The sequence below is a fragment of the Corapipo altera genome, unplaced genomic scaffold (assembly GCF_003945725.1).
Source record: "Corapipo altera isolate COAL_440 unplaced genomic scaffold, ASM394572v1 239, whole genome shotgun sequence".
In the NCBI taxonomy this organism is placed as follows: Eukaryota; Metazoa; Chordata; class Aves; order Passeriformes; family Pipridae; genus Corapipo; species Corapipo altera.
Genome location: NW_020884938.1, coordinates 2280616 through 2550337, shown reverse-complemented (window position 1 = coordinate 2550337; position 269722 = coordinate 2280616). Strand labels below are relative to the sequence as shown.

The 269722-nt window shown below is 42.2% G+C and overlaps 8 protein-coding genes and 3 long non-coding RNA genes across 43 annotated transcripts; 5 read left to right on the top strand and 6 right to left on the bottom strand.

The window, feature by feature from the left end:
- Positions 1–38306: 38306 nt before the first annotated feature.
- LOC113955378 lies at positions 38307–47828 on the top strand. The gene is made up of 3 exons (XR_003530515.1): positions 38307–41087; positions 46270–46506; positions 47717–47828. It is a non-coding gene; the product is annotated as an uncharacterized LOC113955378 (long non-coding RNA).
- KCNJ8 (potassium voltage-gated channel subfamily J member 8) lies at positions 47686–55818 on the bottom strand. 5 transcript variants are annotated; one of them, XM_027660785.1, is made up of 4 exons: positions 55755–55818; positions 54906–55039; positions 54210–54658; positions 49608–50538 (listed from the first exon to the last, which is right to left on the bottom strand). In XM_027660785.1, the coding sequence occupies exons 3-4, from the start codon at positions 54572–54574 to the stop codon at positions 49638–49640; spliced, it is 1266 nt and encodes a 421-aa protein (XP_027516586.1). In that variant the 5' UTR covers positions 54575–54658; positions 54906–55039; positions 55755–55818; the 3' UTR covers positions 49608–49637. The 5 variants fall into 5 exon arrangements, with proteins under 5 accessions (XP_027516587.1, XP_027516586.1, XP_027516585.1 ...); XM_027660784.1 differs by lacking the exon at positions 55755–55818 and adding an exon at positions 55299–55331; XM_027660786.1 differs by lacking the exon at positions 55755–55818 and having other exon boundaries at positions 47686–50538; positions 54906–55374.
- Positions 55819–64967: 9149 nt separating this feature from the next.
- ABCC9 (ATP binding cassette subfamily C member 9) lies at positions 64968–133913 on the bottom strand. 11 transcript variants are annotated; one of them, XM_027660705.1, is made up of 42 exons: positions 133748–133913; positions 127177–127271; positions 125565–125730; positions 123559–123700; positions 123074–123195; positions 121992–122158; positions 120967–121209; positions 116610–116804; positions 113725–113889; positions 111968–112123; positions 109863–109997; positions 108460–108622; positions 107831–107871; positions 106897–107039; positions 104090–104198; positions 102584–102694; positions 101383–101455; positions 99882–99987; positions 98609–98647; positions 95220–95258; positions 93248–93349; positions 91806–91890; positions 91234–91314; positions 90550–90687; positions 89924–90049; positions 89284–89380; positions 88135–88370; positions 87079–87227; positions 86316–86385; positions 85341–85498; positions 82689–82781; positions 79480–79582; positions 77058–77159; positions 74305–74425; positions 72639–72769; positions 71973–72051; positions 69368–69476; positions 69047–69150; positions 68147–68280; positions 67728–67790; positions 66065–66244; positions 65156–65267 (listed from the first exon to the last, which is right to left on the bottom strand). In XM_027660705.1, the coding sequence occupies exons 3-41, from the start codon at positions 125707–125709 to the stop codon at positions 66107–66109; spliced, it is 4713 nt and encodes a 1570-aa protein (XP_027516506.1). In that variant the 5' UTR covers positions 125710–125730; positions 127177–127271; positions 133748–133913; the 3' UTR covers positions 65156–65267; positions 66065–66106. The 11 variants fall into 11 exon arrangements, with proteins under 11 accessions (XP_027516508.1, XP_027516512.1, XP_027516506.1 ...); XM_027660708.1 differs by having other exon boundaries at positions 93248–93346; XM_027660707.1 differs by lacking the exon at positions 66065–66244 and having other exon boundaries at positions 64968–65267.
- Positions 78186–78980, top strand: LOC113955355. The gene is made up of 2 exons (XR_003530513.1): positions 78186–78656; positions 78810–78980. It is a non-coding gene; the product is annotated as an uncharacterized LOC113955355 (long non-coding RNA).
- Positions 133914–142483: 8570 nt separating the features above from the next.
- TMEM52B (transmembrane protein 52B) lies at positions 142484–146989 on the top strand. The gene is made up of 5 exons (XM_027660716.1): positions 142484–143194; positions 143624–143667; positions 144366–144404; positions 145376–145542; positions 145981–146989. The coding sequence occupies exons 1-5, from the start codon at positions 143147–143149 to the stop codon at positions 146229–146231; spliced, it is 549 nt and encodes a 182-aa protein (XP_027516517.1). The 5' UTR covers positions 142484–143146; the 3' UTR covers positions 146232–146989.
- A 340-nt stretch (positions 146990–147329) lies between these two features.
- Positions 147330–150786, bottom strand: LOC113955354. 4 transcript variants are annotated; one of them, XR_003530510.1, is made up of 5 exons: positions 150517–150786; positions 150268–150370; positions 148655–150175; positions 147982–148078; positions 147330–147439 (listed from the first exon to the last, which is right to left on the bottom strand). It is a non-coding gene; the product is annotated as an uncharacterized LOC113955354 (long non-coding RNA). The 4 variants fall into 4 exon arrangements; XR_003530511.1 differs by having other exon boundaries at positions 148655–148779; positions 150223–150786; XR_003530509.1 differs by having other exon boundaries at positions 150268–150786.
- Positions 150787–151436: 650 nt separating this feature from the next.
- Positions 151437–160102, top strand: GABARAPL1 (GABA type A receptor associated protein like 1). Its single transcript, XM_027660730.1, has 4 exons — positions 151437–151605; positions 154909–154987; positions 156033–156151; positions 157389–160102. The coding sequence occupies exons 1-4, from the start codon at positions 151516–151518 to the stop codon at positions 157452–157454; spliced, it is 354 nt and encodes a 117-aa protein (XP_027516531.1). The 5' UTR covers positions 151437–151515; the 3' UTR covers positions 157455–160102.
- A 13387-nt stretch (positions 160103–173489) lies between these two features.
- On the bottom strand, positions 173490–190731 carry STYK1 (serine/threonine/tyrosine kinase 1). 4 transcript variants are annotated; one of them, XM_027660739.1, is made up of 12 exons: positions 190618–190731; positions 185165–185483; positions 182949–183073; positions 180178–180282; positions 179173–179319; positions 178127–178375; positions 177651–177832; positions 176352–176435; positions 175880–176088; positions 175706–175746; positions 174703–174799; positions 173490–173889 (listed from the first exon to the last, which is right to left on the bottom strand). In XM_027660739.1, exons 4-12 carry the CDS (start codon positions 180242–180244, stop codon positions 173685–173687), a joined length of 1281 nt encoding a protein of 426 aa, XP_027516540.1. In that variant the 5' UTR covers positions 180245–180282; positions 182949–183073; positions 185165–185483; positions 190618–190731; the 3' UTR covers positions 173490–173684. The 4 variants fall into 4 exon arrangements, with proteins under 4 accessions (XP_027516540.1, XP_027516539.1, XP_027516542.1 ...); XM_027660738.1 differs by lacking the exon at positions 182949–183073; XM_027660741.1 differs by lacking the exon at positions 182949–183073 and having other exon boundaries at positions 185165–185430; positions 190618–190706.
- On the top strand, positions 190664–193801 carry SYCE3 (synaptonemal complex central element protein 3). 7 transcript variants are annotated; one of them, XM_027660747.1, is made up of 3 exons: positions 190664–190737; positions 191802–191910; positions 193013–193801. In XM_027660747.1, the coding sequence occupies exons 2-3, from the start codon at positions 191802–191804 to the stop codon at positions 193171–193173; spliced, it is 270 nt and encodes an 89-aa protein (XP_027516548.1). In that variant the 5' UTR covers positions 190664–190737; the 3' UTR covers positions 193174–193801. The 7 variants fall into 7 exon arrangements, with proteins under 7 accessions (XP_027516548.1, XP_027516549.1, XP_027516545.1 ...); XM_027660748.1 differs by lacking the exon at positions 190664–190737 and adding an exon at positions 190745–190849; XM_027660744.1 differs by lacking the exon at positions 190664–190737 and adding an exon at positions 190757–190855.
- A 3389-nt stretch (positions 193802–197190) lies between these two features.
- YBX3 (Y-box binding protein 3) lies at positions 197191–215356 on the bottom strand. 2 transcript variants are annotated; one of them, XM_027660742.1, is made up of 9 exons: positions 215107–215356; positions 211414–211477; positions 209758–209791; positions 205507–205596; positions 204741–204863; positions 201118–201215; positions 199324–199495; positions 198199–198299; positions 197191–197749 (listed from the first exon to the last, which is right to left on the bottom strand). In XM_027660742.1, the coding sequence occupies exons 1-8, from the start codon at positions 215339–215341 to the stop codon at positions 198234–198236; spliced, it is 882 nt and encodes a 293-aa protein (XP_027516543.1). In that variant the 5' UTR covers positions 215342–215356; the 3' UTR covers positions 197191–197749; positions 198199–198233. The 2 variants fall into 2 exon arrangements, with proteins under 2 accessions (XP_027516543.1, XP_027516544.1); XM_027660743.1 differs by having other exon boundaries at positions 201118–201212.
- A 12771-nt stretch (positions 215357–228127) lies between these two features.
- PACSIN2 (protein kinase C and casein kinase substrate in neurons 2) lies at positions 228128–269598 on the bottom strand. Of its 6 annotated transcripts, none has more exons than XM_027660733.1 (12): positions 269445–269598; positions 249027–249137; positions 240849–241005; positions 239907–240142; positions 239105–239260; positions 237933–238108; positions 237379–237499; positions 236459–236464; positions 235445–235569; positions 234663–234776; positions 233474–233670; positions 228128–229973 (listed from the first exon to the last, which is right to left on the bottom strand). In XM_027660733.1, the coding sequence occupies exons 2-12, from the start codon at positions 249084–249086 to the stop codon at positions 229861–229863; spliced, it is 1461 nt and encodes a 486-aa protein (XP_027516534.1). In that variant the 5' UTR covers positions 249087–249137; positions 269445–269598; the 3' UTR covers positions 228128–229860. The 6 variants fall into 6 exon arrangements, with proteins under 6 accessions (XP_027516534.1, XP_027516532.1, XP_027516533.1 ...); XM_027660731.1 differs by having other exon boundaries at positions 234663–234779; positions 269445–269597; XM_027660732.1 differs by lacking the exon at positions 269445–269598 and adding an exon at positions 263397–263420 and having other exon boundaries at positions 234663–234779.
- Positions 269599–269722: the final 124 nt, after the last annotated feature.

The following is a 269722-nucleotide window of genomic DNA, read 5'->3' as shown; positions in this document are numbered from 1 at the left end:
GTCCATCAGCCAACCAGCTGGGTTCAGTGAAGTGCCCAGCAAATACCAGAGGCAGCTCAGGAAGCAGCATGAGCAGGCACAAGGACACTGTGTTGTGGCTGGGGAACACTAAATTAGCTGTCTGGCTCTCCTGTAACTCGAGCCTAAATTCAGCTTGTACTCTGAGCTGCCTTCTAGAGAAGCTTACATTTCCAGACTACAGAAGGAGCTGGGAACGAGGATCAGCTAAATTTAGTCTCTGTGAATACCTCTTTCTGTGCCCAGTGTTGTAATTCCAACTCTTCTTACTAATAGTAGCTCGTGCCCATACACTGTTGTAAATTGTCTTGAATCAGCCCCAGCAGTGGTATCAGCTAACACTGCCTAGATAAGCACCACAATTTTTTACCTCATGCCAGAGATGTACTGTGTGTATTTAGCTTGTGTTCCTGAAATCTCCATGTCATTGTAAACTTGCCAGCTAATGCTGAGACATATGAGAGGCTCTTTGCAAGTCTGTTGATTTGCTTTTTAACACCTTAAGAAAAGCAGGTAGAAATTTACCCTGCCTGGATTTCAGTTTTATTGATCAGCACTCGGAATAGTGATTAAAACTAATAAATTTAAAAGGGTGCATGTTAGAGAGCAGGGGCTTATTGGCTTACAAAAGTGCAATGAGAAGTGGTTCGTTTTGAAAGTTTAAAAAATATGGAAGCTATCCTCAAAGCACCTAAAAACTGTATTTTGTGTGATGATGGATTGTCTTGTCCTTTTATAACTTCACTTTTATAACTATGACTGCTCTGGCTGGTTGAGATGGTTCTATGCCTGAAAGATGGAGGCCCTTATCCGAGCTGTTTTGAAAAGTTTGTAGAACTGAAGACAAAAATTAATGAACATTATGTGATAGGTATCAACCCCCCCATTTTTTTCCAGATCGTCCCTGTAGTTACAAACTGGTGCTCTACTCATTGCTGTCTCTAGTGACTCCCATATCCATTTATTTCTACATCTGTGAGTAAATTAAAAGCCCTTTAAGGTGATGTGATGTCCTAAACTTATTGTTTACTTTTCCTCAATACAGCTGATGCACCTCCCAGTCACTCACTTCTGCAAACCTATTCCTGATTGAAATTACTGGCTGTGTGATGCTGCTTAATGTATTTCCAATTGCGTTGTGCCTGCATGTTTTATTTCACAAATGATGTTCAATATCACTGCAGCTGTTGTGTCTACTTGGGGGTGAGGTGCTTACGTTTCAGATCAAATAAATACACAAAAGTGATTACATTGCACTTTCTCCTGTTTCACCATTGTACAAAACACAATTAAATTGCCTTGCCCTGTGATAGGAAGCACACTAAGATGACGTTTGCAGCCCCTCGTCCTTTTTTTGTTGCTTCGTGTAATGAAGGAGCTTGACATCTGTCCATGTTTGTACAAGGTAATTGCTGTCCTGAGTTCTAAATAGCAGCTGAAGGACCTGCATGAGCACGGATTATTATCTTCCTCAAGTGCTTATTGCTGTTACTCTTTGCACCTTTGATATCTAGTGTGTGTGTGTTTGGTATGTGTAGTTAGAGAACAGTTCTACTATAGCATAATTATGTTATTCCAATAGTAAGTTCTACTGGTACAGTGCAGTACTTTGACAAACTTCAATTTGATTTTAGCTGTAGCAGCAGCACTTCTAAAAATCACAGAATATTCTGATTTGGAAGGGACCCACAAGGGTTTTCAAGTCCAACTCTTAAGTGAATGGCCCATACAGAGGTTGAACCCACAGCCTTGGCTTTATTAGCACCAGGCTCCAACCAACTGGGCTGATCTCAGGATCAAATTGACCAGGGCTCTGCTTTATTTTTGGTGTAGTAAATGACAAAAAAATACAGTTGTGACTTCTGTGCAACTTCTCAGTTGCCTTTTAACGTACCCTTTGTGAACTGTAATATTACATAAATATCATTTTAAAGGTGTTAGCTATTAAAGTAATGCAGAAAAAAAAAATCAAAACCAAAGATCCCAGACCTCTTCTACTTATTTTTGCCATGAAAAATGCCAGTGAGCCCTGGGATTGGGCAACCTTTGCTCCTGTGGATGGTTCATGGGCAAAGGAAAGCATCTCCTTGAAAGACCTGTTGGGCATGAGGCTGACACCATGATTTTGAAACCTGATGTGACAGAGGCCATCCTGGGCTTGCTCAGTAGTGAACCGTTGATCTGTGGAATGGAGAAAATACAGAAACTTACAGACATTAATGGCAAAATATCAGCACCTGATATGTGATGTGATTCCTGAGGACAATTTGGGTAATCCTAAAATACAGGACGAAAGGATGAAGTGCCTGTAGGGGTGGGATTTTAAAGGGTTCTGGTCAGCTGGCTTAGAAAACCTCTTGGTGGAGAAATACAGGAGAGGTGGATACACACTTTGATGATGGGGTTTTCCTCATCTACAAAGCATAGGTTTATGGTTGTCTAGTCACGTTACAGTAAAAGGAAAAAGTGAAGTTATTTTGATTCATCTGTTCTAATCCAGACATGTGCCATGAAGAAAAATATATTGAATCCTAAAAGTGCATGTTCCTTCCCTTCACTCTGAAAGTGGTCTGAGTTTTTGGAGGGGGGAAAAAAGACAAACAGTTGATTTTCAATCTGCTCAGTAACACAAGAAAAGTGAGTAGGGACTGGTAGCAGGGGAAAAAGAGGAGGTGGGGGTCACTGTTTTGGTACTAGCCCTTCTTAGCTCAGCCTAAGGCAGCCACAAGGCTGCACCTTCAGGGCCAGGTGAAGGTCACTCATTCCAGCAGAGCTCTGGGCTGCAGGGACAGCAGGACACGTGTTCCTGTTGAGCCCCTGGCAGCTTCAAAGGAGAATTATTTTACCAAAGCAACTGCCAAGGTCAAGTGACTGCCTGTGTATTTATAGCAGCAGGGCAGTGCCATTAAACAGCAGCAAGTGCCCAGACTAACAAAGGGAAATGAGCAGGTCTAGGAACGCCACCTCCAGCTCAGGTTCCCTCTGATGCTCGTATGCTGGAAGCCTGGCTTGCAGCTATGATGAATCCTGTCATGGTCTCGTTAGCAGACATAAAAAAATGAAATTAGATTGAGTTACCATAGGAGTAAGACTCACTGGACCCCCTGTAAAGAGTGCTGTGTAAACCCAGGGCTGGCCAGTCCTTAGACAACCAAAGGTAATTCAGAATGAAAAATGGCTCTAGTTCTATCATAGAAATAGAAAAAGAGAAAATCCAAGTGCTCCTGGCTGTAAAGGGCCTCAGAGGTACTGCTTCTGAGAATTTTATGCTATTTAGACCAGTGTGCTTCTTCCCTGGTAAAATGTCTTGTAAGGTAGGATTTGGTGCTGCAAAAGGTTGTTGATGTTTCTATCTCAAGCAGAAAGGTAGCAACATCTCTTTACAAAGCAGTTGTGAAGTACATGTGTCAGGAGCCACTGAGACTGTTTAATTATTGTTATTGTTTAACTTATTATGTCTGTATCTCTGACACTGGCATTGTGCTGCCCTCACTGGCCCTAGTACAGCCCTTGCCTATTCCTGGTATCTGGGTCAGGAAATAAAGGGTGCTTTCCTACTGAGTTTCATATAAGCCCTGTATTGCTGCCACTCCCACTCAGAGCATGCAGAGCCTCCTGATCATTCTTACCCCTTTCCCAACTGGTTTGAAGATTGAAAACCACAGTGGAGATGGCCCAGCTTGTTCTTATCTATTGTTTCCTTTAGGTGGAAGATGAAGATCAGAGCCATACAGCTGGATGGTTTCTTGGAATCTGTCTTCGATGAGAACTTTCTGTTTTATGTTCTGGAGGGATAAATATGTTATCTAGCCAGGCACAAGCAGTATTACATCATGGTGTCTCACAATGTGTTGCACCTCCCTCCACCCTGCCTATCTTGGCTGCCCCATTTGCTTAGGAAACCTCACCTAAGCACTGACTGCTCTTTCATTTTCCTCGTGGCTCCAAGTATTTTTCATATCACATACAGGTCCTGGCTGAAAATGTGGGGGGTCTGTCTTTAATTGTGTCTGTCCACTAGGTGCAGAAGAACATAAACCCAGGAAAAAAAGGTATTTTGTAAACTCTGTGGTCCAAAAGCACAAACTTAAGAGTTGGAACTTGAGATCTCTTATGGAAGGAAGAGAGCTTTTTACAGCAAACACATAAACCAACAGCAAATAAATGGCTCCAGCTACAGTTAGCCATCTGTGAGACAGCAGGACCAAGCAGCAACATAAAAGGGGCTGTAAAGGTTGTGCCAAGGCCCAGGAGTTTATAATTTATGTGTGATTGGATTTGCTGCCAAAAGAAAGCAAGATTGCTATCATGAAGCAAAACCTCAGGGCCTCTGAAGTGTTTAATGCATGATTAGCATTGTGAGTGACAGCCTCTGTCATTATTTATTTCCACTGTGTTTCATGGTATAGCAAAGCAGACAAATAAAAGGGAAGGGAAGGGAACTGCTCACTAACACAAACAAGCAGTGCCTGCATAACCTAACCCCTCTGGGAAGGTAAATCCATCTTCCTTGGCTCACAAGGGCAAAGGTCCCATTTTTGAAACCTTGTTGTCTCAGGGGCTTGTAAAGTTCTTCACCTTGAATAGCATCTTATCCTTATTTGGTTCCGTTTACCTCAGTGGGATGGCTTGCAAAGTAATCAGAGCTGATAAGGGCTACACAAGCTGGCCAAAACAAGAGTCTTTTGAAACTTTTCCCTGTGGAGAGGAAGTGTTGATACTGGCAAGGCTTATTATGGCTTTTCCTTAAAATGAATACAAAGGCATTTATTTAACAAATAAAAAATATTACAACATGGTGCTAATAACACCAAGGTTGTGGGTTCAATCCCTGTCTGGGCCATTCACTTAAGAGTTGGACTCGATGATCCTTGTGTGTCCCTTCCAACTCAGAATATTCTGTGATTCTGATTTCAAATCTAGTCACTCTTATATTTACTTCTTTAAAGCAGTTACAGTATTGTTTAGACAGGTATTTGCTTGCTATCACAGTTAAAATAACTTGTCCCCTAATATGTCAGATATTTGCATTTTGCTGGGGGCCATTCATTTAGATATTCTGCCAACCAGGCACAAGTGTGCTCTGAGAAATTTAAACAAGGAAATTCAAGAGAAAAAAATTAACTGCAAAAAGCAGTGTTTTTCCTTTCCAGAGCCTGGATTCAGTGAATCCAGTGAAAGGATTTCAAAAAGGAATAGAAATTATCAAGTGTTTAAAAGACAGCACTGTCTATTCATGTAGTGTGTTCTTAAAATAGAGTATCTAAAAGTATTAGTAACCCAGAAATATGTAGCCTCAATTATGAATTTCTTACAACTGACATTTCTTTTTGAGGGGTTGTTCCAGGTACATGGACACACAGAAACCATATGCAGACTCAGGCTTTGCATCTTTTTCAGGGCAGAATGAGAGCATAAAATATACATGAAAGACAGCAGCAGTGAAAAGAAAAGATAGAGAATGGAATGTCATCATATTTTAATTTCTCCAATCAAGGCATCTTACATAAGTTAGACCTGCTGCAGTTGGATTGATTTCTTCCCCTGTAGAAAGTGAAAGTTGGGTAAAAAAAAAAAAGCATATAAAATTTACTTCTTGAATTTTTTTTCACATAGATGCTTATATGTTTTTGTATGGAAGCAAACAGCTGAAGAAAGATTAGGTTAAAATTTTACCAGGAGCCTTATCTCAGCACACAAAATCGGAGGTGCATTTGTGTTTTCCCAAAGTCCGTAGGGAGTTTGCTTAGCTATTCATCTCTGCTTTGTGAACAAGGGCTACCCAGAAACATCAGCGCTCTTTATACTGGAGATAACCTTTATCTCCAGCACTTTATAGGATAGCTGTAATTGCTATGCTTTTTGGAGTCAACAGAAAACCAGGGCTGAAGCTGTTTGGCCAAATACCTCTCTCCTCAAACAGAGCAGGGTACCAACCTCCTCCCATTAGCCCTCTGGATTGAAGTTGGGAAGACAAAAAGCTTTCATCCTCCTCTCCAAGGATGCTTGGTTTATTTTCCACCCTGTCTCCTAAAAGGTAGCACAGCTCCCAATCTGACCTTTTTTACAGGCTCTGCCTGTGTGTGACTGTGGCTCTGTTATCTCTTGAGAACTACTGAGTAACTCTCAGGCAGTTTCAGAAGCACGTGAGAGAGGAGTTGGGTTCTCATGGCCACTGACTTTCTGCACAGTCAGTGAATAAGCACCAGAAGAGAAGATAATTTTTCATGCTTCCTTCTTACATGGAAAATTGATGAGCTTGCTTTCTTCATAGCTATTAAAGAATCCATACAATAGAGACATTTTGGAAAACAGACTTCAATCCTTCTGCAGCCTGTAGCTATTGCTTAGTATGCATGGTCACCAGAACAAGCTGGAATGAAGGAATGGGCAGACTTTGTCCCTCCTGTCACCACAGGACAGCAATGGTGCCACTACAGGAATGGGACAGAGAAGGTCTGGGCTGGCACAAACACACACAGAGACAGAAGCATGTGGTGGAAACAGAAACTGAGTGACTGGGAAGAACAAAGGAGACCGTGGAAAAAAATTTTACTAGTTTGTTAATTAGTAAAAAAACCCATTGCCCACACAGCTTGTGCCTTTGTTCCTTAGCTGAGGCAGGCTGAATCAGGACAGGCGATTGTGCCATGTCAGTGCTGCACAGGAGGGTGGTCGGGGCAGGGTAAAACAAACCCTTGGGGATGAGAACCAGGAGGAAAGGCTCATTTGTTAGGCCCTGTTGCCAATTAGTTCTCCAGTGGCAGTGGCTGGAGGCCAAGTGAGTCTGAAAGAGAAACACAAGCGCTCGGTGAGAAATAACCCCGAAAGAGCCGGCAACAGGAGTTGTGCCTCCATTGCTGGCACACGTGCCAGTGCAGACCATTGGTTCCTGCTGAATTCAGAGCCTCTCCAAGGCACATTCCTCTGAGCTGCTCCCCCTGCCAGCAAACACTCTCTGCTGGTTGAACCAGCATCTCTCCTTTTCAGACTAAGCCAAATCTTTTGTTTCTGCCTGTCAAACCCATTCCAACTTTTTTCTCATCCTAACCGTAACCCAATACAGCTGGATATGATGAATCCACTCGAGCACAGCCTGACAAAGCTAAAAAAGCTTCCAAGAAAGGCAAGAGGGTTGTCTATGAAGCACCTACCCATGTGCTCTGCAGCTGGGGCCTCTGCATTTGTCGGTTTTGTATGCAAGAGGTTCAGCCACCAAGAAGCGGCACAGCACAGGCAACTGAAGAGATGAATGACTCCAGCCAACGGGTGGTTACTCCATGTGCTTGGGACACGCTGGTATCAGTCTGGATGGATTCCTGTTTGCATCATTTCTGCTCTCACTGATAGACTTTTTCTCCTCCCTTGTATTCAAAACCAGCAGTGACGACAAAAGCAGAAAGTGCTGCGCAGTGGAAAACACGGGGGATGATTTAACTCACGCGGTTTCTCAGGACTAAGTTAGTATTGGTTTTGCTACCGGCTCCTCTCCTGCTACCTTAACAAAATTATCGCCCCGAGGGGGGTTTTTGCTCTTCCTGGGAAAGAAAATTTCCTCTTTTGCATTTCAATGAAAGGCATTCACTCTCCTTTCCCCACCCCCAGACTGTTTCCTGTGCAAACCCTCTGAGTTTCATTTTCTTTTTGAACCAGCTACATTTGCATTTCACTGAGCCCTCTGAAGCATCTTTGTCAGCACGTGAGGGCTGTGCTGGACCTGCGGAGGTGACAATCCTGGAGTTGTCTAAGGGAGCCAGGACCAAGTTCTTTGCAGCACAACCCCAGTGCCAGCAGCAATGGCAGTTTTCTCCCAGCCAGTGGCTCCCTGTGGAAGAACAGCTGCTATTTTCCATGCAGGCTGTGTATGTGTACATATGGATGGAGACAGGTGATCACATAGTGGTATCTGGGCTGTGGCACTGGCCTGTGAGGGTTATGGAGAACAAGTGCTCCCTGTGCTCTGTGGTTTCCTCCATGGATGAGACAGCCCTTGGAGCTTTCTAACATTTAAACCCCCCAAACCCATTTAGGAGGTGAGGATGCCAGAACACCTGGACTGCCTGATGGACCTGAGCCTGAATGTGATGGCCTCCAGCATGAACACCCATTTTGGCAAGGTGAATTCTGACCAACATCCTTGACTCAAGGTTTCACACTGATGTACCCTGTCTGCCCGAAGTGGATGAGCAGATTTACTGTCCCTCATTCAGCTCTAAGGTGGATTGGCTTCCAGAAGTCAATTAGAAAAATACAGCCTTTGTCCTTGGGCATGGTGAGGTTTAGTGAGGTGAAATCAGCTCCAGGATTGCCTGTGGCTGAGATAAACACCTAAGTGGCACAGGGGAGGAAGAAGCAGAAGCAACTTGGGCTTTTGATTTAATATGTCTGGTTGGCATATGTTGGCATTGCAAAAAGCTTATTGGTACTTCTTTATTCCTTTTGATTTTGATGCTGCTGTGCCAATTCCAGGTAGGTGGCTAAACCTGCCAAGTGTACGAAAATAATTGGGAGGATCAGTGCTGTGGCAACCCCGTTTGCATCACAGCAGCAAGAGAGGATTCCTTTTGAGTGACCCATTTAACCCCATTAGGAATAGTCCTTCCACTATGGGAGAGGATTTTACACACACTACCAGTGCCCGTGGCAGGAGGAATAAGTGAGAACCTGTTTCAGAGGCAGATGTGGACTAAGGTGAATGTCAAAGGCTGTGCACCTGACAGGGCGTGGGGCTAATGAGGATGAACTCAGCAAAGCCCCTGCAACCACTTGGCTCTGCAAACCTTCCCATAAATTACTAAGCCTGCCCCGGGGGACAGCCTACACCTCTGATCTGACCCACATGCAGAACAGCTCGTGAGTCAGGGCCAGAAAACCTCCCAGTATGAACCATCCTACCATCACCCATGTGACACCCACCTTCAATACAGGAGTATGGGGTTGGGAACCAGATTTTGTCCAAAAAAGGGGACTGTGAACAAGATGATACAACACAAGCCCCAGAGATGCAATTATATGTGGTGATGAATGAAAAGTCCTGTAATCAGGAGGTGATTACTGGTGACCTGTTGATGTGGTTTGAGCTGCCTGTGTGTTATCTGTCAGGGCTGTCCCTCTCCACAGCCTCTCTGTTTCCCTGTGGGCTTTCACATGCTTATGCAAAAGTGCAGGAATCCTTCTCCTCTGAGACTGCAGAAGGATATGATCCTCTAAATCATGTTATTCTAGTCAGGCTGTTGTTCAGCATTCAGTAGTAGAAAATGTAAAAAAAAACCAAAACACAAAAGAAACCACTTAATATCTAATATTATTGAGGGCAGACATTCTGGAAAGGAATATTTTTTGTTAGTTCCTGCCAGGCAGTGGGTTGGTACTCAGCCTGCAGTCACAGCTGGGCTGGGGACAGCTGGGATTTGAATGCCAGATGGAGTAATGCTGGATGTATTGCCCAGACCTTGTTTGCATTTGGCCACTAAGCCTGACTTAGCTCTTTTCAAAACATTTGTTATGCACTCTGCAAGTAATGTGGTTTGATTTTATGGCAGGCACGAAATATTTCATATTCTAGCCTTTCTGATTTGCTTTTCACTAAAAATGTATTTTAGGACAATTTTTGTTAGATTTAATACAGGAGGGGGGGGGGGCACGAAGAGAAGTATTTTCTGTGCACACAGATGAAGTAATCTTTGCTCACTTTAACTCAATCAAACTTAATTTAAGGACTCCAGCTTCTCCAGCATTACCAGAGGACCTCACAGGTGAGGAGCTGGCCGGGCTGAGCAGTGTGAAACACAGGATGCAAGGCTCCTTATCCTTGGAGAGGCGGGTGCTCTCTCTGGCTACACTGCTTGAATATTGCAGATGCTAATAGCAGCTTCTCCTCTTACAGAGGTCTTCTCCCTGGAGGCATTTAGGGTTTCCATAGCCTGCAAAACAAAGCCAAACTGCTTAATAGTCTCATTGTCCTCCTCAGCCAAAGGGCAACTGCGGCCAAGCAGAGCTGGGAAAGAAATCCCGCAGGAAAGATTAACCTTTGGCAGCTCCCACTTCAGCTTTGTCGCTGCGTGAGTCGCGCCTATTTCAAATTACAGACCTAGCTCTGGGCTGAACCTTGGGAAGCGAACCTCACCTTTTAATTCTGCTTTGTGGTGCTGTGCAGTGGCAGGGCAGGAGCTGAAGCGACAGCTCCACACGTCGTACTTCTGGCTTTTAAAGAAAGATTTCGCCCCAAGCGCTGGAGCAGCCGTGGTTGCTTGTGCTACTGCGTGGTTTTGTGCTCTCGTGCTGTGCAGAATCCAAGTACATCAGAATCTTTGGTAGGATGTCCGAGCATTTCCTTTCTCACCAGCTGGTATCAAGTATCTGAGCTAAAAAAGAGCGGTACTATTATTTGGGAACAAAACCGGCAAAACTGGAGCTTGTGTTTTGCAAACTTCCTCAAGAAATATAACATTTCCATACTAAGACACACACACTAGGTGTGTAAACTAGATAAAAACTCCAGTTTTTATAATGGAAGTGTATCATCTTCACAACCTGTTTAGAAATCTGTGACCTTCTTAGGGAGAAGGTTGGAAAAGCACCTATTTGAGTTTACTGTGAAATTATTATACGCTCTTTCCTGTCAATAACCTGACTTGTCATTGCACACGCAATTAACAGAGCAAAAGTCCTATTTTGCAGATAATAGGGATGTAAATGTTAACTAGGAAAAGAGCCTTGTTTAGGCTAACATGCTTCTTTTTTTCCCTGGGGAGAATTAGTTTAGCACTTCAATCTCCTACTCATGCATTATAAAGGATGGAAGGAACCACAGGTGTACAAAAAGGAATTCTAGGAGATCATGAATGGTTCTTACTCTTGATTGAAAACACTCAATTTACTTTGCTATTTCAGGAAAAAAAATGCATGTTAGACCATGATGTAAAGTGCTAGGGGTTTCTTCCATGTTTTTTTTTTAAGCTTTTTGGAGTCTTTTTTAACTTTCAGGTTCCAAAAGCAAAGATCCTATTTTGTCTCATCTGTTTTTTTTTTCTTTAGCCTTAATGAAGTCTTGCATTTCTATAGCCTTCATTTAAAATTTAACTCTGTGTCTTTAACACATCTTAGAAAATCCCCCTGAATATTTTCCTTGTCATGATAATTATTGGACAGAGGATGAAGTTCTTTTTGGCTATAGACTACACTGAACATTTGCTCTAATGCAGACAATGAAATATAGACTAAGCTATTGCCTTGGTGGTTTTAGTGCTTGATATTTGTTGGGTGGAACTAAAAGAAACTCTGAATTGGGAGAAAATCCATGGGACATCCTGATACTCCATATATGAACTGGCTTCTATAAAGAATTACGTCACTTTAAGCAGTTTATATGTTATTAGAGAGCAATAAACACATCCTCACGTTTAACTGACTGTTCCTGGAAGCCTTTGGAAGTTGCAAGACATCCTGTTACAGGGAATTTTTGTTCCTTAGTTAAGACATAGTGTGTTTAGGTGCTGGCTTCCATGTCCAAAGACAAGAAAACTGGAGAAAGGAAATTTCCATTTACGGATATGGTAAAAAAGAAAAAAAATTAGACTCTGGAGTGGGAAAGAAAGCTCATGAAACCACAAAACATGAAAATCTTGACTTATTTTGGAAGCATAAGAAGCAATAAGAAAGGAGATCAATAAGAACTGTATGGATAAAGAACCCCAGGAGTCATTTACTTGCTGGGACAATGTTTTATGGTTTTTTTTCTCGTTTAGGAAGGGGTTTGTTTGTTAATTATAAACTGGAATTTAGATCATATTTTAGGTGTATGTGAAACTATGTGGATTTTAAAGAGAACGGAGCTCTATCTCATATAAGCTGTCTGATGCCACACAAACAAAGCGGTTCAACAGTTGGTCACTAACACCTGTTAACCCCAGCTCTTTTGTAAAACACTGGTGGTGAAGTTCCCTTTTCCACCTTTCGAAGTGAAAAGTGAATTAGCAAAGCAATATAGAGCACATCAGCCAGTGAAACATTTACAAAACCAGAGTGTGTTCTATCAATGCACCAAATAGAATCCCAGCATCCTTCTGCCTGTTCTCCTTCGAGGGTTGGAAGAAAGGGCAATGGACTATTTGTCAGAACCTCTCCTGTGGTAGATTGCTCTGTCCTTCAGAAACAGATATTTAAAGCATCGCCAACCTGGGGGCTGTTTAGTACCTTTAACCACCCAAGAGGTGGGTGCAGGAGGCATTTTATTAAGCAAGATACACAAATGCATCCTTATCACAATCCAAAAATGGCTTTGCAGGTAAGAGAGGCCTTGGAAAGGGAGACACTTGCTAATGATTCCCTCATCAAATAAAAACATCAAATAAAAATCCCTACCAGGCACACGGCCTTGTTTATTCACTGGCTGGATATTAACCAAACTACAGATAAGAAAGGGTGACTGTCTAAACCAGCAATCCTAGATCCAAACTCTTAAGCACTACCCTTCCTCTTCCCTTACTCCCAGTTTCTTAACAGAGAAGACAGTAATCAGTCAATTCAGCTGTAAATATGTGGAGGAGGGATAAAAGGGGAGGACTGAACACTCCAGATCACAGAGGAGATTTTCCCCCTTACTACTTATTTGTTGGCAATTATTAATCCTTTACACTTAAGGGCTTTCCAGTCATGTGGATGCTTTGCATTCATTATAATTCATTTTCTCCTGCCATTAACTTTTTCATTCTCTATGAGTGGCTGTCTTTCTGCTACTTCCTGCACTCATATGAACAGCATTTGAAACATCCTGAATAACCTAAAAAAAAAAAAAAGCCCCAAAAGCCTCTGAAAAGTCCTTTTTGGTTTTCTTATGTCTCTTTATTCTCACTTAAATTGAGGGCTGAGTTAGAAATAAAGGAGTCATGGAGGCTCACTAACAACACCTAGCTGTTCCTCATAACTTCAAAGTGAATTGCACCAGCCTTTGACCTCCTCCTGAGGTCAGGGGAGGAAAAGGTGCCCCTTTCCATGTCTCTTGGCTCTGCTTCTTTTATTTACTGCAGATTTACTGCCCGTGGTTGGCTGATTTCAGCTGTGCATTCGTGGCCGCGCTTAATGATCACTCTTGACTTTCACTTCACAGTACTCAAACAGACACCAGAGGTTATTCAGAGGGTTTTTGGGCTCTGTTGTGGATGGGGAAAGCAAGAAATCCTTCATTCAGAAACCCCCAAGCTCTCCAGAGGCCTGGGCTCTCCTGCTGAGCTGTAGCCATGCCATGAAAAATGACAGGTTCTCAGTGCAACCTGTCATTCCCCCTGCCTGAAATGAGCACCACACGAGTCATCCATCTAAAATTTCCTTTCTTGCAGATTTTTCTTTCATACTGATGCTGGTCTCAGAGGTGTGATCAGTTCCTGGTCAGGCTCCTCTTTCACCCACGGTTAAACCTGTCATTTATTTGTAACTTTCTGAAAACTTTGTTCTGTATCTTCTCTTTATATTCCAGTAGTTTTTTTCTTTCAACTGTCATAATTTTTTTTCCCCAACAGAGTCCTAATGACACTCATAAAATAAAGTTATTCGGAATAACTATGGTGTTGGGATAAGTGTTGTTCCCATTTCTGCCTTTGCTACTGGTAAGTAGGGTGACCTTGTCCTTGGAAACTTGTCTGTGCATTTCCTCCACTGTGACGTGTTGGTGTTGATGGTATAAATCCCAAGGAAGTAATTCCAGTGGACTGGAGAAGCCAGCCCAGCCTGGGCTTTCTGCCAGGGCACTGTGTGTTTCCTTATGTCATGGTTTTAACCCCAGCCAGCAACTCAGTAGCACACAGATGCTCATTCACTCCTCCCTGCCAGTGGGATGGGGAGGAGAATTCGGGAAAAAAAGAGGTAAAACCCGCATGTTGAGACAAGAGCAGTTTAATAATCAGAATAAAGTGAAATATAATCCCAATATTAATAGCAATAACAGCAATAACAGTAATGGAAAGGGAGGTAGGAAAAAGAGAGAGAGAAATAAAGCCCAAGGAAAACAAGTGATGGATGCTCTGCACAGTCACTCACCACCCACTGAGCGATGCCCAGCCTGTCCCAGGCAGCAATCAGCAGCTCCCAGCCAGCTCCCCCCCAGTTTATACACTGAGCATGATGTTCTGTGGTGTGAAATATCGTTTTGGCCAGCTCGGGGTAGCTGTTCTGGCTATGCTCCCTCCCAGCTTTTTGTCCACCTGACTTCTGGCAGAGCATGAGAAGCTGAAAAATCCTTGATTTAGTGCTTGGCAACAACTAGAACATTGGTGTGTTGGCAACACTATTCTCATCCTAAATCCGAAACACGGCACTGTACCAGCTACTAGGAGGAAAACTCACTCTATCCCAGCCAAAAATGACTGCTTATTGGTGCTTTGGAAGTGGATTCAGGAGATGTATCAGCTGTGGGCTGCTGCTGGCTCCTGTAAGGATGCCTTCCTCTCCTCCTGGGAGCGTTGGAGCAGGGCAGGTGCAAGCCTGGCCTTTCTGGCTCAATGAGATTTTGGATGTGACCATCCTCAGGTCTACAGGAGTTTTAACAGTGCTTAGCAAGGCATCCTTCCCTCCATAAACTGCTTTAACTCTAGCCATGGGCTGGAAATTCTGAAATCAGCTCCAGAAGAGATTTGCACCGGGAATCATTGTCAAACTATCAGCTCAGGTTTACCCACGCCAGTAAAAGCAGAATGGAGCAAGTGGTAAGAATTATAAGGATTGAAAAGAGGAACACTTATTTTAACCAGTCAGTTTATGTTGATTTTTGTCTTCTTATATCACCATCTAATACATCATACATTGCTCTGGAATGATTTCCTTATAGAGACACATGATTCCATTGGTGCTTCTCAAAATGGAGAGCAGATGTTGCTCATCAGCTGAATTTGGAAGATGCACAGAGAGTTTAAACCTCTCACATAACAACTTTTTGATTCTCCTAAGGGACCAGTAGCCAATTCTAGCTCTTAATCAAGTTCTTCTCTGGATATCTCTCTCTCATAGTCTTTTCTCTTTACTGTTTTGTGACTCATGTGGGGCTATTGCTATTTAGTTTGTTATCAAAGGCTCTGTTCTGATGCTCCCAATGGCATTTGTGATGGAAAATGCATGCTTAGTCTTCCTGTTATGTTGCTATCCCAAGGATGATGAGGTCTGACAGCTGGTGTCCAGATATAACCAGAGCAGAGGTCTCCAATCTTTCCCAGTATTTTCCCCATGGCACAGACTGCGTTTAAGCTTTTGATTAAATGATTGAAAGAACCAAGATCTCATTTGTGAGCAGACTCAGCTTCCTTCAGTGAAAAAAAAGGACATGGTGAATTCTATGGAGCTGTGTTTATTCAATTCTGTGATCAACAAAGGAGGAGTTGTGTTTGGAGCAAAATCCAAGTTGAGGTCCTAAAGCTTTGTCCTCACATGAAAGAGTCCAGGTATTCTGAGGGCCAGTGATGCCAACACAAGTTTCAGAATATAAATAGAAATTTTTATATATATATATATATAATTTTTCTTAAAGTCCATGGGATCTGAGATTGTGTGACTATATGGGAAAATAACCTAACTTAAAATTTAGGGAAAACAAAGGATCCCACTGTCCTCTAAAGAAGCCAAGCTGGAAGGCAAATAGTGGCTTAACGTTTAAAACTAAGAGACAGATACTGACAGATACTGACTTTTTTTTCTCATCAGAGTGAGAGTGGAGAAACCCACCCAGACTTTCACCCTGGGTCACAGTGGTGGAAATAGCTGCTATTACTGTAAGAGAGTGATTGATTTTTCTGTTGCTGTTTGCTATTGCCCCAGGTACCTCCAGGCTGGCAGAGACACCTGGCACCTTGCAGTGGTTCTTCCCCACTTGTCAAGCTGACACTTCCATCTTCCTCATGTGAAGACAGGATTTAAGACAAAAGAAATGCTTTGGAAGTTTATTCTGGGTCCTGAAGGAGCTCAGATGTGCATAGGAGAGGATTTTCAGCGATGCCTCCAGGAAATTTGAGTATCATCAGTTTGTGGAGTGAATTGAGCTCTGCCTGCCTGGATTTGTGGATAAGGTGGGAATTGAGGTGCAGGTGATCATTGAATCATTAAACATTCAGGTTGGAAAAGACCTCCAAGATCATCAAGTCCAATCTTTGAACAAATACCACCCAGCCCACTAAGCTGTATTGTGAAGTGCCACATTTTTTGAACCCTTCCAGCGATGGTGACTCCACCGCTTCCATGGAGAGCCTGTTCCAAAATGCAGGAGCAAAGAGGGAAGCTGCAGGGGCAGGGTGATAAGCCAAAGACAGGCAAAGAGATCAGCCTGTGGGTGAAGACAAGCAGGTGACATTTTCAGAAGCGTGTCATCTGACCACTGGCAGGCTCAGTGTGACAGGGCCTGTGGATTTTGGACGTGATGTTTAAGCTTGGCTCTGGGACTGCCTGAAAGACTTGCAGGAAGAGGTAAGTGTATCCTTGAGAGGCAGCAATCAGGATGGGAAGTAAATGGGAGTAACTCTGGGATGTGCCAAGTCTCTCTGCCCCTTGGGGCTGTTCCTACTTGCCCAGGGGACACTGTGCTTTCACCCAGGGCTCTAGGCCTCAGTGCAGATTTTGGTCTTTGTGCAAGAGTTCAAATTCCTGAGTAAACTGTGGAATGTGAAGATGCCAAACAATTTTTGCTGAACTTACAAAATACTAGGATGTGTTTCGGAGCAGGCTCTCTAATCTTGCTTTCTCATTCCTATATCCAGCAAGTGTCCTTATCAGCAGTCCTGGGGACTGACCTTTTTCCCCTCTCTCCTCTCTTCCTCTAAAATACTGGAGACACAGCATGACTCAAATTACATTCAAACTCTCAGAACACAACACATGTGCTCACTACATTAAATATTTTGGTAAATATGTAGCTGGCATTTGCCCCAAACTCATAGCAGAGCTGCAGTTAATATAGACATATTCCTGCCTGGGGCATGGGAGGCTTCAATTCTAATGGGAACATTGCTTTCCTTACATAGTGTCTGTGGCAGAACAGTTCAGACTTTCCAAGTCGCAAAGTTTTTGTAGTAATGAGTCAATTTATGAGGCAGAATTATGTTTCTTTGTCTCTTTAATTGGCATGTTCTAACCCACTACAAACTGGTGTGTTACGAAACCAACCTACTAAACATTGAATGGCTTTGCTTAATTACCCAAAAACACAATTTTGTGAAATGTTAAGAGTTTATTTTCCCATCCACCCACATATATATGTGTGTGTATGTAAAGTATTAAGTGTTTACACACATACAACAGATTAAAGAGCACAGAAAACTGTGTATGCACAGAAATGTGGCACATTGCCTCATAGATGTGGTGTTTTAGTCCAATGGACTAAATGGATGGACTAAATGTCCAACTTACATGAAGTTCTGTCCTCTAAAATAAATGACAAGGGTTTCATAAAAGAGAACTCCCACAACTTCACAAAAAAAATATTGTAATCCCCTTATAATAAAACTCTGCTATAGTGATTCTGCCATACTAGAAAATTGAGGTTCAGGGGCTTTTTTAATATTTGAAAAGAAAAGCCAAATGGCATAAGATATATGAAAAGAGCTCTTATTTTATTTTCCTTTAATTGTAGTAATTTTTTTGTCTAATTTTTAATGCGGATACTCTTGGGAAATACTGAAATTAAACATTAGAATAAGTGAATTCTATTTTCTTAAACCGTGATACTGATCTTAGCTTTCAAGAGTTGGAATTTCCCAAAGCACTTTAATTTTCTTCCAGAGTCCTGACTTGAAGAAATGCAGAAACTCATTTCAGTCCTACTGAGCTTTATCATAATTTTCTCATACAAAGAAAGACTAATTCTAATTTTCTCTATGCCAGCTACTTACAATAAAGACATGCTAAATTGCACTCACAGAAAGGCCAGGGCAGTGAGTTTGCTTTCTTGAAAGAGTCTTAATGTGACTTTGGGTGGGCTTTGTGCCCACTTGGAGATATCCTTTGTGGAGGAGAAAAATACAGAAGGAGGAAGCACTGAGTGCTGGGATAAACTGAAGAGCTCTTTCTGATGAGTATTTCTGGTGCAATCTGTGGTGCTTTTAAAAAGGTGCTGCTGTTCTGAAGGGACTTGAGAACAGGACACAAAGACATGTTTTCGCTCAAAATTTAGACAAATTTTTGCATCTGCTTCCAAAAATGCCTGAGCTCAGACAAAGAGAAATCAGAAAAGTTGTTTATGGGCTTTTTTCCCTTTTCTTTCTTTTCTTTTTCTTTCTTTTTTTTTTTTTTTTTTTGAAGAGAGAGCTGCCCTGATATGTAATAAGTGACTATTGGCATGTCATTATACAGAAATTCCTGCTTCCAGAGCCAGGCTGCTGTGCACATCCCAGCTCTGGTAGTCAAGGGTGATGGTTCCTGCCCCTCAAGTGCCTTGGAGTGCTTTACAAACAGACATTGCTTGTGCCTCACAGCACCTCCTGAGCCATTTCGTGTTACTGTTACCAGACAAGCAATGACACAAATAGGAAGAAAAAAAACTAGCTGGTGCTGTTTGCTCCCCTACCTGGAGTAGGAAAAGCCTGGTTTTCACTGCTGTGCTGGATTTGGGCTGGGGCTTCGCACCACATCTGTGGTGTCCCAAAACAGAGGTACCACAAATGATCTGCTGTTTCTGTAAGATCTGGGGTTTCATGAAGTAACCTTATTTTGCCTGTTTTACCCTTGCTCAGCTCTCAGCCTCCACCCGGCCTCTGGACTGTGCCTGGATGGGATGTTCTCACAGCTCCATGTGGGTGCTGAGACATCTGGTACCATTTATTTTTGTGGCAACAAAGCCAGGGAAATTTCCAGCAAACAGGAGAAAGGAAAAAAAACCACCTCTTTTAAGCTTTTAGGATGACTGTCAAAAGACAATAAGATTCATATAACTTACATTCTTTTACAGGAATTTTTTTGTTAAGATTTCAGGTGACAACAATAGATAAGGAAGGGAAACTCAGATGAGAAAGGTAATGGTGGTAGTTTTGGAAGATGGCATAAGGCTTTGCAAGACAATATTTAGGTGAGAATTCAGCAAAGGATCGTTCTTCTCCCTTTCACAACCTATCCATCTCCCAGATGGCAAGATAAACCTACTAAAGAAAGAGATAAGCTGCAGATTATTTTTTTTCCTCTCAAAGCCCATTCTGCTTTTTTTTTTTTTTTTTGGTGGGGAAAAAAAATAAACAAACAAAACAAACAAACAAAAAAACCCACAAACAAAAAGAAAACCAAATACCAAAAACCAAAACCATACCACGGAAGCACAGAAGATAACATAATATTTCTAAACTGCTTCTGAAATATATACACTATTGGTATGGTAGTATATCAGCATAGAAAATGCTTACAACCTTAGTTAGCTTATACAGTTAATGACAAAAGCTTTGAATAAACTGCTCTGTAATTAGCTGAATAAGGCAAATTAATCATAAAGGTAAAACACTGCAGGAATCAAACAGGTTTTAGGGGGGAAAAAACCTGTGTCTTTCAATTTGATGGGTCAGTTTTACTTAACAGCAATGATCCTGCTCCTTTATGCATCTTCTGTTTAGCAGTATGCAATTGAAATGAAATATCTGCAAAAAATAGTCAAGAGAGACAGAAAATAAACAGTAGTAGAATAAGGAGTTTCTAAAAAAGGATTTCTGGTTCTTTTTTTTTTTTCTTTCCTGTTTTGTTCTCTTTTCTTCACCCTGAGTTATGTAAGTAACACAGGAACAACAAAACACTCTCCAAACACTTCAAGTGATCATGATCCCTCTGCAGCAAAACTGACAAATGCCCAGATAAATCTTATCAAGAGTCAAACTAAGAAAGAAAACTGAAAAGAATCTTAATAAAATTGCGCTATTTCTAGAACTAAGGGCTGCTTAACGACTTCAAACACCAGAAGCTGATCATGCTGCTGAGAATATTGAAAATATAAAGTCCTGCTTGGTTGTTATAGCCTGACTTACAGCACCTTCACTGCTCAGATACCGGTTGTTCCATAACCCTACTGAAAACACTCTGTATCCCTATTTTCTTTAAAAAAACCCCTTCTTTTTATACCAAACCTGTGCAGCCTCCAGGATGACTCAGCTGCCTGCAGTTCTGCAAGGCTGCTGCTTAAGTATGGGTGCCACGATAAAAAATCCTCTTAAAAAGGAAAAATTCCCGTAAAACTATTGCTTAGAGAAAAAGACAAGGGTATAAAATTTTGACTCATTAGTGCTCCACCTTTTTGGTCTGTGCTACAGTTAAAAAGGAGGTTTTAGGGAGGGCAGTTACTAAAAATAGGCAGGAGAGTAGGCTTGAACACTGACAGCAGAGCTCTGCAGAGAGCTTGCAGCATGAGTGTTGCAAGTGCACTTCCATCACCCTTATTCCCCATCCCTGCATATTCCTTTCACAGCTTAGCAGTTTTGTTTTCTCTCTTCTAAAAAAAGCCTTTCCAAGGCCTTTCCAAATCAGGTGTACAAATGGAGAAGCAGACAAATGAAAATTCACAGCAAGGACTAGTGTTGGGTTTGTGCACAGTCAGCCTGGGGGGTGCTGCGTTTTGACACTGCAATGTTTAAATGAGGTCAGGATGCAGGAGGAGGTTGAAAAAGATTTTGTATACTTGGCTGATATCTACATTTACTATAACAGAGGGATATGAGAAATATATGTTCATATTCGTAAGAATGAGTCATTTTCTAACTGCATCAGATTAGTAAGAAGCTTCCTCAATTGACATGTGTCATCAAAGTCACCTCTTTATACCTCTGAAATGTTTGGCAATGGTTGCCTTCAGAGAAAGCCATCAGGAAAACCTGTTTTCAAAGTGGGATCTGTGGCTCTACATGTGGATGAGCACATGGGTATGTGGGTGTATCACCAACTAAGCAAAGCAAGCCCAGGAAGGCTGTTGTGTTGGCTAATTCACAGAAAAGGGTCAATACTTTCACTGACTCTTTATACTGGTTTGCATATTGAAAAAGGTTCAAAGTTGCAAGAGCTCTGATCCAATCTGAGCTTCCTTTAGTGTTCCCAGGTGGGCCATGGTTTTAGAAAAAATAATTGGAAAGACCATTCATTTGCAGAATGGTCCCCTAGGAATAAAGCCAGGGCAGGAAGAGCTAATGGAGATGTACCCTGCCAGTGTAGTGGCTTCACGTTCTGCCTGTTAGATTTCCAGTGCTGAGCTCCAGGGTTTTAAGGTACCTTTTGTTCCCAGCCAGGCATCTGAGGTCTGTATTGTGCCAATTCATAATCATGTTTTTCCTCTGATGCCAGTTTGTTCCATGGTGCCAATCCATGAGCACACATGCTTCCTCAGGCTGTTGAGGAACTCTGAGAAGAGAGTGAGTGATGTGTGAAAGACAAAGATGAAACAAAAATCGAGTATTGCATTTACAGAGCAGGTTTGCTTCAACTTTTTCCTTTCATTAGTGTGTTGAGAGCTTGGAAGTATTCAACACAAGTTGTGCAAAGGAATCAATGTGATCCCCTGCACATCATCGAAAGCCTCGTGTATATTTTAATGCTGACAGCAGAACTACTCTGTATAACAATGTCATAGAATCACAGACCAGTTTGGGTTGGAAGGGACTTTAAAGATCATCCAGTTCCAACTCCCCTGCCATGGACAGGAACATCTTCCACTGTCCCAGGTTGCTCAAAGCCCCATCCAACCTGACCTTGAACATTTCCAGGGATGGAGCATCCACAGCTTCTCTGGCCAACCTGTGCCGGGGCCTCACCACCCTCACAGGGAAGAATTTCTTCCTAATATCCAATCTAAACCTCCTCTGTGTCAGTTCAAAGCCATTTCCTCTTGTCCTGTCCCTGCAGGCCCTTGTGAATAACCCCTCTGCATCTTTCTTTTGGGCTCCCTTTAGGTGCTGGAAAGCCACAATTAGATCACCCAAAAGTCTTCACATTTCTGTGTTGCAGGCTAGACTTGCAGAGAGTGCTACTCTCTTTTATTAAATTACTTGGGGGAAAAAAGGAAAGTTTTCAGACACCAGGGCTTCAACAACATTTGCTGGATTAAACACGTTAAGAACTCTCTTCGTGGGGTTTGTGTGCTTTAAATAATTAACTGACCTGAAACACAGGCAGACAAGTAGTCATATTGCAGAGACGTGAAACAATTCCTAAAAGTTAGGAATACCAAGTTTCCCTGTTTTATTCAGCTATAGCCATGTGTGATTACATTCCCCAAATGTTAGTGAAAGGAGTGCAAACCTGGCCACAGGTCTGGATCATTCAGAGCAGGTGTATGAAGCTTTGCAGCCAAGAGAGTATTAACCTTCCTGCAAATGTTTCAAGTGCCCTCATTTGAGGTGTTACAGGTGCTGTACTCAGCTAGCTGCTCAGACAGCCCTGCTAAACCTCTGTGGTCACACCAGGGCATTCACAGGAGCTAAACTGGTATTAATCTGTGCTGCAGCTATGAATATTGCATGAGCAAATTGTGGTTAGAGGTGTAGCATTCATGTACCCAACTAAACTTGGAGTGGGACTTACGATTGAGTTTTAGGTTTAAATAGTTTAAATAGTGATTAGCTCACAAACTTCCTTTGCACTGGCCACACTAGAAAATGTACAGTGCTGCAAAATAAACCATGGTATTAGTAAACTGTACTATAAAGTGGGCTGAAATGCAATGAATCAGTCCTTAATTAGTTTACAGTAAAGGAAGACCTAGGATTAGCCTATCAATTTAAACACCATATACTTTTTAACGGTCTAGCGGTGGAGGGGGCACTGGTCTGAAAAGGGAAGGTGAGAATGCATGTTTTCACAAAGAATGAATGAAAGCTTTCCAGAATTCAAACTGAAACTGCGTATGTCAGCCCTGACTCTGTCATTACCCAGTTTTGCTGTTTCATCATAGGTAGGACATGGGAGTTTTGAATGTTTCTCAGGAACGTTTTTCCTCTGAAACGCATTCACTTCTCCACTTTTCCACCCGCTGCATCTTGACAGCAGGGAGAAAAGAGGAGTGCTGTCGTTTTTTCTTGAAGCTTCTGGTTTCCGAATTTGCCCGTGTGTGTTTTTGCGTGTGTGTCACTGACACCTGCTGACCGAGCTGGAAACCACAGCCTTAGCAGGTGGGAACTGCTTCAGCTCTGTAATTATTTTAATGCTAAGAGCAAAATTTGGAGCTTCCTCTTGTTCACTGACCCTGAATCCAAACCTGTTCTGAAGCACAAATGTGTAAGATTTCTCTTTTAAAGCCTCTCTGGAAGTTGTGAAAGTTCCTACAGGTGTCTAATAGCAGGACACTGGGACCTGAGTTTTCTGAATTAAGGCAGACGTTCTCCACATGATATCACAGAAACTCTGTGCCTGTAAAGCTATTTTGACGTGAACAAATTCATGACAAAGAATATTTCCTGCTACACTATCAGACTGACTTTTTCCTCTCCCTTTTCCTGCCCTTTTTCACCTCACCTTTCCTTCCTTTTTCCCCTCCCCTTTCCTGCCTTTTTCTCTACCTTTACTGACCATTTTCACTTCATATTTCCTGCTTTTTTCCTCTCACTTTTCCCACCCTTCCCACCCTCTCTTTTCCTACCCTTTTCCCCCTTCCTTTTCCCACACTTTTCCCATCACATTTCCCACTCTTTCCCCTCTCTTTTCTTGCCTTTCCCCCCTTCTTTCCCTGCCCTTTTGCCCTCACGTTTCCTGCCCTTTCCCCCTCACATTTCCCACTCTTTCTCCCCTCACCTTTCCCACACTTTTTTCTCTCCCTTTTCTCACCCTTTTCCCCCTCACATTTTCTGCCATTTCCCCCTCAATTTAAACGCTTCAAGTGATGGGAAAATGGTGATTCCTCCTCAATTTAAACCTTAAGGTGGTGAAAATGTGGGTTTGCCCTCAATTCAAACCCATAAAATGGCATCATAAAAGTTTCCCCCTTCCATTTAAAATGGAAAGTAACAATTCCCTGTTAACTGATGCCCCTAAAATCATGGAAAAGGCAGGTTTTCCTTCAACTGATACCCTTAAAATTGCAGGTGAAGAAGGATCCCCCTCTCCTCCACTGCCCCTTGGCACAGGGCTCATCCCTTGGCACCTTCCTTGGGCAATGCTCCATCTCCAGATGCATCCAGGTTTTTCCCTTGCCCCTGCAAGGTGCTCTGAGAATTTCTCTGAAGAAAGATGTGCCTATAAAAAGTAAAACGATTCTTAGAAATACCCAAGTTTCCTTTCTTTCAAGGCTGAGAACTTTCAGACCTTGAAAACCTCTTTCTGTGACTGATTCTGCCAGACTTTTGTCTCAAAAAAGCAAGACAATATCTCTCCTCTACTGCACAATAAATTCCCAATTAATTTATGCAAGAATGCCCAATTACTTCACACATAAGCACTCAAATAAATTATGCTATTTCTTACAGTCTTGTGTGCAATTTTACTTTAAGTATGTCAAATGAATCCATTTGTCATCACATATTCTCTGTTAAATCAGAAGCCAAGCAAACCTAAACACTAATTCTTAATTTCTATACACACACACACATACATACATACATATATATATATATATATATAAAATATTTACTGATGCAGAAATTTCACTTAATCACACAGCTTTGTTTAGAAGGGAAGATATTTCTTCCGAGTCTCACCCAGTGAGTTGAGTAAACCTTGCTGCTTTTCATATTAAATATGAAGCTGCCTTTACCATTGGTTCTTCCAGATTTTCACATGGGAAACCTGGACCATGGGGAAAATTCAAATAGATAGTGATTATAGTGGTGACTATTATAATGTTTGAACAGAGCCTACAATTGGTCTGGACTGGATCTGGCCGGAATCAGGAACGGGGGAAAAGCCAGACTGGATCAGGTCTGGGATCTGGAATGGGGAAAACTGGGACTGGATCAGGTCTTCAAGTTTTGCATGGAGGAATAGTGGATATTCAGAATGCCATTCCCTTGAAAAATCTATCCAAATATTTGCTTTGATTTTCATTTCATTTTGCAAACATGAGAGGAAATTTTCCCTTAACTCACCTGATCTTACTAATGCCAGCAGAAAGAATTTCATTTCCATGAAGGCAGACTCTCAATTTTCATCGATAACATCATCTCACACCCAGAAAAGTCTTTCATTTACTGCTCAGAGACCAAAGCCACAGGTATTTCTTACTGAAGCCAATGGGAAAACTTCTCCCTTTTTTTCAATGTCCTGATAGTTGCAGAAGGTGCAATGCCCAGTAGTTTAGGGAGAACCTCGAGATCAACAATGCTTTTAATGAAAGCTGATGCAATCCACCCACCCTTCACATTGCCCTCTGCCTCTCTTCTGCACAGAGCCTTGACTTCAAGTGAAAGTTTCTTGGAAGAGGATTTTTACGAATTATATATATATAATGCATTATAATCCATGCTATGCCATATTTTCTTCCAAAGGCCCAGAACACACCTGGAACGTGTTTCCAGGCATGTTCAAAGACACCTAGAACACACCTAGAAAAAAACTGGAACAGATCTCAAAGGTATTTTCAGAACACCTGCAACACACCTGAAACACACCTAGAACATACCTAGAACACATTTGGAAAGCACCTGGAACATTTGGACAGCATAGCTGGAACAAACCTAGAACCTAACTCTTTTTCTGGAATCCCACTATATCCCATCATGGTGGGCAGGCTGTGCTGTGCTTGCTCTCCTAGAAGTTACTGGGAGTGCTGGCAGGATGCTGATAACAAGTGAGACCAGGACAGTTTCTAGGAATAATGGACTGTGGCCGGCTGTGTCCATATGGAGAAAGTGGTTTCTGTTTGCTGGGGTTTACAAAATGAGCTGGCTCTCAGGGACTTGATCCATTTTCGTCCAGGTTGTATGGAAAAGCCACCATGAAGGCACAGGCATTAAAGGATGTGGCAATGACAGTGGCAGTTCGTGCACTGTCAGTCGACTTCTTAACAGCTTCAGCTTGAAATTGTTCAAAAGATGCCTTTAAGTGATTTATTGAGAACTTGTCAGCATCCTGAATCGTCAAGAACAAGTTCAAAGCAGCACAAGAGGAAAAATGAGTGAGCTTTTTGTACCTACACCAAAGAGCTGTGAATCTAAAGAGAGGTCATGGTAAATCACGTGCACAAAGCCTGTTTCTGAAGTTGTTTTTATGTAGTAAAAGTGCTCACTGAAAGCTTACCAAGGCCACCAGTAGATGGTGGTAATAACACGATTTCTTAGTTGGTCGGGTTTTTTCTTTTTTTATTTTTTGTTTGCTTGAGGAAAGGATTGACAATTTTATGTGCTCGTGACCTCACGTGAGCAGTTTGTTAGATGACAATGAGCCATCTGTGAGGCTTCAGATGTGAAAGGGAAACCACAGTTTCGAAGCCCAGCAGTGGGAAATTTCATGTCTCCCCCAGAAACAACCACAAAAGACTCAGTTACAGAACCTGGAGATACAGTGCTAATTTCAGAGCAGCTGAATGCAAAGAGAAGGGGTTATTTTCCTTGCTCACTACAAATTTGCTTTTTAAACATCTTCTGTATTTAAAGGCTGGAAGATTAAGATTCATGGTTCAATTCCCACTTTTGCACTAGCACCCACTTTTGCATCAGCACCCAGGTGTTGCAAGATTCATCCTGCAGCAGCTTTGGTCAGTATAACATTTAAAAATTAATAATTAAATGGTGAAACATTTAAAAATTAAGCCCAACCAAAATCCTTATTTTCTTTTTAAAATGAAATTAAATAAAAAAATAATATAGAGGATAAGGTAAGGATCTTTCTTACTGTTGCTTGAGTATTTCTTCATCTACAGCTTTGGGCCATAAGGCTGCTGGTTCAGTTCTAGTAGATCAAAATTTAAGCTAATGAATGTTCAAAAGTGTCTTGACTAATCCCCCATTCTTGCATTCTCTAATAGTTATGCTTTTGCATACAGAAAACTCACAAAATCACAAAAATTAATCTGTGTTTATTAGACCAATGTCCAAACATGTTCTGCTCGAGTGTTTTCTTCACCTTTGCAGCCACATCCTTGCACAGGCAGCACAGGAGCAACCAAGGTTTACACACACAAAAAATCATACTGGAACATAAAATCTGAACTCCCTCTGTGTCTAAATTAGAAAATATACCTGCTGGCTTAAACGCTTCAGCTGGTGTAGCTACTCACATGTTCATTCCACTTAACAGTGAATTTGATGTTGTAGCTAAAAGTATGTGCACTTTTATAAAGGGAGTGACACTGATATGTCATTAGTTGTAATCTGAAATGAAGATTTACTTGATTATTGCACTCACCCTAATTAAAGAACCACTTCCATATTCTGCAATCTTTACTACTCCAGTTCATAAATCTATGAGGGCTTCTGAGGCTCGCTTGGGAAAGTAAGTGCATTTCTCCCACAACATAAAAACTATTTTATATAAAATATAAAATTCTATTTTATGGTATCAGACAAAATATCCAGCAAAGAAAAAAGCTTATATAGCAAATACAGTTTTGAAACGTAGGAGGCTTTTTTTCATGGTTTGAGGCAAATTGTTCCACGCACTTCATATTTTTGGAGTCGCAGGATGTGTTACATTAGCATTCAATTGCTTTATTGTCATGAATCTCACACTGTTGTGTGTGCAATCATTTCTCAATATTGTGATTTATTGGACCCAGGGCAGCCACCACAGCTGATCATCACCTAGACAAAAGTTATGCCCTAAGAAAACAGTTGCCTTCTCAGGTGTTCCCTTCCCCTTTTTTTCTCCAGCCTGATTCCAGTGAAACCAAGCTCCTAAAAAATGAGCATAAATCAATGAGAAACCCAAATCTTCTGAGCTATTGGACAGAAACTGAGTTGAAGCAGCAATGAGTCAGACAATGAAGCCCAAGCAGCCATGTTCTTTAGAGACAGGACTGAGAACAGCTGCGCAAATTGGTCACTGCGCTGCTCTGAGGCTCCAGGATATTCCCTTTAATCCTTCCCATTAGCAAAAAAATCCAGCCAGAAGAGGTCAAGAAGCTGTAAAAGACGCAAAGCCTCCCGTCTCTGATGCATTCCTTGTGGTCTATTTTTACAGAAACCTCTCTTGGTTCAAACTGTCCCGAGATTAATGGTTCAGGGAGGGTTAGTCAGCCTTCCCGGCCATGGAAAAGTAATCACGGCACTCAGTCAGCACAACAAATTGATAAGGAGCTATGGAAAGGGCTCTTTCGTAGTCTGGCAGCCTGGGCCCCCAGCCTGTGTCAGATGTGCTCGGAGGATGCCACAGCAATTCGTGTGAGTGTAAATATCTGCCACAAAAGGCCTCCCAATAACGTCAAAGCAAACTTACTCAAGGGAAACGAGCCCTTCCTGTAAATAGCACTGAGAGAGGCATTTTGTCAGCTGATGGGGCTATTAAACATTGTTCTCCCAGAACATTTACACCACGGCTAATAACAAACAAGCCAGAGTACACTGAAGCTTTATCATTTGTCATTGCATTTGGCAGGTAAATTTGCTCAACAACAGCAGCTCCACGAACTGAGTTTGCAGGTTCAACAGCCACGGAGAGCCATCCCCATGCTGCGAGTCCATGGGAGATAAGAGGCTGTGGGGGCACAACACCTGGGTGTGGGTGGGCAGTGTGGGACCCCTTAGCAGCATCCATGCACTCCTCTGGGGGTGAAGGCAGGTGGCACAGCCAGGCTGGTGCCCATCCTGCTCTGTTGTGCCCATCCTGGAGCTTCTTAGGCTGATAAACTGGGCAGAAATCCCTCTCTCTCCTGCTCTTATAAAGCCACTTTTAGCTCACCACACTGTAAGGAGGGTCTGATGCAGAAAGCAATTTATTCAGCTCAAACCACCATGTGACTCTTTGCCCTGACTCCAACTCTAAGATGGAAAGTGGAAATCATGAGTTTAATTACCTCGTCTCCTTAGATTTTATTCAAAACCATCAGATCCAGGCTCTAACACTTTGAGCATCTAATGATGTTACTAGGCAAGTAGTGAGGGTTTGAAAACCCCTAAGTCTGTCTCAGTGCTTTACAAGGGAACCTAAACCTGAACTCAGGTTTCCAAAGGTAAAAGAGAGAGAGTTTGAATTTCCTGTTAATCTGTTCACACAGATGCCACTCAAACTGTGGATGGAAAAGGGTAGTAAGTTATTGCTTGCAAAATGCTCTCCCCTTGTTTCTTGCATTTTAGGAACACAAATTGCAGCATCCTTTCTGGAGCCCTCTGCTTCAAATGCTCCCTGGCACGTGACGCTGGGAATCATTAAGAAAGGGAAACTAAAGGAAATAGAGCGTTATGATGTCCCTGTGAGAGTCCGTAATGTACCTTGAACACTGGGTCCTGGCTCTCTCAGTTCAGAAAAGACATGGTAGAACTGAAAGGACCAGAAACAAAACAAAGATTGCCACTAAAGTGGAAGGATTAAATGAGGTTGGAAGCCTGAGCCTGGGAAAGTGGTGCACAAAGGAGCAGATGACAGATGCTTAGAAGACAGGGAAGTGGTCCCAACCCAAGCCTGCCAGAGTTCAAGTGTTTGGACAACACTCTGAGGCACGTGGTGGGATTGTTGGGGTGTCCTGTGCAGGGCCAGGAGTTGGACTTTGATGATCCTTGTGAGTCCCTTCCAACTCAACAGATTCTATGGTTCTGTGATTCTGTGACGTGTGTTGTCTGGGTAAAAAAACCACTTCTTATTGTTTCTTTAATGCAAACTAATGAGTGTCACCTCAGACTGTCAGAGGAGGTTCAGAACAAACAAACAGATGTGAGAAAGGCTGAGAGACCTGATACCTTTCATCCAAGAGAAGAGAGGCTGTGGGGGTGGAAACTTATCTAGATATATAAATACTGTAAATAAATATAAATGTTTACTCGTGCAAAGAGGACTGAGCCAGGCTCTTTTTGGTGGTGCCGATGACAGGACATGTGGCAATGGGCCTAAACTGAACCAGAGAAGTTCCATCTGAACATTGGGAAACACTCCCTCAGGTGGAGGAGAGGGCACCACCTGCATCTTCAGCCTTACTGTGGTCTGACATATCCCCCTTCTTCTGTTACTTGTAACTCATGTTTTTGCCTGTATTATCTTAGTCCAAGATATCTGGATCTTCACAAAGATGAAGCTGATAATTTCTTCTCACTTTCCACCCCAGATGAAACAAACAAAAAAAAAACCAACCCAGCATGCAAATCATATAGTTTTCCATGCCCTGAAACTGTGTTACAGAGTTTTTGCAGGTGAAAACAAGGTGAATACAACCACCATGATGATGCCTGCACATCTGCACACCTCCTTCTTCTTTCTCTCTCTGTGGTAGTCTTGGAATCCTTGAATACTATCAACTACGAAGAGTAGAGGGTTTGAGGGTGTTTAAGGGACTACAGGTTTTGTGAAAACAAGTATCCAAGAAGAAGAGAGAGAATTTATTAGTGTTTCTACTGAGGAAAGTATTGCAGTGTGAACCTACATCTTTCCAGTCAGTACAGAACCTGCACAAGAGGCTGCCTTTATAAATAAATGCCCAATTATACCGAATATCACCTGGATATTTTACATGCTTGGACCCTAAAGTCAAGTAACTAAAACCATAAAATCCCTGTGAAAGGATGTGCCGTTGCTTTGACTGCTCAGGCAACTGCTTTTTTCTCTTTGAAAACCTGTCTCTCAAAAAAGGCAATAGCCTGGACTATTATTGTCATCTCTGATCGTGTCAAGAAGTCTTTTTCTACTAATTCATTCATATTTGTTGCATATATAAAAATAGCTCTTCATACTTTATTCTAAACTCCCTGCATTAAGCAGATTTGTTGACTAGAACTTCTGCAATATTTTCTGCTTCTCAGCCAGAAGAACAGGCTTTCTAGTCCCCTTTGTTTGTGGCAAAGGACTCAAGTAATGCAAAAGTGTCCTAAAACCCCTAGAACACTTGATGTTATTTGGTGGAGGAGACAAGGGGAGCAGACTCTTACCATCATGTGTGGTTTGCCAGTTGAAGCAGGAGAAGGTCAGCCACCAAGCCCATGCATAGTTTAGACCAAACTGAGGGTCTCTTTTTTAATAAGGGAAATCTACCCTTACAAGATCAAAGAACTGGACAAAGCTGTGCAGTTTTAACCCTTTTAAGTTTATTGGGTCAGTTGAAATATACCACAAAAATTCTCTCTATCAGGTTAAATGATAATTTTTTTAATTAGTCTCTCTCCTTCCCTGGGGTGTTCTGCTGTAAACTGCTCACCAGCTTCTGTTCAGGAAGTGTCACTCATTTTGATCTAGTGTTTTACTCCCTCCAATCTCTGTTTCCCTGGGGTTAGGGGACATGCAAGAACTGGTCCCTCAGGACTGGCCATGACAGTTCCTGAGAGACCCCTCCCTCAGCCCTATCCATCATGTTTCCCATTTACATAGTGAGTCCTCTGGCATGGTACATCCTGGAAGAAATTATTTGTGTGTGCATTATGGATTAGTTACAGTTGGTTCATTAATTGTTTTTGGAATACTAGCTGATGATTATCTTTGCTTTTAAAATTTTAATCCTTCCCACCTTCGTTCCTTGATAAGTTTAACAGCCAAGTCACCTCTGAATCTACACTTGGCAACAGTATCTCTTGTTTTTTGGAAATAACTGTGCCTCCATCCTGAATACATGTAAAGCCAAGATTTCTTTTATGTTTTTCCTGTCTCCACTGCTCTCTAAACAAACTGTGGCCAAATGATTGTGCTAGTGCAGTGTTTGATAACAAAGTAGAGCCTTTCTTTCCTTGTCAAGCATTGGAAGGGGCTGCCCAGGGAGGTGGTGGAGTCATCATTCCCTGGAGGGAATGTTCAAGAAACAACTGGACGTGGCACTCAGTGCTCTGGGCTGGATGACAAGGTCACAGGGTTGAACTTGGTGACCTTGGAGGTCTTTTCCAACCTAAGTGATTCTGTGATTCTTCCACATGCTGTTGGCTACTTCTAGAACAACTCACGTGAAAAATCCTTTCATTTCTGTTGGAATCAGATTGAGCCTCTGTTACCATCTGACTTAATACCTCCAGCACCAGGGATATGAGTAGCCCTAGAAAATAACACAGATTTGGGTTGATCAATCTTAGGGCAGGTATTAGGAAGGTGCTTAATTCTCAGCCAGATTCTTCCCTTTAAAACACGTTTTTTTAAAGACTCACTGTTTTCCATCTGAGACAAATGACCAGCTGACCTGGTGTAGAAAGACAAGTCATCCAAACAACAGACTAGAGATGTGCTGAATTTAACCTGCTCCTGTAAGGTAAAGTTCTGCATTATTTCAATAAAGAACGTAAAAAGAATGAGAATGTTTATTTCATTGATGTTTCGATGACACATTGAACAAAGGCAAATTTTTGGCTTGTTCACTTCAGCCAGTGGCTTTGGAGTGCAAACAATCGTTTTTGTTCAGAGATGTTGTACACAGCAAAACCCATCAAAAACTTGAAGCTTTAGTGGTGCAACAGAAAGGGAGATGTGGCAAGAATCTGAGGTTATAGAGTTCAAGTCTAAATACCCCTTAATACAGGGAGGCTCTGTTGCTGTGGTATTTCTGTACCTTGATTTAAAAGCCTCAGTCTGACCATGAGCTACCACGAATATGAACTCTGGGACTCAGATCCAACCTTATAACTGGCTTGTTTATGGTCAGCGGCTCCAGCTTTAATTTGCTGAAATAAGGGCTATTGCCTGGGGCCTTTATCTCTTTTGCCTTGCCTTTCCTCTCCCCTTTCTCCTTCTGCTTCCCCTCGTATTTCCCTTTCCTTTTTCCTTTTCCTTCTCCTTCTTTTCTAGTTCCTTTTTCTTCTGTCTCCTTTGCTTTCTCCTTTTACTTTTTCTTTTAGATGTAACATTTTTATTTTTTTTTAACCAGATCAGCACTTCATAGAATCATAGAATCTCAGGCTGGTTTGGGTTGGAAGGGACGTTAAAGCTCATCCCGTTCCAACCCCCTACCACGGGCAGGGACACCTTCCACTAGTCCAGATTGCTCAGAGCCCCATCCAACCTGGCCTTGGACACTTCCAGGGATGGGACAGCCACAACTTCTCTGGGCAGACACACACTGTGTTGTCATTGTGGGCTTTGTGAAATCTTTGCACACCCATTTATCTCACCAACCTACGAGAAAAACAAGATTCAGCAGCCGCCAGGTTAGGATTTTTCTTTCTCCCAACCCTATTTTCTTGTTAATGGGTTAGCCTGCTCCTAGATAAGTTTTAAAACTCTCAGGGATCCAGCTGTTGAAACGCATGTTAGCTTAATCAAAAAACAAATAAACAGCAAAGATGTGTGGGAAAGGAACCAACCGTACTCACTGTGAACACAGCAGTGTGCAGGATGGACTTCTTTTTCCTCTAGTGCCTCTTGTGATTCAAAGTTGGTTTTTGTTTGGTTTTTTTTTTTTACCCATGAACCAGAGAGTAACATTTGATCTCAGTTTGACTGCTGAAATAGGTCACTGTCTGGTTGGGGAGCAGAGATACGCAGAGATGATGCTTGGAGATCAGTTGCTTGTGGCTGAGGGAGAGCAGATAGGAAAGCATAAATCAAAATAAATATCCTTGTCCCTACTGTGGTTGAAACAGGCTCCTGTGGTATCCAGGGACAGCAGAGGGTTTGGAAAGAAAGGTTGCATTGTGATAGTATTTTTCCCTTTGTGGGTTACCCAGAATCTCACATGGGAAGATGAGGAACAGCTCTGAGCACAGACTGATTGGGATGAATCAGTGTTTCTAATTCCACATAGGACAGTCTCTGTGAGAACCAGAGGGGTTTGCATCAAAACACGAGTGCTGGTTTGGAAATACTGGTGGTTGTTTCAAGGGGAACAAGAGTAAATAACACACGCGAACAGATCAACTCTGGACTCTCATTGCAAAGAACAACATTAAAATTGCTTAATGTTCTGTTCTTTCTGTTTTATAAACTAGAATACCTCGAGGGATGAAGCAGAGAGTGAAGATTGCAGTGTGGAAGAAGTCCTTAACTTCTGATTCTGTAAAAGGCACGATGTATGGATATAAAAATGTGCAGACTGTGAGATGACAAGTTCAGCACCACTATTTGTAGAAGATAAATGAGTCAAAAAATTATTAAAACAAATAAGTAAATATAAAAACAAACAAAGAAACAAATTGGACACACACAAGTCCATAGATCCTGATGAGTTGCTCCCACAAGAGCTGGCCAACGTCATTGTGAGGCCACTCTGAATTATTTTTGAAAAGCTGTGGTAATGACTGGAGGTTCCTGAGGACTGGAAGAAGCAAATGTCCCCTCTATTTTCAGGAAGGGCAAGAAGGACCTTCTGAGGAACTACAGGCCAACCAGCCTTACCTTAATCCCTGAGAAGATGAGGGAGCAACTAATCCTGAAAATTATTTCCAGACACATAAAGGAAAAGAAGGTGATTCGGAACAGTCAGGCACAGATTTACAAAGGGGAAACCTCATGTGTTGAGATGACCAGTTTGGTAGACATGGGAAAATCAGTGTCTACTCTTTTGCTTTACTTCAAGAAAGAATTTGACAGTGTCCCTCACAACATCCTGGGGCCCAGACTCCAGTGGTGAGCCCTTGGAATTGCTGTCGGGGTCAATAGTTTGGCTTCTTTCTTATATTTTTATTGGTAATAATAAATTATCATGGATCCTGTTCTACTTTCAACTGCAAAAGTCCCCATGAAGGTTCAGTGGATCAAAGACTGAATGAATATACCATATCCAACAAAATCCATATTGCAGGGATTATTACACTCCAGATGAAAATTTTCTCCTCAGCATTGAAAAGTAGAGGTATTTTTTTTTTAATTTTCATAGGCCAGAGAGAGTTCTATGTACTTCAACTCTTTTGTTCCTTCTTAACTGTTCTAAAAAGGAAATCCTAGCAAAGTTGAAACAAAACAAATGTAAAGAAAATGACTCTGTAAAGCAATACTGTGGGATTTTTTTCTGTCAGTGTAAACTCACAGGAGAAGAAAACAATTCTTCAGTAATTGCCCTTGCAATAAACCCAGCCTGAGCTGCAGTAATCAGACTGATATTTTATATCTATCCTACCATGGGAAACAATACTAAAAAATGTTGAATTGCAGTGTGGTTTGCTTGATTTTTTAGCAGTAATTTCAGTTCTTTTGTAGGTGCTCCAGTTTTGGGGGGTTCGTAGTCCAGGTGCTTAGGGAAAAATAGGAAGTGAGGCAAACAGAGAGTAGAGGTGAACCCACAGTTTTGTGCTTCTGGGAGTGTCTGCCTGGCCTTCTGAAGCCAGGGACAGCTGGAAACCTCCTGCAGCACCACCAGGGTTTAGAAGAACTCAGGCTTCAGTCAGTCACTCACTCACATATCTGTGCTGCTCTGACAGCTGTAGCATTTTCACTGCAAAACTGTGAAGGGGAAATGCTTCATTACCCTGAGTGTTCTGTGGTTTCACTCCTGTGCCTGAGGGTTAAGGAGGCTTCTCTCATTCCAAGCTAGAGAAAACAGGGATTTTTTTTCTCTAGTTCCTGCTGCATCAGTGAGTGTCCTGTTACACCTAAACATGACAGAGCCATTTCAATGGTTGGAAAAAACAGTAATCCTAGCTGGGTGTCTCTCAGAAGGCTCTGGGGGCAGGTAACTAGCCAAAAAAAACCCCAAAACAATTAGGCAGAAAAGGATCCCTTGTCATGCAGATAGGTGAAGAGGTGCTGGTCTGACTGCTCTGTGTCTGCTGGAGGAAGAAGCAGCTGAGATGCAGAAGGTGGCTGAGAGCTGGACCAGATGCACAGTGAACCCACAGCTGTGCAAACAACACCTACCTGTGTCCTCTGCCTTTCACAAGCACAGCCTGCACAGATACACAAACCCTTTGACTCACAGCTCCAGGCCAGCCAGGACATGGTACTGTTTGCATTTGGTGTCAATAGAGGATCCATGGGCTTAGACCCACCTGAGGGTCTGAAAGACTAGGCCCTCATAAATAAAAACTAAATCTGCTCTTAGGATGGCTTTGTGTAGCTTTTCCTCTCTTTCCATCTTGAAACAGGCTATAAATTCTGTGTTAAAAAGCTCCATGATGTAGGTTATGCAGCTGAAGCCTCTGTCTGACAGGGACAGGGATTTTTCCATACCTGCATCAGAAAGTGGCACGAACTTCAGAAGTGGAGTCCTTGCCTGACCCTTTCCTGGCACCACTTGTGTGAATCCCACTGCCAAGGGATTGTCTGCCTGCGTGACAGAGCAGCCATCTGCCCAGCCCTGGGCTGGTGAAAATCCAGAATAATTCTGGTGACTTCAGCAGAGTCGCTCAGGGGAGACACACGGAGTTGAGGTCAGGATCTGTTCTGCTTAATTAAATAAATAAAGGTTAAGTATCCTGCAAGATCCATTTTCCAGTGTCCTTAACCTTGTCTTTGCTGGCGACCTCCTTATTTATTTATTTACTTATTTTCCAACTGAGCTTTTCATGGCCATTGACATAAATTTTCCAGCTTATTAATACAGAACATCTGTGGTCCCTATGCAGTGTCCTCTATAGGTCATGGGAAAGCTTTATCTTACTAATGAGCTCCATTCCTCTATATATTCAAGCCCAATTGATGGGGCCAAGTGTGTTTATAAATAAATATTGTCTTGTAATGACCATTTCCATATGTCCCAGAGGAATAGAGATTTCGTCCTTTGGAGCTGGCCAGCTGCCTCCTTTGTAACAGTGAGAACAGTTTTCCCCTGTGTGGGTAACGTTTGATTTATGTGGAAATGAACTCCCCAAGGTGACAGGCCAGTGATGCTCAAGAATGCACTGCTCCCAACCACCCTTAAAAGTCAGGGAAGTTTCTTCACCCACCCATCCATCATTTTTCTCTTCATCAAACAAAATGATTGTTGTGTTTATTGAATATGTCTATTTGTCCCCAGCCAGCTCTGTCTGTCCTCTGACAGGGACAAAAGCGTGAGGAAGGCAAGTGAGTTTCATTGGGGTGCTATCTCATATCTTCCACTGATGTAGGACAGGGCTAAGTTATGGAACAATACGTTTGCTGGGAAATTCAGAGCATGGATTGCAAAAATATCTGGTGAAGGATTGACTCTTTTTACTGATGAGTGCAACAAGAAATATGCTGCAATATGCCTTCCCTTCTGCAGGAGGCATGATCCAATAGTTCCTTATCTCTGAAGGATGACATACTGTCCCAGTGGCTTATTTCTTAATACTCTTATACCAGAGAGAATATGTAGCATTTCTCCCACGCGTCTTCATCTGCTCTACATCCTCTTCCATCCAGGCAGTAGTGCAGAGGAGGTCAGAATCCAATTTTGAAAGGCTTTCAGAAGAAATCCATTGCAGTTTTTAGAAGATCAACATACAGGACTAATGTAGCATTTCTGTTAATCTTCACTGCTTAAATTGTTCCTTGAGATACAAACACACGTGTGTTTATGTAGATAGATACACACAGAGTAAAGAACATTTATTCTAATTTTCCACTCTCCCAAAGCTTTGTACTGTGTGGAAAGGAGTGAATGTCTGTAGATTCTTATGCTTTGGAGGTTTCTTGTAAAGCCAGTCTGACAAACAGCCTCCAGGTTTGCCCAACAACGAGAATTGATACCTATGGCTGTATTTTCATCCTATAGTCTGTCAGAAATAGTTTGGCTGTTTCATTTGCTGTGATAAACGTATTTCCAGCAAGATTTGGCATGAATCCAAGGCAAGATGACATTAAGAGAAAGACTAATGTAAAATATCTCTGTCTCAACTCCTGTGATTCCATGATTTCAGAGAGAAAGAAAAGTATGAAAAGTTTCCCAGTAGTGTCTTGCCATGACATTAAAATCTGGGTTAAGTCTTTGGATTAAAAAAAAAAAAGCCTACCATCTTCAGTCATATTTCAGGCCACAAATATTTAAGAATGCAGGAGCTCCAGGCTGACACTGAGTTGCCCACATAAGGACAAGGAATGGAGATGATGGTCAAAAGAAAAGAAGGGGTGTGCATGTGTATGTAGGGGTAACCAAAACTTAGGACTAAACTGAGGAAAGAAAATTAATTTTTCAGGACTTCACTCTATTATACAGAAAAAAAAAAGTCAAAGAATTATCCTTCTCCTCAGCATGTTGGGTTTTAGCTCTCAGTAAAGAAAGGTTATACCAAAATAAGACATCAGTTTTGGGTGTCTAGGTGCTTCTCCGTTTTGGTGCCAAATCCAGTTCCAGCTGACGCACGAAGGGCCAGACAGAGCCTCCCTTTCCTGTACTCTGGGACATGTTCCATGGGAGAATTCAGTAGTAAACCAATTCCTGTTAATTATTACAGCCTTATCATGTTTTCCAAGTTCTTGCATATAGTATAGCAACGTATGTTAGAAGGGGATGTGTGCACTGTGGTCTGGTTTTGCTACCCATGAGACTTGGCATTGCAATCCCAGCTCTTCTGCTTAAAATGGCACAGACAAATCCATACCACCAGGAAAATAACACAAAATACTGCTTGTGGGTATTTAATTTCAGGATTATGAACTAGAAAAAAAAAAAAACCAAACAAAACAACGGCACACCAAAGCAGCTGAATTGATCTATCACAACTGGGATCTGTTCGTTTTTTGTTTGTCATGTAAACTGCGTGACGGCCTCGCTTCCTGACGGTGGGAAAAATCTCCTGAGAAGAAACGTGTCTTTCGCTTCCTCTGGGAATGCTCAGTACCCTGGGGATTCTTCTTGCTTGACATTTTGTTTCTCAAGTGACTACTGGACCTTTGCTCGGAGGAGATAAGTAATTTTTCTTTCCCTGACTACAAGTAGTACATGTAATTATGTAATTGTAAGGCTTTTATGCTTAAGGCTAAATTGGTTTATGAGAGGGGATATACAGGGGTTTGTCCTCTCAAGGCTTTTCTGAGCAAAACTGATCTGGACTGGCTATATTTTGGTGGCAGGTAGCATGGCAAGCTCAGGAAACCCCAGCTCATTACTGGGCCACTGTCCATCCCTGCTCTCATACCTCGTCCCACAGGGAATTTGGGGGCCAGAGCCGACAGACTGTGCAAAACAGAGCATAAGGTGCCAGTGGTGATTTGTGCCTGCTGTAATTATGATGCATTTAATATGTCATTAAACCAGCAACAAACTCTGCTCTGTTTATAAAATGAAAGAAGATATTTGTTCTATCTTCTGGAAATGCAGCATAGTTAGTGTGAAGAATGGTTGTGAAATATGTTGGGGTTGCATCTGGAAAACCTGAAGTCCTCCACAGAACCCCAGGTTCAGATTATGTCAGAACAAACAGCAAAGTTTAACTAAACTGAACCTCTTTTTTCTACTTGATGGTGTTTTCAGATATGAGCTGCTTGCATTCACCACATTTGGAAGGTTCATAGGAAAGACAGGCCTAATAGTTGATCAAAACCGCCTATCTAAATTTATTTTTATCGTACAGCTTTCACATCTGGAGTTTCAAACAGCACCAGTCTACTCTGCAGTGTCTGGAGTTCTGTCTCTACACAGAAGAAGACAATTATTTCAAAACTATGAGGTATAAAATAGGGAAACCCAAATCCTGCTCTCTTACTAGATTACTGATGTATCTTTTTTTCATTATTCATTGAGATCCTGTTGCTACATAACCTTTCTTTTTCTTTTTATCAGAAACCTGTGAAACAGAAGTACCTTCCTGCCATATGGAAAGAAAGGGCAGCTAGAACCTTCCTGCCATTTCTTTTGCATTGAAATGTCTAAACAGAGATGCTGCTGGTTGTAAGTTCAGGGTTAAGAAGATCCCTGGGATTGGAAGGCACACAGCCATGCTGCTTGGGAAGGGTTGCTTCAGGATCAGGAAAACTCCCCTGCTAGACAGATTTGTGCTACTTTTCCTTTGGAGTGCTCCTTCCTGGACCCTTAAGCATATATTTAACTGCAGAGACTTCCTTGAGAATCCTCCTAATTTAGAGGAGGCTGAACACAAGTGTACAGGGTTTGCTGAACTGTTTAGGATTCCAGAGGTGCCTAAGATGTTTCATGGAATTCACAGACTGGTTTGGGTTAGAAGGGACCTTAAAGACCATCCAGTTCCAACCCCCTGCCATGGACAGGGACACCTTTCATTTGACCAGGTTGCTCAGATTCCCATACAACCTGCCTATATGTGTGGATAACAGCATTCCCAGTGTTTTAATTATGTTATATTTATTCATAGCAGACAGTATTCTAGAATTCACACTGTATTAAGTACCTATGTCTTAGCAGGTCATTCCAAGCACAATAACTGGAATCCAGCACTTGCAGATCCCCCTTTCAGAAGATTTTGATCTGAAATAAACCACGAAGACAGTTTATTTATTCTACCAAAAAGAATAGTTTACCTAGTAAGAAATGTTTTTAAAACTGAACAGCTGACATTCACTTCTGCTTTCCTTAAAAGCCAGGTGTCCCTTGCCTTCTTCAGTGCATTCCCAGGTAGTCTAGTTCCATGGAGGAGCTGCCTTCTCCTCCCTTGGATGATGTGTTCCTACAAGCCTCCTGTCTCCAGTATCCCTGGTCTCCTCCTTGCCCTGTCATTGTCTCATTACAATACTCCCTGTGTGCTGAAGGTGGCTTGTCCTACCATTTTTCTCTTTTTTTGCCCAGCAGCCCTTTGTTGAGCTGATTCACTGTAATGGCCCAGCCAACACTGTGGGAACTGTTCCAGCATTCACTACCCAGAGAGAATCCAGGTTGTCCACGCTCAGTCAGAGGATACAAGGGACCTGTTCCTGCTCAGAGCGTGTGCAACTGTTCCTGACGTGCAACAATCAATCCTTTAGCAAGAGGAAAAGCAAAAGCCATGGAAGGGAAGACGGAATCTGCTTCGCCTTTGACAGTCCTTTGAACTGTGCTCTGGCAGCTCTGAGCAAGCCTTCCCCAGGGGGAAATCAGGCACATGTGCTTCTGAGAGCAAGATCCAGGGCTGATCCTTGCTGCTGCTGTGAAGTTCACATGGCCATGGCATTCGACCCAGCTGGAAGAGAGCCCCTGCCTGATGTGAGAGGGTAGCACGTAGCTGTGTGGTCGCTGCTGAATTCGTGACTTAAATGCATGTCCCTCATGGTGTCTGCCTTTAAAAACCCAGATCTCTGAATGAAACCGTTTGGTGAGCCTGCTGTGTCTTTCCTAATGAGCATTTCACCCCTTGGAAGGTACGTTTTTTCCGCCTTCTCTGTGTGTGCCATGGCTGATGCTGTTGGGCAGATGGCTATGTATGTATGGCAATTTTACTGAGCTGAAATGCCACAATCTCTTGGTGATTTCATGTCCCAGCTTATTATGGGCAAGCTTTTCAAAGAATCTGTTTCTACTAAGAAAATCATTCCCTTTCCCCCCACAAAAAAAGGTTCAGGAACAGAACATCAATAATTTTTCCATGTGTGTATTTGCACATGCACACTTGTACATGCCCACATTTTTCCACTGCAGTTTATTTCCCTTGTGTCATGCTCCAAATGACATCCCTGAAGTACCATGTAAAATGCCTGGAAATCCTAATGGGGGAAGAAAGAGAAGTTTCACTTTGTAACTATCCTGACCCATTTTCTGCCCAGATGGCACAGTGGCATGTGCCAGCCTTTCTCCACCCCTACACACATACATGTAATTCAAGTTGAAAACTTCAAAACTGGAAAATGATTATGTGAAACTCCCTGAGACATTTCACAGAAATCTAAACCAACGCATTGCAAAGAGTTCCAAACAAAAATCGGTCTCCAAACCAGTGCTTCTCCTGTGACATCATGTCACATTAATAACTGCTAGGTTGACCTAATAAGGATGAAAATTCCCACTTCACAGCCTGTTCTCCCAGATTAAACAAAGTATCTTCTGCTGTGTTGGACCTTTCTTAATGTCTGCCACAACAGATGGGGCTGGTAGCTGGTTAGTTGAGGCCCTGGGGGGGAGAGAAGTCTATCACAGTGATGATCTTTTGCTCTTTAAAGTGCGTGATGGGGTCTCTGAGACATAAGGATTCATTATATATATAGAATTTATGTGTGTATGTGTGTGTGTGGCCAAAGCCTAAGTGGAATTTTTTAGCTGGAAACTCAAAGTAAAAATAACCTGGAGAATCCCTACTGTTGAATCTGGCAGTGCAAACACTTGACTCTTCATATAGATTTGTGTGTGTGTTTATATTCATATTTGTGTAAATACCAAGTTAAACAAAATTTTCTCCTTTGATTACATAATGTACCCAAGAAGAATTTAAATTTAAGGGGTTTACTAATGAATTAATGCTCCTGTGCTTGAAGTGGAATAGGAAAGAATGTATTCATATACACAGATGTATGGTGTTGGAAAGCCATAAAGAGTTATCACGAGTTGCTTGCTGAGTGATAACTCAGCAAACCCTGTGGAAGGGGTGGCTACCTGCTTAAAATTATATTTCTGTTTTGTGGACACCAATAGCAGCCTCTCAGAGAGTGAGTGTTCAGATATTGACATCTGAAATGAGAAAGATAATGGTTGACTAAGTTTAAATGTTTCCATGTTGAATTATTGTGCTTGTACATGTCTGTGTATGATTTCACTCCAAACACATCCATCAGTAAAGTTTCTGGCACCTCTGCTTTGAAGACTGTTCAACCTACCATTCAGTACATGGTTAAGAAAGCTTTATTTTAACCATCTGAACTTCTAGTTCCTCTGGGTTTGTGCCTCTTCTCTACTAATTGATATGACTGAAGTGCATTAGCCCTGGACATTCTGCAGCTCCCTCTGAAAGCAATGGACAGCATTGCCCTTCGCATTTTAAATGCAGGATTTTCCATTACTTATAAACAGAAGAGGTTTTAAACTATCGTGAGGAAATATTTCAGGGGCTTGTGTATGATCTGGGTTGCACTGTTTCCAAGTTTAACTAAACAGGGGTGAAACATTTATTAGGACTGAAGCAAGGGAAAAAACTCAAAACACAGAAGATGGCCCATTTTGTCTGGAACTTCCATTGACAGAAGGGGCACCAGTGGCTCCACTGGATTTTTTTTTTTAAAACCCTGAAAAAGGACACACAGGAAAACTTGGCCTCAGTCACACAGTCTATTACAAAGCTTCACAGAAACATGATGGAATATCACAAGCAATTTTGTTGTAGTTGATCAAACTACAGACTTACTCTCTGCTCACTGACTGTTGCTTTTCATCTTTAACCAGAATATCTGAATTGATATTTGAACAGATTACTGTCCCTTAAGGAAAACACCCATGACTGATAACATGACATACTTAATACCAATATAAACTCATGTTAAAGACACTCATGCCTTTAAAATTAGGTTAAATTTAATATTTCAAGAAGAACATTCAGACTTGTGTTCCATTTTACTTTTTGTGTGAATGCATAGACAGTACAAAGGAGAGCTTCAGTTCAGAAATTTTATTACTCTCTTAATTTAATACAAAATTTAAAGAATGCAGTGGGATTTTGTATATGGAAAAAATAGCTACATCACAAACAATTTAATCTGATCAGCCAGGAATAGTATCTGTTTATAATGTGATTTAAAACACTAGCTAAGGCTGAGCAGGCAACATTTATTAGCATTTGATGTGCTTTTGAAAAGCTTTGAGATGAAAAGCTGACCACCCAAGGGGCTCACAATTGTCACTTGCCCTCACTCAAACTCAGCAGAGTTTCTTTCACTGAGTGTTGCAACCTTTCAGTTTTTCTCCATGTCCTGACCTTGACTGAATCCAAAAACCATGACAGTCAGCAGGATCAGCCCCTTTTGGACAGACCGACCCAGATCACCCACAATCAAAGACCTAACATCAAAAAATATACCCTGAAGGATAACGAGGCTGGGCCATGGAAGGATGCAATTAATTTTCATGGCTATTGTGGTTACAAAAAAAAAAGGCACTTGAGGAAAGCAGTGATGTTCCCTGGATGAGGAAGACACTGAACCCCAAACCACAACAGCCCTTTGCAGTCACTCCAGTGCCAACCCAACTTTAATGGTCTCTGCAGCAGACCTCAGACCATAAAACCAAGGAATATAATTTCCCTTTGGCTCACACAGAAGCTGGCTTTCTCATCCTTGCTACAAAGCCAACGTTTAACAACAGTAGAAAGCCAAGTAAACTCCTGTAATGATAAGACACCCTAATTTTAATGAATTATCCCCAGGGACGTTCGTCAATTCTGTTTGAAGAAGCCACAGTTAGCATTGAAATGCATTTGTCAAAATAAATCAATAATTTGGGGATGCCTAACTGCTGGTTTGGGTTTTTTTCCCCCTGTTTCTTTGTTTCGTCAGTGGGAGAATAATTTAAGACTCAGAGGAAGGCTTTCTCTTGACCAAAACTCATCAACTCTCCCTATCCATAAATTTGGAGGGCAGTAGGGACCATTAGATCATCCCATAACATCCTGCACAGCTATTCCTGCCTTGGACCCAGAAAAGTGTGTTGGGATTAACACATATCCTCCAGAAAATTCCAGCACGTTTGTGTGTAGGAGTAATGTCTCCAGATGGATCAACTCTCCTTTAGAGTAGAAAAAAAAAGGTGTTAAACCTTTATTAAATGTGAAGAGAGTATCCGTCATTCTTTTGTTTACCCCTTTGAATTTTATTGTCTACATGTTTTTTGTCTTTCTTACATTGTACTGTGTCCTGATGATCCCAGAATATTCCCTTCACTGTTGGCCAATAACTTAGCAGTGTTCTGAGAGTCCTCAGCCAGAAACCCACCGAATACTTAGTATTTTAAAATATTTCTTTTAATCCAAACCCCTTGATGATGTGTCCTGACTGTGAGTGCCTCAATCTCTGTGGCTGTTTCTGTTGGACAGCACAGATCTTGACTCTACTGGCTGAATCTCTCTTCATTGTCCAATAAGGGAATGTGGGAGCATATTTTATCTTTACTGTCCAGTTATCACATGAGAAATCTTTTTTTAAGTTCAAAGAACCCTTAAGGGAAAAGTAGGAAATATAATTCAGGGAGATAGGGCTGAGAAGCATTATTAATATGCTAGGAGTATTAAAAACTCATGTCTATCAGCTTAGATTAGTCTGGATGTGATGTAAACAGAAATACAGGGGGAAAAATATCTTAATGTAAGCATCTGACTACACAATCGACCCAAACCAGGAAATTTGGGCTAGAGAGATGGGAATTTGCAGCCTCATTTTGGGTTCAAGAGTTCAGTATGGCACAATTTATTGCTTGGTGATGCCTTCCAAACCACCACCAGTATTGTGAAAATACCAGGCTCCACAGAGAATATATTTTGTCAAAATAATGAAAGCTTTGTTCCTTTCATCACACAATATCTAATGTATTTTTTTCTCCAGCTGAAGTTCCTTTCTGGTCTTGGACTAACTACTTTTGCAGCTTGCAGCAACAAGCATTTGCTAGTGACAATCACTGGAGCGCTTGGAAACCGGCTTCACGAAACGTCCTCAATCTCCAGTTTGTGAAGGAGAAAAAGACATGGAGAATTAGCCATGGGGGGCTTTTTCAGTCAGAAAGAATGGTTTGTCCATGCTGCTTTCCAGGTGGAAAAGCACGATTCCTGGCCTGAACTTTATGCAGATAAGGCATGTGCTGGGTGAAATACCTTCAGGATGGCTGCGAGGCAAGTCTGGGCCCCTGAAATGACCCCATGACCTAAAGTAACACTGGCTTTAGGGCAAATGCCTATTGCATACAGGAGGTTTTAACTAGATCTGAATGTACTTCTGGCTCTCTTGCTGCCTTGAGTATCCCAAAAAGCTTGGGTTGACCCTTCTGTGGATGGGGCCAAGCAGTTGAATTGGAGAGGGCGAACCGCTGTGGTGCAACATGTGCCCATGAAGCAACAGTTCAGGGAGGGAATTGTTTGACAAGGCCCCAGTGATGCCAGGGGTAATGCAGAGGTTTTTACTGGTTTAGTGGCTTTAGGGGTTGATATGCAGAGCGGGATGCACTGGAGGGTGCCCAAGAGAGGTGCTTTGAGCAGACAGGAGCGCCACAGTATCATAGGATAGTTGTGGTTGGAAGGGACCTTTAAAGGTCATCTAGTCCAAACCCCCTGCAGTGAGCAGGGATGTCTTCAGTGAGATCAGGTTGCTCAGAGCCTCATCCAGCCTGACCTCGAATGTTTCCAGGGATGGGTCATCCACCACCTCTGGGCAGCCTGTGCTAACAGGACACCAGTGGCTGTCTGAGGAGCTGTTGGGACCAGACAGGGTGTCCAAGGGCTCCCAAAACACATTCAGTTATTGCTCATTGGCTCATGATGCCACTGACATTAACTTTTAATGGTTAGCTGCCTATCCTGCTTGTATCTTCAGCAGCCCTTGGGCTTGAAGAGCAACTTGCTGCAGAGACCTGATGTTCCCACCCTCCTCAGGGTGCACCCTGTCGAGGCCCTGCTTCCGTCCCTGGCTCGCACGAAATGTTTCCAAAGAGAGCACAAGAAATCCTGAAGGTGACAGCCACGGAATGACCTGCCAACAGGGAAAGTTTCCTCCAAAGCCTATTACTCAGATGTTGGCTGCAACCCTGGAGCATTAATCTTGATATCCCCTGTAAGCACTGTCTGTGTTTGTTTGCTCTCTGCATCTCCAACACGTTAACTCTGAATCTTCTGGGTGTCCAAAAAGAGGACAAAGGGTCTCACTGCCATTTTTTCTGTCTGAAACAGAGAAGTTCTTTAAGTGAAAGCTAGAAAGAAAAAATAAAGTGCAATCCCAGACATTACACCTGTCCTGGAAGGACTTTGCAATTACTTTTCTATGCTTAGAAAATAGTTTTACTCTTCAGTGACATCTCCCTGGTAGCTTGTTCAAAGAGCCAAAGCATATTAAATACACAGAATAAGCAATGTCAAGTAATGCAGTTCCAGTTACACCACGTTGCAGGGGGATGGGAACAGTAGGGACACAAATAAGTGTGAAGGGATCATGCTTATATTATATGTTATTGCTTCTACTTTCCTAAATTATTATCAGTGAGAGAGACAGAAGGTTAAATGTCAGTATGAACTGTGAGTAGTATTTGTTTGAAATCTAAACTGTCATTCTTAACTTGGCAGTTTATATTAAACACAGAAAACTTCAAATTTAAAATAAAGCCCCTTTCTGATAAAGTTGCCAGGGAGAATAAATAATTAAACATACTGAGCTGAGGTACTGCCAGCTCATCCCCTCTCAGCAGGCACAATATTGCAAAGCTGTGTCTGAAACGTGTCCTTTCAGTGAGGAATGCAGCTCTCAGGCCCGAAACCTCTTCCCTACTCCACAGCTGGCTGCTTCTACCACTGACCTCTTCCAGGTCTGCAAAACTTGCTCAAGAAAGGGGCTTTGCAATAAAGGATTTTCTGCACAGAGCAGGAGCACAGCACATGTGAACATGACACTCATGACAGAAGGGTCTGCCTTGTGTATCTGTTCAACATCCTGGCACTGGACTGGGGTGTCTTAGTGTTGGCTCAAAACACCAATATCCCTATAGCAGTCTGACAAGAAACAGAGCACGTTGGGTGAAAATGAAATAAAGAATGTACTTAGGGGCAAAATGAGAAAATGGTTGTGGGTAAAAAAAAACTCATCTGAAATACCGACAGAGTATTGAGATACTATAAAAATATTACTCAGAAGGACAGTGGAAAAGGCTGGGATATAAGGACTAAGAGTAGAGGAGAATGAATGGAGAATACAAAGGAAAAGAGGAAAGACATAGGGAAAAATCAGAGACGGAAGAAATCATAATTGTCACTTTTTTATTATTATTTTGTAGAAAATCTGCTTTTGTACAGCATCTGACTTAACCATGTATCAAACAGACAACCTCAAAGAAATTCACAGCCCTGGAGACGGAGGCCAGAGACAAATTGTATATGCTTTGCTCTGACTCTTCTTGGAAGCTGCAGATGTTCATTGTTTGGACACAAAACAGACAGATTAATATCTCCAGATGTTCACCATCCATTCTTCCAGGACATTAGCGGGCAGGCTGGGGAATGGATGCTTTTAGCAGAAACTTCAGTTTCCGCTACTGCTTCAGACAGAAGTAATTTGTCAGAGTTGATGTTCTGGAGAGCACCTGCTCCAAAAGCAGGGAGTCTACACTACAGAGCAATGCCCCTCCTTGCCTCCACCCAACGCTATATGAAGCCTAAAAACCATCCATGCAACTGCTGATGAAACGACTTCCAAAGAGAATGAGAATCCAGCATTGCTTCTGACTATTTTACCCAACAGGAATAAGCAAATATTTAAAATTGCAGAAGTATTCAAATAGTTGAGTGGCTCAGAGAGTCAATACAAGGACAGAACTTCTCTTGAGCCACAGACATAACACTATTTTTTAAAGAAATTTGAATGTGAATTTGTCCATAATTACGCTTCTTATTCACAAAGAAAAAAAAGAAGGTATCGATTTAGCATTACCAAATATGATACAATTAATTGTCATACATTTATGTATTCTTGTAGAAAAATGTGTGATGACACTTTTGGGGTGGCTCTAGGTAACAAATGTCCATTTTAATTTGAAGAGAAAAGCTGTTTACCACCAATTCTCAATGCCAGGTTATATAAAAACACAAGTGAGATGCTGTTGAAAAAAAAAAAAAGTAATTCAGCAGCAGCAGCACCCAAGTCCCCCTGAAAATTATTTGGATAGTTTTGCAAATACTTTCTCTAATATTATTGGCATGGTTCCCTCACATTCCCATTCATGAATTCCCACTGGCAAAGTGCAACCTTCTGCTGGAGCAAACAGACTTGATCCTATGAAAAATACTGTAAGTGAAGGATGTACATGTGTTGTCTTCCATGTATGAATCTATAAGAGAAAACAAAACAGGATTTGGTCTTCCACCGACACGAAGAGGATATTAGAGAGGCATTTGATTTTTCCATCTTGAATCATTTCAGTGAAACAGATACTCAGGTAGCAGCCAGGAGGACGGCAGTTTCTCAGCTTGGGCTACAGCTACACTAAGATGTGTGTTGTCCTGCAGCCGATATCTCTTTGCTGTTCCACTGGTTTTCCTGCCACTGCTGCCCGGAGTGGCACCAGTTTTCCTGTGGGATGAACAGGTCACTTCACCTGACCTGAATGGGATCTCAAAATGCCCTTGCCACAAACCAAGGAAAAGAAAAAGCCTGGAAAATGAAGGTAAAACAGTGGCTCTCCTCCAGTGAAATCATTGAGGGATTTAGCTACTTCTTTTAAGGAATTCACACGAAAAAGATGGACATCCAAATATCTTGCACAAAATCCGTGGGAGCTGTTGTATGCAGAAGTTTGGTAAAAGAACTCACTTCTGCCTGCAGGTGGGTAACCCACTTACACAGGAAAACCCCACACCTTGTGACACCCAGTAGAAGAAAAGAAAGAGACCCCCGTTAGGAAAAATACGATTAAAACAATTAGCGTGCCATTAAAACAAGTATAAATACACATTATATTACATGGGTGAACTGTGCTTTCTTTAGTGTACGTGCCATTTTTTTATTAATTCATACACTAAGTGCTAAAGTGTTTTCTTATGCCATTAGGTGGTGCTTTCAGTAAGCAATGGAATAAATAGTTCTTGCACGGTTCTCTTCTGCATCATGTTCTCGTTTTCTGAAGTAAAAGGAAATTTAAGCGAAACCACCACAGGTGTCTCCTCCTTCCAAAGCCCAGCGGCCTCACACAAAGCTGTGCCTCACGTTTCCGAGGCGCTCTGGCTCCCCTCGGGCGTGATGAACTGCACTTTGGGCACGAGGAGGGAGGAGTTGGTTCTCCGCATGGAGTTGCTCCTCCGAATGGAGTTGTTCCTCCTCATGGAGTTGCGCTTCCGCAGGGAGTTTTGGTGGGACAGCTCGCTCTTCTGCAGGGTCTGGATGAGAATGGAGGGCTTCTCGTCGAGCTCCCGAGCGCTGCAACGCGGCGCAGCCACCTTGACGGTGTTGCCAAACTTGGAGTAGTCAACTGCGTACACACCTTCCTCCTCGGTGACGATGGGCACGAAGCGGTGGCCCCACAGGATCTCCTCAGCCACGTAGGAGGTTCTGGCCTGCGTCGTGATGCCCGTTGTTTCCACGACTCCTTCAAGTATCACAATGAGCTCCAGGTCCTGGAGCGCCAGGTCGGCGGCAGAGATGTCGTAGAGAGGGCTCCGCTTGTCTATGACGTGACAAATGATCAGCGGCGCCACGAGGAAAATGTTGTTGCTTTCGATGGGGTTGTCCACGGGGATGTCTACCTGGTGAATGGGTATGACTTCTCCTTCGGGGGTCGTGGTCTTCCTCACGACCTGGATTCTCACTGAGGCGCTGATGATCATGCTCTTCCTGAGGTCTCCCACTCGGAACATGAAGCAGAGTTTGCCGTTGCGAACCGCGATGACGGCCTGCCGGCTGAAAATCAAGGTCTCGGCCCGCCTGTGGGCTTGCGCTGTTTTCATGAATATGCAGCCCAGCATGACGGCATTGATGATCAGACCCACAATGTTCTGCAGGATCAGCACCGTGATGGCCAAGGGACATTCCTCTGTCATCATCCTGCCCCCAAAACCAATGGTCACCTGGACTTCAATGGAGAAGAGGAAAGCGGAGGTGAAAGACCTGTAGGGGAAGATTGCAGCAAGTTAACTCCCAGGACACGGGAACACAAACTGGGAAACTGTTCACATGTACTTTGTAGAAACAAATTTAAGGACCTATTCGTACAGTTCTGGCATACTTAAGCCTTCTGTTAACACCACCACTGTGCGCTTGCTGACTCTGTTTTTGTGTGGTGGGTGTAGTATCTGATGGTGGCAAGGAAACCTCAGAGCCTGAGCCCCTAAAAAACTGTCTGTAACACGAGATGACCCTGAGCAGCTCATGGGAGTCTCTGCTCAGGAGCACATCCTGCCCACTGTGTCAGTCAACAGCTCTGTAACACCTGGGCTTTCCACCTCCTCCATCCCATGAAGCTCTTGGTGGAGAGAGGTGGTTTTGGCAACAGTGAGCAATCAGCTGGCACACTGAGACCCTTCCACCAGCCTGTCCAGGGAAAGGAAATGGGGAAAATTGCGGCCTTTCATTCATGCTACCTGAATGAATCATGAGCCAGAATTTCCTGGAGGGAAAGGGGACACTCCCAGATTCGTGACACTTCCCAAAACCCTGCTTGCCTTGTGACTGAACCTGCAGGATCAGGCTGCAGAGAGAGGCCAGTGGCCTCCATGGTGCCCCCTGCTCATCCTGTGACCCAGGGCTTGGGTTTAGCTCACTGCCATGGCAAGACCAGACAGAAAATTTCAGCACACAGAAGTGGGTTATAGAAGTGTGGGTTAAGTTAAATTCCCTAATATTCTATGGTGCTGGACATCAGAAAAACCTGCCCACAAACTTCCCAAAATACATTATTTATAGTAGCCCACAATGTCATATCCCCTGTATATATTAGGGTCTTTAATTTCCTTTTACAGCCAAAGACATCCTTCAGTAAAGTCTCATGTGTCTAAAATCAGTACCTTGGGGTTTTTCTGGTAAACTCGCAGCACGCTGGGTCTCATATGAACTAACATCATAGTCACCTTTTTAACACAGTACTATCCACCAAATTTGGAGCATCATCATGCTCAACAGGGCTTCACCCATGGAAAATATGTCCTGCCCATGAAGATGGGTCTAAGTAATTCATTGGGTTTGGTTTACTTTTCAATGAATCTGATTTTAAATAGTTTGTTTCTTTTTTTTTTCCTAATTGTATTTTCACTGGGGTCATGAGGAGACATTAAAATAGCATGGGCCATATCAGGGATAATTTTCTTTAGAATGAGAAAGTCCATCTTTCAGAAAACCAGCCAGTCTCTGCAGAGATATCTTTGAAAGAACTCTTTACCTATTCTATTTTTTTAATTTTTAGCCAATTACTTTGTATTGAGTGGGTTTATTTTTGCAATCCACTCATAACAAATTGGGTATGAAGGAGTTAATTAATATAAATCCATGGACTGATTACTTATGCTCATGAATATTTATTTATATGCAGAATGAAGCTTCTGGATTAAACTTAATTCAGTTTAATTCAATTTAAAGCTCTGCAGAGTAAATACCCTGATTTTCCTTAACAATACCCTTGTTTTAAAAAGAAAAACAAAGTAATGGAAATCCACTTTTAACAGTGGGAGTAACTAAAACAGCAAGTTTGTAAAGCATTTTGACCATGTGAAAAGGGAGCCAGAAACTCCAAACCACACTGTTCCCAGGTCCTTTCCCTTAGAGCTGTGTAGCAGTTTTCCTTTTTGGATAATGTTCACTTCCTGTGGCAGAGCTGCGAGACTTAGAAACTTCTGCAGTACTTTGAAAAATTAAAGTGCTGGGCAAGTTCTGGGCAATGGTTAAAATTTCAAAAGCCAGATTTCCCATAAATCTGTAATGGCACCGACCCAAGAAAGCCCTCCTGAAATATCTGTGGGCCTAAACCTCAGGGAAGTAGGTTAAAAATTGTTTGCCATTATTTTGGCATATAATATTAAATGCAATATTAAAGATATTTTGCACCCAACAACTCCCCATCCTTAAAAATGGCAGCAATCACAACGTTACTACCTGGCTTTGACCAAAGTGGTAGCCAGATTTAACAAGGGCAAGTATTTCACTACGAAGGGAGAAGATTTTCCATGGCTTGCACATGGATACTCCAGCAACTGCTGGCTGAGCCACCCCAGGTACTGGCACGAGGGACGGATGTGTGTTCTTTGGCACGGGCTAAACCAGAAAGTTACACCGATTCATTCGCTCTGCTTTTCCACACCCCTCCTGGCTGTCCTGGCAGGACACATCCTGGAAAAGCTGCCAAGGTGGGGCTGCAGCACTTGGGGCTACAGGGAGGGGATGAGGGGCAGAGTCCTGGCTGTGGAGGGGCCCGGACCCAGCGGCACGAAGCCCTTGGCATCCAGCTCAGGCTCTGCAGGGTGACCCAGTAGCCACCCCATGGGGTGGGCCAAGCTGAGGGGGCTGCCAACCACACAGAGGGATGTTCCCTCATCTGACCCTGAAGAGCGGGAGGGTTGAAGCTGCTCATTAATTCTGGCTGGACCAATCCCACAAATCCCAGAAATGCCGGGGGTAACACTCCTGCTGGCGCAAGCTAGGTCATGACATCTCATTTCAGAGGAGGCTGCTTGTGGACACACATTGGAAAAGAAACAAGGCAGCAACCCCTGCTCCAATCCCCCCAAACCTATTGAAGGTTAGCTAAGAAAAATTCCCATTTCCTTTAGTTTAGAAAATCCTCATGTAGCAAAAAATTGTCAGAACAAAGGGGAATTAAATCTCTGCTCCCTCATGAGCCAGATACAATGTCCCTTCAAACTTGGTGAGGTGTCTCAAAACTATGGAGGAGAAAGAAGAAAAGGGAAGTGGATTCTCTGATGTCTCAGAGGACCCTGCAGCTCTCCAGACCCTCATAGCACCACAATGTGTAAGGGCAGCTGAGCTGGGGCAGTCTGGTGGTACCAAACCAGGATTTTTCTCCCTAAAAAAAGAGATTTAACAGATGCAGAAGCGATCTTATTGCTTACTCCACCTCCAATTAACAGTCTTCTCTTCTGTGTATGAATGTGCCAGTTTATCAGTGCCTTGACAACTGTCATGGGTTTGGGGGTGGAAGGAAAAATACCCTAGCAGGTGACATTTAATCTAGTCATCCCTTAAGCTTTCACTGTCTGACACATCATGTTCACTGTGGAAACAGCTCCTCTGTCAAACCTGCGGCTTCACCAAGGTATTTTGAAGCACCCCATATTTAACTGTCCTGTGAGAGTCATCTTGAAAGACATCCAGTTTTGTCCTAAGTGACACTCTTCCTGCTAGCCCTGCCTGGCACCCACAGTTGGTGTCCTGCCTCTTGGGCACCACTCCGGAGTGACCACCAGGCTGGAGATGCTCCCGCTGCCGTAGACAACGTTACAATACATATAACACATACCCACTCTTGCAGCAGGCTCTTATCTCGACAGGCAAGGTATGTTACCCACAGAGTGTGGAGACACATGAAAAGCAGCAGGTCTCCCTCTCTCTCAGATCCTGTAAGGAATCAAAGAAATCTACAGTACAGTATTTTCCAAGCCTGGCAGGCTTGCTGAATATACGCAATCTAGAGGAAAACACTGCACTTTTCAACTGTCTCAACCAAACACAACGTTTTGTTCGTGTAAACCAAAAGCTGCATTTTAGGCAACTCCAGGACAGCAGGCAGCTCTGCTCCCCACCCTTCCTTCACCCCACCGACCGCACTTTACCTGACACACGTCACGCACGGCGTCCACTTGGTGCTGTTGGCGGCGTTTTCTGTGCTCGGGTCCATGTCGCCGTGGGCGAAAGCCACCAGCCACCACATCATGGCAAAGAGCAGCCAGCTGCACAGGAAGGACATGGTGAAGATGACCAGCGTGTGACGCCACTTCAGGTCCACCAAGGTGGTGAAAATGTCCTGCAGGAATCGCCCCTGCTCGCGGATGTTCTTGTGCGCCAGGTTGCAGGCGCCGTTCTTGGCGATGAAGCGGGCTTTGCGCGGCCGGTCCCGGATGCGCGGCTTGCGCAGGTTCTCGGCAGCGATCCGTGCCAGCACATACTCTTCGGGGATGATACTCTTCCGAGCCAACATCTTCCTGCCACCATAGTCCACTCACAGCGAGATGAGAAGTGGGGGGTGGTCCCTCTAGAGCGTCTCCGCGGGGCTCGCTCTACCCTGCAAAGAGAGAGAACCTGGTCAAATTTGCCACTACAAGCAAGAAGCCCCGGCTGGGTGACCCCTACCAAAACCCATTACATTAAATGCTAATTCTACAGCGCCCTCCCTCTTTCAGACCATCATTTTTATAGGAGCAGTTGGTATCAGCTCATAAGAGAAAGGAAAGATGCCATTTGGACGCTCCTTGCAGGAAGGGAGGCTGCACAACAGCCTCACAAACGCGGTGTAAAGTACCGTGACGTACAACAGGTCGGTTCCTCGGGCTGTATCTCCAGGAGGCAGCAGTGCCCAGCTGGGTACCAGAACACGAATCACTAAGTTACTCGCATCCTTGAGAACCTGAAGAATCGGACGTCTCCTGTTTGAGCGGGGGTTAGTCTGTGGAGAGAGCGTGGAGACTCATTCCTTACGGCTACAGCCCCGCAGCGCGCCCAGCACCCCGCCGAGAGCCCCTGCCCCGTCCCCCGCGAGCATCACAAGAAGGAGCCGAGCCGGAGGTGCGGGAAGCAGGGAACGGCCCTCCACGGAGCAGGCGGTCGCGCTTGCCCTTCTCAGCTCTCCTTCCCTTCCGGGATTAGGCGGGGAAGCCCTCCCTTTATTCCCAAACTTTGTCCCCAGACGGGGTGACAGCACAAACCCACGGAAAAGCCCGGCTCCCCGGCGGGCTGGCCCGTCCCCCCGGGGGAGGGCAGGGGCTGCCTGACCCCGCACCGCCCCGCAGGGCCCCGCAGCCCCGCCGCTCTCCCCGCCGCGGGCGGGACGCGGGCGGGGCGGGGCGGGGAGCGCTCCCTGCGCTGCGCGGTGCCCGCGGGGGATGCGGCGCTCGGCGAGCTTCAGGTTGGGACCAGCCCCCTGAGCAGAGAACCGAGGTGCTCACGCGGTTCGTGGGTGTAAAAAAAAAAAAAAAAAGCCAGCGAAGCCAACCCCGGCTGCACTCCTGGTTGCTTCCCCTGGCAAACCGAGAGTTGTGCCGTCCTAACTCCATCTCCCCTCGAATCTGGCTGGGGCGGCTTGTAAGCAGAAAGCGAAGCTGTGCTCGGGAGACCAAAGCCAGAATCTCGTGACCTTCGCCGCCTTTGACAAACTTAATTACCTGTCTCTGCAAGAAAAGGAAAAAAGACGTCCCTTTTCATGGGTCACAGCTATGGCTGGGCAGAGTCAGGCTCCTTATACTGTTCAGCTGGACAGCCAGCACTGGTTTTTGTGTTTGGGATGGGTATAGGAGAAATTATGCACACAAAAAAAAAAATTAAAAAAAAAATAAAAAAACCAAACCAGTGAAATCAGTGAAGTTTTTTTCTTTCCCATCGGTTGAGCTTTACAGCTTTGGCTCTCATGTTTAATGGAAACTTGCATTCTTGGAAGTGGCAGGGGTTTATGGCTTTTTTCCCCCCTGAAGTCGTAGAGTTTGTAATAGGAAGAATAAACAGTACGTCAATTTTATGAAAAGATCTAAATTTAGATTTTAATAAAGCAAAGTGCAGAGATTTCATCCTGTCATATTGACTCCCCCATGTCCATGGAATTTGTGTGTGCCTGCAAACAGTAGGGAAGCTTCCAAACTTTTCTGTGTATCACTCAAGCAAATTACCTGTACGGTATAAAATTTATACAGAACAAAACACTTCTCTCTTTAAACTAGAGAAGAAAAGGTTTGACAGGCCTGCTGCCATCAGGAAGGTTTTAAGTGTATTCAGGCTTGGAAAAACTGAGAAGGCACATTTGACAGGCAGTGTAATCCTCAGCTTGAAGATATCCACCCTGCTGCTGAACACGTGCACGTGCTCAGCTTTAAATAGATCAGTGGTTCCTGGAAACTTCTCTAGCACTGTCCTTTGCCAGTACCACATACCCAGCACCCAGAAGAGACACACACACACAAAGCCCCAGTCATATTAGGCAATTAGCTAAATATTGGTGTGTGAAATGAACTTTAGGCAAATGAGAAGCTGCAATCTGAAAACTCAGGATCTAAACCAAATACCTTTAGATTCTAATCAGACACCAGAGTGCAAATACATAAAGTCACTCAGGTGGGTATCTGCAGGATCAGCCTTTTGGTGCCAGCTCTGAAACTTCCTGTGCTGGGCTTGGGGAACTCAGAGCATCACCCTGCTACAAATGGGGTGGCAGGGACAGCTCTAGGGGGGCTGACTTATTTTTTTGATGCAACCTCCAAAAGTGCATCTCACTTGGGTGTAACTATTGGAAATAACAGATTTAATACACATTAAAAAACAAATCTGTTCCCTTTTCCCGTTTTCCTCATACTTTTCCTCTTTTCCTTATTCTTCTCCTCTGCCTTTCTCTCTTTTAGCTCCTATGAAATGTTTGTTCCACACTAAGGCTAGAAACAAGATTGATATTCCCCAGGATGGCTGCTTGCTGCAATTAAAAAAATAAAGAACTCCCTGGGAACTGCAGAGAACACCTCCCACCCCCCACTTTTCATAAGGTCCTTGAATTGTATTACTTTGCTTCCGACACAAATTGGCTCATGTGACATGTCCAATTGCACAGTTTCCTCTGACGTTCTTGGAAGCCACAGCTTTATAAACAGGGACACAGAAACACCAAGAAATGTGATTTTATTTACTTGGCACCTTGGAGCGTTACACACCTGTGTGGCTGTTTTCAGCCTCAGCTCCTTCTCTCTCAGCCAAGGCTCCTCAGCTGCTGCTTATCACACCATCTCTTCTGGCAGTGACTGCGGCTGTGTGGCATAAAATCAGCGTGTGGATCAGCAGCTAGCTTGGAAAAAGTGGATCCAAACCATCTCTGAGGGCATGTGGGAGCAAGGAGCAACCTTCCTCAAGCTGGTCAGGTGGAACAGAAACCGCTGCCAGCGTTGATACTGTCAGACTCCCCTGCAAGCTCTCAGCCCCATGTGTTCCCTGCTAACCTACCTTTCTCTACTGAAAGAGCTTCCTTCTCACAGGAGGAGGTGCCTTCCTCCCTGCTTACACTGCAGATGAGCTTTGAGGAAGCCTGCTGGGCCATGACCACAGGGGTTTGATGATCAGGGGCACTACACATGATTTTGAGCAGAGCATCCACTGCTCCAAGTTGCAGCACGTGAATATGCTCTGGAGAGTGACAGCTACTAAAAACATTCCCCTTTGACCTTTAAAATACTTGCTTGGTTGCCACATGCACATTTAAGTCTGAGATTTAAGTAATAGCTGGGAAAATATCCTAAAATGTCTCCTAACCCGTTTGGTAGGGAACACAGTGTCTGAGTGCTGTGAGCACAGCCTTTTCAGGAAAAAAACATGATCAGAATTGATGGCAAGTTTGGGTCCAGTTTTGTTATGGCCCTTCATGAATCTCCTCCTTGCTGTTTCATTCCCCTCCACCCACAAGGGTTACTGATAATACGGTAAATATCACTTTACAATTATGTCTATCTAAAAAAAGGATTAAATAACGTGCTTAGACATGAATCTGAAATTTCCACATTATAGCTGTGTGCAGCCCTTTCAGAAAATCCTGCTTCGTAATAAGTTTTGTTTGAAATTCTAATCTTAGCTTAGAGATAGGATGACTTTGCAGGCTTCCAGAGATGTCATGCACTTAGAAAGAGGCTTCCACAGACACACAAAGCCGATAAGCCATACTCAGATAGCGTGGATGAACTCTTCCCCAGATGAGCTGGCAGGACATCCATCAAACATGAAAGAGCAGAAACTGCAAACTAAGGGCATCTGTTACCCTGAACGAGCTCCTTTTTTTTCTTTTTTTTTCTCCCTGTTTCATGCAGGAGCAGCAGGACAAAAATAGTCTTTATCATCAAAATACATGTAACTAGTGCCCCTCATCCAATATAAGTTGCATAGTGAAGTTTGTTTATTACATGCCCTTTCCTGGGACAGGAGTTTATTCTGAGGCTCTGGGAAGAGGAGCCCCACTTTGGGATTATTTGCCTCCCCATGCCATAAACTAAGGAAAGACTGCAAGTTGGTTTCCAGGTAGGTTGGACATGGTTACAATAAGTTATATTGCCAATTCACTGGGGTGTTCTGTCCCCTGGGTTCTTCCCCTCTCTGACTCACTGGCTGTTTCTCTGATGATATTTTTTCTGTGGAAGAGCTGGCTGCTGATCCATCTCTTAATGATGATTCTCATTTCTGAGTTTACAGGCCAGAGCAGTTCCTGAATAGGCTGAGTAAACATGTGAATTCTTTGCCTCCTCTGGGTGGTGGAGATGTGGATGCTTCTCTTCCCACCCTTTGCCAAAGATGGAGGCATCAAATGGTGTCTTCCTCTTGCATTCCTCCATTTTTCCCTCATAGGGCTACCTCAAAAACTACACTCAAAAAACAAACTATACTCAAAACAGCAAGAGTTCTCTGAATGTCTGAGCTGTTCCCAAGCTCAAGAGAGTCTCAGAGTGAGATCTGCTAATCTGCTCCTCAGTGACCAGGCACAGCTCTGTACGTTCCTTGGTGTCATTGCCCTCTTCCTTCTGCTCAGTCTCTTCTCAAGTTTCCAAATGACATTTGGATTTTAACTCCTGTGGACCAGGGATTTCCTCACTAAATGATATCTCAAAATGTCTAATACCCAATTTTTTTAAAAACATCTTCCACTGCAAAGTCGTTTGTCCAAGTCTTTCAGGAAGAATTTCCTCCCTGAAAGGGTGGTCAAGCGTTGGTATGGGCTGCTCAGGGAGGTGGTGGAGTCTCTACCCCTAGAAGTGTTCAAGAAATGACTAGATGTGGCACTCAGCTGATGAGGTGGTGTTCGCTAAAAAGTTGGACTTGATGATTTTGGAGATGTTTTCCAACCTAAATCATTCTGTGATTCTTTGGGATAGCTGTGAGTTTAGATACAGGGATGCTCCCACAGATGGGCAGTTTCATTTTTCCCATTTTATTTGGCTGTGTAGGTAGAGCCTAAAGGTTGGATCAAGGAACAGGTAAAGCTGCTCCCCACAGCAAAAAACCAGAAACTAAGAGAGGGATAACTCCTACTGCTGGGATAAATTAGAGCTACCATTTCTCCTTTTCTTCTGGTGGTATCTGGAGGAACAAAGCCAGGTGTTGAGGGCAGGGCTTTTCATTCCATCTCCTTGTCCAAACTGTGCTTATTCCTCTTGTGCAACAGCAACCATAAAGCTTGTGACTGGCTTCAGCTTAAGATGAGAATAATGGAATTTTTTCTCCTCTTTTGGGAAACCCAGAACTGGCTCAGTGGGCCATACTACCACCTGAAAGAGATTTTTATTTTTCTTCTGGTTTGTGAAATGGAATTTTTTTGCCTTTCCCTCTTTGTGTTTCCAGGACCCCTTTCCCATAAGTGATTATCTCTTGCTGGTTGCAGGGTGAGGGTTAAACCAACATTATGCCATTGATGGAAGAGACATGCCATGTCTTATTTTAAGATCGTGTCACAGAATAACTGGCAACTCCAAGCCCTCAGATCTCAGGTGCTGTGGTGAGACCTGGAGAAGTGGAAGGCCCCAAACCCAAACGATTCAGCCATGAAAATCTGCAGTACTCAGAGCCTCTAAAACCTCAGGTTCCTGCCTCTGATGGAGAAATCTAATGGTCACACTGCTGAAGGAGTAAGGGCCTAATCTGGCCAGTAGAATAAAAACACATGTAACCATTAAATATGAAAGAATATGCTGCTTTGGGGCATCTGTAACTGTGATCCTGAAGGGTGGTGGTTCTGGACCATGTCATTTACACTGAGCTGCATTAGTTTCTTAGTTACATGGTTAAATATTTTACTGGACGTTTTAGTGATATTTATGGATGTAGCCAGAAACCCCTGAAGTAAATTAAAGGGAGAGTTAAGAAATGTCAGGGGAATAGCTACGAGGAACTCTTATGGGCAGTCCTAGCTGACACCGTTCATTATTTACTTATACCTTTAATCCAAAAGTTGTATAACCATGTAATGTATTTGTATATAAACCAGACTAATATACATACATGGGAATGAATGCACTGGGCAGTGAAATGTGCAACGTGTGAGCTGAATGCTGCATTATTATATAGTACTTCATAGGATGAAAATCTCCATGTTCCATGAAAATAAAAGAAGGCATCTTGCATGTGATGAATGACAATTACACCAAAGAGAAACTTATTTAAAAAGAATAAAATATTCAAATGACTTCTTGTTTATAATCTCTTAAGAATGTGTCTTATTATATTAGAGAAATAAACAGCCCCTACCAGGAAGGTCTGTTAAGTTTGCATGGGGAGTGTGTAACAGCAGACAAATGCTGCTAATAGTGAATAATTAATAGCAACTGTAGTAAGTAGATTTTCTAAAAATCTCTTTTCTCTTGAAGGATTACATTTGGAAGCTTCTCTGAACTCCATGGCTTCACACAAGCCAATACACTCAGCTGTCCTGCCAAAGCAACATCAACAAGTTGCTAATTTGTTAGAGAGAACTTCTTCCTTCCAACAATTATTTGATAATTTGAAAACCTGTTAATCTTTCCCCACAGTTCGGCTCACAGGTCAATTCTAGTGGAGAGAAAACAAGGCAGTAAAAAACCAGTGTGGAAATTATTGGGATGTTTGCGTGGCAATGAATAATTTGATTTACAGTTTTGTTTTCAGACTTTTCTCAGTGCTCTCTTAGTTTTGCCTCTGAAAGGATTTATTTCCAAAGAAACTAAAGAGCTCTTCACATGCCATCCTGGAATTTATATCAGAGAATTTACATAACGTATTTTGATTTTAAATAAAGCTTTCAAAAATACTACTTGAGGATACAAGTATGCTGAGTTAATTTTTGCTTTTAAACACATTTAATGGAGAATCATTGCTCCAAAGAGATTTTTACAAGTAACGCTGTGGTTTCACTAGATGTTTTCAAACACATTTCGATTGGCAGTATCACACTGGGTTATAGTGCTTCCAAGGGAAACATGCTCCAACTTTTTCCACCAGATAATGGAAACACGATAATGGAGAGATGGCCCCTGTCCACAGCTTTTTTTACAAAGGTGTCTGTTTGCCTCAAGTGCATTATATCTCCATTTGTGATAAAATATCTAAAAAAGCTTGTATAAAATGTATGTGTTAGGTGTCCTTCAGCTTCTCATGACACATTAGCAAAGTGGTCTGTGAAGGTATCGGCATCTTTTCACAACAAAGCATGACAGCCATTGCTTTAGGAAGCAAAAAGGACACAATTAATTAAATAAAACAATTTATTGTTTAAGAAGTTGGAACTTGACCACATTCAAAATTGTATTTGAATTTTAAGAAAACATAATTCTACGTGATCACTTTTTTCATAGGCTTTACACATAATGGGATGCCAAATTCTTTGGGCCACATTTTTCGCTGTGAGGGTGGTGAGGCCCTGGCACAGGTTCCCCAGAGAAGCTGTGGCTGCCCCATCCCTGGAAGTGTTCAAGGTTTGATGGAGCTTGGAGCAACCTGGGACAGTGAAAGGTGTCCCTGCCCATGGCAGGGGGTGTAATGAGATGAGATTTAAAGTCCCTCCCAGCCCAAACCATTCAGTGATTCTATGATTCAGTGATCCTTCTACTTTGCTGCTTCTGTCACAGAAACAGTTAACAGAATAAGAAATGGAGATGAGAAACATAATTAAGGCTCTCTCACAGAGATGATTTTCCTCTGCCCATAGTTAAAGAAATGTGCACCCAGTCAGTGTTTGCATTCAAAGCTCCTTCGCAAGAGGAGGAAGTTCATAGTTCTTAGTGCATAATATCTGGGTAATGAAAGCTGGCTTAGTTTAATGCTTAGAGGAACAAACCAACCTCAAAACATGGCACTTGAGTGTTCCCCTGAAGGGGAGGGGTGTTATGGCAGAAAGACAGGGGGAAAGGAGAGGGAGTGCAGTGCTGTGTGAGTGGAGGAATGGGGCAGAGGGTGGGAGGCTAACTCAGGAAGGAGTGGGAGGGCACAGGCAGAATGAGGAGCATTCAAGGATACAAGCAGGAGCCTCGAAGTGGGTGTGATATAGGGAGATGGTGAAGAAAAAGGTGAGGATGCTGTGGAAGAGAATAAGGCTGATGTTTCCTTTACCTTGTACATGCCACAGCCCAAGGAAACTGCTCCCAAACGGGACCCACTTCAGACTTTTACATTAAATCAAAAGAAATTTGTTTCCAATTTCACTTCTACACCCTTCTTAGTAACAAAACAACTGTGATACAGTTGGCAACACCCTCCTCTTTTAGAGAAAAACACATTAAAAAGTTCACCCTAGCCCTTGGTGAGTTTATACCATCACGTGCACAGCAGCTATAACAGGGGGAGATCTCATATGTCTACAGCAGATGGATTATTTTTGTTAACTCTGTTTGGATTTGTCTATTTTGAATAGGATTAATTGCTTTAGAAATCATATTGTGCTTTCTAAACCTGCTTACCAAACACTTTGACCATGGTTAACCTAACAGTAAGGCCAACATTCCTGCTCTCCTCCCTCAAAATGAAGGAATCGGGCTGGTAGGTTTTTCTCATCCCATAGTATGTTTTCTTTTCTATGTGTTTAAATGGCAGCATCAACTTCTATAGCTCCGGATGAGCAAGAAAGGTGCTTCTTACACCTGTAATGGCTCTGGGACAAATGTAAGAGAAAAGAGGTGCTAATTATTGGCCTCTCTTAAATATACCTCATACAACCCTAGGCAACTATTTAATGTAGTGGGAACTGGGATCTCACTGAACTAGTTGGCATTACTTCAAATAAATGCTTAAAATAAATCAGGATTGCATCATCATCAAAGATACGCAGATAAACAAAGTTTTTTGTACTTCATACTGGCTGAGTCTGAGAGCAATGAATCCAGTTAGCTTTTCACTGAAGACAGTGAAATTATATCAAGAACTGCTTTAGTCTTCTGGCTGTGAAATTTGGGCAACAATATGTGCTTCCGCTGCAAACATCTGCTTGTTTTTTTAGTTTATTTTATTTGTATGACAAAGGTCAACGCAGAGAAGAAAAACTTTTCACAGCAGTAGACAGGGAAATCACAGATGTACTTCCCCTCATAAATTGTTCAAGACCGAGCTTCTTTGTTTAGTTGTGTCACACAGCTTTTATTTACAATAGTTCAGAGGGAAAAAAAAAAAACCTCCAAAAATCAATAAAAGAAATAATCCACTGTATAATTATTAGGCTACCAGACTAAATGTAATCCCAATTTTAAGTCCTACAACTTTTCCAAAATTCATTGCATTTTTTTGGGGCCAAATACTGTGTCTTATGTTATTTTAATTGCACTAAAAATAGGCTTAAGTGCATCTCATGGTCTTCCTAAATCTTGTAGCAATTGGTGAATAAGAATCACATTGAATACTGTTACAGAAGCTGATGTCTCATCTGTGCCTTTGAAAATATGTGTGTGAAACTCCTTCTGGAGATTTACATGGAGTTGACATGGATCAGGATTTAACCATGTGTATTAGTCAAGTGCAAGCAACCTTTCCAAACCTGCATGAGCTAAATATCTATCTAACTTCACCTAATTTTTCAAGATACAGTAATAATTTGAAAATCATACCTCCCTGTACTAGATCTGATGCAGAGATGTGCCAGAAATGGGTAAAGGAAAAGGTTATCCCAGGATAAAAAAAATAACATGAAGGATTAAAGACATACAAAACAATTAGTGGTTGGCTAATTAAGTAGAATATTATAGTGGGCATGATTAAAAGATTGGCTAATACCAAGTTTATAAATTCAGATGAATTTTAATACAAAAGCTTGAGATACTGTACAAAATTCCTCTGTAAGCCTATCAAAGCATGCATATTTATAAGATGATTTGAATCTCTGTTGATGAAAGCTGGCAGAATTAATATGGATTTAGGAAGAACTGACTGTAGGAATAAGCCATCATTGCACTGAAAATAGCACTGTCGCAACTAAAGCGTGCTGACTGGAGTGAAGGACAGGAAGGATTTCCTTGTTTCTGATGAAATTCCTTTCCCTCATTCACTGCTCCTACCCTACAACTTGGAGAGCAAAGTTTATGCCTTTGGAATGCAGCATACTGCCCCAGGCCTTAAGGGGTTGGATTTTTTTTCCCAGTTTTTCCCCTCTGGGGACAGAATGCTTCTGGGGAACCTCTCGTTTCCTTGACAAAGTGCACGATTCAGTTGCCAGTTCCAGCCTAACATATGTACTTTATAAGATCAGTGCATTCTTTTGCTCTCTATAAAAGACAATAAAGTCAATAAAAAGTCTAAGGAAAATGCCAGATTCCCAGGAAGCAAAAACTCCTCCCTCCGTGCGTGCATGTGTGTGTGCGTGTGAATTTTAATAGCTTTGAATAAAGTGACATTTTTATTGCTTCAAGGCATACATGTATTGCAATAGGTTTTATTATTTTGGAAGATGGAAGTGTGAAGAAAGAAGCTCTAAAAAAAGGACAAAAAAAGTAAAAGTGATGTTACATTGAATAGAAAATATTCGCGTTTCATTTGTTAAAAAATAAGCTATTAAATTGCATCATGTGCTTTCTTCACATGTCAGCCCGGACAAAGGAAGCAAAGATGCCATCTTCCTGGGAAAGTAGGTTCTCAGGTGTGTCATATTCCAAGATGTTCCCTCTCTTCATGACGATGACCAGGTCTGCAGTGAGGATGGTGTGAACCCGATGCTGCCCGAAAGGAAGGCAAACACAAGTTTTCATTTTGATAATTCCCACTGCAGGTCATTAACGGGCCTAATACCAGGCACAGCAAGCTGGGGAAAGGCTATCCTTGTTTATCCTTTGTATTTGGAATAGGTCCTTGCACTTTATCTTTAATCTGATGTCCAGATTACAGCCAGATTACTTTACAGCCTGGGCCACCAAACCTAAAAATACTAAGTATGCACTTTACCTTTGAATGCTAATTGCCATTATAGACAGTACAGCTGTTGGAATAAATCCTATGGTATCCTTGAAATACATCTTCCCCTAAGGAAATATGGATGAGAAACATCCTGGATACGCCTGCACTGCCAGGTGGCTGAGCATCCTGCTCTGTTCCTTGGTCTCTGTACCCCACCAGCCTACTCTCCCTCTGGGCTATCCCCTTCTATAAATGAATTATCTGAGATATAATTTGAGTGTGCTCCAGGCAATAGTTTAACCCCATGGGCAACAGGAATGAAACCAATTTGAGTTTAATTTTGTGTGAATGCACCCACTCAGGTATAGATGGGATGAATTCTTAAAAGTGGGATGTTTCTCTTTACAGGCTGAAAGTCAGGGATCACTTTATGGGTTGGGCTCCTTTGATGTGACAGTTTCAATGTCTAAGCTTTGTTACCCATGTTTAGCATAAATAGTCATGGAATTAAACAAACCCAGGAACCATACAATGAACACCTTCTTGCACTGTCGTCTCAGGGGCTGTGCAGCAGAAAGGCAGCAGAGTGAAAGGAAACTAAAGAGGTAAAAATAACTACCAAAGAGCCAGAAGTCTCGTGGACAGTGTGGACTGAGAGAGTCTACTTGTGAGTCTTCACCAAAGTGGTGAACAGGCCGTCCTCTTTGAGGAGTAAGTTTGAGGCAGTGTCACATTCAACTAGAAAGCCCTCAGAAAGGACTAGGACAAGATTGGCATCCAAGATGTGAGATACACGATGCTGGAAAAAAGAACAGAAAAACAGGTGGGTGAAGGAAGGATCAGCTGTGAGCGAAGAGAGGAAGGAAATGAAGCCAGTTCTGTCAGGAAAGCTAAATATTAGTGTGTGCTGTTTTGCTTGAGACACCAAATTTGGAAAGGCAAAGCAAAAGGGAAGTGAGAGCACCTGAAGGGAGACAGATCAAGAGAGACTATTTACAAGGGCATGGAGTGACAGGACAAGGGGGAATGGCTTCAAACTGAAACAGAGGAGGTTTAGGTTGGATATTAGGAGGAAATTCTTCCCTGTGAAGGTGATGAGGGACTGGACTGTTCTAGTCCAGGTTGCCCAGAGAAGCTGTGGCTGCCCCTGGATCTCTGGAAGTGTCCAAGGCCAGGTTGGATGGGGCTCTGAGCAACCTGATCTCGTGGAAGGTGTCCCTGCTCAGGGCAGGGGGTTGGAACAAGATGATCTTTAGGGTTCCTTCCAACCCAGGCCATTCTATTATTCTATAATCCCAGTCAGAAGGACAGTACTGAAAATTGGAATGGCGTGTGAATGTAACACCCACATCACCGGCATCTTGAGCACTTACACATCCGAGAACCTCACAGCACATTGTAAATGAGCTGGGTTAAGTGGTTTGCCCGACACAAACTAGTCACTGACAAACCTGAAACCAGAGTCCAGGAGGCCTGACTCTAATCTCTGACCACAGGACTGGATTCCAGACAAAGCAAATGAAACAGCTGTTGAAACATGCACTTATCCCGTGGAGAAAACATCTGTTTGTTGACTAAGCCTGCTGTCACAAGGTGGAAATATTCCTGATGGTATCCACCATGTGTGTGCATGTATATGTCTGCACGTTCATGTGCATACCTGCACAGATTTATGGAATTTTTGGGCAAGTGAAAAGGCAGGAAAACAGGAAAAAATACTATAAACCCTGAGTTGAAGAGATCTTAAAGCTTGGGCAATTCCCATTGATCGGGTTTTTTTAAACCCTTAACATAAACACAGCTTTTTATCCTGAAAGAGAGAAAAGATAACCCAACTTGAGAAACAACACCAAAGAGATTTTGAAATCTCCTGCTCATAAATTTGAGTCATGATTGTAGGCACTAAGCATACGTAGACTTCAAAGGCAAAATTCAAACCTAGATTTTGGCACAACTTTCAATAACAGTTTAACCCATGCATCTGGTTTCAATTTTTTAGTGAGATTGACTTCACATTTTTTGGAGACACTGAAGATGGTGAAGTTCTCTGTAAAGTGTTTCTTGAGATCTAAGTGTTTTAGTTTGATAGCAAGACAGTATTTACTGAAAGATTTCATGTTGATCCAGTCTTGACTTGTTCTGGTATCTGGGAATACCCTGATCTTGTGGTTTCCTTCTATGTTGTGATGTGTTTAGTTTTATACAGTGATGTTTAATGGGTGGAAGGAAAGATGAACTGCCTGAGGAGTGAGGAAAGAGCGTTTTCTGGCACCAGTACTCACTGCTATCGTTACAACAGTGCGATCTGCGAACGCAGTCATCACAACCTTCTGCAAGATGTTCTCCTGTCAAAGGAAAAGCTCATTTCAGTTACTTCATCCTTTTTCATTTTAATTCATGTGTCTTCAAGCACCTAAGAGAGACCATCATATTCCATATCATTTCTGATCTGCTCACCAGACCAGAGGTAGTAATGAAAGGTAATGAAACGTGAAATCAGGGATTTTCTGAAACATTTCATTTTATCATTTTCCCCCCCTCACCACGGGCATTAATCCCCAAGCCACATCAACAGCAATGGCTGAAACCAAGCACAAGAGAGAAGCAAAACCAGTCAGCTTTTTATGCTGATGAGATCTCACGGCTGACACTTGGGTGCCTCTTCTCCAAGCAGATCCATGGTGCTAATTGCTTTACTCACTGTGGCCATGTCAATGGATGCTGTGGCTTCATCCATGATCAGAATGCTGCTCTTGCGGACAAAGGCTCGGGCCAGACAGAAGAGCTGCCTTTGCCCCACACTGAAGTTCTCTCCTCCTTCTGTGACCATGGCATCTGGAATAAAACCAGTTACTTTGAATGTCACAACCACTGAAATGCTGTCTGTGAAACCTCTGCTTGTGCACTATTTCCAGGGCCAAAATATAAAACCTAATAATCATAATCTTGACTGAACAGTGGAATGGAGTGATACCAAGAAAAGCGAGCACAGCTTCTTGGGAAAGGAGCAATATATCATTAAATGAACAGTTGGCTCAAATAGTTGGCCCAAATTTGTTAGGAAATTTGGTAGGCTGCAGGGTAATATCTTAGTACTATGAAATATGCTTAATATGGAAATAAATATGTGAGTTTCCTTCATTAATTGGATCTGAAATGGTAAGAAAAATACTCTGTCAGTGTTCCAGACAAGAGCTGCAGCTCTGCTGGCAGAGCCAGATTCTGCTAAAGGAGCGGAGGTAAAACTGCTCATTTTAGCCCTTACTGACTAATTATCCCACTATGATCATACAATTATAGAATCATAGAATTTTCTGAGTTGGAGAAGGCCCACAAGGATCATCAAAGTCCAGCTCCTGGCCCTACACAGGCCAGCTCCATCATACTGAGGTGCTGCAGGATTTTTCCACAGTGCATGGAAACACAGATTCCTCTTCAGCTTTTTAGTAAGAATATTCTCTCTAGCATGGAGAGAGAATCTTCATTATGTGCCTGTCAGCTCCTACATGATGGTTCAGAGTGTCAGATCACATGTATTTGTTTATATGTGCATGTACGATTTTATTATTGTCCTGTGTTCCCAGAGACTTTTCAGACATACCAAGGCCTCCTGGCAATGACTTGACCATGTTCTTCAGCTGAGCAATCTCCAATGCTTCCCAGAGTCTGTCATCAGTGCACTTGCATTCTGGATCCAAGTTAAAGCTGCAAAGAAAACCGTAACAGGAGTCTCGTTACTGCAATTACACTCAACTCCTCTGCAAATTAACACCTTGGCATGGTATGTGCCAGTTGACTTCCCCTGGGCAAACTGTGTGGATATGGTTGGGCTGAACTAGGCAGGTTACTTCTCTATTCCATATCTTCCTGTTCCAAACAGGCCATGCAAGGCTGCCTGTCCCCCCCGATGACATACACCTACCGGATGGAGCCACTGAACAGGATTGGATCCTGGAGAATGATGGAGAGTCGGGAGCGGAGAGTGTGAAGAGGTAATTTGCTGATGTCTATTCCATCAATCATTATCCTCCCTGTTTGAAACAACATGCAGAAGACATGAGAGAAAACATCTCCTTTGGGCTGGGCTCTGCTTCTGTGACCTCTCAGCACTGTCATCCACCTGGGAAATGTGGATGTACATAACAACACAAGCCAGAGGTATCCCAGCTTATTAGTGACACTATCACCTTGCTCTCTGCCTTTTTTTTTTTTGTCCCCCACCCTCCTTAAAGGAAAGACATGGCTTTCCTGCTTTATGATTAATGATAGCACCAGAAAGATGATTTATCATGGGGCAACCTGAGCTTTACAGCCAAACAGAGCAAGAGCAAGAGCAACTTCTGTAGTCAACCACATCCTGGCCTTTCTTGGTTCCCCTGGAATTCAGCAGTTGCAGTAAATATTTACTTTGAGGTTGTACACAATTGCTTGTGCACAATATATGTTTTTATCTGCAATCCACACATCAGGAGATAAAGCTGTCCTTCAAACTTTAGAAGGAAGGGGGTGGTATCAACCTTTTATCAAGAGGCAGATCAGAAAAACAAAAAGGATCTCCTGCTCCACTCATGCTCATTCCTACAGCTCAATTCCATTTGAGTATTTGATGCAAATTAGCCACATACTGCTCTGCTGCCATAAGATTACTGGAAGCAGTCACATTAATCACTCCTTCTCCCAGTAGTTCATTCCCCAACAAGAAGTTGCGGGAACAGCTGGGATAATTGGTAAAGAAAGAGGATTTTTTCCTTTTCTAGTCACTACTTCAGGTCAATGAACACATGGATCTCATCTGAAAACCTGATTTATGATGTTCTGGGTGAGGCAATGGGTGATATTCAGGCGAGGGAGATGGGAAAAATGTACGAGAGAAACAGGTTGGCTGTTCTGTGAATGGATGATGGTGAGAAGGGCAGAAGGAATCTCTCTCTTCCCTTGAATCCTCAAAAAAAATCTAGGAATGACTGACCCCACTGACTTCCCCTGGACATGGAAACTTCCTCTAGGTTATGGGGATGGGATGGGCCAGGTAAAACTGCATGCGGACATGGTAAGGGGTATTTTCATCAGGCACTTCCGCAGTTTCCATGTGGAAAACCTGGCAGATACATGGATATTCAGAGCTGTGCCCGTGTGTCTCTTCTGTCGTTCCCAATTGTCATGATACTGCATTTTGTAGGTTGATCTGTGTACCCCTGTTCTAAGGAAATGCATATTTGGTAGAAGCCAAGGTGCTCAAGGAAAAGAAAAGAGGAGATGAGAAGGGAAAAAGTAAATTTGAGAGGAGTTGGGAAACTGGGAAAGTAATGATCTGTCAAGCAAGACAGTAGAGAAACGAGAAGTAGTTGGAACAGAGGGCAAGAGAAGGGAAACACTAAAGCACAAAGAAAGAAGCAAGAGTAGTGAAATAAAATGGAGCACATACAGATTTGAAGAGATAACAAAGACCTAAGGAACAACATGAATGAAATCTTGGCTCTAGCAAAGTTACTCGAAATCTTGTTATGTAACTTTATTATTAGAGTCAGGAACCCCACCCAGAAGTGGAGCAGCACAGAGGCCAAATATTGGTCTAGCTGAGAGAGGGATGTGCACAAAGAATAAACAGAGCTTGATTAGAAAAGACTTAGACATTCCCATTGGGAAAAATCAGGGATGCAGAAGAAGCAGACAAATAAAATATACAGCAAGGAGATCTGAGTAGAAGGAAACTTCACGTTGGCCATAAACATAGCTATTATTTGTCTGCAATGCTTGTATAACCAGGAACCCTGGCCATGAATCAGAAGCCTATTACCACAGATACATATAGGCAGAGAACCACAACAAAAGCAAGTATTATCTGCATCAGATTCACTTATTGCCCCACATCCTACTGGGGTTTCCTAGAAAACATTCCATGCACAATGGCTCAATTAGAAAGAAGAAAATCTTTGAAACAAAAGGATGACTTTCCAGTGGGTTTCTATAATCCTGCAACAGCACACATGTATCTATATTATTAGTGCCAGAGTGGGTATTGCTGCATACCAGTTCATGCCAATTAGCTGAGAGAGTGAAAACAGCCAAATATTTCCAAACTTTTAGTCAGTTTGTGCTGCAGTTGTGGCAAACCACAATAAAATAAAAAATAAATATTTAGAGAATGACTTGTTGAGTTCTAGTTTCTACTCCGCTAATATTTTGACAGCTATAATAAGTTAATGAAGCTTTTCCTTAGGGAGAAATTTAAACACTCCAGAGAGTTACATATTTTTTCATCATGTCTCAAAAATGGCATATTGTTTTGTCAGAGCATCCACAGATAAGTTTTTAAAAACTTAGAAGTATGGTCTGTGTGCAACATTTGCTGCAAGAACCCAGCGTTGCTCACAGTAGGACACTTTGTATTTCGAAGGATCAGGCATAACAAACCCCATTCTAATCAAGTATCCAAGAGCCAGGATGGCAACTATCAAAGAGTCTTCTTGCTCAGAAATAAGGGGGGAGCAGGTTAGGAGTGACAACATCCCCCAGTGAAAACTAACCATCAAATATGTCCACCATCCTGAAGAATGCCAGAGACAGGGAGGACTTGCCACTGCCAGTCCGACCGCAGATCCCAACCTGCAAAAGACAGCAAGATGTCACTTCCTTACAGAGGGAAGCTGTAAATCAGACCTGCAGTTATTTTGGGAAAGCTGGACTGGGTTGTGCTGCTGGTGACTAGAAAGGTCCTTCCCAACGGGCAGAGGCAGACACCAGGGGAAAAACAAAACAGCATGGCAAGACACACTTCCTTTTTCTGCCTCTCTACATCATAAGGACTTGTCCCAGGAACATTTATGAAACTTCTGCATTTTGACCTAGACTCCAATGACACTTTGCTGAAATATGAGATATTCTTGCATTTTCACTCAGTTCCAGTCTCGTGCTCCAGGTCTAATCTCATCTGCCACCTAGGCTCCCTCTATGAGAGGGAGATGGACTCGGAAAGAAATGGGACGCTGACAAGGAAAGCTGATCCCAACCAAGAACCAGCTCTTATCAGTGTAAGTTTTTGTCCCATGCCCAGGGACCTTGGAGAGGATTGTCAATGTATATATCTGCCACTGCAAGCTGTTGTTATTCTTGCTCTTCTGCCACCTTAGAAAAGCAAACACAGTAAGGAGGGATCTGCTCCAGGATGAGGAAGATGGGCAGTTGCTTGATACCTTTTGTCCTGGTTTGATATACGCCTTAACATGCTTGAGAACAGGCTTCAGGTTGTTTTCATACCGAACACACAAATTTTCAATCTTGATTTCTCCCTCCTGGGGCCAGTCTTTGGGGACTTGAGAGGGATCTGAAATAGTTACAGAAAAACAAACTGAAATGAGTGCTGTCAGGGGTCACCCTTTAGGACAGTCCCCTTTCCCCCTCTCTCCTGCCAGGGCACCTCCAGAAATGGATCCCCAGTTCCCTGCCAAGGGGGGAGCTGGGCTGGGAACTGCCAGGCAGGCACATTAGCACTTGGCTTCCAGCTCTCAACACATAAGGAGAGAGGGCAGATGCTGAAGTGTCTCTTGGCAGTGAAACAAGGAGAAGGCAAAGGAGCAGAGAACACCAAGTCCAGCGCAGGGTGAGCACGTTCCGCGGTCAGTAACCGGCACAGGAAGGGCAGCGTGAGGGGGGATGTTGTCACTGCTGTACAACACGAGCTGTTGACATTATCATAGCTTGTATTTCATCCTGAGTTGCAAATAGGCAGCAGGTTTTGTCTCCACATTGAGGAGCTTGGCTTTTCAGGGAAGCTTGTCAGCCTGCCAGCCTTCTCGGTCTCACCCTTCAACCACTTCTAAAATACCCCTCAGAGGCAATTTGAAGTGTGTGCAGCACAAACTCTGAGGTGCAGCTCAGGCCTCAGCTGACAAAGCCTGGCAGTGTGACCCTGTCCTGTAGTCCCCATTTGCTGCAAAGGTCAGAGATTTTGAAGCGTGTGACTGATGGTGCATTATCCCTGTGTTTGTTTCTTAAATAGCTACCTGGATGTTTATTCACCCCATATGAAAAAAATGAAGATACTATATGAAATACCATTTTCCCATATGAAAATACCTGTAACTGGTATTTTCTGATTGTACCACAGGGCCATTCTCTGTCTCCCTGGCATTAGACAGGGATTTCTTTTCACGTTGACTGGCATGGGCAACATATCTCATAGCTGGTTTTGGCTCTCCTTGTCACTCACATCAGTGGCAGTTCCTCCACATTAATGAGAATAGATTTTGGCCAAAGTGGTGTGTACATTTTGCATGATCAAGTCTACCATTTGTGGCAGTAAATCTGCAGTATATGAGAAAACTGTGGTTTAAACATGTTTCAAAATGGCTTTTTGTAGTCTCTTTGCTAACTCATGCTTTCTTCTTCCCAAGACCCCCCACAACAAGTGTTATCCCATGCAGGAATGTCCTGGGAAGATGTCCTAATGTGTTCTCATTGGACCTTGTTAACCCCTTCCTGTGATTGGGTGTTCCTGTAAGCCCCTTGAGACTTCTAATTGGTTACTCTGTGAGTCCTTCTAACCCTATAAATGTAACCCCCCCAACAATAAACTCCCTCTTGCCTCCTCTCCACGCTGGTGTGCTGTCTCTGTGCCTGCCATGGGGCCACGTGGGTGGAGAGAGGGGAGAGCACCTCTCCCCTCCAGGCTCAGGACCTGAAAAAACCCCTGGCGGGGGTGTCCCCCCCCCCCCCCCCATCCACATTAAACCATTGGAAATGGTTCCTCAGATGGCAATGGAACTAGAACTGGGTCGCCCCACACCATGGGGGGAAAGAGATCCAGAACCATTCTTTCCCATTACCACACAAAAACCCCAAAAGGTTAGAGTGCAATACCCAAGCAGCCTTCATAGTTCTCCGACTCCATGTTCAGGAAGCTGTGTACTTTCTTTACTGCACCCATCTGCACCTCCAGATCAGCCAGATTCCTCACTACCCAGTTCAGGTAGTTGGTTATCTGCATCACAAAATGAAAACAAGGTCAGGGTTCAGCCTTCTGTCTGTTCATCTACCTATTTGCAAATGAAGGTTGGATACATCTGGGAAAGCCCTTGGCCTCACTCGGGGACATTCCACCACTTTAAAACCCAGTTCAGCAGCATCAGGTCCATAATAAGGCAGTCATACCCCATCACAAACAGCCCTGACATAGTAGCTTAATGTTTGGTACTTCCATCCTTGTTTGTTGAAGGAGAAATACAGAAAAGAATCAAAATTGGAACCTCTGTTAGGAAATACCACGTTTTCTAATCTTTCAAAGACTGCAACTAAGGATAAAGGAAGTTTGTCATTTGCAAATGTATTGAAAAGATTTGATGATAATTTCATTTCTGTTTCTGCCTGCATATGTTTAGATAATCCATTTCTCTCAGGGAAAAATACAAGAAATTTTTAGCACAGAAATATATGAGGAAAAAATGTATTATCAGTTCAGCAGTAGTTGCTTCCTGTGTTTTATTCTCATTTGTAATGAAAAGGATTTGATCAATAGTAAAGGTATTACTTCCAGTAGATAATAGTTGACAATTAGTTGTCTAACAATACCCAGTAGATTAAACAAACTGATTTCTAGTCAGGACTGACTATTTAAGGCTGAAAATTGTAAAGCTATTTCCTAAACATTCCTAAGTCTGTATTTAGGCGCATATATAAGAAAGAAAAATTGATCTTATTAGTAACAGTTGATCACCAAGAACCTTTAAAAATTGAGTTATTTTATAGACCTGCTAAAGGTTTAAAAACTTAACGCAGTGAAAACATCCTATGCACAAACATAATTCAAAGAAAGGCTTTGTAATTTTTTTTTTGTGGAAGATCCTTGAATTTGGCAAATAAGGATTTTATTATGAATAAATCCCCCAGCCCCACTTCTTTCCCACTAACCTAATACTGATGCAATAGGCAAACAGAAAATAACTTTTACTGAGATTCAGCAAAACCTGTTGTTAATTTAGAGGACTTAGTAAGTAAGTAAGACTTAGTGATCATTAAGATAGAGTTCTGGAGAGGGTATTCTTTGTTGTTCAGAAACTCCTCATTTGGTGCCCAGCTGTTGAGCCAGGCAGTTATAGAAATGGTTAAGTTTTCAGATAAGCAAAACACTCTGCAGAACTGACAGACCTGATAACAGAGCCTGGCATCCAGAAAGCTCTACCCACCACTTCAACCACCACCTCACAGTTGTACAGGGGGGTTGGCAGTGTTTACAGAAGAGGAAGGAACAAGCCATGGATGTCTGTTGTAAACACAGCCTTGGTACAGTTTGCTCTCATCCAGGTCCAAACATCGGTCCTCTCTTACTTCCAAAGAGAAATAATACAAAACTCTGTGCCAGGGGACATGGGTAATGATCAAACTGCCTTCAAAATGTCACCAGTGTTCTTGTGGGGAAGCAGAGGGACAGGTGGACACTTGGTGACTGCAGCACTCCTTCCTCTGCTACGCCAGACTTCAGCACATGCCTGTTTCACACCAATGATCTGTTTGCAAACACAGGCTAAAAACAAGGAAGCCAAGGATGATGCAGACATCCTGGCACTCCCAGATCTCTGCTAATGAAGCAGGATTACCAGGCATGTTTTCTGAGTGAAGTCCTGGGACTGATTCTCAGTTGCTGGCAGGTCCTTACACTGCTGCAATGACAGCATGAAGGGCCTCTAAGGCCACCCCAAGGCAGCTGCTGAGAACTCCGTTGTAACCACGGGGACAGCATTTAGGTGCAAAGCCAGATCTCTGTGTTAGACCCATATCCCTCCCTCATATCAGTGTTTTAAAGCAGCCAGATTTTTGCCATGGTTTCAAAAGCTGTTCCTGCCACTGTCATCATCCTGCTTTTGCCCCCACTCTTGTGGTTAATTCAGTAATATTTCTACTCTCTATGGTGACTGTAATCCACTCTGTGCTCATGGTGCTCTCTCAGCCCCTCTTGTAGCCAGGGACACTAAAACACTGCTCCCTCTCCTCAGCTAAAATAGCTCACTGCTCATGATAGTGGCAAAATGAGTCAGCTATTGGACCACCAAAATCTCATCATTCCCAACTCCATCTCCTCTGCTTTCCTACTGCTGCCTGGCATGATGAACCATGCCTACAAAGGTCCCAGTCCCCAAATCCATTCAGAATTGCATGGACAACATCAGGCATCTGAGTAGTTTCCCTCCAAAGGCAAAACTGGTGTTTCTGTTTCTTCAGCAATTATTTGATTTGGTCTCTGGTTAAAGATTACTTGGATTATGACAATCTGTGGAATAGTATTTCCCGGCAGGTTTTTGCCATGTAGAGGCAGAACCAACACTGTGTTATACAAACCAGAGTGCACGGCAGGTCCTCTTACGCATTTTTAATTTTCCTGCTCTGCCTGGGAGCACGCAGGGCCTGGGAATGGCTGTGTTTTTTTAATTGGCTCATAAAGCCTGAAGCAAGTCCAAGTTGCCCTGAACTCTCTCGACTTTGGCTCGAATCCATTATTTGCAGGATTGGGGTTTTTTTCAAGATTAAGAAAGTTGGAAGATAACCATGTATATATAAAAATATTATAAAATTAATACTTGGTTGGTCTGAAAGTTCTTAAGCTTTGCCTTGGTACGTACTGTCAGAGCGTACAGGAGACCCAGCCCCACAAATCCCGAGTTGGGCCCTTCAGTGATGGAGGTGACAGCTGCAGTCAGGACAATACAGGCACCAAGGTAATCCTGGAATGAGAGAGACAGGGAGAGAAAGATTCTAGACAACATTAAAAGGCAGCAACAAGAACACTTCTTTAGTTGAGGGGCAGTTTACCTTTACTGAGAATTATTTATATAATGACACCTACTACTTAATTATTGGTTTGTTCTTCCTGGAGAAGGTCACAGGTTGTGGGGCTCAACCTGAAACACTCTAAATCAACTTGCTGAACACAAGTGAAACAGGCCAGTAATTTCAGCAAATCCATTTGATATCTCACTGTGGGAGCCCCAGATAGAGCAGGTATCAAAAAAATCAAATAAGCACATAAAAAATCCTAAGAATGATATAACAAGGACACCCCTAATTCCTACCATGAAAACAAATCAATTCCACTTTCTCCACTCTCTTTCGGGTCTTCTTAAAACATGAGTTTGCCTCCTCAGAAAAGAGAAGTATCAGTGACTTCACAAAGTCCAGGAAGGCTTTTGATAGAATTTATACAGGTCATGCATATGTTTTATTGGCAGAAGCTTTGCAGGAGCTGGAACCTATTTTCTTGATGTGCACCTCAGTTTTGAAGTGAATGCCACATGTGATCTTATGGAATCAAGGTGCCTGATTAATGAGACCCTTGGTATTCTCTCTCTCCCACTGCTGCCTGCACTATATTTAGTTTGGATTACATTTTCCACCCATTTTTATCCTCCTGTCTGATAATGCCTGTAATCTTTCCTTCTGAGATTGCAAATGAGGGTTGCCTGGTTCTTCTGTCTGTAAATTGTGTTGAAGAGCAGGTGACAGACTCAAACTTAAGTGGCGGACAGATTTAAACTGAAAGAGAGGAGGTTTAGATTGGATATTGGGAAGAAATCCTTCCCTGTGAGGGTGGGAAGGCCCTGGCACAGGTTGCCCAGAGAAGCTGTGGTTGCCCCTGGATCCCTAGAAGTGTCCAAGGCCAGGTTGGATGGGGCTTGGAGCAACCTGGGCTAGTGGAAGATGACCCTGCCCATGGCAGGGGGGTTGGAAGTAGATGATTTTTAAGGTCCTCTTCAACCCAAACCATGTGATTCTGGGATTTTATGATTGACATATGCAGGGAATTGGAACCACAGTGGTCTTGAGACTCCATCAGCAGCTGGGATAGGACTTGACAGCTGCTATAAAATCCTACGAGCTTTTGGGTGATCTTAGTACCACTGTGCTATTAAGGAGAGCTAAATGAACTATTCCCTGGCAAGGCCACATTATTCCTAATGCTATGATGAAGCGAGGCATATTTTTGGATCAGGTTCATTCCACATGTAAGCAAGTCTAAAACTGTGAGACATTAACAGGCATCGCCACAGCTCATTCCAGGATTGGCTATTGCTCTGTTATTTATCTGCCTTAGATTTGGAAGCAGGTTCAGCTTGGTCTTGTATGCTCTAAGAAGCTGAGAGCTTCATGCACAAGGGAAAACTTTGCCATCATAGGAAATGGAGAATAACTTTGTTGCTCTGACAGCATACCAGGAAAATAAGGTGAGTATCCAGCCTTTGATGTGGAGATTAATAATGCCTGTTGCTATTTGTGTCTAGCAGAACCAGGTCACTGCTATGTTTATTCACTGCTCTTTGGGTTTGAGATGAATAAGGAAATCACAGTTGCTTTGCTGGCCTCTTCTTGCCTTGCAGATCAGGAAAGTCCCTCACGTGCTGTCCCTGGAGAGCCCCCACAAAAACCAGGAGCCTGTTTCATTGTCAGTGGCTGCTCTGTGCCCTACTGTCATTTTTTTTTCCAGTTGGAGTCTGGTTCTGCCATCTTTCATGATATCAAACAGTAAAACCACAAAGAGTATGGCCTGACAGCTGCAGTAAGGGCACTGCAAGGAGGGGTTTAACTTACAGCTGTGGGGTCAAACCTGCTGCTGGAGAGATACTTCAGGACCTAAAAGGTGAGTGGCGCCTAAAACAGCCCTGGCAGAATGATGGCACAGTTCACAAAACTACCAAAAACCCATGTCCTTCTTTGAAAGTAGTTCCTGCTGGAGCAGGTCTGCAGATGCTGCACAGTAGCACAGAAAGCCTTGTTTCAAGTTATGTAAATGTTTGTCCTTGCATTCTCTTCAGACACTACACAGCACAGCGGCAAGAGATGAGGGAGAACTTGCATTTTCCTACTCCTGGCCAAGAAAGCTGAAAAAACCCTCTGGGTTTAACATAACAATGCTGATCTATTTTAAGGAACTGGGTGTGTGTAACCTCATCGCGAGATTAATTCCCGTTATTATCTTCTCCGCGTCAGGCGAAGCCTCTGTTTGCTTCCAAGGTTTCAAAACCACGGCTGGGACGAAACTGAACGTACCGTCCTGACCTCCAGCCATCTGTTGGCAGCCGACAGAAATAAGTAGGCAATGTTGTTGGTGTCTGTCAGTTCCAGCATGCGCTGTTTGAACCTGGCTTCGTGCCTGCCGAGAGCAAAGTTGGTACATTTACAACACGTCACACGCTCACACACACAAGGGTGAAGCATTAACTCTCCTCTGACTTCCCTCCCTGCCTCCCTCTCCCCCCCCGTCAAAACTTTTTGCCCTTCTGATTTTGGGTTAAAAACTCTTTCCTGCTGCCACAACTCTCCATAACCAGAGCTACACGTGTAATGGGGAGGGTTTGTTTTGGAGTAGATTTTGGATCAGAGCCTGTCCCCTGAAAGAGACTCCAGTGCTGGGGTGCTGGGCTTTTGCTTCTAAAAGTTGATCCATTTTTTATAGCTGTGGCCACCCTTCAGTCCTCTAACAAGCGAGTGCTGCTGTGGCCCCTTGCTTCTTCCTCACAAGCCACCACCAAGACCTGTCATCTGAAAAGTGCATTTCAGACGTCTCTGTAGAAATTTTACTGCATAGCAGATAAGAACAGACATTTCGTGTATTGCACATATTCTTTTCAGTATTTCTATAGTATAGAAAGACACTGGCATGGGAATATCATGTTCCTCTCTTGCCACAGGAGCCTTTGAATCATTTCCCAGTCACCTCTTCCATCTACTTTTGGTCACAGATGAGCTTCTCTTTGGCCCCCAGTGATAATGAATTTATCATGTCCCTCCTGGGTAAACACCTGCTATTTATGCTAGCCAGATCCTAATTACCTGTTATTCTCACACATTCTCATTTCTTAATATAATGACTTTAAATTCATTATATTAATCACAGTTGATTTTAAATTTTGGAGCATGTTATTGGTGACTCTTAGGTCAGGCATAAAACAAAGTTTGTGTGTCTGCTACTTTATTGCAACTGTATCAGCTGGTCTGACAAAAAAAAGGTGTCTGAAAAGGTGCCTGGCCAGCTGCAGGGCTCTTCAACAGGAGTGACACCTCTAAGTAACAAGAGTGACACCCCTCAGGTTTCAGCTAATGTAGATCGATCCACAGATCAATACCTTTCAGCCACACAGCTCAGCTGTTTTCTCAGCCAGTCACAGGTTGCCTAAACAACTGGGAAATTACAGTGAGGGAGAGCCAGAGATCATCTCTGAATTACAAAAATGAGGGGTGTTACCTCCACTGTCAGCTGTTTCCCTCTCCCACTTGTAATGCCCATCACATTTAAAACCAAGGATGCCAGAGACCCCAAGAGCTGAGGTACATTTTGGGAGGGGAGAGGGAAATCTCTGTTGGTGTAAGTGTATTAAATTCATGGTGCCTTGCACAGTCAGATGGAAACCATCTTGTTGTTTCGTATTCTGCTGTCTGCTCCTTACCCTTACTTGAATAAACCAGCTGAACTTTAGTCAGCAGCTCATTGTTTTATCTTCCATTTTAAAGTCTCAAGACCCTGCTGTGAAGCACCTGTTCTACCAGAAATTTCCTTCTTTTTTCCTCTGCTGTTTCCCACTGATGTTTTATTTCCCTCTACACAGCTTGCAAACATGGCAAGCAACCTCCCCAAAACAACCGATAACAGGAATGACATGGGGAGGAGCAAAGATGCACTGACAATCCTGCTCATCTGCCTTCCTGGCAGCAAAACTCCTGTTTTCCTAATGGAAAATCTGACGTGCTCAATCCGTATGCTTTCGTCCACGTTCAGCTCATCTTCTGGGCCGCTTTAGACTTTTATCCTGTCAGATGACAAACAGCAAAGGTCACTGAGATTGCTCTCTGATCCAACTGTACTGCTTTGTGGTAAGTTATGTGAGGAGCTGCTCTATTTTACCCTGGAACATACTGAACTCAAACTGCAGAGAATGACTAACAGTAAATACGAGCTTGCTGACAAAAAGTGCTGGAGACTTCAAGTTTGGTTGACAGTGGAGCACAGACAGGGAGATGAAACGGCTTTGATTAGCACCAGAGTTCCTGGAGAACTCCAGTGATGGTTGTGATGCCCAGTCCTTCCCTCAGGTTGCCTTTTACTCTCTGCCATCCAAGCCCACAGTGTCTGTTTTGTAAGGTAGAGTTCAACTCCCAAGAGGTGCTAAGCTCCTTCATCCTTCTCAGGAGATAACATGGTAAAAGGTCACTCTGAACCTCTCAAGAAGCACTCAGCTACATCATCATCAGGCCTTAATGATGATTTACTCTTTCAGTACGTCATTCTGGTTGATCAAGCTTGTTAAGACATTTCCTGTTGACCACTGGCTCACGTCTCTTCAACACAGCAATACTTCTACTTGTCCTTCTACATTCCTTACTGCAACAGTCTGTACTAACAGCCCAGGTCCTAAAGCTTAGCTTGAAGTGATGAAACAGTCTTAAGCTGATCAGAGAGGTGTGTAAATGGCATTGCAGTGAGATCTGCTCTGGTTTGGGGTTCTACATAGCACAGGATGAGTGCAAGCTGTGCTTACTGGGGAGCAACATCAAGCTAGGACTTGGTCAGTCATGCCAAATATAACATAGTGAATACACAAGGAGGATTTGGCCTGTATTTCATGTAGGAAGTAGAGAAAAAATACATGCATTGGAAGCTGAAAAAATTACCTGAATCTTCTGGAATTTATTTTTCAATTTTGATTGGCAAGGGTAGGTTTTACAATATTAAGATCAAGCTCTGTTCTGCTGTAGTTTCCTTGGAAAGTCTCCCAAGTTGCACACTTTCAGTTGGAGAGTGCTATAAAGATGTTTCCCTGCCCAGGGAGTGCATTAAATACAGCACTGATTCAGGGACACAGGTTGTAGGATGTAGCAGGGGAGTCTGAAGGAGCAATGCCTGTGTCTGCTTGGCAAAAGAGAGCTCCCTGCTGCCCAGGCAAGGCGTGGTTAAAATAGACTCCTTAAAAGTCTAAATATCATATCCGAAATACGTAATCATTTTTAATTTAGTGGAAAACCAATACAGAAATAATTAGTGTGTTACTGAAAATATGCAAAAGGTTTTAAAGGCATGGAAAAGCTATAGGAAGACAAAATTTCTTCATTTGGTTGGCTTTTTTGTTTGGTTTTTTTTTTTTTTTTTGAGATAGTTTAAGAAAGCTCCTCAAATCCAAGAACTTGCCCTCAGACATGCTCCAAGGAGGCTGCACAGGCCAGACCAAAAGCCAAGCCTCCCTGTAAAAATTTGTTTTACTGACCCAAAGGCTCTGATGGTGGTAAGGCCTTCAGCTGTCTCCGAGAAGTGACACAGTAAAGGGAGCTGGGTGCTGTCATCCAGTTCCTGGAGGTCCCTGGGAGCACAAAACACAACAGACACCCATTACAATGTAAACATCTCTGTCTGTAGAAATTTCACTGCATAGCAGGCAAGGATGGACCTTTCATGTATTGCACATATTCTTTTCAGGAACACACAAAATTGTCTTTCTGTAGTATAGAAAGACACTGGCATGGGAATATCATGTTCCTCTCTTGCCACAGGAACCTTTGAACCGTTTCCCAGTCACCTCTTCCATCTACTTTTGGTCACAGATGAGCTTCTCTTTGGCCCCCAGTGATAATGAATTTATCATGTAATTCCCGGGTAAACACCTGCTATTCATGCTAGTCAGATCCTAATTACCTGTTATTCTCACACATTCTAATTTATTAATATAATGAATTTAAATTCAGAACGGCTGGTTTTAAATTTTGGAGCATGTTATTGGTGACTCTTAGGTCAGGTATAAAACAGGGTTTGTATGTCTGTAAGTTTATTTATTTTATTGCAACTGTACCAGCCCGTCTAACAAAAAGAAAAGGTGCCTTTCCATATAAATCTGGCTTCATTTTCCATATCTGTAAGTACCACAACATGCTGAATGTAAAATATAACAGATGATAATAGCAGACCTTCTATTTGCAGTTTTAAATTACCACACTGGTTGAAACAGAGACAGCACTGACAGAGAAATAATATGAATGATGAATTTCCTCAATTACTCAGCAATGGTACTTCCAAGACCATTGCTTGCAGCAATGATATTTAAGTCCAAAGAGTTCCAGTCTCCTGAAACAGGAATGTTTTCCAAACCACGGAGAAAAATCCATCTTTCTGTAACACTCTGCCATTGGCACAGCAGCCAGTTGTATAAACAGAAGAGAGGCCAGATCATTAGAGATTTAAAGTCTTTATCAAAATCCTGCTATGTTTGCACACTGCATTAGATAGGCCAGGAGAAATAAGTGCTCCATGATGCTGAATGTTGCAGTACACAGAGCTGATTTCACTGCTTATGTTTTGATGATAAATATCTTTCAAATTTATGATGGAAAATACACAGAAGTTTTTGAAAGATGTAATGGAAAATACAACAAAGTGCTGCAAGAAATACTGTAAATATTTGCATTTCTAAAAATTAGTGAAGCTTATATTCCTGCAAAGTACTGTGTGCAAGTAAGTTATAAATACTGGCTGAAGCTGTTCCTTCCTCCTAAATTTCCCAAGACTGATTTTTATAGAAATAAATTGGATTTTTTTGGTTTCTGTTTTGCATTGAAAGAACACAAGCCAACCCCAAATGCCTCACAAGTGATTTAAAAGAGTTTAATTTAAACAGATTAATTAAAAAAAACCCCAACACTCCTCATACAGATTTTCCCAGAAAAGTAAGGGAATAAAATGGCTGAGGTAGTTATGGTCTTGCAGAGCCCATGGGTGCTTGTGTAGGTGTGTGCTGACTTAGAGGGGTGATCAACCTCTCTCTAGCTTGCATGGTTATTGCTGCATCAGGTTTGGTGGGATAAGAGCAAGGTTTCTGGAAAAACCTCAGAGAAATTACGCAGATTCTTTCAGATTTAAACATTTTCCTGGTTTATGAATTCCGATTATGTCATTTTCTTAAGAATAAATCTTGAAAATTCTGAGGAAAGACAATGAAAAGTAGGGTAAAGTGAAGCAAAATTATTAATATGTTGCTCTATGCCCACCCTGCTCCATGGATTTAAGGAGAATAACTGACACAACTCTTTCTGGATAAGAAACTACTAGTTTATCTATTTCTTATTTGCTACAAAACAGCAGCTAATGCTGTAGCATGTGCCTACTGCAAAGATAAGGCCAGATAATAATAACCTGCTAATAATGACAGATTCTTTTGGCCTCCCTGCAAGTCAGCAGGTGCCTTGGTGAGTAATTTTAAGTATCAGAGAGTAGTGTAAATCCAAAAAAAAAAAAAAAAAGGGGAAGAAGAATGGATCCAATTTAAGAAAAAACCTTCAAAAGGCTTGCTTAAGATGTTTTACAGAATGAATTTAGTGCGAGTCTAAGAAATCAAGATGCTCTTTTTGCTGAAAAGTTGCACTTTTTATACCCAGGCAAACTGTCAAAATGGTTTGAATATGGATATGAAATGCTGTAGAGTGGAAATGACTTTCTGTAGAGGATTTTTCCTCCAATATGAAGAAAAAGCAGCGACTGATGTTAATCCAGGGAGTTGTTTTCCATTCTCTACTAACCCTCAGAAGGTCAAAGAGGAGCTTTGACCAGAGGCAAGCTGGCTCAGTTGATTAGCAGACTTCATGCTCATCTGACTCAGTGTACACAACAGTGTACAAAAGTGATGTAACCGGTGTTACTTCCCTAAATATCCCATCTGTAGTCAGGTCACCTGGAAGAATCCTCCTGTGTATGTCCCAAACTCAAGCCTCGGGATCAGAAGCAGGATGCCATGGCCATTTTCCCCTTATTCCTGTAGCCTCACATTCCATCGCAATTCTTAGCACATTTTTTTTTTTTTTTAGGAGAAATTTTCAGGACAGGTTTTGTTGTTTGACTTTTGGCTTTCTTTTTGTTTTTTTTTAATACGTACTTGGAAGCAACTCTGAAGTATTTCTGGATGAAATAAAATGCTATCCCGAGAGGCACGAGGGCAACAAGGAACCATGGGGTGGCATAGGAGATCATCCCAATGGCTGACAGGCAGAGCAAGGTGGACCTGGTAAGGGACTCCAGCGTAGGAGGGATGTGCTACAGTGAAATAAAAGACTTACATAAGGCAAAAATCACTATAATAGCCTTTTTCCCATAGAAGACCACCGGGAAAGTGGAATGATACCACTGTGCGGTCATCAATATTCTCTTTACGTCAAGAGCCTTTATGTTTCTGTGAGTCTAATAGCCAAATGTCAAAAATAAATGAGCCAGTGGGTTTGGGTTTTTTTTCTAAAAGTCAGACCTTCAAATCTCCTGGGGAACCAGGAGCCATTTCCACCTTGTTTAGGTAGCAGGTAAAGAAGAAAAAATTGTTCTTCATATCCTAAGTATTTAGAAAAACACAATGAACTTTTTTAGAACCTCCTAATTTTTCTTCCACGTACCCATCACTCTCACTTTGAGGTTCACTGCTCATCCAAAAATTTTAATGCACAGCCATAGTGAAAACATCCTTTCCTTCCCCTGAATGCTCTAAATCCATATGTGCCAGGGTGGAACATTTATTTGTCATATCTACTCCTATACAGTTAAAGTTACTATATTCTATCCTCTTTCCTGTTTTGAGCTCAAAATATGATGTTTTGCTAATCCAGATTTTCCAGCAGAAGCAACTAATCTGCATATGAAGAAATGGAGAGTCTCCATCTCTCACTACATTTAATTTTATAGTTACCTGCCCATATTACTTTCTATTTTTATCACTCCCAGTGCCTATTTTGCCATGCTTTTCTCTACTGACCATTTTAATACATTTAATAATACATACCTTTAATAGATGCCCTTATTCAGTATCTAAGTGAAAATTTGCAAAGCCAAGGTGTAACAAAACAGAATATATCGATGCATCTACCTGGTCAATGATATTTGTGTCAGCAGAGAAACGATTTAGAATCAGCCCCAATGGAGTCATATCAAAGAACCTGTTGAACAAATTAAAACCAAAATGTTACCTGTAAAGTAATTCCATTCTTGGGTAAAAAGTCCAGTCAGACAAAACACAGAAAGCTATCTCCAGCCTTTCTCTAAAACCAAGCAGTAAATACAAGTAACACAACAGATATAAAATCTGCATCCTGACTGTCCAAATACTTCTTTTGGCATTTCCCTCACAGAAAAAAGCTTTATCTCCTCTTGATCTCAGCCTGTCCCTGGCTCCTGATAAAGGTCACCAATCCCAGAAGTTTCATGGAAGCACTGGGATAACTTGATTTGTTATTCATGCATCCTTTTGGCCATCCTGCTGCCTCTGTTGTCATCCACAAAACCTGTCCTAGGCCATCAGAAGAAGCCTTGGTGTCATTTGTCACCATGTCACTGCTCAGAGCTGGAGTTTGGGTGTCCTGAAGCTTGAAACTGCCCCTTGACACTCCAGCCTTGAAGGGCTGCCAGTTATCCAACAGATTTCAGCCAGATAAAGAAGGGGGAAGAATTTAACATGTTCTGCTATGGAATTTCCCCCCCCCCTTAATTCACTCACTAGTTATTTTCACTTTTTGAGGCCTTGGAGGAAACAGGGCAGCCACAAGAGCTGTTCAGAGGAGTGCCCTCCCAGGTACAAAGAGGGCAGGTTTTGGTCATGGAGCTTTTCAGGGGGGATATAATTTCTGCTGTACCTGATGGGTCCAAGGATGATCTTGTTGAGGAGGTTGTGGTGTAGGTTCTTGGCTGCTGTGAGGCCCATCCACTCCACAGTCAGTGATGTGATGAGGCAAAGGACAATCCCAGCTCCGGAGAGGATGCTGAAGACAGCTACATGATAAGTCTGATAAAATGACAAACACATCAATCCTAGAAATAAACATCCATTTCTGCTTTCTGCTAGGAGGTTCCCAAGGTACCAATCAGCTACTATATCACATCACTTATATTACATAGTTGTAATTATTATCCTATATAATATCTGGGAAATAAAAAACTACGACTGAACTGCAATATAGTAAGTTCACATAAGCAGAAGTTTTGGTAGTTCCAAGAGCCCTCACCCTACTGATGAACACCCTTCAAGGCCATGAAATGATAGTTCTTAGAACTGTGAAGGTGAACTAAATGGATAAATAGAAAGGATCACACATTTTTGGCCAAGAAATTCAGTCAACCAACGTAGAACCACTCAAGAATTAAGGCATTTGAGAGAGATTGGAAAGTTTCACTTTATTAAGTTCAAGTATCATAAAATTCCCAAAGCAAATCCTAGACTCATCTGACAGGGTTATAACACGTTCAAGCCTTCTGAAAGTTAACTCAGTGGATTCCACTGCAATATTGTATATTAGTCAAATTTACAGCTATAAGCAGACTGTACTTAAGTAGCACAATTGAAGATTTTTTTAAAATTTTTTTTCTGGCAGGACATTACTCGACAGCCAGTACTTAGGAAAATGGGGTCATTGACTTAGGAGTTAAAAAATTCAGAAGGAAAAGTTTAGTATGAGGTCCCTTGCTTTGAAAGGTCAGTTATTTTTCTACCCTCAAACATGTTTCAGTTTTGCATGTTCGAAAAGATGGATAAAATTTGAATGGCCTTGTTTTAACATGAAGGATTTGTCCACCCTATATAATAACCAAGCTTACTCCATCTATTATCTTTCCAACCTAACTAGATGAACAGCAAATAATTACTTTAGAATATTTTTTCTTTCTTTCTTTTTATCCTCCAAAATATGGCTCACCTTATCATCAGCAGCATTCCTGGCTTCATTTGTGTTGTCCATGGATGTCCATGTAGCAAGCCAGTAATCTATGGCCACTATAACTGAGTGTTTCAACAGCTTGGAGAAAATCATCAGAAAGAGCAAGAAAAATCCTCCAGAGGTGAGATATCTCCAACAGGTTTTCCACGGCATCTTTGTCCTCAGCCTCATGACAGTTGACATATTATCGTCTTCATCCTCTTCCTCTTCTTCCTCTGTGACTCAGACATTAAATCAAGTTTAGCTGGGACTCAGTACTAGGAATTTTAGCTTGTTTTACTAGATTTGGGTGACTTTTTTCTTGTCTCAAATTTTAATTTTAAAGAAAACATTCAGTTTGTCATTTAAAAACAGCAGACACTTCAGACATATCCTCATAAGACTTTCCCAAGTGCTCTTTAAGCAATTCTATAGTTCGTCAGTCTTTGACTTGTTGCAGCTTTGTTAATTTTAGTTAAACTGACTATTTATAGCAGAGACCAGGCCTTTCCCAACCTGTTCAGCTGCTTTTATTTTAAAGTCAGTAGAGCAATTTGGGTCGCATGGAAGGTTCTAGAAAGCCCTCCAATCCTTTCCATCCAGAGGCTCCAACATCTGTTGCACAAAAAAGTTCAATTTTCCCTTCAATCAAGAGTACTAAAGCTTTGTCTGTGATAATCTAATAGTTGATCATGTTACACTGAAACACAATTAGTGAGAGATACATATTTCATAGGTGTATAAACAAGACATTTAATTTTTTTCTGCAGATAATAAGAATATACATCTCACAGCCTTGCAGGCTGCACTTGAGGAAGGGAAATGTTGCCCTGCTCTTGACAACTACCCCAATTTCTTCTCTTTACAATTATTTCTGTTGTTTTACTTCTCTCTCATCCCTCAATAACTCCAGGCAGTGTGAGTTAGCAAAGAAATTAGCTTGTGCTGTGACACCCCTATCCCTACACAAATACATGGAGAATTCCTTAAATAAATCATATCATAAACAGCTCAAAGTATTGGACTTCCCAGTTATTACCAAGTGTCACCGTCATCTTCATATTTCATAGCTAAGAATTGTCAGCTATTGAAGTGGAAAGGCAATGAAACATAGGAACAGGTTAAATAAAGTGAAATGATAAGACATACCCTCATCTTCATCTTCCAGCTGGGATTTGGATTCTCTGGGGTACATGGCCCTTCTGAGGGTTTTCCTTTCAAGAGTAGTTTGGTCAGCTTCCATATCCTGAAATAAGGAAATGTATTTATTCATTTAGAGCTTACCTGTTCTGCCACTGTGGCAGCACCAACAGTAACCTCAAAGAGAACTTTATTGGGGTCACTTCACTCACAGAACCGAAAAGCGCAGTGTTTTAGGATTTAACTTCCAGAAAATCCTGTTTTGTCCATCTACTCCCCTCTCTCTTTCTTCCAGTCTTTCATTCTCTCTCTTCTGGACTGATAAAACTTCAGAAAGAGCCTTTAGAGAATCCTAAATGTTCATGGCAATAACAGAATAAGAGATACCATGGCCCACCAAAGGATGAGCTGTGCACCACATTCCAAAAGGTGGTTTGGGGAATGTGTCCTTACAAACCACCCATGATGGATGTACCACACACTTTCTGGAAAACCTACTCCAGTCCTTAAAACTCCTTACAGGTCATGCAGTTCTGCCCTAATGCCTAGTTGAAAACTTCTTCTGACATAGTTTGGGGTGGGTTCTTTCTAATTTAAATGGAGAATATTTCTTTTCAGAAAAGCCATCCCTGTCTAAATGTCTATTTACCTTTTCCAATTCTTGATCCTGGCGATTCATCAGAGTTTTCCAGTGTTCGTAGAGCTCAATATCCTTGTTCTGGATATCCTTTAGTGTCCCTTCTCTAAGCACCATTCCATCCTTCATTGCTATGATCTAGGGGAGAAAGCACCTGATAGATTCACTCAGCAACATAAATACCATAATCACTGACCTGGATCCTACAAGACATGTCTCAGTATTGGTGGCATTGCCATTATGCAAATTTCTGTGCCCACTTTATTGAACATTTTATGAATAACTTCTTAATTTTGTTGGCACAGCCCATAAACTGAAACACTGAAACATCTTTAAGCCAAGTTTAGCTGCACCTGTAAAAAGCACGGACAAGACATAATAAATAATAGTCATATTTGCAATCAAAATCAAAATTAACTTTGATTCAATTTCAATTACAAAAGCTACATAAACAATGTGAAAATAAAATAGTTCTTCCACTACAAAATCTGTATTTGTTAAAGTGGCAGGTGGCCCCATGGCATGTGGAATTAAGGAGGGAATCTATTACAGAGAGAAGTAGTAATTCCATCAAGTGTTATGGTGTTAACTTCAAGTGTATGTTCATCAGATTTGCACCCTGGTACTGCTTCTCTTACCCAGTCAGCATGTGGCAGATATTGTAATTTATGTGTCACCAGGACAAGAGTCCTCTTGTCTTCCTGTAGAAACTTCAAAATCCCTTCCTGCATTAAATGATCACTTAAGTGAATGTCCAGTGCAGAGAACGGGTCATCCTGCAATCAAATCAAATTAGAAAATATTACAACAGGGTACAAAAGTTAGGCTTATTTCTAAAATATTATTTTAAAATCAGAAAGTGTCTAGGATTGCTAATGTTTCATCTCTCTCTAATGACTAAGACCCAGCCAGAGGCCTGCACTACAAAACAGGGAACTGGAATCCATTGATCTTCAGTTCATAACAATAAACTCAGTTAATTTTTAATTAATTTAATTAATAACTTTGATGGGAAACTGGCACAGGAAAGTTAAAACAGAATTAGCAACTCTTCTAATTTCCTCTAAACCAAACTGATCTTCACTTGGAGTTAGAGAATCTATTCTACTCTTCCAGTGTTAATCTGAGTAGGAAATTCCACCTCCATCAGTCTCCCAGTATGTTTTGATGCTGCCTCTGGTGGCTGCTTATTTCCTACCTGCACAATTTGTATTTGGAGTTGAACACAAGTCCCTGTAGCTCTCCTAAATCTAACATAAATATATGGAATGACAATTTTGTTACTAACTTTCCCTGCTCCACGTGGAAAAGAAGAATCTTACCAAGAAGACAATGTTGGTGTTCTGATAGAGTGCTCGAGCAACACAGATTCTCTGTCGTTGGCCTCCACTTAAATTAATCCCCTAATGAGTATAATGGATGAAAAATAGGATCTTTGAATAAATATTATGACAGGCCTCCGGAAATGTGACTTCTTACAATTATACATAGCTCCAGTAAATATCAAAAACTTAATTAAAATGCTAATTCTGTTGATAAACAAGCATAATCTTCATGTAACATCAGAAGATAAATTATTATTCAGCAACTACTCACAGGTAAGTGTAAATTAGGAAGAGCTGCTCTGAGCACAGTAGGCTTTTTAGATTGAAAAATGTAACAAATACAAGCATCAAATTCTGCATGCAAAATACAGGGACTTTGCTCCAAAAATACCATTTGAGAAACAGCTGAAGGAAATAAAGTTTTCAACTCTTTTTGCAGTGAGCCTTGGTAAATTACAATTTTTTACCAGTCTGGCAGCCCAACAGAGATCAGATTTGTCTGAGTGACACCCGAGAGTGTCTTCTTAATACAAAGGCCAAGCAGAGATTAAAGCATTTGTGTTATTTACCCTTTCTCCAATTTCTGTCTGATCACCAAATGGTAGTAAGTCGATGTCAGGCTGCAGAGAACACGCATCTGTAACAGCCTTGTACCTGTAAAAACAACACAGACATTGCAATTATTTAACCAGCCACTTACTCTGCTAAAAAAAAAGAATTCATTGCTAAGTTATTAAGGCTCTGTGATGGATGGATAATTGCAGAAATCAGAAGGGCAAAATGATTACTCAGCAGCTAATCCCGGAGCATTGTAAACTAAGCATTGTAAAACATGTCATGTTTATTAGAGATCTTTATTGACAACACTGCTTTTTAAAGATTTAATTACATAAAATATTGAGTATGTTTCTCCCTATCATGGAGCTGTTTTGTTGTACTCTGGAGGATTTAAAGCCATTTTCCACTGAGTTTTTATTCTCCCCCCTTTAGGCGCCTCTTCATTTTCTTCACAGTCATATTCCAGGACAAAGGATCCTTGCAGTGATTCTGATCTCGCCAGAAACAGGAAACCACTTGCAAAGCCTTGAAATTTGCTGTGAGATTTCTAGGTCTGTGGGGTATCACAGGTGACCTGCTAATCAGCAGCTGGGGTCAGGCTATTTGAGGGGTATAATTCAGCCTTGCCTCTTTGAATCAAGTGAATTTAGGCTGATGGATGCGGTAGCCAAAGAAGCCGGTCCCTGAAATTTTAGGTGCCTCTCTGGATTTTGAGGCATTTGGTTGTGGTCAAGTTTTATTGAGTCAGGATGGACTCATCCATCTTAACAAAGCACAGGCTGAGAGGAACGGGATGTATTTTTAATAACTTAAAACAGAGAGGATGTTGCCTTTGAAAACATCAGCAATTTGTTTTCCTTTAAGTCCAGTCACTTTTTCCACGTTTCTTAACTGACCTTTTAGAAGGATACAAGCAGCTGGATAGACACAATAGAAGCTGTGCACCTCAGCTGTCACACCCCCTTCTCCTGTGTTTCTAAAGGAAGAATTAAGGTTATTTCCTTGCAGGAGCCCATCTTCATATGTGCACTGTTTTTGTAAAAAAGTGCTCCAGCAACTGGATCACAGCAGGATAAGCACATAAACTCAGTGGAAACGTGCCTAGAATCCCCATTTCCAGAGTCCTCTGGCAACCTCAGGCTCCATTAAACAAAAAAGACTCCAAAGATGGGATTCATCTCACCTTGGAAATCAGAGGTGTGGCTTCCTCTGTATCCCATGGAGAGCCTGTGTGATTTCTCACATACATCTTCTTGAAAGGCTCACTTAAACCAGAAACCTTCCTCTGAGATGGATAAAACCAGGTTTACTAAGCCCACGCCAGGGTTAATGGGCATTGATAGATATTTCTCCAAATCCACAAACTTACTCCAGAGTACACCAAAAAAACCCCCAAAACAAACCCTCTCTAAAAGGAGCTGCCAGGTGTTTTTGCAAGAAGGTTGATATTTACCTCTGTTTGTTAAAAGGGCTCCCAAAGATGATGTTTTCCTCCACGGTTGCATTCAGCAGCCACGGCTTCTGAGCTGCATAAGCCACGGAGTATCTGTTTCTACTGTAGGCAGACACAGAGCATTAGCAAAAAGGAAAGCAGCCACACTATGCAATGCTTGAGAATCCGGGGTTTTAACATTAATTTTATGAATGTGCATTCAGAGAAATACAGGGGAACACATAAGCAAAGCAACTGTTACAAAAATGAAGGGAAAAATTTTAAATTAGATACTTTCGTTAGAACAGCACCCACTCTCTCCCCTGATGGCAAAGTCTACACTCTAGGTTGTATTCTATTCTCCTATAAATGGCTGGTACCTACCTCAATCTAATAACTGCAATTTCAATCCAAAGGCAAATTAATAAATAATAAAAATTATTATATTCTCATAAGAATAGTTATTTGGTATTTTTTTTTCTAACGTCAGAACAAATATGTGACAAGACACTGTTCAAATGGCATCAGTACACTTGACTTGCTGCTTTCTGAAGTTTTAGATTATTTTAGGTGACCACACACATAAAATAGTTTTCTCTCAGTGAATGATTTTTTACTTTCAGTCTATTAGATCCTCAGTGGACTGGCACGATACTGGAAAAGAGAACAGTTTAATACAGATTGGGAAGGAATCACTGCACTCTCCCAAGTATTTTTAAGACATCCTTTCAATGTGTCTAAATACCTAATGGCATGTCCTTTTCTTCTGGTTGTTTTGCCAATGTACAGCAGCAAAAGAGGTCGTGTAATGTCAGATATTTTTCTGAGGTGCCCAAGGTGTGTGAGGCAGGAGTGGTGAACTGGTTCACCCCTCATGGATCTGAACGCTTATCACAGAAACATGGAATCACAGAGTGGCCCAGGTTGGAAGGGACCTTAAAGATCATCTCATTCCAACCCCCTGCCATGGGCAGGGACACCTTCCACTAGCCTAGGTTGCTCTAAGCCTCATCCAACCTGACCTTGGACACTTCCAGGGATGGGGCAGCCACAGCTTCTCTGGGCAACCTGTGCCAGGGCCTCCCCACCCTCACAGGGAAGGATTTCTTCCCAATATCCAATCTGAACCTCCTCTCTGTCAGTTTGAAGCCATTCCCCCTTGTCCTGTCACTCCAGGCCCTTGGATATAGTCTCTCTCCATCTTTCCTGTAGGCTCCCTTTATGTTCTGGAAGGCCACAATTGGGTTCCTTCTCAGTCTCTTTGCTGCTATTGCTTCTAACAAAGCACTTGGTTAACTTTGTGTGTAAACATCTAGGATTTGCTGTCAACAGAGAGGGTGCAGGGGCATGAGAAATAGCTGGTTAGAAGTCATCAGTAGTATCCCAAAACTCTGAGGCGTCTAAGCAGTTCAGGATGCACTAGTACAAAATGTGTCCTCAGGATTATCAGGCAGCAAATCCTGGTGTGTCTCCCAACCACAGCTCCATGTGCCACTACTTCTCTGTCAGTTATGACATGTTTTCAGTTTGGCTTGTCCTTCTTTTAAACCTGCAGGCCCCTTCCCTGGAGCCAGGGGTGGAGGCACTGCTTGACTTCAGCTCCCTCTGTGACCTGCTCTATGACACAGCCTGGGTTAGGTACAGCACAAACCCCAGAACACACAAAACACACAGTAGGATCCACATGATGATGTCTCAAATCCATCTAGAGGCCCTGTCTTGCACAATATGGAGCACAATAAACTCCCAGGGCTGTCAAATGGGACCTGGAATCACCGAACATCTTTCAGACAAGACTGAGGTAGTGGTGCAATAACTGGAGAAGATTGAGATCCACTGGATTTAACACAGTCTGTCAGTTAATCCCACAGTAAACAATCATCAACATGGTAAGAAAACAGAGATGGCTGAAGAGTACAAAGATGAAGGTTTGGGGAAATTCTGAAGGAATTAATGCGTGTATTAAGATACACTAAAAAAAAAGAAATAATACCTTCTGGATGCTTCAAAAGAAGGTTCAGTTTCATTTACACTGTAAGTTATGGTAAATGACATTTAGTAAGCAGGAAATATAAAGAATAACAATTTGTGCTAGTTTTACACACAGGAAAACTGGAGTTAAGTACATATTTTAAGAAATCAACATAAGTTGAGGTTTGTTTGTTCTTGAAGGGAAAACAAACAAGGTCTTAGTAAAAACATAAAACTTTTCTAATTACAACAGTTTCATATCTATAACACACAGTGGCTAAACAGGCATATCAGGTAGTTAGAAAATCTGTTAAAAATTAAAAGTGTATTGTAAAACCTATTAAAAATTAAAATATTTGATATTGCCTGGGCATGTAAAAGGTTGACAAGCAATAACTTCTCCACACAGTTCTGTCAATGACCTGCAAGAGCTGGTAACTAATGTCAGACTTCCCCTGGAGCAAAGATAAGCTTTGCAGACACACCTTTGAATCAGAAGAGATCTTGAACCCGTTTATAGCACTAAGGCTGCGTAAAGCACGGCACTACAAGGCTTTTCTTGGCAACCTCCATTTCTTAAGGATCATATCCTTAAGAAACTCATTCTGAAGAGCATTCAGTGGCAGTAATGACATGAATGATTTTGCAGCTCCCTCTGTTTGTTAATTGAGTCAAAAACTGTGTTAAGGGACTGGAATGGCAGCAAAAGCAGTTCTGGACCAGTGCTGATGCTCGTGTCCAGGTATGGTGATGTATCAGTGCAAAGTGCAAAACCCAGAAGAGTAAGTTTATGCCAGGTAAATAGAAACAGGCATTGGAAGGGACTAGAAAACTGATGCTAATGTGTTATTTTCCTGACTTAAAAAAAAACAAAACAAAAACAAAACCATAAACAAAATTATCCTCCACTCTCAGGCCTGTGAATCCTCCAGATAAAATATTTCAATGCTGAGGCAGAAATGTCTGCTTGACTGCTGGGATACCAGTAAACACAACTGCACTCATAAGGAGAATATCCAAGTCTAGAAAATTCTAATAGCAGAGTCCTTGTAATGCCAGACTCATGTATTAACATCTTCCCAAAACTCCAGACCTGAGACACAGCAGAACATCAGCTCTCTGAGGACTTTGACAATTCAGGCCTTGCAAAGGCACAATCTGTGTTTCCTTTGGGCATCAATTGTCAGAGGAGATACTTCATTAAAGGTAAGTCCTGCTGATTTATCTCAGAAGTGTCAAGAAGACATAAATTGAGGCTCAAAAGAGACATCACTTCACTAGAACTGGTCTCTTACTCAGCAGAAGCTTCTAGTCTTCTCTACAATGGAATAAAGTTACAAGAAAGCAAAAGATGGAGTCTAAGGAGAGATTGAAAAAGGGATTGGAAATTAGGTCAAGCCAAACAAAAAAGAAAAAAAGAACAAACTAAATTTGCTCTATTCAAAACCCTCAAACTTTTATCGGCAGGGCATAGCAGTGGTAGAGAAAGAGATAATGTTTTCCTATACACGTTTGGGAGTGCCCTCTGAACTATAGCTTAACAAAAACTGGGCACAGGTCTTGCAGGACCCCTTGCAATTCCATACCAGATTTAATATGCTTGCCATTGGAATCAAATAGATTGTCTGAATGAGCAAGGACTACTTTTCAGATCTTAGTTGCTTAAACAGTTCTTTGGTTAGAAACGTCATTCCATGCTTAGCTTGACAAATACACTTTAATTCTTGCAAATTTTGAGTGAGATTTCTATGAGAACCCACGTTCACCAATAATCCCTTGAATAAACACATAGAAGACCTTTACTGAGCTGGGGCCTTCACAAAAAAGGGGATTAAGTATTTGGTTTTATACTTTTTTACCCGGCTGAAGCTGAGTGATGGGATTGCAGGGCATGGGAGTGCACTGGAATTGAAGCTCCTGAGGTTTCTAAAAAGAGTATTTTATTTGCCTGAGAGGATCAGCAATTTTTGCTCTAGTTTCTTTATTGAAATATGGCTGTTTATGCTGATTTTTCAGCTGTATTATAAAATATACATATTGGCCAAAATGGGCCATGGGAAGTTCAAGTCTGAAATGGTAGGAAAGACCAGACTGATTGGTCATTCTGTAAGATTTTGAACACATAAGATGAAATAAAATAGAAATTAATTTAAATCTAAGTTTTAAGGAAAAGTAAAAAGGACACCTTGCTGAAGTTGGGATACTTTTACACTAACTTTGAATGATTTAAAATAGACTGATGCCTCTCTAACCAGGCTGTGATCCCCTCAGCCTACAAAGTAAAAAGGGAGGAGAATAAAGAGATACAAAATCTCTGGGATACCACTGTAACAACAGAATGAACTGTTTCCTCTGCTAATAAAAGCAAGAAGTTTGAGGCAAGATGAGGACTGAGCATCTACACGAATTTTACTCAGGAGTTTAGAGGAATTTAGTCCTGTCCCTGCTACCAGCCACAGCAGCACTAGGTTTTTATGCTGATTTTGGCCAAATGTTCATTTATCTGGTCATTTATCCCTCCAGAACCCATAATGTGGTTTCTGTGAGCTGCTGTTACTGTGGTTGCAAACTGAAGGGAGTATTTCCTTTTCCTAACTTTTCTTGTATCCTTAATACTTGAGGATAGAACAGGCCATTTGTGAGGATCTCTTTAATAGCTCTTGTGTTTCCTGAGCTTTTCACTTAATACACAACAACCTGTTTGCACAGAAACCAGTCCAATGTCCATAAAATGTACAGTAAGTGAAGGATTTCCACTTAGCCACTCTTTGCTTGGCAGCCTAACAATATGATTCTGGCTGTTTGGCTCAGTGTGGATGAGGGGAATACATGTCTCTGCATAATCCCCACAACTGTCCTCATATAGACTTAATAATTAACAATTCAGATCTGAAACGAGCTTGGCTCAGTCGCTGCATCCAGACAGCCTCAGATATGTTACAAACCTCGGACAAGGGGCTGGTTTTTTGTGTGTCTAAGGTTTGTAATGTATCTGAGATATGTCTTATGTAAGCAGGAAGAACTGAGATCTGGCCCATAAGACTTGCCCTGGCCAAGATCTTTTACAGAAAGATGCACTAACGTGCTTTATTTCCCTGAGATGCCAAACCAGTGACAACCCTGGCAGCAGGACATACAGCTCTTACTGCAGTCAACATCCACAGCAACAGGGTATTCAAATCCCAGTGATGCATTGCAGGATTGCCCCAATACAACTGGGGCTGAGATCTTATCCATTATTGTTATTACTGTGTTGTTGTGCCTGAATTTGTGGGGGAATTCACTGCATTTCACCTCTGGATCAGTAGCTGCGTTAGTCATGCACGTAGAATCACATGGAAAGGGATTTAAGAGAGCAAATAGGACCTTTAGTATGGTTTTGCAAAATAGGGGATCCACTTGGTTAAATACCTGAAGTATCCTTCTGTATTCGTCTGTCTGCCAGGCAGTCTGAAATTACCAGCAAAACATAACCATGTTTGCATCAGCTACATCATGGTACCAGTCAGAGTGTGCAATGAAAAAAAAAAAAGCCTGAGATGCTTCCTAAAACCTGAGTTGTTCGGTGATGTACAGACAATCGACTGACAGCATGATCCGACCCCTTGAACAACATGAAATTTTCATTTTTGTTGTTTTTCATCATTCATGATTATGAAACATTTCACAAACTGTCTCTAGTGTGTTTCTAGGATTTCTCACTTCTCTAATCTCCCTTAGATTTCATATCTTTTTGTAGGAAAAACCTGACTCTTTCTCAACTATATCTTTGAAAACAACTGTGAGAATCATTTCAAGGTACACTCTACTTACCCCTGGTATTTTTTTCAAACTACTCAGAAAAACAATGTCTGGTTGGGGTGTAAAAACCTTTATTACGTGTCTCAAAGAAATTAACTGTGGTAAGTCACATATTCTTCTTCCTTCAAAGCTTAAACTCAAAGTTAGTCTTGCCTTGGCTCCAACTGTACCTGCTACTCCAGTGAGATCATATGTTTAGAATAGCACAAAGTGAAATATAGCTGGAGAGCAAAAAATGCCATGGATACTAGCACAGAAAAAGCAAAAAACATCCAGCTTGCAACATTGCTGTAAGAAAAATATGACAAGGGAGGTTACTAGTCAAAGGATGGGGCAACAAAATATTGGCCTCTGTGATGAAATTCCCTCTTCCTCAGCAAAAAGCTAATTGAGAGGAGTTTGGCTTGGTAGTTTTAAGGAAACAGAGCTGATCTTTAAAATCAAAGAACAAGTTTTGGGGCTACTGTAAAGAGTAACAGTGACTTCCACAGGTGAGGCTTGATCATGTACCGGGGAAGGAGAAGAGCAGTAACACGTGTTATTGTATCACCTTTTTTTTCTGCCAGCACCAGCATCTCTGAGTAAGAAATACATGCCTATTTGATAATCTGAATTTCTAGTCAGGTCATTTGATAGGCTAATACATTAGATATTAATTGCCAGACTAGCCTTTTTCCCTTCCTAAGGCTGCTCTGCCTGCTCTGAACTGTGATAAAAAAGCAGTGAAAACCCTTCATAAGTTTGCAGGTGATGCATTCCAGAGAGGATCTGGGTGATGAGAATCACTCAACATGCAGTTCTGAGGCACGAAGTTTACATTTCTCACAGCAAACCTCAACCTCCTCCTGCTTAAATACAGCAATTAAAAGCTATATAAACATACTTGCTCCAGTGAACTTTTCCCTCCAGCGTCTGCATCTCTCCCAGTATAGCAAGGAGAAGGGAGGACTTGCCACAGCCAACTTGACCCACAATCATTGTCATCTGACCTGTGATAATAGTAAAAACACCAAAAAACACATCTTGAAAAGAGGAAAAAAATATATCCAGTCAACAAGGTGCAACCAGATCCAGGTCTAGAGAATGTTTGAACTAGTTGGTTAAATATGTTAGCACTTCCAGGGATCCAGGGGCAGCCACAGCTTCTCTGGGCAACCTCTGCCAGGGCCTCACCACCCTCACAGGGAGGAATTTTTTCTTCAAATCCAATCTAAACCTGCACTCTGTCAGTTTGAAGCCATTCCCTGTTGTCCTGTCACTCCAAGCCCTTATAAATAGCCTTCCTCCACCTTTCTTGTAGGTTCCCTTCAGGTACTGGAAATTTTCCATGTCTCTCTTCAGCAGAGAATTTAAGGGTCTTATTCCTTCCAAAGGAGATAAACTCTGGCTCACTCAGCTTGTGAACCCCTGGCCTTAGACTTTAAATTCCTTGTAGCAAAGGCATTCTAGTGGTGTTGGATGTGGCACTGGGCCAGCACAAAGGAGTGTTCATCCACGTGTAGGGCACTTAATGCTATATGGAAACAAACAATACAGACTTTGGGATTACTTAACAACCATGTGACATCAACCTAAAGCAGCAGTCTATTTCAGAACTAAGCACTTGATAGGAGGTAAAAATAAAATATAAGGCTACTTAATAACATCACGTACCAACAGTGTTAGGTATTTCACACCATTAACAACAAAAACAATAAAAAAGTATTATTACTATTATTATCATTAATAATAATAATAGAAAATAATAGTTGTTACTTTTCACACTTGCTATGTAAGTTTTCCAAGACAAACCAGTATTTTGTAAACCTGTGGAACCCCTAGCCAATGCAAGGAATTACAGGAATTCAGCTTGACAAGGAGAAGTTCATTGAAAGAGGAAATAATTGAGGTTTTCTTGACAGAAAAACTGCATTTTCTGAGATGAAAATAGTTGTGAACTGGGAGACTGTTATGTTAATGAATGGCAGGAAAAGTGCAAGACACAAGTGCTGTGTCCCTGGGCACCAACTGGTGGAAATAAGATACTGAATTAGATTCACCCTGGGTTTGAACAAGTCTGGAGTTCTCCCTCTTTCTTTTTTTTTAATTTCTCTATTAGAAATAATAATGAATTATTTAAAACCATCATTTTCATATTTATTCTTACTCTTGACTTTGTGCTTTTATTGAAACTATCTAAAGGTATGCAAAACCCACATAATTTATCTAATGATATTGCTATATGACAAAAAGAGGTCATGGATTTTTATACATTTTTAACTTTCGTTTTTTTCTTATAAAAATCTAAAGGTGTACTTCTATGGTTTTCACAACATCAAGAAATGGAATTAGTAATAACAATTTGACATTACATGTTTCATGTTTAAGTTGTGCTTTTATCCTACCTGTTGGGATTCTGATGTTAATGTTGGACAATGTAGCTAAGCCACTTCCCCATGAAAAGTATCCATTGGTCACCTACAAAACAATTACCACATGTCACTTATATATAAACACATGAGGGGAAAAAATAGAATGGCTAGTTTGGATTTAAAGTATGTCACTTAAATAAGTTGTACACACACCAAAAAAAAAAAAAAGGTTTTGAAGATTGCCAAACCCAGAAAAGCTTCTGAATAAGAAAAGATATATACACAAATACATATACTGTATGCAATGTAATAAAAGGATAATCTTGAGTTGAACTCTACCAAACACTTTCACTCTGTCAAATATAAGACTAAAGAAACATTCTTTGTACAGAGCACACTGAGGGAGGACACATGGCAAACATAACTTAAAATAATGTCATAATAAATGACAGGTTATAACATAGATCAAATAATCATAGAATGACTTGGGTTGGAACAGAGAGTAAAGACCATCTTGTTCCAACACCCCTGCCATGGGCAGGGGCACCTCCCACTAGACCAGGTTGCTCAGAGCCCCATCCAACCTGGCCTTGGACACTTTCAGGGATCCAGGGGCAGCCACAGCTTCTCTGGGCAACCTGTGCCAGGGCCTCCCCACCCTCAGAGGGAACAGTTTCTCCCTAATATCCAATCTAAACCTACTCTCTGTCAGTTTGAAACCATTCCCCCTCGTCCTGTCACTCCAGGCCCTTGGAAACAGTCTCTCTCCATCTTCCTTGTGGGCTCCCTTCAGGTCCTGGAAGGCCACAATTAGGTCACCCCGGAGCCTTCTCTTCTCCAGGCTGAACAATCCCAACTCTCTCAGCCTTTCCTCATATTTCCATCCCTTTAATCACTTTGGTAGCCTCCAACAGTTTGATGTCAACTCAGAAGTTTTGGTCTTTATTCTAAGATTGAATGAGAACTGCCTGAAAGGACAGGTTAATCAACCTGTATTAATTCCTGCCCATCAGATATTCTAAGTTCTTTTCCTTTATATTCGTGATGGGAATCACTATAAAGACCTGGTCTGAAGCTAACTCTTCTCCCTGCACTTTTGGCTAAAGTGCTGACTCATCTAAGGGCTTGCTCTTACAGTGGAAAATTTGGAATAGTAGCAGCAATTGGGCACTATCAGGTGCTGTTTCAGGAGGAGCTGCTCCTGGTAAAGAACAAGAGGATGTTTTCAAACCACCTTGATCGCGACGTCGTCGATCTCCACGGGCCGTGTCTGCTTCCTTGCTGGCTGCTCATAGCCTTCCAGCTGGTACCTCAGGGGCTGCCTCCTGTTGATGGCCTTGGTGTGCTGCACAGGGAAATGAACACACAGGAGAAAAATTGGAATCCTCAGGAGAACACAGTATTTGGTTCCCTATAGATCCATTCTCTTTCTTACCACTGTACCAGCTCAAAACACGACACCAACATGTGGTAATAAAGACATGCTGCTGTCATGCACACAGTGTAATGCTTTAAACACTTATAACTGAAGCACAGAAAATACCTGATTTTTTGTGTTTCCCACGCAAAACCATCCCAAATTTCACCTGTCACCCTCCTCTGCCCTACCTGAGGCAGCTCCAAGCAAAGCTGTGTCACTAACAGTGTAATGATGTGCTGAGTTACCAGTCAGTCCTTGGAAGCAGAATAGCTGCAGGAGTGGGAAGCATGTCAGTTTAGCTTGTGCAGAGCACCTTCCTGAGGGATAATACTGATTTTGGAGCCAGCTCATTCAGAGCTCCCTGTGGTTATTTGTAAGCACCTCTGTATCAAGCTGAATCGATATAATCTTATTGATTCCTTACAGCTGGACTATATTTGGTTATTGATCAACTTTTACAGACACTGTCTTTGTTTTTCCCTTTCCCCATCATCTATATAGACTTTGTCTCTTTAAGGCTAGACAAAAGGTGGACAGAAGAAATAAAACAAATACTGAAACAATTTTGTATTTGTTTCATTTATTATAATTGTTAACCTAGAAAAACAAGAAATGTTGTTCAAGTTGGCAAAATAATTTAATTCAGCTCAAAATCAAACTTATTTTGTGCTAATCCTTTCTTTCTGTTGCTGTCTTCAAGATTCAGTCACATTTCAATTTGTATAATCAGTTTGAAAGAGCTGAAATATCTGACTTTTTAAAAAATGTCAAAATGAAAAAAAACCAAACCCCCAACCTTTTCCCAAATCATCTCCATCGGGGTTTTTTCTGTCCTCAAATTTTACTCAAATTCACTGTATGTTTAGCACTCCAGAAACAGCATTTTGGAATTAATTCCTCTTTCACAAAGTTTGGTGCAGTTTTTCCCACCTCCAACTCTGAATTTCCCAGAGCAGGGGTTGTTCCTACCTAAGGATGCCCAAGATACAATGGGATGTACTGAGAATATACAGCACAAAACCTATAACCACAGGGAATCCACCTGGGGCTTTTATAAAAACCGAGGAGGATTAATTTGAACCATGTGCAAATGCCTTGGTGTGTTGTGGGGTTTTTATTACTACTGGCATTTCAGCAAGGCTTAAATGTGTTTGTGGGCCCTTTATGTCATAGAAACACAGAGATTAAGACGTAAAAGACGCAAAATTGGTCAATATTTGTCAGGCTAGAAGCCAAAACTCCCGAGGTCTGTCAGCTCGGCCACTGGTCTTGCATGGGGCTATAGGGCTTTGAAATTCAGTGTCATAAACCAGAACTTACAAGTCCTGTGTGCTTCTTACAGGATTCATAGGGTACAGAGCTGTCCCCCCCTCTCCAGCTGTCATCTCCAATCTCATCACTCAGGAGAAACTCATTCAGCTTCTGGACACTTGAAAGAAAACAGGACAGTGAGTTGCACAAACCCAAGTTTCCATTAGTGTATTCCCATTTTCGTGCAGCAGCATTTATCAGAAATGTTCAAAAAGAAGTTCATGGGATACTTTCAGTTTCCTCTCGGTCTATCTGCCACCCTGATGGTAAATGAAAATTTATGTGTGTGGAAGAAGGACAGATGAAAATAATCAAACATTGTACTGGTGGCTGGGAACGAAGAGCAGGGCTGGTCATGTGGGTGCCAAGGGAGCTCTGTGGGAATGGTTTCCATCTCTTCTGGGCCTTTCTCATGCCTACACACAGTCAGGGTGCATAAATGAGTCATCCACCCACCTACACCCCCTGGAAATGCCAGTGCAGCAGGTGCATCCTGACACAGCTTCTGCAGGGATGAACAAAGTCACTCACTGATCACGGTGAAGCTCTGTGACTTTGCAAAAACTAAAATCAAGTTGTGTTGGGTCAGAGACCAAGAAAGAAGGAGGACATATGCCTTCAGATCAGTGATTTGAACATTCATCTGAAAATGAGAAAGCAGTCCTGTCTCAAGGCCCACCTGCACATTTCGTGTTAAATTTTTGATACGTGTTCAAGCCACAGAGATGCTGGTTAGCGAGAAAGCACTGCTTTTGTGACTATTTCCTCCTGACAGTATTCCTGTTTCTACCTCCTCTTTTGAAAGGAAGATTCATGTGTCTAACCCCCGTGTCAGAATTCCAGTCTTACATAAGGGCACCAAGCAAGAATTTATTTTCTTGTGGAAGATAAGAGACCTTGCTCTGATCGTGCACCCAAGAAAACATCAACCCTTACTTCAAATTTGAATGAAGTACCCTCAAAAGTTTTCAACGCACTAGAACTACTCTTGAACATGAAATACTGACCAAAGTATAAGCACTTAATCATAAAACAAATGAGCACATACTCCTCTGATTGGGGATAGTGCCATGGAGTGGCCAAGCACACATTTTTCATTCTTCGCTTGGAGGACATGATGTTCATGGGAGAAAGATGTTAGGAAACGAGTTTGCCAAAGGATACAGTTTGTTTTGGCAAATATGGTCTCTAAACAGTGTCCTGAGGAGTGGCCAGCAGTGTTAAGGAAAATGTACACACCATTTTGATATTAGGGCTCTGCTAAACATAGTGCAGAGATGTGGAGGCTTGGATGATTTATAGAGGAGCCTTGAGATTTTCCACTACTCAGAAATCCTTTTCAACCTAGGGAAAATGTCTCATGTGGCCCTGCTGCTGCTTTGATAAAAATAAACTAATTATTTTTGTTTTTTGAAGTCAGTGTGGTGCTGGCAAAGGACAGCTGTGGAGCCTGAAGTCCCTTTGACTGCTATTTGTCATTATTGCTGCCCACCAAAAAGAGTCAGTGACAGCAGCAATGCAACACCTTGCCAGCGTGCCTCAGCCTTGGCACGAGGGAACCATGTTTCTGGGTGGGAAGGTTAGTTCTGTCCTCACATCCTGCTAGTGCTTGGCATCTGACACATTGCTGCCAGTCAGGTGTCAGCTTGTGCCCCCTGGGACATCTTGGCAGTGTGTAGGTCTGCATAACTGCCCTGTGACCATGACTCTGTCCATACAGGCCACTGGCACAGCAGCCAAAACCCTGAAATTTGACTTCCTACCAACCAGCTCCCTCGAGATTAAGTGCTTTATAGCCCAGCATGAAGGAAGCTGTTCTGTTGGGATATTTTACAGAAATAAATGTCTGGAACATGTCAGGCAGGATGTTGCCAAATTCTCACTGAAAGCCCAGTGCACACTTTGTGGAGGTAGAGTCGCTCTTTCTTGCCCCAGCAGGGCCAGTCTTGCTAGAGAGCTTCACACCAGTCTCTCTCATCTCCCTCTGTACAGACAAGAGCCCAGAAGGTACTAGATGAGAGTGATGGTGAGTGAGCACACCGCGAGCAGAGGAGCATTTCCCAAGGAAGAACAGCGCAGCTCTGAAGCTGAACTGCCAAAGGTAGTGAAATCATAAAAAGAACGGATCATTCATAATCATAGAATCATAGAATGGCCTGGTTTAGAAGGGATCTTAAAGATCATCCAGTTCCAACACCCCTGCCATGGGCAGGGACACCTCCCACTAGACCAGGTTGCTCAGAGCCCCATCCAACCTGGCCTTGGACACTTCCAGGGATCCAGGGGCAGTCACAGCTTCTCTGGGTAACCTGTGCCAGGGCCTCACCATTCTCAGAGGGAACAGTTTCTCCCTAATATCCAATCTAAACCTACTGTCTGTCAGTTTGAAACCATTCCCCCTTGTCCTGTCACTCCAGGCCCTTGGAAACAGCCTCTCTCTATTTTCCTTTTGGGCTCCCTTCAGGTCTTGGAAGGCCACAATTAGGTCACCCCAAAGCCTTCTCTTCCCCAGGCTGAACAATCCCAACTCTCTCAGCCTTTCCCCATATCAGAAGTGCCCCATCCCTCTGATCACCTTGGTAGTCTCCTCTGGACTTGCTCCAACAGCTCAATGCCTTTCCTTTGCTGTTTCTTCACATCATCCAGTAAAATGAACTGTTTACTCTGATTTCTCTCACAACTTTGAACACCTGAGTCCTGCATCTTAACCGTCTTCCAACGCGAGCAGGTAGAGACAACCCTTTCCTCCAGCACCTTCCCTGATGTATTACCCAACTAGGTGTTCATGAGTTGGTGAGAACAAAAGGACCACTTACCTTACAATAGCTTTGACTGCAAAACGAACCACGGTGGAGAGCAGGAACAGGGGTGTGACCAGGATGTGGAACAGAGACAGGGATGCGAAGGCCTGGGCGGGCTGCAGGGGCTTGTCATTGGTGTAGGCATAGGTCACAAAGGTCTGTCACACCAGGGAAAGAGCAGGTCAGGACAAGGGCTCTCCAAAAAGAGGGGCAAGGACAGCAAGCAAAATATTTTTCTCAATTAAGGCTAATAACTATATACCTCAGTCTACTGGGGATCACAGTAAACTGAAGAGAAAGGTGTCCATCTAGCTTTGTAAGTGACTTCAGGCTTCAGAGGAAACACATAACTCGGAAAAATCAGTAAGAATCCAACAAATCTTATGGGTCCAGAACTCTGGATATGTTTCCATCAATTCTGGTACCCACTCTCACTGTACTCTCGGTAATGCCCTCGAAATGTGGTCTGTGAAAAACCCACACTTACTGGCATGTCACAGTTCCTCTAGTGCTTGAGGCTGAGATTTAAACCTGGCCAGAGCACAAGCAAAACTTATTTGTCCATAAACTACTGAGTACTCTTTCCTGAAAACTAAAACGGTAGCTTATAATGCACTTAATGCTCAAGAGACAAGCAAAGCCACTCAAAATCCCTTCAGAAAAAGAGCTTTTCAAAATGAGTCACCCTTCAAGTTGCAGTGATTTTTTTTCTCTCTTTCTGATGGTAAAAAATTATATTTCTTTTTGGTGTTACCAATCCACACTCTGGGAATGGACACTTCCAGTGTCATGCTCTCCTACAGTTAGCAGGGGCACATTAACTCACCTGCTGGTTTTATGAGGAATAGGTGCTACAATAACAATGGTGTCCATTCTTTTTTTCCACCCCCCTCTCCTTTTCTCCACCTTTTATAAGGAAAAGTTAAAAAAAACCAAAAACATATCTTACTGCAAGAACAGCTGCTATTGGTATGGCTGCATTCATAAAAACTGGGAAGGAAAAACAAAATAGGCATCAGATTATATGAAATAAGAAAAAAACAATTTTAGAGTAAGGGTATGACACCAGAAGAATGCAGTTTCTTGGATTTCCAATTCAAGTAATTAAAACTCCCAAAGGAAAATTACTCTGCAGGAAGAAACTCCCTTGCATGGTAGTCAGAGATCTTAAACATACCAACAAATAGGCCAGGGAGTTCTCTCATCTGTATTTTCCAGTAAACTTGGAGAAAAATTATTGTGTGCACAAATGTTATACAACACAACTAAAACATTACCCTCTCAACTCTTCTCCATTACACAAAACACAATTTCTTGCAGACACTAATCTGTCTTTGCTGCAATCAGAGCTGCTAATATATAATGTCATAATATATAATGTCAAAAATAAATCAACAAGACATACTCCACCTTTTCAAGCTTCTGTCTTATATATATATCATGCCTTTTTATTTTAATCACATCACACACAAAAACGTGTCACAGACACAGCTGGGTTTTGCTTTAGGTGAATGTTGACATCCTGAAGATCCTGAAGAACAGGATCCATTTCCAAGCACCAAACATAAAGTTACTTACTAGAAAGAGACGTATGAAGTGCAAAGGTTTTGAGACTGGTGAGTTCCTTCATCCTCGTTTCTTCCACGCTCGTACAGAATATGTGCTCCCAGGCATACAGCTTTAATAACTTAATGCCTTTTAGTATCTCATTGGTTTTCTTTAATCTCTCAGTAGAATAGTCCTTCATTTCAAAAGAAAACCAGGATAAGAAATAGATAACAGGTCTGTAGTCTTGATGAGAATGCTCTTTCCCCTTCATTTCTCTTGGAAAATTCATCAAAAATGCTTAATTTTGTTTGTTCATGATTTGTACAGGTGCCATACTGAGAAAAACAATACAAAATTCCATGTTCTTTGGAGATATTAAAATGGTTACAGCCATGAGGGGAAATTAAGTGAGCCTGTTCTGAAAAGAAAAATAACCCAAAGCATCCCAACCCTTCAAACAGTGGGTGAGACTCAGGGAGGGGGATTACTGTGCCAACAGTGTCCATAACAATAGATAGAAGACTGTATGTGTGTATTTGCTACACAAGATTCATTCTGGGATCCAAACAGACCAGTCATGAAAACAGGTGAATTATTTATTGATATATTTAGCTAATCGTCCCTCACCAGAAAGCAGTAATCATAAGGTTGGTAAAATCATAAATTTTGGTAAAATCATAATCCAAAAGCTGTTACGAATCAGAGGAAATTGGAAAAGAGTAATAAGAAAGATTCAGACTATTCCTGAAATTATGCAAAGGTAAATCCTCTGTACAATTTGTACAGGTTGTACAAACTGGCACAACTTAACAGGGTTAAAGTCTGCTGGAGATCAGATCCATGTATGCATAATTTGCTCATTAAGATATTAAGATAAAAAGGATCTCTAAATATTTGGCAACTTAAACATCAAAGGTTCTACTTAAAAAGTTCAAGGATCGCGACTATAAAGTTAAAAATTAGACAAAGTACCAGAAAACATTTTCAACTGGTGAATTAAATCAGACAGCAAAACAAACTTGCGACACCAAAGAATGCAAAATAGATATTAATGCAGCAGTGCCAGCTAATTTGTAGAGAATACCAAAGCTTGGGGTGAGAGCAAAAAGTCTGTTGTACACATTCTTTAATATTTCCTGCTATAATTTGTACTCTTTGCTAGCATCCCATGAAATACAATGTCTGAATGTGGGAATAACACCCTTCTGTGGAGTTGAATTCAGACAAAATTGTGCTAGTTGTATTAAAAATATTCTTTGTAGGGAAGGCAGGTCAAGGCCCACACACTTTATTTGAGAGTCTCTTCTGACAAATGTGAGGAAGGAAGAGACACTGAGCCACGGAGAAACAGAGGAACCATGGGACTAAGGGATGTTCACTAACTACAGGTTCTCATTCCTGGACCACAAATTTCACTGAAATAATTTACTTACAAGGGTGCTCTTCTGAGCCTCAGCTAACTTTGTAGCTATGAAATACTGTATTGGAGCTAAGAGCACGATGACTGCAGCACCGACCAAGGCACTCACTCCCAGCAAGTTGTAGAGTAGGATCACACCCATTATTATCTGTCAAGAAAAAAAAACAACATAGGAGGGAAAAAAGTAGATTTCAATATGCCAGAACAGTACCAAGAAGACAAATATTTGTTCTTCTAATAAACATTTAAATGGTTCGTAGGAATGGACTGAGCACACCCTTCAGAAGGTCACGTTTGGAAAGTGTGGGAAATAAACCCAGAAGCCTTTATTTTTGACATTAACTAAATAGTTTGTGTTACTGCCTGGTAGTTCTAATCCAGGCTGGGTTTCCACAGAGCTGAAGGAGCACTAAAATGATGGTGCTTGCCCCGAGGCATTTCAGAGAGTTACTGGCCTCGAGTCTTATTTACAGTAGAGCTCCTTGCATCACTCTGGGAGCACTCAAAGATCTTAGGACTGCCTTGGATCACAGTTGCATTCTGTCACAGTGGTCCTCCACCTAAGACAGGCACTGAAGCATGAAGCAGATGTGCTGGAAGTGACACAACCTGAGCTTGTGCATCATTACCATCTGTAGGAAAACACCAACACGCTGCCTTAGTCCTGCAAAGAGTGTGGGAACACTTCCCAAAAAGGCTTACCTGGGAATGGCTGTGATGCAACTACTGGGATTCTGGCTCCTGAGTTAATACAAGCTCTACTACTTAAGTATTTTTACTAAAAGCTCCACTTTGTGGTACAGAGATATCCTCAGTGACAAGAGGGTATACAGAACTAGTTGCCTATCTCATATTTTTATCTCTTAAACGAGTCCATTCTGTCTTTCAATCTCCCTTCTTGTTACACAATCAGAAATAAGAATCAGTACAGTTTAATATTTTCAAAGCAATATTCAGCTTTTCAGGCTTCTGTACAGCAAAATATCATACCCAGATGCCATTTTCTTAGGGAATAATAAAAGGTTGCAGGTAGTAATTTGCATTTGGTGTAAACTGAAGCCCTTACTTGCGCCCTGATCCTGCAATGAATGTTTGCCTGGGGGTATTAGGCCATAATTGGTGGATGAACAATATATTTTCTAGAATTCACCCTGATCTTCATCAGGGTATGGCTAAATCTGGTCACACTAGATGGATATAAGTTCACTATTTGCTACAAGCAGGACAGTCCTATCACCTTTTCCAGAGTGGAAAAGTGCTCATAGTTAACACAGGTTAGTTTCTTCCAACTCTTTTTTTTTCTAAAAAATAGTCAATTGAGATACTAAAAGATTATAAAATACTTATAATAACAGTTGATTCTATCCCTTTTTAAAATTTTTTAATGTCAGTGGGATCACCAACAGGTAAGGAGCATGCCAAACCCACCCCAAGTTAAAATTATGAAATGCTACAGGAGTCCAAGCTTCATGGAAAACCAACATGTCTTAGTTTATGAAGGCATTTGGCACTTCTGAAGATTTCTTTCAGGCTAACAATTTTAACCTTTCCTTCCCACAGATCTGCCTGTAGTTCTTTCCAAGCCTTGCTGAGGACCAGATGTGTACAGTAACTAAGCTTGTTTAGAGGGGAGCTCCTCTGAGCACTGTCAGTGCTGCTGTCAGTCACAGAGCAGGATTCAATTACTTTTTGCTCCTGCCACAAAACCCAGTTAAAACTGGACTCTGCAAAGAGAAATAATCAGCCCTGTCAGATGCCTGTGCTGCTGCCATGTGGCAGAAGTAAAAGCAATGGCTTGTGTCAGCAGTGGAAGAAACATAAGCAGGGAAGGGATTGCAGGTCAATCTTTTTAAAGTCACAGATAACATCCATGACACTGAAATCCTGCTCAAAAAAAAAAACCTCCCTCTCTCAAAAAACCCCTCTCTCTTCACTGGCCCTTGGAGAGACACCCTCCCAGCACTTGGAGCAGATGATAGGCCACATTCCTGCTTGTTAGTCCTCCTGGGAAATGAGCATGAAGACTAGGTTCCCCTCTGGATTTTGTAGTAGTCTCACAGACTCTTCCCAACCAGGTTGCAGGACCCCTGAAATCAGGCCCTTTCTTTGATGCTCTACCTGAACAGGCATTGCCCACAGATTGGGGCACAGGAACAAGAACCACATCAGTTGGTTTGTTTCTATGGCAACCAAGTTGTTGATTTGTCCCAGTGTCATCTCTCCCATGGACAAGTTGGATGTAGAAAGCCTCAGGATCTTATTATATATCATTGCCTGTAGGAAAGGAATAAAATGGAAGACATGAAAACGGTGTAATTATAAAACAACAGTGGCAGCAGGATGTTTCAAACTGCAGCATCAGCCTTTGCCTAAGGCAGCCCTTCTCCCAGTCTCTCACCTGGGACAGAGAGAGAGGGAGACAGAGGGGGAGAAAGCACGAGAGAGAGAACTGACTTTAAAAAGCTCCAATTCCTCTCAAAAGGTTTGTTGCTTAATGCAGACCTAAAACAGAACAAAATGACAACAAAACATTCAAAATTTAGGGGACAGCCAAAGATATTTTTTTAATAAACATTTGGTGAGCCTGCTTTTCTGTGACACTGTCTCTCAAAGAGATACTTGTTTCTGGTAAGATAGTTAAACTGTGAAGTTTTGATTAGGGTGGGTATGGATTCCCTTGGCTTTCTCCCCTTTACCTGGTCACCTCTTTCCATAAAACTTGTAGGAGCTTAACAGGGCTTATATCTACAAGACTTTTAAAGTCAAATGTTTTAGCCCCATTCACCGTTATGACCAAATATCAAACAACGCAGCTCCAAGGAAGTTTTCTTTAAAATTTTGTCCTCTTTGACCTGTTTTGTCCTTGACCAATGTCGATCCTGTAAAAATAATCAGAAATGTCTACAGGCCACGGTGAATTACATCAGCTGCATATCACAGAATATTCTGAGTTAGAACAGACCCATGAGGATCATGAAGTCCAACTCTAAAGTGAATGACCTGTACAGGACAGATCCCACAACCTTGGTGTTATGTGCACCAGCTGAGCTAATATCTCCTAAAAGTCCCCATTTTGGCAAGTGGGAGTCACAAAAACACAAGAAAATAACCAGGTACTCTTTCTTCTCCAATTCTGTACCACCTTATCCTGGGAGAAGGCAGAAAACATTTGAAACAGCTCCATCGGTCCCAGTGGGCACAAAAGAAGCAGCTTCCACACCGAGTTGATATTCTCATGGATAGTTACATCTGGCAAAACATCAGTTCCTGCTACTGCTGCCTGTGGAGTCTGGTCTGGGAGAGCCCTGCTACAACCCACCCACGTGCTGAGCCGGAGCTGCTGGCTCCAGTCCATAAACAAAACTGTCACAGGGGGTTAATGGATGCTGGGTTTACAGACACAGCTCTGCAGATGAATCACTCCCACCCCATCCCACAGGGCTCTGTGCAAAAGGGCATAAATATCCAGCCTCACCACTCAGGGCACATGGACAAGGTTCCCATAAAATGAAGATGCTTTGCAGATGACTCTGTTCACGGCCAGCAGAGGCTAACTCGTAAGGGAATGAGCAAAGCAGCCACAGGGCCAAAATGACACTGTTTACATCTTTCCTCATCTGCAAAGATGTGTTCTTACACACACACAGTGAGTGTTGAACTTCTACACGTTAGTTTTTCAGCAGAAGGAATTGCTGCCAACAGTTTGGCTGCGTCGGTGATGCTGCTTTGTCCAGTTTTCTGCATAAAAACACAGCCTGTATCATCTCCCAGACCATCAGTAACCCAGCCTTCAGATAAAGAATGAGACAAATGAAATGGAAGCACAGAGCTGGAGCTGTTGTTAGGGAATTTTTTGGCAGAACATCTTTGCTCACCAGCAAGGCACCTCGCAGGTTGATGCCAGTTTCTGTGGTCACATAGTAGGATGCCTGCAGGAATGTCCTCTGCAAGATAAGGGCCAGGAAGAGAAGGACTGCCAAAACATAGACATTCCTGAGGAACTCTTCCGAGGAGAGATAGGAGTTGGATGGATCCTTCACCTGAAAGAAAGGAAAAAATTATTCAAGTGCCCTAGGAGGGCATTGTGCTTTCTTGAGAAACTGGGAACGAGGAAATTCAGTCAGTGCACTAAAATAAAAAATATTGATGGTATTATGGGAAAGTTATAGAAATCAGATTTCTCACTGTCCTAGATATCAAAATTAAATACTCCTCTCATGTTCCAAAGACTTAGGATCTCAACTTTTAGCAGTTCTAAAATGATCTGGTTTTAGCAGGAAAGTGTCAGTAAGTTCACCATGTCTGCCTTGTCTTTAGTTTCTCCATCAAATTCTGGTGATTTGGAGCATAGAAATGCTACTCAGTACAAAATAAAGATCATTCCACTTGTGCCACAAAGGAAATATTTTTTATTATATGGGATTAGTTATCTTGCATATTATAGAAACAATTCCTTCCAGAATTAAAGTCTAGGATACCTGTGAATTCTGAATAAAACAATGCCAGTAATCCCCACAAAATAAGGTTCAGATGCCTCAAGAGGAGTGAGAGAAAATGTTGTTTAAATCACTTTATTTGTTTTCATTTTCTAATTTTTGTGTTCACTGTTTTACTCTGTTTAAGGCAGAAAAGGAAACAAATGTACCAAAATACTGCAAGAGGGACTGTCCCTTTGGTATTTCCGATCCAGCTGGAAGCAGGATGTACTGGAATTCTTAGGGAGATTTAAAAAAAAAAAAAAAAGAAGAAGAAGAAGGGGGAAAAAACCTGTTTTACTGAAATACCCAGCCTGATTTTGAGATGAAAATTGTGGGCAATATAGGAAAGCAAACCACCTGCCCAAGACTCCTTGAGACAAGGGTTGTTTAAGTGCCTGATTGGTCAGATAAATATGTTTGAAAACTCTTCACATTCTGCTGCATCAAACCCCCCCATGTTTTCATAGTGGAGTTATCAATAATAAAATAGCATTTGTAAATATCTTTTTTTTTCAATGTATGTAGAGTTCTCAGGAACTAAAGCAGAATAAGCATAAAACTAAACTTGTTCACATTAATTCAAACTAGAGAGAAATTAAAGCAGAAATGGGTAATAGGAAAAAAGACCACGAGAAAGTTTATCAAAATCCATAAATTAAAGGCAAATGTATTCTGAAATGTAGCCAAGAGAAATAGTGACTGTCACCAAGCCAGACCCTTGGAGTGATTTCAAGATTTCCAATGATTCCAATCTTCCCTTGAGCCAACGCTGATTAAAACTTTAAGAAACCCACAACTGAAACCACTGCACTGAAGAGTAGAAAAGATAAATGAAGCAGACAAGATATAGATTCCTAACTCTGAGATCCAGAAGTTATTTTCAAGCTTAAATACCTTGTTTGTTCAACACACACAAAAAAAAAACATTTTTGAAGGCAAAACATGCACTTTGCCTTCTGACTTTGTGGTTCAAGTCCAGCCTGTGCAGGTTCAAGGATGATAAAGAGCTTTATTTGATAAGCTGTACAATTAAACTCTCTTTCAGAGCAATGAAAGTCTAAAGCCAGACTGAGCCCATCAGTCAAGAAAATTAATGTTAGGAGGGAGCAGCCAAGAAAAAGATATTTGGATAGTGATGATGGTCAAATACTTTATCTGGAGGGGAAAATGTTGTTTCATTACATACCTATCTGCTCATTCAGATACAAATTACTGGCTTCATAAAGTGTATGGAGAAATTTCTGTTATCAGGAGACACATGTAGGAAAATTTCTTCCTCGTGTCTTCTCTGCTGTCAGTCAGTAAAATAACTTTACCTGTATTTTTCTCTAATTAAATAAATTCTTTTTCTTATGATAGAAAATATTCTGAATCAGAGGCTTGTTCAGTGCTTAGAAGTGATCTCTGAAAGTTCAGTCTCAGTGAAACTTGAAATGAGCTGTATTCCAGTGTCTTTAGTGAATTTTTACTGTCAAGAAAGTCACTGAATAAAGTGAATGCTTTTCAATTTCTCAAATGTGCCAACCCATTTCATCACTGCAACCAGTGGCATTATCAGTCACAAACAGGGACTGACTCCTCTCAGCTTCTCAGTGAAAAACAGATTTCAGAGAGCTCAAACCTGTCAGTGAACTACAAACTGAGAAATGGAGAGAAATTAAGGAAAATTCTCAGCTTGATCCTTACTGGATGGATCACTGAGGCACCATCAGTGGCTGTCCTGCCTGGAACAAAGAGGGACAGTTGAAGAGGAGCAGAAAAATTGTTCCTTACCCCCAGAACTGCTGGGATGACTCTATTAAGAGGCAGACAGCTGGGAAACCTGAGGGAATGGCCTGAACTTGTGTTAGGGAGGCTTAGGTTGGATATTAGAAAAAGGTTCTTCCCCCAGAGGCTGGTTGGGCACTGACCAGGCTCCCCAGGGCAGTGGGTACAGCACCAGAGATCCAGGAGGGTTTGGATGATTCTCTGGGGCACAGGGTATGACTCTGGGGATGGTCCTGTGCAGGGCTGAGGGTTGGACTCAATGATCCTTGTGGGTCCCATCCCACTCAGCATATTCTGTGATTCTGTGAAACTGGGGAAAGCCTCCACTACCTGTGTTCCATTCCACTACTCTGGTTTGGAACTTGACTGTCTCTCACAAAAAAAAAGAAAAAAACACCTCAATTTGCTCAGAAAAAAACATGAAATAACACAGTGCCGATCATAAAAGCCGGGTGCATCAAACACCCAACATGAACTAAACTACCCAAGCCTTTCAATCCCTGTTGTCTGGTTACCTTTTCTGTTGTGTTTGTGTTGTTGGTTGTATTTTGGAAGCCCTGGACAATGCCAGAAATGCACAATGGCCCAGCAAAGCCCAGCAAATCTGCCAAGTAGCGGAAGGTGCTGCTGAGCAGGATTGGTCGTCCAAAAGCACTGTACATGGCCAGCCATATGGAGGGGCTCCTGTTGGGCTGCTCTTCCACTTTTTTCTGGAAAACAGAAAAATAGGTATCAACACATTAAGAAGAAGCCTCCCTGGCTTTATATGGCAACATCCTGGATGCCCAAATGATTCCTGAAAGGTGAGGTAGCAAACGTTGGAGATACCAACGGATTTCAGACATTCTTCACAGCAAATTCAAGCTCTACCTCCCCTTTGTGGCTGTGGTTTCTCACCTCTACATCCTACCCCTTTTCTGAACCTGTGGGCATGGGAATGCAAGCATAGATTAATAGTCCTGGCAGGCAGCCACTGCTCCTTGTCTCATGTGCACTCAGGGAAAAGTCTGACCTTCCAGCCCCTTGCCCATGCGGGTAATCCTCATTTCACAGTGGCTGTGGAACCACCTGGTCCAGTAAAGGCTTCTGGTGTGACAAAGGGATTGAAGGAAAAATACATGGACAGACACCTGCAAGAATATAGTTTAATTAAATTTATCTGGACTTTTTTTCTCATCCCTTGGATGCCCTCCAGGAAGACACACTTCAGCTGATCACTCATTACCATGCTCGAAAAGATGAGAGTAACAGACCCAGGTTGGGAGGTAAGATTGAATCAACTAAATGTCTTTTCCAGCCTTCAGTTCTGCGAATTTACACAGTATCCCAACTCTTACCCTAAAACACCAGCCAGCAGATCTCTCTTTGCCTACTCAGAGGAGTTCTGATGCTCCTTTCAATCTAACGAAGAAAGAATTCTACTGAACAGACCTGTGGTCTGCCGAGTGCTTTCCTTTCAGTTCAGCAGCTTTTGACACTCTAAAAAGGCATCTGTCATTTTTCAAGTAGCACAGATGCCTGCAAGCTGTAAGCCAAGCCAAGCCCTTCTGAGCATTCACAGAGACATTTTAAGCACAGCCCAGTAACAAGCACCCCCCAGCCTGGCAAAGTCACCCGAGTAAAGCAAGTGTGCCTGGAACTGCCTGGATGATTCCTGGTTTTTCTCCTCTTTTCTTGGTTTTTCCATCACTGCCACTTCAACAATGCCATGGAATATGTGTGTGGTGCCAAAAATGTCCAGGTGGACCAGACAGTTGCTAGGGATTGGGCCAAAAAGCTTAGTAAGGAGAAACAAGCAGCATGGGGACAAACCAGGGCCAACATTTCAGAAAGGGGTCAGAATGAAACAGCTTTTTCTGAGGAGGGAAGGAGCACAAAGGCCTCGTGCCCTTTGCCCAGACAAAAGGCTCTGGATTTTCTGCCTAGTGGGGTTTGACCTTGAGTGCACTAAAGGGGCTGCTGTCACCCTCCTCAGAGAAACGATTGTCACTTCAGCAGCTTGATAGGAGCTCAGATAAATTATTGGGAAAACACAGTTCCCATCCTTTGGGGAAAAAAAATTGTCATGCTATCCTGATCATTCAGTTAATGGCAAATTTGGTAAATGGCAATGGTAATCCTTATTTCTGTAACAATTTAATAGCCATTTTCACTACTACTACTACTCACACATTTGTCATCACCACATGAAATCTAGTTACTTTTCATTGGAAAAAATACTAATTCAATCAAGTTATCTAATAATCTCTGCTGCTAAACACTGTTGTCTCTTCCTATTTTAATCAGGACATCATATTAGCTGAAGTATCTAATGGGGTGAGGGGACAAAAAGTGAATTTTTCTTCTGATCATAAGCTCTTTTCCAGAATAGTTCTTGAGAGTTATGGGCTTGCAGTACAGGCTGTGTGTTGTATGTGCCAGCCCGACCCTTTATTTAGTTGCTGAAGGATGATCTGTCAATCACCACTCATTATAGATCAACTGTGCATCTGTTTGTTTAAATTTGCAGGGATTATTTTTGTTAGAGTAGTCAGTAGCATTTGTTATTGTGTTAATTACCCGGGATGGGTTGCTGTTCTCAGCTGTGGGACTTGATCAGATTTTCCTTGCCTTTGTCACCTTCCTTTCAAATCCCTGTGATGTTCTCTACCTTGGGTGCTCAGCAGTCAAAATAGGGACAGTAAGACGGAGCCTGCTGGCAAATCAAGTCACCTGCAAGGTGTGCCTCAGTAAACATGGATATTTGACTGTTCCCACAGTTCTGGAGCTGACAGAGTAATCCTGTGCTGTAGGGCAATGCTCTGCCCCTGTGATTTCTAGTTGACACACGTTTTCATTCCTTTTTTTTCCTTAACAGGCAACATCCATCACGGCACATGAATAGCAGGCATAGGGAACTAATGGTCCTTGACTTTGCTTTTGCTGTTACACTCCCAAAAGAAAAACTTTCTATTGACCATCAGGACAAATTACACAGAAACCAAATGTAATATCAATGTGCTAAATCTATTTTCATATGTGTGATGTATGGTGCATTAGTATATGGTTTGAAAGATCTACACTGCTTGGATAGGAACTGAAACAGAAGCCAAGCAGCAACAGACACAGGGTCACTTTTTTTTTTTTTGGGGGGGGGGTAATTATGTGAGAATTTATTAAATTATTTTTATTTTCATAGCATCCAGAACAGATAGCAAGACAATGTCATGTGAGCTATCTCAAAGGCATTTTGCAATGTAGAATACTTGAGGTCATGTTCACTGTCTTTCATCGAGGTGTGATAAGAAGGGTTTGGGGAGGAACAGAAGCTTTCCTTCTGCAGGGCTGTGGAGCACAGCTGAGATCAGCTGCCTCCAGGCACAGGCAGGGATAACCCCACTTAATCCAGAGGATGGTGGGGGGCTGCCATCCCTTCCAGTAGAAGATTAGTGTAAGATACACACTGGCAGCAGAGACAGTGACAGATCATCTCTTCTAGACTGCAGACCACGCTCTAACCTGAAGAATTTTCCTAATGATGTGGCTGTTTCTGGCCCATCCATGCACGAGCCAGCACATATCCACACAGGGATAAACTGCAGTGAGTTCCACTGCCTGGATCCTTGGATTTGCTTCAGCCACATGGTTTACTTTAACTTTATCTGCAAAGAACCAGTTTACTTTAGGGTTACAGCCTGTTTTCCAATATTAGCACAAGTGTGATAGCTGTGGTAATCTCAATATTTTGGACAACTCTAGAACCCAAAATATCTAATGTAAGGCAACATTAGAAACATAGGTGAGTGTAACTGCATGGGGCACATCTATTAAAGTCTTTCTGCATGCATGGCACACACCAAGGGAAGATAGAGACCAAAAATTTATGCTCTTGCACACAAGCAATAGCACATTTAACTTGAATTTTGCCCTCTGAACTGCATATTTGTGCAGGTACAGACAGTATCTGCAGATGTAAATGAGCCACAGGAATTGTCCTCATGCCTGTCATTAAGAATGGCCCAGAGACTCAGATCCTCAGGGCGTGGAGGTGCCTAAGACTCTTTGGCCTCTTTAAGTAGGATTTAGGCACCTTAGGGAGCTGGCCTAAGGAATGCACTTCTCCCTTGCTGAGAAAAGCTCAGTTCCAATGGCTCAGTAGCTTTCTGCTCAAAGCAGAAGGATCTTGACTTCTAGTCTCTACTCTCTGTAATGACTGTCTGCAAAAGGGAAGAGAAGCAACTTATATTCTTTAAAATATAAACAATTGTACTGATTATGAGGGCACAGAAAGGAGCCTGCGGCTCCCTGCTGGGAGAAGAGAGCTGCCTAAATACATCCAGAAGTTTCTCTGGGAAGTCCTTCTCTCCCCATTGAGTTTTCCCAATCATGCTTTCTCTACTGGTCTGGCTGGGATGGAGTTAATTTTCTTCATGCAGTGCTCTGCTTGACATTGGTGACTAAAGCACTGTTAAGACACCAGTGTTTTGGCTATTCTTGATGTGTGGTTTTGGCTATTTCTCTTTCTGGAGGAAAAAAAGTGAAGATGAGTGTTTCCAGCTGATACTATGGACAGAATGTCTTCCAATTTAAGATGCTCTTTGGAGTAGCTCAGATTTAAACAAAGCTTTCACTTTTAAAATCCAGCAAGCAATCATTCTGTTGTGGTTTTCGTTTCCAGTTGCACTCAATCTGGCAACTCCTTCCTGCTATAAATTCGCTTAAAACCAAACAGCAACTGTTGGATTGGAACTTCCCATGACAAGTTTCACCTTGGAACAAACAGTCCTGAGTTAAAAATTCCTGAAACTAGGATTTCATAAAAGCTGAAAAAAAAATCCAGAATGACACTTCACGTTTCCAAGGCCAAACAGTGACATGAACATCTGTGGTTACCTTTTGTTCCTCATATGCTTCTTTGAGACAGACGTAATTTGTCAGTGCTCTCATTGCAATTGGGAGCTTTCCAATGGCCTTCAGGTCCACAGGTTTCTTGTGAGCAGATATAATGAGAGTATTCATCCACCAGTAAGTGGCCTTTGAGAGCAAATTGACAAAAGGCTGCAGAAACCTGACCCCCAGATCCTGCAGATCCTCTGGGGGCTTCACTTTCTGGGGGTTCATGAAAAACACGTACCTCTGGAGAGAAGAAAATAGACAACACCTGCTCAGAAATTATCCTATTAACAGTGATATTTAGCAAAAATTCTGTACAGTACAACTACAATGTCAAAATTGCATTTAAGGGTACATTTACATTGAACTTAAATATGAATTTTCTTATAAATAGGACCATTTCCATTTTGGCAAAACACTGAGCAACATGGGATGCGGACACAGCTCTGCAGCCTACCAGTATCACCTATCACCAGCTGAGCAACCACAAAAAAATACTCTTGGGATATAATTACTTTAAATTATTGAGGGTAAGAATGTGTGCTGACTTATACATTCACTACCTGAATAGTTGATCAGCATTAATGTAGCACGTGCTTTATACACACACACACACACCCTCCTTACATCCACAAACATGCATCTATCTATATAAATATATTCACCTTGTCTGTAGATATATAGAGATATATAGAGATAGGCAGATAGGTAGATGGATAGATAGACAGACGGGTAGATAGAAAGATGGATAGATAGATAGATAGATAGATAGATAGATAGATAGATAGATAGATAGAAGGATAGCTGAACACAGTCACCCATACATACCAAGCCCAGGGGACACACCAAGGACATACATTTTAAAGACATGCCCACTGATTTCTATAGAATTAACAAAATATTTATGGCCTAGCTAAACTTGGGCCCAGACCTGACACAAACCAGAGTTACTGGGACTAAAGACCCACCTTCATCCCCATGATACTGCTGATATTTTTGCAGACCCTGCTAAAGAAGCCACATACCCTGACTCGGATGACATTGATCTCCACAGCCATGAGCAGCCCATAGAGGATCACCATGATTCCAGTGATGCAGAAACGCAGCTGAGAAAAAGGAACACCATCCTGGCAGTACCTGACAAGCTTGATGGTTTTGGTGACAAAGGCCATTATCCAGTAAAGGAAGAGAGCTGTAAAACAGGTGCACACTCATAGTAAAAAAAAAATATAAATATATATGTGAGAATTTAACCACACCAGTGCCTCAGAAGCCTCAGCTTCCAAGCCCCATCCCTGGAAGTGTTCAAGGACAGGTTGCATGGGGTTCTAAGCAACCTGGTCTAGTGGAAGTTATCCCTTCCCATGGCAGAGGTGTTGGAACAAGAAGCAGAAGTCTCATAATTTAACAAACATCACATTGCCTCTTTGAAAAAGAAGGGTGCATCCCAAGTGAGAATATGGAAATGTGCCCATTTTAAAAAATACTTCATGGAGTTTAATGGTATCCTGAATCCTGGCTTGTGCCTGTCAACAGCTTGTTCAGGTTGCTGAGTTATAGGTAATTTGGACAGTATGAATCTCTATGAAACATTATCCTGCAATGTCTAGTCTGACCATCTCCTGACTGAGACAGCAGGCTGGATAATCTTGAAATCAACTGCAAAGGATATTGAGAAACAACAGCATCTGCACAGGACAGTTCGTGGTCAGATTAGTGTTAAAAGTGGCCTTTTGAAATAGTCCTTTTGAGTGAAGACAAGTTCCTCCTCAAAATAATGAACAGTGTTAAGAAATACCTAAAAGCTCATGATAGAAATACAACAGTCATACAAATCTTTCTCTTTTGTGATAATTTTAAAAATAGTTCTCAGTATGTACTTCATAAAAGGTGCAGTAACTTCTATGATACTACTAGGTGGAAGAGCAGATATATTAATATTAATATTCTCATATGTTTCACCCTCCTCTTCAATCTACACAAGCTGACTTTGGCTAAACTATTGGGTCTTGTAAGAGTACATAAATATTAGACTTGAGTACATAAATATATAACATTTATACATTTTATATATATAAAAAAATATTAGACTTAGACTTAGACTTACCCAGCAGTAACTTTGGAAAGTTAGATGTCTCAATATTATGGTAATAGACTATGGATACAGTGGCAGCCACAAATCCCATTATAGCTGGTAGAAAGAGATGCAGGTGGCGAGATTTCATTTGTCTGAAAATAAATCAGGCAGAAATCAGTGAATTTGATGCCTTTTTTCACCATTGTGTGAAACCATAGGTGTTCTGCTTATCTATTCAAGAGGAAAAACATGACTTTCCTAGAGACAAAAAGGATTTTTTCCACGTGAATGCTTTAACTTTTGTCAGTATTTACTTGCCACTATAACATGAGAGGAGAATAAGTGCTAAGAACAATCATCTTCATCCCATCAAAATCTGGACAGTGCATGAAATGATTCTGTGGTTTTTTTGGGGGGAAAACCTCCTTATGCTTTACTATCCATCTGTTCACACGTTAAGACAATATATTAATGAATGCAATTAGCTTGATTGGCCATCAAACCCTGCCACTTACGTGTCAGAAACTATTCCCTCTGCTATTTCACACACATGCACGAACAGGAGGGTGAATGTCAGGATCCACCTCAGGTTGTGTCCAGGGAAGTGCAGCCAGGTATTGTGGTGGATCTGGACTTTGGAGCTTTGGCTTCCCCAGCCTGGGAAATGATGGTAGTGAAAGAGAAAGGTTATCACAGTGATAATCAGTGACTTTTCTATTCTAATCTATAGGTCACGCTTAATATATATGTAACAATCAATAAAAACACCCTGCAAGGCTATAGGGGTTGTTGTGACTGAAAAGATGAGGCAGGAGTGTCTCAGTGGCCATGCAACTTCAATCTAACCCTGAAGACAATGGGACAACAGTCTTCCCGCAGTTGCAATTAAAGAGAAGAAGTCCCTGGTCAAGAAAAATGATGAGAAAATAAAACAAACAAACAAAAAAACCATCTTAAGTGTCACCCTCAGACCAACAGATCTGAAGTGATGGCACAACATCACGTCTTTCCCAGTCACAGACAAGAGTGGGTAAAATTTTCCACTGATATAAAATTTGCCTCCTCAAATGAAGTCTCAAAGAGATACATTTACTTCAAACAAACAACATACAATTTAAGCTATTATGGGTTTTTTTCCCATAACATTGTCAGAAAATAGAGGGGATTTTCAGTGGCTGCAATGCTATTTCTTAATTAATGGGCTGATACCTGTAAAAAAACTAAAGCAGCCACTCAATGCATAATCTAGGGTGTTGTAAAAGTTTCTCTCTGCCCTCAGACCTTGCATTGAGCTTCCATCAAACACTTCTGCAGAAAAACCCATCATTCAAGGGTGACTTGCTCTGATTTCAAAGAAAGAGCCAGCATTGACATAAAAATCCAGCACTGTTGGAAAGAGTTCTCCATAACCCTTTTTTGGGTTTTTTTCCCCCAGTCTTTAGTTATTATTTTTTTAAAACTTTTTTTCTTATTGCTTTGCCTTATTATTTTATTAGTTTTCAGTCACTAGGTTATATTAGGTTATAATATATTGCCTGCTATCAAGTGTTTTAGCTCACAGGTTCCTGTAGCCTATTATTCAGTCAATTTAGAGTCTTTTTGCATAAGAAAAACCCTTGAATCCCCAATTCAAGTATAGTCCCAAATTCAAATCTTCCTTATGCAAGAAATGTATTCCTATGTACATATATGACACCAGGAAAGTGGCGTGGAAGAACTGATGTGCCATTTCTCATGCAGTTGTCAGGAGAGTATTTATTTTCATTAATACTTAGTGCCTTTTGATGGTTATTCAAGTCTCTATGTCTCCTATGATCAGTTTGACAGCTCTGAAAACGTATTATATTGTATTTACTTCATGCCTGCAAATTAACTGGGATAAAGAGATAACTAGAGAAAAAAAAGTGTCATTAGAGTACTAGTTTAGATAGGGTTTTTATACAGGAAAGCATGAGTTAGAGCTGTTCCACTGTCCTAAATTCCTCAAGGGGGATTTATAACTTCTTCTTTTCATTCCTGTGGGGGGAAAAAAAAAATTATCTCTCTAGTTCTACTTTTGTTTACAAATGTTGGTAAAAAGAAGCAATTATTCTGTTCTAAAAATTTCCTACACTTGTCCTATCCTTAGTTCCAAGTTGCACATTTTAGATATTCTCTGAAATTCACATAACTTGAAGGGAATTCAGACCCACTGCCCTGGGTCTTCTAATGTCTAATAATAGCAAAGGTTGCAAGTTGGCAATTTCAGTTCTGAGGAAAACTTCTCCAGAGAGAAGTTTGGCTCTGATGCCTCTGGTTCTCATCCATCTCTTCACGCTGATTAGTTCATATTCATATCCAAAATGCCTGCATTTGAAGCTAGTTGGCATCACATCATCTGGGAGAAGCCATTCTGCCTCTTGGTTGTTTTTTTTTTAAATCAATAAATATAAAACATCCAACGGTTTCACCACAGGACGAATAAAACCAGACTGAACATAAACCCGTGCTCAAGTGTTTGCAGGATCTTTGATTAACTCACCTATGAACAGGATTGGGAAGGTGATAAACAGCAGGAAGACATGTGGAACCAGGTTGAGGGCATCCACAAAGCAGACGTTCCTCAGGACACCAGCGCTGATGTTGTAGGCCGAGGCGTTGTCGTTCCCACAGAACGCGAGTCTCATCGCTCCCAGAGGGTCTGGCTACTACAAAAAAAGAGAGATTTTTTGACTACCAAGAGTGCTAGCATTCCCTTTACCTAAAGACCAAACAAACAGAATAAAGAGACACTGAACAACCCACGCAGTTGCATTTTGAAAGTTATTTTGGGCTACGCCGAGTATAGGCACGTTAGAATGAAGGCTGTGCTCATGAGACATTTGTATTTTATTGATGTTGTTTATATTTATTTGTATCTACTATTTATAATAAGTGCTATTTTTAAATGAATTATGCCTTTTAGTGTTCATTATGTGCACAGATCTTCTCCCTGTGAGAATAAGGAAGTTTTGAATAAGAAGTACTTCCATTTCTCATAAGAAAACCCAGACGGACATAGGCTGACTCCTGCATGTAAGTGCTTCTCTGGTGAGCCAACATCGCCTGTGCAACATCTCTAACCATTTGTTGCACCACATTCTTCTCTGGACCTTTGATATTTGTGATTTGACAGCTTTGGATTCAGTGATAATTTGTATTTCTTTGTTGTTGCACAGAGCAACAGTCACATACACGAGTCATTGGAGATGACTGACAAACTCTTACCCAAAGTAGGTAGCATTGAAGGTTGCACAGGCAGTAAATCAGCATTTGTGCTTGATCCTGCAAATCCTTATGCACGTGCTTAGACTCATCTAAGCAGTCCCTGACTACCATGATTTCTTAGAGATTATCTTTGTACACCAAGATAAGCTCATGTGTTCATGCTTGCAGACCACAGTGTGACCAGTTTCTGGCTTTCATCAACCTGCGCATCTTTTATTTTTTCATTCTTCTCTATCAGAAGATGAAACAAGATTGCGACCAAAAATGTGTCCTTGCTCATTTCTTTGCCTGAGACTTATAAGGAGCAACACAGTGGTTAGGATTGGATTATATAAACTCATTTACTCACATCATTCTCTTTTCTCAAATTTTGTACACTAGAATAGAAAGGATATATTTAATTCAGCAAAGCATACTTCTCCAACAACATTGGCGTTAATGACAAACGAGTTTTGCTGAATCAGAACCAAATAGAGAAGCAAAAAAGGAATGAATGCAGTTTAAAAAAAAAAAAAAGTTAGTTAATGGGGAGAAAAAGTTTTCCTTCTTTCCTCAAATAGTTTAGATTAATTCTGTGAGCCTAGTTGTTTAAACAAGGTAAGCATAAACTACTCAAGTAGTCCCTTAGAGGGAGCATAAACATGCAGATCTTCAAAAGATACAGAATTCAAAGGTGCATTTTGAACCTCTGCTAAACCCCCTTTTCACTTTTAACTAACTTCTTACTGGTTCTGAAAAGCATAATCCACATTGAAACACATCAGTGACACTTGTAAAGGAGTTTCTTTGAAAAGAATGTGAGAAATGCTGTTCCTTTCCCAAATATATCAGCAATTTATGGCTGAGATTTGCCAGAAGTAAAATATAACTTGCACGCATGTACTTACTGTGATGCAAAAGCTGATGAACAACCCACTCAATCTTCAGTAAAAACCATCTGTTAATAGTCCAGAACAATTTGATGCAGAGTTTGGCCCATTCTCTATAATGAATAGAGTGATATGACCACTATCATTCTATCATTTTATTTTTATATAAAAAGACATTAATCAATAAATGAGACTAGCAACACAAAAGAAATATTATGTTAATATGAATTCTGTCTCAATTGGGGACTTATTAGCAAAAAAAAATGGAACTTTTCAAAAAGCTGCACAGAGATTGTGTGGGTTTTAACTTGTAAAACTTGACATGTCTCCTTTAAGAGAAACCTAATGGTAATGATAATCTCTTGAAAATCAGAAGCACTGTTTCCTCATTTTTATCGAAGGTCAGAAGTCCAAGGGAGTTCTGCTGGGAATTTTCCTCCCTTTCCCACAAAGAGGACTCTTTTCTGAGACAGAGTAAGATGCTGTTGTGGTCTGGTGGTTGGAGTGGTACCGAAAGGCAGGAGAATCCTGGGTTCAAATGAGCACTGAATCATTGACTTCCAGTGTAGCTTTTGGCTTCTGGTCAAAAATAAATCTGGGAGAAAGGATTAAAATCATGTCCCAGGGAAGCTAAGGGAACTGTTGGGGTTTTTTTCACATTTTTCTGGAAGGGAAATGGAATATAGGCAGTAGGTGTTCCTGTGGAAGAAAGGACTTAATTTCATGGAGAGTGTTATCTCCTAGCTAACAGCTTGTAGAGGTTCCCCATTACACCAACAACACACTCTTAAAACCAGTTGTCCTTTGCTGAGAAAAGAATCTGGTCCTATTAGTTAATACTGATGTGTAGAGACAGTGCCCATCATACTGGTGATAATTTTCCAGAGTAGGTATAAGCACTTTATTCACATTACTTTTGCTACATCTTCACTTCAAAATTGTCTTCTGTTAAAATGAGACAGAAAATCAAGCCTAGGTTGGTTAGTTTATAAAAAAAAAAACAAAACAAAACAAAAAAAACAAAAACCAGAAAACAAAAAATATTGCTTTGCCAATGAAATGATAGAGGGTAATTGGCAATAAATTCCCAAGATTTTAAAACAGTTTTCTGTTTCATCGTTAATCACCATGTCCAGTGACCATATTCATTGAACCTCCACAGGCTTAAAATTTGTCTAAATATTTTGGTCAGTGTTGTGATGCTGTGCTGACCCAATGCCTCATAAAATGCCAAATCATAAAGTGCACAACTTCCCTTTTTAGCAGCACCCACCTCAGGACACACATCTACTACAGCATGGCATTGATAGGGAATAGAGGAGATAAGAACTCTGGAAGCATTAACAGTCCAGTGATCCTTCCTTCCTCCCTGCCTTCCATCCTTTTGTGCATTCCCACTGTGCTGGCAATGAGCTGTGACTGGAAGTGGAGGACTCATCTGTTGGTGTACCCTAGCTTCCATAACACCTTCTGGTGTCTGCACAGACAGGGTGCTGGCAGCTCCCTGTATCTTCAGGAGTGGTGTATGGAAACACAATGCAGTACAGCAGAGCTCCAAGAGATCCATCATTCCCTTCCCACCCATTTCTGGTACAGAAGGCAGATCTGTTAAACCCTCCACAGTTTTGTGACTCAAACCACTGGACCTTGCTCTGTGTTTTTGGAAAACTTACAAACACAGGAGGCTCTGGAGGTGCAGAGCTGCACAGACACATCACCCCAGGAATAAAGCATGTTGTGCAGTTTCTACTTCCTGGGTCAAGCTGCACAAATAGGCGAAATATATTGGATGAAATTTTACTGACATCTAAGGGATGAGGGAGAGTCCCATTTGGTTCAAAGCTGAAATTAGCCATTATTTTCTGCTGCATCAGGACATGCTTCCAGAAGCTCATTTTCATCACCCTCAAGGTTTAACAAGCTGTGTTCATCTCCAAAGAAGGACAGAAAGAAAAACCCCTAAGGCAGAAGAACAAATCCTTGATTTCTCTAGACAGTGCAGGGCATTTTGCAACAACGCTTTTGCAGCTCCACTAAAAAAAACAGGGGCTGGACCTTGACAAGTTTTCAGATGCCATCACTCATCCAAGAGTGATAGTTCAGAACTATCAACTATCTGCAGCAGGGGCTGCAGCCTTCAGTCTTCTTCAAAGAAAAATTTGATAACATAATGGTAAAATTTCTCGTGCCCTCACTCAGATCCCATGCTTGGAAAGTTTAGTGTGACTACACAAGAACACATTCTCAGGGCCGTGAACAGTGCAAGTAGCACATTCAAAAGACTGAAAAGACTAATTTGAGAGTCTAAGTTGCACTTCCAAACAATATTTCAGTATTGGGTGTTCTTTAAAGAAAGAGATCTTTAATAATTCTAAGAATTATAAAGATTTTTATAAGGCCTCAGCTATACTGGCTTTTAATGAGGTTTTGAAATCTTCACTCAAAAAACTGAGCCTGGAAATTAAGACAGTTTGAAAGACCATGATTGCAGATACCAAATGAAAGGTGGAGCAAAAAGGCACTATTCCTTCCTCTTCTGTAAACCAGTAAGATTTCATCTCATGAAATGAAATGAAAATGTGAAAAGGAAGAACAACAAATTCAGAAAGCCTATGAAGAATTGCAGTCATGCTTACTGTTGTAACTCATCAAAAACTGCAGCTGGAAAGGAAGATGGAACACTTTCATGATTAAGCACTGGCCAAATTTGGCTCTCTTAATAAAAATTAAACTATTCTTCCATCTCTTTAACTCTTTTAGTGAGCCAGTGTTGGGCTTCAGTCAGAACTGGGTCTGTAAAGAGGTGAACTAGACCTTTAGAGAGGTGAATCTTGCCCATGTGCCGTTTGTTTCTCTCAATGCTGAGCACTGTGCAAGTACATAACTAAATACATGGAAGACTTCTTATGTTTTTCCCAAGCACCAGTTGTTGATCACTGCCAAAGACAGAATGCTGACCACATGGAGCAGCAAAATCTGTAAAGAACAGCCATGCTGGAGGTCTTTGAATTAGCCCTCAGCAGGTCAGAACACAGAGCTGACTCAAGGTTTCCCACCGCGCAGCCAAAGGTGATTTTCTCCTCACCAGTGATGAGGAGACAGGTGTTTTAGGCCACAGTAAGAATGTAGGGAAATATCAGAGGAAAAACAGGGCTGCAGAGGAGAAATTTGAAGAGACTTCTGTTGTCAAGGGGTGGAAGAGAAAAAAGCAGTTACTGCTGCAACTCAGAGAGGAGATCACACCCCGTGGCAGCCCCTGCTCTCCCACACCTGCCAAGACCCTTTCTTTGGGAACACCAGAAGCAGCACAAAACCAGCCCTCCTGGAACTGTGCTCAGGTGAATTAAGCAGCAAAGCCAGGTGGTTTTATCACCCTCAGCAGCCTGCTCCACTGCAGGCTCACAGTCCAGCAGAGAGCCACGCAAATATTAGTTCAGCCTCAGAATTAACAGTCTTTATCCCCCTGGTGCAATTCCCAAAATAAGAAGCCCTGCTCACAGCAAGATTAACACCAGTGCTGAGCTGTTGCAGTTGCCATACTTCAATTCCAAAGTTGGCTCATGCAGGACTGTCCCAAGGACCACAGGAACAAGGCATAACAGTGGAGAAACGTCCACTAGTTTCCTAGCAAACCTTTATCTGTGGGTCCCAAAGGAAGGGAGAGTCACTGGAAAGCAAAGGCCTCTTCTTCTCATATGGATTTACAAAGATCTTTTCTCTAAGCTCATGCTCAGGTGGGAATCTTTGGAGCTGAAGATTTCTCTACAAGCTTTGACTGGCAAACAGCAGGGGCTGCAAAAAATGGGAGCAGTCCAACTGCCACATTAAAGCAATGAAATGTATAACCCAAACATGAACATTAGGGAGAGAAAAGATGAAAGGGTAACAAGTTATTCTGTTGGTCATCTGCAGTTATGATCACCAGTATTTGTCAGGTAGTAACAGCCTTTCAGAATAGCTGTTGAGTTCCTCATATATTCATTTAATAAGACAACATTATTCATAGTTGTTACAAAAAAATGGCCTTCCCAGAGACAAATTCCCTTTCTGTAGAATACAGTAGGCCAACAAGTTATGTGGGGTGATTACACTGAAGTGGGTACATCACAATATATTTGCTTCACTGCTACTTACAGCAGGAATGTAAAAATTTGCTGTACTTTATAATAATGTTGACAAGTATACCAGGTTTAATCTGTCATTTCGGTCAGGGAAAATGCAGTAATGTGATAAAGATCATCTGATAACAAGTATGTGCTACCTGAGGGTACCAGCTACATTCCTCACTTGGGGTGCCAAGTACCAGGTAAGGTTTTGTTTTAACACTTGTAGGCTGGCAGGCCTTTGCCCTTTACAGTTATTGACAAATTACTCACTTTAACTCCTGTCTTTATGAACTCTACCACTCATCAGAAATTCTCAGAGATGGTTTTTCTTCCTCCCTTTGAAAATGGCCTTTGCTGAACAGCCACATATGAGCTAAAGCTACCAGCAAAACTTCACAGAGGGGGGGGAATGGAAAGAACAATCAGAAGAATGGGCCCATGTGGGTGCCAGTGGAAGGCAATTCTCAGCCCTCCTTTACATCATTTGGGACTCTGATTCCCTCTTGGTTTACTTTAATGAGGATGTGAACTATCTGAACAGCAGTTCACCCTGCAACGAAATGGCTAAAAAACCTTGTGTCCTTTAAGCATTTAAGTTTTTATGCTAAAATCCCCATCACTGGCAAGTTGAGACTTCCTGGTTTTGGGTGAAGGTGTACAGACATAAGATAACAAACAGAAAACAGTAAAAAAAGTGATTCACTGTGAAGAAGACAGAGGTTTTGCGAAGAAAAAAAAATAGGTCAAAGTAGTAAACATGAAAATGACACAACACTGAACCTAAACACTCACAAATATCATATTAACAAGCACAAATGGGGATTCTCAGGGCACTAAGCCAGTCCATGAGATATATTTTCCACAAGCAACTGTGAGGAAGACAGTGGAAAAACGGTAGATAATCTGAATTTCCGTAAAAGTTACGACAACATCCTCACATCCTCACCAAGTACAAAACTATAAGAATTCTAGTGAAATACATTTTAACTACCTTAAGGGTCTTTTAAAGTGGACTTAAAAATCTTCAGATTCAAGAGTTTCATCTTACCTGGATTATACCTCTGTTCGTCATGCTCTGCAAGATACTTATGACTATAGAGAAAAGAGTATAAGTACACTCCTCAGGTGGAGCTTCCTTGGGGGAATAAAAATATTTTGAAAAACATTTATTGCAGTAGTTCTGTTGCCCATATTTAAAAAAAATATATGGATTGATAGCTGCACTTGCTAATTAAAAGAGATCAGTTTACAGAGCATACTTGTGTCTCAGTTCAGATTGAATTTCATTTTGGTCTTACATCTGATATGCATTATATGTCTGTATATGCACATATATAAATGTCTATATAGAGAGACAGACATATGTATGCATATAGGTGCAGGATTGAGAAAATACTCCCAGTTACACAAAAATTCTTGTCTTCTGAATAAATCAGTCATTACAAAAGCAAGAATTTTTCTTTCCTTCTTGAATTTCACGGAGTGAATTTCAACTAAGGATGAATTATGAATTTGTAAGTTTGAATAGACACAACGGAAGGCCTAACTCTGAGGCTTGCCACAGATTTTAGGTGAGTGCTCTGAATCTTTTTTCCTTCTGGGTTGAAACCTTCTAGTTTGTCCTTCTTACCCTCCTAAAAGTACTGGACCTAGCCCAGCCTATGTGATCTACAGTCCATGCATCCTTTACAAAGAGTTCTGCCGAGGCAGCGGCAAAAAGCGCCGCCCCTTTAAAACCTGTTTAATAAAAAATGATCCTATACAAAATCCCATTTCCTTTTTATTCCTATTTAAGCTGTGACCACCCATTCTAGACAGACCCCACTTCCTCACTGAGCACTGTCCCAGTTACCCTGGGCCCTACAGTGATGAATTACCTCTGGTGCCTGTCAGCGTTCGCATCGCTCGCTGCCGTAACCAGCAGCCTGATCCAAACGTTGCTGAAGTCAATGCAAAGAATCTCATTGACTTCGGGAGGATTTTTGGATCAGGCTCCAAACACAGAGAAAATCACAGCAGCAGCGGTGCTAAACAGGCTGTTGGCACTGCAAAGCCTCTCACACAAACATCTGCAGTGGTCTCACAGGTCTAACACATAGCTTTTTTTTCTCTTTTTTGGTAAGTTTCTCCACACAATGCCATTCCCAATACCAGCGTGCTACTCTGCCCCGCTGCTCTAAAACCTTCCACTTCACATGCCAAGACAGGACAGTTTAAAAAAAAAAAACAAACATAACCCTGTGAACAGCAGCAAAAAAAAAAAAAACATCAGCAGGAGGAGACAGTAAAGACTGAGAACGCCTGCGAATGAAAAAGGAAAAGGAAAAAGAGATTGGAGTTGTAATCCCAGGAAAGAACGAGGAGCAGCCCTGTCCCAGAGATATAAAGGGAAGGAGGAGGAGGTGGTTAGTGGGAGATAATGGGGGAGGGTCATCGCATGCCCCGGTTGGTTGCTGAATGTTAGAACAAACTCTGCAGCTTACCTTTGGCAACACAAACCCCAAATCCCAACCCAAACTGTCACTCGGCTGTGCTATGTGATCAATATCATCCCGATGGCAGGATTTTCCTCCACTTAGTGAAGCCGCTCCAAACCCTGGAGCGGATTATTTTTAGGCTGGTGATGGGAAGATCAGCTGCTGCCTCCTATCGAGTTTCCAAAGTGCACAAACTCTTCTTGTCTTTCTCAGACGCTGAAGGGGGCAGGAAACTGGGAAGAGACAGGCAAGCAAAAAGCACCGATTTTTCGCCTCCTGAAGCTGCAGTCCCCCGGGATTTCTTCTGCTTGCTTTTATTTTCATTTTTGCCCTCTCTGGAGCAGTAAGATTCCAAGAGGCTGCGTTGCAGCACGCGGACTATTAGCAGATGGCTACTCTGAAGTAACTGATTTAGACAAGGTAGTCTAACTTCTGGCAGGCTTGCAGAGACTCAGCTTTGGATTTCTTTTGAATTAAGCTTGGATAATTGGAATTTGACAACGTAATTTTGCATGTCTTCCACCATATTGAGCAAAAAAGCCTACTCAGATATTTTACTTACTTTTTTTACATACCTAAATCCCTCCAGCTGTTCTGCTTAAAAGACAGACCAAATCTCACTTTTTGATCACACAGACCTGTATCTTCTGAAACAGCTTTTTTAAAACTTGAAATGAAATTCCAAACTAATTTGATTGCTCATACCAAGAATACAGTTTTCAATACAATAGCCCTTTTTTACATGGAATATTTTTTAGCTGAAAAACACATGGTGTATGTTCATTTAGTGAGAAAGAAGTCTTGAGAGGGTCTACAGGCAGCCAGTTGGTTTGTTTGCTCATTTTTATTTCAGTGCCATCAAAGGTGAACCAAGATTCATATTTTTCCATCATGGCTTGAGCCCTAAAACTCAAGGGCACAAATTGCAAAGGTCTGGGGCTTGTGGTGCCTCACAGGACACATGGCAGCTCTTGGAATAATGGAACATCCTGAGTTGGAAGGGATCACAAGGATCATCAAGTCCAATTCCTTGGACTTGTCATTAGGTACTGGAGCTGGAGGCCCTTGGGACAGAATTTGCTTAAACCTTGTGAGATCCAGGGGTTGCATCCGGATCACTAAAGAGCAAATGATTTGCAATGGATTGAGGGGAAAGACATTTCCATGCCAAGAGAGGGGTTACAGTGAGCTCTGGGCTGAGGATGGGGTTGGATGGCTGAGGCCAAACACTGCAGTACATCAGAATTTTGGTAAATCCAGATTGCTTCCTTTTCTCTGATGTTTCTTACCCGACTGTTGTAGGGATGAGAAATCAGAAACCTCAGAACTAGAGGAAATGAGCATCTTTTGTTATCTCCCTTTTATTTGAAGCATCAACACAGCATTACACTGAGACAGTCCTCAACAGTTCACCACAGGGCTTGAAATCTTTATTGCATTTATTCCCCCCCCCCCCCCCCCGGTCTTTTATTTCTTTCCTTTTTCATGTACTAAAGTTCAGTGCTTCAGAAAAAAAAATTGTTGACTGAAAGCTTCCAAGTTCTTCTCTATATCTATGTCTTGTTACACAAGATTTAATAAAAAAAAAATCTTTAACCCACCTAATCATCATCTGAAATGGCATTGTCATGTGATATTTTTGAAAATACATATAATGAGTAATATTTATGGTCATGATTTTCTTTACCAAAACACGAAAATTTAGTTAATTTCTGTCTATTAAACTTCATAATTTAATTCAGTTCTGCCATTTCCACAAAATTGTCTAAACAGGAAGAAAAAAAAAAAGAAGGCAACGTGAATGTGGAATGTTTCATTTTGCTGTTTCTAAGTGAAGCACTTTCATTCCTCTACGTGACAAGCTAAAATGTTTTGAAATGCTTTTTTTAAAAGGATTAAGAAAAATGAAAAGCTCTTGAATGTCAGAACACTCTCAGATCTGATCTGAAAGAGTATTTTGCATCAGGGCTTTTCGATTTGCGAGGGATAGGGGGAGGGAAGCCGGGGGGGAAGGAGGCTGAGGGGGAAAAAAAAGGTAATTACGGGAATTCGAAATGTTGTAGGGTATGTTTGGACCTTTAAGCGAGCGGAAACAACCACAGGCCGATCCTCAGGTACAACACGTCGCCAGCTTTCCCACGTCAGACTCCAGCAGACGAAAATTCTGGTACCGACCGACATCTCCCCGAGCAGGAGAGGGAAGGGACGCGGGGAGGGATGTGCGGAAGGATGCGCCAAGGGATCAGGGGAGGGATGCGAGGAGGATGCGGGAGGGATGTGGGGAGGAATGGCGGGTGGGATGCAGGGAAGGATGAGGGGAAGGATGCGGGGAAGGATGTGGGGAAGGATGCGGGGAAGGATGCGGGGAAGGATGAGGGGAAGGATGCGGGGAAGGATGAGGGGAAGGATACGGGGAAGGATGTGGGGAAGGATACGGGGAAGGATGTGGGGAAGGATGCGGGGAAGGATGCTCCACCCCTCCGCCGCCCCTGCCCGTCCCCGCGGGGCACTCACCGGCGGCCGGGGGGGTCCCTCCGTGGGCTGGTGACCCCGGAGAAAGGGGAATATGTGACCATGGCTAACGGGCAGCTTAAAGACAGAAGCTGCTTCACCTGACGGCCTCGTGGAGGGAGGGGTGATGCAAAGAATTCTAAACAGATCTCAATGAAAATGCCGAATTTTGGCTCCACGAAATCCACACAGATTTCCACGCTGTGGGGGGCTTCCATCAGCCTGGCAAGCCAATCCCAGAGGAATCAAAACGGTGAAGGAATAGTGTCAGTGGGAAAAGCTTTTCATAAATTAGGGTTTTCACAAATTCCTTACCAATGCAAGGAAAATGACCCAAGAGCTGCTGCAGTCTGGATTAATCTGCCACAGGTCCTGGCTGAGCACTCTCCACCTGGATTGCCCTGGTTTATTTAACCCACTAACCAGGAGGGGAAAGGTGGCTGCACTCTGGGCAGTGTTCTCTCGACAGGCTGCTCTGGTTCCAGCTGACAACAGCTTGCTCTGCCATTTTCCACACTGTGGACCAATCCAAAGGTCTCCCTCTATGTGTTCTTTATGGCTCTCCAAGAGGAGCAATGAAGGCACTGGATCATAAGGAGCTCCCACTTACTATCCAAACTCAGGTAGCTGCTTACAGGTTCCCAGTCTTTCCCATTTCTTAGGGGAAGAGCTGAAATCACCATCATTTCATAGGTGATTTTGTTTGAACTGTGGATACTAAAGCAGCTGTTTCGGAGAAAACATGGATATTGTGCTGAGAAAGTGGGGACAAATTCCTTGACTAATATAGTTATACCAGAGCTTTATGCTAATATAGCAATATAAAGAAATATTCAGAGTAAATTATGTAAATTATGGACTGTCAAGTCTTTATTTTGCTTCTAAATTTGTCACTGTGACAGAATCCCCACAGAGCTGTGTCAGTTCTCGTGCCATCATATAAAAAGATCAGACTGACACAGCTTCAAGATTATTTTACTTACACTTACAACCCTACATATAAAAGGAAGGTTTGCTATATTTTTTAATTACACATTGTTTGTTGTATCTAAAAAAATAATAATGGATCTGCCAAGAAAATTATAATAAAGTAGCAAAGACTTAATTTTCTATTTTCAATTTTTTAATGTAATGGAAAATGCAGCCAGGTCTTTGAATAACTTCTCTGTCCCTTTTAAATATTTATTGTGATTAAGCATAGAGGGGGGAAGCAATAGAATCTCAGTATTATTTGAAATATTTTCCACAGCTTCTTTAAAAGTTATTACTCCTGGTTTCTATGGGGAAAAGTGTTGTGGAAAATATATACAGCAAAATTTCAACAGAGCAACCTGAGCAGCTCTAAGGACTCTATATGGAGAACGACAAGAAAATCCCAGACCCCAGATTCATCACTATAAAAGGTGAACAAAGCCACAGGACTTGAGCAGGGATTTACAAACCTTCTGATCTTTGAGGGACAACTGCACACCAGAGGCACCACAGTTTGCCTTGGTAGCTCCTAATCTTGGCCAAACCTACGTGCAAAGTTAGATCCTGCACAAAATAGAACTTTTCAGCCCTCCATTTTTATTTGTTCTGTTTGATAAAGGTTGTTTTATTGAAAAAAAATAAATAAATCAGCCCCATTGGCAACCAAATTCATATAGTTTGGATTGCATTCCTTTTTTTGCTTCAAAAACCCTACAAAACCTGAGAGCTGTTCTTTTAATATTGGAGGGCTTTTCAAGGCTGTCAAGAATAATGCAAGATCTCCACATCCTCTAAGTGCAGAGGAGTTGGATCCTAAAAATCATCATGTAAACTTTTTGTATTATAATTTAAATTCTACCAAACCCACAAATCCAGTCGTATTATAGATTACAATGATATTGTGGATTTTGTGTGTATGTGTGTGTCTGTGTGTGAGAAACTGGGAAAAAAGGTTGTCTTTTTGTTGTGCTATATTGAATTTTTGTCCTCTAGGCTGTCACTGGACAATTCAGACTATTATTGTGTGTTGCCCAGAAAATCACCATTATTTCTAAGCCAGCAAACCCACCAGTTAGATTTTAATCCTCTGCAAACAAGGCAGAACTAAAGTAGGATTAGGTTAATTTTCTCCCATTCAACTCAACCAGGTATCTATATTTCTTAGTCCCAATTGTGAATTTTGGCTTTTAGATACATAGTAGACACAAATAAAAAGTTTAGGTGTCTAATGTCAGTGTGAATGCCTGGAAGGGGAGTTAGATACTAAACAGAGAACTCGCCTCACCCAGGATTAAATAGCAGATATTTGATTTCTGATGTCTCTGCTGGTTGGGCAGACTCCCTATATGGCCTTTGGAGAGAAAAATACATTTTCAGAGGATTATTCTTTTCATCCTAAACTGGATATATAAGATAGTGGGAACTAATTCCCCTCTGGGTATGACCCTATCACCCTATGGAGAATGAGACTGTCTACATAGTTGTTATAGTCTTAAGTAATTCACATATGTAGAATTATGGAAGTGAACTCCTGCTGCTCCACATGCCATGTTTGGAAATGAACCTAAATCACTGGAGCACTTCTGAAAATTTTAAGTGTATCTTTTTATTTTCTTTGAGGTATGAAAATAAATTTTCAGCCTGATATATTCTTGCTTGTACCTATGTTATTGTGTACAGCAAGAGAATATACTAAAAGGACAATAATCATGATAAGTACCTTGTGGAAATCATCCCCACCATTTTTACTAGGCCTGGTAGAACCCACACAGTCCTTCTCCCACATCCCTTGCCATCTCTGGTTGTAATTCCAGAGGTTGTTATGCTTGAGCCCTGCTGCATTCCATGCTGGGGAAAATGTACAGCATAAGGGAAAACAAATCATCGAAACTATAAGAAATCTCTTTTATATCAGACTATTAAATTAATTTACCTATAGTAACCCTGAAATCTGACATCTGTTGTATACAAAGACAGCCTGTTAGTTTGTTTGTTTTTATTGTCCTAGTTATAGGGGAAGCTCAGAACTATGGGGGTGTGACCAAACTGTGTATTCTACACCCTCCATGTCATGTTTTGGTGGACTGTACTGGCAGCTGAGTGAGCTTGACTGGGAAAAAATGGCAAAAACATCCCATTGTGACTGGCCCAGTGTATCCTTGGCAAGGATTACCTCAGGAGCAGGAATTTCAAAGACCCAGAAGGGAATTTTGGGAGAGCTGCTGTGGAAACAGGGGAGATTAGAGAGCTGAATACCTTCCCTGGTCTCTCAGAGGACCCTTCTGCTGTGGGGCTGCTGAGGGTTGAAGAACCCTTGGGAAGGAAATCACCCTGTCCCAGTGTTGGGGTTACAGATGGTAGGGTGCACAGGGGAGGTAATGGCCAGCAGTAGCTTTCTCTCTTGGCTCCTTTTCTTCAGGATAAATGGACATATTCAACTTGGAGACTGCATACAAATTGTGGAGCTGGGCTCCTGTAAATTATGGCAGTCCATTGATTTTGGCAAGGCAATAGCCTGTCCCACCTCCATCCCAGCCCAGCTCTGAAGCAGTGCTGGCTGTGCAGATGATGGTCTGCTGCTGGGAGGGAAAAGACAGCTAAAGTTTCCTATCCCATGTGGGATCCCTTGTGTGGGAGCAGTCAATTTTGCAGGCTGCGTCCAAACTTTGGAAGGAAAGCACCCAGAGCCGGTATTGGTGGTGCGGACGAAAAAATACCGGGGGAAGGTAAAGGCTGCAGGGGCTGTGATGCAATTCAAGGAGTGTGAGTTCAGCGTGGAGCTTTCTCGGCTGGCACTGAGGTTTTTGCTGGATATTTTTAGTTTAGCTACAGGATCTCTGTGAGCGTGAAAGAATGGGCTGGTACACACATAGTTGGAAAGGAAAGCTCTGAGTGCATAATATAGCCGATATCCTTGGCTGTGAGCGTGAAACCCACCGAGTGTTTTCTCTCCCGTCACGTTTTGCGCCAGGACGAAAAGCTTTCGTCGCCTTTTACCTTCCACTGCCGCATTTCAGCAGCTCCACCAGATGGCGTGGTGTACTTCCAAAAAAGAAATTAAATGTACCTACAAAACTTGACCACCGCCTCCAAAATTAAAGACTCCCAGGGATTTCTCCCACACCTCTCCTTTACCTCCACGGGACACCACCGGCACTAGGGATGGGTTCTTTACTTCCACAGGAAAGGTACTGTTATCCTCTTGCTGGAGCCAACATCCAAGGTTGGAAAAGCACCTCCAAAATTGAATATGTCTGGGGATTGCTCCCTCGTAAGAGGTGCTGGGACACAACGCTGTTGCTGGCCTTTGATGACGCTGGCTTTGAAGGAAAGGGAAAAGCTTCGTGTCACAGTAAGCAAGTTGTGCTCATTACCTCTTCTCCACAACAATTACAGAGCTGCACTTCCCACTTTCAGGAAAAAAAGCACAGCCTGGAAACCCATTTAAGAAACAGATACTCAATGGACATATATGTTAAAAAATTACTTTCTAGGTGGTCACATCTGTGAAGGCACAGACTCACCTGAGGAGACAGACCCGGGTAGAAACAGAGGACACATCTCATTTCCTTCTCTGCCATGTTGAAAGATATACTCTCATCAGAATTTGTTGATTTACCATTATTTCTATGGACTTCTTTCCCCCTTCCAAGCACAGCTGATTTCCTAATTTCTTGTAGCATATTTGAGAAATTTACGTGCAACTCGTTCTTCATCACATTGAGGTCTCTTAAATTGCATCCTGTTGTCCTTTGTGTAGAAAGAAAAAGAAGGAAAGGCTGTAGGGAAGAGGAAATTACACCAATTTTGGATTAAGTCTAAACAATTCCTTGAAGTTTTTCAGCAACATGGGGCTGTGTTCCCTGGCTCTGTTAAACGGTGATTAATATTCAGTAAATTCAGCCAGAAGTGCTCCTCGATGTCTCAAGGGGCATGGGAGGATTGAAGGTAAAATGAAGTGAGAAACACACTGATCCCAGGCACAGTCACATGTGATAATCACTGCCTTTTAGCAAGAACAGGAAGCACAGTATTAACAGCAATGCCACAGAAATTGAAAAGGAGTAATCAATGTTTCAGTAAGAGTGAATTACGATATGCTTTTGGAGGGGTCACTGTTTCATGTCACACTGCTGCTTTTTCTTTAGAAATTTTTTTTATCACTTTATCTGGTGTTTCTCCTGTTGGATCCTGCTAGACTTTGAAATTATCAGTTAAAATTAAGTTATAATCTACTGAATTATCACACTGATAATAAAAAGCCCCAGAAAAAAAATGGTAAATTGCACTTCATTTCTACATTGAACCCCCCCAGTTTCAAAAACCATACATACAGGAAAGGCTATTTTACTGCTGGTTCTTTTCTTCTAAGACTTCTACAACACACAAAAGAGTTTAGGGGAAAGAGACAAAAAGAATATTGGCCAAATCCCACAGAAATACAAAGCCAATAGGTCATGTTTCTTTCTTTCTTACTTCTCCATCGGTACCCAGAAACCTTCTTCCAGTAGACTGGGAGGGATGGAGGGATGGATAGATAGATAAACTAATGCTAAGGCATGTTTATGCTGCATCACTGACTTTTATAATTGAATGGTAAATAGTTTTTAGCCTGCCTTGGGAGAATTCATTACATTCATGAATCCATTGGTTCTGCTCTGCAACTCTAAAATCATCAACTCTAAAATGCAGGCTAATGATTCACCAGTTTAATGTGAATGGACTGTGGTTCCAACATGGGGCGACAAGTTTCCATAGTTGCTCTCCTGCCTTTAACCAACATTTATGCACCAGTCCCAGGTGGTTTCCAAGAAGAAATAGTAACACATTACTGCAGAGCATTTTTTTTTTCTGTCTCAGCCATTCAAAAGAGAAAGATTAGGTGAACACAATTATGTGCATGTAATAATAACCCTCTGAATGGCCATGAGCACTAACAGAAATTTTAAGCAGCTCTACAAGACAGAGAAAATTAATGGGTCATTGAATGGAACCTGCTGACATAATCAGCTGCAGGACAAACAGTATCCAGGATAGGAGGATCAACATGTATTCCCTGTGATGGAAGATGTTTAGGGGGGCTTGGATGGCCATGCAGGAATTTTGGGAGAGGGACCTGGGAGTGAAAACTCTCAGCTGCAGGACTGACATAGCAGGAGGCTACCAGGTAAGAGGGATGGTGGCAGAGCCTTAAAATGGGAGGTAGAAGAGGTGCTGAATATTTATATATATATATATATGTATATACATACATACATAGATCTACACATATACCTGTAACTACATATATATAAAATGCTATATATATTTATTATATTGCAAATTCTTTCACTTCAAAGTCAGTAGATTGGATCCACACAGGTAGGACAATGTGAGTGCCAGGACGGAAAAGGTACTGGAGGAGGGAGAGGAATCTGAACTCCAATTAAAAAGGTCAACAACACGACCTTCAACCCACTCCCCTGAGGGTAGGGGCGGGGAGAGAAATAATTGGGAATGAACAAACTCAGAGACCCTTTCTGCTCCTAGAAGGGAAGGAAGGTCTGCAGAGATCTCACGATGCCCTTCACTGAACTAGTTCAACATCTAAAGTCAGAACCTGTAGCTACTGCTCTTCTCCTGATCTGACTGGAGGGCTTTAGAAATCCCTTCAAAACAGGGAGAGGAACAGGCCAACAAAAAGATACAGGCAGAAACGATCAGGAATTGCCAGTGACAAAGAGGGAAAGAGAAAAAGCAAAAACCTGAAGGGCAGAGGGCAGAAAAGGGTAGAGTAGGAAGAAGAGACTGGATTCAACACACAACACGGAACCTGCTCCTTCTCCTGGTCGCTGGGCTGGTGAGGATGAACTGAAACTGGGAAGGACAAGAAGACTTTGAGCAGCCTGAGACACCAAGAGGCCACAGAATCACCTCACGGGAATGCACAGCTCAGACATGATCTGCTTTGTTTTGGGATGTTCTTTATGGGTAAGTCACAGCTCACATTCCTCTTTGTGGGGTCTGGAGTTACCTTGGAAAGATGGAGGGCCATTAGCACAAAAAATTTCCCTGATGTTTGAAAGGACTGGATATATAAAAGGCATGGAAGACAATATTTGCTGCTATTCCGGGGAAAGTTGTGGTGAGGATGAAGGCAAGAGAGGGTTTGTGGTGGGAACAGTACTAAACAGGATTTTACTGACTACAGGAAGTTCAGGTATGAAACAATGCAGTTGGTATCACAGTAACTTCAGATCTGCAGCAGAATACAGGATGGAAACAATGCAAGAGGCATAACAAGAAGTCCTTCCCATAGGAGATTCAGACTGGTAATGGTCCAGATAACAGAGATAAAAATTGCAAAGACCAAAGATTTAATTCCCTTAGCTGTGTCTTTTTTTGTTTTATCCTTTGTAGTTCCTCCAAGTAAGAGGTGAGGAAGGCTGCCTCAATACTGAATTGTAAGTATTTGTCAGAATTGCTGGTTTTTTTGAGAAAACAGTGAAGGACAAAGGCAGTAGTGGACATGAATGTTATGACTTGATGGTTGACATTTTCCAGAAAAAGTTATTTAATTGTGAGTATTAAATACTCATGTAAAATTATCATTGCTTTGAATGTGGTGTATTAATCACTACTTCTATTGATCAACATACTGATCGTATGGTAACATTCCTGCTGCCTATTTGCACAACTGCAATAGTTAAGAGCTTTCTGATGTAATTTCAATTGACCGAGATTATGAATTTGGAACTGAACTTTGCTTGAAAAAAAAATGCTTTGAAGTATACTGCTTTGGTGAATATCACTGCCAGTGATGCCCTTTGTAAGAATGACAAAATAATTATATACTGTCAAAAAAAGACAAAACAAATGTGAATGCAGGTCTCTAATTTGCAAATGGAATTGGGCAGGCATAAATATCAGGAGAGCAATAAAGAGACAAAGCCAAACAGAAGGGAAACCCACCTACAGGGAGATTGATGAGGTTGGACAAGTGTATCCTCCCCAAAGGACAATGAGTTTCTCATCACTGTGCCACCTGGGAGCTGGACAATAAGGGAGGAGCAGGAGGGGAGATGGAAGAAGGTGCCACAGGGATCTTCCCATTTGTCTGGCATTCCGTGGATAACTATTTTTTGTACCTTCTTCTCTTCAGCTGTGCAGGCACAGAGTGGGACCGTTTGTGGTATATCTGGTAAGATAACATACTTTTACTCTAAATATCTGCATCTCTAGACAGTTCCAGTAGCAAAGAGTGGGATTAAATATGACCTGCTCAAGTGTGGTGCCACTCCCCACTTCCCCTTCGGATGCTCTAATGCTCTATAGTAGCCAGGCAGCCCCTTAGCTACCCCATCATCTTTAACAAATGTTGACTTACCAGCCTCCTTTTTTATTCCACATATTAATTTAAGTGTATGAACAACAGTAATAAAGCATTCATGGCACAATATGCCTTTTAAAAGACCCATTATTTAAATCATTTCAGTCTAATTCCTTAGTAATTCTCACTGGGATGAGATTAAAAAGGACAGTAGTTGTTGAACATCTAGAAGGCTGCATTAATATATATATAATATGTAATTATAATTAATAATAATTAACAATCTATTATTTTATGTATATATATAATATTTTTTTAAAGAGAGAGAGAGCATAGCCAGAAGATTGTGAGATCCAATTTTTCCTTCCTGCTTTTCACTCATGACCAGTCCAGTTTTGGTCCCCCAGTAAAAAAGAGATGCTGACAAACTGAAAAAAGTCCGCTGGAGAGCCAGTAATAAGGACGAGGTTTCTTCAGCCTGGAGGAGGCCAAAAGTGCAGCTTAATTTTAGTTTTCCACTACCTAAGGGGGATCTTGAGACAAGACATAGAGACTTCTCAGAGGTGCTCACCAGAAGCACCTGAGGTGGCTGGCCAAGCTGCAGACAGGAAAATTCTGGTTAGACAGAAGGAAAAATGCTTCCCCTGAGGTTGGTGCAGCACTTGAACAGGTGCCTGGAGGGAATGAGGGATCTGCATCCCTGGGGAATGTCAAACTCTGCTGGAAAAGGCTGCAGATGTTTAGCTTTGAGGTCCAGCCACGCTTTTAGCAGTGAGAGACGTTAGGACGTGTCCTCCAAACAAAACCTTTCTGTCCTAATTCTGTGTCCCCTCCCTTTCCAGGGTGGTGGTGGTGATTGGTGGGCTCCTGCTCCTGTGTGGTGTGGTGTCTGTCTGCGTGAGGTGCTGTTTTCAGTGCCATCAGGCAGGGGACGAGTCGGGGCCGCAGCCCTACGAGGTCACCGTCATCGCTTTCGACCACGACAGCACCCTCCAGAGCACCATCACCTGTGAGTTGGCTTTGAGGGGTGCTGGGGACTTCAACACACCACCAAGGGAGGGGCTGCACTCTGAAAAGCCCAGGTTGTGACACCCCAAGGCTGACAGAGGGAAGTTCATAGCAGGATGGAGGGAAAGCAGCACCTGTACATCCTACAAATTGAGGTGCTCACTCCTTGTAGCAAATGCAGCCAGATGGAGAATCAGCCCTGTGACACGTTTGAGTGGAATTAGGGCAGCTACAGGTCTCAGTGGCATTTCAGGAGAGAGTAATTGTGGGATGTTATTGATGGGGTTTCACACACACTCCTTTTAGGGAAGGCTGAAGGGGCAGGAAAAGGAAAACACTCAGGCTATAAGGGGAGAAAAGCCTGTGCACTGCAGATGCGCTCCCTGATCACATGATGCTTTCAGGATGAGGCAAACAGCTTTTGTCTCCTCCCTTCCAGCTCTCCACTCCGTGTTTGGGCCTGCTGCCAGGAGGATATTAGCAGTGGCACATTCCCACAGTGCTGCCCAGGGAACACCACCCCTCTCCGGGTCGGACACTCCCCCGGTGTATGAAGAAGCCCTGCACATGAGCAGATTCACGGTGGCCAAGGTGGGCCAGAAAGTGCCAGACCTGGATCCCGTGCCGGAGGAAAAGCTGCAGGCACCTGCTGAGGGCAAAGATGCCCGGCCAGCCCTCCCAGGACATTAGTGTCTGGTTTTAACTCATGGCAAATAATATGGAACAGTTACATGCAGAGACTAATTCATCTGGCAGGGTTAGGAATCTCAGATTAACTTCCTTAGTCTAACAAGAAAGGATTGGGGGGGGGAACTAACTAAAATTCAAAATATTTTCAGAGCTGTCGTAGTTTGACGCCTCTTTCTGACACCTCCTTGACATGGTTGGCCATTGGCATTCCCCAAGTCCACTTAGCACACAACACCAGCAGCAGAGTTGGCACAAATAAGCAGGCAGCAGAATCAAGGTGCTGAGCCATTTTGCAGGCCAGTGACCTGCAGGGTGGTGGCAGAGGCATCTCATTCCTCCTGCCTCCAGCCTGAGTTTCCTCGGGATGGTAGAGAGGATTTCAAAACACAAAACTGAAACCTAACCAAACCAAACAAACAAAAATCGCACCAAAGCAAAAAAAGACATGTGAGAAGGTCTATTAAGACCCAAAAATAACACCAAACTTCTGGAAAGTGCCAAACATTTATAGTCATTTTTAAAACAATCTGCATGTAAACAAAAGACAGCATATATACAGACACTCTGTGCAGTATGTGCCCCAAATGTCCTCCAGGATACAGAGAATGAAGACAGTCTGGTTCTGGATAGGATATATAGCAATTCTGAAATAGTAGCCTGTTATATTTGAATTAAAAAATATTATATAGGTGCCAACAGATCAAAGAAGGGGAGGAGCAGGGACACTGCCCCTGAAATAAAGTTCAATCATCTTTTAATTGCATTCATATTGTATCATTTATTAATTCCCACTGTTGCTGTCAAAACCAGACCAATTTAAGTAAGACCATTTGAAGCATTTAAGCCATTTCCCAGATAGAATAATTTGCGAGTCTCTCCTGATCGATACAAATATGCTGAACCATCCAGAAATGTTGATCAAACTGGATGAACATGGGTATGGACCATCTGTAAAATGTTTTCTTGGGTTAGGCAGTCGGGAGAAGGTGAGTATTGAAATACATCAGTGTTGTCTCTACCCCAGGTTCAGCACTTGAAAACAGGGACATCAAATATCAAATGATAAGCAGCCATGAATTTATTGATGTACATGTTAATGTTGATATGAATGCCCAGGACACAGATATCACATCTTTCTGAAACACCTGCATGGCCCTTCTTACTGAAGCACCCAAATTCTCACTGTCCCTAATATGCTGGTCTCTTTCCTGTGAAATACAGAAAATATGGGACAATGTTGGACAAGGTCCAACAAGGACAGGGTCCCACATGTTTTTAGGGACCTAACTGCTGTTGAGATCAACCATAGAAAATTTTAGAGAAGGTTGCTAAGATCTCTTCAGGGATAGAATAAAGCTGAACTGAACAACCCAAACATCTTTGATGATGTCCCAGACCTTGCCCAGTCACAGGAATTTTGTGTCTAAGGGTCTTGATCTCTGAGGTTATAAACTTCTTCCTGAATTGTCTGGTCATTGTCCAGCTGTGTCATTAGTGAGTGATAAAGTGAAATGGAAAAAATAAAGAAGTGACATATAAGTTTATGTCCCTTCTGCTGTACAGCATGCTTGAATCACAGAATCATAGAATGGTTTAGGTTAGAGGGGACCTTAAATATTGAGTTCTGACCCCCTGCCATGGGCAGGGACACCTTCCACTACCCCAGGTTGCTCAGAGCCCCGTCCAACCTGGCCTTGAAATAATAATAATAATAGCAACTGTTTGTGGAACATCTCGTCGAGTGGCCCACTTTATCAGCTGCTCTCTGAAGTCCTGTTCACCCATGACGTGTCCCCCAAGCTGCAGAACATTTCCTGGAAGGCTCTTGTTTACTCCCCGGGGAAATCCTGAAGCAAGCAGAGACATTTGAGTCTGCTGAACGTGCGTCAAGTGCTACCAAGCCCAGAAGACTTCCTGGAAGTTTTCACAGTCGTTTCCAGAGGGAACAGACTGTTCCTACTCCACCTCCAGCCTGCGAAGCCCGAGCTGTGCAGGCATTTAACACACGATGGCAGCCCCGCTCCACAGGGCAGCAATCCTGCCTGGCAACGCAGAAATGCTCCATTTTCAACAGTTTACCATAATAATTACACCGCAATGTTTTCTCTAATACGTGCAATGATAAGGGACCTTTTTAAATTATTAGTTTTCCTCTACTCTACTGTCTTAAATATTTTAACTTCTATGAGATTTTTTTCTTCTATGAATTTTTCTAATTGTCTTTAAATCACAGAATATTCTGAGTTGGAAGGGACCCGCATGGATCATTGAGTCCAGCTCTTAAGTGAATGGTCCATGTGGGGATCAAACGTGATTTTGGTGTTTTTAGCATGGTGTTCTAACAAACTGAGCTCCCTCCTTCTTCAGTTTCGGGGGAAAAGTTACAGGGCAGTTGTACCCAGACCTGATTTCAGCTGTTTTACCTGCTGATTTCCATGTCTAACTCTCCAGTCCCTTCCCATCTGCTCACATCCTTCTTTGCTTGTCTCACTCCTAGTTTTCAGGTGCTATGCTGGTACCTTGAAGGGGTTTTTTACAGGCAAGACATCTGAAGTATTTGAAGTGACAATAATGATAGATATAACTTCACTTGCTCAGGGATTGTTTCCTACTAAACTGACTTCAGGTGAGCCAATAAAACACCAGATTACAACAAACAAACAAAAAGCAGAAGCAGACTACTCTATTTAAACATAGAAGGTTGTGTAAGAAAGCAAAGACCAGGCACAGGTAACTGGAGACAGTTCGCTCTTGCTGGCAGATCTGCTACAATTCAAAGTTCTCTCCTCTGAAGTAATCCAAAAACGAGGACAGAGTCGAAAAAGATCACGTGTTTTGTGAAAAGGCAGGATAAGCCTTTTGCTGTCATTTGCTGCTTTTCATTATGCCACAAGGTATGTTCCTTAATCTCCTCGTGACACCATTTGTAGGAGTTTAAGCCGCTTCAGCTGAGGCTGGGCTATACAATAAGTTTGGGAGGAACGCGTGGCTTTTTTTGTGAAAAATAAGAAACTGCAGAAAAATAGAGCAGTGAGGCAGCACAGACAACACAGAGTCTTTTTCTGGAGGAAAGGAAAACATACACACAATTAGACATTGTTTGGTGGCAGTGACTAATCCTGTGCCCTCATCCAAGACCAATGTGTCCAGACTGGCTCTGAAGTCACCAGACCAGTCTTGAGGGATACGGGAGAGACGCCAGGCAGGGATGGACATCAGGCAGAACAGATTCACAAGTGCTTCCAGGTACACCATGTGTAGTTTAATCCCCATTCAGAGTACAAAGTAGAAGTGTCCTGACAAAGACAGGCTTTGATATGCTGAATCCACAACAAAGGCTTAAAAACAGATAAAGCCAGCCTGTGGAGGCACAAACGGAGTAAAGGTATCCCACGGGAGGTACTAATGAAAGAAATATCCAGGGGAGTCCAGACCTACAATTAGCTGAACAGTATTGTTGGGCAGGAGCGCTGTGTGGTACAGCACAGACTGCAAACCCTGCCCCCAGGTTCTGTGCAAATATTTTTATCTCCTGCTTCTATGGCTACGGCACTGGCAGCGCTTGGGAAATCCCTGTCAGAATGTCCCTCTGTGTGAGCTGCAGGCACAGCAGTACAGTACGTGTTCAGAGCTGGTCTGACACTCTGGGTTAAGAAAAACTACATTGTTTTGATAGCCTGTGGGTTGTGCCAACCCCATTTCCAGTTCCTCCCTCTAGCACACGGATCCATAACATGGGGTTTGTCACATGCCCAGGGGATGACACTCTAATAACTCCAAGTCAGATGTTTAGCTGTTTGTCACGGCTCCTGCGTGTCATCTTCCTGCCTGCTGTTTTTCCAGTGATGTTGTTGTTATTATTGAAGCTGGAGGAGAGCTGGGAACTCGGTGCCTGATGAAGTGGGGAAGCAGGAGGGGCGAGTCCGGTGGCTGCACATCCAGAGCTGCATCATCAGGGCAGGAAGACAACAGCAAGATTTGTGAATCTCACCTCACGTGGGATTTGTTGGGACAAGTCACTTAGCAAACCACTCACAGGCCATGTCTTTCCATCAGGACAGGGAAGAACCCTAAAGCTTCTCCCTGGTTTGTCATCAGCAGTTCAAACCGAACAAGGCTCAGCTGCCTTGTGTGCAGTCCTGGGGATGGAAACAACCATGTACGGGACAAAGGGAGTTCGAGGTCAGTCTGTTAAAATTGCCAGGACATGTTGGTGGCCTGGGTGAAACAGGCTAGGAAAGTTCCTCTCTTTTGCCCTTGAGGACAAACCTACATCACCACAGACCTCGAATACACTTTGCTGTGCTGCCAGCAGTTAGGAAGCAAGGAGGCCAAACACAGGAATCATGGAAAGGTGCAATGCCACAAAACCAGAATTCCTTCCATCTTAGGCTATTCCCTGTTGGACTGCACAAAAACAGCCCCTTCTGATGGATTCTCGGACACCACCTGGCAACTGTAGGGAAATGTCCACATGTCCTGGGACAGACAGACATGGGCAGTGGGGACACCTCACTGTGATGTCACAGTGGCAAAGGGGGGCCTCCCCGTGATGTCACAGTGGCAAAGGGGGGCCTCCCCATGATGTCACAAAGGCAGTGGGGCACCTCCCTATGACGTCACAGCAATCCATGGCACAATGGGGGCACCTCACTGTGATGTCACAGCAGCAAAGGGCGAACCCCTATGATATCACAGAGGCAAAAGGGGACCTCCCTGTGATGTCACAGATACAGTGGGGCACTCCCCATGACGTCACAGTGGCAAAGGGGACCTCCTTGTGACATCACAGACACAAAAGGGGCACCATCCCTGTGACATCAGAGTGGGGCACCTCCTTGTGACGTCACACTGGCAGAGGGGGACCTCCGTGTGATGTCACAGCGGCAAAGGGGAACCTCCCTGCAGGCCACCTCCCCATGACGTCACAGAGGCAAAGGGGGACCTCCTTGTGACATCACATCGGCAGAGAGACATCTACCCGTGACGTCACAGCGACAAAGGGGGACTTCTCTGTGACGTCACAGCAGAAGAGGGGCATCTCCCCATGACGTCAGAGCAGCAAAGGGGGACTTCCCGCCTCAGAGCTCTGTGGGGCACCTCCCCCGTGACGTCACAGCTCTCAGCGGCACAGCCCGGCCGCAGCGGGGGCTCCTCCCCCGTGACGTCACGGGGAGGGGCGTTGCCGCCGTGACGTCATCGCGGGGGCGGGGCAGGCGGGGCCGCGGGGCAGGGACGGAGCGGGCGCAGCGCTCGGAGCGGAGGCAGAGCCCAGCCCGGCACCATGAAGTTCCAGTACAAGGAGGATCACCCGTTCGAGTACCGGAAAAAGGAGGGCGAGAAGATCCGCAAGAAGTACCCGGACAGAGTGCCCGTGAGTGCGCGGGGGCTCCCGCGGGCAGCGCCGGCCCCGCCTTTGTTCTCCCTGCCGGCGCCTCCCGGGATTGTTCTTTAATGCGGCGAGAGGCGCTCGGTGCTGCCGATGGCCTGACCCGCATCCCCGGCTTTCCCCTCCCTGCGGGGTGGCCACCTCCGCGCTGGGGGGGTGTAGGGTGCAATGCACCTTTTTTGGGGGGGGTCCGCAATAATTCGACGGGGAAGACGCTGCCCGTCTTTTTCTGCGTGGTGGTGATGAGCGGGGAAGGAGCTTATCCTGGTCTGTGAAAATGGAGGAGAACAATGAGTGGGTTAATCCATCATAGGAAACATCATCTGTGTCCGTGTCATCTCGTATTTCCCTGTATTTTTATTTTACTGCTTCCTGGCTTGTCTTTTCAATATATTCTTGCTTTGTTCTTTTCCTTTGCATTGAGCAAAAAAATTATACTTCTCAATCTTTTTGCGCCCCAGTGGACAAAATGTCCCTCAGAATGCAAGGTCATCCAGCTAAACTTTGCTTCCTCATTCCCCATTGCCGTGCCTGTGGAAAACTTCTGCCTTTATAATTATTAACAATAATTGGGGGGGGGGGGGGGGGAAGAAATGACAAATCTAATTAATCGTGTTTGGGTTGGTTCTTTTTTTTTTTCCTTTTTAATAAACCTATTGCAAATGTCTTTTCTTTTCCATCCCCACTGGAGAAGTCTGCCCTAGATTTACTGCATGCCAAAAATACTTAGACACTCCTGTAAAGCTAAGGACAAGGGGGACCAGCTACTAAACCCCATGTTTTCCCTACAGGCTAACAGAATATTTTTTATCTTGGAAGTGACCCTCAACTGGACTTGAAACAAGTTTTTGGAAGTCAGTATTTGGGTGCATTTGGTTATGGGATGCCTGCCATGGCATAGCAGATTGAGTAAATCAATAATGAAGTGTGTGTGGTTTGGTGTCTCATGGTGAGGACCTGCGAGGTCTGAAGTGAGACAGGCTGTAAATTGAGGATTAACATGGCAGGTTGTGCAGCAGGCCATGATAAACGTGTCTGAAAGAGCTCTGGAAGAGCCGAGGACCAGGCCTGGTCTGGCAAGAGGTAAAGGAGGTCAAGACAGGGGGGCATCATCAGACCTTTATTAAGAAAACCAGGACCAAAATAACAAGGCGTGCTGTAGTTAAGGTTAAATGGAAATGCTGCATGGCAAGGCCCAGGGGGGAATTATTAAGGGTAGCCTGTAGTCAGAGCTGCATAGGAAGCAAATGGATGCAGCAGCCTGTTCTGCCCTTCCTGACAGCAGGATCCTTGTGGATGTCACTCGTTTGGCTGCCCACACTGCAGTGCCCTGATACATCTCAGCACTGTGCTGAGATTTTACTGTTGGCACGGCCCTGCATTACCACAGCCACCAGCAGGAGTGGCACAGATAATCTATATCTGCCCTCTGGATTATCTTTGTAGGGGGTTTTGTGTGTGTGTGTGGAGGGTTTAGTGCTTCAGAAGAGATAAACCTGCGTTGTCAGGCACGCTGACTACAGTTGCCAGTCAGATTAGCAGGGCACCTCCACTCCTTCCCTGCCTCTGCAGGAGGGAGATCTCTCTTAAACTCGGTGGTGATCTGAGTTAAATCTTCCCTAAATCTTCCACAGGGGCTTAGAAACCCCAGCAACACTCTCACCTCTTCCTCATAGGCATGACTTGTTCTCCTTTATCATCTGGTGACAAAGCCACCCTGAGTCAGGGCAATCACAACCAGCAGTTCTGCTTGCCAGTCGTTTTTTTAACTGGGGGCAAGTGCTAAAAGTTTCTCTCCACTGCAGTTTATTGTGTTAGATACTGCCTGGTTGGATGTGCTGGTAAAAAAAAAATGTGCAAAGTCTTCCTGTTGAGTGAGATTGTGGAACTGTCATTCCTTCGAGGCATTTACCAACTGCATCTTGCACAGAAATGCACGTCCTGTAGCACAAACTGCCTGAAAGAGCTTGAATACCTTGTTCTAATTTAGGTACTTGAAATCCTTGAAGTAGCAGAGACAACTGTGTTTCTATTTTAAAATCAAACTTGGAAATTTCAGGGGGTTTGGCTGTGTTGGCCACACTCAAATGGAGCACAGGCAAGAGATGTGGGAACACAGAACCCTTAGGAATTAGTCCCACGGTGTCTCAGTTGGAGTATTTACAATTACAGGGTCTAACAGAATTAAAAAGTTGAAGAAGTTCGTAAAATCCACCTTTAAGATTTAGTTTGCATGGTCAAAATGGCCCCTGCAGAACAGCAAGCCACACAGGTGGAATCATGAACTCTGACCAGTTTAAAAATACATATCACAACAAAAAAAAAAAATGAAGCCTGCAATTTTTTTCTGCCCAAGCCCAGTAGTTCCAGTGGAAGGAGGTCAGATCACTTTGGAATACTTCTTGCTTCTGAGGTAAATATTTGCCTAGCTCTGCTAACAAAACTTAACTTGTAGCAGAAGGTCTCTTGGTCTGTTTGACCTTAAGGCTGTTGGGCTTCATATTTTCCTATATTATAATGACATTAGAGTATAATGAAGATTAGTGTTTTGTGTCAAAGGTCTCTATGGGTCCAGTTGCCCAGATGGTAGGCTGGGTTTAATTATTAGATATTTATATAAATAAGGAAATGTCCATAGCTGTATGAGGTGTGGATAATATCCATATTATTATCCACTATAATATCCATTTGCAGGATATGAATATCAGAGCAGAAGATACCTAATGAGGAACTGGAGATTTTTAAAATAAATTCCCCGATGAGCTGTAGTTTGTCTTTAGTTCTTCATTCTAGAGCCCTTGGTATTGGTGAAAGTAGAAATTAGGATGTGGGACTACTGGGAGTAGGGCTGATTTTGTGCAAGGCAGTTTGGAACTGTAACCTGGAAAGTTTAACTTACTTGTGATACTTCTTGTGTTCATGTATTGGCCTCCTGACAGCTGCTTCATACAAAATTAACCTGAATTGGGAACATCAAGGTGTCCTGATTTTTTTTTCCTCAGCCATTATGGTTTATTTTTATGTCTGTGCTGGACTCCTTTTTTCACTCACTGTGCTTACTGCTGCAGTCCTGGGCTCCCAGGACAGCTAGTGTTAGTGATTTTAAGTCATCTTCTCACCTATCTGTTCTTTAATGCTGTGTATTTGTTATGGATTAAATAAATAGCTAAAGGCCTGGTAGCACCATCAAAGGATAATATTCACTGATGCTTTTTGGACCATTTTGTTTTATGAAATTCATGTTTGTTTTCTTGCTTTCTCTCACTCTCTCTCTCTCTCTTCCTCCAGGTAATTGTGGAAAAAGCACCAAAAGCCAGAGTACCTGACTTAGACAAAAGGAAGTATCTCGTGCCTTCTGACCTCACAGGTAACAATGTTCACCTCTTTTCTTCCTGATTTTCAGTGAGAAGGCCTCAGAAGTGCTTTTTACTCTATGATCAGCACAAAGAAAACATCCAGACAGGCTCAGCATCTTATCACTACCCCATTTCACCTGCTGTCCTTGTTGGATTTATGTACCTTCCAGCTGGATTGCAAGATGGAGAATTCCCTGAGGTGTCCCACTGCCTTGGCTGCCATGGCCGTGTCACAGCTGAGTTCTGCCCATGACTGAATTGTGTATCATGGGCAGCAGCATAATCATCAGCCAGTGATGACCAGAGTTGCCAGAGGCTGTATTCTTGTTGCAGGAAGAGACAAGTTCTTGAAATAGTCCCATCCTTTTCCACCCCTGTGGTTAGAGTCATAGCTGCAAAGTTCCTGTTCTGAATGGTCACGGTGATTTTGTGTGTGTGTGATTACACTTGTTTTCATTGAAGAACCTGAATGAGTTAAAAGAACAGCATTTCTCCTTTTTGCAGTATGGAATGGACTGTGAAATACTTTCTTGTGCAACACAGTTCAAGCAAATAGCAAGGATAGTTTTTTTTTCAGGAGTAGTATGACCGTTTGCACCAAGGCTAAATTCCCTAAGGTGTCTTTGATCTGTGGGATTTAAAGGTTAAGCTAGTTAAGGGTCTTCCCACCAATCCCCTCAGTAGAGCATTTCATACCATAGTATGGAGTGTGGATTTGCAGGGTACGTGGCATGAGGTGTGTACCTGAGAACCTGCCAGCTCCCAGGGGATTGGCTGCTGATGTGATGAAGTAACTGCTTGCTTTTACTGCTTTTTTGTGCCCTGCAAAGTTCATTTTCCCCTGCTTTTTATGTACAGCATGTGCCTTCCACCACCAAAAGAAAACAACCAGGGTTAGGGTTAAAAAACAAAAAAGAAACAGCAACAACAAAACAAAAAAAAACCCAAACCAAAACAAAAACCCCAGCAACCAAGCAAACAAAAACCCCACAAAAATAAACAAAAAACCCAACCAACATTGTTTCTGCATCTAAGGCCTTCTCTGTTCCTCTTCAGTTGGTCAATTCTACTTCTTAATCCGAAAGCGGATCCACCTGAGGCCAGAAGATGCCCTGTTCTTCTTTGTCAATAATACCATCCCTCCCACCAGTGCTACCATGGGCCAGCTCTACGAGGTAAGTCTGGCCCCTTCCTCTCACCTTTTGTTGGTGAGAAGAATGCACTGCTCAGCTGGCAGTGGGTTCAGCTTGGTCACAGGTGCTTGAACATGGACCCTCTTGCCCTGAGCTGTATCCCATCATCTGTCCAGGGAAGTTCCATCCCACAGTTAGGAACCTGGGGAGCCTTAGCAATTCAACTGATTGTTTGCTGTTTGAAAGGGTTGTGGGGAGTTGTTGCCCCAGCAACATGTTGGTCCTGCTGTTTTGACAAAGTATGGAAATAAACCAATTTATGTTTCACAGGAAGGATTGTGTCTGGGGCAGGGAGGGGGCAGAACATAGGCCCTGGCTTTTCTGTTTATACAAAGGAGATTTCCTTTCAGCCAGAAAAAGGACACAATATCACTGGGCAACCAACTGTCTATAAATAGGTTCTTAAGGAACACTTATTCTTTGCTTAGAATTAGTTTTTCATTGCTTATGCTGTATAAGTAAGGACTGTGTGGGATGCTGTATACGTTGCTGCCCACTGTTTCTGCTGAGCACTGTTATTTGATCGACCTTAAAGGCATATTTAGTGCCCATCAGAGGAATATCCCTTAGTTATACAGCCACTGTGTCATGGGTGATTTGCAGCCTGCATTGATTTCTCCTTGATTTCTCCTTCTGCTGTGTTAGTGTGTTTTAATAAGAGAGCTGCAGCGTGGTGCTGTGAGCCTTGTCTGACCTGTCACCCTTTGACAATCACTGGACTATTCCTCAGTGTGTGGAGTGATGAAGATAATAAAAGATAAGGCAGGGAGTTTTCCAAGTCTGAACATGTCAGAGGAAGCTGTCTGACTGTCCAGAACTGAGACTGACAGACTTTTTGTGTCAGTGAATCACTAAACATCTCAGCTCTACTGCCCGCCTGTAAAACAGGGCCTAGAAATGCAGCCACGTGTCAAAGCGTTCTGAAAAATTAAAAATACCATCTAGATTTTTTGACTTGTTTAAAGCCTACCATGTCTCTCCTCTCCATGTGGCCCTTCAAGTAAATTCACTGTGCCCAGATATGTGTCGTACCTGCACTTGGAAGCAGAGCTGTGGCCAGAGAGAGGGAGTTGGGAAGCGAAGCCTTCAATGTGAACAGGGAGAAACAGTGAAAGACAGGTTATGCCCTTTAGTTACAGTGACCTCTGGGTTGGGCTTTTTCACATGTGGTGAGTTCCAGGGCTCTGGTTTGTTACTTTGTCCCTTTGCCCCCTTGCAGGATAACCACGAGGAGGACTATTTTCTGTACGTGGCCTACAGCGACGAGAGCGTCTATGGCAAGTGAGCAGCAGCCCCCCAGGCCTGCAGGGTGGATGGACTGATGGAGTGGATTGGCAGGGGAGGGGGTTGTTGGAGAGGCAGGAGGAGGATGCATGAGAAGAGGGAAAGAGAACTGGAAGTGAACCACCGTGCACACTGTCATCAACTTCCACACATTAATTATAACCATTGTTTTTTAAATCGAGGGGAGGGAGGGGAGGGGGACAGGGTGGACTGGAAGACTAACAAGGGGTTCCACGCTGAGGGACGGGGAGACTCCACTGTTCACAGTTCTTCTCTTGCCACAGCTGGAATTAGTTAGCTAGTGCTGGAGGCTGCTGGACAAGGCAGTGTGGGGAAGCTCCAGGAGAGTGACTGGGCAGGATGGCCATTCCCACGTAACCCGTTCACTGGATGAAGAAGGCATGCCATGTATTGTACACTGACCCTATCATGTCTTGCCCATGGCATGAGCCACACTGCTGTGAGCATTCAGTGAGCTGTGAAATACTTCACTCTGCTCTCACAAGGCTGTCCTGTGCTGACAGTCCTCACTCCAGCTGCTGCATGTGAATTGTTCCAAGGGTATTGTGTTTCCCATCACTTCCATCAGTATTAGAAGGGCTGACTGTCCACCAGTATTAGAAGGGCTAACTCTGAGGGCTGGGAACTCCTCAGCTGTGAGACGTGAAGGTTGGGGAAAAGAAGGAAGGATTTTTTTAAGGGGTTTTTTTCCCTTTGTTGCTTTAATTGCAACTGCTGGACAGAAAAATCAGAGATGGCCGTTTTGTTCTTTTCAGTGAAGTCAGCTGATAAACTCATAAGCACAGGGTTAGGAAGGACCTCAAGAGAAGGACTAGCCCCCACCAGCTCTGAGACAGGACTGAGTACACCAAACTTGTCCACCATGGCTGCTCATCACACTTGTTCTTACTGAACTTCCCTGAGGAAGACCCTGGAGGCTGCTGAGATTGACTGTTCAGTTCCTAGCTAGCCTACAAGTGAGATTGCTTTTCCTGGTATCCTAACTTTAGTCTCCCCTTGCTGTGCATTAAGACAACTAACTATTAGTGGTCTTGTTATTGGTGAACACAGAAAATTATCTCTCAGTGTTGTCCTTGTAGCAGTCTTCTGCAGATCTGAGGATGGCAGAAGTCCTGTGGGTTTAGCCTTCCCTTCCACGTCTCATCCCTGTACAGCCCTTGTACCACATGCACAAGTGGAAGAAATCAGTCACTGCCACGTGTGTTTTGCTGGCTTTTTGTGATTGGATAATGGTGCCACTCTTTGCCACAAGAGAGGTTCTTTTAGACTTGAAGGGGAATAGATTGTCTGTAGATTTTTTTTTTTTAATTATTTTATTTTAAACCAGTGTTGTTCTTAGAAAGGTGCCAGATGGGTGATGTCCTGTGCAAGCCTTATGCTGTCATGCCAAAGCAGTTTTCTTCCCAGTGGCACAAACAGCAGATTTTCCCATAACTGCCATAACTGTGATGAAGGAATGGGTTTTGGAGAGTGAGCTGACTTTCAGGAAAATTCTGGGGTCTTACCTAAAAATCAGAGAACTAGACCTGAATTACTGTAAACATTCCTACATTTAAGAGAGGGACCAAGAGGAAGGAAAAGGCAAGAAGGATGAAGAACACAGGCAGACTCCACAATAAGTTGAAGGTGTTTGCTCTATTGTTTATAAAGTTAGATCCCAGTTCCCTGTGTTCCTCATGAATGAGAAATCAAGATGAGTGCTCCTCTGATTGTGGGAAACAGGAAATCAGGTTCAGCCTTCTCTGAGTGTTGTTATGCAGAGGTGCATGAGGCAGAAGAGCTCAAGGGAGTGTCAGAGGGGAGTCACTGGCAGAACTGTGGGAAGGTCAGGGAAGGCAGTGCAGAGGGGCAGGAGGGTTGATCCTGGTGGGGAATGGAAAGTAGCAGAAGAGTGGGAGAGAAGAGAGGAACCACAAAGGATGTAGACAGACTGGTCATAACGGGCAGACAGAAAATGAGGGAGCAGAAGATGAAATGGGGGATGTCATATCCCCAGTGTTACAACCCTGAACTTCAGGTTTGCTGTTCCATCCATCTGGAATAAATGTGTTTGGATGAGTTGTACCTACTGCCAACTTGGGTAACTTCAGTTTTCTGCTTGCACTGCTCAGTCCTCTCTTTTAGACCCACTCTCCTTCAGCTACCAGGCTCTCTTCACATCCTTTGGGTGCAAATCCGTATCATGTTTTAGGAAGCTCTGAAAGTTCTGAAGCAGAGAACAGACCCAAGGTGCTTTCTAGGGTAAAAGACAGGAGACAGGCAGCTGGTGTGCATCTCTCTGCTGCTGTCCCACTTGTCCATGTGTGGACTGCCAAGCACACTCAGGGGAGAAGGAGTTGGCATCTGGGATGCTTGGTTTTGTGTTCAGACCTCCCCTCCCGCTGCTGGGTTTATAAATGACATGTGGGACTAATCACAGCTGTTTGTTACATGTAGAGTTTACAGTTTAGTTCTTTTAACAGTTCTTTTAACTGGATTGTGGCATTTACTTCTGGTTTTGTGCTAGTCCGGTATTGTACGAGGTAATGATGGTAATTTTTTTGTGTTGGTTAGCTGCAGGTTCTTGTAAAATAAAGTTCAGACTAGAGCTTAATCAACCTATCAATAAAGATGCATTTGAAAATCACAGATTGGTCCAAATGGGTGAGTGATACTTCTTTCTGACATGGGCTTATAAATAAAGGGACAACTTTGCCAGAACTTTGCTACTACTTTTTTTTTGCTACTTTTGCTACTACTTTTTCCCACCACCCCAGATTTACTCAGTCCTGTCTACCAGGACAAGTCACTCATCTCCTTTTTTTGGTGATACTATCATGTACACACCTAGCTCTGTCTTGCCATGCCACCAGTAGGAACTTTAATTAGACCTGGATGATGTGAGAAGGTTTTAAGGTGCGTAATGGAGGCACTGAGGCTTTTTCTGACATTTTAAGGCCCTGAACAGTCCTTGCCAGCTGATGGGGCCTCAAGAGCATCACCAACCCTGACTGTACATGCCAGGCCCCCAGAGGGGGGTCACCATGCCCCAGGACTGTGAGCATCTGTCCTGGCATTGTCCATTTCAGCCCCCTCAGGACCAATTTTGGCCCCTGTCCTGGTGATGCTGCAGCAGGGCTGGTCTCCAGCTCCCCACAGCCCTGCCCAGCCAAGAGCCCCACTAAACCAGGCCTACAGGGCCAAGCCTCAGCCCATCCCCATGCCCACAGCCCTGCCATCGCTGGGCCTGAGCCTGAGCCTGGCCTGCCTCATCACCACGATGAGCCTTGTGGATGGGGCTTGTGCCTGGGCCTGGCCACCCTCCCTGGCCATGTTGGGTGCAGTGGAGCGGGTCCCACAGTGCCCTGTCACACATCCCTGTGGAGACGCTGGCCCTCGCTGTCCCATCCCCACTCGGGCTCAGGTGGGACTCCCAGTGAGTGTGGGAGAGGCCCCAGGGCCCTCTAAAGATAGGAAAAGCAGAGCTGGGGAAATCTGGAACTCCTCAGAAAGGCAGCCTGCAGTGGTGATAAATCAGACTACTCTTCCTGGCAGATATTGGTGTGCAGAGAGGGAAGGAGTCCTGCCGGGAGCTGCCGTTTGCTTAGTGCCAGAACTCGAGTCGGGAGCTGGCAGTGCACGGGAGGAAAGGGATGTGTGCTGTCACCTGGGGAGGCAGTGACAGACGTGCCACCTCTCCCGGTCCCTGTGGCCTGTGGGGGTGCTGGCAGCAGGAGCATCAGAGGTGGGCCCTGAGGAGGAGTGACCGCCGGATCCAACCCTGCCGTGCTCTGAGCAGGAGAATTCCTTGGAGTGCTGAGCTCAGGAATTACAACACCGAAACTCACAGGAACAAAACCTGCTATGCTTAATAGGATCTTCTTCTCCCTGCTGCATACAGAGTGGAACCACTCTGTGAGCTTCTGTTGCGAGTGCCAAGGGCGAGGCAGGAATCCATCCTGCACTGAAGCCTGCCCATAGCAGCAATTCCTGTGCTCGTACCCACCACTGTGACTAAAACAAGCTCCCCCCACATGGCAGGAGGGTGCTGTGACTCCAGTCAGATGGGCGTAGATCAGCTAAAAGCTTACACTATTAGCTGAAATAATTTGAATTTCAGATTCAAATACAGCGCAGGTTTTTCTGTGTAACTTGTGGCATTGTCTGCTGGTTCGAGTAGGAAACCATATGAAGTATGTCTAAGTAGCCCTCTCCCACTCCCCTGTTTCCTAGGAACGTGGTGCCACGGTGATGTTTGTACCTGCCATGCTGTGTCTGTGTCGGTGCCATCACTGAGAGGCACAAACACAAAATGTGCAGGCAAACATTTACCCATTTACTGCATGTGATTTGCCTGGTCCAAAGGTGAAACATTATCCTGTGCTCAAAGGCTGTTTCATTTATATCTGTAGCCTTTGCTCTGTGGGTTATAGAAATGGTATTGAAGCGAGGCCTGGGGGAAATGATGGGCTCAGCTCGTTTAGGAAGGCCGAGTAATTAATACTCTGCCTTGGTCACTGTCACTGCACATGGGATCCCTTCTCCAGTCATCCTGACGCTTGCTTTGGAAGGAAACATTCTCCTGGAGCAGAGACTACCTAAGGAAAGAGATGACCTGAGGCATTAGGGCCCAACAGCATCACTATGAAGGACATATATGGGTAACATAAAAGATCCCAAATTATGCTAAACACGGGTGTTTTCACTCCCATAAAACAGTCATGTCCAAGGTGAAAGAAATGCTGATTAAAACAGAAATAAGGCCATCAGAGGGACAAAGTACAGCTCATTGTTGTCACTCAATCTCAGATAAATGCTCCCCCAGGATGAGCCATAGAAAGGGCCTAGGGCTGACCCAAGCAGAGCACACTGACCACGAACAGCAGCTGCCCCAGCTTGTGCTGCCAGTGTTGCAAGTCCCAAGGATTTGTGTTCCTGGAACCTTGCAGGCATCCCAAAGCACAGCTCAGGCCTGTATATACAGGTGTTACAGGAAATAGTTAATATTCTCCTGAAAAAGCTGGATGTTGCAGCCCCTTTCTGTAAAGCAAGAGTCTGATTCTCCCTGATTTTACTCCCTGGCCAATGTCATCTGCATGTTGTATTGTTCTTTGGGAACGAAAGGATTGCTAATCGATGCTATAAATAGAAGAATAAATGCTATATGTGGAAGCAGGAGGAGAAGGTAGAGATCCTGATTTTCAAGTGATGACATTGGGGGAACTGCATTAAGGTTGAAGGGACTGGATTATGAGCTGAAGGAAAAATGGATCCAGTTCATCTCCAGTCTTTATTCCTCCCACAGCTTAGAGGAGTATCCCAGGATTTCCATACCCACTGATGTCCAGCTACCTTCTCTCTCAGAGATGACAGAAGGCTGAAATCTGTTCTCATGCAGAAGCATCTCCAATCTCCATTACCTGGGATATTCCTCTAAGCTATGGAGGGAAATAAAGACTGGACAGGAGATGAACTGGATCAGTTTTTCCTTCAGCTCATAATCCAGTCCCTTCAACCTTAATGCAGTTCCAGCAATGTCATCACTCGAAAATCAGAATCTCTACGGTCTCCTCCTGCTTCCACGTAGAGCATTTATTCTTCTATTTATAGCATTGATTAGCAATCCTTTCATTCCCAAAGATACTTGGCAGCCAAACACTGAGCAGGGCTGAAAAATGCCTCACATCACATGTCATTCCCACGACAAATACACACTTCTTAAACCCACCACCTGGACAAGTACAGCGTGTACAGGCAATCAGAAAAGCAAAACAGCAAGATGTGCACCCAGCCTTTAGGATGATGGACAAACATGCATTATGCATTAACAGAGCAGCTGGAGCCAAAAGCCATGTGCCAAAAATAGCCACTGGAGAGTGGCAATCAATAGGGAAACACAGGATTAGGAAAAACACACAGGGTAATATGGAGTCTTGGGCTTCAGATGATTACAGAAAAGCTTGCAAGTGTAAACTCTGCAGATATGAAGGGCAATAGAATAAAGTTTTAGGAGAGAAAAACTAGGAGACAATGTGCAAAAGGACAAAACAAACCTTTTAGAATGGGAGCCAAAAAAGGCAGTAGTCAAGCTGCAATGCACTGTGTAAGAATGTACATAAAAATGATTGAGGAGATGGTAATACAGGTTAGAATCTGAAATAAGTATTGTTCCATTTTCCAGTGGTTATTCAGAGGTAACGTTGGAATATTTCAGCTCTCACTCACAGTTCATTTGTTCCTGGGGGCATATAACAGAAAATGAGCAGTGACAGGTCTGATCACAGTCTGCATTTTATTACTTCACACTTACATAATAAGTTCTATATGCCAGTCTCTGTTCTTTCAAAAATACTGATCTATTCAGACTCCCAGTGGCCCAGTGGGGTAGTTCTTGTTTTCTCCAGTCTGCTGCTGGGGAAATGGAGGTGCAGAGATGTGGACTGACTTGCCCCAAGGCCATACAATGAAACAGAGTCAGGACAAAAAAAAAAGCCTTGTCCTTCTGATCCCCAGCACTCCTAATAACAAGTGTATACTCTTTACAAAGTAAAATTTGAGTTGTGGATCCTGTATATTCATATTATCTTTAATTAATGAAAGAACCCCCTGATCATCTCTGGGAAGAGACTGTTGTAACATTTTGATATTCTGCCATTTGTAGCCTGGAAAAGCTCTGATTTCTTTGCCAAAACCAGCAACAATAAGGTGGTCCCTGCTCCTGACATACTGCCAAGAAAACACTGCTGAATTGTCTTGGAGCAGCAGCTCCCTCCAAAGCTCATTGTTTCATTTATCAGTGCCTTCTTTCTCTGGAACAAAAAAAAAAAATCACGGTGCAAGCCTGGAAAAAGTGATTTTTCTTCTTGTCGTTTCCCTTTTTTTGGATTTTCTGGCAACTTAAAAGTATTTAGCATCTGCTCTCCTGTTTTATTATGAACAGGTTTCATAAAATTTGCAAACTTTTGGCTGTTCCAGAAGGCAGAATCAAGTGGATGTTTGGACTGATTTCTGAGCTCCTGAAAAAATCACAGAGCTGCTAAGGCAGGTTCCTATTTTAACATATTCTTTTATTGTAATATTCTCATACTTTCCCAGAAAGCAGAAAACACACACAAGCATGGTTTCCCATGTGGAATAAACTGCAATTTGATGGAGTGCCCTGACACTTCTCTTTGACTCAGGGGTTGCAGGTCTGTTGTTCCCACAGCTTGGACGTTTTCCGTGCTTCCTGCGGCTGCTTTTGGGGTTGTCCAGACTACAAAGCTACAAAAATCTCCTCTCTAGCAGCATATTCCTCAACAAAATAATGAAGAAACGATTATAAAAGGAAAGTAAGCTGTTGCTCCAACCGATTTAAGAAAGAGCCCCACCCACAAAAGGGAAGAAGTCATTGCTGGGGACATCCACTGAACCTGAGCTGGGGGAAGAGGAAAAAACCTGTTTACCTCAATATTTGTTAAATTGTTTTGGGTTTTATTCCCTCAGTGTCCAAGTCATTAACCAAAGGTTTGCACTACTTGGCAATAAATTAAATAAAACTCCCCAAGTCAAGACTGCTTTGGCCATGACAAGGCCCTTAATCCACCTCGGAAAGGTGTCCAAGGCCTGTCTGGTGGCACAGCTGGTTCATGCAGCAGTTCCAGCTCAACGTCAGCCTTCTGTGTGGTGGGGTCCCTTCCCTCAGGAAGGGATAATAAAACCCTGTCTGAGATGGCCAGGAAGTCACAAATTACTTCATTTTCAGGTCAGCCAAGGCTGCTTTAAATTTAGATTTAGATTTAATATGTTAATTAATGGTCTCTTCTGGCTACAGTTTGGGGATAGTGTGTTTTCTGTGGAGTTTTGTACTGCCTCTTAAAAAGTACAGAAAAAGAGATGGGGTGAATTAGGGTGAGACAGGAACCCCCCAGTTATTCTGGTTTTCCACTTTTAGATAATTTTATTATAAGCATTTTCTATTAAAAACTCATGTTTCAGTCAAAGAACTCAAATAGCCACTGCTAATGTAACATATTTATTTGTCTGCTTGATGTGGGGTGTAGGAGTTGTGAATCTCAATAATAATAATATTATTTATTATTAACAAGTTACTATGTCTTAATAAATTGTTGTTTATTAATAAATTATCATTTGTTAATACATTAATGTTTATTGATAAATTATTATATAGATTTATTATTATTAGTCTGTATAAAGATGACTCTTCCACACTTTGGAGATTCACAACTCCTACACACCATAAATATATCCATATATAATCATAATTATTATATTAAATTGTTAGGTATTAGTATTTTATATATTAACATATAATATATATTATTATCATTATTGTTATTATATATTATTGTATTTTGTTATTTGTATATTTGTTATATTGTATTACTGTTAAATTTATTTATTACTAATATATTTTAACTATAAATAATAATAATAGTAATAGCAAAATAATTATAAAGGACCCAAGACATTAAGTAGGACCCTACATTAAGTGGGATTCACTGCTATGAAGTTTAGAGTCTGTAATCCTCAAAATACTTGGGAATCTCTTCTGCCAAGCTTGTGCTTTATTAGTAAATATTATTCAATTTAACTTTTTGTACAAAAAGATATTAATAGATTTCATAATTATCTCATTTCATTGTAATTTGAAAAGAAAAACAGAACAACAGAATTAATTAGCAGGTCTGAGTCATTTATGTGCTTTATTTGATGACAACTGACAAGATTCTAATAAAGAAATAATGAAAAAAACCTAAAAGGTAATTTAAATGAATTAAAAATATAAAAATACCAGTCTGCAGAAACAGTAAATTTAATTGGGACTTTATTTCAAACATATTACTTAATTAGTAGTTAATTAATGTTGCAAAGCATATTTTAAAGGTTCAAAGTGCTCACAACTGCCAGGTCTGACAGAACTGTGCTCATCCACATCTGCTCCTGTGAGAGGTTGATAATCCAGGGTTATTTTACACACATGATGTTTCCTTCTGCTTTCCAAACTAGCTGGATAAAATAACACCTATTCTCAGCAGCCCTCAGCTGAAAACCAGCTGAAAGTTCCACCCCAAACCAGAATATTGGAATTAATGGACATTTCACCCTTCTCATATCCAAAATGCTGGCAATACTGAAGTCTTTTATTTCCCAGCAGAAAATCTTCAAAGTTCAGTGACAAAATTCCTTTCTTGACTTGGTGGGAGTCGAAATGAACCCAGGAGACCTTTGTGTTGGTTGTCACTCCTCCACTTCCCATTTCAGGCATCATCAGTCTGGCAAACGATGCTGAAAGGTGATTTTAGGCTGGGCAGATTGAAAGAATATTAAGTAAGGCTGCTACCTCTTTCTTTCTTTTTTTTTTTTTTTTTTGCTGTCTGTGGGCCCAGCTGGGAAATAATGCAAGATTTGGAAGTGAAGCTGGAAACTAGATGGAAAAAACCCCCATGTTCTAATATTTCATAACATGTCTTACGGGCCAGCAAGGCAGCAGATGGGAGACACTTGTCTGGGTCTGACATATGTCACTATGTCAGGGTGTTCACAACCTTGTCCACTGAAAACTGCTGAAAAATAAATCAGATTATTATAACAGATGGCTGTTAATAGCTCCTGAGAGCATCCTCCCCCACATTTCCAAGCAAGTGCCCTCCACTGGACATGTCCACACAGCATTAAGCGTCCCAGATCACAGGGAAAAGTTCCCCACTGCCTTTGTGATTAATATTATTAAAGAGACTAAAGGTAAAAATTCTTTAAAAATAACCAGATTATTTAACTTTTTTTTTCCCCAGGTTTGGTTGATGGTTTTTTTTCCTGGCACTGTGCAGGCAGTGCTTTCAAATTGTATAAAATACCATCAGAAAGAAAATCATACTTTTAGTCCTTTATCACACTGAAGGCAGAGCGGAACAGAAGGTTAACAGGGTTTCCACCAAGACAAAAAGCTCAATTATCAGGGGAGGCTGTCAGGTGGCAAAATGCTTGAATGGGCGTTGTAAAAATATATGAGGGTTTAGATGTCAGTCTTGCAAAATTACAAACAACAGGCAAGGCATTTTAAACAGGAGAGTGCTCCTCAGAGGCTGAAACAACACCCCAGATGAGAAGAATTTAAAAGCCAAGGATCCTGCCTGGTTTACTTCACATTCTGCCAGGAAGAAACACAGAAAATAACAGTATTTATTGAAGTATTTGGAGCACCTCTGCTGTTTGTCTCACATGCTGTGTTAGTTTTTTTGTAACTCAGAGCTATTAAAGAAAACTAATGAACAAAAACAAGTAGCTTTGCAAAGTGTTTATTAACACTTTGAGTCCTGCAAGGGAAGAAAAAGAGGAATGAAAACGAGCTTCCAAGGGCAAAATCTTCAAGGGAGATGGACCCAAACCCATTAAAGGTAAATACAGCACCCTGCACAGAAATAATTACCACAGAAGACGGAATTTGTGATAAAATTATTATAATCCAAAGCAATTTGCAACAAGAAAACCAAACCAGCATTTATTAACATTTGGAAAGAAAAATTAGTGGATATCAAACTCTAAGGCACAAAAGGCTTTAAAACTAATTTTCATGACATCACCAAATGAGCAATTTAAAGTTTTGCATATTTTCTTCTTAAATCCACGTTTTTTGGAAACACAAACACAGGGAATTCGCTGCTTTAGCTGAGAATTGGGGCTGGAATTGCACAAGTCATCCTTGGTTTTTGTATTTTTTGTGTGTTTTCCCTCAGAGCTGATGGGAAAATGTCCCATGAACAGCTGTAAAAACCCCCAAAATAAGCCAAAAGTGTGGGAATCTTCGAGCTGCCACATCTCTGTTTTAAATGAGCCTCCTGGACAAATCCTCCAGCTTTGTTCCACTGGGGGGGGAGGTTTTGAGTATAAATTATTAATTTACATCATTTTTGTGGATCTCAGTGTGTTTTTCAGGGTCAGCTTTGCCTTATGATGGGGAAAGGGGATGTGACAGCCCCCAGCTCCCCATGTGAGCCAAGATTCCCACTCAGAAACAGTAAAATTCCTGTTCCTAAAACGTGACAAATCCCTCCAAAGTTTTGATTTTTTTTTTACTGATTTGTACATTTTTTCCTCTACTCATCATGTAAAATATCTGAGCAAATTAAGAATTTTGCACAACCCTTGGCCACTTTTGTACATCTCCTCATTTAAAGGTAGGACGTGGAGTCTTTTGATGTGATTTGGGCCTTAAACCTCAGTTTTACACCGGTATTTTATGCCTTAAATTACACTGGTCTTTTTACACTGGTAGAAATTTATCAATGGCCCAAAGGATTGGTTAGAAAAGGTTTCAGCAAATCAGGATACATGTGGGATAACCCAGAAAGAGAAACAGGAATATCTCAATCCTTACAGCAGTTCAAATGCAGCAGATTGCACCTGAGAGCTCAAAGCACATTAGAGGACAGTGCAGCTGCTCCTGTCGCCTGAAATGTGTGAAACTCCACCTGGAGTTGTTTTAATTGTGTTCAGATTCACGGTTGCCTCCCTACAAAATTGGATTCCATGGCCAAGTCCTGTTCCTGCATCACAGGAGGGCAGCTGTGGTGAGATCGGTCAGTGCTGCCACGCAACGTGAACTGCAGGGAAATGGGGGCAAACACTGCACCTGTGGGATTTTGTCACACATTTTTTTATATCAGAAACCATACTGGCATCCTTTATGAACACATGTGAAGCAAAGGCAGCCCCAATCCTGGAAGAAGGGGGGTTTTTGACATCCATCTGACGTGTGAGAAACTCCCCCTGCTGAGGTGAGAGGCTGCTGAGTCAGGCAGGACTGATCCTTCTGGTTAGGAGGCCACCTCGGAGCAGCTCTGACAACGGGGGCTGCTCTAGCCAAGGGCAAAATATGCAGTGGTGGCAGCAGGGGAAAGCAAAACCGGGTTTAAAGCACTGGTGGAAAGCTGGAAATGAGCTTGCAAGGGGAACGAGCTTGTAAATTCTGATGGCTAAAACATGTTTGTGTGGAGCTGTGGACATGGCAACGGGAGAGCAGCAGCTCTAAAGTGAAACACAAAGCTACAGAAGTAGAGACCAGTCACTGGTGGGGCTCCACAGGGCTCCAGGAATGGCCTGGAGCTGTGTCAGGCAGGTTTAGGTTGGATCTCAGGAAAAGGTTCTTCCTCCAGAGGGTGGTTGGGCACTGACCAGGCTCCCCAGGGCAGTGGGCACAGCACCAAGGCTGACAGAGCTCCAGGAGTGTTTGGACAATGATCTCAGGCACAGGGTGTGAGTCTTGGGGTTGTCTTGGGCAGGTCCAGGAGTTGGACTCGATTTTTGTGGGTCAATTCCAACTCAGTGCATTCTGTGACTCTGTGATTCTATGAAGCAAAATGCCTCTTGCAGAAGTGGGTGACAGTGGGGGCTGTTTAAATACAAGCAAGAGGAAAACCTCAGGCCACCTCCTGAGGTTTATCATAGAAAGACCTGTTAAGGAATTCTATAAATATGAGCCTAATTAATGTGAAAAAAAGATAGTATTTTTTGTGTCTTGGAGAGTTGGGGGGGATGTTTGTGAATTATTGCTACTCCTTGGTGGTGCAACACCTGCTACAAATAAAACCACAAGCTGTAGGAGGTAGCATACACAAATACACTCTCACATCCTCAGGCCTAAATCACAGCCCTCACCAAAAAGCCATTCTGTGAGTGCAGAAGAGGGAGTACTGCAGTACCTCTCTTCTGGGTATTTAAATGGGAATCCTTTGCTACTTGCAGCAGGAAAAAGATTTCAGAGTTCAAAAGGACTCTTAAAAAGCTCATTTGTGGTTTCAGGAAATTCCAGCATGGTGAAGCCAAATCACACCATGAATATTCAGTATCTGTGCATCCTGTCTGTTGTCACTTTTTGGACCATAACCTTTTTTTCCCTCTCTGCCTGTTCTGGATAGGACTTTCCTCACCTTCATTCATTCAGCCTCTCACCCAAAAGATGATCAGATGGCTGAAGAAGATAGGTGGCAGAGATAAACTTTGATCTGTAATGAAAGGCACACCACATTCGAGAAAAACAGTGAAACAATCCACTGTTTTCCAGTCTCCAAGCCTGTATTAAGCAGGTACATTGAATACTGGTCTAATAAAGACTCAAAGACATGTCATTTATATGCTGTGGTGCTAAACTGCTCCTAATAGAATAGATATATAATTTCAATATAATAATTAAAAGTTTACATTTTTTATGGGAACAAAATATTCCAAATAAACAAATAAAACAAGGGCTGCCATTGAAAAGCCATGATTCTCCACACAACACCTGTGAAAAAAAATTTCACCAGGCCCTCAGTGGATTCACTAAGGAGGAATTCATGAGTCTACACTGATGCTAAAAATGTGGATGCACGAATGGAGACTGCTCTGTGGAAAAAACCTTCTACATAGACTACTTTAATTAGCATGAAGTGTGGTTAAACTAGGGCAACTCCACATGTATAATTCCTTTCATGCCACTGTAAAACTTAATCTGGTTTAGATTCAGCCACTTCCAAACCAACCTTGGGAAAAGACAGTCAGCTCAGAATAAGAATGAGATTGAGAATGAGGCCACTTTATTGAAGGGAAATTAAATTAGACCTTTTCATAGAGCAGGAAAATGTCTTTCTGTGGACAAATTCATAAGCAGGCTCTTGGCACAGATTTGCTTTCAGGGGAAACCAAAGCAGATCTTTTGTTGGAGGCTGTGAGGTGCTCAGCATCCTGAATTCCCATGGATTCCCTTGATCAGAGCTTTGACAAGAGAAACAAAATATGAGCATTTGTGTAAAGCAGGACTTCGCTTTCTGTGCTCTGAGAACAGGGCTGTGTTTGTTACCTTCAGCTCTCTGTTTGACAGGGGTTATTCACCAGCTCTGCAGCAGCAGTTCTGGGATTGTGTTACCTGTCTGAAACACCTTTCACAGCAGAGACCTTTGAGAATATCCCGTTCTTGGGGTCTGAACCAATTAAATGCTTTTTTTAATGAATAGTTTATTCACCTAAATGACAGGTAACTGTGAATTTGACCTAAATTTACCAGGCAGCTTTGAACCTGTTTTCAAGTGAGGGGGAGAAAACAGGATGTTTAATTTTAGCATTTGGAAAAGAAGATGTTTCCATTCTTTATATCTGATTTACACCACCAGTGGATTATGGATATCAAGGTGGCAACACCATAAGAGAAGTCAGAAGGGTAACTGAGCCCTCTTTGCAATGGACTTTGCAATGTCCCAGTGTTTAGTGGTCATACAGATGCTGTAGGAACTCACATGACATTTATTTCTGGATGGAAACACAGTTTCTCACAAAGCCTAAGTGATATAGAAAAAACAACCATGTCATTCATGTTACTTTGCATTCAAAATAGAAAACTTCTTAACATTGTTTTTTGAAGACCAATAAATTTTGATGGAAAACAGGATCTGTTTCTTTTTACAGCTTTAATATCTAAGGGTTTAATATCTAAAGTGGTGGTTGAAAATTTCCTTCAGGATAAACATTCCCATTTTGAAGAGCAACCATTTAGCTTAAATCCTACATGGTTCACACACCTAATTTTGGTCTCATGGGATGCTGCAGGCCTGCAACTGGTTCTGGAATTATCAGGGATTCAACTACATGAAATATTGAAAACCAATTAATATAACCAACTGCAAGCAGCCTTTTGTAGGTCTCTGTGCCCTTCAACTTCAAACAAGAGCCATTGGAGGGATACTGAGTGAACACTGAATCCACTCCACACAGAATGGTAAAATGATTCCTTTAAAGTGCATTTACTCTTTTTCCACGAGAACCTGTAATGCTCAAAGCACCAAAACCATGAGAGAAGAAAACCTTAAGGCATTGTCAACTTAGAAACCACAAACAGCAAAGGGGAGAAGAAGAAATTTGTTTCACAGACTGATTCTGCTTCTTTTGGAATGAAGGCCAAATGCTCACAACTTCAAGTACCTCCAATTTTTTACCAAGTCTGCATGCCCATTAAAATCAACAATCAAATATTTTCAGATACAAAGGGCTCTGCTCGGTTTTGTTGTTGCTGTTGGTTTTGTTTGGGGTTTTTTTGTTTGTTTGGGGGTTTGCTGGTATGTTTTAACACAGTACCCACTCTCCCATGGGAGTATAAAGCACTGGAGAGATCCCAGACATTTACTGAACACTTCCCCAGCACATCTACTTCTTTGAATACCCAACTGATGCATTTCCTGGGACAGAAAGGAAAGGGAAAGACTTCCAGAAACCTCAAATGAGTTGAGTCTGGCTGAATTCCAGGTGCCCCTCCAGCCACTCCCTGACTCCCTCTTCTCAACTTGACAGGGGAGGGAAAATACAACAAAAAAAGGCTCATAGGTCAAGCTAAGGGAGAGATCACTCACCGATTACCATTATGGGCAAAGTAGACTCGACTTGGGTGAAATTAATCTATTGCTAATCAAATTCGGGTAGGATAATGAGAAATAAAACCAAATCTTAAGGCACCTTCCCCCACCTCTCCCTCCTTCCCAGGCTCAGCTTCACTCCCGGTTTCTCTGCCTCCTCCTGTCCAGCAGGGGGACCGGGAATGGGGGTTGTGGTCAGTCCATCACACGGTGTCTCTGCTGCTCCTTCCTCTTCACGCGGAGGACTCCTCACACTCTTTCCCTGCTCCAGTGTGGGATCCTCCAGGAACTTCTCCAGCCTGAGCCCTTCCCTCGGGCAGCAGTTCTTCACAAACTGCTCCAGCACGGGTCCCTTTCCACAGGGTGCAGTCCTTCTCCAGAGTGGGCTCCTCTCTCCACAGCTGCCTCCCAGGACTCTGCTCCAGCCCAGGCTTCCCACGGGGTCACAGCCTCCCTCAGGCATCCACCTGCTCCAGTGTGGGCTCCTCCATGGGCTGCAGGTGGACTCTCTTCTCATAGAAGTCACCCCTGTAGTCCACCCCATAACCAAATCCTTGCCACACAAACCTAATACACTCCTTTAACTCCAGCTTCTCATTCCATTTTCTGCAGCTCCCTAAACACAGTTATCTCCCAAATGACCACTGGCAGAATGATATCAACACGTTGATTTAATAACAATGCTAATAGCTTGTTGTGTCTGGCCTGGAGGAGAGATTTGAGATATAAAAACACGTCTGAAAAACAAAGGGATCCCTTCCAACACACACACACCTCACGCTGAGCTTGCAAAATATTTAGGAAGGGAAAACTCAAGTGACTTCTCCTTCACCAGCATGTGGAAGGGCCCTTCAGAGGATGGTGTATTCCCTCACTACACTGTGCACATCAACACCAGCAACATCAGCATAGAGTTCAGGCACCACTGGCTCAGGCACCCGCAGAACTGTGTGGCCATTGCTGCTCTTCAGAGCTGTTTCCAGGGACCAGAGGAGCTGTGCTGGAGAAGGCCTGTTAGCTGCATCCCACTGCCAGCAGGACTTCATGATGCTGTACCTGTGAGATGGAGAAGCAGGGAAAACACTGGGAATGAGAAGCAACCAACACCAAGTTTTACCACAGTCAATCTCACATTTAAAATGTCCAGAGAGCTCCCCCTTTTCCTCCTCCATATGAAGTTCTTTCAGTGACCCTTCTCCTCCTGCCAAATCCTTAGTTTGAATGGGTTCTTTATTCATCAGTATCAGTGATACACCAAATTCAGCTTCTCACACCATAAAGAGTCACATCTGTACTAAGATTTTCATAGGCAGCCACATAATAATGCGTGGGCGTGCAGTTATTTGCCAGGATGTCAACTGGGATTGTGGGAAATGGGAAGAATATTGTCTGGCATCTCTTTTTGAAACAGCATGATGGATGAAAAGATCTGAATATTAAAAGAAATTATGTCTTCATACAAGGAAATGTGCCTTAGATCTTCCCTGTGACTGCTGTGCTCATTTCAGGGAATATCCCACCACTTAGAGGAGAAAGATTACTCCAGAGTAGTCCTGCACCTTGCAAGGAAGCAGTGGAGCAACAAAATGCAAAGAACAAGTATAATTTTCACAAGAGGGAAACAGAAACAAGTGGGATTTTCAAAAGAAGGAAACAAAAACAAGTGTAATCTTCAAAAGAAGAAAAGAAAGGTTTTGGCCATCAAGGGTTTCATGCAGCAGAACCCAGTGAGGAGATGTGGCAGACGTGAGAACAAGTCTCAGCTTAGTCCAGACTTAGAGATTTGGGGTAAGATCTGGTTTTCCATGTCTCACTTCCATTTAGCTCTGCAGTTCTCCTGTTCAATCACCCACAAAGCAAGGGGCTTACATGGCTTGCTGGCACAGTGAGGGCTGCTTCATGATGTTCTGTCTCTGCAGGTGTAATAAGATGTCAGGAGGTGGCACCTCAGGATATGGTGGAGCACCTGGAAGGACAAAAGGAGTAACAGTAGAACAACTCAGTGGCAATGGTTGCAGATAACAGCTGCTGTGCAAGCTCCTGTGCAACAGAAGGATCATGTCATCTGGATAATATGACCTCTGAAGAAAGGCTGAAAGAAACTGCAGCTATTTAAGCTTAACAAGCCAAGATGAGAGACAGAGATATTTGATTTCACACATAGGGAGAATATTCTGCAAGGAGGATAGGAAAACAACAGTCTTCCATGTTCAAGATGGGTGAAACACATAAACAACAAATTAAACTTCACTGGGAAAAAAAAATCTAGTTCATACAGTAGGAAAAAATTCCTGTCAGGGGGATGAAGTACTAGAACAGAATATTTTACCTGTTCTGAAAGACTTCTAAGAGGAAAACAGAAGTTAAAGTGACACAGTATAGCTGATCCCATTAAGGGGCAGATGGCTAAATGAACTCAATGTGTTCTGGCCTCTCACAGCCTATTTTCCTCTGATAAGAAAACATTTTCCTCTTATAAATAACATGTAGAGAAACTGCCTTTGTTGAAAGTGAAATGTTTTGGAGGAATGTGCTACCTTGGGTGGAGGTCTGTTGGGATTTTGACTTACTTACCTGATTTTGAACTGACTTTTTCAGTTGTTGTTCTGAAACAACAACTTCGATATGGAAAATGAAAATCCAGAAAATGAAAATCCCTTCCCTACCAAGATCCAGTTTTTTTTCTCTACCACAATTCAGACTGACAGAAAGCCTTAAAGGAATTGTCAAGACTTTGCAAGTTGGAAAAAAAAACAGGGTGCTTATTTAAGTGGCCCAAACTTACATGCTGAAATTTGAGATTTTGGCTCTTGTTAATTTGCTGCTTCCTTAAATTATTTTTTTTTTTTTAATTATCACAAAATCTCCTTACCTAATGTAATCATTTCATACAGTAGAATTCCAAAAGACCACCTGCAAGGGAAGAAAACAAAGCAATGTGGAGCATTATGCTGCACCTGGATACGCCTTTGGGACATGAAAATTATAAATAAAGGAGTGAAAGAGACAGGTCTGACAGACTTCTAGTCCAAAAATTAAACCCTACACGTCTGCCTTGATGCTGGGGGGCTTCCTCAGGAGCCTCTCTGGGGCCTGCCACTTGACTGGCACACCCCGTGTGACCAAGGTGGCACCACGAGCGTGGGTTTCATAGGCCAGACCCAAACCACAGAGCTTGGCAGAGAAGTTGGGATGGAGGAGGACGTTCCTGGCAGCAATATCACCATGGAACAGCTGCTTCTCTTCAAGGTAAGCCTGGGAAGTTGGAAAAGAAAGAAAACCATGAGCATTTTAAAAGGCAATTCGGTTGATATAAATTTTCACTCAGTTCAAGCTTGTCTTCCACATTGTGGAGTAGAGGGACATACTCACCAGCCTCATGCAAGCACAGTGGGCTCTGTTTTAACAAAGCACACATTCTCAGTGCTTAGGCCAAGAAGACTTAGGCCACTGTGAAGATTTGTGTTGCAATCAAGCAAGAAGGAAAAAAAAAATGCAGTAAATGGGAGCAGACTTACCAGGGCTGCTGCAACCTGCTGTCCAACTTCATAAACTTGCCTCTCAGTGAGGTCATAGGGGATCCCATCCATTGCCATTACATCCTAGAGACAAATTTGTTTGGTTCCAACATGTGACACAGCAGTAGGATACTGGGGAATGCTTCCTTCTAACCTCATAAAATGAGTACTATCTAATCTTATGCTCCCCCATGTAATTTCACAGTTGGTCATAAATTGACTGAAATGCAGAATCCCAGAATGTGCTGAGTTGGAAGGGACCCCTCAGGATCATCCAGTCCAATCCTGGCCCTGCACAGGACACCCCAACAATGCCTGAGAGCATTGTCCAAACATCTCTTGAACTTAGACAGCCTTGGTGCTGTGCTCACTGCCCTGGGGAGCCTGTTCAGTGCCCAACTACCCTCTGTGTGAAAAACTTTTCCTGATATCCAATCTAAACCTCCCCTGATATCTGAGTTGTTTTTTTCAACTTGACTTAACATTTCCAATGGGTTGCATATTTTCATACTATCAGACCTCATACTTTCAGATTTTCATTCCTCATCAGCAATGGGCAGATATGGAGCCATCATTTACATATGTGAAACTAAGATTGCTTTTCCACCTGTGCATCATTTCATTTTTAGCCATGCTGAATTTCATTTGTTCTTTTTATTGGCCAGTCTCTCAGCTTGGGAATATCCTTCTGCAATTCCTCTGGGTCAGCCCTTGCCTTTACTGGCTGGAATCATCAGCAACCATCATCACCTCACTGTCATCCCATTTTCTAGGTTATTAATACATGCAACAATCAGCACCAGCTCCTAGACAGTTGAGCTCCTTCCAGTGAAAGTACCAACCTTCCATTCTTATATTCTATTTCTTCCCTTTTAATCAATTGGTTATCATTTAATGACCTTCTCCCTGGTGTTGTAACTGCTCTGTTTCCTTAAAAGCATTTGGAGTGGGACATTATTTCAAACTTTGCAGATTCAGGCACCTGTATCGATTCTCCCTCTAATTCCAGTGCCTGCTCTACCTTTCAAGGAGGTCCAATGGTCTGCAAAGCTGGACTTGGCTTTACAGAACTGTGTCAGCTTCTCCAAACTACAGAATATCAATGGAGGAACCCACTAATTCTATTCTAGTTTAGACCTGTGTGGAACTTCTCTGGAGGATGGAAGTAGTTTGGACTGATAGAGAGGGATGCATGGAGAGATGAAAAGAATCATCTCTGACTGATGGACTATGGCTTATGGATAAATATGCACCTAAGGAATTTAAGAAGCTGTTCTGTCATCAATTCTTTTGACTCACCTTCCGACATGTCCACAGAAACGTCAGCAGGTCACCAAGAGACACGTCTTCCATGATCATATAAAGTGGGAGCTTGTCTACACAACATCCAACCAGCTCAACCAGGTTCTCATGAGGGCCAAGATCTTGATGGAATTTAATCCTTCCCAGGAAATCTTTTACTTCCTGGGGACTGCCCAGGCCTGAAAGAACAAAACCAAACAAACAGAACAAATGAAAAGTACAACAAACAAACCAAACCCACACACGAAAACCAAACAACAACAAAAACAAACAGCAGCAGCAAAGAACAGGGTGAGTAGCTTAGAATCAAGATGATCAGGAATCTTTAATCCTACCAAGACATTCCCACAAAAACACCATTCTGATTGGCTGACATGACACTGAACACAGCTTGTTCTTGCCCAGTAGTGATGGTAAAGTTCTGTCCAGCATCAGAGATCTGTCCCACGGGGGATCCTGACCACGTGCCTCACCTTGTAAGGCTTTCAGCACCACAGTCCTAGTCTTCCCAGAGCTCCCGGTTTCCAGCTGTGCTCTGTAGATGCTCCCACGGCCACCCTGTTTTATCAGCTGGAAGGTGCCTGGCAGGAGTTTCTCTCGTGGTATCTGCAGTTCCTTCAGAGTCAGGGATGCAGATTTTAGCAGGCTCTCCACGGATGTCTCACTCAGCTGCATGCAGCCATTCTCTGTTGAGCAGAATTCCTGCTGGTTCTTTTTCTTCACTGACAAAAGCAAATACAGATGATGCACAAAAACAGGAAGATGAACTCTTGCAAAAAGGTGGCAGTGCTCACCCTTCTATCCTCTTTAATTTTTGCTCCATAGTGTTTTGGAAATCAGGACAAAGTAAGGAGCTGTTATTGTACCTTACTTACCCTGGCCCCTGAAAAGGAGAACGAATTTATCTCCCACTCTATTTGATGAAAGGCAGAATTAGTCTGGAAATTTCTTCTATATTTAACTACGTAAACTTTCTAGATCAGACACATTTGTACTTCATTCCTCTGTGCTCAAGCAATGACCCTTTTCTTTTTTTACCAGCTCTGAAAGAGACATGCACGGGGTGTTCCCACAAAGGCCTTATCTTTATTCTCAATTATTTCCCTTAATATGGGCTTAAGAGATCTCTACATACCCAAAATCAGTTCAAAACTGTATATTCATTTCCACACAGCAACACTTTGTACCAACAAAGCTTTCCTTACCCCCTCACCAGTTCATGTTGTCTCCATAGAAAGTGGGAGAAAGCAGCTTGAAATTACATTTCTTAAATGACAGCACGAAAAATGGATTAACTGGGTGTGATCTACATCAAAATTACTGCCATTGGTAATTAATTATGTAAAACCCTCCTTGCAGTAGCCTCTAGAAGGCTGTTACACAAACACACCTCACAGCTCTCACGTGTATGTTAAACAGCCTATATGACATGGTGCTTTAGATTTTCTCAGACCCATCCATACTGCTGCTATCCACACTCTGGTTCAACCAACCTCTGGTTGAAAGCCCTGGTTTTTACCTTGGGTTCCAGATGGTGGGAGGGGTTGCTCCTGCTTTGCTCTCAAGCCTCGACAGTGGAGCCAAAGGATCACAGTGAGCACGATGACAAAGGACCCCACAAGGAGAACCGGGACAACGATCACTTCAGGTTGATACTCACGCACAACTGCCAGCAGGGAAAGCAAATGGAAAGCCAAGGAATAAGTGGTAACAATCCATCTCAGTAACTGAATTTCAACCCCAAGAGCACGTGTTCCAACCTGTGCTCCTTTGAAGAGCACCTGGACACCGTTAGTGCTGCCACCCTCTTGTTCAAAACTGCCTGGAATCCCTTATTCAGATGCCTGAATGGAATTGTAGCCATTTGTAAGCACCATCCACCACTGAAACAGAGCCAGCACTGGCAGAGGGACAGCAGGGAGTGGGAAGGGCTGGACATTGCTAAGCCATCACAAATACACGTGCAACTCCAGCTCCTTCCATCAAAATTACACGGAGCATTTTAAAGGAAACAGGGTGTGGGCACCTGCTTTGAGGTTTGACTGGAAGACATTGCAGTTAACAAGGCTTGTGAAGGGAACTATCTTAGGTCCCCAGATTTTGAGGTGGTGCTACTTTTGCACAGGCCAAGACAATATTTCAGCTCCCAAAGATGCCAGAAAGTCATGAAATCAAAATCTCCCAACACTGGACCTTTGGGAAGCTGCAGGGAACCTTTAATGACTATTGCATGTCTAATTCAAAGTAGAAATTCTCTAAAATAGCTAAAATTATGTGAGATGAATCCTGCCACAAAGGCTGCATCCCCATAAAAGTTTCTCCCCTGAGACACAATGAAAGCTCAATCCCAGCCTTCTGTGTGGGATGGGATGCAGGTGGAGGAGGGGAAAGGGCCTGGTCCACTTTTTAGCAAAGGTGGACTCCCTGCTCAGCATGTGAAAGCTTTGCTATTATAAAGGTTAATAAGCTTTATTATTAAACTATTAATAAGCTTTATTATTACAAAGGAATCTGGGAATCTTACCACACAGCTTGTCATTGCTGCTGCATTCCAGGAGCATTCGTGTGAACCTCTTCACATCCCCTGGCATGTTCAGCTACAAGCAAGGAGGTCTCCAACCTCTGCCTTCTGCACAGAGACAAGGAATAATAACAAAATTTATTAGGAGAAAGGATGATTATGAAGCAACAAATGAACTGGATATGCAGCTTTCTACCCCTTCACTAATCATAACAATCTTTACTGAGCACTGAAGCTGTGATAGGGACAGTCTGTGTGGTGCTGCACTGACCATCAGAGGACCTGGACTACTATTTCTAAATTGCAAAAATCAGCATAGTGAATACTTTGATGACTGACAGAAAGGCAAGGCATGCACATATAGTCACTGCTGCTTATAAACACTGCCAAAAATTTAAGACATAACAGCTTCACACACAGTATCCTCCAGAACATTTCATAGGCATTGTGACTTATCCTGGAAGTAATTATTTTGGGCTATGAGTTTAAGGCAATTAACCTCAATGGCAAATGTTAATGACAATGTATGGCATTGGTTTTATGGAATTCGGTGATGGAACATTAAACAGAGTTTGTTCTCATGCTTAAAATTAACGAGTGAAATTATGCTGTATCAGTTGTACAACAAAGGCAGTGGACAGAGGAAAATGGAATATATCTGTGCTTTAAGATGTCACAAAAAGTCTCTTTCCTTTTTTTATTTAATTGGATTGGATTGATATGCCAGTAAATTCAGCTGGTTCCAACCTGTAACATATACACACACTTACACACAAATTCTTTCACTCTCAAATACACAGAGACAAGAAAGACACATCTGAACAGACACAGAGAAATAGACTTTAGGACCATTAGCCAGCAATCAATCTATAATCTGAGTCATAAACAGTCCAAGCTCCAAGTTTGATTAGAGAAGCCCATTTCCATTCCATGTGTCCCATCCTCTTGTAAAGCTCAGGAAGCAGGAACACAACTTGTACTCAATAAGATAATTCTGAGGTGCCTTTCAGTGCTGCTTTTCAGGCTGAGACTAAATGAATTCTCACACTTGGGCTTTTTCTGCAGCTTACTGGTCTAACAGTAACATTACTGCAGTTCTTACATTCCTATGCCCACAACAAGAATTGTAACTCAGAAATCCAACTGTAGCTCAGAAATCCACAGAATTTATACATTTAATACATTTTGCAGTGTACTAGTAGGGGACACATGAAAGTTATGTGGAACTAACACATGGCAGGAATCACATAAACAGTGCTCAGTTACTTATTTTATTATATGAAGACAGTTTCTCAGTGCCAAGCCAGGATAAAGGGGACAAAACCACCTCAAAAGGTTCAAATTCAGACTTTGCATTAGAGAATTGGTGCAATTGCAAGTAAGAGCCAGCTGGTTCCACTGGGGTTTTTTAGTACTCTGTTATATACACTGAATTCCACTCCCTGGAATTCACAGCATCACAGAGTCATTAAGGTTGGAAAAGACCTCTTGGATCAGCAAGTCCAACAGCCAAGCCAGCACCACCACCACGTTCACCATTAAACCACGTCCCCAAGTGGCACAGCACATGTGGGTTTGAACATCTCCAGTTGTGGGGGCTGCTTAAACCAGTTCAGGAAGCCCAAAAATTGGAGGTGAATGCAGCTGAGCTGAATTAAGTGCTCAGCAATGCCAAAAGAAGGGATTACCTCTTCCCTCTGCTTTCTTCTCACTCCTTGTTTTGCTCCCAGCTGTGCAACTGATAACATGGTAAACTGATCCAAACCACTAACCCAGCAGGAAAAATTCACTGTTTCTTTTGCCATGGTGGTTTCCTGCCCTTTTAGTGGTGGTGAATGGCTAATTCATCTGAAGCTGCACTGTGAGACCATTCCCACACAGATCCACAGGCACTGTGTGCCAGCATAACCCTTACTGTGATTTATAGAGCCCCCTGTCATTCACTCCCACATGTAAACAGTCCCCTTAGCGCTGGCAGAAGCATTCACTGGATCAGGAAGGTGATCTGCCCTAAAATAATCTATTTTCTCTCACATTTTATGGCCTTAGAGTTCTCATCAGGCTCAATTTATGCTATTTAAAGTGCCAGGACTAAGAGTTAAGAAGCCTGAGTGACAAATACTGTGGTGAAGACTGAAAAGAAATAGAAAATATCAAGTCTTCCATGTCCATGGAATATATGGGAACAGACAGCTGGAATGCTGCACACGCAGAAACTGCCTCCTGCTTGCTCCTGCCATGCTCAGGAAAATAAGCTGTACCTAATCACAGTAAGTAAGACAGCTTTGCCACTGAACATGTCTGACCTGTGAACTAACAGCAGTTCCCACCATCAGTGCAAATGTGTAAATCCTTGTGCAATGATTAGCTACTCTGCCCAAAGAAACAGCTGGCTAATTTAATATGACAAAAATAAAGGCCAAGACTCATTTGGATCTTCATTTAAAACGTGCTATGGGCTGACATGGAATTAATGCAGTTATGTCTCCAGACTTCCTATCCCACATTAACTGCACACCACTTTATTATAAAAGTATTCTTACACTTGTTCTCCACACACTAATTGTGAGGACCAACTGCAATATAACTAAGGAACAGCTGAGCAGTTCCCCACTTCAGCCCAGCATATTGCCTGACTGATAAAAGACAAAATAAATCCTCTAACCACGATGCTTTCCACTTAATTCCTTGCAGTGGCAGAACCTTACTCCCAAGCTTTTTTCCAGTCACCATTTATTATTTTATTTTATTATTTTCCTCCTCTTTTACGTGACCTTTGAACACGGGCACCACTCAAGGCTCAGGCAACTGCTCTGCAGGAGTGCAGCGTCCTCCTGGCTGAAAGGGAATTCCGGGACCCACCACGTGTGGGCTCGGGGCAGCCCGGCAGCTGTGGACACTGAACGGGAGAGAAGAGGGAGAAGAAAAGCACCATGGAGAAGCAAACAGAGTGAAATAGAGATTTCTCCCCTTGCTATGTCCCTCTTTTACTAAAATCAGCATCCAAAGCAAATAAAAAACAAGTCTGACAGGTTTCAAAACCAACAGCTTGATGCAAAAAGCGTTTGTTAGACCACATATTCTGTCTCTTCTGCCTTCAGAAGACCTGAGGGACTGTTTCCAACAGCCTGGCAGATCATGAGACCTTTGCAAGGTTTCCCTGGCCCATGGAGCCATCTCATCTCTCACTGCAAGCACCTGGGGGTTACCAAGCAGCACCTTCAACCGTGCTGGGGAAATGGGGAAAAAATGGGAAATTCTGACCAGTCAGCCCAGATTATAACACACCAGAGTCACCTCTGTCCTTGTGACCAAGGATTACAAAAATGTGGCTGCCTGTACTGGTTGTACCACTCAGCTACAAAGGTTTAGTTGTATAACTCCCTTTTGAAACAGCTGGGAGCTGTAACACCCTGTAAGAAAACAAAGTGTTTCAAAAATCACCTACAGTGACAAAAGGTTTTCTCTTGGTCCAAAATCAGAGGTAGTACTTGAACATCAAACCCAAGCCAGCTGCTACTGAAGAAGCCCAGCAAGGGAGTGAAAGAAAATTAGGCTGACCACTTCTGAAGAGCCAGACCATGGAGAAAACAGCAAATAATGATTAGGTCCATGCTGCTATTGGAGCAGGTGGATTACTTAGGGCCAACCTGGCTCCTTTTCAGTAGAGCAGAAAAACTCAGATCATCTCACAAAAATTAATTTATTTGTGCCTTGTAAGGAATTCTAAGTACAGAAATGGTACAGAACCTGAATGGTGATCAAGACAAAAATATTTTTTTCCTAATGCAGACACAGCCTGTTATGGTTTCTGAAAAATTAACATGTATCTTAATTACACTGCCCATGAATTAAGACCACAAAAAGTAATTGCTCAAAGGTAATCTGCAAAATAAGTTAAAATAATAATAATTAAAAAAAAAAAGTTGAGGAATACATTAACCTGAAGCCTTTAGAGTTTGGGATTGAAAAGCCTAGAGGCTAAACTCCCAACAGCACAGTTTTACCGATGACTTCCTTTTGTGAAATCAAAATCATACATTACTTTTGGAAATGCCTCCTTACAGACTGAACTCTGATTTTGCTGGGAGCTGCTGGTACTAAGCCTGGACCAAACCCTAACACAAACTCAATACAGATATTCTGAATAACTGTGACAGCAAAAGCTGTGACAGAATATAATAATAAAGGAGTTTTTTCCGAAGGATCATGCATACACTTAGCTCTTTTTGTAAAAAACCTGCTGTGTGATAAAAATATTGCATAACATCACATTGCTGCTTAATGGCTTAAGAAATGGAAGATTAATCTGCTTTCATAAATTCACAGCCACCTGAAGCTGTGTACACAACTTTAGCTTCACAGTTTCCCAAGTTTTGGATGTTTCTGGGTGGATTTAACATGGATTTTGTTCACAATTTAATTTTTGCTCATGCAAACAGGTAAACACAGGAAAATGTACAGATCTGCAGCACTTTGGATTAGAGTTCACTGCCTCACAGTCAAGCACCAGTGATGGAAGTAAAATGCTAATTAGTTCTGAATTCAGCCCTAGGCATGTATTACTTAACCAAACACTGAACATATTTATCCACACATGCATAGCATCACCCTGCACTGTTTCAGTGAACTGAGACTAATTTTATATGAAACTTAATTACTTTGTTAATTTCTTCCTGTTTAAGAAGTGCCCATAAGCTATTTTGTTCAAATCAACCTGCGTGTAGAGGACACACCTCTCTTATTTTTTTCCTCAAGCCCCAACACCATCATGATCAGAGAAATTTATTAGTAACTTCAATACAAGGAGTAAGCACATATATATACAGATATACACACATATATATATAGTATACACATATATCCACAGACATCTAGACTTCATGGTACAGCTATATTCTAATTCAGGTCACATTCACGTTACTAAAACCCTTTTTAAAAAAATAAATAGTCATTAACTGCTCCTCCAGAAGTGTTTTCTCTCACTCACCTGGATTGCACCACTTCTCCTGCCCTGCAGTAGTCTTTTCCTGCTGCTGATTCCCAGTTCTTTTGAGGCCACTCCTATCGAAGCTGATGATTACCTTGGTGTGGTTGTAATTCTTATGACTAAGTTCCTCCTTCACTGATTTTTCTGCCCCAGACCCGCCCAGCTTCAGTTCTTTTCTTCCCAAGGTCTTCTCAGCTGTCTCCCCAGGGATGTCCAACACACAGCTGACAGGCAGGGTCACACTTGCCAAACGGGTCTGCCTGCTCCTGCAGCGGGTACAGAGACAGGCAGAGTCCTCAGGCACCGACTTGGAGTGTGACTGGAAAGGCAGACAAACCCAGGTCAAGAGGGAGAGGTTTATTACATTATTATTATTTAAGGTAATAAACAGAAATCGGGCGCTTCCAGTCACAGGTTCAAGTTCAGAAAAAATGGGTTCTTGGAACAGAAAATCCACATAAAACCCCTAAGACTCCACGTGCTGAAAAAGCATCAGGGACACAATCTGCAAGTGAAGAAAGAGATAAAAAGGTTAATAATATCAAAACATGCTACAAGAGACAGCAGGAACGCTGGCTTTTCTCACATTCTGCCTTGTCCCTTGGTACCCCTCCTGCTCAGGCTGGTCAGGGATTCTGCCAGCATTTTCCAGCCCTGCCATCAGCTCCACCCTGCCCTTTCCTCACACCATCCTGAGCTCCCAGACCAGACCAGACAATATTCCTGAACTTGCCCTCTGACTTTTTCCTGCCATGATGCCCTTGGGGTCTGTTGTGCTGTGCTGGTGCCCTCAGCAGCCGTGGGGTGTGATCTTCTCAGCATTTTAGTGCTGGGGACTTTCTTCTGCAGTCCCAGCTCTTGGCCTGCCCTTCCCTGTCACTGATGAATCCTGTGTGAGGAGTTCCAGATCCCTGAGTCCTGGTTATATGAGTCTGCACAAGATTATCTGCTTGGCTACTCCAGGCAGTTGTATTAAAAGAGTAAACAACTGTTGAGAGACAAAGTTCATGTCACAGTCAACAGCAGGACACAGGTGGCTTTGGGAAGAGGCAGAAGTTGATGTGATCTCTGCCAACTGCTTCAGCAAAACTCACCTACTCCTGTTAACACTCTGGGACTGCATATAATCATGTTGTTGTGGGAAAATCATGAGTTGTGGCAGAGTGAATAGCTTTAGATACCAGAAGACAATCGCTAATTTACCCATAAGAGAGACTGCAGATGAATATACTTGTACACCAGTACATCCTAAACTTCCCTCTGGCGTTATTCTTCCAGCTGGCATTCACTACCCATGTGTGCAAAATGGTGAAAACCAGGAGTAGTTTCTTCATTGCTTGATCTGTCTACAGAAGTGGGCAAAAGAGTATTAGTGAAACAGTCCTGTGATGTGGACTTCCATCCCCTGAGAAACCAGGAGGGACGCCTTCTAGACTGAAAATCTTCTTGAGTTCAAAACATCACTGCAGCTGCACAGTGTAGGCTCAGACTCTGGTTTCAGCATTCTTCTCATTCTGGCACTAAGTTGCATTGACTCTCTGCAGTATTTTCTCCATGAGGGAGCAGGGGATCTGTCTTATTCTCCATCAAAAAGTGGCTAAAACGCAAAGGACAGTTCCTCATTTAAATGAGTTCTTTACTGAAATACGTTCCACAGGCATCTTCCCCGGGGGCACCTGGAAAAACTTGTCCAGACCCCTGTTTAAAAATATGATAAATTAAAACCTTCCTCCTTCTTTCAGTTTCTACCCCTCCCCACTGTGGAAGAGAGCGTGGGAAGGCAAAGGGTTAATATTCAGGTAAGCATGTGCAAAGCAGCAATCGCTGCTGCTTTTAATTCCCCCCATCGATCTCTCTGTTGTGCTCCCAGTCTGACTGGTTGGATAAGAGATTTTAATGAGTTTAAGATTATCCAGTTCAGAGTTCAGGCCTCAGAATTATATAATCTTCCTCACTCATCCACAAGCCTCTCCCCTGTTCAGCGAAGTGACAGAAGTAATTTATTGTGCTGTGAAAAACAAACTTTTCCTGCTGTGGCTTGTATTGCCTGTGCATCCACAAAGAACACACTGCCTGTTTAACTGCCTCTGTCCTGCTCTCTGCTTTTTCCTTCAACAATTATGATTAAAAGCACTGAAAGGGGGTAGACTGACAGCTCTATTAACATATCCATCCTCTTTATCTCCAAGACAGCTACAGCACACCTAGAAACCATCCAAACCACACACAGATGGGGTTCTGGGGCCAAGCAGCAATTCAACCACAAACCATTCAGTCTTTGTCCTGTGTGGGGGACAGTTAATTAAAATTAGCACAGGGGTGCTAATTTTGCAGTTCAGCTTCCAGAACTAAGCATGCTCCTGCTGCTGGACCAGAAAGAAACCAAACTTCAGGTGAAAGGATCCCCTTGTTAAATGTCATTGTGGCGTTCACTTTTACTTCAGTAATTTAGAGGCTGTGAGGTCTCTGACTTACTTTCACACTCTAATGTAAGACACAAAACTGTGGCTTAAACCTGATGGACTGGGACTGATCTTTTGGTCAACCTAAGACCACAGAGGGGTAAAATCCCAGAAGATAAGGAGCTTTCTCTCTCTTTCTTTCTTTCTTCTTCTTTCTTTCTTTTCTTTCTCTCTTTTCTTTTTTCTTTCTTTCCTTTTCCTTTTTTTTATTTCTTTCTTTCTCTCTTTCTCTCTCTCTCCTCCTCTTAATTTATCTCTTTCTTTCTCCCTTCCTTTTTATCTTACCCCTTTATCCAAACCACACTGTCACGTGCTGATATAGTATGTCAGGGACTCACATACCAATTTCCAAGCCAGGTGTGTAATTTACTAATAAAATTCAGTGAGTTTTTTGTGGACCCTCCGACTTTTGTCGTTCCTTTTGACCACAGGCATTTACAAACCTTGGGTGCTCCCTTAGGGGTGGCACATCACAAGAGGCTGAAAGGTTCTGCAAGCCAGCTATTAATCCCTGACTGGGGGAAGAACCAGAACGAATTATCTAAAAGTGAAAACAAAAAAAAAAACCTTCCCATCATCATCCCAAGTCTCTGTTCTGCCTCATGAGCTTTGCTTCTCAAGATAGCAGGTCTTCTTAATTGAGAAAAATTAATTAGCCTATTTAATGTCTAAATTTTTTTTCCTTGAAAATGGCAATTCTAGTGTGATTTTCAGTTCATCCCTGCAGTTGTTATTTAACATTTCCAAAGGAGCAAAGCCTAGGAAGGGGTAGGAATTATATGAAAAGAAATAAAGAAAAAAAAATAGCTTCTCCATATAAAACTGAAATGACTGAATGATTATGCATCAATTTTCATCAGCCAGGTGAAGGCTCAGTAGTTTGCCAGCACTTCCTCTCTATTCAGGGGTTTGGCACTTTTTTTCTTTCTGTTAAATATATACATTTTCCTCTTAAGCTGCTTCTCTTCACCACCACATTTTCACACTGTTCATGTTTTTCAGTGATAACCCAACAGCTCCTCCTGGCAAAACCTGACCTCTAATGACCTAAACACCCAGTACCTGTGCCTCAGGCAGCTAGCAGTGAGTGTCTGGGGAAATAAAAGACTGTAACAACATAACAAGGATTTTACTCAACTGATTTTGAACTCCAGAAAAACCTTAGCAACAAAATGCTCATAAATTATACAGCACTCATGTATAATAACTTGGGGGAATAAATATTTCATTTTGTTTATTTTGAAGGTGGGTTGTCACCAGTTGGCAGCAAAATGAGTGGTGATTGCAAGAGATGAGCAAGTGTGCTACATGATGAGAATACTAATATATCAAATAATTTAAAAACAGGACAGAGTTTGCATTGGTGGATGAAAAAGGAGAACAAGAGACAGCCCAAACCATTTAAGGTTTGGATATTGATCTGGAATGGGACGTGATTTGGGGCATGGACAATTCAGGGAAGGTAATTCCTAGTATCAGCAAACTCTTCTCAAACTTTGAGTCTTGTTGCTCATTCTCCAGAAGATTTCTAACTTGATTTTGCCTAGTCCTGAAAACATCTTCTCTGATATTTTTTTTTTAATAAAGGCAAAGATAACAGAATTGTAGAACAGTTTGGGAGGGGGTCTTCAAAGACCATCCAGCTCCAACCCCTCTGCTGTGGGCAGGGACAACTTCCACTAGCCCAGGTTGCTCAAAGCTCCATCCAGCCTGACCCTGAACCCTTCCAGGGATGGGGCAGACACAGCTTCTCCAGCCAACCTGTGCCAGGGCCTCACCATCCTCATTGTGAAGTATTTCTTCCTTACATCTCATCTAAACCAACTCTCTTCTGCTGTAAAGCTGTCTCTCCTTGTCCTGTCACTGCAGGCCCCGAAGTCTCTCTCCATCACAATGGCAGGGAGATAATGTTACCAAAAATCCTCAGGAAGAAATGAAACTCTCCAACTCTACCTTAGAAGCGTTAGTGAGCCAGGCATCACTTGATTCTGGCCAGAGACATGCAGCGAATCATTCCAGCCACGTGTGGCCCTTTGAAGACTTTTCACATGTTTATACACTTTAGCAAACAAAGCAATTGACATTTATTGTTTCTAAGTTATACAGTTCTCTTCATTTGATTAGAATTCTATCCTTTATTGGCTAATTTGGTCTGCATTCTTTGGTCCTCTTATCATTCTTCCCCAGACAAGTCTCCAACTCGCGGGCTGTAATACCTTTGTTAATCAATCCCCTCTGCATCTTCTGGTTGCTCCAACATGGACCATAAATTTAAGATCCCAGATGTCCAGCCCTCAATTCCCTCAAGCTTTATTTATTGAAGCTCATCAGAGCCAGCCCAGAGAAACTCAAAAGCTTCGGTTGTTTTAAAGATCACACCAACAGGAGCCTGTGGAAAAGAAACCCAGCCACCCGCTACCATTAGCTAAAAATTTAAGAAAATATTGAGGAAAGTTATGCCATTTCCAACAGGGCATCCACAGCTCCTTCCGGCAATCTGTTCCAGCGCCTCACCACCGTCACTGTGAAGTATTTATTATTATCTAACCTAAACAGATCCTAAAACTGCTGCTCCCTGTGCTGCCACTGCAGCCCCCGCTCTGAAGCCTCTCCCCATCACGCAGGCGGGGAGGTTAAGACTCCCTGAGGGAAGAAGCAGGAGAACAGCTTGCAAACTTTAAAGGGACAAGACGCAACTTCTCGGTTGCTTTCAGGAAAAACCCCTGAAACCGCAACCAAGCGTCGCCGCGGCTTCGCTGCCCGCCCGTGCCGCGGGGCTGGCGGCGATGGGGGGCGGCTGAGGGGCCGTGACGCGGCTCGGAGCCGGCTGCGCTGCAAGGGGGGCTGGGGTGGGCGTCGAGCTGGCACACGGAGCCGCGACACGGAGCCGGGACACAGCCCGGGAACGGAGCCGGGACACAGCCTGGACACGGAGCCGCGGAGCGCCACACCGCCCTCCCCTTCCCCTCCGCGGGCCGCCCGCCTCCTCACCCTGTGCTCGTGAAACACAGAATCAAGCGCGCGCGGCGGCGCCGCCGGCAGCACCGGACGGGCCGGGCTGATGGGCGGGTTGTTGGTGTCCCGTCACCGCCCGCTTCGGTCCCGCCCCGGGTGAGGCGGGGCGGCCGCGGCTCCGCCCGGGCCCGTGAGGGGGGCGGTGACCGGGGTGGGTCGGGCTCGTCTCCGGCCTCGCCGGGCGGTCAAAGCGGGCCCGGAGTGTGTGGTAAAGGCAGAGGGTTGTGGTTTGTAAGGTCTCTGGCTTAAAGGGCTCGCCGGCGCGCAGTTACGCCGTGGGAGTGGTTGTGTGAAGCGGCGCCCGAGCGCCCCAGCGTCTGTGAGGTTTGGCACCGCTTGAAAACGCTGTGGGGCCACTGCAAACAGTCCATTGCAAACAGTCCATTGCGTCCCTTCCACCTTTAGCGGCAATAAAAAAATCAGAAAACACCCCCCCCACACTGAGTTTCTGACAAAAACTGTGCCTTCTGTGTGATTTGTGTAGTTACTGCAGTGAACCTCTTCCATCTCCTCCGTCACGGTTCCATCCCCTCCGTCGGTGGCTTTCAGAGAATTAAATTAAAGGCAATGCTTTGTGTCGCGTTGTCGGCTCAAAAACTACATGTTTGTTTTTGCCCCGAGCGTTTTTACGTCCTGAAATTTCACTCCCTTCAACTTAAAGGTCAGGAAATCGTAAGCACTCAAACGCGGTGACAGAACTGAAGTGTGTTTGCTTACCTGGCTGGAGCCTGCAAGGGTGAAATACTGGTTACAAATGGGGATTTTACAACTCACTGAAAATTAGGAATTGCCCCTGGCCAGAGTATCTGGGAGAGAAGCTTGAAGACAACTGTAACAGGGTGACAGAGGAAGTTTTCTAATGAAGTGTTTGACACAGTGATCCTTGTCATTACTGACACCAAAAATCTTTATTTGGCACAAACAACAGCATATTTGAGTATAATTCATTCTACTTAAATTAATTTCAAAATGGATGGAAAATAATATGCAGCATACAGGTGATGGCCAGTAACTTCAAGGTCAGATTCCTGCTGAATTCACATGCAAATTCAAAATGTATACGCCTTTTTTTTTTTTATTTTATTTAGTGTAATGTTACTTTCAGCTGTGAAAATAACTCACTTTAGAGTAAAAGTACTAAATTCCTGGTTTCCTTGTAGATGGCTGAAGCAGAACCTCAGGAAGAAAACTGTGAAAACTCAATAGAGACAATGGAGAAGTGCAACAACGACTTAGAAAAACTTCTGGAGGAAATGGAAAAAATAACAGGTAAGATCTTTATTAAGAATTATACAGATTTGTCTACTACAGTGAAGACACTGAAGGTTTACTATTTATATTTATTCTGTAAACTTCCTTGTGGTAGAAATGTAAGTGGAAACAATCACCATCAACTAACGCCTTAATGTTCTTAATTGTGAAAAAGCATGTAAATAAAAGTTTCAGGTGGCTCAGAATTAAAAATCAATAGGTAATGGACGCTTAGTTAAAAACAGAAATACTACTCAGGTATTTAATGTACCAGTATTAAAACTTAGTATGTAAAATAAGACTTAATTCTGAAAAACATTGGGATAGGTACATAGCACCTCTCAGGTTTAATTCCTCAGCTACAATAAAGACTCCTCTGCAAATTTAATCTTAGTCCTGTTTGTACAGAGAGGACTGCATATTGCTCCCCATGCTCTGCAACGTTTCCATCAGAAACTGTGTGCTGCTAACAAGAACTGTTAATTACACTTTTTGTAAGTAAACGATTCATGAGTGCCATTGCAAACTACAGTCACTTCTGGGTAAAACAAAAGGGCAGGTATGGCTTAAGTGCTAAAACTATTTGCTCACCTTTATCAGATACACTCATTATTTCAAAATCAATTTTGCTATTTAAATTACTCATTATTTGAAGATCAAGGTTTCATTGTTTAGGTTATTATTAAAACCTTTTCTCTCGCTGTTGCAGTCTCTTTGATCTTAGTCTTCCTCACCTAGCAGGAGCCTCCTGGCCTAACTGGTCTGGAGAGAGGATTCCTTATATAATATTCATGTATTTTAAACCAGTCTGTTAAACCTTCCTATTTGATTGCCTGTTTTGTTGTAATTCTTAAGTGAAGTGTGTATTAGTGAAATTATTTCATCATTTACATCACTGTATTTCTGTCGTGAAGCATTTTGAGACATTTATAAAGAAGTAATACTGACCAGCCTCCTTAACCTTGAGTTATTACTACAGGCAGTTTCCACTTTATTTTGCAGCAAAGCCTTCCCTGACTGATGAATAATTCACATCCTTTTTTTGTTTATTGAATCAGCCACTGGGTTTGTTTTTTTTAAGCGAAACTTCCTGGCTTAGTGATGTCTGTTGGGTTTGCAGTTCGTGCAGCCTGGATGACCTACGGCATCGTAACCATCCACACCAACCCAGACCTGGCCAGCTCCATGAAGCACCTGGAAGATGCCTTCCTGAGGTGCAAAGAACAGGTGGGGAGGAAGTGGCAAGAGGTGCTAAAGGAATCCAAAGGTGAAGAGGAATAAACTGAATTCTCTCACGCTGGCAGAGCCTTGGGAAATCTCTCCGTTTGTTTGCCAGCCACGGAGGTTTCACAGCCACTGTGGAAAAGGGATTGGCTTTCACCGTGCTAAGAACTTATAAGTAAACATCTAGGGAAGTATTTAATGAGATTACACAGATATATTTATATTATTGAAGGCAAAAGGTAACTGTGCTTATTTCTGTGGGGCCCATCAGTAACCCCTGCAGTGTTTGCACACACCAGTCACACGCCTTCTGCGCCTTTCCCCCTGGAAGTTCACACTCACTTCATCCTCAGTATAACCAGAATTCTCTGAGACCTGAGCACACTGGGGGTGGGGAGCAGGGCTGTTGTAATGGACCATCCCCATGCCTTTCAAGGAAAACTGAGGAATTACTTACTTTTCCAAATGAAAAACAGGTGACGCTCTAGACTGAGTTAGTCGGATGTACGATTGGTATCTAGGTGTTCAGTTCCAGAGTTTCATTATTCAGGTAGCTCATCTGTAGGTGTTCCATTTTGTTTCACTGGATTTTTAACCATTTCTTTGAACTGGTTTTCACAGATTGTTCTTCTCAAACCTTCTGAAGGGTAGCATGACTTATTTAAGTAAAATTTTTTTACCATTATAGACTGCAGTCTGTGTAGTGGGGTTGCTGCAGAAACCAAACCAAGTTATAAAACATGCTTTCCTCTACATATTCCTACTGTGCAAATATAAAATAAGGACAAAAAAATATTACTTTTTAAGTGGATTGAGAGCACCACCTCGTGGCTTGCAGTTGTACATAAATATTTAATCTGAGATGGAAGTCAGTGCAACAAGTTTTAAGGAGGATCTTCCCTTGCATTCAAATCTGTCTCTTAACTAGAAAGTAAGCACCATGTAGCAAGTATCTCCACCTTCCTTGAACAGGTAATGATTGAAATCCCATCTAAATGATCTATCAAAAGTTTGCTTGATTTTTAGACTATGTATATTTTGACATGGGTTGGTCCCATTTCACACAGAATCTTTATTCACTGAAGCAAAAAATAAGTAATTTATTTTTTTTTTAATGCTACCAAATATTTCTAGAGGTACAAATGGTAAGGAACAAACTTTGAACTCTGCTCTTGACTATCCAGATAGGTTTTCACTGCAACCAAAGGAGGGCAAACTGGCAGAGCAGCACGAGGAAACTCACACTTTGATTCATCTCTGGAGGGTTTTTAATGGCATGTTGTCACTTTTGTACCTTTCACTACAGTGCTTTCACTCTGTAATTCTGTATAAAAATTATCTCAGAAAGGCTCAAGAACAGTAGCTGTTTTAGCTTTTTGCATAAATTCAAAATTTCAGTGCAGCCATTTTTCCTGAAATGTGATTTTACCCATGGATTGAGTTCTGCTGGTAACTAGAAAAATTCTCCTCAGGGAGTTAAGTAGTGGCTAAAGAGGACACATGGCATCTTCCCAGCTATAGAAATAGGGAGAATTTCTATATTCCAGGACAAATACAGGCACGTTGACATACATTCTAGTTAGAGCAGGTTGGTTTAGTGACTGTTTAAGCTCACATGCCAAATTTGGGATACATCCTATGGTTGTGAAATTGCTGGGATTTTACACACAGTTTGGTGTATACACCAACTCTACACAGAATAGTTTAAAGGGAGAAGGGCAAGACTCAGAAGACAACTGTTAACAGCACTTCCAAATCATGGACAAAAATGTGAGCATTGTATAATGTAAGTGAAAAGAATTGGCTACACCAACACAATGAGCAGAAAGCCCAGAACAGGGACCTTGGAAACCAACTGGCTGTTACAGATACACTGTACAAAGCATATTTTGACTCACCACCAAACTGCTGTTACTTTACAGATTAAAACAGCACAAGTTTGACTGTAACTCGAGGTGCAGCTCGAGTTAGGCTGACACCACTCATTTAAGGCTACGTGGGGCTCCACACATTTAACCAAATTTTTTGAGAGCAGGTCGCTTTCTGTACTACAGACACGTACTTTATAGCCAATTTTCCTTAAAATTCCTGATCAATTATAAGACCTTCGTGGTCTTAGTAAAGTCACAATTTACAAATCAAAACCGACAGCCAAGCACTGAAGAATGATGATGCATTTTGACATCAGTCAGGAAATAAATGACGTTCCAAACTCGGTGACAACTTTGTTTAGGTCTTTTCTATCACATCTTGAAACCTTAAGGTATTAAAGGTAATTATTCATCTCATCAGCTGGTGATATTAAGTCAAGATCGATTTTCTGCTCAGTGCATCACTGTCAAGCTCTAGGACTTCAAATCAAATCACAGCAGCATTGCTCCACTACTGTAAACAGCACAAAAGAGAAAGTTTAAAGTGTAAAATGATTACAATACAGAAGTGGCTCCAAGCAGGTATAAAAGCATATTAACTACTCTGCAAATTCAAAATCCATGTAGCCAAATGTCTTTTTAAGAAACCAAACACAAACTAAGCACTCATCTGAAATTCTGCTCATAGTCTTGCTAAAGGTACAAAGACACCACAGTTGCCAAGAGAACCAAACCTCATTACTGAGCACCAGCTTCATATTTTTTTCTGCCAAATTCAAGTAACAAGAGCTCAAGTGGCCCAGTAGAGGAACACAATTTATGCCCAGCTCAGGACATCTCAACTGTCATCTTTGTAAGTGTTTGAGTTAAACCTATATTGTCTTAAGCAGGAATTCAGGGATGAAGTGGGTTATGTCAGTCACTTGCTCCTGTTTTATGCGAAGATTCTTCTTATCACAGAGGCAGGACAGAAATTACAAACAGAACTAGATTCCAGGACACTACCTGCCTTTTCCCTCCTTTTTCCTTTCATGAAATAACAATGACTGGAGTTAGGTACTTTTGTTAAACTGATTCAGTCTGACCTACATTTTTGCAGAGATGAAGAAAATTCTCTTTGGCCTGTCAAATCTCACTTCAGATAAAAACCACCTACTTTTGAACAACTGAGGGCAGTTCAAGTAGTTTTTATGACAAATTCTTCAGTAGTGGCTCAGCATTTACAAATACCTTGCACCTGTTTATTATGATGAAATTTCCAACCTCTCCCCAACCTGCCTGAAAGATTTCATTCTGAACAAAACTTCTAACAGGGAGCAAGAACAGGGAAACTAGAAGAGACAAAGAGCCAGCCATTTCTCCACTCTCATTTAGTCTTGCATGTGCACAGTTACAGCCTTGCTCAGACCAAGGGGTTTACATCAAGTGTTGTTCAGTAAAGCCTGGACAAAGATTGCCCAGCTAAGAACAGAAAGGGGTGTTTTAGGGAAACAAATACATTATCTAAGGTTTGGCCAACAGCAGCTGCAAGGCAGGAACGTGAGAAGTGGTGGAGTGGGGAGTGAAGGACACGAGATATCTGAAGAAATTCTCCAGCTGAAGTGGACTGATAACACTTGCAAGGCAGCAGAGTTTTAGGGAGGAACATTAGAAAAGCACAGAAGTTATTAGTAAGACAGTAAATTACTTATTAACACAAGATGGCACAGGTACAGAGATTTTACTGGTTTCAAGTAAGGAAGAGTGCAGAGGCCAATAAAACACACTGCCATTGTTCAGGGCAGAAGCCTGGCAGTTACTGGGTGTGTGTCTTTCCTCAGCAGAGGAGTCTCAAACTTTGGATCCTACTGTTTACACAACACAAAAGCCCAGCAAAACAGATGAGGAAAAATATTCCGGGAACTCGCTTCACGTCCCCCAAACTCCTGCCACAAGATGGTGACAAGAAAATCCAAGCTTTAATGTCATCTGAGCCAGAAGAGCAGAGGGGACAGTGCAGGTTATAGCTCTTGTTGTGTAATTTCTTTGCAGAAGTTGTTTTGGATTGAAGTTTATCCACCTACCCATGCTCATGTATCACCCAGCATGGTTTTAGACATCAAGACACACCAAAGAGGCAGTTCCCTTTCACACAGAAAGGCTGGAGCAACAAAATAATGGATTGTTTTAGAAATAAAATTAAAACCCATACTCCAACAGGTTCTTTGAGTAACTGAAATCACTTTTATTTGTGAGGAACGTCACCCAATGCTGCACAGTTTCAAATAGATCTTAACAAGGAAAGCGGAAGTTTCTCCTCCCCACGTCCTGCAGTGATCAGGACTGGCACAGAAAAAAACAACTCATCACACTTGGGAGGTTTAGCACCAGCATCCAATAAAAAAAAAAGCATTTTTTGTTTCAATTTTTAGTTCTTTGGTTGCTTTTTTTTCCCTTTTCAGTTTGATACCAAAAGAAAAATCGAAAAATTGAAAAATTCCTTACTAGCAAAACAGTGAAATTCTAGGAAAAAAAAAACAAAACCCGAAAAAACAAAAGCTCCACAGTTGCTGTTGAAAACTAGGGAGGTTGTTCTTTCTGAACCTCGCTCTCTTTTTTCTCTCATGCATCTCTCTTGTAGGCGTTCCCTGGATCTCAGCTGCTGGTAAGTTTTGTTTTCTTTCGCATTTCCGTAGGTCAAATCTTCGCTCTCGTCATCACTGTTGACAATTTATTGCTTGTGTGTTTCTTTGGTGTTACTTTTGAGCTGTATTTTAGGACACCTGTTGAAGAGCCACATTAAAAAAAAACTAAATAAATATGCAGTTTAAGTTTCATTTTCTCGTTGAATTAGGCAAGATGTCAGGTGAAAAGAGAGTTACAGCAGACAGGGTAAGAACAACTGGCTTATCCTGTCCATATGCAGGGTCTTCCTAAAATGAAATATTATTAATTAGCAGCAGATGCTGTAATTATATAGACCAGATAGAGCTTTCTGAAAAAAAAAAAAATCAGTTATAAAGCAAAACTTACTCTGTGACAAATACAGACACAGAGAAGAGGAGAGGAAGAAGAGAAAAGCAGCAAACTGCTCTTGGTTTGGCTACAGAGCACTCCCAGAACTTATCACTAATATCAGGCCATACATAAGGGCATGTGGCCAGAGGCCAAGTCCTGGAAAGGCACACAACTCTGCTCCAGCTGGCAAACAGCAATTATCCATGTTCCTTACCTGAGGGATGGTAAAGGTGCCTGGGGAGCCGGGCATTACTCAGCACCACCCTGCTCTGTCACTGGAGCAGGAGTTTCAGCAGGTGGTTCAGTTACCTTTGTCTGAGACACAATAAACCCTGATTAGAGGCAAAGACCGACCTCCAGACCCTTCCTCTGTTCAGTGGCACAGCCAGCATAACCCAGCTTTTAAAGTAATCAAGAAAAATGAACCCCCGGAAAATATTAGTGTATTTCTTGTCACTTTTGTGATTTTTATTTCTGTAATCTTGTAAAGTTAAGTGTATTTCCTGTAATTGAGTATTTCACAGCAGATTCTGTCAGGGGAACACCTCAAGTAGACACAGAATGAGAAAATCTTTCCTCGTTTAGGTAAAATCTGGTTTGCAAACAGTTTCCTGAAATGATCTGGTCCGAGCAGTTCAGGAAATGGATCTGGAGTTTTCAAATCCATCTCTTATACTACAGGCAGACTGAGGGTTTGAGGAAGCAATCCCTATCCCACTGCCAGTTCCATTTAAGGTAAGCTGCTCTTTCTTCAAGAGGGTCAGAAGCAGGCAGGGAAATCAGCACTTCAGAGCTGGTCACCACTCACCCACAGCACACCAACAAAACACTTATCAAAAACTCATATAGGACAGAGGGACTTGAGCATTCACCCCATCAGAACCTCAGTCTCTGCCACGTAGACTCATAGAATCACAGAAGGGTTTGGGTTGGAAGGGCACCTTGAAGATCATCTCGTTCCAATCCATGGCAGCAACACCTTCCACTAGCCCAGGTTGCTCAGAGCCCCATCCAACCTGGCCTTGGACACTTCCAGGGATGGGGCAGCCACAGCTTCTCTGGGCAACCTGTGCCAGGGCCTCACCTCCCCCACAGGGAAGAATTTCTTCCTAATATCCAACCTGAACCTGCTCTCTGTCAGTTTGAACCCATTCCCCCATATCCTGTCACTCCAGGCCCTTGGAAATAGTCTTGCCCTCTCTTTCCTGCAAGTTCCCTTCAGGTGGCCACAATCAGGTCACCCCGGGGCCTTCTCTTCTCCAGGCTGACCAACCCCAATTCTCCCAGGCTTTCCTCACAGCAGAGCTGCCCCATCCCTGTGGCAGCCTGCTGGCCTTACCTCTTTGCCCTCCTGAGCTGGAGCGCTGGCAGGACGGGGCCGGCGCCGGTAGTTGTAGGGCCGGCGGTAGCCACGGCGAAGGGGCTGCTGGCCCATGGCGTTGGCCTCGTGGTGGTTCTCCTTGTTCTCGGCCTCCCCGGTGGCTGGGGCAGGGCGTGGGCGAGGGGGCCCTCTGAGGAGGGGCAGAACCGGGTGTTAGGCATGAAAGAAGCCCAAGAAGGTTAAACTACAGTAATTTTAGCCCAGCAAAGCCTTCCATAACCAATTCCACCCTGAAACGATCTCCAGTGCGAGCAAACCATCCCTCTGGAGCTTGACTGGCACAGAGCTGAAGAGGAAAGACAAGCAAGGTGGGTGTCTCTTCACTGCTGAAGATACATCAGCATATCCTACAACAGAGCTGTAGTTATCCCATTTGAATTGCTGGCTAGGAGAAGAAACGAGCCAGCAGTGGCCATACAGGCTGATTTGCTATGTTAGCCTTAGTGTGGTTGTATTCCAGCCCAGGCCTAATAATTAATGGTACAACCCTTGGGAATCTCACTTCACCTGTCAGCCACTCCTGGGTCTTTGCCTGCCAGCCTCCCATTGGCTTCCTTGCTGGGGATTTCCAGAGCCAGATACAGTTTGCCTTTCCAGAGAGATCACAACGCTGTTTTCTTTAGTTATTTCACCAGTCTCCCCCAAGCTCATGGAAGCTTTTAACATCATCAACATCCTGTGGCATGAAAAAGCTCCAGCAATCCACTGCTTGCCCAGCACCCTGGGTCAGGAACCTGAGCATGAGTCAGCAGAGCTCCAGTGCAGCAAAAACAAAATGGGCCCTGGGCTGCACCCCCAGGGCCAAGAGGAGCAAAGAGATGTGAACAAACCAGATGGAACCTTGAGGTCCCTTCTAACCTTGCCTGTCCTATAGTTCAATGAACCTCACTTTGTTTTTCAGCAGGTCTCCCACTGCCTTCACTTGAAGGCTCCTCATAGCACATTCTTTTATCAGAAGGACAAGAAGAACAATTGTGCCATCCTTTCCATGCTACTCATTGCTCCGAGGACCTCTGTAATCCACCTTCACTTGTCTTTTCTCTCAGCCTGAGTCCTCAGTCACTTCACTCTTCACACATTTGTTCCCCTTCAATCATTTTATGAGTTTTCTTATTATTCTGGAAGTTCTCCAGGCTCTTTAGCACCCCTTTTCTCCAAAGGCTCTAGCAAGACTTAACTCTCCAATAATCCTGTTTTGTTACCTTCTCCTTTAGGAGTTTCTCAAGGAACCTAAAATTTACATCTTGACTGACAGCAATACCCTCCACTAACAAAGGATATACTACTATATTAGATTACATGCTCCCATGCCAGAGGTAGGACACAACTTCAGCTTTTACTGAATACTGAGGTTTCCTCTGTACCTACAAGTAGAACCAGGACATAAAACCAAGCTTGTGTGACATGTAGGACTGAGTTCAATGTGCATAAACTACTGTCTGCAGTCCACAAGAAATGTTATAGAGCACACCCTGCCCCAGCAAATGACATGGATCCTGCATTTCATTTCAATTGTGAGAAGCAATGGGATACAATGAATTCTTTGCCCTCCTTTGGCCAATATGTCTCCAAACAACATATAAGCACATTTAACAAATTCTCCAGTTGTTTCCTTATTTCTGTGGCTCACCTTTCTCCCAGTAATTAAAGTGCTTCTCACTGTCCCTACCACTTGCACAAGTGTCCCTGCACTTAGAAGGCTGTGTAGGACACACAGGCACCTGAATTCTGAGCAAAGGAAATGGCACCAACCTGCGGTAGCGGGGCCGGTAGGTAGTAGGATTCCTGTGCACTTGCTGAAGTTGTCCTCCTTCTGTGACCCCATCCTTGATTTCTCCCTCAGCACCCTGCTACCAAAGGAAAAGAGACAGTCAAAGATGAATTGTTACCTTATTTGACAGGCAGTGTATTAACCATAGAGCCAAATGACCTGGATGCCAGTCCAAACCCAGTGCATCAGTAGAGAAACACCTGCACTGGTAAAGAAGAAGCAGCAGATTCTCAAAAGGCTTTAATTTGGGCAAAGAGGAGGGCAACACAAGAGCCAACAGTGCCTGCCCCTGTTCCTCACAGGAACAGACTAAAAAACTACCCGATGATGCCTCCTCCCTGCCTGCCAAAAAAGGCAGAGATCTTGACAGTTCTCCCTGGTGCACATTCCAGTGTGTTTCGAGACATGGCATTGCACTGTAAGGGGTGAATGTGTTATGGAGAGGCAGCTACTGATCAGGACACTTCCCAATTTGGAAAGTTAACAGAAAGAAACGTGCCAGAGACCCCTTCTAGCTCCATTCTACACAAAGCCCTGTTCCACAGAGAACTCCCACAAAACCACCGAGCAATCTGAAGGCAGGAAAACTGTATTACATCACTTCAAATACTCTTCTACACACTCAGTCTTGTCAGCCTTTCAGAGATGCAGTGGTTCTCTCTCCCTTTTGGTTGTTAAAGTTGATAGTGATAAAGCTGTATGTCAGTTTGGTGGGTTTGTGTTTTAAATGCCAGCCATCAGCAATGTCTGCTTTTAAAGTGTTACCTGATCTGCAGTTCTCAGTGTACTACTCTTCCCTTTAAAGGAAGGAATTTAACAAGACATCTAGAAACAGAAGTGCATCTTCTGCACCTGGATCCAGTAGGAAGCAGAAGCCTCCTGAAAGCCTTTAGTAGTCTACATTTGACAGGTTTCCTTCCAATTCTACACCACTATCATATTTTGCTCTATTTTAACCCTGCAGAGGGTTTATCTTTAGATAAAATGATGATAAACATTTAAAAAGCCTGGAGTGCTGTAGATCATGACAGGAAATCCTGGGGAATTAAATGAACTTCAGTGATCAACCCTGACAATCTTACATAAAATACCCTCCAAATGCATTAATAATTTCAAGTGCACTTCATAGTTCTTCAAGTTCTCATAAAGCAGAGACTTGGTCTAGAGGCAGGTGGAATATTTCATGTGCTGTACCCAGAAATAGCTAGACCACCTAATTTCAACAATTTGACAGGGTCAGCTGCTGAGATTAGTATAGAAAATCTGAATTAAACTTAAAAAGCATCAACCAGTCTTATTGCAGGGAGGAGCACTCAACATTTTTCATTAGCTAAAGCTCTCCCATAGCCCTTGACAATCAGCATCACATTCACAGCTCTTTGAAAGGCACTACTGGAGTTTTTTTACATGTTTTTACTGGCACAGCCCAAGTCCACTCCTCCCTGCAGAGGGTTGGGCTGGAATCTCAGTTACAAGACTCCATCTCCTGTAGTGATGGAAAGAATGACTGGACCTGATGAAGCATCACTCAAAAACATTGCAAACCTTTTCCTCCTCATCTTGAGCTGAATACTGTTATATCAAAATTTTAAATGGTTTTGGCTTAAACAATCAGCTGAAAACAGAACAGCAAAGCAACTGAATTGCTTAGCCCAGAAGCCCTGATAATTTCCTGCACTTCTATAGCAGCACAAAAATTCAATGAACACGTCACATTAGTATCACTGTCCATTGATCAGAAGTGAAGTATGGCTCCAGAATAAAACAATTATGCTGTCATAACTCACTGAAACAGGTGTAATTCCACCAGAAAACAGAACCAGAGCTTTGAGGTCTTGTTTGATCATATGATAGTAAGTATATGAGATTAATTTATTAGGAAAGTTTCTTGAAAGCATCTCCCCATGTATAGCACACACGTGTTCACTCAATCTCCTCCACAGAAACCTTCCAACTGAACCTGTACATTCAAACAAAACATCAGGTCATCCTAAAGGGCAGGTTAGAAATCCTGAAGATTTTTAATTACAGCAGGCCTGGGTACACTGAAACCTTTTCCTTCAGCTGTGCAGAAAGAGTAAATACACTTTCAGCAAACACAGCTCAAGAGTGCCCAAGAGCTGGAAACACTTCCTCAAGTAGAGAGGCACAACCTCCAATGCCCCTGTTACTGAGACTATCCTCGAATGAAACAAAACTTGCTCCAAATTTTAACAGATAATATCAAATCCAGAGGAGCAGTCCATGCATTGATGGCAAGACATGACTTTCAGAGGATGCTCAAGCCAAAGGAAGGACCAACAAATCTTATAAGCAATGGGAAACAATGACCACACAGGTTAATGTCCTTCTGTAAACTATCATTTTTAAGCTTTTAAGGCTGTAATTCTTCCAGAGTCAGTGATCCCAAAGAATGAGCAGTATCCTTTCCATTATAAAATGCCATATGATTGCTAAAGGCATCAGGCACAGGGCACACAGCAGCTGAGGTCTGGTACCCACACCAAATCAGCCTGGGGACTCAGATATAAGCAAGCCAGAGGAAAACAAGGTGATAATCACAATTTGTTCCCCTTGTGTACATCTTCAAGGACTGGGATCCAAGTGTGAGATGAAAGCCAGGCTCTTAGCTGCACAAGTTTGCATTAGAGAACACAGCTCAGCACAAGTACACTGAGGCAGGATTAAAGAAAACACCTAATGATAGCTGGTATAAACAACTAGGCTTTAGGGAAGGATTCAACAACACTTGTTCTGTTTGCCCCTGTGCTGTCAGCTCTGCAAAATGAGAGGAAAGTTATGTTGCCTGGGCAGAGCCTTCCACCAGGGCTGTTATACTGGATCATTCACACATTTCTGCAGCAAGTGATGATTGGACTTAACTATTCAAAAAAATAATGTTCCAGTTTGTTGGATTATTCTAGGCACCAATTTAGCAAAAGCACAATGTGGACAGGAGCAGTAACTGCTAGAACTACAGTCATGGTCCTCATGCTTACTTCTTCCTCTGCAAAAACCTGCAGGGAAGATGCTTAGGAAGTCTTGCAGATGTAATGAACAGTGGTGCAGAGCTGGTTTAAAGGGGGAAAAAAAACCCCGAACATCATTATCTTTACACAGAACACTTGTAGGCAGAGGCCTATGAAGGGATGATACAGGGAGGTTTCAGCCAGCTGGTCAAACTACTGCCACGCCATGCAGAAGTGACAAACTTCTAAAATAAATCCCATTTTCCAAGTAAACCATACATAACCATAACTTGGAGGGTTATGAGTAATATAATATGTTTGCTTCAGGTAAAGGGCATGGTGAGCCACTTAGGTGTCATGGCCCTTTGTGTTTACTTTTCAAACCAACACCCAAGGAGATGCTTTTAACACATCCTAGAAAAACATGACAAGGAAGGGCTACCAGATACCAAATAAAAGAAAGTATCAGTGTCAACCTCAACGATGGGCTGGAGGAACCCAGAATGTTACTGAAGAACACTCACAACTCAGTTAATCATTGACAGCTCACTATGTGCCAGTGCTGAAGGTGTAGTTCTCTCTCATGGACAGCTGCTGAGGAGGTGGGTGACCAGCACTAAAGGAACTAAACTCACACTCCGAGGTGGCCCACGGCGTCGGCCGAAGTAGCCCCGTCGGTAGCGGCGCCGGTCGGCGGCGTAGCGGCTGCCTTCCACAGGGACTCCGTCTGGACCAGTGACATTGGCTGCTTCTGCACCCTGAGAGCACAACACACAGTCAGCCAGGGGCTGGGAAAACAACCACCAGCTACAGGGAGAGGATGAAACAGCAAAGAGGCTTTTTGGCCCAAGTTCCAAGCTACAGCGATTCCCTTCTCCCACGTAGTGCAAAAGCAGGTTTGTTATTCCCAACCCCATAACCAAGAGTTATGATCATGAGTTAAGGTCCTAAGATCATATCAGGCTGAGTCTGGAGAAGGAAGCAAGAAGTAACTGATTAAAGACAAAAACATGAAACCCCCATCACCCTCAAAAAATGTTCAAAAAAGTAGAAGTGTAAAGAACTTGGAAGTTCTTATAGTCATTAAACTACCAAACTCCAAACAAACTCTTCAGAGCAATATATGCCTCAGTTAATGATTGCTGGGCAGGCTGCAAGCTTTGGATGTTCTATCAGGTAAAAATTACAAATTCTAGAAGCACTGGCGTGTAGCTGAGGTAGAGTTTTGACACATATCTAGAAACACACCTTGATGAAGCCTTTAAAAACCAGCTCTCCCATAGAAAAGCTGTAGGAATGCCACCTACCCGGGGATTAACACATCAGACAAAAACCCCAGAGACACAGGCAAGGTTCTGTGTCACTCCCCACTCTGTTGGGCCACACTCCATAATGTCCCACCTTTTCTCCCTCGACCACATCAAACTCCACAGTCTCTCCATCACCAACACTGCGCAGGTACTTCCGGGGGTTGTTTTTCTTTATCGCCGTCTTTAAAGAAAAAAGATACAAAATCATTATTTTTGTGTGTTACTTACCTTATAAATTCATAACCACATCGATGAGGGAAGGGCAGCATCCTTCTGCTACAGTCCCAACTCTACACACCAGATCAGTCACCACACCAAGACAGTTCAAACACACACGTCACTCATTTTACAGTCCCACCGATACTCAGTCAAAGTTTACTCTTTTCTCACTATTTTTGAGTTTATAAATCAGGATCCACTCTGTCCAGTGAGCTAAACATCCAAATCATTACAGTTCATACTGAGTGTTTCATCTCCTGAAAGCTACACCAAGGCAGCTCTAGCAGCAAGTGTGACCTGTTATTAGGACACCTGTAGACCATCTACAGAGAAAAACCCCCAAAATAATAACACCATTATTAATAATAACACCATTATTAGTTATATTAGAATGCTTAATACTACTAACAACATGGGTTTGCATCAAAACCTCAGGCTCACGGGAACACTCAAACCTCCTGGTGTGATTTTCAGTCTGTCAACTACAGATGCCTTTTACTCTGTGCAGTATTTCCAGAATTCCATAAAAATCGGTTGGATTCCATAAAAGTAGGCAAGACAAGCCTACTGTCTGTTCATCAGGTAAGGCTTCATCAACTGGGAGAGGCCAGGGGAGAAAACACATGTACTGTACAAGCCAATCTAGTAGCCATTTTTTAACTGAAGTTATGTTGGATTGTTAAAGCCCAATTCACTTTAAGTTTCCTGATCTGGGCATCTTTTGTCAGCAGGAAGAGGGAGGTGCAGAACCAGTAAACAGAAACACATGGAAATACAGGGCATTAATCCAGCTTAAGAAATGGGATGTAGGGCAAAAGGAGAAGAAAGTTGGCATATCTGCAGTACAAGGAAAACAGGCAGAATGCAGCTCAGAGGAGTTGTTGCCTGTGTGTGGTAGAATATTCCTTCAGCCAACAACAGCCCAAAAGCATTTCTCACTGAAGGAAAAATCTAATCAGCTTGAAGTTGATCTTGACTAGTTCAGGGAATGTGTTCTCCTTGCTGCTGAGTACAATCTCCTCTCTGTTTCAGGCAATAGGCCAGCGTGTCCTTGTAGCCACACCTGCCCCTGTACCCTGCAGCATCCCTGAACAGCTTCAGGAAGAATGTAAGAGTGTACACATTGTTACTACCAAAGCAAAAACAACCCAAGAGGCTGTTTGGGGATTTTTTTATACACAGAAACAGAACGAGCTGTCAAGTGAATTCTTTGGGGAATTATTTTAGCAAGCAGAGACTTACACCATTAGCTCAGACAACTTTGTTTGCTTTCTGCTGACCTTTTAGTGCAACTGCCCCATTTCTAAAAATCACACAGAGGTGTTTGCTTTTCCATAAATGTTATATTGCATAACCTGCCAACTGGAGACAGAGGCTGCTACACTCTAGGCTGGGGTTTGTTTTATAAAGGCAATCGGGACAATTTTGAGTAAATCCTAGAATTCCAAGCAGGAACTATGCAGCTTTACTACTTACAACTTCAGCTGCAGGTAAACACTGCTGAAATAAGCCTCTAACAAGCCTAAGCTCTAAGCTTGATGGAAAGACTTTTACCATGTGTATCCAGAGGGGAGAAAGCACTGTTCTCCCTGTTACTGTTTACCAGCACCCTGCAGGCTCCAGCTCCTCTGATTCAGAAGACAGATGTTTTATATTAACACAGACAGCGCTCAACAACAAAGCCTTTCCTTTCCAAAGGGGACACTGATGAACAGGCAGCTACAAGAGTCTTCAGAGCCAGTTCAGGGTTTTGTTTGAGAGAGTTCTTCCCATATGCTCACACCAGCACATGCCATGCACATCCAGGACTGTCACAGTAACGGCCAAAGGTTGTTATAACAGGTACAGGTGCACGATCAACACACTCCAGCGGAGTGAAGAGAAAGAAAGAGCCTTACAACAGAAGAGATTAACTCCTCCCCACTGCTCGTTGATTCAGACTATACCTAATTAAACTGGACTTCTCTGGCTGCTGACACTTGGAATGGTGTTAACATTGCAAGGCACACTCCACCCCACCACGACTGATCCCTGCTGCTCACACCACAGTGCCCCAGACAGCACCTTGCATGAACCAAGCAAGACTGAGCAAGAACTGCCCTTCCCAAAAAACACTGCTTGGGTCCCCAGCAAGACAAAGGGTTAACTCAAAGCAAGCCATGCATGCCCTAAAAAGAAAAGCATTTTAATCTGTACTAGGTTTATAAATAGCATCCAATAGCCAGACACCAAGCATTAACCCCCATTCCAATCATGAGATCGGCCTGTTCCCTCCCCACGAGGATGCAGGCAGGGGAGGCAGGGAGGAGGCTGGATCCATTCAACTAGGTCAGCCTTATTCTGAAGGGATTAGGCATGTAATCCAGCCCCTCCCGGCGCGGGGAGGAGGGGCAGAGCCGGAGCGGGAGCAGGATGTTTGCTCACAGCAGGGATTTGCCTCCCTCCCCGGGCCCAGAGCTCTGCTGAGGAACATCCCACTGCAGAAACATCTACTCTGCCGTGCTCAGCCCACCCCGGGAGGGCTGGTCGGGTGCAGGCCTGCACATGATGTGGTATTTCTGAACCAAAGCCAGTTTTGCTCTGTGTTCAGTCCTCTGAGAGGACTCTCAGCCCCAGGAGATGGAAGTGCCTGCCTCCATCCCCCCTCCACACCCACCCACCAGGTCACATTTAGGGGAACAGGCCCTACAGGTGAAGGAGACAAAACAGCACAGGGAACAGCAGCTTGCTGTTTGGGTCTCTGCAGGCAGTTTTCCCAAGCAGAACATTGATCCATGTAGCCTCTGTCATCAGCACAACAGCCATTTTCCAGGATATCCTCTCACTCTCTCAAAGAGACCTCACTTGTCTTCAAGGCAGTTGTACAGTGCTGCCTATCCAGAACACGTTTCTGTTACCAGAACTCTTCCCACCCTCCCATCAGAGCACTGATGTCTCAGCATGCTCACAGCACCAGTCCTTTAAGAAAGGAAAATTACCATTAAAAATCAATATATGCATTGACAGCTCTTGCTCTAAAGTCCACCAGCTGAACTAGGAATGTGCACTGTGCACACTTCCCACCATCACCTTCACTCACTGTGGGCACTGGACTTACTCCCTCCCAGCTTTATCCAGTTTCAGTCTATACCCTATGACCCAGAGAAACAGTTCTCACAGGCTATTTAGTCACGAAGCCACAGGAACTAAACCAACTCTCAGGGTTGACTCAACTAACTATATATGCACACATCCTCATCCTCTGTGAGCAGCCCTGAGTACAAGTTTCCTGGTTACATCTGATGGAAATACTGTCACTTATGCCACAGAAAGTTCATGCTTTTAAGGATCATGTGAGCCTGCAGACATTTTATGTGGGACCAGCTCTAGGGGCACTATTTCATTTTCTGGTGAATGATGCAAGTGATGCACAACCAGATCTAAGCCAATAATCAGTTTACACCAGCATGGAGACAGCATCCTCTGTCTTGCCATCATTTGCCTGCAACCTGAGAGTCCCAGGATAAACTTAGAACAGCCTCCTGACAGCTCAAGGAAAGTGAACCAATGACAAGCCTCTGGGCCAGCTCTCCCTGCCTGGGCACACTTGGCACACGGCCTTCCTCCTCTTCTTCCTGGGAGCAGCTGCCTCGTGCACAACAGCTGATGGCAACGCTGGCTGGTCAACAGCCAGACCAGCTCACTTTCTCCCCAATACCAGGGAGGGCAGACAGAACAAACCTGCAAATGAGGAGGGGAGGGAGGAACAAAAGACACAAGGAGTGTGAGGAAATGGCGGGGAGGAGAGAACAAGCAGTGAGGTATTTACAGACAAAGGAGGAGACAACCAAACAAAAACACAAACCACACCAGAAAACCCTCCAAGCATCTTTAGTGCTCAAATTGGAACAGACAAAAAGAAAGCATGAAGGGTTATAATAACTCTTCAGTTAAACTCCAGAGAGAAGGAAAGGAAAACATAACCTAATATTTCTCCATGAAAATTCAAACATACACATTCATTCGAGGTATCTGCAGTCAATATTTTAAGGAGAAGCTGGGACAAGGTTGGGTGGCTGTGGCAGGAGTTGCACTAGAAACCTACCATAGTACACAACTCTAAGCTCAATCACTGCTGTCTTACCTGATGAACAAACACATCTTCTTTGGTATCATTTCTGTGAACAGAAAACAAGAAGTTGTAAGAGTTTAGGCTAAGAGACTTAAATAGAATTTCCTGGCTTTACAAGTGAAACCCTCCTTCTCTCAGCCTGTAGCACATGCCCTGAATTCCATACATTCTGTCTAAGTCTATGCTACCAAAACCCTGCTCTGAACTTGTAGGGTCATATGCTTGAGAGCAGAAAGGACTCCCCAGCCTTCAAAAGCATGAGAGGACAGGAGGAGGTTCTCTGTAATCTTCTGGCAAACATTCAATGTTTTGTTTTTGCACAGGGCACAGTTAATGACTGGACTGCTTGTTTTTCGCTATTCTAATTCCTCAAAAACACTTGCACAGGGAATGCAACCTGAGCTGTTACCCCAGAGGTCAAACAAGACTATCAGCAGGACTGACCGCAGCTGTTAACAGAGATCTCCTTTCAGTGAAACTCAAAGCAACCGTGCACAAGAGGTGTTAGGAGAGTCCACGGGAGCAGGACCCAGACACGGATTAGGCCAGACAGTTCAGGCTTCCACGTGCAAAACATGAAGATAAGTCTGAGACCTTGATTCTGTGTTCCCATACAACAAGGGAGAGCCTAAACCCTGCCATCTGTTCATTCCCTCTCTGCAAACACAACGGGCAGGTCAAAGAGCTTGGGAAGATAATGCATCATCTAAAACTTGTTGTGCTGGATTGAAGCAATTGCAGGCTTCACTTTAGGAAGGCAGCTAACAAGTTATTACACCATAACCAGCTGAAGGCTCTTAAGTCAACTGCTATAAAAGATTTTAAGAGTATTTCCTAACTCAGACTTTTCCTCTAAGCTTACATAACACTGGCTAGTAACCTCCAGGGACCGAGATCAACACTGCACCAGAACTGAGACAGGGGGTCTTCTCCCCCCTGCTGCACCTACCCAAATCTACCTGATGTGTAACATCAAGGACTTGCAGAATGAAATAACTTGCCAGGTATGTCTTTTGCAAGAGCTCAGCATGCAGGCGTTTCACTCTTCATAAAGCACACAAGACATTTAAGCCCCTCAACCCCACAGATATTCCAGCCTTAAAAGCCAGAGTTTTCTCCAGTAACTTGGAAGCAGGGGTCCTGGGCACCTAAGGCTGCAGGGTGATCGGTATTACCTACAGCTGTGGGGATTATCAATGCCATCCAGAGCTTTGCTCGTGTTCAGAGGAGAAGGGGAAAAAAAGAGACAAAGAGAATTTCTATGAAAGCCAGGCCTGGAATATCTTCAATGAGGTGCCATCAGAGCATCTCAATGTGTATCCACAGGAGGTGTATTGACCAGTTAACACTTTACCCAGAAGTATTTCCCTTCTTCCTGCCGTTTAGAAAACAGCCAGGCAGTCAGGAAAGATTATGCAGCTCATTAAAGATGTAGTAGGAGTAAACACGAGAAACTGGTAACAGACCAAATCTGTAATGAGTTTGACCCTTTCTGTTTTCTCCCTTTGACTGGGGGGGGGGTGTTTAAGAAAAAAAAGCTTGTTGAGTGCCTGGCCAAAGCTGACCATCAACTGCATGGAGCCGGGAGTCAGGTCCCCAGGTCCCTGCTGCAATTACTAATGCATGGCACGTTATCTGCACCACGAGTCTATCACAATCTAAACATACCTGTTGATAAAGCCGTATCCATTTCTGACATTGAACCACTTGACTGTGCCAAGAACTTTGGTGGCTGGAAAGAAAAAGTTAAAGAATTTAATCTAAAGCATAAGAAAGTACAACAACAGTTACAAAAATACTTTTATACTTGCGTGGGAACTCACCACCAGACCTATTCTGTTCTCTCAACAAAGAGAGAGAACATCTCCCAGCTCAGTTTATACTAATGCAGTGGCAAGATACAGTGCTTTAACAGACTGTTCTCCAGCCAAGAGTTTAACACACAGCACAAAGCTCTATTTCCAGAACTGGCCATCCATCCCTTCTCTTTTTGTATTTCTTATCCCAGAAAGGGGCAGCAAAGTTGACAATCCCACTGCAATTCATCAGTTCTCTTTAGCTCAGTAGCCAGACATGAAACATAGCCGAAGAAAGCCGTTTAAAAGTGTTTTCTTTCACTTCAGGGTAACTTCAGGAGTTACCCTTCTTTCTTCCCTGGAAACCAGAACTGGCCAAAGAAGCAGTATCAAGTACTATGTCTCTCAAGTGAAAAGGCAGCACATCCCTGTTTTGGCCCAGCTCTTTCTTGCATTGTCAGCATTACTCTAACCAAATAAAGACACCATAAGACTTTTTTTAAATATTCCTGCTTCTAGAGATCAGCTGCAAACTGTCCAACTTGATGTTCCCTGACTTCCAGGATCAAGACAAGCTCCTGTCTCAGCACTGAAACAGCATCTACTTAGAAGCCATACTGCAGTGTCTTATAGGATCTGGCAAAACCTGTTCCTCCAACTATAGGAATGTGTGGGAGGAACTCAACAGTGATGGAGGCAGTTCAACCCCTCCTTCCCTCTCAGCAACTGGGTGGACACAACAAACTTGTACTTTTCAGATCTCTACCAAAAGGAGAGGTTTGGCTTCTACAATTGAACACAGCCTGAGCACAGGTATATAAGCAATCTGTGTAGCACTTACTTGAAAAGGATCCAGTCACTTACAGATGACTGCTTGCTAAAAACCTTATACCTGTGTTTTGGGGGTGGCAGGAGACAATTAAAGGGAGAACAGTCTAGAGAATCTCCAATTCAGAAGTCCAAGCCACTCTGCTGGAGGCAGGAACTCACTGTAAATTGTCACCTTCATCCTCTCTATGCCTGCATTCTTCCCTAAATGCCCAGACAGGATGACAGAGCCAGACAGACCTTTAGTCCCATGAAGTCTTGCCATTCTCACACCCCCTCTGAACACAGACCTCAAATGAGAATGTTTGACACCAGCACCCATTGCAGTACTGCTGCTGTTATTACTTCCAATAACAGGCCTCTTCTCATCCCATTTTTAGAAGTGAGGTTTTTGGCCTCCTTTAATATGTGCTTTTCAGCAGAAAATGTTCTTAATTAGAAGAAGCAAAGTCATGTTAAGACTGAGACATCACCTGGAAAAAAGGGCTCTGCCCACTACAATATACATTCCCAGGAATTCTTGTTTACAGAGATAGAAACCTCCTAAGTTTCACTGCCTAACACTGACTCAGTGAGAATCTTCAGCATCAGTATTTATAGGGACATCACTACAATACAGATGCTTTCTGCTACCACAAAGGCTCTGGCTACAAGAGCTCACTGCACTAACACAGGAGGAGAAGGAGGGAAGCACAGAAACAGGTGCCAATGGCAGGTTTTAGCTGCTTTAAGAAACAGTGCTAATACCACTGATTCCCTCAACATCATCCTTTCCCTCCCCTGCAAAACAGCTTTTGAATCTGTTGGCCTATTTCAATCAGATTAGGAAGAGGAGGAGAAGCTTAGGAAGCATGGCAAAACCCCTCAGAGGAGTCAGGGAGCTGAGGGAATGAGGGGCAGTCACAACTCACTCTCTGTGTGCTCACAGTTTCAGAGCAACTTTTGCACAAGTTGCAAGAAACCAGGGGTGAGTACTGAGGAAACACTATTCCCTACAGACATCGGTCTTACAGTCTTCCCTAAGTATCACTGGGGGGCCAAAGAACCTCGGACAACAGCACGACTCTGAACACCCACGTGGCCACGGCACAGTCACTGGAAAGCCTGAGCTGTCCCAACAGGGAAGTCGGGCAAGGAGGAGAACAAGCCCAGAGGAAAACACAGCAAGGAGTTAAACTGATGAGTCAGAGAAGGTGGTTGATGTGATGACGTCTGTCCCACCAGTGAAAGCCCACATATTGCTACAAGATGCTGTACTCTGATGCTATCAGAGGAAACAATCATCAGCCACTCCCACCCGTGACAAAATAACCTTTTAACAACGAAAGCCAAAGCTTCCTGTGACCAGCAGAACAGAGAGAGTTGAGTAACCCTTATCCCTATTCCTAGAAGTCAGTCACTTAGATGCCCTGGCCATTTGCTTCTAAGGAGATCTTTGTAAAAGAGTCGAGTGAACATAATTACACTACCATCAAGAGGGATATTTGAGGTGGACTTTAAGGCAAGGCCATTTCAATTAGCACTATCAGTGATCATTTTCCTCACAATTCCTACTAAAAAGCTTGGTAGCAAAAGGGCCATTGTGCAAAACCATCCCCATGGTGGTTTTCGTTTTCCTGCTAGTCCGGGAAAAGTATTTGTGCATTCACTTCCCCCCTACCCCTTTTCTCAGAGCAAAAGCAACTGGCAGACAAGACAAAAACATTACCAAAAATGAAACAAGCCATGTTAATGCAAGAAGAAGCCAGACACAACATCAGGTATGGATATGCTGATTATTGTGCTCTAATTACTGATAAATCAGGTAACAGGGGGAAATCACACAAACCGTGCCTCCAATCTCTGTTTTGCCAGAATTCTTCCTACCTCCACTCCAGAGAAATCCTTTACCTGGCTCCTCTCTGCTGCAGTAAGACCTCAGTCTTTCCCTTCAGAATAGAAGGTGCTGTCATTCTTTAGTGAAGTCTGCGACTATTAGTCAGCTTCAACTTTGCTTTTAAACAGCCTCTTGGAGTCCCACAGTTACAAACAGCAGATCCCTAGTTCCACAGATTCAACCCTTGTCCTTTTCAACAGGTTGACCTTATTTAATCACAAATTAAAAAACAAACAAACAAACACACACACTTGCTATGCACTGTTTTTGAGAGATGGCAACACGGCATTTTCACAGAACACGCCGAGTTGGAAGGGACCCACGGGGATCATGGAGCCCAACCCTTAACCCTGCCCAGGACCATCCCCAAGAATCACACCATGTGCCCGAGAGTGTCATCCAAAGGCGTCTTGAACTCTGTCAGCCTTGGTGCTGTGACCACTGCCCTGGGGAGCCTGGGTTTTTTGCCTCTTTACTGAAAACAAATTAGAAACTGGGGGAAAAAACAAACAAACAAACAAACAAACCCAAACAAGCACCGCAAACTCCCCAAAAAAAGCCCCAAAGAAGCAAACCTCACTAAACCCATTCTTTACAGACGGAAAAGTTGTGCCGGGACCTTAAAACTGAAGAGGGGCACACAGAGCGTTCCGCAGCAGCCCCTTCCAAGCGGGGCAGCGCCGGCAGGTGCCGGGCAGAGGCTCCCCAGGGCTGTCCCTCCCTCGCTGTCCCGGCCGCCGACAAACCCCGGCGCTCCGGCCCGGGCGGGGGAGGCACGGCCGCCTCCCCACCGGGACAGCGCCCGCGGAGCGCTCCCCGGGCCCGGCCCGTCCCACAGGTGCGCCGGGAGCTCGGACTCACCCAGCACTTTCTTCTCCGACTCGGCCGCGGCCGTTGTGGCGGCGGCGGCGGCAGCGCCGGGGGCCGCCTCGCCCACAGCCGCGCCCGGCGCGGCGGCGCTGCCGGGGCTCTTGGCACCGCCGTCCGTGGCGGCGGGCGCGGCGGTGGCAGTGGCGGTGCTGCTGGCGGCGGCCGGGGCGCTGGTGGTGGTGGTGGTGGCCGTGCTGGCAGCGCTGGTCTCCGCCGCCTCGCTCATGGTGCCGGCAGGGCGGTGGCGGCGCGTGTGGCTCGGGCCGCGCTGGGTCTTACTGGCCCCAAAATGGCCCCGCCGAAGTTTTAACACAGTCAGCGAGGGCCGGCGCCGGCACGCGCGCCGCCTCATTAGCATTTAAAGGGGCCGCGCCCGCGGCGTGAGGGGAGCGGAGCCGCTCCCGATGCGGGGCGGGCGGCGTGTCCCGATACCGCACCGCATGTCCCGATACCGCACCGCATGTCCCGACACCGCACCGCATGTCCCGATACCGCACCGCACGGCGTGTCCCGACACCGCACCGCATGGCCGGACACCTCACCGCGTGTCCCGACACGGCACCACACCGTTTATCCCGACATGGCACCGCGTGTCCCGACATAACACCACACTGTATGTCCCGACATGGTACCACACCGCATGTCCCGACATGACACCACACTGCATGTCCCGACATGGTACCACACCGCATGTCCCGACACGACACGACACAACACGACGTGCCCCGCTCTGCGCTGGTGCGGCCCCACCTCGAACACTGTGTGCGGTTTTGGTCACCGCAATATCAGACATGTCACAGAATCCCAGAAGGCGCTGAGTTGGAAAGGAACCACAAGGATCATCCAGTCCAACTCTCAGCCCTGCACAGGACCGTCCCCATCCCCTGTGCCCCAGAGGATCATCCAAACCCTCACTGAGCTCTGGCAGCCTTGGGGCTGTGCCCACTGCCCTGGGGAGCCTGGTCAGTGCCCAACCAGCCTCTGGGGGAAGAACCTTTCCCTGAGATCCAACCTGACCCTGCCCTGACACAGCTCCAGCCATTCCCTGGGTGCTGTCCCTGGTCCCCCCAGAGCAGAGCTCAGTCCCTGCCCCTCCTCTGCCCCTCCCCAGGCAGTTGGAACTGCAGTGGGGTCTCCCCTCAGCCTCCTCTGCTCCAGCTGAACACACCAAGTGCCCTCAGTGTCCTCACACGGCTTCAAATCAAGGCTCTTCCCCATCTTTGCTGCCCTAGGGCACATGGTGTGACTCCTGGGAATGCTCCTGTTCAGGGCCGGGAGTTGGACTCCATGATCTCTTCAAGCTCCTCATATGCTGTGTGTGATCACAGCCCTTTACATCCACACCTTCTCGGGGTGTTGGAAATTAGATAACTTCTCTAATTTTTTAATGGTCTTAGTTAACCTTTGGATTAGTTGTTTTAATTAATCTTAATTAGGCCTTAAATTGCTTTTAGCCAGCGGATAGCAAAAGAAGTTGTCATAAACTACTTTTGTGAGAACATAGCTCGGGAAAAGTACTAAAACTGTTTTGTTAAAGTTAACCTGGATATGCTTCAATAAAAAAAGCCCAGGAGAGAAAGATGTATTGATGAAGGTGGACATCTGGAACACAGGATTTATGGACTACAAGGACCTTCTGCAGAAACCAGCAGATAAGGAAGAAGACTGACAAAGGCTCAGTGTTTGTGTCAGAAAAAGATACTAAAAAGACTAAAGATATGAGATAATTAGCATAAGCAATGAGAGATTGATAACCAATAGTGGATAGAATACTAATTAACGAAAGGGAATTATGTAACTTAGAACCAATGAGCATTGACTGCTTTGTCAAAAATGTATAAATAGGTGAAAAAGTGATGTATTGGTGTCTGTGTGGAGGCAGGATTTTTGTCAGCCACATACACACCCAGCACTGTAAATAAAATAATGCCTTGCTTTCTGAAACTGAAAAGACAGTGTTAGAGAGTTTTATTTATCCCAAGGATTTCTAAGGTATTTGGAAACAATTTTTGCTCTCTTTTGCAGTTTACATACCCCCCATCCTTATTCCACTTTCCCCCCCACATCACTTTTCTTATTTGCCTCTGCTGGTGTCCATCCTTTCCTACCAGATGGAATTCAGGGGTGTTTTCCACCCAGACAGGCTTCACTACTCCCAGTTCTATTACTTAAACCAATTTCTACAGCCCAGAAATTACTGCTTTTACAGTTCTCATTGCATCCCACTGTACACATAAGAAGCAAAAAACGCTTTTTGTCCCATAGATTTTAATCCTCCACTTATGTTCATTTCATTACTTTGTATCATTTTCAATTTTCAGGGTACATGAAAATTTCTAAGAGGATTGCTTTTTCAAATGAATTTTGAGAGGAAGGCTTGTTAAGTCAAATGCATAATCAAGACACTGACGTGCACTTGATACATCAGATTTATTTTCAGTGAAGTTGTTCCTTAATTTTTCTTCCTCAAGTTAATTTTAGAATTTACTGAAAAACCCATTCAACAACAACAACAAAAAAGGTGTAGTGTACAAGCTGTGGCAATGTACTGGGACAGAAAATTGGCAGTGACATCTGCCAGCTCCCCTCAGCACTTGTGGATGCATCCCATCAAGGCCTGTGCACTTATGCAGGTCCAACTTGCCTGAGTATTCCTCGGCTGGATCCTCTTCCACCAAGGCTTTTGTGGTCCAGGAGCCCCTAATTTATCAGTGTGGTTTTACCTGCCTTCCTGCTTGTCAGGATGGGCAACTCTTGAGCTTAGAGGAGGTGGTTGCTGAACCGAAACCCATTCCACAAAACATAATAAAGCTGCAAAGTTCAACAAGGAAAAGTTAAGAAATACTAGGAATTAGATTACTTCTAAACTTGAAGCTCAGCCCCCTTAAGTGTAGGGATAATTATATATTTCTTAATGAGATGATCACATATTCCTCTTCCCACAGGATCCTGCCTTTTTTTTCTTCAGCAAACGAGCTGGTTTTCAATAGTCCCTTTCATCCTCCTCATTTGATGTGCACTTATTGAATGCATATTACATAACCCTCAGATTAGGTGCAGAATTATTCATTCCCTTCTTTCTTCAGGATCCTGTGAGGCTTTTACCATTATGTATCCACGGATCACAGGCACTGATGAGAGTATTTTATCCAGCACCGTGCAACAGCTGGGATTATCAGCTCCGTTCTGGCAATGGGGAACAGAGGCAAAAAGGGATTAATGCCACTCTTTTCAAGTATCTGGTGATTATGGGTGGCTGCCTTGGACACACATGGATTTCTTTTCCAGGGAACTTGCTCTTTTCACAGGTTGGGTGGGACATGAGATGCCTGCCTGAAGCTGGGACATGTGGCACAGAATTTCTTATATGGGGCTATTTTATGTCCTATTTTATTGCAAGGGAGGTGGTTCCTGCAGATCCTGAGTCGGAGGAGATGCCTTGTAAAAAAACCAGCAAGTTCAAGGCAGCCACCCATAATCAGCAGATACTTGAAAACAGTAGCATTAACAGTGAAAAGATCTTGAAATGTGCTGCTTAAGGCTCAAATACCAAAAGACAGCTCAGAAAAGCTAAAATTCATCATTGTTCCAAATATTTCATTATTTAAACCAACCCCAGTGAATTTGGAGTGCTGGGAACTGGCAAAAGGATACCATGAGAGTTCTAAATCTGAGAAGTGAAATCTATTTGATGATTTATGGATACCAATATAATTTTTGGTTTACAAATATCTCTTCAGGGGCCTCAGGCTCTACTGAGAAATCTGAGCGGAAAACAGAGTTCCTGAATATTTTACATGGTAGATGATATTCAAGGTGGCTGCTTTCACCTGTCTGTAACAGGACACACTGATCCAATAAGAGTTCAAAGAGCAGATTGAACTGATTCTGTAATTAGAAAATGCATAAACATTTTGCAGACACAAATCAATTTCTGTAATTGTATTTCTTGGAAAAAAACAATAACACCTTTCAATGAGGAAGAAAGGTTCTGTTTTCTGTTACCTTCCCCTGAAAAAAGTGAGCCAGTTCCTATTAAAGCAAGTCCCATTTCCCTGTTCTACACAGCTGATTTTCCTTAATTTTTCCCAGGAATTTCTGAACTCACAGGAGCATCATCACATGAAGAAATGCTGATACACTTCCTGCTCCTTCTCTTCCCCATTGATCCAAAAAGCCCTGGTTTGTTTTTGGTTTTGTTTGGTTTGGGTTTTTTTGCACATAACTCAACATGATACATCTGTGCTGAAAAGCTAACAGAGAATCAAAAATATTTAAAATGGAGAGGAAAACAAACCTTCCAAGGCCAGTAGAAATGATGCTTTTATCGAAATTTGTACCTCTTAAATGGAGTACACCAAAGATATTTATTCAAGGTTCAACGATGAGGCCATTCAGCCAAGAGTCAGTAGATGGCAGTAGAAGATGAGGAATAAAGAAGATTTAATCTGTAACTTTTTAACATGTCACAGGGGAAGGGACGGTTGGTATAATTAATGCAATTAAAATGCATTAAAAAGTGGAAAGATAAATAATAAAACAACCACTTCGCATTGGAAGCAGTTGGACATTTTTCACAGAAAAATGGCTTCTGACACATGTAAAATTAATTGAAACTTCTTCAAACTCTAAAGCTTTTTCAGCAGGTAAAACTTCTCAAAGAAAACCCTTCCAATGAAAATAGAAGCATTAATTCCACTGAAAAGTTTTCTCAGGGGAAAGCAGTTTAATCACAAGCTACATGTAACACTTAGTGGGAAGAGCATCCTTAGCTGAGTCACCAGCAACCACAAAGACTCCTGTATTTTATATTCTGGGCCTGTCCCTGCTGAGAGTGAGAGATCTCTCATGTCACAACCCCTAGGAGGGTTTAAATTAAACCAACCTCACACACACTGTGGGAGGCTGAGCTTAATTTAAAGGTTTATATCCCAGAGGGATACGTGTTCTCTGAAGAGACTTCAACAGGATTCTTTGGTAAGCCCCAGTTTGATCCAATTTACCCTTGCAGTATCCTTCCTTTTCCTCTCCTTTTCACAACCATCACCACTTTAGAATCATAGAAAAACTTACATGGGAGGGTCGTGTAGTCCCACTCCCTGCTTGGAGCAGGGCTGAGTTCAAACTCGGGTGAAGTTGCTCAGATCTTCTTTTAGAGCTGAGGGATCGAATAAAAACCTGCAACTGGGACAACCAAAAAGCTCAGGGAATGGCAAGAAAATTCTTTGTGATGGCACCTCTTTAGGCCAGAGCCAAAGGCATTCAGTGACTGGTGTGTGGCCCATCACAGGCTCTGTAAAGAACTAATATATGCTCATATAAACCCAGTTGTAGGGAAACTGATATCAAAGTCATCTGGGGTTGGTCTGTATTTATGTACATTTATGCTTATGAATAAACACACATCTTCGATTTCTGTGCACAGAAAGTCTCCTCTGCAGGCAAAGTCAGTTTTGTGCTCCCACAGGAAGGTGCAAGAGCCTTATTGACTCATTCCTGGCTTGGGAAGTGGGATGGGGAGGGCAAATGTCACATGTCACAGGGGAGGGGAGGGTTGGTACTAAATCCAATTATCAGAATAATTTACTTCACACAAAATCACTCAAGTTTGCAGTACGTAACTAAAATACATACTTGCTAAAATTTTAAAATAATAACTAGACAATTAATATAAAATATTTGATTAAATCTGTAATGGAGGCGAGATAATCACAGTTCTTCAAAGTGTCATCTGGGGAACTTACCATCAAAATGCACATAGTATTTTATATTGACTTAAACATGGTTTTACATTTAAAGCTGTTTAAAAGTCACAGTAAGTCAAATTTCTCTGAAGCTGGTGATGTCTGTAACATGACTAACTAATGCATTATTATAATGCATTAAATTTGATGCCATTTGATGCGTAGATCAGAAAAAAACACAAAGCTTTGTTGTTTTTTTTTTTGCTTTTCCTTAAATTCCCACTCATCTGATCACCTTCAAATGAATCAGCCGTGAACTTTACCAAGCTGAATCAAACAATCCAAACATGACTTCTGCGTATGAAGAGAAATGTTCTCAAAGCTACTTAAACACCTCAGGTCTAGGCCAGACTAAAAGAGACTTACAGCACAGCCCCAGTGAGCTGTAGAGCTCAAACACTCAAGTTAGCAGTGCCAGGTAGCTTGAGGGCTAACAACATTTTTATATGTACAAAACACACCCTATTTAATAACTGTAATATGTTTGTTGAGTCATCAGGCAACTCTATGTTAGGTAACACCTAAAGACACACCAAAACCCTCAAAAAAGCTACTTCTCGTGCTATACAAAGTGAAGGAAACTAAGATCAAATTACAGGCGTTAATTTTAAGTCAGTTATTCAGTTTCGACACACTATAATCCACAAATTCAGCAGCACATTTATTTAAATGGGAATTATTTTCCTAAGCTTGTGTCCTCAGCACAGTGTAAATGTTCGTGTCTGCTCTGAGCAGGCAGCCTGTAAGCCCAGGTGCTGCACAGAGGAGAAATCAGTCCTTCCCAAAGTCTACACAGGAACTAGAGAGTTAAAGCAAAATTACTAAGATTTTAGTACAGATCCAATAGTTGCACTTTCCTGTGTCTTTCTTTCCAAAGCCTTACAAACAAAAGGGGCAAACAGCTCAAGAACACCAGAGACAAGATGCAATAAAACATGAGGGGACAAACTCATGGCAGGAACAACTTCAGAACCATCAGATGAAGGGGCGAGTTGGGAGAGTTGGGAGATCTGAGCTGCAGATGTTGCTCCCTCTCCTTCCTCTCTGTCTTTGCAGATCAACAAGACTGGCCTTCACTGCAGTGAGTTCTCTGTGCCTGAGCTGCCTCTTCCCCTCTGACAGTGGGAATGGCAGCACACAGTGTTTAATATCATTCCTTGATATCAGCACTAAATTCCTGTGTGCCATCTGATGTGACTACAAGGAGACACAGACACACCTGAGCAACCACAGGTGCCACATCCACCAGGTTGATTAAGTCCAGCCTGGTCATGAGTTCAGCACAGGGGAACTGTTTGAGACACTCCATCCTCGGGCTTTCCACCCTCGCCAGCCACGGGCAGTACTTTTTAATTCTCCTGTGATATACCAATACAGAAAAAGCACTACAACAGCCTTACAGAGCCACTCAGTCTCTTAGACACAGTGCCACTGAGTTTCAGGAGCTTGGAAAATACCTTCCCTCTGACTCTCTCTGTTGGGAGTAGGACTGTTCCTTGATAAACTTGTTACCCCGTTGCAAATATCAGTTTTAGGATCGCCCTCGCCTCACCTCCACAGACTGAATTATCTCAGTAAATAACCAAAGCTTTGCCCCCACCTTGCTTATCAACAGGAGTTACTCACTAGTTATCCTGGCAAGGATCTAAAAGAATTTAAAAAAAAAAAAAAAAGTAAAAAAGTAAAAAAAGGGATGAGCTGGTCCATCTCCACCAGGGAAAAGGCAGCGCTTGTAATTCACTGGCTGCTCTGCGTGTTGAGTAAATTAAACCAAACAAACAAACAAACAAAAACATCAAAATAAACCCAAACAACAAAAATACGCACAGGAAAGAAAAACAAACCAGAGAACTTGCTCCCAGGGTGGCTGCACATCAGGCACTGCAGTGTCCTCTGCTTTGTGAGCAGCTGTTACGTGCACTGCAGGTCCTTACTCAGACCCAGCAGCAGACCAGCACTGTGAGCCAGACTGACTCCCCTGGGCTGATATTGCTTCTGGCCTCAATTCTCAGCAGGTTTTCACCCTGACAAAGCCTGTCCAGGGAGCACAGATTCCTTCCCTGGTACCACTACCCACAGCAGGTTGTGCTGCTGTTTTCTTTGCCGTATAACAAATGCAAATTTGTTCAAGAAATATTGGATGTAGCCTCCATATCCTATTCTCCTCCTCATGGGGACTGCCCAGCCCCAGGGGAGAAGCAAACCAACCTAAACAAAAGATTAAACCCTGAAAGGTGATGAATTTTTCCAGGGAATACAGGTGGGCCACTTGAGCAAGTTTGTGGTTTGAGCGGAGCACAGAAAGAGGGAAGGCACAGAGGGAGACCAGCAGCAATGGTGGGAAAGGGAAGCACAACTGCTGCTTTGCCAATTATACCTCAGTGTAGCAACATCACATCTTGCCAGTGGTTTCTAAGAAGGTCCAAAATACACATATTTGTATTCCCATTGCACAGAGAACCATTTAAAAATCGCTCCCACGCCAGGTGGTCTGACAAAGACTCACATGGAGGAAGGCTGCTCTGCTCATCCTCAGAAACAAGTGCCCTGTATTTTAAGTCCTCTGATCGTGTGCAAATGCAGAGCAACTAATTGCCAGCATGCCAGAGTGTGATGTTGGGTGTTGCTGTTTAGCAAACCAAAAACCATGGGCCCTTATTCACACCAACCCAGAATACAGTTCCAATTTGATATGGAGAGATGATTTAACGAGGAGAATCAGATATTGGAGCAGTCTGCCCACAGCAGCTGTGGCAGCTCTGTCCTTAGAGGTTTTCAGAAGCTCCTGGGTCAGTGTTGACCCTGGTTTGAGGAGGAGATTGGACTGAAGACATTCTGAGGCCCCTCCTCTCTGAATGATTCTGTGCCAGTGCCCCCTTTTCTGCACAGCCATCCTGCAATGGATGAGTTCTTCATGGGATACTTTGTTGACACACATTTTTGGGGTGCCAGAACTACCCTGTGAGCTGATGCAGCACAGGCAAATTGTTCCAGTGTTTTCTCCTACTCTCACTTATTCCACTGGCACAACAAAGGTCTTGGCCTCCTGGATCTCACCAGACAACACTGCCAGGACATATGAACACAAAGGAGGGTAACTGTTCAGGATTATCTCTGGAGAACAGTCTGTTCTCTGGGTCTTTGGCTGATTTGATAACCAGGCACTTGCATCTGCAAGTTGTGTGGAATTACAGCTTCAGCTCCTAAATATTTGCTGCCATTCCCAACATTCAGAGCTTTTAGTTCTGTGAAATTCTCTCAGTGCTGTTCTCCAGTTGTTAACAAGCCTCCCTTCTTGTTTGCTTTCTCCTCACAGTGCTCCTGAGAAACGGTGGAACACGGGTACAGCCCCAGGTCCTGCTAACCTGGATCTTCATTGTTTTCCCAGGGCCAAAGGTCCCCTTAGAGCCAGAGGAGAAGGGTAAATTCTGCCTGATGCCCTTTGGAAAACCTGGCCACGCTAAGCAAAACTAGTCACTGCTCACAGATATACTGTGAAAACATATGTTGCCTCATGACAGTTGTAGTTTAATAAGTTCCAGGCCAACCTCCCTCTGCCAGTGGTAACAATGCAGTCACACACATGTATCAGTAATTCACACGGAAAAAGTCTTCACTGGAAGAGGAATATCAAGCACTCAAATGCCTCTCCCACTATATGGAAATGAAGATTAGGAACTATGTTAAAAAAACCAGTTGAAGCCAGTTCAACATTTTTATTTACTGCTTAATGCATTGTTTGCCCTGATAACATCACCAAGCACAACCACTTCAAACAGGTGAGGTTTCGTGGAGCTTTCCACTCTTGGAAGTGCCCTGCATCTTAACAACATTGCCAAAAACCTACTGTGCTGGAATTTACCAGCCCATCCACGCACTCAAAGCTCAGTTGTGCTTAAATATGTTGTTTTTATTTGCAATGGACTTGCAAAGCTGCACCTACACGTAGCATCCACTGCAAACCCCACCTGCGTTTGCCACGTGGCAACATTTCATCTCTGCCAGGGCACTCAGATTTCAGAGCTGTCCACACAGGGATTCCAGAAATAAGCACAGCAATTCACATTTGATACCATTGTTTACCTCACAGGCTTGGAGATTTCACGGGTCATGCACCAAGGTGATCCAGCTGAGGTAACAAGTGACTTGGATTTTCAATGTCCCTCATAAAAGCCAAAGTAAACTGCCATGAAATAAATGGATCATTTAATCAGTTACTGACTACGGCAATAAAAAGTGGGAGGGCACCAGTTGTGTTCCCAGAGGGATTCGATTCATGCTTGGACTTGTAGATTTGAATATTTATCTACAGAAAGGGTAAGCAAAAAGGTGGCAGTTTATTGATTACTGAGTTGTTATGATCATAGAAGTGTAAAACAGCTGCAAAAGTATCTTGCAGGGTATTGACTGACCAGATAAAACAAGGAGGGAATTTCAAAGACAAATGCAAAATTAAAAATACAGCCTGAACCTCTCCAGTGGGGTCAGAACTGCCTACTTCTAAAACCTAACACTGCTGATTCTCTTTCTTTTCTCTTATCAGAACCACTTCATTTAGAAAGCAGTTTTTTCATCTGTATGAAGTGGGGTGTTCAGCTGCTGCCAAAGGTTCTGAAATTGCTGTTTGTGTTTCAGTTCAAACATAATAAGAAGGGAAAAGTATCGCAGTAAAACTGGGATTGGCTTGTATTCCCTCATTTCAGGAACTGCAGCTCTTCAAAGTGACCACCAGCAATGCTTTCAGCCACAATTAACAAGCTCCCCGTTGTTCTGAGGTGAACCAACAACTTTCTGCCAAATCACAAAGGCTGGAGAAAGATTCAGTAATCTTTTAAATCTTTTAAATCTGTAATTTTTTAAAACAGATGCAACTTCAGAAGAACAGGAGGTATTGCTGCTGCATGGCCAGCCTTCAGTTTACCATTCTGTATTTTATCCCTTTTCTTGTTTTACAGTAAATACACCTAACAAATGTTATTATAAAAATCACCCAAACCATATCAGATCAGTCCAAAACCATTTCTTGTCCACTCCTATTTCCCCACTCAGTTTTTATGCTTACCTCAAATTGTGAAGCCTACCTGAATTTTTGCTTTGCAGTGTTATGGATAAAGACATAATTGGAAGAAAGAAGATATTAGAACAAAAAAAAAATCAGCTCAGTCATGGTGAGAACAATATTAAGACATCAGACAAACTTCACAGACACCTCAACAAGAGATTGGTTTATTACACTGAGTGGGTAGGTTTATTTTTGGCATCTTGTATGTGTACAGCAAGTATCTTAAATATCCATATTATAGCTTACTAGTAAACTAAGAGGCAGTTTGGGGAAAGCCTGTTCAAAATTTTGGTGCCAGACTTTCTCAGCCTCAGAAGCATCAACTTAAGAGGAATTTTAATATTACTGTGCATCAGGAACTGTTCACCTTTGCTCACCCCTCTCTAATAAAATAGCCTGCTCTTTTCCTGAAAAGATTGTCTCCACCTTAAATAGATGAACTCATCAGTGTCATCAGTTACTGGAAATAAATACCAGTATTACACAAAGCACCTAATTTATTGTGATCACTGCAAATATCACTGCAGTGATACCACTGTATTTAACTGCTGTAAAATCCAGCTGGAGGCTGACCACAAGTGGTGTTCCCCAAAAAGGGGAACCAAAAGGGTTATCAAGCACTGGCACAGAATCTTCCTTCAGAAAAGAATTCCCTTCAGAATTTTAAAGGGAACAGGAGGGACAGGCTGGGGAGAGATTAAATTCTGAGCATCATATTCTCCTTTTGCACCTTGCAAAGGCAGCCCACGGCACAGCAGGCTGTTTTAGCAACCAACAGGCTAAAGCTGCCTCATGGGAACATGAAGAGAAGATGGTGCCAGACCCTTCAAGGAGCACAAGTGAAGTGCAGGAGGAAATGTGAGCAAATCCTGATACTTAAAAGGAAAAAATCCTCACAGTGAAAGTGATGAACTACTAAACCAGATTGCTCAGAGAACTGGTGGACTCTTCATCCCTGATGTTCAAAGCTCAGCTGGGAAAGCCCTGAACAACCTGCTTTGCACCTTGAGGCCTTGAGGTGTCCTGGCTGGGCTAAGAAACCTCCAGAAGTCTAAATTTGCATTCTAAATTTGGCTATGAAAGGTATATACAAACTCCATATATTAGATAACGAGGTAGGACCCATGTCTTTAAAGCAAACTCCACTGAGTTCACCTGTGCAGGGTAAACAGCAGCGCATTCAAAGCAAAGATGGAACCAGGCATTTTCGTTTGACCAAATCCAAGTCTTTTTCCCAAAGTTCTCATTGAAATGAAGCCTAATAAGGGCATCAGGCACTCCAAACAGCCTATTGTTTGTTAGCAGTCAAGCAGGCCTATCCCAGAGCACATGGCACAGGGTTGTGTCCAGACAGCTCTGGAATATCCCCAGTGAGGGAGACTCCTCACCCTCTCCGGGCAATCTGTTCAGTGCTCGGTCACTGCACAGGGAAGAAGTTCTTCCTCATGTCCAGGTGGAATTTCTTGGGCATCAGTTTGTGCCCACTGCCTCTTGTTTTACTGCACTGAGGAGAGTGTGGCTCCAGTCTCTAGACACCCACACCTCCCACTGACAGACAGGGATGGGGGCCCCTCTCAGTGTCTCTCCCGGAGGCTGAACAGCCCCAGCTCCCTCAGCTTTCCCTGTAAGGGAGATGCTCCAATCCCTTCCCCACCTCTGTAGCCTCTGCTGGACCCTCCCCAGTCGTTCCCTGCCTCCAACCAGCCCCTGTGCCATGGATTATGACCCTCTGGGATCTGCTGTTCAGCCAGCACTGATGGGGGAGAGGAGATAAAATTCACCACCAACAGTGCCACATTAATCACTGCCAGTCAACAAGAAAAGTCAGAGAAGGCAGAAAATATTCAAATAATAGTATTTGAATAGTACTTTAAAAAAAAAAAGGAAAAGCTTAGGTGCTCACCCCAGCTACGTGAGACTTGACAGCACCACAGAAAGCAGCATCACAGCACATTCTGCACACCCACAAAAGGCAGTTTTCCTCTTCTTCCACAAAGATTTTGCTGGAATGTTTTGCCAAGAACTCCTGTGCACAGCACCTCCCTGTTTTTGTTAGGAGCACAATGCCAGCCCTGTCACACTCCTCTGGGTGGCTCTTTCAGACAATGCAGGTTCTGTCACCGGGGACGGAACCCAATGCACAGATTATTTGTTTCATGAGGCTGTTTTGACACACACTGAAATAGCCAAAGGTGTATTCTGTGTATTCAGGAGATTAACAGATTTTATTGTTTTCTAAAATATTTGACAATACAGAGAACCCAGACCAGTAATTCCTGACAACTTCAGTGACCATCCTGTGGATGAACAGTTATGGTGGCAAAGTTTTCCTTGACAGACATGTACAAACATCCACCTCCTAAGCCTGCACACTTTGATTCATTGAAAATGAGGACTAAATATATCTATAAGCTCAAAAAGCAAAGTCCAAGACTAATAAACAGTGTTTTATAGTTACCTTGAAAAAAGCTTTGTCAGCTTCATTACAGTGTAGCTTCCTAACAGAGCATCTCTACTTACCTGATACTTAGTTTAACACAAATCTGCTGGAATTTTACACCCCAGTTTTAAAAGTCACAAATGGCTACTATTTGACACGATTACAGCTGGCCAGGTTGTATCTGCAAATGTAGATTTTTACAGTGTTCTGCTACAATAATCCACATATGGACTAAAGCTACTTTATATTCTGACCCATTCATTTATCCACAAATACTGATTTTGAGTATATTGGTGCGTTTTTACTGTACCTCTGAAAAGTCTAATCACAGGATGCTTTGTCTATTGTACAGTAATGAATATGGCAGGAAAGCAGATTTAAATATACCTATAATTTAAACTCTTAAAACAGTTCTAAATCTTATTGACATCCAAAGGCTTGATAACTAACAGCCATGCTCTTTATACTCTGGAATATCAAATCATATGTACATATACACAACATAGACAGGCTCTTAATAAAAGCATTTAAGTCTATTTTACAGTCTTCTCTCTTCAAGAAAATTAGCCTTCACAGATTTAACATTTCAAATCACCCAAAAATCATTAGCAGTTTAAAGGACTTTTTTTTTTCCCTGCAAACATGTGCTGGAAATAGTTACTACTCTGGGGCTTATGCATAATTTATCTTTCTTTTGAATGCCATTTAAGATCCAGATGGAAAACTCTTAGTTGAAGTGTCAACCCACCTGAAGAACATTCATAACAGAGTCCCAACCCATGACACCTGCAGATACCTCTGCTACAAATAACCTTCTGTAACAGATATTTATTAAATACAGTATTTTGTTTTACAACTCCATTTACAACTTCAAGCCATGCTGACGACACAGAGAGATTACTACAACATGGAAGGAGTTTTCATTCAGTCAGCTGGTGACTAAATCTATGTCATAATTTAAGTATTCATTGATAAATCCAGGCATACAAAAAAAGGTGCTTAACTACATGGCATTTAAATAAAAAAATACTGCATCTTTCAGACATTGATAAGAACAAATAAAAAAATTAACTATAATAATCTTTAAAATTCAAGTTGCAAGTTACTGAAGGTCACTTAAAATAACTGATTAAACAAAAGTGAGCACAAGCCACATACCCAGGGTAGGATGAGGCACAAGCATAGAAAATGCAAAAATGTTTGGAATCCACAATGACAGACCATGTGGGAAGGAAAAGCTTAAAAAGTATTTTTCCTATCATAATATTTTTTTCCACCTAACCCCTTTTCCTTTACATTGTGCACAAGTTGTGAAAACAATGTCAGATTATTGGTTCAGACTTTTGCCTTTAATTCAGCATGATTTCTGTCTCAAGCTCTCGCCTTTTCTTTAAAATATATACATTCTATACATCATTCAGCTTCCTCTCACTGGAACTAAATACACTGTACAGGCCTGCAGAGCTTTGGGCACACCTCTGTGTTTATTCTGTCCTTTGTCACTGGATGGGTTCTACATAGTTGGCTGGGTATAAACCCACTTGTCCGTTGTCCAGGCGTCCTTTGCACCAACCCTGCTCATCTTCGTTCTCCATCTTAGTTAATTCATCCCCTGGAAAAAAAAAAAAGAGGGAAAACTGTTAAGAGACTGTAACATCTTAAGTAACATCAGGAAGATAAATGACAATTACCTACATGGCCAGTTTTATTCCCCTGCCCAACACAGGCCCCAGTAGAAACCTTCCCTTCTTTGCTCCTCGTGCTTTTGCTACTTGAGAACATCTATCACTTACAGATTTGCATATGGGATAAGAAAACAGGAAGAAACAAGCTACTTAGAAACTCAAATATTACCTTGATGGTGTTTCAAAAAGGACATGGAATTTTTTTTTTAAGTTTTGAAGTTATATACTCTGTTATTTCACTGTAAGATCAAAGACTCCCTAATATTTAAAGGTTTGAACAGTCAAAGGTAGTTGTGGATGATACAACTCCCTCTGAACTAGAATAATCCTACATTTTTTAACCCTCAACACATGTCAGTGCAAGTGAAATAAATGTTTCATTAGGCTTGCTGTTGATGCATCCTTTTAAGAGCTTATGGGAAATAAGGACGAAAATGCCACAAAAATTAAGTAATTCACAGTTTGCTCTCAGCAAAAGCTGAAAATGAATGTCCAGACATTCATGAACTATAACACAACTTTGGTTTGACTAATCTTATCTTGTACATCCTCAGGAAATACTTTGGCATTAGAGAGACTCCAAGATGATGTATATGAGCAAAGGACATCCACCTCAGCCAGGTAAGAAAGGTCACACTGAGCAACAATTATTTCCCCGTGATCTGTGTCAAATGGTTTCCCTGGACAAAACTGATTTGTGTTTCACCTTAGTCAGCAATAGGAAATATAGGATGAAGGCATTAACCACTTATTACAGTCCCAAATGGTATAAAGTCTTGGTATCATTTAGGAGGACATGAACCAGCCTAAAGAATGTAAATTCTTTGGCAGAAATTGCCAAGTTTCATATCAAATCTTCCTAACACATCCATCTTCTACAGCTCCTCTCTTAGATAAAAAAGGTTAAAGCTTCATCTCCTCTGGTTTGTATGTTTACCAGATAACAAAAAAAAAACCCCAAAACCATTATGAACAAATGTTTGGCACTGCTGACTGTACTTGGTTTATGGAGACATTTTTTTCCCACTGCAGAATGAGAGAGTGCACAATTACAAACCTTCCTGTTGCTTCCATGAAATGCACGTTAATAAAGAGTGAAATATGTTAAAAAAGAGTGAAATATGTTAATAAAAATGAAATATGTTAATAAAGGGTGAAAGAGTGAAAATAAAACCACAGTGACCCCCCCCAGTGCAGCTGCATTTGTATTTAGGCTTGGGCTTGGAAGTTTAGTGATCTTGAAGGTCTAAGAAAATATTAACACTTTAAAGTGTCATCTGCACAACAGTTACAGTGAAACAACTGTGATGATAAAAACAGAACACACAATAACATGTTCTGACAACATTTACTGTAGCTATTTATTCTCAGCCATGGCAGGGCCACAGCAGGGCAAGACAGACATATGGTAGATAGTTTTATATATATATATATATAAAATAAAATCTCTCATAAGATATAAATAAAGTTATTCTTCCTCTTTGGAAGCCTTCCACAATTGTTTGCCAAGAGAAAAAAAAAAAGTCAAACCATCAAATGTATAAGGTATTCCACTAACAAAAATGAATTTCATGTATTAAAGTATATTTAATGGACACTATGCAGAGCAGATATTCTACAACACATATCTAGAAGTGACCACAAAGAACTTTGTAGGCAAATTCTTTGAATACCCAAGGAAATCCCATCTGGGAATATCCATGTACATTTAAACCCATCCCTAAAATGCATTAATCCTCTGTTGACAGCTGCTCAGGAGTCTGGGGATACCTACACAGGAGCACAGGACTGAGGATGTTTTAAACTGGCTCCTACATGACCTGAGGAGCTTTTTCCCTTAGTCTTTAGTTCAGTGCAAATCTATCACACAAATACTTCTGAAAAAAACCCTAAGCTTAATTATAATTCAGCATCTGTAAGGGGATTCATGGGCTAGAATGCCACCCCTTTCCTAGGGTTGATACAACCACGTAATTTGGTGTTGTAACATACTTTGATGTTCTTCTTTCCAAGGTATTAAGCTAATTTTAAGCTAAATCTACCTACATCTCACAGTTCATACTTCCTGCACTTTATTTGTATTTATGGGTATAAACATTGCATAGTTTTGCCAGTGGAAGACTCCTGCAAACCCTTGGATTGCCACCCTGTGCTGCTTCACAGGCACAGCACACACATGTATTTCCAGAGGATTAACTTGCTTCCCAGCCCTGTTCAGTAAAAGTAAAATTCTCTAAGCCTGAAGAATGAAGAATCATTTTGGTTGCTGTGCATTCCACAGATGTTTTGTAACCACTGTGCTTCCATCAGGGCACGACTCAAACAAGTTAATGGCCAAACAAACTCTGGAAGCCTACAATACTTATCTACCAAAAGGAAAAGTCAGGTGTTTAGGGGTTTGCCTACTAAACTCTGTAGGGTTGGCACTTCTAGACAGCCAAAAGCAGCAGCTGTTACTGCCACCAAGTAAGAAGAGAGAGGATTTTTAGTTCTGCAGGTCATTTTGTTTAACAGAGGATGCATCCCAACATATTCCAAACAGATCAGGAGTCAGTGCTGTCAAACAGGAGCTACTCAGAAGGACTATTAGGGAGGGAGGAGGGTTAGGCAGGATCCTGTAAGGGGAGTTGTACATTCAGAGAAACGGCTTTAGAAACAACCCAAAAAAGGGGAATAAACTCTCCAACCAGTTTGGGGGGTTAAAAAGCTGACATTCCTTAATTCCAGCATTGGGTGCAGGAGGGATCTCTCCACCTAAATGCACACTCAGCAGTCTAAAAACCAGGTTATATTCATGAAACTAGCACATTCATTACATTTCTGGAATACCCACTTATATGCTAAATATTTCCATGGATTTATTTGGATGTGAGTAGAGGTCTTTTGAGGGCCTCTGGTTCCCCATTCCCCAAATTATCCTGTCATGAATCTCTTCTCCTTGAAAGTATCTCAATTTGTGGACAGGTCAAGATGCGCTTTTCTTATCAGCCTTGCTCAGACACCCTGTCTTTGCTCTCAAAACTAAGACATTTACTAGCAAACAATAAACTGGGAGAGGTAAATACAGGGATTAAGCACCAGCTGGCACAGGATTACCAGGCACCAATGCAGGGAGTCAGCACTATCTGCTACAAGACCACACTAATCTCTGACACAGGTACTAAGCACTACCTCTGGTACAAAATTAGGCATTATTCACTGGTATTTCAACAAACACTATGTTGTAAAAGATTTTCCCAACATCTTCCCTCACTGCTGCACAAACTCCTTTTTAAAGAAATACAACTCGCTCTGTAACACCGGTGAGTCCAGAAAATAAAAGATGAAGAGAAAAAAACAAACCCCCAGCCTTTCTCCTTTCTGATAAATATTCTGAAAGATATTTTTAATATTAAGTACTATTGGATAAATAACGTTGTTGACTCACCAGCTTTAAAGCTGAGCTCATCCTGCTCTTGGCCCTCGTAGTCGTAGAGTGCTCGTACTCTCACCTCCATGGCTGGAGAGGTGTCCTCATCAAAGGGATTGGTGTCTCCATTGGCATCAGTGGAAGAGAAGGGATTGTTGGACTCCTCATCAGACCAGTCTGTGGGGTAGCTTTGGTTTTTTTCATAGCTGCTCACGCTGAAAATCAATTTTTCAGTTAGTCTTTTCTGCTCTTAAAATAGGAGAGTAGAAATATCACTAAGATATCAGCTCCCCTAATTAAGCTTAAACTCCACTCTAAGGCCCAGGTTCGAAATTTTCTTTCTGGTCTCTTTTTACCTATCTTTAACTGACAAATGCCTCATTAAAAAAACCCCAAAAACACCAAACCCAACAAATCTTATAATGCATTTACCAAGGTAGAAAAAGGCAAAATTGACACATATCAAAGACAACCTCCCCACAAACTCAAAAAACTTCTCTATCAAGGAATCTACACAACCCATGGGACTATTTACTCTAGAAAGGTAAAACAGTAGTAGATGAGAGGAATTATCTGGTTTAGGATAAGACATTTAAATAGCTTTGCAGAACCTTCCTCCCAAACCTCTATGCACCTCTACAACACTTTCTGCATGGTGCAATCCATCAATAAAGAAACTTGTATTTCTATTCTATCATACTGCAACAAGTCTGTGATTTAAAGGAAAGTTCACTGTCCAGCATGCACATGCCATTTAAGAGAGTGCTATGTCCTTAGTGTGTAAACTGAAGCAACAGGCAGCTGCTTGAGAAGGTCCTAAACAAAAAGAGAAAGCAACCTTAAAAGCAGAGTTATTCAGCAAGAAGACACAGAGTAAAGCCCCAGAAGCAGTTCCACTAGAAAAACACATCAGTTTTAACATTTCATAAGAGGGGTAAAGGAAGGGGAAAAAAGCAACAGCAGTTCTGTTAGCAACTGCCAATAACCCCAGTGGTTTCAGACCAAAGATCAAGGCAACAGATGTGGCATCTGTTAGGAAAGACAAGCTAGGTCACAGTGTTGCTCACACAACTGCTTAAAAACACTTCATGCACTGACCAGCAGAGTGTTAAAGAAACCAAAAATAGGAAACCCTGGACAGAGAAAGTGCAAAATGTGAAAACAATTGGAAAAAAAAAAACAAAAACAAAAACGACATTTCACCAACTTTTTGATCTTATTGTCCTCCTTTTCACTGACAGTACTCCCAGTATCTTCTTCATCTTCAAAGGGATTGTAACTTGATTGTACTGACTGCACTGTGTTACTCTGGACACTAAGACTGCTAATTTGGAAAAGAAAAAGCATTATGGTGACCCTATCTGTGGAAGAGCAGAACACTGCCACTGGTGTCCCACTAGGCAGATTCTTAGCAGACCCCTCCTTCAGCCAAATTTAAAAAAAAAAATAAAGAAAAAGAAAAATAAACAAAACCCCAGACATCCATTGAGTGCAGCATAAAGACTCAAAAAAGCCTGGAAAGTCTCACATTTCCTCCACAATCAGAAATATCCTTCATGGACCATAATTTCTTTTTCCTACTGCCTGCAATAAAAGGCAGTGCAATTTTTCTAGCAAGTTTTATTCCTTTTTTGAGCAGTTGATGTTAAGAGTTTTATATTAATCACATCCAGAATTCTGAAGTGACTGTTTTGCAACTTAAGATTTCACAGTATAATTTTCTTTTCTAGAGATGGGAAGATAGCAAGAGACTACCAGGTTAGCTACAGAAAGTTCACTTTCTCCTGAAGCTTGGCTTCCTTCAATTCCCAATGGACAGAGAACTGTGAAACAGAGCAAAATTCCCCAATTAACTTGGGAACTGCAGAGACATCACTAAAAATGCTCACAGATAATTATCATGTGACTGAACAGAAACTTTTTGATGCTGTAGAGCTTATGCAGATAACAATCTTTGGCAATTAGTCTTTTTAGGCATGAAAAATCTACCTGCTGTGTTTGTTAGGTTGTGAAACTTGGTCTCCTGTCTGATTTATACCAGTTAAAGTCACTCCATCAGAAGCCTTCTTCTTTTCTCTTCTACTGAGGGTACGATTCAGATCTGCAGACCACTCCTATCCAGGAATGCAAAACATGATGGAGACATTTAATTGAACTAGTAATTACCACATTTATATTTCAAGCTGAGTTATGGAACAGACATCTATCCATACAGGAGTACCAATAATAATTAAAAAGGTGAGTCAGTCTAAATGTTTCAGTTAGAGAAATCAAAAGAGCTGTGAGGGTTCACAGTTTCAAACAGTGCCAGGACATCTGGCTTTAAAAGGTAAATCTTATATTTAATTTAAAAAAGTGTTATAAGAGAGGGCTTACTTCTCACAAAGTGCTCCAAGAATGACCTACAAAGAAGCTGATTTTTAAACTCACTGTCCATCACTTCTCCTCTCCCTAAGATTTGAGCCATAAGGTCCTTCACTCTAGATTTAGTGACATTTATTGTGCTAAAAAGCCATCTCTGAGAGTTAAGGCTCAAATCAACAAATGACAAGACTCATGATGCCACTTGCAGACCCTCCTTGGTGTTTTGAGCCATTCAGAGGGAGATGGACAGGCAGGATGAGACCTAAACACAACTCCTACAGGAGGGCAAACCAAGCTGCATATACTGATGTAAAACAGAACAAACTGGATGCAAGCAAATTATCCTATGCTGAGACATGTTACCTGTCAGAACCATTAAAGGTAAAAAAAAAAAAATCATACTTTTAACAGGAAATTAAAGTTTTGAGACTTGCTATTACTACATGTAGCAAAGTACATGTAGCAAAGTACAGTTTAAAGTGTTTTCTGGCCAACTCTTCAGAGAGACCTCATTATTTTAACTTTGCAAAATAGACACTGGATTTCTGAGTTACCACAGTTTAAAGACCACTGACCTATGCACACTTGCAGTTTACAATGCAATTTCATAGGCATTTGATCATGACTTTTTTTACTTACGTCATCCTTGTAGCATGTAAATGAGAGAAAACTTGATTAGGAGAACAGTAACAAGAGGGTGTAATTTGTTAATTATAATGCTTGAGAAAAAGGATGGTAATTGCCCCTCACAGAATTAACTCTAGTTCAGTATTTCAGGTAAATTCTGCAGTATTATTATGAGTTTCTTCCTCAAACCTTCTAAAGTTGCTCAATATTTTAAAAACAAGTGATATTTTCCATCACTGTTAATAAGGGAATAGTGAAATAGTTTATTCTTCCACTCCATTAATTTAATGTCTAGAAATTATTTCAACCAAACCCATGATTCTGGTCAAACTCATTCCAAATCCAGCTATTTGATACCCCAGTACTACAACTCTGCACTGACACTTGTTTGTACTTATGTTAACAGAACACTGCTTAGAACAACCCCTTTCTTTTAAAGATGGAATTCAGCAATTAAAGGTAGAACTTTTTTTATAATATGGCAGCACTGAATTTTAAATACCAATTTTCAAATTTTGAAGTATTTAGTTCAGACTTTTTCAGAGAGTTTGCTGCACTCTCTCTTAATTACCTGGTAACAGCAAGGAGATTCAAATTCAAGTTTGACACCAAAGGGAGAAGTAAAACATAAAGGGTAACACATGCAAGTGTCAGAGATGTATCAATTAAATGATGGTTTATGACTTTATCTTAAAAAAATATCACTAGAGTTTTCTGGGTTACTCCCTTTCTCTTTAAATAGGTGCCCAACATAATCCCCTCCAGAAGGTGGAGGATGAGAATTAAAATTGAAAATTAAGAAAACTACTCTGACTCACAGAAACAAATATTCAGCGTTGGAAGCCTCAAGTTACACCAGAAAGGAACATTACAAAAAGCAAAGAGATAAAAACAGCCAAAACAACTCTGGGGTTTAGGTACTCTGAGCTTACCTCAAACTGAGGCCAATTCATTGACATCCCTGGACCTTGGTTGGCTCTGAACCACCTCAAGTCTTCAACAGCATCTGCTGATTTGATGTTCTGTTCCAGCTCACGGTAAATATTTTTGTAACTGCAAAACAAATTTGCCTTTGAATTCGGTATAACATTTAGAAACATGGAAAATCCCCTAGTTAGTTTTGTTTGGTTTTTTTAATATTTCAAAGTTCACAATAGTATCAAAAATGAACAAGTTACAGCAAGACAGATTTTTACAGCTTGACAGACCTATTAACTGCCTGTAAAAAAGGAAGAGCAGCCTAACAAGTAAACCATAAAATCCTTATTTGCCAGACTTTAGAATTATGGCTCTTGTGTACAGTAATTTATTTGGCTGGCAGTAAAAACAGGATGTACATAGGATTGTATTTAAATACTGAACACCAACCTTGGAGCTGCTTGAATTCAAAAGCCTGTCTACAGTAGAAACTGGTTCTGTGCTAAGTCCGTGGGACTCTGGATTAAGGCAGAAGTTTTCCCAAGGAGAATCTGTCTTACAGTTTTACCTTGCAACATTGGACAGGTCAAGGTGCTTCTGGACCTCCAGCAACACTTCCCGGAAGAAACGCAACCGTTTCTCCTCAAACTGCTGGCACTGCTCAAACACCTGCTCCATGTTCTCCATATACTGAGGAGTGGCATTATCTAACTCTTTCAGGGATTTCTCATACTTTTCTTTTGTCTGGGGGCAGAAAAACAAACTGTTAGCAATGCATTTTAGTACTATCTTATAATACAGACTCATCCATGTAATGGCCAAGATTTAGAGCAGAACTGCAATCTCTTCTCGTGACCACTGTACATTAGATCATGATGAGAGTTATCTAAGTCAACTGCAAAACAGTTACAATAAAGCTCTAAAAGTCTCTTCTCTGGTTTTTTAACAAACAAATTAGTTTGTTTTACTTTCCTTTAGTATTACAAATGCTGGTGTAATACTAAAGGAAAGAGTAAATCAGAGCAGGCAGTCAAGTTATTGAAGTTCTTTGGAGATCTCCTTTAGTAATTTTCAGTCCACTGTGAGTTGTATCAACTCTTGTAAACATAAATTGCATATGCTGGGAGCTCAGTTAACAGACAGAACCTCAGACTCTGCACTCATTTACAGAAATAGTCCCCACACAGGAATTAAAAGATCCCACCCCATGGAACATCAGCCTTCCAGACCACAGGACAGCATCCTCAAAGGAAAAAGACATCTCTGAAGGAAAGTCACACTGGAAAAGCCTCTTGGTGGCAGCCTAGTGAAGAGCTGAACCAAACTGGGCAACACAACAGCATTTATTTAAATGAATTCTATCTTACTTTATAGCAAGTAAGCTTACTTTATTAAAAAAATGGATTAAAAAATGTAGTAAGAAAGACAACATATCTAGATGTTGTCAGCAAGTCTGAAGCATCTCAAAGCCTCCCAAGTGACACAGCTCAGCTCTCACCAGTAAATGAGTCCTAGAACTTTGCTGGCTTATTGTTCTTAGCTCACTGCTCACTGCTGAAAGTACTTACATGAAACAGCAGCAACACATTAGTCATTCTTCAGAGGAGAATAATTTGGCAGCAACCCAGGCTTGGGAGAACACTAAATTTTGGTACTGAAGGTGAGCTCCCCTGCTGCTCACAGCACACTCAGGAGGGAAAAAAAAAAAAAGCTTAAAAAGTATGTCAGCACACAGGATACCTTTAGCACATCTTGTTTGCTTCTCTCCACTTTGTCCTGTAATTTCTTCAGCTGCTCAGGATTTAGTGCTGGGTCAGCTTTGCTGTTTGTTTCCCTGGAGATGGCCAGCTTCTCCTCCTTGCAGGCTGCATGGTAGGCCTTCTTTGCAGCTTCCACCTACAAAGCAGAGTTGAGTATTTGCATCTGGGACAGCAGACAGCGAACATCAATTATTTTTTAGCCTTAAAATCATGATGCAATGAAAGAAGTGTCAGGTTTTGTTTCAGGATGTTCTTTCTTTCTTGGGGGGGGATTTGTTTCTTCCTTTAGGCCAAGGAATCAACACAAGGAAATTATTGCAGCATTCTCTCACCACACAAGGAATGTCACTCATACAGTTTAGAGAAGTGTTGAACAGACTCAACAAAAGGTTTACAGAAAGTCCCCAACTGAATATTTTTCCTCATGCCCACATTCTCCTGCTCCCCTTCTATAAACCTGTTATTTAAGAATAATGTTACATGACAGGGAAAAAACCCCCGAAATACAAACGTATTTCCCCTGCTCATTCCTTTGAGCAATTCATAACTTTCAAATGCAGGCAATCAGATACTGTTTAAGTGACAGCTTAAATCCCACTTTTTCCAGATTAGGAGAGACCAAGAGAAAAATGCTTATTTTCAGAAGAGGACAGAAAGCAAGAGAAGATCTTTTTGAGAAAGGAGGGTCCAGCAGAGAGAACAGGGAGTTTACTCCCTTATAGAGATTTGATACATTAGTATATCATAACACAGGGTATCTAATACATAATCTACTGCTGTACCTCTTTCAGCTTTTTTGCCCAGGGTTTCTGAGCTTTCCTAAATCCATCTTCTGCTTCTTTGGTTTCCTTAAATCCTCCCATCATTTGCTTATGAAAGGCTTCCTTCTGCCAGTTCTTGATTTTTTCAAAATCTTCATTCATCAGTGAACCTTTTACTTCTAGATGTAGTTCACTCACTTTTTCAGCTTCTGACATAAAAGCACACCAAGCCCTTTCTACTGTTCCATACTGTGGGCCTAAACACAACAGAAAGTGTCATTTCTCAGTAACCACCACCCACATGGAACTTATATTCCCAAGAAACTACCTCAAACTATTCACTTATATTCACTTTTAAACAGCAATACCGATGCAAACCAAGAACAGGTAACAGGGTTTTTTCATAGGAATTCACAATATTGCAAAATTTACGCCAGAAAACTGAATATTCCTTCAGTCTGGAGCCCTTCTCCCTGTGCCACAATTCTCAGTATTCCACCTTTGAACTGCCTTCCATTTCTCAACATGCTTTTTGAAGCCCAGATAACCATGAAAGGACAAACTGCGGCAGAATATATTCAAATATATTAAACTTAGCCTTATTAGAGCAATACTAGTCTTTTCCCCACAGCCACTGACCCCTTATTCTTCAGAATCCCTTTTCAAACCGTGTTCTCTACTATTACTTATCTAGAAACAGTTAGTTTTCTAAAACACACCTCAGTACTGGAGGCAAGATTCATCTGCTTCAGTAAGGAACAAGCAAACTTGCAAAATAGCAGGGCTTTGGTTGGTTTTTTATCAAGAAAAGCTTGGTCATTTGTCACATTACTGAGCCTCTTGCAAGGACTCCATTAGGGGCTAAAAAGTGCAATATTTGTACTTACCAAAACAAAGACATAGAGAAACATTTTTTTTTTCCACTGAGGAAAGTTTTCAGAGCTCAGAATCAGAAGGGATTACCTTTTTCCACAAGCTGTTTCCACCTTTTAGCCCATTCTGTGAGCTGCTGAGCATAGACCTTCTCTATCCGTGCCCGTTCATGGATACAGTTCATGAGGTCATTGCAAAGTCTGTGACCATCATCAATCCTTTTTACTGTCCTCTTGTAATTCCCAACCTGCAAAGAGACCAACACTCAATTTCTGCTTCAAAGTTCTGAAAAGAAGACGAATCTCTAATTAACACAAATACTGCTCAATAAGAGTAAGAAAATCTAGCAGGAATTAATCAGTTATAGCAGAAGGTTAAATTATCCTAAAACCCAACTGCAACGATAAAATAAAGGCCACAAGTTCTCCTGTAAAAAAAAAAAAAAAGTTGTTAATCTTGAAAATGCAAATTTTAAAAGTGAAAGTTTTATTATATTTTTATTAGTCCTGCAGTGTAGGAGGATACAGAACGAAGATATGGAGAAAAATGCACACTGTACAATAAGCACCCATTACATAATTAACACTCTCCTTTCATTCTTGTGCACATGGAATAACTAATCTAGATGACTGAAGGGAAGAAAAAAAAAAGCCTCATACTGCTCCCAGAGTAATATTTCCAGTGAATTCAAGGTCATTCAGGTTGGCTTTTGTAAACATTAAACAAGACCTAAGAATTCTGTTAAAAGAACTTGCACAGCCTGTGAAATGTCACAGCCAGTTTCTTATCTGCCCCAAACCACCTGACTGAAAAATAAAGATTAGCAGTGAATGAAACATTCAAATACTCAAGGCATGGTAGTCATTTTTACATTTGAATCATATCTGCTCCACATCTGACACACAGAAGAACACCCAGCTTTTAGGCTGACATTTATTCAGAATTTTGGCAGCAGATGTACATTCTGATGAAAATGGCATACAGGGAAATACTCTTGATGAAAATGGTATATAGGGAAATGCTCTTAACATGGAAAAAAGCTCTTTATTAATTGCTAGGAAAATAAGTGACTGTACTGATAAATACAGATCTATGTTGGGACTCCTCATTAAAGTTGGGGAGATAAATAAAATTAAACCCATCCACGACAGGACAAACCCAATTCTTTGAGACAGCGGCCTCAAGGAATTCCTTTGAGCATGTTTTTTGGGTTGGATTAGATCCATTTCAACAGATCAAGGAAGTTCAGGCAGCACCTAAATAAAGCATTAGTTGGCAGTCACTGATTTGTGTAAATCCTGTAAAGAACTGCATACAATAATTGAAGATAAGAAGGTCCCAGCATCGCAAAGAAGCTGACACCAAAAATCAGGATGGTCAGTGCATCCATGTCAACAGATTGCATTATTAACAAGAAAGCATGAAAAATAACCTCTTGTTTTCAGGAGAAATAAAAACTGAGAACAGGCAGTTTCAAACATAATATACATATGTAACCAAAACATTAAGGACATGAAGTACCTCAGAGAATACCTTCTAAAGCCTTTGTAATGGAAGACAAATCCAAATTACTCCAGCTGTAGGTCCACAGTCAAAAAACAGGTTATGTTGACTTGGCACAACTACTGAGGCCTTGTATTAGCATCAATTTGTGTCTCCAGTTATGTGCCCAGGGATTTATGTCTCCAGCATAAATTTCCTTCCATAAATTCTCACTATTTAATTAGCATTTTAAATGCTAATATTGAAGGAGAGCTGGCTGCCTTGTGGGGTATTTAGTCCTTTCATTTTGCATTGTCTGAGCCAATTCTAACCCCGTGGTAACAGCCAGCACTTGGCCAAATTCCAGGCAGGTATTCAGAGAAGTGAATTATCTCACCTATTATGGTCTGTCTGCTATTATTGCACCTTTAAAGAGCTGCCTGCAGATAATTCACAGATAATTCACTCCACAGGGGGACTGAAGGAACTAAGTACTCCAGGTTAGAACCAGTATAAAGAGGAACTAGGCCTGCAATACCAGAAAATAACCTACTATTGCAAAGAAAGCCTTTTACACTAATATTTGCCCTCTGAGGAATGCTAGAATTTTGGAGATAGAGCGTTTTTCTGTGTCCCATGACAGAGAACATAAGTTATGTAACTTAGCATGTAACATTTTAAATACCTAGTGGAACAAACCAAGCAAAAAAAAAAAAAATTGCATTTTAAGTTGTGGACACTGCAATGACACATTTTTGAGAAGTGGAATGTGCAGCCTGTCACTGCTGCAGGCAGAGTGAGAGGTAGGAGAACACAAGGTCTTTAAACCACAGTAAAAGGAAAAGAATTCCAGTCTTTATGTGGCCAAGGAACTACCGAGTTAATTGTAGATAAAACAAACTAAAAACCCACAAACACATTAAAGACACCCTGAATCAGAGAAACAATACATTGTTTTATTCAGGACTATTTTCTCCAGTTTCTGAGGTAGAAGGCAAACATTCTGCAAGACTTCCCCCTTCCCCTTCATGAGAAGTATTTGAGCTAAAGCAAAAATGACAAATTCTTTTATTAGTAGCAACTGAGCAGGAACAAAACCAAACAAAGAAATCCTGTGTTTCTTTGTTTCTGTCAGAGCCACATTTACATAATTTTCAGATGTCTTGCACTTTTGCAGATTTCTCCATTAGCCCTGATCAGTACATTAAAATATATGATTTTGCTAGTTAGAATAATTTTTGCTACTTAGAATAACCTTCTGATCATTCTGAGCATTGGGCTATTTCCAGTTGAACAGACAGCAGACAACTAGAACTTGAGGCTTCCCTGTCCTACAAACAGGACATTTGTTTCAGGAAGGTAAATTGCAAGATTGTAAAGTTTCTGACTGTTTCCAGAAGAAAAAGAAATGCTTACAAACTATATCCCCCTTTCATTTTAGCACCAACATTAAATCCATCTGAAAGAGTTTATTACATGATACCAAACTCAGCTGCTCTTCACCCTTAGTTGTCAGAAACATTTCAGAAGGAAATAGCCCCAAGAGTTTATTGCTTAAAAATACCACTGTAAGGGTCACTTTCCTGACAGACTCGGTGAGTCGCTGAATTCTGTGAAAATTGTGATTCACAGTTTTGTGTCTCTCCCCACCTTTTCTAAGCTGAAGTAACCAGTTTCCCCTTTTCCAAAATACTGAGCTTTGCTACTAATAAGCCTCAGTTGATCCTGCAGGCAAGCACTGTAATTGATATGATCTTTAGTGGGAATATTTAGGAGTTTACAACCTCCTTAATTTACAGCACTAAACACAAAGGGAGAGTCTTAAATTATTTAGGCTCCTTTACCTCAACTAATAGACTCTTTTTCTTTTTAAAGGCATTTTCACAGAGCAGCATAAAAGCCTATACAGAGTTAAACACCCACTGCAGGTTTTTCTGGTACACTGAATGAAAAAAAAACCAAGAGTATTTTAATTTGTTGGCAGCCCAGAAGGTCTCAAATGTTCAGCTACTGCTACTCTCCTGGTAGTGAATTCTAGTATATCATGATAATTGTTATAACCACAAATATTTCAGGAGTTGCAAGTGCCTGAAGAAAGATTTGATGTCAACTCCTTTTTCCACTTACTCATGACAAGTTGGCCTTTATGAACTGGAATAATCTGAAAGATAGTCAGTCTCCACAAGGGTATTTTTGGGGACAAATACTCACAGGCAGGAAAAAGAATAATAAGCTTTGAGGGTTCACAGTCAAACCCACGCACACTGATGGCCAAACACTACTTCCAGCATTCCATTTAGACCAGGAGTAAAATTTCTTTCCAGTTGCGTCAAAGGGGAAGTTTCCAAACACTTCAACCAACATCTATAACACTGTGTGGTTTTTATAAATAAAAACAATTATCTTGCTGCATAATTAGCACATGCACAGTCCAGGTACCTATGAGTACTATCTCTGAGTAAGTTTTGCAAGTTTGCCCGTATGAATTTACAAGAAAAGTCCCGAGGAAGCTCTTAAACCCACAAAACCTACAGCCAAATACAGCAGTAAGCAAATACCTGGCAATAGAAATGGAAAACATTATGTTGCTCAATGTTAGGAGGAGATTAAAAAATGCATATGTGACAGGAATCTACAATTGCAGAGCCCAAATATTTTTAAAATGAAAAAAGGCAAACAGGAGCAGTCTGCTCCATCAGCAAAAAGCACTCATTGACAAGCAACTGAAGTCCCTCTGCACAGGAATGATTTTCAACATTCAAGAGTGAGTTTTGGGAATTTCTCCCCCAACTTCCCTGCATCCAACACATCCCCCCTCAAGAGTTGCCTCGTGCAGACCCTGGCTGACAGCAGCAGGAACGAAGCACAGGACACCAAATTTGACTCACCCACACCACATATGGGATCAACTCCCACTTTCTGAAGTTGAAAACCCTGTATTGCTGGTGCATTCCCAGAAAATACTTCAGGATACATTCAGCACTTCCAAAGGCACACCAGGCCCTGTCCTGCAAGGGAATCCCTCCCAGCACCCAAACAATCCTGGGATCAGGGTGACTATTTCTGTGGGGGCAGGAGGTGTTTCCCCAGGGCAGCCAAACAGCCCTGCAGTCAGTGGGGCTCCCTGTTGCTGAGGGAGCAGAAAACAAGGGAGATAAGGATGCACAGCCAGGGTGGGAGTCCCACACAGTCTGTGAGGAACCCACAGCTCATTAAAAACAACTGATTCCACAGGCTGGGGAGCTGTTCCTTTTGATGTCTTACCTTGTAAGATATGCAGACACTTGTACTTTGATCTCTAGGAGCACTTACTCAGGGGCTTTCTTACCTCCACAGGTAGGTAAGTGAACAACAGCACTGGTCTCATCTTGCCCAAGGCATTTTTAATATGTCCATGACAGTGATTAGCAAGCATAAAGCTGGAGCTTAATAGAAAGTAAATTTTAGGATGCATTTTGTTCATTATTAACATCCCAAATTCTTTCACGTGCATTTCCAAACTACTCCAGCAGAACAAGGCCAAGAAGTTTGTCCACTGCTTGTGTTTCACTAACTCAATTTTATTTTTGGATGCAGAAAGTGGCAGGAATGATGATGACAAACTGAGATTTGCATTGACAGCAGTCTTGTAAATGCTCAGAGTTCTTATCACAGGTGAGAAAGAAATGCAAAGGGTTTCAAACTGCACATGGGGTTTGCAAATTTTCCACTTTCCCTTGGAAAACTTAGTGCCACCCTGCTTCAGGGTACCAGCAATGACCTTTGATTACCCAAAGCACATCACCCTTGTCAGCCAAGTACCACAGATGAAGGAATTCCTGCATATCAACAAGATTCCTCAGTCTTTAGAATTTCTGCACCCAGAGAGTTATGAGCTTAACCAGACACATCAAGGTACACTGAGGCTTGACAGACAGTTAAATAAAGGGAGAGAAGTTTCCATTTTTGAAGTAAATTAAGACATTACTACAACTGAAACTTTGATGAAATCCTTCACTGTTGTTGTGGGAATTAGACTTTTAGAAAGTCTTTTCTTATTTTGCAACTCCTTGCTCTCTAAGCAACCTTTATCAAAACATGTATGAAATTCTGTGACTCCTAAAGTACTTTTATTTAGTAAACACCTGGACAAATTAGAGGAAAAGAAAAGGATTTGTTCTCCTGCAAAGGATTTATCATCCTGCTAGAAGACAAAAAACCTTTAAGTAGTAGCTTGGGGTAACCAAATAGGAAAATAAAAACCCTTAAATTTAATTGTTTAGCATGAAATGGAAATAGTAGCAGCTTTCACAAACATGTATAATTCTGAAAGTCTAATTTTTTCAGTCCTATCAGCTGTTCTGATACAAGATACCACCTCTGCCTAAGCCTTGTCCTCCCAACATATTTTGACTGCTAGGTCTGAGCCATCAGCAAGAACACAAATCCAAACAGCAACTTCTCCCGTTCCCTTTCAACAAGGCAACTATTTCCCAGCCACAAATCAGAATCTGATAACATCTATGTTGTAATAAAAAATATTAACCTTTAAACAAAGTTACTATTTGTATTGGATTTCAACCATTGAGCTTAACTCTCAGTGACAGTTCCCAAGAAAACAAAGCCTTCTAGAGCCAGAAAACCAACAGAGAACCAAGTGGTTTATTTCCTAAAGACAATGTTATATGAAATTTTCAACAGCAATGACAAAAACTTGGTTCTCAACATTTTATTAAGTACAGTTCTCATCAGCTCAATAGAACATCAACTTTCAAGGACTAAAAGTGGTTTAGTTGCAAAAGATCTGCACTAAGGGAAAGAGTTTTCACAGTCAGTTTTTTAGATGGGTCCCACACCCAGCAACCTCACTCTTTCCTAAATGCCTTTCAAGAAAAAGATGGGCTTTGCAGCACACTCCAAAGGTAAATAAATCTGAGCTATTTTGGAGTCTGAGGGAACAAACTCAAAAGCTCACCCTGCCAGGCTGTCTCCTCTGTGCCATGGCCAAGTTTAAATACACTCACTGCTTTCAGCTGTGGCAGTGAAACACAGCAAGGTGGCTTTTAACAAACTGCAAGCTGACTCTGAAAACAAAGAAAAAACCTATGGTGTCAAACATCTTAAAAAACCTCTAACAAAAGAGTGCAGATGACAGTCTGTGGTAACAAAACAACTTCCCAACTGATTAAGAGTTCTTTACTTCTTGTGACCCGAGGCATGAAGGACTCAGCTGGCATTCCAGAGGCACCACATCCTTTCTAACCAAGTCAAAAAAGCCACACTGATCAGAGCTGTTTAGTTATCCCTTTCCAGAAAGATTAAGACTGCAATTCAAAGTTGCAACCTTCAGAGAGAAAACAACCAATTCAGAACGTAAGAATACAGACACGGTTGAGACTAAAATTCAGTCAATATAATTTGGAAAGACGACTCCAAACCAGCAGCATCACAGAATCATGGAATGGTTTGGGTTGGAAGGGACCTGAATGATCATGTAGTTCCAACCTCCTGCCATTGTAGCATGCTATGGGCAGGGACACCTTCCACTAGCCCAGGGTGCTCAGAGCCTCATCCAACCTGGCCTTGGACACTTCCAGGGATCCAGAGACAGCCATAGCTTCTCTGGGCAACCTGTGCCAGGGCCTCCCCACCCTCCCAGGGAACAATTTCTCCCTAATATCCAATCTAAACCTGCTCTCTGTCAGTTTGAAGCCATTGCCCCTTGTCCTGTCACTCCAGGCCCTTGGAAATAGTCTCTCTCCATCTTTCCTGTAGGACTCCCTTCAGGTCCTGGAAGGCCACAATTCGGTCACCCCAAAGCTTCTCTTTCCCAGGCTGAACAATCCCAACTCTCCCAGCCTTTCCTCACAGCAGAGTTGCTCCATCCCTCTGATCATCTTGGTCCTCTGGACTCACTTCAGCAGCTCCATGTCCTTGCTGGGCTGGGCCCCCAGAGCTGGAGGCAGCTCTGCAGGGGGGGCAGAGGGGGCATCAATTCCTTCATGAAGGTCCTAATTTAGGCTAATTGCCATTTCTGATCACCCTTTATTGGATTTCATTCACATTTGTCCAAACATCATCATACAGAATTTACAGAATTCCCATTCTCATTCACTCATCTTTTAAGCTTCCAGACACGATAATTTGGAAGACACCAGCTTGGTACAGGACAGCCAGCCAGAAGTCATGTTCTGCACCCAGTGCCCAACACTCATCAAAAAATCCCCGTTGGTCCAGGATTCTTTTTTCCTGAGTGTCTCCTTATTTTATTTTGAAGTACTTCTTCCAAGGAAGCTGCCTCAGCAATGGTGGAAGTTTGTCCTACAAAACACAGCTCACCCAGACAGCACTTACCTCCAATTGTCAGGATTGACACTGACAAACCTTTCTTTTTCCTGAAAGAAAAGCACTTTTTTTTTTCTTTTTTGTAAAAGGCTTTTCTGCTTTATGAAGTTTCTCCTCTTTAAAGCTTAAATTGTCATAACATCTTCAGATTGGGGCAGCACAAATTACTGATATTACAGAGTATTTTATGCTATTTTTTATGCTTTTACGTAGGCAAAGGTTCAATTCTGAATTGCACATCCTACCCAAAGGGATGATCCTCAAGTTCTGTGCCCATTAAAAACCCTTGACAGAACTAGGTTAAAAACCTAAGAGGTAATTTTGCCCTATTTCTGCAGATCACAAGAATCAAAGGTGTCTTGTGTTGCAGCTCTCTCCACAGTTTGCAATGCACGAGAATCACATTTTCTACAATAAGAGCGAAAAATAAAATCAAAATATTGTATAAAACATCTGGATTACCTCCCAGAAGCTGTCACTAGAAACTTCTACTCCAACAGAATCATCATATGAGCCAGACATTTCGAGGTATGAAGAGCTTGTGAGTATTCAGAGCTCAAACACCTTCAGAATCTGCAAAGAAGATTTAAAAATTATTAATGAGCATCATTAATGAAAAGTTGTTATGAAGTTATGAAAAGAGAAATTATGTTGGGCAGCATCATTCCATTTTTTGATATCTAGGGATGCCAAATAAAAGCAAGAGGTGACCACACAGGGTATTTTGCAACAGAGAACTTCCACCACACCAAGTTCTTGGCTCTTCTCGTGACATTTGTTGTCCAGAAACCTTTCAATGCATTTGCATTTTGAGTTTAATCCTATAATTTCCTGTTACAACCAGAAGATTGAGCAGAGAGATGCTTCTTCGATAACTATTCCACTTCCAGAGTCTTCCACAAGAGACAACCAAGTGCCCTTTGCTTCTGAAACAATGACCTGCCCCTGCTTCCTATTCCTTTTCCACTGGAAATCTGTGTTACATAATGAAAATCCTGGAAATATTTAAGGCCAGAACCACCTGGGTCATATCTGTGCCATGTTACCATAGGATGTCACTGGTTTATTTTAGCAAAATGAACAAACAGAAGAACAATCAGCTCCGAATTCTGATCTTTATTAAAAATAAGTCATTACTTTAATAATTCAGGCATTCTCACTTCTACAGACACAGCTGCAAGGAAGAAAGATATGATTTATCCTCATGGCTGTTTATAAAGTACTGTGTAAAAAAAAAAATTAGGGGTACCCCAAGCTGACATTTAAGATGACATTTAAGATTAGTATCAAACCTGGTATCGAGACAAAAATTCAGGCACTTGCATCCACAAATGCAATTTGTGGGTTGGAAACTGAGAAGGAGGAAAGAAAGGAGGAAAGAAGGAGGAAAGAAAGCTCCCTCACAGAACACACACAAATCCAGGTTTAATCTCCACAGATACTTCAAGTTTAGATTGCTCTAAAAATTTATTTATTTTATATATAATTTTACATTTATTTATTTTTATATATTACTTATTTCATATTTATTGATAATATATATATTTATTCTCTCTCTCTCTATATATATATATCTAATTGCCTATAACCACTACCAGGGCTACATATTTGTAAACAGATTTTACCCCCCCTCGTGGGATGAATAGCTTAATTCAGTTTTTCATCCAATTCACTGACAAAATGCAACTCTGGAAAAGCTTTAATAACCTTAACTCTGAATGCATAAAAACCACCACAGGAACATCAATTGTTAGATTTTTATTTTTAAAAGACAACCAAAAAAAAATACAGGAAAGGTTCTGCAAAATGGCAAATAAGATCATAATGAGGCAAATTATTTTTACATGTTATTGCAATAATCCTCAAGTTATGTTATCAGTAATTATAAAAAAAAAAAACCAGTTTTTCCACCTGTGCTTTTACTGAACCAAGGGGGAAAAGTTAAAACACTACCCAGTTTTGAGTCTCTGAGCACCACACCTTTACATGGAATGTCTTCTTTCGAGATTAGTTTTGCCCCTTGCAATTTTTACAACACAAAGATCACATCTGCAAGTGGTTTTACATTTTTTTCACGTCCTTTCTTAGATAGCTATAAGCAGCATAGGGAAGAAACAATAAAGTGCAATAAAGTTGCAACTTGCTGGACAAATTTGTAAGAATAGTTTAAAATTAAACAGCTTTTTCTAGGAGTCTGCTATGCAGTGGTATCTTTATCCATGATTTCTGGTTATTATTTTATAATATACAAATACATATAATATCTCATATATTATAAACAGTAATATATATGAGATATTGTAATAATACTATTATTTTATAAGAGTTGTTTAAAGACAACTTGTCAGATCAATAAAACCAGATTCTGATAACTGTTTATTTTTCCAATTAAGGCATCCCTGATTACTCTGAAACCAAGGAAGCAACTGAGGCAAGCCTGTGTGCCAGGAATGCCATGCAGAACAAGGCAAGGAACGAGATTCCAAGGGTTGTCAGGAAGGGTTATGGTTGTTTTTCCATAACACACCAAGTTTTTTTAACCCAGGTTTTTACTGCAGTTTGGAAGAGATCAGGCAGAGTGTAGAGTTCAGCACCTTGGAAAAAGAAACCAACTTAATAATTCATCCACCCCGCTCCCCCGAGCCACATGAGCAATACTTTTCCCCCCTCCAATCCCAAAAAGAAAAGACAGCGAAACTGTTCTGAAGGAACAATCCAATGTCCACTCACCTTTACCAAAATAGCCCAAATTATACCAGAGCTGGAAATTTAATCTGAAAAGTTACATGGAAAAACTGAAAAAGCTCAAAACAGAGCTTTTCTTAAATGAGGGAACAGGTTGTGGGGAGTGGTTTTTTTCTCTTAAAAAACCCCCTTTATTCCTCCTCAGCTAAAACTACGTCACAGAGAGTTATCCCTTTTTTCCATAAAAGCATGAAACCCATCAGCACTCAGGAAATACTGATGGAATGAAGGTTTTGAGAGGCCAAATACTACGCTGTGAGAAAGTATGAGCAAGCGTATTTAGGGAAATATTGTGAAGTCATAGCAACAGCTGGCACAGAAAAGCCACTATTTGTGCAGCCCTACTCAAAAATAAACTGAATTTTGAGATAGGAACATTGACTGGGGTGAGTCATGAAAGAGAATTATTACAGCAGCCAGGCCTTTAGCACATTTTTTCTGTCAGGGTTTGGTCCTCCCCTCCTTCAAGTGAATTTGCAGAGGTTTCATGAGGAAAGTTAATTGAATATTTTTTTTTTCCCCTGCAGAGTCTTTCCTTTCACTACAAGGAGTAAATCTATCAACAACTACAGCTGTCATATAAAATCTAGAAAATTTAGACCAAGACAACAAGAAAGATCCTCCACAAATAATCACCTGCATCTCACAAGGCTGGGGGTTCTTCGCTCAGCTGGATTGGAAGAGAAGGCAAAGGTGTAAATCTCATTTTCCTCAAAGGCAGATTAAAGATTTTCACTGGACACAAACCCCCTCTGGATCCTGCTCTGTGCCCTTTCCTCAGCCAACACAAATGACATTTCACAACTTTCATACTTCTCAGGATATTTTTGCCCCTCATGTCAAGGAACTTTGGAATATCCATCAAAAACCAAAATATCAATAATTTAATAAATCATTTTTACCTGTGTCACCAGAAGCAGGTAAAGCACCAAACATGAAGCAGCACAGAGAAAGTCATAAAAGGTCCTAAATAAAGTCATAAAAGGTCCCAGCTCACATCAGCCCCTAGAACTTATAGAGGCTAAAAATAAACCATGAAGTCCAGCTGTCAAAAATAACTATATTCTAAACAGCACATAATGTAATAGCCACAAAAATGGGGGGTTCTGGTCTCTGGTTTTTCAGCAATTCTTGTAAATTAGAATACATCGATCTTTGTAACTGAGCAATAAATAAATACAACTTTTTTTTTTTAAAGCTTCCTCTTAGGGAACATTCTAGCTAAAGACCTTGCCCTAAAATGTGAAAAGAATTGCTATAAACATCCTGAAGGCTTAACACAGGAGGATTTGGGAAAATATTAACTAATAATGAGCAGGCAGACCTTCAGATACCACACACAAAATCAGCTGAACAGAATAAGCTGCCTCTGCTCTCAAGAAGTTGAGTTTGATGTTATTACCTTGAAAGCAATTTGCAAAATTCCCTGTTTTCCTCATGTTGGAATACTTGATTTATTATTTTTATTATGTCAGGTGGTAGAGATTAGCCCAACACACAACTTGCAAAAATCTGTGCAATAAATGCAGACTTTTAAGATAAAATAATCCAGTGAATCCCAGTGTTTTCAAAGAGGAAGAGGGGAAAGAGAGTTTAAAGAAATCCTTCAGTTAAACCCCCTCAAGCTTCTAATGAGGGATAACTTTGATGAACTCTCACTGTGAAACAGAGACAGTCTCTAGAAGAGAAAAGCATCTGGTCACATTAGCTTTCAAACTTATTTTTGGAATGACAGGGTTTGTCACTAGGGATGTGACTCATCAGGATCCCAAGTTTCATGACTGGGGAGTGAATTACTGAGGTACAAGGACACAACTGCAATTAGCTGCTCATAAAAACCTTCAGCTATAGGATCCTTCCTTAATATATCTCCACTGAACTCTCAGGGTTTGTTCCACCCAGAACAGGAAGGAAATGAGACTTCACTGTATAGAAAGAAATACATCCCATGCTTTAAGTGCACACTCCTGTGGTTTGCTACCAAGTGTACCTACCATGAATATGCTGTACCTCATATTCCCTGGCTAAATAAAGCAATTTAGACATGACTTCCTTCCCTATTCTATCCATATATAAGACTTTCCAGCCTCCTCAGGGTTGCAATCTATTTGCTGTTCACATAGAGAGAAAAAAGTGCCATAATTCCTTTAGCAATATTGTGAAACCATGAACCAAAACCTGCTACAATCACAGCTACTGTACACCGAAACCTCCATAAATTCACAGGACAAGTAACTACAGGAAGAAAGGTCGCTTGGGTTTACACATTCCAGTGACAGCAAAGAATTCCAGCCCCTGGGTGCAGGGAACAAATGCAGCAAACCACAATTAATCACCACTAAGTGCTGTGGAGTCTGCTAACTGCAATTAGGAGACGTGACTGCATTTTATTAATAGAGGTCAGGCCTTGGATTTTCAAAGGTGGAGTCTCAAGTCAATGATTTGGGCCAAATTCTTATTTTTCAATCTCTAAAACAGGGAGAATAGCACCCTCTTTCATAGGGATTTAAGAAAATCCCTCAGTCTCCATCAAGAAAACAACTGCAGCAACAAACACCAGAGAAAAGGCCATAAAAGGAAATTAAATCACTATTTCCTGGGGAATTCAGCCTGTATGTTGATGGCTGTAACCACTGAAAGCAGCACTAATTCACTGCCCTAAATATACAAGTGATGAACACCCTTCAAGCCACAGTTTTAACACACATCACAAGATCACTAAAGGAGTTTAAATTTCCATGGTATTTACCACAGGTAAAAAACCCCCACTCAACTACAGAGAGAAGACAGTCTCTGAAATTAAACTCTGTATAAAATAAAAGGAATGGGAACAGTTATTTTTGGTAATTACACTTTGAATATTTCATTAAAGGGATAAAACTTAAAATTACCAATTAAGCTTGATCACACTTGGAATAACACACAGCACAGAAGTGCATCTCAAAGGTGAGACAATGACCCAAACTTTGCAAAAAGACTCTTATCCTGCACATTTTATTTCACATATAGACAAGTAAATAAGATAGGACGAGTTACAAGCCACTGTTTCTGTCTGGTTTGACACTGAAAGAAAACAGAACTAAAATTTTTATCCTGTGTGTGGCCTGTCAAGCAGAAATTATTATTATTATTATTATTATTATTGTGTGATTTTTGTTTTAACCAGGACAGTTAATACTCACCTTCAGAGGCTTTGCAGAGGTTTCTAATTTTAAGTTAAATAGACACTGACCACAGGAAACTATTAACACTGCAAAGCACAGCCTTTAAATAGCATAGATACACCAGCCCAGTTGATAAAGTGGTATGTGGAGCTTTAAAATACTTGCATAAACTTAAATTAAACCTTAATATATTCAGATTATACTTCTTGCTTATCTGGAGGTATGAGAGATGAGGCAGTAATCAGAATAAACTACACGAGGAAAAGAAAATACACAGTTCTGCAGATAAAAACTGCAATTGTATTTATTTTATAACACTCTCCCCAAGCTGGAAAGGATTGTTAATTTTAAAACCTTTTGGGTCTTTTGGATGAAGGAAAAATCCACATTAACATTTTCTTTGCTGCAGAAAAAAAAAAGCACATAAAATTTGGCTTTGGGTAAATTTTACCAGAAAACCACCTGAAGAACTCAGGACCATTTGTCACTTAAAGTAACTTTAAAAAAGACTCTTTGATTTTTCAAATCAGACCTTTCCATTTAGTTTAGCTTTGACTGATTAAAATGACAAAGTGCAGGAAAAACTTCAGTTTAATTGTAAGTGTTCACCCTTTTCTAATGTTCACTTTTGTAGTGCCTGTGACATCAGCCACTAATTCAGCAGTCCTGTCAGAGTCTCCTAAAATGAAGTGAACCTTAATATTCAAAAATCAAAATTAACCTTAATATTCCTAAATAAAAATTAACCTTAATATTCCTAAATAAAAATGAGATAAATATGCCTTTGGCTTTGTTTCAAAGAAGCACGAAGGGGGCACAAAACCCCTTGAAACCTGCAAACTAAACCTGGTAAGCATTTAGTTAGAAAGAAATTTTAAGTGCCCAGATACTTAAAAAATAAACAACTGCTCCTTTACCAAGTGGAATTAGATGGCCATAATGGAAATTTATTTCAGTAGAACATCAAGGGAAATATCTCAAGCATACACACTGGATATTTAGTTTAAGTAGAATTTTACAGCAGTGCAAAAACAGGGGTAATATTGATGTGTTCTCCAGGAGAGAAACCATGAACCAGCATTTCCAGGTGCACTGACAAAGCAGATGCAGAGAAAAGTGGCTGTTCCAAAATGGCATAAAATTAAGGAGCAAAACAGAACATTACAAGGAGCAGTGCCTCAGATATCACAGCTTACTTATCTGACCACACAAATCATGAACACTGATCTACTTGGCAAAAAAAAAAAAAAGTCCATAAAAGCACATAAATAAAAAATAATACAATGACCATTCTAGAAATAGATGTTCTAGACAGCAGGCTGTTTGGTCCCAGAACCATCATCTCCAACATGATAAACACTCTCAAACAAACATTGCAAAACACCACATTCCCTCAGCCAAAAAAGCTTTTATATCAGCCATGCCACAGCATAGGACATTTCTGGTAGGAAAAAAAGCAACTGGGAGAGTTCTTTGCAAAGCCATTCCATATTCTGTTTGCAAAACACTCACCTGAAAAGGCAAGCCTTAATAAATTGGTATTTTTTTTTCCACATGTGGAGCTCAGCAAGGCACGGAAAATTGTGGTACCTGCAGGCCATGGCCTGACCTCCACTTCCACAGCCACAATTCTCTCATCAGACTGGACTTCAGCACTTCCTGTGGGCTGAGGAAAACCTTGCAGCTCAAACTAATGCCATTTTTTTTCTCCCCACACAGACACACACACTGCAGCACTCAAAACAACCCAAGGGTTTCCAGTCCCACCATGGCTCTGCACAGCCGAATATCCAGCTTTATAGGTAATGGAATATTCTGTACGTTGAATATTCAGGTTTACTGTGTGAAAGATCATGTGTAGCCCATGGTAAAGGTTATGACTGTTGCTCCTACAGCTCGTGGAGAAGAGTGTTTTTAAATATCTCAGTGAGACGTGGAGGCACACTTTGCAGACTTAGGAAACAGCTGTGTTATTTCACAGGCAAAAGTTGTATTTTTCCACCTCAGGAAATACGGGGCTGTGATACTAATTAATGAAATATTGATGTGGGTTGAACAGAAGCACGTCTAAACCCTTCAATTAAGGTGAAACAGGGTTTTCTTCCTGCATCTGAAGGTTAAATTGAGGAGCTGCTGTTCTTTACTTCAGGAGAGAACCAATTCACAGACCTCATTTGAGCCAAACTCAGCCCTGTCCTTCACACCAACTTATTTCCAAAGCCTAAAGCTCTGTTAGAAACTGTAAATCTGTGCATTAGCAACATCTCAGCAAACTCTACCTTCCACTCTGTCTTTTCTGACCGAAGATAAAGAGAAAGCACAAAGAAAAATAGACCTTCCTATATAATGTCTCAGGAAGAAATCACTGAGGATGATAGAGAAGACTCCTAGAACCAGTAAAATAAGTTTCTCACACCACAATGCACTCATTAAAAAAAAACAAAACAACTTCATATTGTACTTCATAAAGACTGCAGAGATGTCCCATTTCCACACAGAACTCTTGGAGTTGAGGGGATTATTCTCCACGAGGCAAAGCCAGCAATTTTCTGGGATAGCTCCTCACCTATAAAATAAAGAATTATTTGCTGGCACGGCTTTTGTTCAAGGGGCAGCCAAAGCTGGTACAGAACTGTGTAAATTCTTGCTAAAGCATTAATTAAATGACCATTTCCATAACTGTTGGCTGAGAAAAAGCTCTCAACAGTAGTTTCCATTATTACCAATTCTTTCTGCAGTCATTACCCCCTCCCTGTGACAGCCCCGAGGGCAAAAAGTGGGTCAAATCATCCTGCACCATTCCTCAATTCCCAAAATACATTCAAGGGTAATTTAGTATTTGGGGAAAGCACCATCAATGTAAAAATAACTAATGAAGACAGCCTTGCAAATTAAAAGCAACGTTTCCAGCTGTGATCATCATCAGATAAACTTTATACATCATTTCAGAGGGGTCATTTCTGGAACTGATACAAAATTTATGGACAGTTCATAAATATGGAAAGAAAACAAGGACAGCCACACTTAACTTCAATTGTCTTTCTTTTCCAGTAAGTTAAATAAGCAATTATTCATTTAGGAACAATGAAAGATCTGTTCAAGAGTTTCAAAATCAATGCCATACTGTAACACAACAAAAGAGCATGTGACAGTATTTCATATTTCAGATTAAACAAGATTAATTCAGATTTTAAAGCAAACTGAATCCAGCTCCTGAGGAACTATTAGGAAAATTAAACTGTGTTTGTGTTGAAGCTGGGGAGAAGGTTACTCAACACTTAGTTTCATTAACATGGTCACTGAGAAAAGAAACTCTTGAGTTCTGTTTAAACAGATTTTCAGCTCAGTGAATCTGAGCTAAACTTTAGCCAGGACCTCTCCTGTTTCTGGGCAATTTAATTTTCTGCTCCTGAAATGATAATTACTGCAACAAAGCCAGAAGACCTGTACTTACAACTCAGTAATCTACACAACATGGGCTGCTGACCCAGCAGAGTTAAATATTCCCTAGAAACATTTAATTAATTTTTTTGGTAATAAATATAATGAACTGGCTCCTTATACCAAACTCACTGGTCTAAGGTACCTGGAAGTGTCACTCTTAAATATTATGGTGAGAGATCACATTTTATGGCCTTCCTTGTCCCATAATTTGACAAGCAAAGACAGAAATGGTTTTTGTTGTTGTTTTTCTGTTTGGTTGGGTTTTTTAAACATAGCCAGTGCATTTAAACCTACTTTAATGCAACTGAAATATCTAAAGCTCTCAGAGTGGTGCTTTAAAAGAGGCATATGAGATCCAGGTTAGGCAAGAGAGAAGGTGAAAGTTTTCCTTTGCTTCTCGAAGGTTTCACAAATCTCATTAAGGGTTAGAACAGAAAGCACAGCAGAGCAGCCAGTCTGCCTGATGATTTTCACAGATCTGGGAACACATTATGTGCCCAAACACACAAATCACTCAAATGCAGAATCTCTGAATGTGAAATAAGTGCTTAATTTGGTGAACTAACCTCAGGAAGACTTGGGGTTTTTATTTTTACCCTTCTCCGGCTTTTCAGGAAAAGGAAAGCTTTTTATACCATTTAATGCCATTTGCAATTAATGCTTGACTGAAGTACAAGTAGGTCAGCCATGTGCTCTCCAACCTAAATGGGACTGAAGTTCAAGGAAAGTGGGACAGGAGGCCCCACGAGCCGACAGTTACCATCACCACTGTATTTCTGCAGCTAATAAATGTGCCATCACTGATTGCAGAGCACTCAAACAGCTGGAACCTGCACACTGGCAAGAGCCAAAAGGCAGAAAAAAATAAAAGAAAGGGAGATAATCCCAAGTTCAGTTTAGTGCCCTCTCGAGAGCAGAGTCTGAAAAACCCCACTGTTGAAAATTTAAGTATGCAAGACTATTTTTAATATATATATATGGTCCAAGGTGTTAGTAAAAGCAGTAATACAAACTGCCTTTTCTTCGAGTAACTTCAGCATTTTAAATGGTTACACAAGGATTCTCAAAACCGGGATCAACTGCTACTAGAGGTAGAACTAAACACCTTTTTTGCTTCCTGAATTTAATTTATGTGTGACAGTCACAACAGCTGAAGAGAGCAGGCCCAAATAGCTCCAGAACAGAGCGATCACATTTCTTAGAGCCATTTAATTTATCGCAAATCACTCTACACGTGGCAATCAGAGTGAAAAACTGCACAACGTGAGACTCCACAAAGTCTGGGGTCACTGCATTCTAATGCAGCATCACCTGGTAAATGAAAATAAAATTCAGTTGGTATTTTTGCACGATGCAAAAATAAAATGCAATCAAATCATCCTGGGATTACAATCTCAAACTTGCACACACTCAAAAGGAACGGCTTCAGTCAGGCTTCTAACGTGCACATAAACCATTTATATGGGGTTCATATACCACAAACACGTAAAAACAGCCACTACAGAGTTTCTGTGCCACCAGCCTAAAAAAGAAAAGGGCTGATGAGTTCAACAGCTGCAAGATGAAAGCTTCAATTACGCAGAAATACCTTAAAAGTTGAATTGAAAATAAGATTTCTGCTTCCCCAAGAATAAGAAAACCAAGTCATGTGCTTGCTCAGTGAATAATAAATTCCACATTTCACTGTCTTTATCATATCAGTGGAAAGAATAAAATAGATATGTAAGATCTTGAAGTATTCAGGAAAAGAAGGCTTAGACAAATAAAGAAGAAAATGAATGACAGCAAAGAAAACATGATAAAAATGGCCCATAAAAAAAAGGATGTTATTTATAATATTTACAAGCCACATATACAGATATTTTTCATAATCATGTCACAGTTCAAGCCAAGAACATTTCAGCTGAGAAGAGGCATTTTTCATTTCTGATTCTGAAGGCTTAAAGATTTAATGGAGCCATCTGATATGAACATAACCAGAAAGAGCAGGCCTGCCCCTAGAAAATCTCCTAAAGCTCAGAGCACACAAAAGCACAAAATTCAAAAGTATTTTTAAAATATTCTTTGGAGTATTTACTGAGCCTATTTCAGAACATGGAAAATGTTCCTTCTTAGGTGTTTCAGGCATAAGCATAATTTAAAAAAGGAACACTGAATGATGCATCAGTTACCCCAAAAAATGAAAATAGGTATTACACTCAAAACAGTTGTATTTTACCACATCTAAAAAGTTGCATTAGTAAAATGTGCTCTATAGAGTATTCAAGAGTTAAATAACCTTAAGTTGACTCCTTCAACAATGTGCATTTATTCTGTACCTTGTAATTTACGAAACTGAAAATGAAATGTCCAACTCTCGACACCTTCAAACGAATTGCCTCCCTTTTCCCCTCATAAAATTTGAATATTCAGTATATTTCATAGGAAGAGAAAATGTTTTATTACCTAGTTTATACTTGTCATAACCAATTTGCAAACAAAGAAGGCTGATGTTTATTGATCCTGTCATGGACTGGGAACACTTTGGCACTGGAAACTTTTGGTTGCATTTGAGTCTGACAATCCACGAGCTTCACCTGTGACAGAGCACAGTCCACCAGGAAAAATCCAATTCAATCAAAAATTATTCCATCGGGAAAAATCCCCCCATCCACAGAAAATACAGGTCAGATCTGTTTGCATTTCTGATGGCAGACTTTAATTGGGAAGTCACCACAGTAACTGTTCCATCCCCGTGTAACTACCTGCTTCTTATCATACCACCATATTTTTACTGTCACATAAAAGAGGTCTGTCCTCTTTATTGCCCCCTCAGCACTTGCATTATCCTCTCATTACACTCACACAATTATTAACTCTGCAATTATCTGACCTTGTGCTTAATGCTGCTCTGAGAGCAGGAGGAATCCAGTGCTGCAACTCCCAATCCCAGCAAGGATCAAGGCCCAAGTGCATTCCAAAAGAAAGGAGGGGAGGGGAGCAGAGGGACAGGGAAAAAAGGGAAAAGGGGGAAAAAAAGGAATAGGGGGAAGGAGAGGGGGGAAGAAAGGGGGGGAGAAAGAGGGGGGGGAAAGAGGGGGGGGAAAGAGGGGGGGGAAAGAGGGGGGAAAAGGGAAAGGAGAGGGACGAAAGGAGAAGACCTCCTCCTAATTTCAGACACAAAGTAATCGGAATAAAATCATACAGAAAGGGTTCTTTTAGCAAAACACTTCTGGCTCAAGGGGCCCAAGACAAAGCCAGCACTTTTGCCTGTAAGACAAAGGCACGGAGAGCTTATCCCAAATTCCCAAAATCTCTAAAATCACCTTTACCAGTCCTCTAGTCAGGGTATTTCAATAGGAATATTCCAAGAATATATTCAGCAATTTCAGGATCTGGATGTAAGTTACTAAGTGAATCTTCAGCAGTGTAACACAGATAATCAGGAATTCTGTATCAAGTCTGAAATTCTAGGAAACATCAGAAGAAATTCAATAACAAATTGTGAAGTGAATTTTCAAGCAGGCAACTTCTTGAATATTTAAGCTTTAGATAAAACTTCCAGTTATTCCATTTTCATTTGATGCATTTGAAGTGTGTGTCAAATCCCTACCTGTACTTCTCTTTCACCCAAAATGATTTTTACTTAAACCAGAAAAATAACTGGGAAACAAGATATAAAAGTGTCTTTTTAAGCTTATGTAGTTACATTTCCAGCACCTCTTTCAGTTTTCACAGCTACACAAAGCAGTGAAGCACTTGAAATTGGGTGATGGTGGATAAATGGAAGACAGGATTTACATTCCATCTTTTTTGGGGGCAGATACTACAGATAGACTGAGATTTTTCACAGTACTCCAAATTTAAAACTTGCATCCTGATTCTGATGTAAATGCTTAGGCACAATATTTTTTAATCTTAAGCTTTTAATGTTAAATTTAAATTTGTTTCACCGTAAATTAATTTTTAAAAATCTATTAAATTAAATTAGATTTTAAAATTAAGTTTAAATTAAAAAAATTCTTTGCACATTCCAATAATTTTCATGAGCCACTTCAGCTGCATAACTAAAGCAGCTCCAATTTAATTCATTCTGGAAGGCACTGCAGAGATTCCTGGAGGATTGCAACAGGAGCTGACCAAGCAATTTAACAATAGCAGGAGTCTTAAATGGCTTATTCCTCCCCATTTGCAGGGTTGAACAGTGCACAAGCCAACTGCTATTGCACGGCAGAGAGTGTTTCACAAGATTTTTATTAAAGCTTTCTTTCTGAGATCACATAACTTTGTTCTCTGACTATTCACTGCAATAAGAAAATCCAAGGATTCACGTGGCACATTTTCCCTTGGCAAACTCAAAACACATTTTGGGAAGTGTATTTATAAAATCTTCAGCTTTTCATGGTATTTTTTTCCTACCTTGTCAACTGCATTCCAGTGAGTATCCTACCCAAATTAGATACTTGACACATCCCTGAAAATTTATAACGTTTTTATGGGATTTTTTAACTCCAAAACTGAACTACCAACGTCATTCACAACTCAGATAAACAATATCAAAAGGTATTATACTGGGACAGCGTTATTCACCCAAAAAATGTAGTATTTTATGCATATTTATGAAATAAACACGGGAAGCACAAAAAAAACCCATAAAATGAGCACAATGAAAATACCTTTAGATGTGCTGGAAAACATGAAAACCTGCTCATCTCCTTCCATATTTCCCTGCTTTGCAGTGAAACCCCTTTTAGCAAAAAACCTGCTAAAATGATTACTGCAAACCCAGTAATTTTGTTCAGCAGCACATTCATTACATGCTAAATTTAGCCCCATTTTGCCTTAATTACAATTACACAAAATGTCTCTGCAATACCTAAGAACAAGTAGGAACAAAGGTGCTTCCTATGTGGCCTCTTTGGCAGGAGAGGGGAGGAGGGATAAAGGGGAATCTCCTGTCCCAGTTTTAGTTCCTCCACAATGAAAAAGCCCAGATAACTGGAGAATACATCGTATTTTATCAGCCTGATCAAAGCCTAAGGCCAAGAAATCTATAGGTTGTCTTGCAGAACCCAAAATAAATTCAGGATCAAGGCATGGTATTTGCTTTATCTCTTTGTGTTTATCAGTTACTGGACTTGACAATGATCAACATTTGCACCACGCAGATTTTATTCATGATACTCACACCCACCCACAGGATTTACATTCTACCAGGAATTATGGAATAGCCACTAAACCCAGTGCTAAAAATACAGTTATTTGATACAGACTAAACCCACATGTTGCTCTCTGATACAGGGACACTACAAGCAAAGCAGCTGCTTTTATACTACTTTGGACAAAGGATTTCTTGGTCAAATTCAAACCAATTTTAAGATCAAATATAATTTCAAATAATTTTTTTAGGTTCACCTGCAGATCCTTTAAAACTACGTGGACTGTCTTTTAATCTCCTCAAATTTGTGTTTACGAAGATAAATAATAAATTGGGTCCCACCTCAATAACAGACAAGACATTCATGATATCCAGTGAAGGGAGCAATTAAACAAAGAACAGCACAAAATGTCCTGCAACAGTGTTCTGTCTGCTCAAATGTTCTCTGTTGGCCAATCTGAGCACCTGCTTCAAAAAAAAACCCCATCAGGTGGAATAGTACTTTACTGAGAAAAGCCAAGAAAGCAGATCGAGCTTGGAAAAGTAACAGAAGAATCCAGTTAATTCTACTTCTAGAATTCCACTAATTCTAAAAAAAAAAGTGTGGGGAAAAAAAGGAAAAAAGGAAGGAAGAAAAAAGAAAAACCAAACCCAAACAGGTTACAATTAGTAGCTTTTCCAGTCTACAAAATAACGTGGGTTTTGTGTAGATCTAGATTTTACCCTGTGAGGGGGAAAAAAAAAGGGGGGGAGGGAAAATAATAACATTCTAAAAACACACTTGATTTTTATTTTTTCCACAAATTTTGAAAGCTACATATTGAACTGGAATTCAAAGCTATTTCTTCAAAACTTGGTTTAACGACACTGTGCTACCAGATTAATTTAAACATTCTGCTTGGAGGTTCAAAACATTATTTAACACTCAATTTTTTTCTATAAAAACAGTATTTCACTACATAAGAATAATTATCAGCATTATACCTTAGAAACATGTACAAGTGAGTATTCTAAAAGTTAAAAGACAAGGGCTTCTGGCTCCTTTCTACTTGGAACTTGTAGAGTGAAACCATCACAAACTTTAAAAACGCTTTCAACTGTCTTCTGGTCCCTCCACACTAAAATATTTTAAGTAAAAATTCAAGAAAAAACCAGCAAGCTCACCTTTAAATTTATGAATTGATTATTATCTATTTATTATCTATCTTATTATCTATTCACCCGTGCATTTAAAATTGGTAAAAATCAAGGACCATAAATTAAAGCACATCTTCAATTTGCTCAACTGTAAAGTTTGAGGGTACAGCCTCGAGTCAGTAAGTTGTATTTGAGCAGCTCATGTAGCACAACTTCAGCTGCCAGGAAGAGCAACAGTTCATGTATAAATTGTATTTATACACACTCCATTTTCCTTACTTTATTTCATCCTGATTATCACTGGCGAGTAGAAGTCGCGCAAACAAACAAACTTCCAGCTGGTTTAACAAGTTACAAGACGTTTTGCTAACACAAGGAAAAAGCAAGTGCACAGACAACACACAAAGTCTGAGACCCTGAAAAGACAGGCAAAAAGGTATTTTCATTGTTAATGTGCAAGCACACAAGTAAGAGATTAAATTTTTGCCTTCGGGAACAAAAATCCAGCCCGTTTAATACCACTGAAATTCACTGCACGTGTCCCATGAGTGAAGAGTTTGTGTGGGGTTATAATGGAGGTGGAGAGGACTAAGTGGCCAAGAAAGGAGTGGTGACACTTCTGCAATAATATCTGAAATATTAGCTGCTTTAAGGAACACTGGCACTCCCCAGACATTCTGGAACATCTTCCAGCAGCTCTAACTGGTATCTCACAGGGAGCACCAATACACACCCGACAACACAGAGCTCTCAGCTGCTCCTGCAGCTGCTGCTGCTTGAAGGAAGATGTCACGTTATCATGGAGCCCTTTGCTCCCACTGGTGGGTGTTCCATGCTTCCCTTTCCCAGCTCTGACACCCGTGTGGAATTTAACATCCAATCCAGTGACGACGTCCTAACACCGCGTTCGACACGAAGGCATCCAACCTGTTATCAACATTATCACAGATTTACCATTTCTCCCAACAAGAAAGCAGCACTGCTCCACTCAGCAGGGATCCAGGGATCTGCCAATTTGCCAGGAAAGCCTCTATTAAGGCAGAGGATGGGAGCCATACGTCAAACTGCAGAGATGTCCTGTTTGTCCCATGACTCATGGCAGCCCATTTATTGAAATCTGTACTACACATCACAGGGCACATGAAGCATACTCACCCTGCACCCCTTATTTAACCTGTTAAGTCAGAAATTAGGAAAACAACAAACACACAAGCTTGTTATATTCTTTGTCATATTCTTTTCACTTCATAGTCTGCATCTATGTCACCTCTATAAGTTTTATGTCAAGAGATTACATAAAATGCAGCCTTTGTTGCAGTAAAACTGCTTGGAAGAAGTATTTAATAATATGATTTGACAGACTGTTCTTGTCCCCACCATTTTTGCTGTTGTATTGTACTCTGGTTTGTCATTCACTGGCTTAGAGTATGTGATAAAAGGCACAGAAGGTTGTTTAAAATATTTGGTCTGGAGATGCCTTGGAATTAATTCTTAACTCAAAGCAGAGTCCAAAAAAGGGTTAACAACTTGCATTGACCCAGAGCCAAACAATGCAAGATACCGGTTTCCATTATTACCAAAATATTTACAATACCTTCTGTACACCAGAGCAGCTTTTAAATATTTGCATGTTCTAAAAAGTTGAACCAAACCACGTTATTTGAAGCCTGAGAGACGTCTTCTTTTTGCTTCAGAGCCCATTACTGTGCAGGGTTGCAACAGCCAGGCCACTTCTACTCCTATTTACTAATTAGGGCTGGTACTTTCTCAAATATTGACACATCCTGTCCACCGAGGATCACAGGACTCTACCCACACACACCAGCTCAGCAGAATCACCCACACTCCAAGGACCAACCTTATCAGAGAAATCTGGACTGTTCACTTCCCCAGAAAAAGGTACCTTGGATAACATATAAAGGAACAACATTAAAGTCTCATGACACAACTGTAGATCCCAGAATACAACAGAATTTACCATCAGCTCCAGGTTATTCCTCTCAAACCCAGTGGGTCAATCAGCCAGGTAACATTCATATTAAATATGTCATTTATTCAACCACAGACTCAGGATCCTTAAGTGGGTTTATCTCGGTACAGTTACATCACAGTTATTTCCTGCTTTCTTCCTTTTCATCTCCTGGGAACAATCCATCATTACATTAAGTCAAGCCAAAAATCAGTAACTGGGGTTAGGTTGAAAGGAACAATGTCACTTCTTGAAGTTCTGGGCATTAAGACAGAACTGGAATTAAATCCTGTGTTGCAAAGAAGTTGTTAATCTCACAGACTGGTCTTCAGTTCAAGCATTAGAGACTTCATTCCAGGCAACAAGTAAGTCATTAAATCTTGGTATTTTTTAAAAAAGCAGACATTCCAAGAACCAAAAAGACACTAATGTATCAGCTTACATGCATGTTTAAACAACTCTATTAAAGAAAAAAAAACCCAACCAACCCTTCCATCTGCATCTACCATTCTTCTGGCTCACTGGATGAGAAGATGCACTTTTTCCAGGACCTGCTACTCCCACAGTGAGAAAACCATTCACCAACTCAGAAACAGAAAGCTCAGTTAGCTACTTTTACTAGCTTTTCACCTTTTTTTTTTAATTACCATTTAGCTACTTTGTATTACTCCCACAGAATCATACAAGCAGAGGCAATTTTTGACTGGCAGCAGCACTGCTAAGCATTTTATCCTCTTCCAGTTCCTGCAACAAGCACAGGAATTTCTTGTACCACTTCAAGTTGCAGGAGCCTTCAGCTCATTTTAAGCACAGCCAGGGAAGCACAGAATGGACAGATGGACATCTTTAAGCAAGTGGTTCACTCAGCTCTAGAGGAGGAGAAGGCACCCATATGTTGGATAGACAGACCATGAGAACAAAACTTCTCATGCCTAACCCTGAATCATCCAAACACGTCAAAGAACAGGTTCAAAGTACTGATTTTCAGACCAACATTCAAGTGCCTTGACACAACAGAAGAAAGCAGACATCTACCCATCAGAAGAAATACATCATCTGGGTGTTTTCTGAAGGTATTGTTTAAAAACACTCGTAGATCACAACCACCACAGTCAGAAAGCCACCTCGCTATGATGGTACTTCAAAGGCATAAAAAAGAACAAGCAGAAATATATACATATTACCACATATTACCCAATATACCACAAAGTAAAATCAAGCTTTTCTTGCAGAGATGACCTGTGGAATGGAGCTTTCTCATTACCCTGTGACAGTTTAAAACAAAAAGTGAAAGAACACTTAAGGCCATCCACACAGACCCACACAGCAAACACCAAGCCCAGCAATCATAAATGCCATCTAATTTGTCAGCTCAGTATTAATTACTGCACCCACTTGCAGCACACCCTCTTTAAAATGAGAGAAAAAAATCAATAAAAAAAAATCCCAAACAGTTTTGCCTATTAACCCTTAATAAACTGTTTAATCACTTGTGCTTTCTTTCAACACTGATATTGTTGCTCGATGTGTGGTACACAGTTCAAACCCCAGGGCAGTTTTTAATGTTTATTCTGCTGTGGCACTGCACAACACGCAGACCTGAGCCAAAAAAAAATCGACCCCAGATCTGTAAATTACTTCCCTGGACACAGAACAGCAGCTGCACTCCTGCTCACCATACCCAAGCTGTGGTACATTATGATCAGAGACCTCCAAAATGATGCTGCACTCTGCTAAACAGACACACACACACTACTTTTTACAGCCATAACTGGAAGAATATAACTATTACCTTTGAAGGCAAAATGCAAGTTTGGCAAAACACCATTTCAGGCAGGTACGGGTACAGAAGAGTCAGCACAGTAGCCCTCAGTGTTAATAACCTTAATAGTGAAGAATGCAATTAAGGAGCTTTGCCCATCTGAAATACAGCTGGCAAACCGTTTGAGGTGCCTCTCACCTTTAAGTCGTCATGTCCTGTGTGTCCCCCCTGCCCAAGCAAGTAACAAAGCAGTGTTTTTCTATCAGTCTCCTGTCACAGACACACGAGAATGATCCTTTTGTTGCACTAAACCCCAGTTGTTTACATAATGCAGTCTTCACTATGACTATATGTAATGCACTATCATTGTTTTAACTTTTAAAAGCAGTGGGAAGGTTTTGTCTTTAGAAAAGTGCTGAACAAATGCTGGAGTTAGATCCCAATTAGCAGAAGGGGATCCTCCCCCCACAAGAGCAAGAAAACAGTCTCATGGCAACCTTTTAAGAAGTCTTTTGGAGGCTGTGGAACACAACAGAAGAAAACAAAAGTAACACATCCAAAGGCTCGTTTTTCACCCCAGTCTGGGTCAGGTGGAAAGGATCAAACTTAAACAAACAGGTGCAGCGGTGCACTAGTTTTAAATTATCCTCACTATTTAATAAGTAATCTGACGGTTCAAAACTGCAAGGTTACATTTAGTTTCCAAAGGTTCAGCTTGCAAAGGGCAGCACTGCATCTTCCTGGCTTCCTTTGCTGAGAGGGCAAAAGGGTGAAGGCTCAGAAGGATGAATCTCTCAGAAGAGTGAATCTCTCAGCTCCTGAGTCAGCCCAGCCCGGGACAGGCAGGCAGCTGGTACAGACCCACACAGCCAGCACAGTACAGACCCTGTCCTTCCCCGACCAGGTAGCCCCGCCGCACATAAAGGGATGTCTGTCTCTCACATAGTTTCGGGAGATGAGGAGATTCTTTCCACGAGCCAAAAAAGGGAAAGTCCAGAAAGAAGGCGGCAACGGCAAGCCCACGAAGCCTGGCTTAGCTGGACACTGAGAGGGGTGTGAGTCGCTTGAAACATCACTGTCCCCCCTGCAAACACCTCCCACCAGCCCAGCACCCTCACCTGCCAATGGGGGATTTCACCACCCAGGGATTTCACCGCCGGCAGGAAAAACCCACCCGCCCGAGTGTAGGGGCTCCATCCTCGCCCTCTCTCCCTGCGCCCCCCTCCCAACGCCAGCGCCGTCCGAGGGGGTCACTAAACTTCGGCGAGCGCCGAGCTCTGCCCTCCTACAGGAACCGAGCCAGTGTCGTCATCCCCGGCCGGCCCCAGCCCTGCCCTTGCCCGCCGTGCAAGGAGAGCTTCACCTTCCCCGCGCCCTCCGCACGGGCAGTGCCGACCCCGCCGCCGGCCCCGCCGCGAGGTCCCCGGGGCTTCTCGCCCGGCCCGGCGCGGCCCGACCGGACCCACCGCCCGCCGTGGATCGCAACCCCGGCCTGCGCCTCTCGACAAGGCTCCAGCCTCACCTGCAGCGCCGGGAGCCGCCTGTTCGCTGTGCCCGGCGGGGGTCGCGGGGTGTAGGGGGGTGTGACCAGATGGGGAGAGCGCGGCGGACGCGGCCGGGCCCCAGCGCTGCGCTCCGGCCCCGCTCCCGCTCCGCTTCGATCCGCTCCGCTCGGCGCCGCCGCCGCGACTGCCGCCCCCGCCCGCCCCGCGCCGCCGCGCCCCGCCCCGCCGCCGTCCCATTGGCTGAGCGCCCTCGGCGCCGGGGCGCCCATTGGCTCTCTGCGGCTGTCAATCAACG

Coding starts and splice junctions, on each gene's coding strand:
- KCNJ8 (XM_027660785.1), bottom strand. CDS start 54,574: ATGTTGGCTCGGAAGAGTATCATCCCCGAAGAGTATGTGCTGGCACGG. Junction 50,539..54,209: donor CCGTGCGTGACGTGTGTCAG/GTAAAGTGCGGT, acceptor CTTCCCCTACAG/GTCTTTCACCTCCGCTTTCC.
- ABCC9 (XM_027660707.1), bottom strand. CDS start 125,709: ATGAGACTCGCGTTCTGTGGGAACGACAACGCCTCGGCCTACAACATC. Junction 79,583..82,688: donor ACCACCATCAGAGCCTTTGG/GTCAGTAAAACA, acceptor TGCTCTCGGCAG/GCACGAAGCCAGGTTCAAAC. Junction 69,477..71,972: donor GATGGTGGACATATTTGATG/GTTAGTTTTCAC, acceptor TGTTTCAAACAG/GGAGGATAATGATTGATGGA.
- TMEM52B (XM_027660716.1), top strand. CDS start 143,147: ATGCACAGCTCAGACATGATCTGCTTTGTTTTGGGATGTTCTTTATGG. Junction 143,195..143,623: donor TTTTGGGATGTTCTTTATGG/GTAAGTCACAGC, acceptor TATCCTTTGTAG/TTCCTCCAAGTAAGAGGTGA. Junction 145,543..145,980: donor CCTCCAGAGCACCATCACCT/GTGAGTTGGCTT, acceptor CCTCCCTTCCAG/CTCTCCACTCCGTGTTTGGG.
- GABARAPL1 (XM_027660730.1), top strand. CDS start 151,516: ATGAAGTTCCAGTACAAGGAGGATCACCCGTTCGAGTACCGGAAAAAG. Junction 151,606..154,908: donor AGTACCCGGACAGAGTGCCC/GTGAGTGCGCGG, acceptor CTCTTCCTCCAG/GTAATTGTGGAAAAAGCACC. Junction 156,152..157,388: donor CCATGGGCCAGCTCTACGAG/GTAAGTCTGGCC, acceptor GCCCCCTTGCAG/GATAACCACGAGGAGGACTA.
- STYK1 (XM_027660739.1), bottom strand. CDS start 180,244: ATGCCAGGGGATGTGAAGAGGTTCACACGAATGCTCCTGGAATGCAGC. Junction 179,320..180,177: donor CAGCAATGACAAGCTGTGTG/GTAAGATTCCCA, acceptor CCCTGCTGGCAG/TTGTGCGTGAGTATCAACCT. Junction 176,436..177,650: donor TTCTGTGGACATGTCGGAAG/GTGAGTCAAAAG, acceptor ATTTGTCTCTAG/GATGTAATGGCAATGGATGG.
- SYCE3 (XM_027660747.1), top strand. CDS start 191,802: ATGGCTGAAGCAGAACCTCAGGAAGAAAACTGTGAAAACTCAATAGAG. Junction 191,911..193,012: donor GGAAATGGAAAAAATAACAG/GTAAGATCTTTA, acceptor TTGGGTTTGCAG/TTCGTGCAGCCTGGATGACC.
- YBX3 (XM_027660742.1), bottom strand. CDS start 215,341: ATGAGCGAGGCGGCGGAGACCAGCGCTGCCAGCACGGCCACCACCACC. Junction 204,864..205,506: donor ATGTGGTCGAGGGAGAAAAG/GTGGGACATTAT, acceptor TTGTGCTCTCAG/GGTGCAGAAGCAGCCAATGT. Junction 198,300..199,323: donor CAGCTCAGGAGGGCAAAGAG/GTAAGGCCAGCA, acceptor ATTGTGTCTCAG/ACAAAGGTAACTGAACCACC.
- PACSIN2 (XM_027660731.1), bottom strand. CDS start 249,086: ATGTCTGGCTCATATGATGATTCTGTTGGAGTAGAAGTTTCTAGTGAC. Junction 240,143..240,848: donor GAAACAGCTTGTGGAAAAAG/GTAATCCCTTCT, acceptor TGTTGTGTTTAG/GCCCACAGTATGGAACAGTA. Junction 237,500..237,932: donor GACCTGTCCAATGTTGCAAG/GTAAAACTGTAA, acceptor TTTGTTTTGCAG/TTACAAAAATATTTACCGTG.